This window comes from Pan troglodytes, chromosome 3, assembly GCF_028858775.2.
Source record: "Pan troglodytes isolate AG18354 chromosome 3, NHGRI_mPanTro3-v2.0_pri, whole genome shotgun sequence".
In the NCBI taxonomy this organism is placed as follows: Eukaryota; Metazoa; Chordata; class Mammalia; order Primates; family Hominidae; genus Pan; species Pan troglodytes.
This window is the reverse complement of record NC_072401.2, coordinates 1,539,439-1,822,098: the sequence shown is the minus strand read 5'-3', so window position 1 is coordinate 1,822,098 and position 282,660 is coordinate 1,539,439. Positions and strand designations below refer to the sequence as shown.

The 282,660-nt window shown below is 55.0% G+C and overlaps 8 protein-coding genes across 32 annotated transcripts; 4 read left to right on the top strand and 4 right to left on the bottom strand.

Annotated features, from left to right (window-relative positions):
- Positions 1-35,572: 35,572 nt before the first annotated feature.
- On the top strand, positions 35,573-39,289 carry NKX1-1 (NK1 homeobox 1). The gene is made up of 2 exons (XM_016951080.3): positions 35,573-36,035; positions 38,209-39,289. Exons 1-2 carry the CDS (start codon positions 35,573-35,575, stop codon positions 39,081-39,083), a joined length of 1,338 nt encoding a protein of 445 aa, XP_016806569.2. The 3' UTR covers positions 39,084-39,289.
- A 5,707-nt stretch (positions 39,290-44,996) lies between these two features.
- LOC100613776 (putative protein CRIPAK) lies at positions 44,997-46,203 on the bottom strand. Its single transcript, XM_024355940.3, is given in 3 exon segments — positions 44,997-45,563; positions 45,566-45,625; positions 45,628-46,203. Coding segments are annotated over 3 exon segments (1,032 nt in total). The 5' UTR covers positions 46,159-46,203; the 3' UTR covers positions 44,997-45,122.
- A 6,565-nt stretch (positions 46,204-52,768) lies between these two features.
- Positions 52,769-94,752, bottom strand: UVSSA (UV stimulated scaffold protein A). Of its 7 annotated transcripts, none has more exons than XM_024355942.3 (14): positions 94,572-94,752; positions 93,614-93,713; positions 91,949-92,279; positions 89,988-90,108; positions 88,446-88,829; positions 87,012-87,124; positions 86,614-86,742; positions 75,277-75,388; positions 65,494-65,638; positions 64,834-64,968; positions 60,810-60,993; positions 60,052-60,160; positions 57,093-57,267; positions 52,769-55,143 (listed from the first exon to the last, which is right to left on the bottom strand). In XM_024355942.3, exons 2-14 carry the CDS (start codon positions 93,709-93,711, stop codon positions 55,050-55,052), a joined length of 2,130 nt encoding a protein of 709 aa, XP_024211710.2. In that variant the 5' UTR covers positions 93,712-93,713; positions 94,572-94,752; the 3' UTR covers positions 52,769-55,049. The 7 variants fall into 7 exon arrangements, with proteins under 7 accessions (XP_024211710.2, XP_063664636.1, XP_063664638.1 ...); XM_063808566.1 differs by having other exon boundaries at positions 94,718-94,751; XM_063808568.1 differs by having other exon boundaries at positions 89,270-90,108; positions 94,572-94,603.
- A 6,918-nt stretch (positions 94,753-101,670) lies between these two features.
- Positions 101,671-194,030, bottom strand: MAEA (macrophage erythroblast attacher, E3 ubiquitin ligase). 7 transcript variants are annotated; one of them, XM_063808569.1, is made up of 10 exons: positions 155,933-156,040; positions 153,689-153,729; positions 133,297-133,479; positions 129,861-130,064; positions 121,966-122,088; positions 115,056-115,132; positions 109,294-109,402; positions 105,192-105,325; positions 103,544-103,739; positions 101,671-102,732 (listed from the first exon to the last, which is right to left on the bottom strand). In XM_063808569.1, exons 3-10 carry the CDS (start codon positions 133,402-133,404, stop codon positions 102,637-102,639), a joined length of 1,047 nt encoding a protein of 348 aa, XP_063664639.1. In that variant the 5' UTR covers positions 133,405-133,479; positions 153,689-153,729; positions 155,933-156,040; the 3' UTR covers positions 101,671-102,636. The 7 variants fall into 7 exon arrangements, with proteins under 7 accessions (XP_063664639.1, XP_063664640.1, XP_054539656.1 ...); XM_063808570.1 differs by lacking the exons at positions 153,689-153,729; positions 155,933-156,040 and adding an exon at positions 193,758-194,030; XM_054683681.1 differs by lacking the exons at positions 153,689-153,729; positions 155,933-156,040 and adding an exon at positions 175,061-175,289.
- Positions 194,031-194,297: 267 nt separating this feature from the next.
- Positions 194,298-195,129, bottom strand: LOC738860 (DNA damage up-regulated protein). The gene has a single exon (XM_054683690.2). The coding sequence runs from the start codon at positions 195,004-195,006 to the stop codon at positions 194,446-194,448; it is 561 nt and encodes a 186-aa protein (XP_054539665.1). The 5' UTR covers positions 195,007-195,129; the 3' UTR covers positions 194,298-194,445.
- A 460-nt stretch (positions 195,130-195,589) lies between these two features.
- Positions 195,590-233,807, top strand: CTBP1 (C-terminal binding protein 1). Of its 10 annotated transcripts, none has more exons than XM_054683688.2 (10): positions 195,590-195,931; positions 204,117-204,311; positions 207,222-207,376; positions 217,678-217,822; positions 220,028-220,234; positions 229,087-229,301; positions 230,778-230,908; positions 231,646-231,773; positions 232,221-232,338; positions 232,828-233,807. In XM_054683688.2, the coding sequence occupies exons 2-10, from the start codon at positions 204,305-204,307 to the stop codon at positions 233,009-233,011; spliced, it is 1,290 nt and encodes a 429-aa protein (XP_054539663.1). In that variant the 5' UTR covers positions 195,590-195,931; positions 204,117-204,304; the 3' UTR covers positions 233,012-233,807. The 10 variants fall into 10 exon arrangements, with proteins under 10 accessions (XP_054539663.1, XP_054539659.1, XP_024211714.1 ...); XM_054683684.2 differs by having other exon boundaries at positions 232,825-233,807; XM_024355949.3 differs by lacking the exon at positions 195,590-195,931 and adding an exon at positions 196,461-196,675.
- A 10,656-nt stretch (positions 233,808-244,463) lies between these two features.
- Positions 244,464-278,914, top strand: SPON2 (spondin 2). 4 transcript variants are annotated; one of them, XM_063809321.1, is made up of 8 exons: positions 244,464-244,964; positions 266,680-266,773; positions 273,163-273,298; positions 273,768-273,990; positions 274,356-274,579; positions 274,652-274,843; positions 275,266-275,440; positions 278,189-278,914. In XM_063809321.1, the coding sequence occupies exons 4-8, from the start codon at positions 273,771-273,773 to the stop codon at positions 278,371-278,373; spliced, it is 996 nt and encodes a 331-aa protein (XP_063665391.1). In that variant the 5' UTR covers positions 244,464-244,964; positions 266,680-266,773; positions 273,163-273,298; positions 273,768-273,770; the 3' UTR covers positions 278,374-278,914. The 4 variants fall into 4 exon arrangements, with proteins under 4 accessions (XP_063665391.1, XP_063665390.1, XP_009445472.1 ...); XM_063809320.1 differs by having other exon boundaries at positions 266,680-272,772; XM_009447197.4 differs by lacking the exons at positions 244,464-244,964; positions 266,680-266,773 and having other exon boundaries at positions 272,944-273,298.
- On the top strand, positions 244,959-247,204 carry LOC104005952 (myosin IC heavy chain). The gene has a single exon (XM_054683678.2). It carries the CDS (start codon positions 244,976-244,978, stop codon positions 245,588-245,590), a length of 615 nt encoding a protein of 204 aa, XP_054539653.1. The 5' UTR covers positions 244,959-244,975; the 3' UTR covers positions 245,591-247,204.
- Positions 278,915-282,660: the final 3,746 nt, after the last annotated feature.

Sequence of the window (282,660 nt, the reverse complement as noted above, 5' to 3'; positions counted from 1 at the left end):
TTTCCCCAACCCCCCACTCCCTGTGTGCCAGTGTGCTGCTCTCACCCTCTGACCACAGACCTGCCGAGAACACTGCTCCCCGGGCCAGGCCTCAGCTCGGTTGGGCCACGCTGGGCTCCAGTCTCCTCCAATCTGACCACCATCGGCTGGGGCCAAACCCAAGCCCCCTGACAGAATGGGAGGGAGGAAGGTGGGAGACAGGCCTGGAGGCTTGGGGGAGCCAGGCCCAGCCCAGATCAGCCTGCAGGGTGTGGGAGGAGCTGCATTTTGCTTTTAATGGGACAGACACTTAAAGGAGAGACGGGGATTTGCGGTCCCCATCAAACCATGGCCCATCTCCCAAGGCCTTCTCTTATTCCCGGCAACTGTAATAAAAAAGCCAGGTGTGTGGCCTCCTGTTTGTAGCTCCCCAGTTGTGTGGAGACGTCATTTACAAGAAGACTCACCCTAACCAGCCCACTCTTTAGGCTCTGGCCCTGGGCAGGGAGCCAGGGAAGCAGTCAGCTCTGCACCCAAGGCTCTGTGCAGGCTCTTGTCCGCTGTAAGCCCGGGCTTAACAAAGCCTCTCCCAGGACCCCAGGTCCTCTAAGGATGGTGCCTCATGCCCCAGCAGCAGGCGCCACGGGCTACCAAGCCCCCCTGGCTGGGGCTCCTGGGGACCCGCGTTCTGGGCACCTCACCCACACGCACCGAGCAGACGGGTTGAGGCGTTGCAGTGATGGAGCCAGGGGGCTACCCGTGTGTCCACGCAGGGCAGGACCCATCTCACCAGACCCTGAAACCCCAGGTGGGATAGGAGGAGCGGACACGGAGGGCTCCCCAGCCCTCCGTTGTCTAGCTTGCTCTGCAGCCCCCGCCCTGCCCTCGGAACAGCGGAGGAGCTCCGGGTGAGACCTCAGCACACAGGCGAGGCCAGCCCTGAGGACACTGCACTGTGGAAGAGCCTGGGGCTGACTTCAGCGCATTTAAGCACAAGGCGAAGAGGGTGGAGCCATCACTCGGAGTGTTAGGAGCGTGGCAAGGAGATGGGGGTGGCCTGGCTGTGGGGGGAGCCCCAGGGAGGGCCCACACAGGCACCGTCGAGGGTCTCAGCACATGGGGCCAGTGCTGGTCAAAGCGGAGGTGAGAGGGGCAGGGAGGTATCAGCGTCTGTGTGGCAACACCGCCCAGACTGGGGAGGGGCTGTCAGAGGACCCAGGGGTCTCTCGGGATGTGTGGGCTGGAAGTGGGGTTCTGGGCTTTGGGACGCTCAGAAGGGCCTGGAGCTCGGGGAAAGGGGCTGCCCTGGAAAGCCTGGGCTGGGGCCCCAAGGGGTAGGGGCCGGGACATGAGGAAGCAGAGGAGAGTAGGAGGGCAGGCAGCGCCCAGGGCGGAGGAAGACCCATAAAGCACAGGCTGGTGAGGAAGGGGCCTCATATCCCGGCCTCCTCCCTTCTGAGACCCAGCCCCTGTGCCAGGCCCACTCAGATCCAGCGCCGCACATCAGATGCCCCTGGGCGCCTGGATCCCACCCTCCTTCTGTCCTGGCAGCCCCGTCAGAAGGCTGCTGCCATCCCACTATGCCCTGAAGAGGACAGAACAAAGCCAGGGGGTCAAACCAGGGTCTGTGTGAGTGTGCGCTCCTCTGAGTGTGTGCCCCTCTGAGTGTGCACTCCTCTGAGTGTCAGCTCCTCTGAGTGTGTGCTCCTCTGAGTGCGTGCTTGTCTGAGTGTGTGCTCCTCTGAGTGTGCACTCGTCTGAGTGTCAGCTCCTCTGAGTGCGTGCTTGTCTGAGTGTCAGCTCCTCTGAGTGTGCGCTCGTCTGAGTGTCAGCTCCTCTGTGTGTGCACTCGTCTGAGTGTGAACTCCTCTGAGTGTGCGCTCATCTGAGTGTCAGCTCCTCTGAGTGTGTGCTCTTCTGAGTGTGAACTCCTCTGAGTGTGCACGTCAGCAGGCCTGGCCTGTCACTGGGTGGCAGTCTGGGGCCAGTCCACCTTGGCTTTGGTACCAACCTCCTCTTTGCTAGGAATGGCACCAACACTAACGGCCCCCAGGCCATGATCCTCCGCCCAGAGAATTGATGACTTGGAATTGACTCCTCATAGCTTCTCCATCAATTAGAGCTTTGCCCTGCTTCTGCTGTCTCACTTATTGTACTTCCTGCAACTGCAAAATCAAAACAGTTCTGTTCAGCATTGATTAGGACACGGGACCCCATGTAAACACACCCCTCCTCTGTCACACATCCTTCAGAAAGTCCCCAAGATAAATGCTCCACTTCCTGGGAAACACAGATGAGAGTCCCATCTGGCATCGGCACTGCCACCAGCAGCAGAGACCCTCAGGCGGTGGGGCCTTCCAGACGCCTGCGGGGGAGAGGGGTGTCCCCTCTGCCAAGGACCCTGTGCCCCTCCTGCTGCCTGATCCGAGGGTCTCAGAATGACGGGTCCTGTCTGAACCTCCAGACCCCAGGGTGTTTCACTCTCTTCTGCACCCCTGGACCCTGTGCCAGCCACAGTTCTCCAGAAAAATGGGACCGCTGGGAGAGGCCTGCACATTAAGACACTGATTTCACAGAACTGGCTTATGCAATTGTGGGGTCCAGCTGGGCACGTTTGAGTAAGCAACAGACTGGAAACGGGTGGTGGCTGACACTGCCATCTTCAGACAGAATTTCTTCTCTGGGAAGCCTGTGTTGCCCGTCAGGCCCTGCCCTGGTTAGAAGAGGCCCAGCCCGCGCGGTGGCTCACGCCTGTAATCCCAGCACTTTGGGAGGCCGAGGCGGGCGGATCATGAGGTCAGGAGATCGAGACCATCCTGGTTAACACGGTGAAACCCCGTCTCTACTAAAAATACAAAAAAAAAATTAGCCGGGCGTGGTAGCGGGCGCCTGTAGTCCCAGCTACTCGGGAGGCTGAGGCAGGAGAGTGGCATGAACCCGGGAGGCGGAGCTTGCAGTGAGCCGAGATCGCGCCACTGCACTCCAGCCTGGGCGACAGAGCGAGACTCCGTCTCAAAAAAAAAAAAAAAAAAAAAGAAGAGGCCCAGCCCATTAGGGAGGGTCATCTCCTTCCCTGAAAGCTGACCGATGGTGATGTTAACCCCACCTGCAGCGCACCCCACACAGCACCTAGCGAGGGCTTGGTGGGATGTCGGGGCTGCAGCCTCACCAAACCAAGCCGAACATCATGGGCTAGGAGCTCCCTGAGGGCAGGGTCTGGCCTGTGAGGCAGTGGCCTTCACACCCTGGCCTGGCACAGGGGACCTGGGCTTACTTGGGTCTTGTCCCTGCCCTGAGAGGCCAACACCTGCTCTGTGCTGGGGGAGCCGGGGAGGCTCAGGGTGGGGGATGGCGCAGGGGGGACTGCGTTATTGGGTAAAATTGGAGGATGCTGGGGTCTGCCCAAACAGCTGGCAGGACAGACAGGGCCTCCGCTGTGAGGACCTGGGGCTCAGACTGACCCTTCGATGCTCCGCGTCTACCCACTACCACGGGGGCTCATCAGGGGCAGCCACGTGGCCTTGCCCGGCCATTGACCTTCACCGTGGCTCCAGACCCTGTCCAGCTGCCTCCTCAACACGTCCAAGTGGCTGATCAAGACACTTGAAGTGATCAAACCAAACCATTCCTCTCTGGCCCATCGTCCATCTTCTTTTTCTCAGAAAAAGGCGCTGGCCCTCGCTGTCACCACCGCCATCCTGCGCACCCACCAAGGCCCTCAGCAAACCCCACCAGCTTGCCCTCGGCACGCACACCAGACTCAGCACCTTGTGGCATCTTGGCCCACCTGCACCTCTGTCACCAGGCCACTGGCCACCCCAGCTCCAGCCCTGGTCGGCTCCATCAGCCAGAGGTTGCTGTAGATCTTGGGACCCCGGCCGGGCTCCCTGTGGCCCAAGCCATGTGCCCAGGAGACCCCGAGCTGCCGGCCCGCCTTTCCAGCCTCCACCCTGCTGGTCCCTCAGTGGGAGCTCAGTCACCTCATCCTCCTCAAGGAGCTGCCCTGGCTGCCCAGACCACCACACAGAGCTCCCACCTCTGCACAGGGCCCACCAGAGCCATGCCTGGTTGTTCCGGCACATTTCTCCATCAAGGTCAAGCACACAGGGCAGGACCCACCACACGTGTTCACGGTGGCGTCTCCATGCCCCATGGTTTGTTGATGAGCAACTGACTGGTGCTCCCAGAACAACGCCCTCCCAACCCAGAGCAGGGTGGTGGGTGAAGCCCCTGGATGGGAGCCCACGCAGGCCCTTGGGGTGCGGCCTACATTTCAGCTCCCACAGCTAAGCTCATGGGATCCTCCCCTGGGCCACAGACACTCGGCGAGGGCAGGCTCCAATGCTGAAGGAAGCATTGCTTCACACGGAGGGGCATGGGGAAGGAGCTGGACCCCTTAGATTAAAAAGAAGAAAATCAACCCACAAAATTCTACAGCAGACGGGACTAAACCTCAGAGAAGAAAGAATGGTTCGAGTGATGAGGACGCACGGTGTCCTCTTTGCATCGCCAAATTGGGCATATTCGAAGGATAAACAGGGGCTGTGTGGGCAAAGGAGCCAGCTGAGGGCCCAGGATGGGACAAGTTCAGCTCCAAAGAGCAGAATGACTGCCATGAATGAAACACATCAAATCTGGCTCAAGCCTTGGCTCAGTAATGACACAAAACAAATGAACACCTCACTGGGCACCATTGGAGGTGGTTAGGGTGCCAGTTTGTTACTCTGAAAAATGTATCAATACAGGAGAAGAAAACAAGCATTTATCCTGTTTGTCCTGAATAAGTGATATTTCAGAGTAACCAAACAATTTACGAAGGAAAATTCTCCCTTATATAATTGCAGCAGATAAATGACTAAGAAAATAATGAATTAGAAAAAAAATCTTTGTGTAACCTTTTATAAAATAATGAATTGGGGCAACAATTATCAACTGCCACCACCTCAGCCCATAAGTCAATCTCAGCATCAGACAGGGCCTAACCTGGTGTATTGCTTGCTGACACAAAATAAAACAAAAATCTCCATAGGATTTAAAGAAGATCCAAAGTCTCATAATTTCATATTCAAAATGACCAGGATACAATCCAAAAATACTCAGTATGCAAAGAACCAGGAAAAGTCTGACAAATTATCAAGGTGAAAGACAATCAACAGATATCACCCCCCAAGAAGACCCAGTGGTTGGAATTATCACACTTTTTTTTTTTTAGACAGTCTTGCTCTGCCACCCAGGCTGGAGTACAGTGGTGCGATCATCGCTGACTGCAGCCTCCACCTCCCAGGCTCAAGCAATCCTCCCACTTCAGCCTCCTAAGTAGCTGGGACTACCAGTGTGTGTCACCATGCCTGGCTAATTTTTAAATTTTTTTTGTAGAGATGGGGTCTCAGTATGTTGCCCAGACTGGTGTTAACCTCCTGGGCACAAGCAGTCCTCCTGCCCTGGCCTCCCAAAGTGCTGAGATTACAGGCATGAGCCACTGTGCCTAGTCCTATCACACAGATTTTAAAGCAATTATTATAATCACGCTCTAAGAAGTAAAGGAAAACACTATTGAAAAAAATGGAAAGATTGAAAGTCTCATCCCAGAAAGAGAAGCAATAAAAAAGAATCAAATGGAAATTTTAGAACAGAAAAATACAATAACCAAAATTAAAAATTCACTGGGTGAGTTCACAAGAAGAATGGAGATGACAAGGAGGAAAATCATTCTGAAATTTTAGAAAGAGCAATGGAAATTATCCAGTCTAATAAAAGAGAAAAAAATTCTTGAAAAAAAAACTGCTGGCCGGGCATGGTGGCTCACGCCTGTAATCCCAGCACTTTGGGAGGCTGAGGCGGGCAGATCACGAGGTCAGGAGATCGAGACCATCCTGGCCAACATGGTGAAACTCTGTCTCTACTAAAAATACAAAAAATTAGCCCAGCATGGCGGCAGGCACCTGTAGTCCCAGCTACTCGGGAGGTTGAGGCAGGAGAATGGCGTGAACCCGGGAGGCGGAGCTTGCAGTGAGCTGAGATCACGCCGCTGCACTTCAGCCCGAGCGACAGAGCGAGACTCCATCTAAAAATAAAAAAATTAAAAAAAAAAAAAAAACAGCTGGGTGATCATAGTGGCTTATGCCTATAAACCCAGCACATTGGGAGGCTGTGGTGGGAGGATTATGTGAGGCCAGGAGTTTGAGACCAATCTGGGCCACATAGCAACACCGTGTCTCTACAAAAAAGTTAAAAATTAGCCAGGTGTAGTGGTGCATGCCTATAGTCCCAGCTACTCAGGCTGAGGTGGGAGGAGTGCTTGAGCCCAGCAGTTCCAGGCTGCAGTGAGCCAAGGTCGCACCACTGCACTCCAGCATGGGCAAGAGACTAAGACCCTGTCTCAAAAATGAAATAAAATAAATAAAATAAGTGAAATAAAATAAAATAAACAGAGCCCCAGGGTCCTACATGATGCTAGGAAATGGTCTAAGTTGTGTGTCACTGGAGTCCCAGAAGGAAATGAGAAAATAGAAATATTCAAAGAAATAGAGTATAAAATCTGCTGAAAAGTCATAAATTTATAGATTCAAAGAAGCTCAGTGAACTTCAGAAAGGATAAACTCAGAAAAATCCATACCCAGAAACATCAATCAAACTACCAAAAACCAAAGACAAAGAAAACGCCTCGAAGGCAGCCAGAGAAGGACGGTGCACGGCCTGAGGGAAACTTGGGTTTGAAAGCCTGTGGATTTCTCATTAGAGAGCACAGGCGCCTAAGGCAGTCGGCCAGTGTTGTTAAGTGCGAAAAGAAACTAGTTGTCAGGCCGGGCACGGTGGCTCACGCCTGTAATCCCAGCACTTTGGGAGGCCGAGGTGGGTGGATCACTAGAGGTCAGAAGTTCGAGACCAGGCTGCCCATCGTGGTGAAACCCTGTCTCCATTAAAAATACAAAAATTGGCCAGGCGCAGTGGCTTGCGCCTGTAATCCCAGCACTTCGGGAGGCCGAGGCGGGTGGATCACGAGGTGAGGAGATCGAGAAAATCCTGTCTAACACGGTGAAACCCCATCTCTACTAAAAATACAAAAAATAATTAGCCGGGCGTGGTGGTGGGTGCCTGTAGTCCCAGATACTCGGGAGGCTGAGGCAGGAGAATTGCGCAAACCTGGGAGGCGGAGCTTGCAGTGAGGCGAGATTGTACCACTGCACTCCAGCCTGGGTGACAGAGCGAGACTCCATCTCAAAAAAAAAAAAAAAAAAAAAAAAGAAAAGAAAAGAAACTAGCTGTCAACCAAGAAGTCTGTACAGCAAAAATGTCCTTCAGGAATTAAGTAAACTAAAGACATTCTCAAATGAGGGAAAATAAAGAGAATTTTTCACTGCAGATTTGTTCTAAAAGAAATGTGAGGCCTGGCGCAGTGGCTCACACCTGTAATCCCAGCACTTCGGGAGGCCAAGGCAGGTGGATCACTTGAGGTCAGGAGTTCGAGACCAGCCTGGCCAACATGGTGAAACCACATGTCTACTAAAAATTAAAAAAAAAAATTAGCCGGGCCTGGTGGTGGGTGCCTGTAGTCCCAGCTACTCAAGAGGCTAAGGCAGGAGAACCGCTTGGATCTGGGAGGCAGAGGTTGCAGTGAGCCAAGATTGCACCATTGCACTCTAGCCTGGGTGACAGAGCGAGACTCTCAAAAAAAAAAAAAAAAGAAAAGAATAGAAATGTGAAAGAGGGTTCTTCAGGCAGAATGGAAATGATTCCAGAAGGAAACTTGGAACTGCAGAAAATATAAATATCTCGGTGAAGGTAAAATACTATTTTTTCTTCTTACTTTGTTAAAGCATGCATGATAGCTGAGAGTAATGAGTTAAGAGCAAAAATTATAACACTGGGGATGTTATGAGTGTATATACATGAAATAATGATTATAACACAGGGGAAGTTATGAGTGTATATACATGTAATAATGATTATAACAATGGGGGAAGTTATGAGTGTATATACATGTAATAATGATTATAACACTGGAGGAAGTTATGAGTGTATATACATGTAATAATGATTATGACACTGGGGGAAGTTATGAGTGTATATACATGTAATAATGATTATAACACTGGGGAAGTTATCAGTGTATATACATGTAATAATGATTATAATACTGGAGGAAGTTATGAGTGTATATACATGTAATAATGATTATAACACTGGGGAAGTTATGAGTGTATATACATGTAATAATGATTATAACACTGGGGGAAGTTGTGAGTGTATATACATGTAATAATGATTATAACACTGGGGGAAGTTATGAGTGTATATAGATGTAATAATGATTATAACACCGGGGGAAGTTGTGAATGTATATATATGTAATAATGATTATAACACTGGGGAAGTTACGAGTGTATATAGATGTAATAATGATTATAACACTGGAGGAAGTTATGAGTGTATATACATGTAATAATGATTATAACACTGGGGAAGTTATGAGTGTATATAGATGTAATAATGATTATAACACTGGGGGAAGTTATGAGTGTATATAGATGTAATAATGATTATAACACCGGGCGAAGTTGTGAGTGTATATACATGTAATAATGATTATAACACTGGGGAAGTTATGAGTGTATATAGATGTAATAATGATTATAACACTGGGGGAAGTTATGAGTGTATATAGATGTAATAATGATTATGACACCGGGGGAAGTTGTGAATGTATATATATGTAATAATGATTATAACACTGGGGAAGTTGTGAGTGTATATAGATGTAATAATGATTATAACACCGGGGGAAGTTGTGAGTGTATATAGATGTAATAATGATTATAACACCAGGGGAAGTTATGAGTGTATATAGATGTAATAATGATTATAACACTGGGGGAAGTTATGAGTGTATATACATGTAATAATGATTATAACACCAGGGGAAGTTATGAGTGTATATAGATGTAATAATGATTATAACACCGGGGGAAGTTGTGAGTGTATACACATGTAATAATGATTATAACAATGGGGAAGTTATGAGTGTATGTACATGTAATAATGATTATAACACTGGGGGAAGTTATGAGTGTAAATAGATGTAATAATGATTATAACACTGGGGGAAGTTGTGAGTGTATATAGATGTAATAATGATTTAACACTGGGGGAAGTTATGAGTGTATATAGATGTAATAATGATTATAACACTGGGGGAAGTTATGAGTGTATATACATGTAATAATGATTATAACACCAGGGGAAGTTATGAGTGTATATAGATGTAATAATGATTATAACACCGGGGGAAGTTGTGAGTGTATACACATGTAATAATGATTATAACAATGGGGAAGTTATGAGTGTATGTACATGTAATAATGATTATAACACTGGGGGAAGTTATGAGTGTAAATAGATGTAATAATGATTATAACACTGGGGAAGTTATGAGTGTATATATATGTAATAATGATTATAACACTGGGGAAGTTGTGAGTGTATATAGATGCAATAATGATTATAACACTGGGGGAAGTTGTGAGTGTATATAGATGTAATAATGATTATAACACTGGGGAAGTTATGAGTGTATATACATGTAATAATGATTATAACACTGGGGAAGTTGTGAGTGTATATAGATGCAATAATGATTATAACACTGGGGGAAGTTGTGAGTGTATATAGATGTAATAATTATTATAAAACCAGGGGAAGTTATGAGTATATATAGATGTAATAATGATTATAACACTGGGGGAAGTTATGAGTGTATATACATGTAATAATGATTATAACACTGGGGAAGTTATGAGTGTATATACATGTAATAATGATTATAACACTGGGGAAGTTGTGAGTGTATATAGATGCAATAATGATTATAACACTGGGGGAAGTTGTGAGTGTATATAGATGTAATAATTATTATAAAACCGGGGGAACTTATGAGTATATATAGATGCAATAATGATTATAACACTGGGGGAAGTTGTGAGTGTATATAGATGTAATAATGATTATAACACTGGGGGAAGTTGTGAGTGTATATAGATGTAATAATGATTATAACACTGGGGAAGTTGTGAGTGTATATAGATGTAATAATGATTATAACACCGGGGGAAGTTATGAGTGTATATACATGTAATAATGATTATAACACTGGGGAAGTTATGAGTGTATATAGATGTAATAATGATTATAACACTGGGGAAGTTGTGAGTGTATATAGATGTAATAATGATTATAACACCGGGGGAAGTTGTGAGTGTATATACATGTAATAATGATTATAACACTGGGGGAAGTTATGAGTGTATATAGATGTAATAATGATTATAACACTGGGGGAAGTTATGAGTATATATAGATGTAATAATGATTATAACACTGGGGGAAGTTATGAGTGTATATACATGTAATAATGATTATAACACTGGGGAAGTTGTGAGTGTATATAGATGCAATAATGATTATAACACTGGGGGAAGTTGTGAGTGTATATAGATGTAATAATGATTATAAAACCGGGGGAAGTTATGAGTGTATATACATGTAATAATGATTATAACACTGGGGAAGTTGTGAGTGTATATAGATGCAATAATGATTATAACACTGGGGGAAGTGATGAGTGTATATAGATGTAATAATGATTATAACACTGGGGAAGTTGTGAGTGTATATAGATGCAATAATGATTATAACACTGGGGGAAGTTATGAGTGTATATAGATTCAATAATGAGACAACTTTCTGTATAAGGGAGCAATGTGGTTGTGGTGTGAAGTTCTCTACGTCCCATTTTCAGTGGCAAATATTAATTATAAATAGACTGTGACAAATTCAGCATGTAGATTTCAATCTTGAGAATGATTGCTTAAAACAAACAAACTATTTAAGGAGTGCAAAAACCCAGTAGAAGAATGAAAGTGGGAGACTTCAACATAGAAATAATCTGACAGAAGACAGGAAAGGGATGGCAGAGGAACCAAGTGTGAGGCTTCAACAGACACTCATAATAAAGCCTTGGGTCCAAGTCCAAATAAATAGTTAAAATTAAATACCCAGGAATTCACCAAATAAGTGGAGATCTCTACAATTAAAACTACAAAGCAATGACAGGAATTGAAGAGGAGGCCAGGGCGGGGGCTCACACCTGTAACTGATGATAGGAATTGAAGAGGAGGCCGGGGCGGGGGCTCACACCTGTAACTGATGATAGGAATTGAACAGGAGGCCGGGGCGGGGGCTCACCCCTGTCACTGATGATAGGAATTGAAGAGGAGGCTGGGGCGGGGGCTCACCCCTGTAACTGATGATAGGAATTGAAGAGGAGGCCGGGGTGGTGGCTCACCCCTGTAACTGATGATAGGAATTGAAGAGGAGGCCGGGGCGGGGGCTCACCCCTGTAACTGATGATAGGAATTGAAGAGGAGGCCGGGGCGGGGGCTCACCCCTGTAACTGATGATAGGAATTGAAGAGGAGGCCGGGGCAGTGGTTCACCCCTGTAACTGATGATAGGAATTGAAGAGGAGGCCGGGGCGGGGGCTCACCCCTGTAACTGATGATAGGAATTGAAGAGGAGGCCGGGGTGGTGGCTCACCCCTGTAACTGATGATAGGAATTGAAGAGGAGGCCGGGGCGGGGGCTCACACCTGTAACTGATGATAGGAATTGAAGAGGAGGCCGGGGCGGGGGCTCACCCCTGTAACTGATGATAGGAATTGAAGAGGAGGCCGGGGCGGGGGCTCACCCCTGTAACTGATGATAGGAATTGAAGAGGAGGCCGGGGCGGGGGCTCACCCCTGTAACTGATGATAGGAATTGAAGAGGAGGCCGGGGCAGTGGTTCACCCCTGTAACTGATGATAGGAATTGAAGAGGAGGCCGGGGCGGGGGCTCACACCTGTAACTGATGATAGGAATTGAAGAGGAGGCCGGGGCGGGGGCTCACCCCTGTAACTGATGATAGGAATTGAAGAGGAGGCCGGGGCGGGGGCTCACCCCTGTAACTGATGATAGGAATTGAAGAGGAGGCCGGGGCGGGGGCTCACACCTGTAACTGATGATAGGAATTGAAGAGGAGGCCGGGGCGGTGGCTCACACCTGTAACTGATGACAGGAATTGAAGAGGAGGCCGGGGCGGGGGCTCACCCCTGTAACTGATGATAGGAATTGAAGAGGAGGCCGGGGCGGGGGCTCACCCCTGTAACTGATGATAGGAATTGAAGAGGAGGCCGGGGTGGTGGCTCACCTCTGTAACTGATGATAGGAATTGAAGAGGAGGCCGGGGCGGGGGCTCACACCTGTAACTGATGACAGGAATTGAAGAGGAGGCCGGGGCGGGGGCTCACCCCTGTAACTGATGATAGGAATTGAAGAGGAGGCCGGGGCGGGGGCTCACCCCTGTAACTGATGATAGGAATTGAAGAGGAGGCCGGGGCGGGGGCTCACCCCTGTAACTGATGATAGGAATTGAAGAGGAGGCCGGGGCGGGGGCTCACCCCTGTAACTGATGATAGGAATTGAAGAGGAGGCCGGGGCGGGGGCTCACCCCTGTAACTGATGATAGGAATTGAAGAGGAGGCCGGGGCGGGGGCTCACCCCTGTAACTGATGATAGGAATTGAAGAGGAGGCCGGGGCGGGGGCTCACCCCTGTAACTGATGACAGGAATTGAAGAGGAGGCCGGGGCGGGGGCTCACCCCTGTAACTGATGACAGGAATTGAAGAGGAGGCCGGGGCGGGGGCTCACACCTGTAACTGATGACAGGAATTGAAGAGGAGGCCGGGGCGGGGGCTCACCCCTGTAACTGATGATAGGAATTGAAGAGGAGGCCGGGGCGGGGGCTCACCCCTGTAACTGATGATAGGAATTGAAGAGGAGGCCGGGGCGGGGGCTCACCCTTGTAACTGATGATAGGAATTGAAGAGGAGGCCGGGGCGGGGGCTCACCCCTGTAACTGATGATAGGAATTGAAGAGGAGGCCGGGGCGGGGGCTCACCCCTGTAACTGATGATAGGAATTGAAGAGGAGGCCGGGGCGGGGGCTCACCCCTGTAACTGATGATAGGAATTGAAGAGGAGGCCGGGGCGGGGGCTCACCCCTGTAACTGATGATAGGAATTGAAGAGGAGGCCGGGGCGGGGGCTCACCCCTGTAACTGATGATAGGAATTGAAGAGGAGGCCGGGGCGGGGGCTCACCCCTGTAACTGATGATAGGAATTGAAGAGGAGGCCGGGGCGGGGGCTCACCCCTGTAACTGATGATAGGAATTGAAGAGGAGGCCGGGGCGGGGGCTCACCCCTGTAACTGATGATAGGAATTGAAGAGGAGGCCGGGGCGGGGGCTCACCCCTGTCACTGATGATAGGAATTGAAGAGGAGGCCGGGGCGGGGGCTCACCCCTGTAACTGATGATAGGAATTGAAGAGGAGGCCGGGGCGGGGGCTCACCCCTGTAACTGATGATAGGAATTGAAGAGGAGGCCGGGGCGGGGGCTCACCCCTGTAACTGATGATAGGAATTGAAGAGGAGGCCGGGGCGGGGGCTCACACCTGTAACTGATGATAGGAATTGAAGAGGAGGCCGGGGCGGGGGCTCACACCTGTAACTGATGATAGGAATTGAAGAGGAGGCCGGGGCGGGGGCTCACCCCTGTAACTGATGATAGGAATTGAAGAGGAGTCCGGGGCGGTGGCTCACACCTGTAACTGATGATAGGAATTGAAGAGGAGGCCGGGGCGGTGGCTCACCCCTGTAACTGATGATAGGAATTGAAGAGGAGGCCGGGGCGGGGGCTCACCCCTGTAACTGATGATAGGAATTGAAGAGGAGGCCGGGGCGGGGGCTCACACCTGTAACTGATGACAGGAATTGAAGAGGAGGCCGGGGCGGGGGCTCACCCCTGTAACTGATGATAGGAATTGAAGAGGAGGCCGGGGCGGGGGCTCACACCTGTAACTGATGATAGGAATTGAAGAGGAGGCCGGGGCGGGGGCTCACCCCTGTAACTGATGACAGGAATTGAAGAGGAGGCCGGGGCGGTGGCTCACCCCTGTAACTGATGATAGGAATTGAAGAGGAGGCCGGGGCGGTGGCTCACACCTGTAACTGATGATAGGAATTGAAGAGGAGGCTGGGGCGGGGGCTCACCCCTGTAACTGATGATAGGAATTGAAGAGGAGGCCGGGGTGGTGGCTCACCCCTGTAACTGATGATAGGAATTGAAGAGGAGGCCGGGGCGGGGGCTCACCCCTGTAACTGATGATAGGAATTGAAGAGGAGGCTGGGGCGGGGGCTCACCCCTGTAACTGATGATAGGAATTGAAGAGGAGGCCGGGGCGGTGGCTCACACCTGTCACTGATGATAGGAATTGAAGAGGAGGCCGGGGCGGGGGCTCACCCCTGTAACTGATGATAGGAATTGAAGAGGAGGCCGGCGCGGGGGCTCACCCCTGTAACTGATGATAGGAATTGAAGAGGAGGCCGGGGCGGGGGCTCACCCCTGTAACTGATGATAGGAATTGAAGAGGAGGCCGGGGCGGTGGCTCACCCCTGTAACTGATGATAGGAATTGAAGAGGAGGCCGGGGCGGGGGCTCACCCCTGTAACTGATGATAGGAATTGAAGAGGAGGCCGGGGCGGGGGCTCACCCCTGTAACTGATGATAGGAATTGAAGAGGAGGCCGGGGTGGGGGCTCACCCCTGTAACTGATGATAGGAATTGAAGAGGAGGCCGGGGCGGTGGCTCACCCCTGTAACTGATGATAGGAATTGAAGAGGAGGCCGGGGCGGGGGCTCACCCCTGTAACTGATGATAGGAGTTGAAGAGGAGGCCGGGGCAGTGGTTCACCCCTGTAACTGATGATAGGAGTTGAAGAGGAGGCCGGGGTGGTGGCTCACCCCTGTAACTGATGATAGGAATTGAAGAGGAGGCCGGGGCGGGGGCTCACCCCTGTAACTGATGATAGGAATTGAAGAGGAGGCCGGGGCAGTGGTTCACCCCTGTAACTGATGATAGGAATTGAAGAGGAGGCCGGGGTGGTGGCTCACCCCTGTAACTGATGATAGGAATTGAAGAGGAGGCCGGGGTGGTGGCTCACACCTGTAACTGATGATAGGAATTGAAGAGGAGGCCGGGGCGGTGGCTCACACCTGTAACTGATGATAGGAATTGAAGAGGAGGCCGGGGCGGGGGCTCACCCCTGTAACTGATGATAGGAATTGAAGAGGAGGCCGGGGCAGAGGCTCACCCCTGTAACTGATGATAGGAATTGAAGAGGAGGCCGGGGCGGTGGCTCACCCCTGTAACTGATGATAGGAATTGAAGAGGAGGCCGGGGCGGGGGCTCACCCCTGTAATCGCAGCACTTTGGGAGGCCAAGGTGGGCAGATACCTGAGGTCAGGTGTTCAAGACCAGCCTGGCCAACATGACGAAACCCCGTCTCTACTAAAAATACAAAGATTAGCCAGGCGTTTTGGCGGGCTTATAATCCCAGACACTTGAGAGGCGGAGGCAGGAAGAGTTGCTTGAACCTGGGAGGTGGAGCTTGCAGTGATCCGATATTGCACCACTGCACTCCTGCCTGGGCGACAGAGAGATACTTTGTCTGAAAAAAAAAAAAAAAGAAAAGAAAAAAGAAAAAATGAAAGAAAAGAAAAAGAATTTGAAGAGGGCACAAAAAGATATTCCGTGTTCAGGAATTGGAAAAATCAATATCGTTAAAATGTTCATACTACCCAAAGTGATCTACAGATTCAATGCAATCCCCCTATTAAAATACCAATAACACATCACAGGAATAGAAAAAAAATCCTGAAATGTATATGGAACCAAAAAAGACCCCAAATAGCTAAAGCTATCCTGAGAAAAAAACAACAAACAAACAAAGAACAATTGTAGGAATCACATTAACACATAGATCAATGAAACCAAGCAGAGAATCCAGGAACAAGTCATATACCTACAATTAGCTCATTTTCAACAAAAGTGCCAAGAACCTACATTCAGGAAAAGACAGTCTTTTCAATACATGTTTCTGGGAAAACTGGATATGCATAAGCAAAAGAATGAAGCTCAGCCCCTACCTCTTGTCATATACAAAAATCAAATCAAAGTAGATTTAAAGACTTAAATCTAAGACCTCAAATTATGAAACAGCTATAAGAAAACATTAAGAAAACTCTCCAGGACATTGGTCTGGGCAAATGTTTCTTGAAGAATACCCCACAAACACAGGCAACCAAAGCAAAAATGGACAAACGAGATCACGTCAAGTTAAAAAGCGTCTGCACAGCAAAGGAAATAATCAAAACAATGAAGAGACTACCTGCAGAATGGGGAAAATATTTGCAAACTACCCATCTGACAAAGGATTAGTAAGCAGAATAGATAAGGAACTCAACAGTATAGGAAAAAAAATTCTAATAATCTGATTTTTAAATGGGCAAAAGTTCTGAGTAGACATTTCTCAAAAGAAGACATACAAATGGCAAACAGGCATGTGAAAAGGTACTCGACATCACTGACCATCAGAGAAATGCAAATCAAAACTATGAGATATCATCTCACCCCAGTGTAAATGGCTTTTATCCAAAAGCTGGAGGGTAACAAATGCTGGTGAGGATGTGGAGGAAAGGCAACCCTCACACACCGCTGGTGGAAATGTAAATTAGTGCAACCACTATGGAGAACAGTTTGGAGGTTCCTCAAAAAACTAAAAAGAGAGCTACCATACGACTCCCCAATCCCACTGCTGAGGACACACCCCAAAGAAAGGAAATCAGGTTACCGAAGAGATACCTGCCCTTCCATGCTTGTTCCAGTACTGTTCACAACAGCAAGATTTGGAAGCATCCTAAGTGTCCACCAGGAGATGAATGGATAAAGAAAACGTGGTACTTATACACAATTCTGTCATAAAAAAGAATGAGATCCATGGCCAGGCGCGGTGGCTCATGCCTGTAATCCCTGCACTTTGGGCAGCTGAGGTGGGGAGATCACCTGAGGTCAGGAGTTTGAGACCAGCCTGGCCAACATAGTGAAACCCCGTCTCTACTAAAATTACAAAAATTAGCAAGGCGTGGTGGTGCACGCCTGTAGTCCCAGCTACTCAGGAGGCTGAGACAGGAAAATGGCTTGAACCAGGTGGCAGAGGTTGCAGCGAGCTGAGATTGTACCATTACACTCCAGCCTCGGTGACAAAGAGAGACTCCATCTCAAAAAAAAAAAAAAAAAAAAAAAAGAATGAGATCCTGTTATTTGCAACAACATGGATGGAACTGGAGGTCACTGTGTTAAGTGAAATAAGCCAGGCATAGAAAGACAAATTTTGCTTGTTCTTACTTATTTGTGGGAGATAAAAATGAAAACAACTGGACTCAGAGAGAGTAGAAGGATGGTTCCCAGAGGCTGGAAGGGTGGTGGGGGTGGGAGTAAGGCTAATGGGCACAAAGGGCAGGTAGAAAGAATGAATAAGACCTAGTATTTGATAGCACAACAGGGTCACTGTAGTTAATAACAATTTAATTGTACATTTAAAGATACCTAAAAGAGGCCGGGCGTGGTGGCTCACGCTTGTAATCCCAGCACTTTGGGAGGCCGAGGCGGGTGGATCACGAGGTCGGGAGATCGCGACCATCCTGGCTAACACAGTGAAGCCCCGTCTCTACTAAAAATACAAAAGATTAGCCGGGCGTGGTCGTGGGCGCCTGTAGTCCCAGCTACTCCGGAGGCTGAGGCAGGAGAATGGCGTGAACCCCAGGGGGTGGAGACTGCAGTGAGCCGAGATCGCGCCACTGCACTCCAGCCCGGGCGACAGCGAGACTCCGTCTCAAAAAAAATAAATAAATAAAATAAAGATACCTAAAAGAGTATAATTGGATTGTTTGTAACACAAAGGATAAATGCTTGAGGGGACGGATGTCCCATTCTCCATGATGTGATTTTTATGCTTTGCGCGCCTGTATCAAAGTATCTCATGTACCCCATAAATATACACACATACTCTGTACCCACAAAATTAAACTCAAACACAGTTATGTTAAATGTCAGTAATCTAAACATACCCAATTAAAAGGCAGAGATTGTTACACTGAATTTTAAAAAATATCCATCCCACTACATGCTGGCTACACAGAACCCACTTTATATATGACTATATTTGTAAATTAAAAGTTAAAGGATAAAAGAGATATACCAGGGAAATGTTCATCAAAAGAAAGCTGGAATGGCTACAATATCTGATAAAGTCAACTTCAGAATGAGAAAAATTATTAGGGGTAAACAGACATTACATAATGACAAAAGGGTCAATTCACCAAGAAGACATAAAAACCTAAACGTGTATTGCCCTCATAACAGACCTTTAACTGAAAGGAAAAGTAACAGACTCACAACTCTAGCTGGGGCCTCAACAGTCCTCTCAGTATCAACAGAACAATTAGGCAGATAAGGAGGGAGGATACAGGAGAACAATACCATCAGCCAACAATTTCTAAATGACATTTACAGCATCTGCCATCCAACAGCAGCAGGACACACGTTCTTGTCATGTACACATGGAACTCTCCAGAGAAACCATATCCTGGCTTATAAAACAAAACTAACAGATTTAGAAGAATTAAAATTATGTAAAGCATGTTCTTTGACAATAGTGGGTTTAAACTGGAAATGAATGACCTAAAGATACCTTTAAAACTCCAGAGGCTGAGAAATTAACAATTACACTTGTAAGTAATCCATGGATCAAAGAAGTTCTCCTAGAAGAAATTAGAAAGCATTCTGGACTAAATACAAATGAAAATTTAAAATATTAAAATTTTTGGTATGCAGTTAGAGCAGCTCTTAGAGGGAAATTTTTAGCAATAAATGCTTATATTAGAACATCTCATTGACAACCTAAGCTTCTAATTTAGGTAACTAGACAAACAAGAGCCAAAGAAAACCAAAGCAATCAGAGGAAAGAATAGTAAAGATAAAACCGACATCAGTGGAATTAAAAACAGATAACCAGGTGCAGTGGCTCATGCCTGTAATCCCAGCACTTTGGGAGGCTGAGGTGGGCGGATCACTTGAGGTCAGGAGTTTGAGATTAGCCTGGCCGACATGCAGAAACCCCGTCTCTATTAAAAATACAAAAGTTAGCCAGGTGTGGTGACACAGGCCTGTAATCCCAGCTACTTGGGGGTCTGAGGCAGAAGAATCGCTTGAACCTGGGAGACAGAGGCAGTGAGCTGAGATGGCGCCACTACACTCCAGCCTGGGTGACAGAGCGAGACTCCATCTCAAAAAACATAAGTAAATAAAATTTTAAGAAAAATAGAAACAAAAATATTAGATAAAATCAATGGAATCAGAAGCTGGTTCTTTGGAAAAGTCAATAAAAATAGGTAAAACTGATAAAGAAAGAGAAGATACAAGTGACCCATTACAGGCGTAACAGAGGGGCTGTCACTGCAGAGCCCACAGGCATTGTAAGGATAACAAAGGAGCATTCCATGCACACATTCAGCACCTCAGATGACTGGACCAATTGGAAATCCACAAACTACCAAGACTCACTCAAGAAGAACTAATAACCTGAACAGCCCTATCCCCACTAAAGCAGTTGAATCCATAGTTAATAACCTCCCAAAAAAGAAAACTCCAGGTCCAGATAAATTCACTGGTGAATCTTACAAAATATTTAAACATAAAAATAACTCCAATTCTATACAAAACTTAATCAAAAAATAGAGGTGGAAGTGACACTATTTTATTTTATTTTTTTCTCTTTTTTTTGAGTTGGAGTCTTGCTCTGTCGCCCAGGCTGGAGTGCAGTGGCGCGATCTCGGCTCACTGCAAGCTCCACCTCCCAGGTTCAGGCCATTCTCCTGCCTCAGCCTCCCGACTAGCTGGGACTACAGGCGCCCGCCATCACGCCCGGCTAATTTTCTGTATTTTTAGTAGAGACGGGGTTTCACCATGTTAGCCAGGATGGTTTCGATCTCCTGGCCTCGTGATCCACTCGCCTCAGCCTCCCAAAGTGCTGGGATTACAGGCATGTGCCACCATGCCCGGCTGGAAGTGACACTTTCAACTCATTTCGCAGGGCCAGAATTCCCCTAATACCAACACCAAAGTCATCGCAAGAAAAGAAACTACAGGACAAAACCTCTCCGGCACATAGATGTGGAAATCTTCCACAAAACACTAGCGATCAAATCCAGAAACATGGAAAGCAAGAGCACATGATGGCCAAGTGGGGTTTACCCTGAGAACACAAGGCTGTTCAACAGAGAACGCCAGCCATCACAATCCACCATGTTAACAGACGCAACAAGAGAAGGCATATGAGCCTATGGATACAGAAAAAAAATGTGATAAAATGCAACATCTGTTAATGATTTTACAAATTTCTCAGAAAATTAAGAATAGGAAGGAACTCCCTTAACCTGGAGCTGTTATAAAATGTTTTTGAATTTTTAGGATTTAATCACTGATCGTGGGTATATAGAAATTAGATTGACCTTTTTCAGGCTTTTTCTCTGACCTTGCTGACTTAGGAATTCTGGGTGCTTTTTCCTTGGGATTTTCTACGTAGATAATCATGTCGTCTGTATGCAGGGCTAGTTTTATTTTTTCTGTTTCAATATGTTTACATTTTATTTCTTTTTCTTGCCTGAAATATTTACAGGTGAAGCAACTTAATGTCTGAAGATATATTTTAAGATTCCAGAATAAAGATGTGGCTCTGGATACACAAAACCATATTGACACCAAAATGTTGACAGACGTTGCATCTGAGTGACAGGTCCCAGGAAGCTGATCTTACTCTGCTCTGTATTTTTGTGTGTGTTTGAAATATGTTATAGTAGAGGGTACTTTTTTTTTTTTTTTGAGATGGAGTCGCCCTCTGTCGCCCAGGCTGGAGTGCAGTGGCGCGATCTCAGCTCACTGCAACCTCTGCCTCCAAGGCTCAAGCAATTCTCCTGCCTCAGACTCCCGAGTAGCTGGGATTACAGGCACCTGCCACCACGCCCGGCTAATTTTGTATTTTTAGTAGAGACGGGGTTTCACCAGGTTGGCCAGGCTGGCCTCGAACTCCCAACCTCAGGTGATCCGCCTGCCTCGGCCTCCCAAATTACAGGCATGAGCCACCATGCCCAACCCAAGGGTACTTTTTAACCTATTGCCACCCACAAAACAACCTCAATAGCTGACCAAATGGAAAAAAGACAGAGCTCACAAAGAAGACAAAGTTCACACAAAAAAGAAGCTACGTGGCTAATATTCATGAGGGAAAATGTTCCTTCTCACCAGTGTCCACAGAAACGGCAACCGCCACAGAAGGAGGCGGGGATGCCACCCTGTGGGATGGTGCCCATGCCAGTGACGCCGGAGACGTTACCCAGCCTTTAGGAATTCCCTCCCTTTAACCCAACCCATCACTTCTGGTGTCTCCTAGAGGTGGACTCAAGTCTAAACAAGAATCTACGCAGCAGTGGTTCCAGGCACAGAAAGCCAGACTGCCTAGGCACACGGACGGACGGCTCACGCCCTCCGTGTGACAGGGTTCTATGGGACCAGTAGAACCTGTGTTACGAAGTCTGCTATGACAACGAGAAATGCCTAGGATACAAGGGGGGGCCAGCATCGAAGCGCCCAAGGCTATAGGTGCAGCGCCCACATTTATGGTTTTTTTTTTTTTCTGAGACAGAGTCTCACTCTGTCACCCACGCTGGAGTGCAGTGTCATGATCTCGGCTTACTGCAACCTCCACCTTCTGGGTTCAAGCAATTCTCCTGCCTCAGCCTCCTGAGTAGCTGGGACTACAGGCGCTTGCCACCACACCCGGCTAATTTTGTATTTTATTTTTTAGTAGAGATGGGGTTTCACCATATTGGTCAGGCTAGTCTCGAACTCCTGATCTCAAGTGATCTGCCCGCCTCGGCCTCCCAAAGTGCTGGGATTACAGGCGTAAGCCACAGCACCCGGCCAACATTTATGTTTTTAGGAAGCAGAAAACGAGATGAGAGGAAAGCAGAAAACGGCAAGGTGTGAGCTGGGCCGTCGCTGTGCTGTGGGTTATGGGAGATGCTGCTTCTCCTCTGTGCTTTTTCACGAGCACATGTTACTTTGATCGCTAGAAAAGGCAACGGTTGTCTACAATCACTGTGAGGGCAGGATGTCCTCACAGACACCTGGCAGGGTTCGGCCAGGTCAGCAGGAAGCCCAGGTGGCATCCTCGTCACAGCTGGAAAGAGATACCGTCCCGACCAGCCCCCCTCGCTGGGATCACGGGGTGTGGTCCTGGGTGGTGTCTGTGTTCACATTCCCTTATTCATCCCCAGCCCTGAGCTGCCTCCCACGTCTGCCGTGTTGGGGAGGTGGAGGAGGGGACATGGAGCCTCACCCCACGGCCTCCTCAGTGTGATGACAAATGGGCACTTGGATAGGGGCTGGGAGGACTGACGTAATGGGGCATCCTTTGGTGAGGCAGCCACCAAGACCTATCTTGAGTATTGACCCCAGGGCACATCAAAAAAATTAAGTTCAGTAATTTGCTGGGTGAGGTGGAGGCTTCTGTAGTTCCAGTTAGTGAGGAGGCTGAAGTGGGAGGATCATTTGAGCCTGTGAGTTCCAGGCTGCAGTGAGCCGTGACTGCGCCACCGCACTCCAGCCTGGGCGACAGAGTGAGACCCTGTCTCAAAAAACAAACAAAAGTTATCATTGGCCCAGCACTTTGGGAAGCTGAGGCAGGAGGATGCCTTGAGCCTGGAAGGTCGAGGCTGCAGTGAGCCAAGATCTCTCTCCTGCACTCCAGCCTGGGTGACAGAGTGAGCCTACCTCTAAAAAGAAAAAAAAATTATGGCAGAAATTGCCATGTAATGAAACAAGCAACAGAAAGTGCATGCCAATGGTGAAAGTTTTATTGAATTTATATATTATTAGTAAAAAAATTAACTACGTATTATAATGCAAAATCGGAAAAAGGGAATGGGTTGATGCTTTTTAATGACATGAATGTCATAAATATTTCCTTTTTGGAATCATTTTAGATTAACAGCAAAGCTGCGAGGAGCGTGAGACAGCACCCACCCACACCCCACGGCAGCCCACATTCACCTCTTAAGTCACCCCCGGACATTTGTCAAAACTAGGACAGCGGCATCGCCACACACTATGAAGCAAACTACACACCCTCTGGGATTTCACCAACGTTTTCCCCCACGAATGTCCCTTCTGTCATCCAGGGTCCAGTCCAGGACGCCAAACTGCTCTCGGCATGGATGTATTTTTAGCAGAAAAAGGCGCGTGAAGAAACATGTCCGAGGGAGTAAGTGCCGCGAGGCGTGCGGGCAGCCTGCGCCTGGAAGAACAGGGTGGGAGGCACCAAGTTCTGCAGCTTGGTCTCTGCGGCCACTGTGCCATCTGTTTATTTTGAACCTACTGTTTACACAAAGGAACGAGTGGGACCTGGGGTGGGGTGGGGACAGGAGCTGAGCTTGAAATTGAACCGCGCTCCCAAACCACAGGCCTCCTCTCAAAATGGACGCGTGTGGCCGCATCGGCGGGCCACAAGCAACTGTGAACCGGGATTCTATAGACTCGCTTCCGTGTAGGGCACACACTTAGCAAAGGACATTTACATGCTCATATGCTACCTGTCCACATGCACACACCCGGCAGTACCCACAGCCGCCACTGCAAGCTTTGACCGACAAAACACATTCCTGGGCAGGAGTGTTGGTCACAGACATTGTTCAGAAGCACGTCTCTTGTGGTGGGAGGAAGCAGGCAGCCCGTTTGTTGCTTTCACTTTTTTTTTTTTTTTTTTGATATGGAGTTTTGCTCTTGCCCAGGCTGGAGTGGAGTGCAGTGGTGTGATCTCGGCTCACCGCAACCTCCGCCTCCCGGGTTCAAGTGATTATCCTGTCTCAGCCTCCCAAGTAGCTGAGATTACAGGCAACCACCACCATGCCTCGATAATTTTGTAATTTTAGTAGAGATGGGGTTTCTCCATGTTGGTCAGGCTGGTTTCGAACTCCCGAACTCAGGTGATCTGCCCACCTCAGTCTCCTAAAGTGCTGGGATTACAGGCATGAGCCACAGTGCCTGGCCTCACTATTGTTTTAAATTCCCTACAGACGGGGTGCCCACCGCCAGGCCACCATGCCCAGAGACAGTGAGGAGGACCTGGGCCATCTGGGCAGGGGATCAGCCTGGCCTGACGGGGAAGGGGTGGTGTGGAGTTTCAAACAGCGAGCCAGCCCCGCTGAAGCCCCCTGGATCCCCGCCAGGAGGTTCCAAAGAACCTCAGGCTGCCAGAAGACAGGCGCCTCTGAGGCCCACAGCTACTGGGCAGGGCAGACTCACTGGGCCGCACCTCCAGGCCCCCACTAGGAAGCCCAGCAAGGGAAGGGCTGCATTCACCAGAGCCACCTGCAGGCACCAGGCTGCCTGCAGCACTGAGGACGAGGGGGAAAGCAGCCGTCAAGCTGCAGTGTCTGTGATGTCGTCAGATTTCACCCCAGACCACCATGTGTGTCCTGATTTTGGGCATGGGACAGCAGCACTCCTGAAAGGCACACGACCCGGGACTGCGGAGCCAGCGTGGGTCCTCCATTCCACCAGCAAGTCAATACATCCTGCACTGGGGGGCAGTCTTGGCGGGCGTAGGGGGTTGACCAGGGCAGCCAGGATCCAGCCTCTCTGAAGAGCTAATGTCAGAGCAGAGAAATTCATGTCAAAGAGAAGATGAAGAGGAGGTGACTTCAGAACAAGGGGACAGCCAGTGCGAAGGCAGCTGGCCCGCTCACCCCTCAGGCAGCAGGGAGGCCGTGCGGTGGGGGCGTGGGAACCAGGAAAAGGAGAGGAAGGGTGGGCAGGGCAGTCCCGGCCGGCCCCGTGGACTCTGGCCACCGGCATGGGTTTCAGTCTCTGAGTGTGGGGTGGTGTTGGAGGAGCTCGAGGTGAGGACTGGACTCCACACATGCAGGGAATGGTCCGGCCAGCCCCTCACTTCATAGAAAGACAGGAAAGCCGGAGGGGGACAGGGGCCCTCCAGGCCCCAAAAGAGAGCCAGGAACGTGGGCACCTGCCCCCCCGCCCCCCCGCCAAGTCTGCAGCTCCAGGCCAGCAACACAGGCGGGCGGGCCCTCCACCCCAGTCTCTCAGTTCTGCCCTCCACCCCAGCCTCTCAGTCCCGCCCTCCGCCCCAGCCTCTCAGTCCCGCCCTCCGCCCCAGCCTCTCAGTCCCGCCCTCCGCCCCAGCCTCTCAGTCCTCCTGGCCCGCTGAGGGCCCCACCTCAAGCAACCCTGCCTGACGTGCCCACTGGCTGCGTCCGAGGAAGCTGGGCCATGCTGGGCCTGCTGGTGGGGACGAGGCCAGCGAGGCGGGCAGCAGTATCCCAGGCCTTCGCAGCACCTGTCCCCAGATTAGATTTCCCCTTTCTCATTACCACCGTAATGGGTCCTTCAGACCTCATTCCAGCCCTAGATATTATCTGACCCGTATAATTAATTAATTATAGCCCAAATATTATAGATTATTAAAAATAGCATAACTAATAGTGTAATATCTCAAGCTGTCGACTTTAATAGTCAACATTGTCTTGGCGGAGCTTATCAGCCCGGGACACCCGGTGAGAATATTGATTCCGGGTAATTTTAGCCGTCATCTGCCATCCTGACGGGGAATTGTCAGGTCCTCACCCGAGCCGGGCCTCATTTGAAATCGTTAAACCGCCGCGCAGCTCACAGTGGATCTTAATGTTTCCTTTTTCTCCCCTTCAATATGTTTCGGCAACAGAGAGGAAAATAAATGGAGAATTGAAGTGCTGGAAGTGGGATAGGAGGATCCGTTCAAGAGGAGGGGGTGACTGACTTGTCTCTTGCCTTGGGGACGCTGGACTCTGCATCCCTCTTCTTTTCTGGGGGGCTCCTTTTGGCCAAGCCCACGAGGCTGTGAGGGGGAGGGGCCAAAGGACAGGGCCGAGGGACTGAGTCGCACACAGACACCGCACATGGCACTGCAGCCCGGCCGGAGACCAGGGGGCCCAGTCCAGGGGCCCCGCCACAGGCCCACGACAGAGGCCCCGGACACGCTCAAGCCAGGAGCAGAAACACACGCATCCACGCGCACAAACCCACGGACGCCCGGACGCTCACACAGGCCGTGGTTGGCATGCACCGTGCGGTCACACACGGACACGGACACGCGTGGATGGCCCGCAATGCACACGATCGTAGGGACACGTGGATGCGGACACTCGGACACACCGCGCGGTCTCAGGCGCACGCACCCACTCGGAGATCACAGGTCGGACGCGCGGGACGGACACCCACGCGCCACTCACGGGGTCCTGCGGGTGCCGGGAGGGGCCGAGGCTTAGCAGGGGACGGGGGGATCCGCGAAGGTCGCAGAGAATCAGAAAATGTAGGGGCGGCGCGGGGGGCGGGTGAGGGCGGGGGCCGGCTCCCAACCGCCGAGAGGAGGGGTCCGGAGGAGCTGCTGTGGGGGGAGGGCAGCTGCGGGGGCGGTGCAGGCCCGGAACGGAACGGCCCCTGGGGGAGGGGCTCGGCGGTGCGAGGGGCGTGAGGAGGGGGGGGTCCGCTGCGGGGTGGGCGGGGCCTTCTGAGACCCCGGCCTTGGGCTCCGCCGGGGGCGCGCCACGTGAGCGCGCAATAGCCCGGGCTCACGCGCCTACCCCCACCCACCTCCCGCGGACACGCGCCCACCCCCACCCACCTCCCGCGGACACGCGCCCACCCCCACCACCTCCTGCAGACACGCGCCCACCCTTACCCCCTCCCGCGGACACGCGCCCACCCTTAACCCCTCCCGCGGACACGCGCCCACCCTTACCCCCACCCGCGGACACGCGCCCACCCCCACCCACCTCCCGCGGACACGCGCCCACCCCCACCCACCTCCTGCAGACACGCGCCCACCCTTACCCCCTCCCGCGGACACGCGCCCACCCTTAACCCCTCCCGCGGACACGCGCCCACCCTTACCCCCACCCGCGGACACGCGCCCACCCCCACCCACCTCCCGCGGACACGCGCCCACCCCCACCCACCTCCCGCAGACACGCGCCCACCCTTACCCCCTCCCGCGGACACGCGCCCACCCTTAACCCCTCCCGCGGACACGCGCCCACCCTTACCCCCACCCGCGGACACGCGCCCACCCCCACCCACCTCCCGCGGACACGCGCCCACCCCCACCCACCTCCCGCGGACACGCGCCCACCCCCACCACCTCCTGCAGACACGCGCCCACCCTTACCCCCTCCCGCGGACACGCGCCCACCCTTAACCCCTCCCGCGGACACGCGCCCACCCCCACCCACCTCCTGCAGACACGCGCCCACCCTTACCCCCTCCCGCGGACACGCACCCACCCTTAACCCCTCCCGCGGACACGCGCCCACCCTTACCCCCACCCGCGGACACGCGCCCACCCTTACCCCCTCCCGCGGACACGCGCCCACCCCCACCCACCTCCTGCAGACACGCGCCCACCCTTACCCCCTCCCGCGGACACGCGCCCACCCTTACCCCCACCCGCGGACACGCGCCCACCCCCACCCACCTCCCGCGGACACGCGCCCACCCCAACCACCTCCCGCAGACACGCGCCCACCCTTACCCCCTCCCGCGGACACGCGCCCACCCTTAACCCCTCCCGCGGACACGCGCTCACCCCGACTCCCTCCCGCGGACACGCGCCCACCCTTACCCCCTCCCGCGGACACGCGCCCACCCTTAACCCCTCCCGCGGACACGCGCCCACCCCGACTCCCTCCCGCGGACACGCGCCCACCCCTACTCCCTCCCCGCGGGCGGCCCCAAGCAGGCGGTGGCGCCAGAATCACTCTCCAAGGCTTCCGCAGGAGCGTTCCTCAAACTTCTAATTATGATTCACGCGCGTGATGATGATAATTTAATAATCGCGGAGCTGCGCGAGGCATTAACCTCAATTAAGCTCATTGCGCGGCCTGACCCGCCCTCCGAACCCAAAGCGGCCCTGCAGGGCGGGGTGACGGTGCCGAACTCGTTTATTGAGCACCTGCTGTGTACCTGGCCTCTCAACCCCTTACTCCTCCTTCCTCCCCGCACCCACCCTGGAAGCTCCCTGCTCCCGTGCGCCAGGCGAGGGCCGCCCTCTCACGCCTGGAGCCCTCCCAGACCGCATCCACCGCCTCCCTCCTCCCTGAAAGGCTGCTTTAACCGCGGGGTCTCCCTGAGCGCGCTCATCCCTGCCCCTTACGGCCACCACAGTGCCCACCCTGTCAGAGGAGCCACGAGGAGCCCCGTGAGTGATAACGGGGGAGGGCTCCTCGTGGGGCACGGCGTGCTGGAAGAAACGCTGGCACCCGTGTCTGGGGTAACGGTGGGGAGGATAGAGGTGAACACATGGAACCCTGTCACAGAGGGAGAAACTGAGGCAGAGGAGCCAGGTGAGATGGGAGCCAGGTAAGAGGGTGGGCTCCAGGCAGACGCACGGTGGTGGTGCTGAAGTCACGTTTTCTCAACCCCAAGACTCAGCGGCCTGCAGTGGCCAGGGACACCACTTCTTCCAGGCGGGTGGTCTCTGCTACAATGCCTCTGGGTAACAACCCCGAAGACAGGGTCAAAGCGGCACCGTCTCCTGCTCGGGGCTGTGGTCGGCTCAGTGTGGCTGCCCTTGGTGGGCTCATCAGGATGAAGGCTTCGCATTGGATCCAGTTGGCTCCACGCCTTCATTCCAAGTCCCAGGCTGAGGGAGTAATTGCTCCCTGCAGCACGTTCTCATGGAGGGGGTCTCCAACCGGCAGGGGGCCCTTATGGCCTGAGCTCAGAACCCACACGTCACCACCCTGCCCACTGCGGGTCATGGGCCAAGACCAGCTTCAGCGTGGCTGGAAGTGTTTGTTCCCCAGAGGAAGGCCATGGATTGCGGAGAGGGTAAAGGGAGGAGAATTGTGGGTAAATTCTCCCATGGGTCACATTGCTGATTCAATTAACGCTTCCCCAGTTGGATGGGGCTGCAATGAGGGAGGATGGGCCCTACTGTGAATGCACACCACACATCCTGGCTCCTGATTTGAGCTGGAGCCAAGCTCCACAGCATGGCAGGGATGACCACTCCCCCTGTGCAGGGGACTCCCCAGGTCTCTGTTTCCATCCTCTTCCTGCACCGCCTCTGGGGAAGACAAAGCCGAGCCAGAGGCAGGGATTCAGATGTGTTCAGATGCCCGGGACTTACCAAAGGCAGGGATATCAAGAAGGAGTCCAGGAAAGACAGAGCCAGAACTGGACAAAAATACCTCTCTGTAAAGTCCCCCGTGGCCTGATCCGAGGGCAGCTCGGGGGTGTAAATCCCACCAGCCGCTCAGCCATGGAGGAGGGGTAGTGTGCTCCCAGGTGTTTCTGGGGGCCCAGGGAAGTTCCTCCAAGTTAAGCCATGACACAGCAGCCCAGAGCAGGGGTCCACCAGCCCACACGGAGAAAATGGATCAGTGCCAGACCACACTGTTCGTGGAGGACAGAGTCAAGGTGGCCAGAGCCGTTTCCCTGCCCAGGGACTAGACAGATGGACCAGGATGTCAGACAACTAAAAGGGTGGAGGTGGGGTGCACAGGCTGAAACACTGCCCCACCTGCCAGCATTGGGCCCTTCACTCTTCCCTATCCCAGAATGCTTTTGCCTTTTGCATCCTGCCTCTACAGTCTCGGGGGCACGGGGGCGGGGGGGGGGGGGGGGGGGATCCGCCAGTGAACAGATAAAGGTCACGTGACGTGTTAAGGCAGAACTGTGAAAGCTTGGGTTGGACGGGTGCACAGGATGGCACCTGCCTTACTTGAGGAAATCAGGATGGCCTCCAGGTGGTGCTGCCACCAAGGGGAGCAGGGATGATGCATGTGCACTAGTGAGTGGCTAAGGGCACCGAGAGGACACGGCAGCTCGGCCATCCAGGCACAGGGAGGGGCTCGGAGTAACCACCAGCAGAGAGGACATGGCAGCTCGGCCATCCAGGCACAGGGAGGGGCTCAGAGTAACCACCAGCAGAGAGGACATGGCGGCTCGGCCATCCAGGCACAGGGAGGGGCTCGGAGTAACCACCAGCAGAGAGGACATGGCGGCTCGGCCATCCAGGCACAGGGAGGGGCATGGAGTACCGGGTACAGGCCTAGGGAGCATACAGGATAGCTGGAAGGATCCAGCCAGGAATGGCCCCTGATACCAGGCTGCAGAGCCTAGACATGGTCCCTGGCACTTCTGGAAGGGGAGGAGTACTATTCAATTTACATTTTAGAATGATGGAAAGCAGACAGGAGGCAGCCAGTCTGGGGCAGTGGCAGGCAGAGGCCAGGCGGCCAAGGCACCCCCAGACCCCCACTCAGGAGGGGTCTCCTGACCATGTGTCTCCAGGCAACATGACTCTGGTGATTCCCACACAGACCCCTAGACGACTGTGGCAGCCACAGACAGGAGAATGCCTATGCTTCAAGCCCTGAGTACCAGCAGGAGCTTGGGGACAAGGGAGGGAATGTGGCCATCCCAGGCAGGCTCCAACCTGGGCATGCTGCTGCCCCATGCAGTGTAAGCCAGTGGCAGGCAGAGGCCAGAGAGGGCAGGGGCAATAAGAGAGAGTCTGGAGGGACAGAGCCTGAGGAGTAAGGACCCCTCTGGGCTTGGATGCTTTCTCTCAGAGACCAGTCACACGACTACCTATGACTTTGCACATGAAAAACGCTGTGTGAAAGGAACCCAGCGTTCACATAAAAACCCTACCACTTACCGGCTGGGGACACTGAGCACAGCGTGGGTCCTCACTGGCCTCAGGCTATGCATCTGTAAGGTGGTAATCCCTGCCCCGGCCTGACCCTGTGGTCGGTAAACCCTCAGGAGCCAGGGTGCTCTCCAAGTTCAACCAGCAGCACCCGGGAGAGGGAGCCAGCCGCGGCCGCCTCTGCAGCCCTGATGGGAAGCCAGGCATCCTGCCCTCCACATAGCACCCATGTCCCCAGTTGTTCCAATTGTTTGTATCTTCTTGTTTTTAAGTTTAAAGGGTTTCAGCCTCACCTTTGCATCTCTGGTGGGCTCCTCGCCAGAAGCCAGGCCCTGTGCCACGTGCTTTCCCTCCTTAACTCGCGCAGCTTGCAGGTAGGAGAATGGAAGAACACGCGGTGAACGGCCTGGTAAACTTCTGGCCCTTTGGTGGATGCTGGCTTGGTCGAGGTGAACGGGCTGGCTTTTGATCGGGCTGTGTAATGTACGCCGTGCCAAGACTCCACACACAGCCTGCCGCCCTCTTCCTCCCCTGGGGCATCCCAAAGTTTGAGAAGGAGTCGAGGGCGGGGCAGGGAGGTCAGAGACGGCGGGCTGGAGGCCAGGAGACACTCGGAGTTGCTGGCGCTGTCCGCGGTGCTGAACACGGCCCGAGCCCGTGGCCTCCGGGGGCGTGGCGGGAGCGCGCTGTCCGCGGTGCTGGCGCTGTTCGCAGTGCTGAAGCTGCCCTGTGCGGAGGCGCACGAGGCTGGGGCCGCGGGTCTCCAGAGCTGACGAGCTCTCGAGGTTAGAGCCTGTGTCCCCTCTCGCTTCTGGTGTCCCGAGTGTGGTACACTCTTTCTTGAAGAGTCACAGGCCCCTAAGTGGGCATATCTTAGAGAAGGAACCCAGACCTGAAAGCAGAGGGCTCCCCTCTGACTTCCCAAACTCCGGTGATCAACATGGGTCGCCGTGGCGCGAGTGTGTGCAGGGGCGAGAGGAGGGGACACAGGAGCCTCCTTCCCTGTCCTCCGCCCGCACCCCCCGCCCCCGTCCGGCAGATGCAGGGAGGTGCACAGCGAGGCTGTGGGGCCAAGTGTGAGGTGGAGTGCACTTCGCACGAGGCAAACACTATACAAAGTGGAGGTGATTATGCCACTGCCCAACCCTAGAGCCCCTGGGACCCTGCTGCCTTTCCAGCCTATCCAGCTAAAGCTTTCCAAGCAAAGAGAGAAGGGACCTCCCTCCATGCACCAAGTAAAAGGCTGTGACCTTGTCGTCATCATTCACCCCATGAGGGGAGGGTATCAGGACCTGGAAGCTCGCATGGGACTCAACCCCTACAATTGACAGATGAAAAAAATGCGGCGGGGGGGTGGCTCATAAACCCACGCTGAGTTCGTGGCAGTGGTGGCTGGCTCCCCCTCTTCCTCTTGTCCCTCAAACTTTAAAAACCTCTAATGCTGGGGAGAAAATCCTCGAAGTCTCAGCTCCCACCCACTCCTTTCCTCAGGCTCCCTTCTAAGACCCTTTACCACCACCCATACTTCTGCTCCTGTCCCAGGCGTGTTCCTGCCGACGCCCACACCCAAGCCCATCGTGACCCCACCTGGACCTGCAGCGGGGGAGAGCTCTGCAATGGAGGGAATGTTTCCTGTGCACTGGGCAGGCAGGGGCAGCCCACCCCCGGCATTGATTTCACCTGTCAGTGCCCACCTGGGGCCCTGCAAGTGAAGCTGGTGTCTTGGAGATAACCCGAGATGGCAGATGGGCAGAGATTGCACAAATGGGGGTCTAATTGACAATCAATTGTGATTAGGAGTGAAAGGACGTCTTTATAGCCCCAGACATGCTAGGTTGAGATCGGGGAGGGGAGGTATGTTTCTGGGGATCTGAGAGAGGAGGAGGGGTGCCCTGCATCTCTGTGGCTTACGTTGTTCCTCAGAGATGGGGGAGGGGTGGGGCAGGGGAGCATGCAGCGATGCCGTCTCCGAGCCTTTCCCAGGGGAGGCGACGGGAGGTGCCCTGTGTAGCTCTGGGGGACCCCTCAGGCTCCACCACCCGGCCCCTGCTCCTCTGAACCTGACTGAAAACTTCGAAGTTCATTACCCTGCCCGCTGCGGCTCACACGAGGATGGTGTGGGGCAGAGAGAGGAGGGGAGGGAAGGCTCGAGGAGAACCTTGGGGCCCACAAACTTCAGATAGCCACGTGCTTTCGTCAAAGTGGCACTCAACCCTGACCAGCCCCCGCCCCCATCAGGGAGAACATTCTGCAGTGCTCGATGTGCACGTGTTTGCTGGGAAATGAGTCATCATTGTATATTATAACGCAATTCCGTTATGCTATTCCCTATCGTATTAAATGTGTTATATTTACTATGTTTTAGCGACAATCATCATACATACTGCATCTATGTTGTATAAAACATCTTTTCCATGTGATTGTGTTCGTTTTGAAAGTTGTACTAAGAGGGCTGTGTGCCCATTACCCATCCCTTCCTCACGCGCAGGTGTTCCAACTGTCTGGGACCCGGCAGGGGTGGGTGTTGTGGCTACTAGTGGGAGATGTTTGGCTGAGGTCAGGCCGTGGCAGAGACGGAAGCTTTGAGTGGGTTGTGCTTGCAGGGAGACCGGCAGCCAGGTCAGGGGTATGCCCTTGAGACCTGCCCGGCCCTCCCCCACCCAGGACTCGCCCGCCACCCAGCGGTCTCCTGGGGAGGGGGCACAGCAACCTGGAAAGTGTCTGGTGTGCCCCTCCTCGGGAAACAGTGAAAGAGGAAGCCAACACCAGCGCGGAGCTGGCGCTGGCGCTGGCGGGGAAGAGGGAGATGCAGGGATGCCAGTGCGTTTGTGAGGGCTCTGCAGGGCTTGTGTGCCTGGGTGCTCGTGAACGGATGCTCGTGAACGGATGCTGGGTGCTTGTGTGTGCTACGCACTTGTGAACGAGTGTGTGTGTGAGTGGCGTGTGCACCTCTATATCCAAATTTAGCTGGGGGGGGGGAGAGAGTGAAGACCAAGGTGGGGGCAAAGGAGATAATTGCCTCCCTGCGATGGGAGATTACCCACCCTCCTTCCCCAGAGGTGATTTATAAGTTAAAGATAAAGAATAATCAAGTCCTGGCAAGGAAGGACACGGTGCTGTGGACCTGATTAGAATCTCGGGATGGACCAGCAGCGGGGAGGGCGGGGAGGGGAAGGGGAGGGGAAGAGGGACGCGAAGGCCTGCGCCCCACCCCCGCCCCGCCCAACCAGTTCCAGGCTCCCTGGGGCTCAGCGTGTCCGAGCTTGGCCCAAATTACAGCCGATCGGTCCACCATTATTTCTCCCAACTTTTAATTTCTGCTTCCAAAGGATCATTGCCCGCGGTAATTGCAAAGGACCTCCCTGCGCGCGGAACAGGCTTCGGGGACCGCAGCGTAAGGCGGCGCGCACACCCGCCGGTGCACGCGCCCGCGCGCTCACACCCTGAAGAAGCGCGCGCGCTCCCACTGCCGGCGCCCACCAGGGTCCACATGCGTCTGGCTGCTCGCTGCGTGGGCAGGAGGAGGAGGGAGACGAGCGACCCGCCGGGGAGCTACCACGATCCCGCACTGGGACTCCGGACGCCAGGCCCAATCCTCGAGGGCCGAGGGCCGCGGGCCGCAGGGCCCTGTCCTGCAAACACCGCCGCTGTAGATAAAACGTACCCAAATAAAGACTCAGGCCGCGGGGCTTCCTATTTATCCAGATGTGGAGAAGGGGGCATTTGTCGTATTCTTTTTGGAAGAAACACACATTTTCCCCTTACTTGAAGAGGATCGATTTTATGTAGGCCGCCTGCTGTGTGTGCAATTTGTCGGTCCCCCTTTTGGGGGCGGGTTAAGAGGGACAAGCAGTCTCTCATTTTCGATTCCACTTCTAATGAGCGGCCCGGGGACCGCCGGCTCCGCCCCTCTGCTGGGACTCCAGGTCGGGCCCTAATTTGACGACGTGAAAGGGGCGGGCGTGGGAAGGGATGGAGGGGCACAGACCCTGAGCAAGAGAGACCCTGGAGACGCAAAAGGAGACCCCAAGCGGGAGCAAGTGAGAGAGGCGGGACCGAGACCCACGGAACGCGCGGGAGGGGGCTGCAGACCCGGCGGAAACTCGGAGAATCGCGCGTGAGAACCTCTCCCCCCATCCCCACCCCAACTGCCGAGGGGCGCCAGAGCTGTGGGAGCCTTCGGAGCTCAGGGCCCTGCGCGCTGGGGGCCCGGAGGAGAGGCCGGGCCAGTCACCGCATCCTGCGCCGGGATGTCCCAGCCAACTCTTGGCGCTCGCTGGCCCGCGCGCCCTGGGGTCGCTGCGGCCCCGCCGCAGATTGATCCCGCAATTATTTAAAAGCCGGGGCTGTCTCCTCCCCCTTAGCCAAAGAGGCTGGCGCGCCGTTTCCGGACGAGCGGAGGCGCAGCGACGCGCCGCTGACCACCACAGCCGCCTGCGGACCGCTCTGGACTCCGGGCTGCGTGTCTGTTCGTCCGGCCCGGCGGCTCCGTCCGTGTGTCCTGTGCGGGGCCCGCCTCCTCGGCCCGGGACCGTTCGCAGCCAATTAGGCGCGCGCGCTAACGAGGGCGGCGGAGCCCCGCGGCCGCCTGCGGGCGCACGTGTGTTCGGCGTGTGGGCGCGTGGGCGCCTCCGGCGGGGCTGCCATAAATGCGCGGACCGGGCGCCGCGGGCGCCTAAGGCGGCGGCGAAGGCAGCACCGGCCAAGCGCAGGGCGCGGCGCCGAGAGCGAGCGGAGCAGCGGCCGCCTGCGCGGGGTCGTGTGGAGGTGCGGGGGCCGCCAGGGATGGGAGCCCAGTAGGCGGCGGGGCCCGAGCCGCCGGAGCGGCGGGAGGCCGGCATGAGCGCTAGCGGCCCCGAGGCTCCTGGGGACATTCCCGCGCTACCGCCGCCTCCCCGGCCAGGTTCGGGGCCCGCACCGCCCGCTCCCGCCGCCGCTGCCCAGGAAGCTATGGACGGGCGCGCCGAGCTGCCGGCCTTTCCCCGCGCTGGAGCCCCGCCGCTCGCGGCCAGCGACACTGTGCCTGCGGCGCCCGAGGGGGCTGGAGCGGCCCGGCCCGCAGCGCCCCTGCGCCCCACCTCCTTCTCGGTACTGGACATCCTGGACCCCAACAAGTTCAACAGCAGGAGGCGTCGTTGCGTGCTGCTGGGCCCAGTGGCGCCCGCTGCGTGCGCCCCTTGCGCTTCGGCCCCATGCGCCCCTGCACCCGCCGCCTCGGGACGCCCGCCACGCGCGGAGGAGCTGGAGCGCCGCGCCCTCGCCGGCGCCGGGGGAGTCGGAGCCGCCGGAGCTGAGCCGCCGAGTGAGTAGGATGCGCCCGGCACCAGGTCGCAGGGACAGGGGGACCGGAGGCTTCTATGCGTTTACGACCCTGGGACACCGTGGCGAGTTGGGTCTGGCCCACGCCGAGGCTCCGTGGAAAGTTCGCTGAGCGCCGGGTCCGCACCAGCCCACCCGTGGCCTCCATCCGACCCGGACTGCAGGGCCTGCATCGCCAGGCTCCTCTGGAGAAGCTTAGCCGGGTCAGGCCCAGGGGCTGCAGGGCTGTGAGGCCGGTCCAGGGTTCGCCTCCGCGCGTCTCCGGCCTAGAAGGGTAGTTGGTGCAGGAGGCGAGGGGCCGCTCGCGGTGGCTGGCCCGTGACCTCCCCGCCCCCACTGTGCCCGCCCGAGGCCTCCCTCCCTCCCTCCTTTCTCCCTCTCTCTCTTTTTTTTTTTTTTTTGGACAAATCAGACTAATTGTGACAAAACGCTGGTTATCTCTGGAAAAACAATTAAATCCCTTCGATTACAGTTAAGGGGAAATGTGCTTAGCGGCGGAAAGCGGCCGGTAATGGGGCGGCCCGCGCCCCCGGTCGGGTCGATATCCCATTACGGCGCGTGCATATCTCTTTCAAGCACCTTGCAAACTCCCCCCGAACATCTAAATTATAGGGTCAAAATTCGGATAATTACTCGATTAAAACCTATTACACTTATTAGGGGCCGCTATTGATCGCGAATTGCATTCGACCTGCTCCTGATTGCTTTTTGTGTCCCCTCCTCCTCCCTCCAACTTTCCGGCCCTACTGAAGCACAGGGAGGACAGCGCGGGGCGGACCGGGCTGGGCCGCGGCCACCGGCTCTGCGCCTGGAGGCTGCGGGCCGCACCTGCGCGGGGCCTCTTCCGGGTCGGCCGAGATGGAGGGCGAACAAATCCGGCTGAGTGGAGGGGACCCTACGGACTCTGCGGCGGCTGCGCTCAGAGCCTCCACCTGCGGGGAGTCTATGGGGCGCAAGGCCGGGATCCCGCTGAAGCCGGGAAGGCGCGCGCATAGTACAGCCGGGGAGTCATCTGGGCCAGGCACCCGGGGCAGGGCTGGGACGGCGCTCGCGGTCGTCTAGGGGCGGATCCTACTCCTGCTGAGGGTCGCGGGGACTCAGACCACTTGCTGGCCTCCATGCCAGGTGGCCAGTCGCCCTGGAAGAATCTGACAGGAGCGATTGGTCATTTCTTACCGGAGATTTCGGTTCCGACCTGGCGGGAGAGCAGGCCGTGGCTGCCGCTGGGCAGCTCTGTGGAGGGCACCTGCCCCGACTCCTCCTGACTTAGGCCCCCAGTGCCGGGGCACAGACGACCCTGCCTGGGAGAGATGCTTTCTTCCAAATTTCAGAGACTCAAAATGCAGTCACTTCAGGGCCTCTGCTTGGAGGATGCGGAGCTGCTGTTCAGACTCGGCCGACCCGGGCCTTTAGGCCGCGGGGAGCCACTCCGACCTGCACGCCCGCCCAGCCCTCCTGGTGAGGCCGAGCAGGGCCCTACCCGCGGCAACTCTGCGCAGGGGCCGAGGCGCGGGCAGGGGAGCCGGGGCTGACCCTCGCGACCGAAGCTCAGGGCCTGGAGGCTTGAGGTAGGGTCGGGGCCAGGGCGTAGGATTTGGGTCCCCCAAGCCCCATTCTCTCGGCCGGCTCCGGCCCCACCGCCGTGCCTGTTATTAAATGCCCGGTAATTGGCTGGCCCTGCGCCGGCGGTAATTGGGGGGTAATATACGCCGAAATAAATTAAATGGCCTTAACTAGTTTGTACATTACACAAAATGAGTTTAATTAAGTTTGTATCAGCCCTGCGGATCGATCAGAGCTTCCACTCCGCTGTCATCTCCGCAGCCGGGCCCGGCCCGCAGCACCCGTCCAGCCCCGCTCAGGCAAAAACGCCCGGCGCCGCGAGAACGGGCAGCGCGGGGCGAGGGGGACCCTCCCCATAGAAAGAAACAAGCAAGGGACCGAGAGGAGACGCGGGCGGCGGGAGGGAAGGACAGGCCGAGGGGAGGGAAACGACAGAGCGAAGGAAAGAGAGAGGAGGCGGGTGAAGAAGCAGGAGGAGCTGAGCAGGGGGCGGGAGGGAACCCTGGGGGAGGAAGCGGGGCGCGCGGAGGGCGGGATCCGGGAACGGGCCGGTCCTAACTGCCCTGTCCTGCCCTTGTCCCTCCCGCCCGCAGATGCCGGCGACCCCTTCAAGGCAGGGGAGGCCGAGACCAACGACACCAACGGCTACAGCAGCGGCGGCGGCGGCCACAGCCCCAGCGGGGACGAGGTTCCCGACGACGAGGACGACGACGAGGACGAAGCGCCCGAGACGGAGGCGGCGCGAGGCGCGGAGGAGGCGCGGGGAGGCGGCGGCGGCCTCGGGGCCCGCGGGTCGGGTTGCCAGGGCGCGGCTGAGACCGACGCGTCCCCCGGAGCCACCGTCGACGAGGCAGCGGCCCCCGGACCCCGCGAGAACTCGCCCGTTGCCCCGGGCCCACCGGGAGGTGCAGGGGCGCCGGGGGGCGCGGGGACCACCCCGCAGGGCACGGCGACGGCGGCGAAGCCCAAGCGGAAGCGCACGGGGTCCGACTCCAAATCCGGGAAGCCGCGGCGAGCGCGCACCGCCTTCACCTACGAGCAGCTCGTGGCGCTGGAGAACAAGTTCAAGGCCACGCGCTACCTGTCGGTGTGCGAGCGCCTCAACCTGGCGCTGTCGCTCAGCCTCACCGAGACGCAGGTGAAGATCTGGTTCCAGAACCGCCGAACCAAGTGGAAGAAGCAGAACCCGGGCGCCGACACCAGCGCTCCGACCGGCGGCGGCGGCGGACCGGGACCGGGGGCCGGGCCTGGCACGGGGCTGCCCGGCGGCCTCAGCCCGCTCAGCCCCTCGCCGCCCATGGGCGCCCCGCTCGGCATGCACGGCCCGGCCGGGTACCCGGCGCACGGCCCCGGAGGCCTGGTGTGCGCCGCGCAGCTGCCGTTCCTGTCGAGCCCGGCGGTGCTCTCGCCCTTCGTGCTGGGCTCGCAGACCTACGGGGCGCCCGCCTTCTACGCGCCGCACCTCTGAGCCCCGTGCCGCTCCGCCCCCGAGGCCGCCGCCGGGCCCGGCTGTTTTCTACGATTCCAGTCGTTGACTCTGTACATAACCGGTTGCTACGGAAGAGTTTTAAATTTATAAATGACCATGCGCGTCGGGGCCGGGCAGGCGGCTCCCGCGGGCTCGGCCCGCTGCGAAGCACTTTGCAGAACTTCACTCAATCAATAAACCGCAGGCGGCCGCGCCCCCGTCTCCCAGGCTCCCGCGCCGCCCTCCGCCCGGCCGGGCCCACCCACGAATCCTCTCCGGTGGGGACCAAGGCTCCTCGGGTGTTGGCCTTGAGCGGGACTCCAGCCCGTTTTCCCACCGGCCTGGCGTCCCCCGGCCGGAATTCAGGCCACTCTGCTGGTGCCTGCCCGTCGTCGTGGGCGCAGGGGCCGAGCGCAGGGGCTCACCCGCCAAGCTGGCTGAGGCTCAGGTCCCAGCGTCACCTCCCTGACCGCCCCCTCCCCGTCCCAAAAAAGATCACAGGTCTCGGAAAGTGACCAGCTGCTTCCTCTTCGCCTCTCCTCTTAGCCATGGAGCTGGTGGGGCCGCGGCAGGGGGCGCAGCATTTTCCGCCTCCTGCTCCCCACCCCTGCAGCCTGCTCCGGTCCCACTCCCCTGCCCCACAGCCCCGCAAGGGAGCACCGGGCTAGGCGTGTCAGCTTGGGGGCGGTGTCAGCTTCGGCTGCTGCCTGGAGGAAGAAGCGCCTGCCTGTTTTCCCCGGGGAGAAGGGGCTGCCTGGGCTCAGCTACCTGCCCAAGAGCGTCCCAGCCCATTCAGACCCCGGCCCCCAAAAGTCGGGTCGAGTGCTCCCTCTTGGAGCTGCCACCTCTCCTCCAACGACGCTGGAAACAGTCCCTACATCTCCTCACAGGCTCTCGGAGCCCTGTGGGTTTGGTGTTCGCCTGAGCTGGGCTCAGGGAGGTGAGAGGCAGAGGCGCTTGGGCTGGGCGGCAGTGTAGATGCAAAAGCTGGTGCTTGGAAGCGGGGAAGGGCGACGGGAGGAGGGTTCCGAGCCCCAGAAAGGGTGGGGAGGCGGCATGAGACACTGGCCACAGCCGGGCAGGTGCTGCCCCTCTTCTGCCACTGGCGGGAGTCCTGAGTCCTGCCTCACAGAGGGAGCTTGGCTCTGCCTGGCGGCTGTGCCCTGACTGGGCCGTCTCCTGGTGTCCTGTCCATTTTCCGTAAGTGGGCTGAGCTCATCTCTGGGCTGTCAACATGACAGCAACCACTGGGGGAGGGCTGGGGGCAGGTGGCGGCAGTGAATACCCAGTGCCACAGGCAAGATGGGAGACACTGCTGCCCACTGGCCTGGCCAGCACCTGTGGACAGAGAGCAGGCCCAGAGCAGCGCCGGCCATCAGGCAGGTTGGGGGGAGGGGTGCGCAGGGGCGGCTGGGATCACCCTGTGTGTTTGCTGCCCCCACACCCCAGGCCCCAGGCAGGCCTTGGTTCCTCCAGCCAAGGGCCGGCCTGACTCCCAGTTGCTCTCTGCTCCCTTTCTGGGTCTGCATAGGTGAAGTCACCTGCCTGCAGCAAGCGTCCTGAGGCTCACCAGCCCGGGGGCAGGGCAGCCTCTCCCTCCTCCCTCCGCTGGCAGAGCTCAGGCTCGCTCGGTGGGGGTCCATGAGGGAAGGCGAGCCACCTGCAGGTGGCCAAGTGTAGCCAGAGGGTCGACTCACAGCTGAAGCCAGTGCAGCGGGCTTGGCCTAAGCTGGGCACTGGGGCTGCTGAGTGGGAAAGCAGCTGCCGCGTGGCCAGGAGGAACCCAGGTCTGTGCTGCAAGGGCCTTCCCCTTTGCTGAGCTTGCTGGAACATTCCAGGAGCTCACAGCCCCACAGGGAGATGATAGAAGGTGGCTGCGACGGTGCAGGCCAGATTCAGACCCACTCAGAGCCGGGCCGGACCGCTGTGTGCAGCCCTCCCATGGAGCTTAGATCCTGGCTCCCCGTCCCTCCAGCTTCCACATGCCCCCACCCTGGCCTCCTCTGTCTCCTCCCCTCAAGGCTCAGCCAGAAACACAGAGCCACACCGGAGGGCCCTCTAGCAGTGCCCCTGGGCTGCAGGATGGGATGGAGGGTATGAGCCGGGGGCTGTGAGGTCTGGGAAGCAATACCCCCCTCCTTGCACCACCCCTTCTCTAAGCTCCCTGGACAGCCCACAGCCTCATGCTGCAGGCATGGGGGGCATTTCCTCCAGTCTCTGATTCACAGTCGCTCTGCAGCGGACCCTCGTCAGAGTCGGACTGCGTGCAAAGCCACCTGAGCCTCCCACTGTGCTTTGCTGAGAGTCACATGTGGGAAACTGAGGCCCGGCGGTCATGGGGCTTGCTGGGGGCAGTGCCAGCTGTGGTGCCAGCGGGTGCCCTGCTCCCTCCTGGAGGAGCCTCCACTTTTTAGCCCACACTCCTACTGGGTCCCCAGGCCCCCAGTCTCCCTGGGAGAGTTGGGGTGCCATTCCCTTGCCTGCCTCCCAGGGAGCCCTCGGGCTGCCCCACCACCCCCATTTCCACCAGGTTCGGGCCTCCCCTGCCCGCCATTTCCAGTCTAGGCTGCCTGTGCCTGACTCAGTTTCAGCTCCCTGGGCCTGTGCTGCAGGCAGAGGTGAGCGGGAGCCTTGTTAGGGGTCTCGACGTGTCCCCCACTTTGGTGTCAGGGCCGTGAGGGAAGGTCTCAACCCCAGGATCTGAGGGCACTCTTCCATGGACCCTCCTCCTAGGGCTCAGGACCCATCCTGCCCTGGACCACACCTGCCCCAAGTTCCCAGAACCACATGCATGTCATTGCTGCAAAGCCAGGCACAGAAGGGGCCTCCTGTCAAGCGAGCATGAGCCCAGACAAGGGCAGCGTTTGCTCTCACGCCCTGGGCTCCCGTCTCCTGCCCAGAGACCGCTGAGCCCAGACGGTAAGGGGCCTCCCATTGAGGCTACCTCCCCACCCCCACCAGCCGATGGTGCTGTGGTCCATTGCTGTGTGGGTCAGGCCTGGGTTTGGCTGCGTGTAAGAGAAAACCTGAATGAAGAGAGTTGAAATGAGACTGTTTACTTTCTCTTTGTGAGGGAATTCTGGCCATGGCAGCCCTGGGCAGTTTTGAGACCTTCACTGAGTCCTTGGAGACCCAGCTCCTGGCTCTCTGTGCTGCATCAGGCCTGGGCAGGCCTCAGCCTCACAGACCCCAGTGGAAACTGAGGCTCCAGCCACCACATCCTCACCCCCGGCTGCAAACAGGAAGAAAGGGAGTGGCCAGCAACACCCCTCTCTTTTAAGGAGCTTTCCCGGAAGCCCACACAACACAGCTGCTCATGTTCCATTGGCCAGAGCTGGGTCACGGGCCCTCTCTTAGCCAAGGGAGGCTGGGAAGTGCAGTCTCCCCCCGGGCATCTCACTCCTAGTGAAAGGGGAGGACGGATTGGGGCCACCGGCTGCCCCTGCTGAGCCCCCCTGTGCTCCCCACCCCCATGCCCACCTGCCCACACCCCCAGCCCCAGGCAGCTGGGCTTCTGAAGAAAGTCACCCTCAGCCCGCCTGGTCTTTTCCGAAGCCCAGGGCCTCGACCTTGGTGGGCACCCAGCTCCTACACCCTAAGGTGTCTGGTGTACCGTCTCCATAACCCCACCCTGTGTTGGCCACAGGTCCAAGCCCATCTTCCAGCCATAGGATCTTGTCACCTGCCTGCATCCTGCCAGGGGAGACAGCCCCTGCTGGGCTTCAGATGCGTCTAGTGTCTCCCGGCTTAGGCATAACCCTCCCTGGACCCCGTGTGGCCTCCAGCTCTCCCCCTTTCCTCCCAGCCTCCAGCCAAAGTATCGAAAGAGCCGTCTACACCTGCTGTCTACACTTCCTCCTCATTTCTCCACCCCTAAGGAGGCTCTCGCCATCACTCGGGCCCTTGGCTGCCCCATCCTGGCGTGGCCTCCTCAGCGCCCTGCTCACTTGGTGGCTGGTTCCTCCTGCTCTGAGTCCTGGGTGGCCTGGGCTTGGGGAACCCTCATGCTCCACTTGCCTTCCTGCCATGGCAATGGTGTGCCTGGCCCTGTCCTTGCCCCGCGATGTCCTGGCAATGGTGTGCTTCTCCCTGTCCTTGCCCCGCGGTGTCCTGGTAATGGTGTGCCTCGCCCTGTCCTTGCCCCACGATGTCCCCCCTGGGGCCAGGGGCCCTCCAGGCACCACAAAGTCAGACCAAGCTCCTCCCAGACCAAGCCAGCCCCACAGCCTCAGAGCAAACCCCAGGCACCAAGCACCCTCCCCACATCCAACCTAATCTACCCATATCCAGATGCCTGAAAACACCCTGCATCCAACCTGATCTCCCCACATCCAGATGCCCGAAAACACCCGGCATCCAACCTGATCTACCCACATCCAGATGCCCGAAAACACCCTGCATCCAACCTGATCTCCCCACATCCAGATGCCTGAAAACACCCTGTATCCAACATCCCCCCCGGCCACCCCCACGTTGTCCCCCCATCCCTAGGACCTCCCTGCGGTGCTCAGGCCTCCCCACACCCAGTGTCCTGCCTGTGATGGCCGCCACCTTGGTCCCCCATTTCTTCCCTGGTGACTGAGTGCCCCCTCACTCCTGGTCTCTTCTGGCCAGCTGTGCACAGCATCAGCTGGGAGGGGGGGAGGTGAGGCTGGACGAATAGCTCGGCAGCAGAGGGAGGTGAGCGCAGGGAGGAAGGGGCAGGGGTGGGCGGCCAGGCAGGGCTGCAGGACCGCACCTGAGGGAGGAGGCAGGGCTGAGCCCCATCCCTGCCCCCATGACCACTGCGGCCCCCACCTGCCTCTGGCACTGTTGCCCCTCCCCCATCCCAAGGTCACCTTTTCGTCCACAGAGGCCCGTGGGGTGGGGGCATCTCATCCACTGGGCGGGGACCTTGCTCATGGGTGACAACCTGGGGATGTCCACGTCCCACCTCCTCCCGACTGCCCTGCAGGGTGGTCCCCTTTGGAGACAGCTCTGCTGGTGCAGACGCCTTCTCTCTTTCCCTGGGAGGCTGTGGCTGAGCGCTCATCTCAGATGAGCTGAGCTCCACATGTCCTTCCTCTGGGGCAGCAGGCAGCTCGGTGCTGCCTGTGACTAGGTTCTGGCCAAGTTGACATGAACAGTGTGTGGGGGGCGTAGGGGACTGAGAAGGCTCCTTATGGGAATCAGCTCAGAGGGGAGGCAAAGCCCTCCTCCTTCCTTCTGCAGACCTGGTGATGGCTGGAGCCCCAGCAGCCACCTTGGGCCATGAGGTAGCCTTGGGGCTGGAGGCCACGTGCTCTGATACTGAGCCAGGAACTGGAAGGTGCTTGGGGGCGCCTACCCTTGGACCCTGATTCAATAGGACACAAACCCTTCTGTCTACGAGCCACTCTTATTCGGAGTTTCTGGTTCTGTGTTGCTAACCCTGACACCACTTTCCATGGTGACCCATCCACCCTAGCGCTGGGGCTGTGACCCATGCCCACCAGTCCTCCCTTGGTCACTCCTCGCACTCACCCCCTGCTGCTCTCTGGGCCAATCTCAGCCAGTCTGCCCTGGATGAGGGCAGCAGCATGCTGGACCAGCTGGCACGGGCCCCCTCCCACTGTGAGCCGTACCAGTAGCCCCTACGTGCATCTGCAGGCCAGACCGCCCCAGACTCCTCCCCCTCCTCCATCTGCCTGGCTCATGGGGACCCAAACCACTTTGTGGCAAGTGTGGGTGGAAGGTGTTTGCTGAGGGGATCTGAGAAAAGGAGGGCCCACCCCCAGCACCCCCTTAGTGCCAGGTCACTGACAGTGCCCTAAGCCTGCAGTGCTGGAGCTGCTCCCAGGTGCACAGGCCCCACCCCCTCACCCCACCAGCCAGAAGGGCCAGCCCAGCACCCCCACCCCACAGGGCCCCTCACTTGGTCACAAACACTGAGTCACAGGTTTGTCTTTTAATCAGCATCCATGAAAATTCATTAAAAGGTCTAATACGAAAAGCACCAGGCTAACAAATCAGTCCTGAATTCAATTTTACAAAAACACCCTCTCCTCTTCCATCTCATCCCTAATATTCCCACGTTATCTCGAGGTACAGAGAAATATAAAAGGGATCCTTGACATAAAAACGTATTAAAAAGCCACCATGAGTAGAATGTACGGTAACAGCATCTGACTCGGCCGGCAGGACAGGAAACCTACAGAGCCACCATGCCAGAGCTTTGTGTGAGCAGGCGGGCACTCCACATGGGCACGTGTGTGAGCAGGCGGGCACTCCACATGGGCACGTGTGAGCAGGCGGGCACTCCACATGGGCACGTGTGAGCAGGCGGGCACTCCACATTGGCACGTGTGAGCAGGCGGGCACTCCACATCGGCATGTGTGTGAGCAGGCGGGCATGCCACAATGGCACGTGTGATCCGGCGGGCACTCTACATGGGCATGTGAGCAGGCAGGCACTCCACGTCGGCATGTGTGAGCAGGCGGGCACTCCATGTCGGCATGTGTGTGAGCAGGCGGGCACTCCACATGGGCACGTGTGAGCAGGCGGGCACTCCACATGGGCACGTGTGAGCAGGCGGGCGCTCCACATGGGCACGTGTGTGAGCAGGCGGGCGCTCCACATGGACGTGTGTGAGCAGGCGGGCGCTCCACATCGGCACATGTGAGCATGTGGGCACTCCACATCGGCACATGTGAGCAGGCGGGCGCTCCACATGGGCACGTGTGTGAGCAGGCGGGCGCTCCACATGGACACGTGTGTGAGCAGGCGGGCGCTCCACATGGACACGTGTGAGAGCAGGCGGGCACTCCACATCGGCACGTGTGAGAGCAGGCGGGCACTCCACATCGGCACATGTGAGCAGGCGGGCGCTCCACATGGGCACGTGTGTGAGCAGGCGGGCGCTCCACATGGACACGTGTGAGCAGGCGGGCGCTCCACATCGGCACGTGTGAGCAGGCGGGCGCTCCACATGGACACGTGTGTGAGCAGGCGGGCGCTCCACATGGGCACGTGTGAGCAGGCGGGCGCTCCACATGGGCACGTGTGAGCAGGCGGGCGCTCCACATCGGCACGTGTGAGCAGGCGGGCGCTCCACATCGGCACGTGTGAGCAGGCGGGCGCTCCACATGGACATGTGTGTGAGCAGGCGGCACTCCACATGGGCACGTGTGTGAGCAGGCGGGCACTCCACATCGGCACATGTGAGCAGGCGGGCACTCCACATCGGCACATGTGAGCAGGCGGGCACTCCACATCGGCACAAAGCGAGGGCTCATGCATAAGAGTTGCAGGGACACCTGGACAGCTATTTGAAATTTAAAAACTGGGTTTCCTGGCTCACATTTTGTATCAAAAACTAGAAGTAGATCAATGATTTCAATATGAAAATGAAACCCATAAAAGTACTAGAAGAAAACACGGAAAACATTTCAAATATAATCTTTAAGGGGGAAGAGCATTCTAACTAGAACACAAAACTTAGAAGACAAGAAAGATTGATAATTCAACTACATAACTCATGAAAGGAAGATCTGAGGAACGAGATGTCCACAGTGGCCGCTGAGAAGCTCTGCCACACTCCTGGAGGCATGGAAGGCTGTGCCCACACAGGCACAGAGCTGTGTGCGTGCCCGAGAGGAACCTGAGCTGCCCTGGCCCTCACCTCTGGCTGGCTTTGTGGCTACGTGCAAGAAGTGAAGGCAAAGGCACAGTTGGCAGCTGCCTGCTGGAGCACTGACCACACATCAACTGCGTGTCGGCAGAACCGCGATGGAGCGCTGAAGGCACACACACCACGCATCAACTGCATGTCAGCAGAACCGCGATGGAGCGCTGAAGGCACACACACCACGCATCAACTGCGTGTCGGCAGAACCGTGATGGAGCGCTGAAGGCACACTCACCACGCATCAACTGCATGTCGGCAGAACCGTGAGAGTTACTGGTGCAAAGCACTTAAAGGGGTCCTCTGTCCAGTCACTGGCTGAACATGAAGCTGATGAGATGGACACTTCAAATTAGTCCAGAACACACACTAAACAAAAGGTAACAGCAACAGAACAACAATAAACTCGTGGAGAGGGTATCTGATTTCCAGAGTTGCACAGCACATTATTAAAGTGTCCAGTCTTCAAAAAATACATATATATGAGACCACAAAGAAAGAGTATGTTATTTCCTTGGCTCTGACATGGGAAAAAAGGTCATCAATAGGAAGTTCCCCTGAATAAGCCCTGATGTTGAACTTAGTAGACAAGTCACCTATCTATCTTATCTTATCCTATCTATCTATCTAATCTATCTAATCTATCTATCTATCTATCTATCTATCTATCTATCTATCTATCTATCTAGTTTTGAAAGCGTCTCGCTCTGTGGCCCAGGCTGGAGTACAATGGCTCGATCCTGGCTCACTGCAACCTCCGCCTCCCGGGTTCAAGCAATTCTCCTGCCTCTGCCTCCCAAGTAGCTGGGATTACAGGTGCATGCCACCACGCCCGGCTTAGACAAGTACTTTAAATCAGCTTCTACACATATGTTCAAATAACTAAAGGAAACTGTGTCTACAGAATTAAAGTATGAGAATGTTTCACTAAACAAAGAATATGAGTAAAGATACAGAAATTATAGGAGAGAGCCAAATGGAAGTTTGGAGTAGAAAAGTACAATAACTGAAATGAAAAATTCACTAGAGCAGCTTGACATCAGGTTTTGTTTGGCAAAAGCATCTGTGACCTTGAAGATAGGTCAACTGAGATGACCCATTCTGAGAAGAAGAAAAAATTCCAGAATAAAGGAAAGTCAAGGAGGCCTCCAAGGCTGTGCCCAGCTCCACATCAACACACGTAGCTGGAGTCCAAGCGGGGGAAGAGAACATGGACGTAAAATATTTCGAGAAACGACAACCTAAAATTTCCCAAATTTGCAGAACCGCAATGGAGCACTGAAGGCGCACTCACCGCACATCAACTGCATGTCGGCAGAACCGCGAGAGTTACTGGTGCAAAGCACTTAAAGGGGTCTCCTGTCCAGTCACTGGCTGAACATGAAGCTGACAAAACCGAAGGATTCAATACCCACATTCAATATCAATATAACTAGGCAGAAGATCAATAAGTGAAGAGAAGACGTAAACAATCAGACTACAAGAAATATTAACCTCTATATCCAAGAAGCTCAAAGAACTGCAGGTAGGACACACTGAAAGATCCACAATTAGACACACCACAGTCAAACAGTCAGAAGCTAAAAAGAGACTGAGACACGGTGCGGTGCTCCCGCCATGGAAACCACAGAGGCCAGAGGCAGTGGAATGACATCTACAGAGGACTGAAAGAAAAAGAGGGCCAACCAAGTCAGCCATATCCAGCACAATTATTCTTCAGAAGAGAAGGAGAAATTACAACATTCTCAGATAAACAAAAACAAAGAGAATTCATTGCTAGAAGATCTGTCCTACAAGAAATACTTGAGGCTGAAGTCCAAGACACCACACTCAAATCCATACAAAGAGCACCAAAAAAGACAACTGCAAAGCCAGCAACAGAGACAGCAGAAACTCATTTCTGTTTGTACATCTTTTCTTCTTCTATGTGATTTAAAAGACAACTGCATAAAGCAATAATTACAAGACTGCTGACGGACTTACAATCTAAAAGGTAGCATTTATATGACAAATACAGCACCAAGAAGCTGAGAGGAAACAAAGCTACTCGAAGTGAAGGTTTTTGTACATTATTAAGTTCATCTGAACACTTGATTGGTTTTACGTTGTTACTGTAATACTCAGAGCAGCTGCTAAGAAAGTTACTTTTTAAAAAACCCAGTAAAACAGACAAGGAAATTACAATGTTACAAGAGAATTAAATGTCCATTTAACACAAAAAAGTAATGGAGAAATAAAGGAAGAAAGACAAAAAAGACAATATAGAAAACAAATTTAGAAATGGCAGATACAAATCCAACTTTCTCAGTAATCACACTGAATGTAAATGGATTAAACATCCCTCTCAAACAGCAGAGACCAGCAGGACAGATGAAAAACATGATCCCACTATATGCTGTCTACAAGAAACACACTTTTGATTCAGAGCAGAGACCAGAAAGACAGATGAGAAACACTATCCTACTATATGCTGTTTACAAGAAACACACTTTAGATTCACGGCAGAGACCAGCAGGACAGATAAGAAACACAATCCCACTATATGCTGTTTACAAGAAACACACTTTAGATTCAGAGATACAATGAAAGTTAAAGGGTGAAAAAAGATACCATGCAAACAATAATCAAAAAAGAGCTAAGTGGCTATACTAATAACATACAAAAGGGACTTAAAGACAACATTTTTTTTTCACTAAAGACAAAGAAGGACATGTCATAATGATAAAAGGGTCTGTTCATCAGAAAGAAATAGAAATACAGATGCACTTAACAGAGCTTCAAAATTTATGAAACAAAAGCTGACAAAACTGAAGGATTCAATACCTCACATTCAATATCAATACAACTGGGCAGAAGATCAATAAGGGAAGAGAAGACATAAACAATCAGACTACAAACCAATCAGACCTAACAGGCTTCTATACAACACTACAAACCAATCAGACCCAACAGGCTTCTATACAACACTACAAACCAACCTCTGACCCAACAGGCATCTATACAACACACACACCAACCTCTGACCCAACAGGCATCTATACAACACTACAAACAAACCTCTGACCCAACAGGCATCTATACAACACTAGAAACCAATCAGACCCAACAGGCATCCATGCAACACTACAAACCAATCAGACCCAACACACGTCTATACAACTCTACAAACGAATCAGACCCAACAGGCATCTATACAACACTACAAACCAACCTCTGACCCAACAGGCATCTATACAACACTACAAACCAATCAGACCCAACAGGCATCCATATAACACTACAAACCAATCAGACCCAACATGCATCTATACAACCCTACAAACCAATCAGACCCAACAGGCATCTATACAACACTACAAACCAACCTCTGACCCAACAGGCTTCTATGCAACACTACAAACCAATCAGACCCAACACACATCTATACAACTCTACAAACGAATCAGACCCAACAGGCATCTATACAACACTACAAACCAACCTCTGACCCAACAGGCTTCTATTCAACACTACAAACCAATCAGACCCAACAGGCATCTATACAACACTCCACCCAATAAGAGCAGGATAGATATTCTTCAACACTCTGGGACAGAAAATACGGTATGCCAATAAAATAACTCTCAATACATATAAAAGACAGGAAATCATACAATCTATGTTTTTTAGCCATAATGGAGTGAAATAAGAAATCAGTAACAGGCCAGGTATGGTAGCTCATGCTTGTAATCCCAGCACTTTGGGAGGCAAAAGTGGCAGGATCACTTGAGCCCAGGAGTTCCAACACAGCCTGGGCAACATAGTCGGACCCTGTCTCTACAACAAAAATTTTAAAAATTCAGCCAGGCTTGGTGGCTCATGCCTGTAGTCTCAGCTACTCAGGAGGCTGAGGTGGGAGGTCAAGGCTGCAGTGAGCTGCGATCACGGCACTGCACTCCAGCCTGGGAGACAAAGTGAGATCTTGTCTCTCAAAAATAAGAAAAGTCAATAACAGAAGGAAACTTGGGAAATTCACATATATGTGGAAATTAAACAGCAAACTCTTAAATAACCAAGAGATAAAAGAAGAAATCACCAGAAAAATCAGAATATACTTTTGGATTTAAAAAAGGGAAAACACAATATAGCAGAACTTAAGGGATGTAGTAAATCCATGCTGAGATAAAGATTCATGGCTACAAATGTCCGCGTGAAAAAGACTTCAAATCAGTAAGCTAATTCTCCATCTTAAGAAACAAGAAAAGGAAGAGAAAATAAAACCCAAAGCAACCCAAAGGAGATAATAAAGATGACAGTGGAAATTAACAAAATAAAGAATGGAAAATCAGAGGGGACAATACACAAAACCAGAAGTTGTTTCTTTAAATAGATCAACAAAATGGATAAATCTTTAGCTAGACTAAGGGGAGTAAAAGAGAGAAGAATCAAATTACTAAAACCAGAAAATACTATGAATAGGCTGGGAGCATTGGCTAACATCCACAATCCCAGCACTTTGAGAGGTCAAGGTGGGAGGGTCACTTGAGGCCAGGAGTTTGACAAAGATCAGCCTGGACAACACAGCAAGATCCTGTCTCCACAAAAAAATTTTAAAGAAAATTAGGGCTGGGTGTGGTGGCTCATGCCTGTAATCCCAGCACTTTGCTAGGCTAAGACAGGAAAATTTCTTGAGGCCAGGAGTTTGAGACCAGCCTGGCCAACATAGTGAGACCCCATCTCTACCAAAAATAAGCTTTTAAAAAATTAGCCAGTCATAGTGCCATGCCCCTGTAGTCTTAGCTACTCAGGAAGCTGAGATGGGAAGATTGCTTGAGTCTGGGAGGTCAAAGCTGTAGTGAGCCATGATTGTGCTACTGTACTCCAGCCTGGGTGACAGAGCAAGACTCTGTCTCAAACAAAACAAAACCAAAGACAGAAAATTAGCTGAATGTGGTGGTGCATGCCTGTGGTCCTTCCTACTGGGGAGGCTGAGGTGGGAGGATCACTTGGGCCCATGAGTCTGAGGTTGGAGTGAGCTATGATTGCACCACTGCACTCCAGCCTGGGCAACAGAGTGAGACCTTGTCAGTTAAAAAAAATTTTTTTAATGCTATGAACCATTATATATGAACAGATTGCAACAAAGAACCTAGAAAGGGACAAACTCCTGGAAAGATGCAAACTACTGGAACTAAACAGATCTATAATAAATGAAGATACTGAATTAGGGAAAAAAATCCCACAACGAAAAGCCCAGCCTTCACTGGTAAATTCCACCAAATGTTTAAATAATTAACAACAATCTTTCACAAACTCTTCCAAAAAATAGGAGGGGAGGGAACACTTCCCACCTCAATCTATGAGGTCAGTAGTGACGTGACTAAAGCTAAAGACATCACAAAAAGACTACAGCCCAGTATCCCTCATGAATACAGATGCAAAATCCTAGCAAACCAAAGCCAGCAGCATAGAAAAAGGATTATACACCATGAACAAGTAGAATTTGCCCCATGAATGCAAGGTTGGTTCAATATATGAGAAACAATGTAATATACTGTATCACTACAATAAAGGACAAGAATCATACTATCATCTCGACAGATGGAGAAAAAGCATCTGACAAAATTCAATACTTTATGACAAAAACACTCAACAAACTAGGAGGAGAAGGTAACTTTTTCAACCTGATAGAAGCATCTACACAAAACTGCATTGTTAGCATCACACTCAATGGTGAGAGACCGAAAGCTTCCCGCTAAGATCAAGAGTAAGACGAGGATGTCTGTTCTCACCACATCTATTCAACATTGTCCTGGAGGTACTAGCCAGAGCAATTAGGTAAGAGAAATAAAAGAAATCCAGATTAGAAAGAAAGCTGTTTGCAGATGACATGATTTTGTGTATGGAAAATCTTAGGGAACATACAACTAATTAGAATGAATAAACAAGTTCAGCAAGGAATGCTGGATACAAGATCAATACACAAAAGTCAGTTGTACTTCCACATATTAGCAATGATCAGCCCCAAAGTGAAATTTGGAAAACAATTACATTTGTGATTGCTTTTGTAAATGCAATTTATAATCTTTTAATAATTTATAATTGCATTTATAGTCCTTTTGGTTATAAATCAAAAATAATAAAATATGAGTAAATTTAACAAAATAAGTGAAAAACTTATATACTGAAAACTACAAAATACTGTTGAAATAAATTTTAAAAGACTCAAATAAATGGAAAGATAATCAGAAGCTCATGACTCAGAAGATTTAATATTAAGACGGTAATACATCCCAAAGCAATCTCTAGATTTAATGTAATTCCTATCAAAAATCTCAGCTGCTTTTTTTTTTTTTTGAAGAAACTGATGAGTGGATCCTCAAATTCATTTGGAAATGCAAGGGATGCAGAAGAGTCAAAACAGCCTTGAAGCAGAACAAAGTAAAACTTCTCACAACAAAGCAGCACTGATCAAGGCACTGTGGCACTGGCATAAGGTTAAACAGGTCAATGGAATAGAGTCAAGTGCCCAGAAATAAGCCTGTACATTTTTGGTCAACTGATTATCAATAATGGTGCGAAGATAATTCAATGGGGAAAAATAATGTTTTCAACAAATGGTGCTGGGACAACTGGATATCCACATGCAAAAGAATGTGGGCTCTTACACCACACACAAAACTTAATTCACAATGGATCAAAGATCTACACATAAGAGCTGAAATTATAAAATGCTTATTAGAAACTAGGTGTAAATCTCTGTGATCTTGGATTAGGTGATGGCTTCTGAAATGTGACAGCAAAAGCATAAGCAACAAAAGAAAAAAACAGATAAATTGCTGTACTTCATCAAAATTAACTTTTGTGCTTCAGAGGACACTATCCAGAAAGCGAAACAACAGTATGGAAGAAAGTTTTTGCAAATCAGCTGAGTGCGGTGGCTCACACCTGTAATCCCAGCACTATGGGAGGCCGAGGTGGGTGGATCACGAGGTCAAGAGATCAAGACCATCCCAGCCAACATAGTGAAATCCCGTCTCTACTAAAAATACAAAAATTAGCTGGGCGTGGTGGTGTGCGCCTGTAGTCCCAGCTACTCAGGACGCTGACGCAGGCGAATCGCTTGAACCCAGGAGGTGGAAGTTGCAGTGAGCCGAGATCACGCCATTGCACTCCAGCCTGGCGACAGAGCAAGATTCCATTTCAAAAATAAATAAATAAATAAATAAAGTTTTTGCAAATCACATGAGGATCTAGTATCCACAGTATACATATAAACTCCTGGCCAGGAGTGGTGGCTCATGCCTGTAATCCCAACACTTTGGGAGACCGAAGCAGGAGGATCGCTTGAGGCTAGGAGTTCGAGATCACCGTGGGCAACACAGTGAGACCTCATCTCTACAAAAAATTTAAAAAATTAGCCAAGTGTTGTGGTGTGTGCCTGTAGTCCCAGCTACCTGGGAGGCTGACGTGGAAGGATGGCTTGAGCTCAGGAGTTTGAGGCTGCACTGAGCTATGATTCTGCCACGGCACTCAGCCTGGGTAAGAGCAAAAGCCCATCTCTAAAAGGAAAAAAAAAAAAAAAAAGCAACTGTTACAACTCAAGATAAATCATTCAATTAAAAATAGGCAAGAGGTTTGAATAGACTCCTCTCCAAAGGAGATACACAAATGGCCAGTAAGCCCACAAGAAGATGTTCGGTCTCCTTCTCCAATGCTGCTGTGAACATGGGTGCACAAGCTTCCGCACGGACAGGTTTTCACCTCCTTTGTTTTATACATTGGAGGGGAACTGCATGGATAAACCTTGAAAACAACGCCAAGTGTAAGAAGCCAGGGACAAGAGGACACATGTATGAAAAGGCACATCCAGAAGCAGAAAGCAGATGACTGAACGGTTCACTAGCCTTTGTGTTTGTGTTAAAAACAGCATTTGCACAAAAGTGGGTTTCCCAGAGTTCCTCTGAGTGGTCGCCTCCTGGCTGGGGAATGCACGCTCTGAAGGCTGAGCTGCGCACACATTCCGTCCGTGCTGAACCCCACACCACGACACGCACTGGCCTCACGAGGACTCGCAGAAGCCCTCTGGAACAGGGTCGCTGCCTGTGTTCACATCTCCAGGCCCGAGGGCCTCTTCTGCGAGGCCAGACCCATCACCAGACGATGCCGAACCCTGTAGCAGCAGAGCGGCCGTACCTTCAGGGCATTGCAACGCACCATTTCTTTACATCAAACACAGTAATAGACACAGCATGGTTACTGCCCAGACCCACGCCCACTCTGCTGTCCTGAGACACTGGCAGAGGGAGAAAGTGCTGATGGCCAGTGCACTGGGCCCCGCTCTCTAGTTCAGTGCGTAGTTAAACTGGTTTGAAAACTTCTCGTGCTTCTTCTGGTCCATCCGGTTCATGGCTGCCACTACCCTCCGCACAGCTGCCCTGTGGGGAAACAAGGCAAGATGTGACTTGGGAGGCTTCCGCCAGGGGCCTGGGCTCCCAGTGGCGGCATCACCAAAGTTAGGCGCTGGTCCTGGGGCAACTGCTGCCCTCGGACACTGACAGACTGCCTGTGGGTGCCACCTTCAGAGACAGATGGGCGACGGGCCCCTCGGCCCTGGCCCGAGACAGACAGGCTTAGAAAGGGCCGCCCCAGGTCCCAGAAGCGGAGTCTGCGGCGGGTGGTTCTGCGCGGTGAAGGTGGCCCCAGCCCCACCTTGGCACTTCTCCTGTGGCCTCCCACACTCCAGGATGAGGGCAGCCTCCCCCTTGGCCTCCCGGGGAGCGGCCTCGCAGGAGATGCAGCCAGGAGGCGTCAGGACGGCCCTGCCCGCTGCTGCACGCACGGCTCCACGGCCAGGGCTGGAAACCTGGAGGGCTGCAGCAGGGGGGGCACGGGCCAGGCAGGCATTCCGGGGAGCAGGATGAGGTGTGCTGTGCTGACCAGCTCAGCTGCTGCGACCCACGAGGGTGTGGAGCTGTGGAGCCAGCAGGGCCTGAGGCCACAATGTGGTGAAGCTGCCGCTCAGCTGCGGCCCCTGTGGGGCTGCCAGGAGCTGCTGTGGGGGCCCCTGTGGGGCTGCCAGGCGCTGCTGTGGGGGCCCCTCGAGGCAGGGTTTTGCCTGTGGTCACCCCAGATCCTTTCTGTAGGGAGGGGTCTGGGCCACACAGCTGTGGCGAAGAGCCAGCTCCTGCCATGGGCTTCAGTGTCCCCATGAGACACAGGGAGGAGGCCTGGCATAGGCCCACTGGCCATTCCTCCTCCTGGGCATCAGCACCAAGGCTGGCCTCTGCCCCTGGCTGATCCACGGAAAAACAGCCTCACCCTGAGCTCCAAGGGCTAAGGTGCCTTGGGTGGCTGGCATACGGGATGGGTCCAGCCCTGTGCCAGGGGCCCCAGGCAGCCTCTCCACAGCCCCCACCAGCGCCCCTGCCCCACCCAAGCAAGGCTGTGGATGTACCACCCACAAGCCTGGGGGAAGCCTGGTCTGAGTGCTGTGAAGGCGCCTCCCACCCGAGCCCACTCAGGCCGGTGCACGGTCATGCTGGCCAGGAGGGGCCTCCTCTGCCCGGTACACTTAGCACCTTCCAGGTGTGTCCAAGGGAGGGTTTCTGGGATGGCGATGGGTGGGGGCCACCTCACTGGTGCTACCAGACAAACCTGCACCAGCAGGGACTTGACACAGATTTGGGAGGGAGCCAACAGCCTCAGGTGGCTTCTAAACAAGCATTCTGGATTTTCTTGGGCGAGAACAAGGCAATATGAAGACAGAAACACAAGGCCATGCGAGTGGCTGGTGCCCCAGCTGACAGACTGCACGCAGGGACGCCGGGCTGGTGGGCTTCGCACTCTGGCCCTGCCAAGTCCTCACCAGTCACACAGGCCCATGCTGGGCTGCAGAGACACCAGGCCAGCCTCCCAGAGCCAGTGCTCAGAGAAGACACGCTGGGGCTGGGCTCTGCTGGGGCTGACGTTCTGCCCGCCTTTGCAGTCATCGCCCTCCCTGAAGTCACCGCTGCAGAAATATGCAGGCACTGACCTGGGGGTACAGCCAGGCAAGGGAGAGACGAGGGGCTCACTCTGCACCAGCCGAGGCCTGTGTCCTGGCATGGCTCCCCCAGGAAGCGAGGATGGCGGTGCCTGGCGGTCGAGCCCCTCTTATCCTGGGGAATGCTCAGGGGCGTTCCTGAGCAGACCCTGCCTGCTGCCCCTGCTGGCTGGCACTGCCCCTCCCCGGGGAAAGGCCGGGTGGTCCCCCAGGGGAACTCAAAGCAGGGGAGCCCCTGGAGGCCCCAAGTCCCTGGAATATCTTGGAGCTCAGATGGCCCCCCTCGAACACCCTCACACGGGGGGGCCACGCGGTGGGAGGTGACCCAGCAGCCACTCTTACTTGGCAAAGACTTTTCTCCCAATGCGAGCGCGGGCGGTATCAGCCTGAGCCTTCAGGTTGGTGAGGCTGGGGTACATCCTCTTCTTCCCCCTGCCTTTCCCGCTATACCTGGACGAGCCGAGATCCTGCCCTGTGGCTGCTTCCACGTCTCTCATCAACTCAGGGTCCTGCCATTCTGCAAACAAAACTCAAGCACTTCAGGAGACGTCTGGCACTGACCAGAGCCCCTCTTACCCGAGGCCCCCAGGAGGGGCTCTTGGTCTCGTCCTGACGGGGGGCTGGGTCGCCTTGCCCACGGCCGTACCCTGGCAGCAGCAAGCCTGAGAGGATGCTCGGCGGGTAGGGTTCCCTGAGCAACAGGCTGGGGAGGGTGGGCATGCTGGCCCCCACAGGGTGAAGGCGACACAGAGCTTGCCCCCACCGCCCCACACCCCCACAGGCCCCTGCAGCCCAGAGATGGGGAGCGGGGGCTCAGCCCAGAGGCCACTCCTAGGGCACCCATGGGCCTCCCAGGCTGGAAGGCGGCTAAGGCCAGCGGTTGGGGGATGGCACCATCCGCAAGCTCCTTTCCTGCCTGCAGGCTGGACCGTGCCCCACTAGGCAAACTGTGGCCCTGCTGGACACGCCTGCTGGTGGGGACGTATGTGTGGCAGGGCTGGGCCGAGCATGATGCTCAGCAAAGGGCTTTTCTTTTTCGTTGATCCAAAGATGACCTGGCCTCAGGCCTCAGAAATGCAGGCTGGGGCTCTCCTAGACAGAATTGCCCTTCCCAAGCAAGCCATGCATTGTCTGCTTGAGGCCCTGTGGCAGTGAGGGGACAGAAATGTCAACAGCCCCACTGGGCAGCCTCCCAGGCTGAGAGTACCCACCGTGCAGATGGCACTGAGGCCCTCGGGGGTCACAGGCCCAGGCTTCCTGTGGGGTTCCCCACACAAGGTGGAGGTGGGCCTCCACCAGGTGTGGTGCTGGTCGGGCTCGGGAAGGCCACCCCTGACGGGACTGTGATGGCCAAGGGACTTACAGACAACCCTGGCTCACAGAAGGGGGCCAGGCACCAATGCTCCAGAGGCACCCGCTCCTGCAGACAGGACCCCACGAGCTGAGCCAGTGGGACCAGGCCACGGGGGCGACCAGGCCACGGGGGCACATCCCTGGAGGAATGCCCACATCTCGGACGGATGGCCAGGCCTCCCAAGTGGATTCTTTGAAGTGAAGGAATATGGGGCCCACAATTCAGATACGGGAACGATTAATCCAAGATTAAGGAAAACTGTCCAAACAGTTTATCTCCCAGTAATAAGAAGGCGCCACAGTTTAGGAACCCGGTGAATGGAGCAATTGTTTAAACACAACGAAAAAGCCCCGGCACCCAGCAGAGATGGAGCGAGCGTCTCAGTGAAATGAAGGAGCAATTTAAAAGCCTTTGAGGAAAATCAATAGATGCTGGGACCGCGCGGCCTTCCTGGGCGCTGACGGGCCCTGCAGCAGCACGCACATTGTCACTGAGGTTAGCGCCAGGGAAAGGAAAATTGTGCCGTGCGCGAGGGAGGCGGGGATCAATACCGTAGTTAGTAAAGAGACGCTATTTCACATCTGACTGGCCAGCGCTGGCCGCAGCCCGCGGCCTGATACCTGTTTGTTAACAAGTCACCAAGGGCTGGAAAACCAGATACTCTTCAGGGTTGACACAAAAAATAGGCACTTAATTTGCTCCTGAGTGTGAGCCACCAGGGAAGGCCTCACCCGGAGATTAGCAGGTCAGGGCCCTCCCGCCGCCCAGGGCTGAGCTGCTGCCTCTGGGCATCAGGCTGCACTCAACATCCGCCTCTCATGACCAGAGTGCAAGACGCCCGGGAGCCATGACAGAGACAGCTTGGAAGGGATCCTGGGCCCCCAGCGCTGCTCTTCAAGACAAGGTGTGAACCCCCACTTCGGGCCAGGGCCAGGCCTGCAGGTGTGGCCACTCTCCAGAAGGGACCGAGGCCAGGCGGGGACTCACATCTGTAATCCCAGCACTTTGGGAGGTGAGACAGGAGAATCCAGGAGTTCAAGACCAGCTTGGGTAATACAGTGCCACCCCACCTCTACTAAAAATAAAAATACAAAAATTAGTCGGGCATGGTGGCATGATAATTCCAGCTACTTGGCAGGCTGAGGCATGAGGATCGCTCGAACCTGGGAGGCCATGACTGCGCCACTGCACTCTAGCCTGGGTGACAGAGAGAGACCCTGCTTCAAAAAAAAAAAAAAAAAAAAAAAAAGCCAAATCAAAGTTAAAAAGAAGAGAGAGCGCCTGAGGCTGGCCAGGGCCTCTAAAAACAAATCTTCCTTGGAAAACAGATATGCAGGGTGGGCAGATGGGCCCGAGGGGAGGCAGGGCGGGCAGATGGGCCTGGGGTGAGACAGGGTGGGCAGATGGGCCCTGCTGATGTGGCAGTGCTGCCCCACAGTGGCCTTGCTGTCCGGGGCCTCTGGGTACCCGCACTCCTGCCGCCACAGCAGTGGCCACACGCCTCCTGAACAGAGCTGTGGCCACCTGCACACTGAGGCAGGTGCAGGGTATGGCTGAGGAGGCCAGAGGGGTTCCTAGAAGCCACTCTGGGCTCAGCCCAATCACTTCTCTCGCCTTAAGGCCTTCACCTGCCTGAAAACGCGGGGAAGCAGGACCCAGCCACACAGATGGCACCTGTGGCTTCGGGGCCGTGGGTGCCCACCTCCCAGTCAGGGCCTCATGAACACGTGACCCCCTAAAGCTGGAGCATCCTCTGGAGCCCCCAAACCCAGGACCCTCAGGGCAGCATCCCCTCCTGATTCTGCCAGTTATGACTGAGAGGCTTGTAGCTCCATGGACGAAGCTGGCAGAGCGGGTGCTCTGTGACTCTGCAGACACACCCCAGGCCACTAGTGGCAGTGAGTCCCAGGCTGTGCCTCCCACGGTGCCCGCCCCGTCCAGACCTACCTGGGCGCTCCTGCTTCTGCAGCTGCCGCCGCTGCTCGCGAGCCCTGTCTTCCGGGTCGAGTGGCCGTCCTTCATCGTCCCTTGGAACAATCTTCCCATGGAAAGGGCACTGCACAGCAAGGACACGGTGGCTGACGGTGGGGAGGGGTCCGCTTGCCTTGACCACCTCCCCCCACCACCACGACTTGGGCACAAACAGCGACCAGGGTGGGTGGTATCGCAGAGCCAAAGTGTACACAACCTGGAATCACGCGCCCCTCAGAGGAGGGCGTCCTGAGAGCCACAGGGACGTGGGGATGGCTCCGTCCCTCCTCTGGAGCCGGGAGGTCTTGGGCAGCTGTGGAAAGTCTAGGCCTCCCTCATCCAGCATGGCCATAGCGACCCCCCTGCACCATGCCCAGCTGCCAGGCTGGGAGCTGCCCTGGCCCCCTGGCCTCTCCTCACTTCTGAGGATCCCAGGCCCAGCACAGACCCGGGCTGCAACCATGGAGGATACTGTGTGTCTTGGCCCCCGGAGAGTCCCCAAGCCGTGTACCCAGGTGTCAGGCTTCAGGGCCGTGGGCAGGAGCCCCAGACACCATTCTCTGATGGCCAACGGCTAAGCAATTTCTGCCCACCACGGATAAGCCCCTTCCATGGGCTTCTCAGTGCTCACAAGCACCCTGACCCAGGGCAGGGGCAGGTGGGGCTCAGCACCCCTCTGGCTGCCCCACCTGGTCCAGCCCACACCCACCCCCGCCCTCGGGCCACGGCCTCACCTTCAGCCGGTCTTGGCGCTCACAGAGCCGGCCGTCTGGCCTCGGGGCACGGCACCAGTGCTGCACAGGCTCAAACTTCCCGGCAAAAGTGATGTGGCGGCTCCGGAGCATCTCGGAGATGTCGGCATTGACCACTTCCTCCTCCACCTCGCTGGGCTTCCAGAAGCGGTGCTGGGAGTCAGACCTGCAGACACAGCCAGAGGCCCTCATAGCATCTGCAGGGACCCCAGAAGAGCGTGGCCACGGTGGTGCAGGCACAGGGGAAGGCCAAACACCACTGCAGCCCAGCCACCCCAACACTGTGGACAGCACCCAGGCAGAAGAACACGGTCACTCCCGGCTGGGTCTGAATTCTGACGCCACGTGAACCAGCCGCGCGACCACGGGCACGACCGCCTGGGTCTGAATTCTGACGCCACGTGAACTAGCTGCGCGACCACAGGCACGACTGCCACCTGCAAGATGGGCTCTCCCTACAGGGCAAGGGCGACAGCTGCTGCGTCCTTGAGGCGTGACCTTGAAGGCCAACGGGGCATCCACATGAAGGTCGTCCTTCCACTGCAGGGACGTAAGGACAGGGCGGTAGCGCACCAGGAGAAGGAGTGAAGGCCGTTCAGCCCTTGGCAGCACAGAGGGGCCGGGTGCTGGAGACCAGACTCCACTGCCCCAGGCGTCCCAGGTCTCCCAGGCGTCCCAGGTGCGTCCGCTCCCACGCTCTGCTGTTGTCATCAGCCTGGTTAGGGACGCTTTCCGGCGGATGCCACGGGATGGGGGGGCTGGGTGTGCCGGCCAAGAGGAGGCCGGCCTCAGAGGACTCCGCCCCCTGCCCACCTGGATGCTCAGGCAGGGGAGAAGTGTCTGAGGGGCCCTCACACAGACCAGACTGCCCCTGTGCTGCCACCAGGCCTCCTTCTAGGGCACACAGCCACAGTTGGGGCCAGCAGGAGCCGGGGAGGACAGATGGGCAGTGCCAAGGGCTCCCAGTGATGAGAGGCTGCTCATTGCCTGCTGACTGGGGAACGGTCGGCTCTGCCCGAAGCTCCCGGGCTCCCACACCCTGTGCCTGAGGATGCTGGAGGAGCAGAGCCCAGCAGCCCTGCCCTCACCCCGGGTCCACAGACAGGAGCACAGCCCCAGGCACGGCCCACACTAGGGAGAAGGGACCAGCAGTAGGCCCTGCCCTGGGGCTGCCTGGACCTCATTTCTGCATCCACCTTGGTCTGGGATGAGGCTGGTTTGGGATAAGGCAGTGGGTGGGAACGCAGGCAGAATGTGCTGCCCAGGGCCTTGGCCCCACTACAGGCAGAGGCGTCTCGGGCAAAGCCCTGGTGGGCTGAAGAGCACCTGGCCATGTGCCCCGCAGTCGAGGAGGTACATGCGGCTCCCCCGAGGGTGCCTGACCGCCCGGCCAAATGCTTCCTGCCGCACCCAAGGCCCCGTGTGAGAAGCAGCGATGCATTCTGCCACCCGGAACTCGGACCAGAGACGCCCCGTGGATCGCAGTGAGAACACTCAGGAGCCAGCGCACAGCAGCCACACCATGGGCTCCACCGCTTCCTCCCCGTCCAGGTGCAGGGATGCTCCCCTCTACTCCCCTCGGCCGAGGACCACCGGCTATTTTTTTTTTCAGACAGAGTCTTGCTCTGTTGCCCAGGCTGGAGTGTGATGGTGCGATCTCAGCTCACTGCAAACTCCGCCTCCTGGGTTCAAGCGATTCTCCCGCCTCAGCCTCTTGAGTAGCTGGGATTACAGGCGCACGCCACCACGCCTGGCTAATTTTTATATTTTTAGTAGTGATGGGGTTTTGTCATGTTGGCCAGGCTGGTCTCGAACTCCTGGCCTCAAGTGATCCACCTGCCTTGGCCTCCCAAAGTGCTGGGATTACAGGCGTGAGCCACTGTACCCAGCCGGGGCCCGCCAGCCCTCTGTGTACCAGGACGGCTTTGTTCTAGTGGTTGCCTGTGGCCGCCACCCCCATCAGCCCTGTCTCCCACCACGGCCTGGCCAGGCCCTGGCTTCCCGGACCCGCATCATCTTGACCTCCTGGATGAAAGGGGCGAGCCCAGGCTCTCCGAGATCCCTAAATGTGGCTGAGAGCCAGAGGGCAGGACCCCTCCACCTGGTGAGGGAACGTGGGGTGAGCAGCCCCTGCCATCCTGGCTAGGGGCCAGCCAGGAGGAGTGTGGCCCTCAACTGGCTGTGGGGCACATGTGGCACCCAGGTGGCATCTCCTGCACCAGCCCATGTACCCCCACCCACGCAGCTGACATGGGGCCCTTCCCCAGCCTGGGCCGCTGCCATGTGTAGGCTGCAACTCCATCAAGCCAACCACAGCAGTGTGCAGGCAGTTGGGGGAAACATGAAGCCGTGAGCTCGATGCACCAGGTGCGTGGTGCTGATGGGCCAGGCAGGTGGAACGTGAAGCCAGGCCTGCCCAGCAGGGCCCCGGTGCCATCCAAGACTAACCGGGTCCTCACCAGCAGCTGCTCAGGCCTCTCTCTCAGCCCAACTGCCTGGGGGCTCAGGGCAAAGCCTGTGGTCCTGGGGACGGGCCAGGCAGGTGGGAGGAGGGACGGGCATCCGCTTCTCGGTGGGAGCTTTGCTGGGCGTCACCTGCCAGGCTCAGAAACCAAGCACTGGCCTTGGGGCACCCCTGGTGGCAATGTGTGACAGGGACAGCTGTTTCTTCCCGACCTCTCCGGCCGCTGAGCAGTCTGCCCAGCCCCTCCCTCCTCACACTGTCCCTAATCTGGCCCCCACTAGGGGCGGTGTCTGTGGAGCCCTGAGGACGGGGCCCTCAAATCTCAGTCCTGCCGTGAGTGAGACCAGGGCCTGCCTCGCTTACCATCCTGCTCTCGTGTGTCGTGTGTGAGCCCAGCAGAACCCCGGGAACACAGGCAGCTGTGGACAATGTGCCAGGACGTCCCGGCACTCGGGGCCCGTTCCTGGGCATCCAGACACAGAGGCAGTGGCTGCCCTGGGCACACGGTGCTCCTCAGGCCCTGAAGCTGCCCCAGGACCCTTGCCCGGCTCCCCTGCCCGCCCGCTCTCTGGAGGTTCTGACATCAGCCCCTCACACGGATGAGACGCTCCCGCATCACGCTGGTCTTCCCAGCCCCGCAGACCCCGCAGCATTGGCTTTAGTGGTTACGGTGTTTGCACAGGCAGCCCGGCCCTTGAAACGGGTGCTGTGGGGACGGCAATATTCCGTGTCACACCTGGCCCTGGGTCTTGATGGCGGGGACTGGCAAGAGGCCAGGGGGACCCACCTCTGCCCTCTAAGGAAGACGCCTTAGGGTGACCTTCCATCCCAGGACACAGCCTTGGCACTGTCCTCCCCGCCCTCTCTCGGGTGTGGAGAACCGTCCTGCGGCAGGAGCTGAGGAGGTGGCAGGGGCCCCGCTCCCCCGATAGGCCGTGCCAGCGAGCTGTGGCAGGCGCTGGAGTACCCAGGTGGCCTCTTGAGGCCCAACGGTCCGGACCTTCGCACAGATGACCCCCATGTGCCCCCTTCTGCTGCAGCTTCACAGAGAAGAGGCCGGCGCGGTGAGGGGTGCAGAGGGGAAAGTGGGCAGGGAGGGTGGCTTCCCAAGGCTCCTTGCAGAGCCCCCGCCTGAGGTCTGGACACACGGTCACTGTGAGCAGCTGCAACACGGTCAGGAAGCCCCAGGCCTCAGCCAACTGTGCAGTCCTGAAGCAGGACAAACTGAACGGGCCCCAGGGCCGCCTTTAGGGGAGTGGTTTCTCGTCCAGCTGTTCCCAGAAGATTCATAACACCCAAGCTCCATGGATGGCCCCCGACACAGCAGCAGAAAGGCTCAAAAAAGCCCTGCTGGGCTCCACGAGCCGGATCAGTAGGGGAGGCCCACCCCTGTGCCCCTCCAGGTGCCCGGAAGGTGGGGCAGAGCTGGGAGGCACGGCCAGCTTCCTCAGACCCAGGGAGGCCTGGTGAGCCGGCAGCCCCCTCCTCAGGCTGGGACCCTGGTTGTGCGCCCTGGCCGACTTCAGACACACGGGGACTCACTTGACAATCTTCCCGGCTGTGGGGAGCTCCTGGCCCCAGTAGTGCAGGTCCATGCCGTAGGGCACCACAGGCGCCCGGGCCCGCTCTGCTGCCAGCTTCTGGGCCTCCTGTGGCTCTGGCAACGCTCTGGAGGGGCTACAGAAGCAGAGTGGGACAGCCTGACGGTGCTGCTGGTGCCAGCCACAGCCACCCTCCTCTCCCTCCCCACCCCCACAGCAAGGCTGGGGCCTCGGGTCGGATCAGGTGAGCAATGGCTTCTGCCTCACGACGCCTGGGCCTCAGAGCCACCGCTGAGGTCCTGTGAGAAGCTCTGGGCCCTCGCCAACAGCTGGCCTCTGGTCTGCAGTCCTTCACCCTGGCCCAGAGGTGACCTGACATCTGCCTCTCAAACCCCAGCCCTGGGGGCTCCTCTCAGAGGCACGGGCAGTGTCTGGAAGGGTATTTGTTGGCCCAGTCCCACCCGGGCTCCAGCTGATGCTGGCACTGACAAGCCCAAACATGGCACCAACACTGCTCACCCGGCCGGGGGTACAGACCCAAGGCTTCCGCCAAGATATCCAGAAAAGGCACTAAGCAGCCTCTCGAGGCCGGCCAGCGCTCTGGGCAGAGGCTGTGGCAGCGCCGGGCAGGGGGCTCAGCACACAGGACACTGGGAGTCACCTGGCAGATGAGGGTGGAGGCAAGTGGTCCCGGAGCTGCCGCAGCTGAGCAGCCGCAGAGGTGGGGTCCGACACCTCCTCGTCCATCCTCGTCCTCGTCCGCAAGCACCACACAACTGTGTCTTTCTCTGGTGCTGCCTCCAGCCCTGAAACAGACACGTGTCCACTCCCTGCCACCACTCCCACAACCCGCCAGGCACATCCCGCAAGACTGGGCAGTTAGGACGCGCCTACGCATTAGCGTGTTCCATCTTCCGACAGTCCCGAGGTGGGTGCCTGCTATCTGCTCCTCACGGGCGAGGGTGAGGCCCGGAGCAGCAGCTCAGGCCATGCTCTGCCAGAACATGGCGTGCGTCGGGGGGTCCGGCAGTCCCGCCTTGTGGCCACGCTGTTCACACACTGTGCCGCCGGGCTTTGCGGAAGTGCCAGCCTGAGCCGATGGATTCGCCAGGCTGGAAAGAAGCTGGGCAGCAGCGAGAGCCCAGACTGCCCGGCACCCTGTGCCCACAGCCCCGGCAGCTCAGGCTCCGGTGGTGAGATGTAGGCAGCCTGGAGCCCTCCCCAGCACCCAGGCCTGAGGTGGCAGCCGCTTGGAAAGGCCACCCACAGGGCGCTCACAAGGTCCTCAAGGAGGAGAGACGCACAGCTCCACACAGGGGTTCAACCCACGTCTCACGCCGACGTCAAACCGTGATGTCAGCGGGGATTCCAGCCCCTGCGTCCCCACGGAAACGCCCGGGGCTGCACCACAGCTTCAGCAGGCGCCTCTGACAGCCACAGGGGCCGCTGGACCAAGGCCTTGGCCCTGGCAACTCCCTCCGTCTGCCAGGCAGAGGCTGAATTCCAAGGACCAAGATGCCGTCCCGGAGTGCCCGTCGAAGAGGGTCCGCCCCGCCGCCAGCAAGACGAGGCCGTGGCGCTGCGCCTCACCAACGTCCCACAGAGATGACAGGGACGAGGCCACCAGCCCCTGGCCTCCGCAGCCCAGCGTGCACCCAGGGTCCCCGGACCAGGACAAGGAGATTCTCCAACACTGCTGGGCCCTGACCTGCCTCTCCCCTCCTCCTGCACCACGGCCTGCGCTTGGCTCTCAGGCTGCTCCGTGGGGCTCACCCCGACCCTGACGGCGCCTCTCGGTCAGGGCGGGGCCTATACTCCCTAGCGGCTAAGCTGGTGTCCTGAGGCGTCGGGATGGCAGGGGGCACAGGAGGTGCCAGGTAGGCTATGGGTTAGGACAAAGGGCACCACCCACCTCCCCAAACCTGCTGCAAGAGCAACTGAGGCCTGCACTTGAGCCTGTCCTCCCCTGTGGGCTGCCGGCCAGGGGGGCTCAGGACCCCAGAGGAACCTGGACCGCAGGGAATCCAGACTTTGGAGAGCTGCCATGGAAGAAAACAGACCGAGCAAGGCGTCCTGGCCGCGGCGGAATCCACGGAAAGAAAACGGACCGAGCAAGGCGTCCTGGCCGCGGCGGAATCCACAGAAAGAAAACGGACCGAGCAAGGCGTCCTGGCCGTGGCGGAATCCACAGAAAGAAAACGGACTGAGCAAGGCGTCCTGGCTGCGGCGGAATCCACAGGAAGAAAACGAACTGGCAGCCGGGGCGAAGAGGTGCACAGCCCATGCCACGCTCCCCAGGAGCTACGGGTACCATAGAGACACAGCGAGAGGCCAGGAAGTGAGGGGATCCTGAAGGTGCCTCCACCAAAGACAAAGGGCAAGGAAAATTGTCAGGTGCAGAGGACTTGCTGGGTGGCTGAGGGGACCGGCCACAGCAAGAGTGAGACACAGGTGACCGCAGACAGCGAGGGAGGAAGCACGGAACACCCTCTTAAGAGCTCCGAGGGGTGTGGGGGACGCGCAGGTGTCAGCATCCTCGTCTCTCCTAAAATCCCAGGAGGAGAGACATAATTGGAGTGCAGAAAACAGTTGAAGAAACAATGAGCCACATTTTCCTGGAATTGGAAGGCTCACTGAGAGTCAGAGGAGACAGAGGAAAAACCATGGCCAGAGGCACTACAGGAAAACCTAAGAACACCATGGCCCGAGACGGTTAACACCGAGCACTGAGGATCAACTTGATTGGATTGAAGGATACAAAGTATTGATCCTGGGTGTGTCTGCGAGGGTGTTGCCAAAGGAGATGAACATTTGAGTCAGTGGGCTGGGGAAGGCAGATCCACCCTTAATCTGGTGGGCACCATCTAGTCAGCTGCCAGCGAATATAAAGCAAACGTGAAAAGGAGGGACGGCCTCGCCTCCCAGCCTACAGCTTTCTCCCGTGCTGGATGCTTCCTGCCCTCGAACATCAGACTCCAAGTTCTTCAGTTTTGAGACTCGGATTGGCTCTCCTTGATTCTCAGCCTAGAGATGGCCTCTTGTGGGACCTTGTGGTCATATAAAGTTAGCTGATACTTTCAAAAAATAAAAATTCTATTGACACAAGATTTTCAATGGCAACCGTGAATGCAAGATCTTAGAAGGTCACTTTGAAAGTGCCGAAGGAGAAGTTCAAGCTCAGGATTTTATAGCCAGCTAAAAGGTCATTTCTTGTGCAGGCACAGGACGACGACCTCATGGAGACAAGGCCTTTTGAGGTTTGCCATGGTGAGGTCCACTTTGAAAACACCTTCAGAGCCAGTAGTCACAAAGAAAAGCCAGGGGGCAGGGGGGTGGAGCAAAACATGGGCAGTGAGTGTGTAGAGACGCGGGAGGTGAGTGCCCTGAGACGCGGGAGGTGAGTGCAGGGACGCGGGAGGTGAGTGCCCTGAGACGCGGGAGGTGAGTGCAGGGACGCGGGAGGTGAGTGCCCTGAGACGCGGGAGGTGAGTGCGGGGACGTGGGAGGTGAGTGCCCTGAGACGCGGGAGGTGAGTGCCCTGAGACGCGGGAGGTGAGTGCAGGGACGCGGGAGGTGAGTGCCTTGAGACGCGGAAGGTGAGTGCAGGGACGCGGGAGGTGAGTGCAGGGACGCGGGAGGTGAGTGCAGGGACGCGGGAGGTGAGTGCAGGGACGCGGGAGGTGAGTGCAGGGACGCGGGAGGTGAGTGCAGGGACGCGGGAGGTGAGTGCCCTGAGACGCGGGAGGTGAGTGCCCTGAGACGCGGGAGGTGAGTGCCCTGAGACGCGGGAGGTGAGTGCAGGGACGTGGGAGGTGAGTGCCCTGAGACGCGGGAGGTGAGTGCCCTGAGACGCGGGAGGTGAGTGCGGGGACGCGGGAGGTGAGTGCCCTGAGACGCGGGAGGTGAGTGCAGGGACGCGGGAGGTGAGTGCTGAGTAGCAGGAGATGAGTGCTCTGAGATGCGAGAGGTGAGTGCCCTGAGACGCAGGAGGAACACTGAGCACATGACTTTGTAAAGCTGACTCTCGCCTGTCCCTACCCCAAACCCACGTGTTCATATCAACCTGAATTAAGTTGGTTCTGGATGATCCAATGTGATGGGGTGGAAGGAGGCCACACGTGGGGAGAGGGTGCTAGGTTATTTGTCTTATGCAGGAAATAGTACAGAAATTGAGAAATACATATGTGTGTAAATCCTTTCTACAATGAGGAGTGACCATCTGAAGAATAAAAACCAGCACAACAACGGGGCACATAAATGGTGGGAGAAAGTAGGAAACGAGACAAGGACGGCAGCAGAAGTCGGAGAGAAAGTGCCATGGATGGACGCGTGACAGGCCACCAGATGTGTCTTTTGAAGACTTCGTAACAACCGTTTAACTAAACAGATTCAGATTAACAGAAAGACAGACTCTGGAGTGGATGTCTTTAGCAACATGCTGTCTAAAGAAGACCCACGTGATACAACGGTTAGCGAAAAGTTGAAAATAAAGGGACGAAGAAAGATTTACTATGAAAACAGTGACCAAAAGACAGAGGAGGTCCTATGTGGGTAGTAGAAAAGCTGGATTTTAAGTAAAAAATAGGAGGGTAAAAAAAGGAATGCTTGAAGGTGTAATAAACAAGAAGAGATATGTAACTTACAAATGCAGTCTCAAAACATAAGAAGCCATGGTGAGGGCTACGGGTGCAGAGGTATCCCTGACTGCGGGGACTTCAGCGAACCCTCTTGGGAAGTGGCTGTTAGGGAAAGAATGAGCCGTATCATGGGTGGTTTGTACAGCACAGTCAAAACCACCAAACTAAGAGATGCCGTGAGATTTCCTATCTGATATGGTCTGGCTCTGTGTCCCCACTCAAATCTCATCTTATAGTTCCCATAATTCCCACACGTGGTGGGAGGGAGCTGGTGGGTCTTCCCGGTGCTGTCCCCGTGAGAGTGAATGGGTCTCACGAGATCTGACGGCTGTAAAAGCGGGAGTTTCTCCGCACAAGCCCTCTCCCTGCCTGCTGCCATCCACGTTAAGATGTGACTTGCTCCTTCTTGCCTTCCACCATGATTGTGAGGCCTCCCCAGCCATGTGGAACGCTAAGTCCAGTAAACCTCTTTCTTCTGTAAATTGCCCAGTCTCAGGTATGTCCTTATCAGCAGCAGGAAAATGGAGTAATACAATATGCAAGAAGTCCCTTCTCCAACACACACGCGGAACTGACGAAAGAAAACCAAGTACTAAGTCAACAGGGGCCTCAGTCACCTCCCAAGAATCAGCACCGCCCAGACTGTGTCCTGAGACCACAGAACAGAGCGTCAAAAACAGAGGCCGCCAGAGAGCTCAGACACCCAGAAACTCATGTACACGTCATCGATTTTACACACACACACACACACACACACACACACAGGTCCACCCACAGACGCACTCTCACTGAACACGGGTGAGCTGCAGAGCGTGCAGGCCTTCTTTTGTGCAGGCTTACTGAGTACATACACACACATACATGTCCACACACAAGTACTTACAGGCATGCTGTCACTGAACACACATGTGCTCACCGCAGGCTTTCTGAGGACACCCACAGTGCCTCCACTTACCAATGTGCAGAGCCGGGAATGATCTGTTTGGAGAGAAGAGCTGGGAGGAGAATGAGGAGGCATGAGAACTGGGGGTACTGCAAGGCTGCCTGGCACAGGGGCTTCCAGGGAGGGAAGTGGGTAAGAACAAAGGGCCTTATTCAGGCCCATGACAAGCAACCCGTGAATCAAGGAGTGAGCCACCGACCCCGTCCCTGAGTTGCAGAGGAGGAAAAAGCTGCCTGTCTGAAAGGGCTCACAGAACTCGGGCTGTCTGGAGCCACCTCTGACTTGGGCCACTGACTCTCTGGACAGAGGTCAGCCTGGCACACGCACCCTGTGCTCAGTATCTGCAGGGCTCGCCAGCCTGTGGCTATGAGCCAAGTCCAGCCCACCGCCTGTTTTCGTGAATAGGGTGTTACTGGCACACAGTCACACCCATCATCTACACGTGGAGACAAGGCCTCATGTGGCCCCCGAAGCTGGAGAGACTGTGCTCTGGCCCTTCACAGAAGGTGCCTGTCCCGCTCGGGAGCTCCTCTAAGCCGTGCACGGCTGCACGCCTGCCAGGCTGCTCCCGTTTCCTGGGTTCCCAGGGGCTGAGAGCGGAGGGTGTGAGACAGAGCCACACAGAGCAGGTGATGGGGACGGACCTCCAGCCCCGAGGCGCGCACCCGGGAGACACCGGGCAGCCCCTGCTCAGCCCTGGCACTCCATGCCGTGTCCCGGGTGTTGCTCACAAACCTGCCAAGTGCCCCTCAGTATTCCGGCAATACACATGACACAGATACGGGCTGTCAGCACACGCATGCACACACACGCACACACGCACATGCTCACAGTGACGGAGGCAAGACTGACAAGTGAACAATGTGACATTTAGATACAATCGCAGCCAAAAGATCAATCTGAGAATTCCTAAGAGTTACAAGAATGAAATATATTTTTCATCGATTTGTTGTTTTAAACCATTAAAAAGATGGGTAAGCGTGTTAAAGCAGGGTAAATACTTAGGGCACTAAACACACTCCCACTTGCGCATCGCGTGGAAAATCAATCTCTCTGACATACTTTCAAAGCAAAACCCCAAAAATCAGTAGCATTCCTCAGGCACCGAGGGCATTTTCAGGAAGAATAACGACTCCTGGAAAACAAGAGGCCACACGTCACAGCCGAACCCGGCGCCCGCCTCGCCCGCACGGCGTCTCACTCGAGTCCAGTATCTTGGCTCAAATTCACTCCCACGGTTGTTTTGAGAAAGAATCATAAAAATGTCCAAATCCCCTTTTCTGTTTACATTGGCCAAGTGGCACCTATTTGCCTGAAGCACCAAAGCAGACAGTGAGGGAGGGAATCCATGGTAGGAAACGGAGAGGGGGGCCTCTGCGCCCAGGCAGCCTGCCCAGCGCTGACATTATTGATTTTACCTAGTTCAGCTGGCCTTGTAATTAAAATGTAAATTGGAGAAAGAGATTATGTCCTGACAGAAATGGTAGGATTAAGGGGAAGATAAAGGCCCCTCAGTGAAAATTCAGAGGAAGAAATGAGAAAGAAAAAGAGCACGGTTTCCCCCGCGGTGTGGATTTAGACTAAATCTAACTACTTCAGATTCGCCCACGTTTAATTGAAAAAACAGCGGCAGAATATAAACTAGTGTTATGAACTGAGCTGGCCCCTCCGCCTGCCCCCACGCTTCCCGCCTGGTCCCCGCCTCCGGCACTCCTGGGGCTCCCAGGGTGTGAAGCTGAGTGGGGCCAGGGGTCCTCCGTGCACACCCCAGAGGGCAGCTCTGTCACCAGGGCCTGCCCCCTCCTTTGGGCCCTCCAGCCCTCGCCTGGGGCTGGTACAGCTGGTGCTGCATGCTCGCACCCGGGCGACTCCCAGCAAGGCCGCCAAGGCCGCCAAGGGTACCCAGGCCCACAGGGCACATCGGCACCTTCAAGGCTGACGGCAGAACGCGGTTAGCCTTCCCACCTCAAGAAGTCAATCAGTGGCAATAAAACCACCAGGGCCTCTGCCTGCCCCAGGCAAGGCTGTGATGGAGCTCCCAGCTTCTAAGGCACCCTCCCCTCCACCGGGGCAGGTCTAAGGCACCCTCCCCTCCACCGGGGCAGGTCTAAGGCACCCTCCCCTCCACCGGGGCAGGTCTAAGGCACCCTCCCCTCCACCGGGGCAGGTCTAAGGCACCCTCCCCTCCACCGGGGCAGGTCTAAGGCACCCTCCCCTCCACCGGGGCAGGTCTAAGGCACCCTCCCCTCCACCGGGGCAGGTCTAAGGCACCCTCCCCTCCACCGGGGCAGGTCTAAGGCACCCTCCCCTCCACCAGGGCAGGTCTAAGGTACCCTCCCCTCCATCGGGGCAGGCATGGGCCTTGAGAGGAAAGGGGCAGGCGCCATGCAGTGGAGGAGGCTTGGAGGCAGCAGAGGAGGGCGCTGTGGGGACCTGCGGCTGCAGCAAAAGAACCAGCCGCCAGTGCACCAGCTGTGCACACTTCCCTGGACCAGGACGGACCCAGCAGGGACAGCTCATCATCTGCTGAGCCTGGGGCCTGAGCTGGAGACACACATCTGGAGGTGCCTTCACAACCAGGGTCAGGCTGGGACAGCCTACGGGTGAGGCTTAGCCGGGACTGCCACGCCCAGTGCCTACCTGTGACCCTGTGAGGCTCGGTGTACCTGCAGCAGGGCTGTGTCAGAGCAGGCGTCCTAGCACACCCGGCAGGGGCTGCGAGGCCCGTGCAGCTCGGCCCCCTTGGCTGGACGCTATTGTCGATGGGCTCAGGACCCCTGGGCTTCAGTGGGGAGGGGATGGCCAGGCCTGGTGACGAGTGAGCGCTGTCACCGTTGTGTTTGGCCACAGGCCGGGGGAGCCTCACCTCTTCTGATGAAAGGAGACCGCTCTGTTCTTTGGGGAAAGTCACCTCGTTTGAGTTTCGCTCCTGGCCTTGCTTCAGATAATTTAGAGCCACAAGTCAGGTTTTAGGGAAAGTGTGGATTTCTGCTTTTGAGACGCCACACGTCACCCCGTCTAAGATGTGTAACTTCTGCTGAAAAGGTTCAGAAGCCATCATAACAGGCCTGTGCAGAGGCCCAAGGCCAGGAAATGTCAGTGACACTACAGGCCAAGGGTCAGTGCCAGCTCCCAGACTCTGAAGATGCCCAGGAGGGGTCCGGGAGATGAGGCAGCCCAGCAGGCCAGGTCAGGACAGGCCTGCGCAGACAAGACGGCTGCCTAGGCCCCGGCTACAGCACCTCCAGGAGACACCTCTGTGCTTCCACCACGCTCCGGGGGCTGGACCCACGGCCTGGTCCACCTGAGGGCGGCCAAGAGCCATGAAGGAGATTGCAGCGGCCAACAGTGTGCTCAGGCACCCCCAGGGCCCTCATGTCAGGCGTGGGGACGCCTGCCCGAGGTGGGGAATCAGCAGAAACACCATTTTAGGTGGATGTTGGTGTTGGAAGAACAGTGTGTGTGGGGTGGGGACAGGGGAAGCCCGATGAGGGCACAGCTGGGGCTGCGTCTCGGTGGGGGAAGGCGTCTGACGCAGTGAGGTCGGTGGTGGGGAGAGGCGTGCAGGTCCCTCGGCTTCTGCCTGCCTGCCCCTGGAGAAGCAGCGCAGGACCCTGGTCTGGAATGGGCCAGGCCACAATGGTTCCCAGAGCGAGGTCCCGGCTGGCTCCAGGTGTCTGAGGCTTTCTTCCAGACCCTCAAGCTCACACTGACCCCAGGAGCTCAGCCTTCCCAGCCTGGGCCCTCCCTGGGCGGCCCCAGGGCAGAAGACAGCAGGCCCCAGTAAACAGGACCATACAAATGGAAGGTCGTTAGAAGCCTGGCTGTGCTAATTCGGCATGACACCCTTAATGGGTCATATCTTCACACATGAGTTGTCTAATCATCTAAGTTCTCTTAACAAATTTACATCTCTTCTTACAGACTCTGATTGAAACCAACTTGTCCATTCCACACAAAAGCTGAGGGTCTTGTTTTCATTTGCCTCCCCTCCATGCAAACACCACTGTGGGTACTCTGGGGAACTTTAAGAGTAGACCCACCTGGGTCCACGCCCATCGCCCAGGGCCACAATCCTGGGTGTGGCACTGGAACGCGGCTTTGGGAAGTATTTTTGAAAAACCTAAGCCCTCCACGGCACAGGCTGTGGCAGGGTTCGGCACCTCCCGAGTGCTCCCTGACAGTGAGAAGAGCCCCTTGCCGTGGAGTGCACGGCAGCCCTGGGCCCAGACCCGAGGCTGTGGCATCACCAGCGGTGAGGAGCGATGCCTGTGCTTGTGACCCCCATAGGGGATGGGAGCCTGGAAGGCGCGGGGTGGTGGCCCCTCCCACCTGCCAGCAACAGCTCCTGTAGCTGCGGGAATCACACCCACAACCCGCAAGTTCAAGGAGCCCACGAGAGCCCAGCCTCGTGAGTGAGACCTTTCTGTCCCTGAGCAGGGCTGCGGATGGCACAGAGGGAGAGACCTGCCCCGCCGCGTCCTCACAGCAGGCCGGTGTCCTCCACACACAAGAACCAAGGGTAGGATGGTGGCCCCTGTCCCAGACCTGGGCACCTGAGGGCCTGCCTGGCAGAGGAGGACCAGCAGGACCAGCAGAGAGGAAGCCCACCGCGGGGCAGGCTGCAGGGAGGGCCCCAGGCCCGAGAACCCGAGACGGAGCCAGAACGTAGAGGAAAAGCACGCACACGACTCCTCGGCCTCGTGGCTACGACCGTGAGCAGGAAAAGCAGCATTTTAAACCAAAGCAGCAGTTACCACAAGACGGGCTCCAGGCCCTGCCCCCGAGGTCATGACCCCAAGGGGCCACATCCTGAGTGGGGGACCCTCCACCCAGGCGCCCCCCCACGGGGCCCGCTGCTCACCATACTCAGGCCGCAGGTGGTCGGGGACGTGGGGCTCATACCCCTCCTTCTCAGGGACCTCCACAAAGTCCTCATCATCCTCATCCTCCTCCGCATCCCCCAGGGCTTCTGTCTGTGGAAAAACACCCCAATACAAATCAACCCCCAGACCCTGTGTATGAACACAGCTCCCGGTGGGCAGAGCCCTGGAAATTCCTATTTCTTGTGGAGCTTTTTCCCCTGCTTAGGGCTCCAACATCAGCCACGGTTGGACTGCATTTAAGATCGTCTCCAAGGCTGTTCTTGTTCCCCAAAATCACACCACCTCTGCACTGCCCCTGTGCTGGGGGCTGTTTAGAGTCTACGTTAAAACCACGAACTGTAACCCTGGCTGACTCCCCAGGTCCCTGTGGGAGGTGCTGCCCTCCTGTGGAATGGCATCACACCGGTGCGAGGGCGGCGGTGCCCCCGGAGCTTAGGGCAGTTATCTTCCCACCAGGTGGAGCAGGTGCGTCTGCGGTGCCCCCGGGGCTTAGGGCAGTTATCTTCCCACCAGGTGGAGCAGGTGTGTCTGCAGTGCCCCTGAGGCTTAGGGCAGTTATCTTCCCACCACGTGGAGCAGGTGCGTCTGCGGTGCCCCTGAGGCTTAGGGGATTTATCTTCCCACCAGGTGGAGCAGGTGCGTCTGCGGTGCCCCTGAGGCTTAGGGCAGTTATCTTCCCACCAGGTGGAGCAGGTGCGTCTGCGGTGCCCCTGAGGCTTAGGGCAGTTATCTTCCCACCACGTGGAGCAGGTGCGTCTGCGGTGCCCCTGAGGCTTAGGGGATTTATCTTCCCACCAGGTGGAGCAGGTGCGTCTGCGGTGCCCCTGAGGCTTAGGGCAGTTATCTTCCCACCAGGTGGAGCAGGTGCGTCTGCGGTGCCCCTGAGGCTTAGGGCAGTTATCTTCCCACCACGTGGAGCAGGTGCGTCTGCGGTGCCCCTGAGGCTTAGGGCAGTTATCTTCCCACCAGGTGGAGCAGGTGCGTCTGCGGTGCCCCTGAGGCTTAGGGCAGTTATCTTCCCACCAGGTGGAGCAGGTGCGTCTGCGGTGCCCCCGAGGCTTAGGGCAGTTATCTTCTCACCACGTGGAGCAGGTGTGTCTGCGGTGCCCCTGAGGCTTAGGGGATTTATCTTCCCACCAGGTGGAGCAGGTGCGTCTGCGGTGCCCCTGAGGCTTAGGGCAGTTATCTTCCCACCAGGTGGAGCAGGTGCGTCTGCTCTTAGGCAACGGGCCAGGGCTAGCTCCCCACACAGGGTTCTCCCGTGGTGCTGGTGTGACTACAGCATGTCAGGTGACAGAAAGGGACAAGTACTTCTGGAACATTCTGTCCTTGAGGACTTGTATGAAAACCACCTCCATTTCCTTTTGACAAGGCCACTTCTCTGCCAGGGTAGGTGTGGGGGGATCCCTCACTGAGTCTGGAGAGCCCTCGTGCCACCCCCGCCTCCCTCCTCCCATTGAGGAGCTGGAGAATGGCAGGAAGGCTTGCTTTCTTTTTCCCCTGAGAAAAGCCAGTTCCTTGAGCCCACCCTGCCCCTTCCTGCGCCCGACTTGGTGGGCAGAGGCAGGGACCTGTGTGGTGACTCATCTCATCAGGCCAGAGAAAGACGGTGGCTCCTGCACACAGCACGGCTGTGGCACAAGACACCATGGCTGCAGCTGTGACCATAGGACCAGCCCAGGCAGGCCTGCTCTGTTGCTAACAGAACGCCAAGCTGTCTTGCGGGCATAACAGGGCCAAGAAGAACTGGGGAGGCACCTGCCTCCCTGCTGCCTGCCCTGGTAAAGCCTTTCTCTTCCTAAAAGCTGCTACTGCAGTACTGGCTTCTGTGTGCACTGGGTAGCGAGCCCACTGCTCAGTAACATGGCCACACGGTGGGCATCAACTGCTCCATCCACGCGCTCAGAAGCGGCTGTGGGCAAGCTCTTCTCCGCCTCACCTTCCCTCTGGCCTGCATCCTTCCAACAGCCCCACCACGGCCCAGGACAGGGTGTGGGAGCTCGCACGCAGCCCCCAGGGCGCACCATCCTTCCCTGAGAGCCCCGCCTCTGCAGCTCACCCACCACAAACCTGGTGTGGGCTCAGCACAGCAGGGCGGTCATTCCTCACCTTCAGCTCCCTCAGGCCAGGAGAGGGGCTGGCAGGGCTGCTAGGGCAGCTGAAGGTCATGCCCCCAGGGTGGCCAGGGTGGTGGTGCCCTGGGGTGGCTGGGGTGGAGGTGCCCCAGGGTGGAGATGCCCCCAGGGTTGAGGTACCCACGGGGTGGAGGCGCCTGCATTCCTGTTCCCACAGCACAGCTGAGGGAAACTTCCCGGAAGGGAGATCCCTGTTGGAGGAATACCAAGCAAGGGGACCCTTAATGGGTTTATAAGAGAAAAACCGAAAAACAGAATCACTCTGACACACACCTGCATCTCTAAAAAGCATTCCCAGCAGCAGCACCTCAAGGCGCCTGCGATCACAGCTGTTTCCTGAAGGGAGGAAGGACAACTGAAGAGGGGCCTGACCCCTGACCCCTAGGGCGGGAGCCCACATGTTCACTGGAGACAAAGCCCGGGTGTGCAGGGGACTGCGGCTCCAAGCCCAGCCCCCACGGAGCCAGGCCACACAAGGCCACGGGGCCCGGGCACCAGCACTGTGCGGGGAGGGGGCCCCCACGGAGCCAGGCCACACAATGCCACGGGGCCCGGGCACCAGCACCCTGCCGGGAGGTGGCCCCCACGGAGCCAGGCCATACAAGGCCACGGGGCCCGGGCACCAGCACCCTGCCGGGAGGTGGCCCCAACACCAATCATCAGACCAAGTGCACTTTGTTTAGGAGCAGCCCACTGCTGAGCATCTGGGAAGCACAGGAGACATTAATCACTGGAAACTGTAATTTTTGTTATCAGTCTAACACTGATCAAAAGGGAAGCCTGTCTCCACCGCTGACCTGTGAAACGTCCCAATTATACTCTTTGGAAATGACGGGGGCACTTAACTCCCGCGCTGAGCAAATGATGGCGATCCATCACGTCTGAATAACAACAAGCCACGGACCTGAAAATTATTTCTGTACAGAATCTGCCAGGAATTTATGAAAGGTGGAGAGCAGCCCAAGGTTTCAGGGCATTACGGTTCTCAGCCAGTGCAGCGCGTATCACACACTAAACAGAATTTATGTGTTTTAATTTTCTAAAAGGTAGATGTGGACCGGGTGCTACAATGCATAACATATAGTGCCAGATTTTAAATATGGGGGTCATTTTCAAAAAATATTATGCTTATTGTTCGCACCCTTGAATTTCATCGGGGACTTTTATCAAATTTTCATTTCCTAAAAAATATTCAACTGCTCAGGTAACTATTAGGAATTATACCTTCTTTCTCCCCAAATAATGGTTCATTTCTGTGACTAAATTTGGAGCCCTGGGTTCCCCTTTGTTCTTAAATCAGCGCTGATGAGGCCACCCTGGTCCTGGTGAGCATCTCCTTCTGTAACAGCGGCCAGGTCCGTGGGTGGGTCTCCCTTCACCTCTGAGGAAGCCGCAGGGCTTCCTCCTGGGCAAGAGCCCACCACAGCCACCATTTCCATACTTCAGCTTGAAACTATTGAGGCCGTGGTAGCCCCTCAAACCACAGCAACTCAGCATTGAGGGACTTCACTGCTGATACTAAATGGAAGGCTGAAAGCTGCTGTTTTCAGGGTTCAAGTCACACGGGATAAACTCTCATGTCTGAAACCCACAGATGCACAGTGCGGTCACCTCCAACATCTGCTGCTGGGCACACTGAACACCAGGGACAGGCAGGGATGCTGAAGATGGGGAAGCTGTGAGCCTAGGAAGCTGTGTGGCTGTTCACAGGCCTGTTCGGAGGACAGGAACAGCGTGGTCACCAGGGACAGAGCTCCCCGAGGCCTCGAAGCGCACGGAGCCCAAAGGGAGGGTGAGGCCCCGCACGAAGCCCCCCTTCCACGTGGTCCCACACGCCTCCAGTTCACCTCTAAGAAGTCAAATCATCAAGTGGTGACAGGCAAGAGCCACCCGCCCTCAAGGTGAGGGACAGATGAGCCGGGGGCCAGCACCACGGGTCTGCAGGCCCTGCTGAGGGGCTGGGCACCGGTGCGGGGGTCTCTGGACGAGCAAGAATCCAGGAAAGGAGATCATACACCCTATGTGGTGCTGGGGCTGGCGATGTCTACAAAATGAGGTTAGGTTTGGAAAAGGTTCTCAAGAGCAGCCTGCTTTTACCCCGACCTGGCAGCCGAGTTTCCTGTGATAAAGCAGGGGCGTGGGAGGCACAGGTCACCTGCAGGCTGTCCCCTCCCAAGGGGGCTGTGACCCATGCCCACACCTTCCCTAATGGGCCAAGTCCCCTGCGGGGCATTGGAAGCCTCCCGAGGCTGGTCCACAGTGCAGGAGCTACAGGAGCTATAGACCCCTCGACATGGAGAGCCAAGACCACCCGTGCACAGGTCGCCTCCAAAGGAACCCCGGCCGCCGTGGGGAGGCGGGCAGGAGCACTCCGGCCTCTGCTGGCTTCATACAAATGGATTCTCACCCACACTTAAAAGGATTTAGAAAAATGAGCCTCCACGATCATAATTAAACAAGCAATAAAATGGCTAAAATATACAATGCAATCAGTTCACAGAAGTAGGGTGGCGAGGTTACTAATTATTTGAGAAGGAAAGGAAGAGGAGAGGCCGTGTGAAGGGGCAGGTCCGTCCGCCACACGCAGGCTGGGAGATACAGCTGGGGCCATTAAATAAATTTTGTACGATCTAATTAACTTGGTACGCGGTCTCAATTACTTTTCACCCAAGAAATCACTTTTGTTCAGTTTTATGTGTGTCTGTTTCCCTTTTTATAAAAAAAAAAAAAAATGATGTAAGGCCTCGTCAGACAAGTGAGTTCCAAACTGCATTTGTCTTTCAGCGCCTTGATAGCTATGTGTTTAAAAACCCATTCTATCTTATAAACCAAAAATTAAACGTGCTCAGCTGTGATGGTCGTCACTGCATCTGCTATTTATATGCTAATGCCCTCCCTGGAAGGCCGTGCAAATTGCCCGGCCAGGCCAATATCTCATGTGCATCTCCGGCTGCCAGGGACGCACCTTGAGAGGACGGAGGGTGGCGCGGTGCAGGGCTGACTGCAGCGAGCCTGCGGGAAGGGCACCTGGCGGGCAGCACTGTCGGGGCCGAGTGGAACCTGCTGGACACAGACACAGCACCATAGGCGCGTCCTCACCTCTGAAACGAGAGCCTGGAGGTTCTGCTGAAGCAAGTCGTTGCTTTCTAGAATGACTGGTTCTTTACTATAAAATCTACACTCACCAACACGCTCTTACAAGAATATCACAAAACACAGTGCTGTGGGTCTCTTCCCATTCTCGTCTAACCCAGGTCACTCCCAGGAATGAGGCTCAGACAGACCTGCCCTTGGGAGCTGCCAGCCAGCATGGTGGGCCTCGGGCCGCTTCCTGGAGTCCCAGCTGCAGGGGCCAGGACCACAGCACCACAGGCCTGGGGGCCTTCTTGGGTGTGAGAGGAGGAGGCCTCAGGTTCACAGGATGCCTGGAGGTCGATTCCAGAGCTAGGCTAGGGGCAAAATGTCTGCTGGGTCCCTGGGGCCGCCTGCCAGATAGAGACACACATCTGTCGACCAGATGCGGGCCGGGGGTCCTGGGTCTGTGTTGCTCTCCAGATGGATGGAGCTGGGGCAGGGCGGCCTCTTCTCCTGGGGCAGCCAAACTGGTGTTTGCCCCTGGGTCCCACATAGGACGTTCTGAGCAGAGGTTGTGGGCCTGGTTCTTACTGAGCAGGAGCACTGGGTGCGGTGCTCAGGAAGCTGGTTGAGGCACACACGCGGACTTTATGTAAACGCCCCCTTCAGTGGAGAGCGGAATGACTTCTTAGAACATCTGGGGCCTCCAAACCTAGTAGCTCCTGCCCCCGAGCTCTGCGGAGAAAGCTAACTCTGGGCTCGGGAAAATGAAAGCTGCCTGTGTCCTTGCTCCTGGGCTCCGGTGAGTCACACACACACTCAGCTCACGGGGGCAGGAAAGGACCCTGCTTCAGCCTGACGTTCTCAGGGAAGGAGAGTGCAGCCAGGGCCCACAGGGGCCAGAACGCCAGCCTCTGGGAAGCGGGCGCCAGCCTCTGGGTGCGGCCACAGCACGGGTTCGTCAGGCAGCCCTCAGGCGCACTCACATTCATCAGGAGGCCAGGCCTGGACAAGGACGCCGGGGCCCACACAGCTTCTCCCGGGCTCAGCTTCCCTGTCTGTAAAACGGGGTGGAAAACCAATCGACCCCACAGGGCTGCTTTCCAAACGAAAGGGGTAACAGCATGGGGAGGTGTTTCAAGGAGCGCTGGGCTTGTCTGGCAAGTGCCCTCTGTTTTGCAGACAGGTACTGAGGGACGGTGAAAGCCCAAAAGACGGGTCTGTGCCACCGGTGTGGGAGGGAGGGCTGGCACAAGGCCCTGGATGGGCCTAAGATGTTCTCCCCGTGTTCCCTGTGCTGACTCCAGAGAACCTGTGTATCTGCACCCCGCCCCCCGTGGGCAGCCCTTGGGATGCGGTGGCGCACGCAGCGGCTTGGCCTTCGGCGTGATGGAGGGGCCCCATCACCCAGGAAGGTTGTTTCCCAGCCCTAGGGCGGTACAAGGTTTCCCAGCGGCGCTGATTTAGGTCCCTCCTCCCCTACCTGTGCCTGGGGGGTCCACGTTTCATTCCCGGGTTTTCAGTTTCTGTCCCTTTCACCTCCCGGAAGTCAGACACTCCCATGGCTCCAGAGCATCACAGAAAACTTTCCCTCACGCACAGCAGGAAAAGGAGGTGGGGCCTCGATCCCAGGGGCTGACAGGGTCCCCGGGAGGCTGTCGGTTGCATCCTGGAGCCCACTGAACATCAGAGGGCAGAATGCTTCTGGCATCTAACTCCAAAGATCAGAGCTTTGGTGGTGAGGCCGGTGGAGGAGGCAGGCAGGCGGCCGACAGAGAAAGAAAACCACAGAGTCGGGGGGACGACTCTGGTTCTGTGGGCAACGGAGGACGCATCCACGGCCGAACCCATGTGGCTGCCACATCAGACTCAACATCGGCGAGAACAAAAACAAACCCGTATCTTTCAGCCACGGAAACAAGTAACCCGGTAACTAGCAGAAGGAAAGACAGAGCCACGCTGATGGTACTAAAGAGAACGATGCTTAAGATGGGTTTCTGACTCACTGGCTGATAGGAAATTAATATTTTGTTAATTACACAATACAAAGTAATTGGTGATTTGAGCTATGTAATTTGGCAGCAGGCAACGTGAAAGTTTCCAGAGGATTTTTATCAGCTCAGCAAATGACGCAGCCACGGATGATCACACCGGCCCTACAGCGTGGCAAGGCTGGACACTCAATCTACCAAATGACGCTGCACATCGATCCAGGAGATTCACCCTCGGCCTGCTCCCAGACGGAAGCCACACAGAGGCACTCCGAATGCACAGCACACATATTCAAACCAGCGTTGAGTATTTTCTGAAGACGGAACATCTGTCCCCAGACGGAAGCCACTCAGAGGCACTCCAAATGCACAGCACACATATTCAAACCCGTCTAAGTATTTTCTGAAGACAGAACATCTGCGTCAAAAGGAAAACAGTATTACGTAGAAACCAAGTGGGAAATGTTAAAAAGGAAAGACACGGTGTCTGCTCCCGGGTGGCTGCCCAAGGACAGCCTCAGCACTAGCACCGGCCGGAGACAGCACGAGGACGGGCTGGGCCTTCCGGGGCTAGGCTCCTGCCTCCTGCCTGCAGCTAGCAGCGTTCCATGTTCCCATCTCCTACACGTTAGTTGGAAGTTCTAAACATATTTAAATCAGGCATGACTGAATTAGCGTGCCCTGTTCTACACACGGAGTTAACGACGCCAATCCCCGTGCTAAATGGGGAGACACGGAGGGAAGTGATTTAAACCCTCTGTAAATTTTATTTGAAAATTAACGAGGAGCACCTCGTTCATAATTTCTAATTAAAAGGGCTCTAATTAACGCCCACGTTCGTCAGCCAGCCCCACCTGCCGCACACACGCCACTCGGACGCGGCGGCTGCGCGGAGCCAGGAGGGAGATGGGCAGATACTGCAGTGGTGCCACGGCATCTATTCTGGGAAGCATCGCTCACCTGAGCCAGGTGAGCCCGCCAATCACTTCATCTCCAGGCAGCTCCTCGCACTCCAGCTGCCACGAGCAAAATCTCCAAGGACTTCACAACGGTGCTTTAAAAAAAAACCAGTTTGCGGAGAAGAGTCTAGAAAGTGTCCATTCAACTGACAAATGAGCAGCGTGGCGCCTCCCTTCCCACCGGAGCTGTGACATCCTCAATCCAGCCTCACAGGCCCTGCTGCCCTTGCACACTCACCAGCTCTGAAGCACAGCTGGGGCACATCTGCTGGCCGGACCGTGTGGTCGAAGGGGACAAGGGGCCCCCTAAGCACTGTCAGTCCTGGCCGCAGACACCCCCCGCCCAGTGCCACCACTCAGATCTCAAGAGGATGCACACCGATGGGTCAGGAGTGGGCCCCGGCCAGCAGGAGTGAGGAAGGACAGTGGGATGGCAGCAGGCCCTGGGCGCTGGGTCAGGGTGGCTGCCTGTGTGCCAAGGGCTGGGGTCACGCGCCATGGAGGGACAGTGCTGGCGGCTCCACCACGTGGGGCGTGAGATGCTCACGTGAGAGTCACTCAGAAGCTCAGAGACAGCTAACAGTGTCGGCGGGGTCCCCGGGACCTGGTGGGTGGGAGCAGCAGCTGCTGGGGTCCTTCAGGTGGCCGTGCCCTGCCCAGTACCCTCCTGCATGGCCTGGCCCCCACCCGTGTTATGGGCCCTGGCCCCCACAGACCAGGCCCTGAATATAGCATCCCTGAGGCAGGAGGGGCTAGTGCTGCCTCCAGAGGGGCACGGCCAGCAGGAGCCCGCAGCCTGCAGAGGTCTGGGAGGCCAGCACTCCTGAGCCCACACAGGGCAGGGGCCAGGCTGAGCTGAACACTCATGAAGAGCACGCAGGGTCCCTGGCACACAGGGGGAGTCTGCATCCACCAGGGTGAGGTGGAGCTGTGGGTGCAAGTCAGCCATGGCTGGGAGCCTGCAGGCCTCGCCGGTACCGTGGCCGCGCTGAATTAGAGTCCTGACTCGGGGAACGGCAGCTCCTCATCCTCACCCAAGCAGGCCGAGCTGCCAGCAGTCCCAGAGGCTGCCCAGACTCACTTCCACCAGCCAACCCCACTTGGAGGCCATCCCAGATGCTGTAGAGCTGTGAGATGCAGGCAGGGGTAGCACTAGGCATTCCAGAAGGTTCCACTGCCAGAATCTCAGGCCAAGGAGAGCCACCTGGCTGCCCCAGCCCCGGCACTGCTACTGATACTAAAGGACTGTGCCAGCTGGAGGGGCCCAGGCCTGATGAGACCAGACCATGCCACCCATCAGCCCCCCTCTGCTCTGTGGACCCTCACCAATAACCAGCTGGAGGGGCCCAGGCCTGATGAGACCAGACCATGCCACCCATCAGCCCCGCTCTGCTCTATGGACCCTCACCAATAAGCCAGCTGACCCAGGGGTTGCCACTGCCAGGCAAAGGCCCACCGGCCACCTTCAGACAAAACTGTCTGCAGACTGCAGAAGCCGTGCCAGGTGAGTCCAGGGCGGCAGGTGCACCGGTGCAGTGCCTGGTGCAGGGTCTCAGCGTGAGGCTCCAGCAAGCCTTGCCCGTGCCGTGGAGACCGGGCAGTGACCTTGAAAGGGCCTCAATGTGAGCCACAGGGAAGTGCCCATGACCCCAGCCGGCAGCCCCCACGCAGCCCACTAGGCAACAGTGACAGGGGCTGGCACAGGGGCCTGGTCCTGCGGCTGCCATCCTGTGGGCCCAAGTGTGCTGGACATGGGCAGTGGGCTCACCCTGATCCTGACGCGCTGACGGCACTCACCATCTTCCTCCCAAGCCTAGACCAGCATCCTTTCGCATTGCAAAAAGTATATTTTCGTCACAACTCACAAAAGTATTTCCTTGTGGAGCAAGGTGTTGACCAGCACCCACAAACGCGGCCACACACGAGCGGCATGGCCAGTGGGCTCCCACGTGTCTATAAATTCTCCGGGAGTCGGTTTCGGACTTAAAGGAGAAAAGCAAGCTCGCCCTCTGCTGGCCCCCGTGGGGGCTGCACACCACCATGTTGGGGACGCGGGGCCACTGACCTGGGGAAAACGACAGGCTCAGCATTTAATCGAGAGGAGCCTCCCCACCCCCCAACTTCCAAGGCCCCGCACGTCTGCTGCTGTGGAACCCAACCTCTTCCCCAGCGAGGAGCACAGTGTCACTTCCACCCCAAAGCTTTCCTTAAACTGGGGAGAGCCAAAAGGCCACCATCTCCTAGGCCAGGGCTGGATTTGGGGTCCAAGATCAGGGGTGTTGGGGTTCAGGGCTTGGGTTCCTGAAGGGAGAGGTGCCTGAGAGACAGCACTGCTGTGCGAGCCCAGGGTGGCCGCTGTGTGCCTCCAGTCCTAAGGCCCGACTGTGCTGGGTGCTGCCGAGGACGTCTGCAGAGGACCCCAGCTCTCAGGCCCCTCCAGGCACCGATGCCCAGATTTCCATTCCATGCTCAGCCAGTTCAAGGCCCCTGGCACAGCAGTGTGCCGGGCACCCCCACCCTCGAACGGCTCCGACACACCCAATGCGACGGTCTCTGCTCCCAGCTTCACCCACCAGAGGCACCCCATACCTCCCTCCAGCCTCCAGCCCCTCGCGGCAGCCCTGCCCTCTTCTAACCCCGTGCTCCCTGCTCAGGGAAGTGCAGTGCCCCCATGACCCTCCCAAGCCCCTCGCAAGGCCCAGCAGACAGTAACCCAAGTCTTCACCCCAAGTGGGCACCAGTGCCCGCGCTGACCCTCCTGGCCGTCTGAGGGTTTGCCGAGGGTCTCTCCTCTGGTGGATACAGTGCCTGCCAGGACAGGTGCCGCACTGCTGATGACTCCCTAGAAGGAGTCACGGGGGGACAGCCTGACTGGTGGCTTCCTGGAGGCGCGCACAGCACTCAGCACTTCTGCTCAGCTACCATACACGGCAGCCGGGCAACACCCGACAGCTGCACTGTCCCCTCTGCCATGGCGATGACCCTGGGCTCACAGGAAGCCCTCGCTGGGGAGGCAGGTCCTGCTGAGGCTGAGTGGGCTTGGGGTGTGGCTGGGGTCTGCCAGGCCCACAGGCCCAGGGCACAACCCCCCCACAGCTTCTCCTCCCCCACTGAGGCCTCTGGGACCCCTTCCCGCTCGCCGCCTGCCCACTCACCCTGCGCCTTTCCCCTCCCTCAGGCTCGATGTCCAGCTCCTTGTATTTTCTCAGTACGAGCTCCAATTCAGCCTTCAGGTCAATGGCACGCTTTAAACATCCACCGTGGGTCCCGATGCGGGTGAAGCGCTGCGAAACGGGGGTGCGAACAGCTCAGGGGCCGGCCAGGCAGGACCTGGGAAGCTGTCCTGCTGGGAGGCACATGCCAGGTCCACTGGCCCGGGGGGTCCCTGGCACACCTGGGATGCAGAGGACAAAGCTGCGGGTGAGGGACAGAGCCCTCGCGGGTCAAGGGCCATTCAGTCACCGGGCCACAGTCCCCCCAAGAAAGGGACCCCCCCCATGCATGGCACTCTGCACACGTCCCTCCACCCACAGGTCCCAGGTTCGAGGCTCACCTGGATCCACGAGCACACAGCCGGCAGGAACTTGTTCTGGATGAGCTTGAGTGTGTCGCGGGCGGCATGGATGAGAGCAAGGTTGTCCTCGTTCTCCTGCACCTTCAGGCCCTCTGGGGAGAAGCACACAGAGGTCACGAGAGGGCGCCGACTGGTGTCTCCCACAGGCCCCGGAGAGGCAGACCACGCAAGGAAGGCTGCTCTAGCCTGAGGGGAACCTGCCAGACGCCCATGCCTGCCCCCGGGAATCCCAAACCTGATGCTGTGAGCAGGAAGTGTTTTATTATCTCAGAAAAGAACACTGTGGCTTAACACCAAAGCCTCCCCTCACACGCAGCTCCACTGCCTGTGTCTCAGTCTCCTTGGCTGCAGCCATCCCATCTGGAGGGCGAAACCACCCACAGCCTCTTCTACTCACCGCCCCCACACGCCGGGCACAGAACCTTCCCCTCCACAGCCCACCCCACAGGATGGTGCCCCTCCAGCCCAGCCTCACCAGCCCCCACCCCCCCGGCCTCTCCTCCGCTGGACACCCCAACTCCAGTTCTGCCCTGCCGTGGCTTCCCCCGCTGTGGCACCCTCAGTGTCCGGCACAGGGCAGAGCTCTATGCAGGCAAGGACAGCCCAGGCTTGCAGCAGCGGTGTCCACCCCGCACAGGCCTGCAGCCTCACTGCTGAGGCACCTCTGGGCAGCTGAGACCCGAGGATCAGTTCTCCCAGCAGCTTCCCAGCCCGGCTGCCTCCTGGCCCTGGTGAAGGGACACCTGCTGTGCCTGCTTCCAAAGAAGGTGGTTCCTCAAAGAGAGCGATTTGAAGCCACACACATACCCAAAGGGCCCCAGCCTCCACTCACACCCCAGGGGGGCAGCAGGGGGCTTGGGAGGAAGCTGGGGCTGGGGGGCGGGGGCGGCTATGTCTCTGCAATCCTCACCCACCCAGGCTGCAGTGCCAAGGCTGCCCATGGCCATTTCTGGAACACATTTTCCTCCCAGCAAGGGCCGGTGCTACCTGACCCCTCATGGCGACACGGGACCCTGACAGGCCTGTGAGCTGACGGGATGCCCACACAGCCTGCCCAGGGATCCGGTCACTTGGAGGTCAGGCCTGTGCTCCCTCATCCTTTGAGGACCGCAACAGCCTCGAGACCCCACCTCACCCCAATCCTGTGGGTCCTTACTCTGCCCACAGCCTCACTGAGGTGGGGGCTGCCATGAGCTCTTAGAAGTGTCCCTGTGGCCACAGAGGCCTGGCATGGGTGGGGGGAGCCCAGTGCAGAGGCCACACAGAAAGGAAAAACCTGGTGGTGACCCCTGACCTAGCTCCCCAGGGGAGGCCCCTGCATTCCCAGGCTCCTGGGCCAGGTGCCAGTGAGGGAGGGGCCTACCCAGGAGCCGGGGCAGGGCGGCGCCACAGAGACCCCGCGAAGGCAGTTACCTGAGCAGAGCTCCACATCCAGCGTGTACTTGTGCGAGCCCAGCCCGTGGCTCCGCACAAACTCCTCGAGGTCGCTGTCCTCGTCCTCATCTGAGGGGTCACCTGTGGCTGTCTGGGATGGCTGTGCCCCGCCGCCCGCTCTGGGGTGGCCTGCAGAGGCAGGCAGGTCTCTACTGCAGCAGGGCTGCTCCCCGTCCCGGGGGTCAGGGGTGCCAGACCGGCAAGGGCCCACCTGGCCCGCGCAGGAGGAGCGAAGGGCATCGGACATGCCAGAAGCCACGCCAAGGGATTCCATCTCCGGGTTCGGGTCAAAGTCAAAAGGCACCAGCAGCCTAAAGCAGCTCTCTACCTCCGTCAAGCAGGATTCAATTTCTCCAGACATTTCTGCCAGAAGATCAAGACACCTGTTTGCTGCGCCATGTGGAGCAAAAGCACCAGCCCACTCAAAACCACACTGAGGCCCACTCCCCGCAGGGTGTCACTTTTCAGCACCAGGTGGAATGCAGTGGTGCAATCCCAGCTCACCCCAGCCTCGACCTTCCAGGCTCAGGTAGTCCAGCCGCCTCAGCCTCCTGATTAGCTGGGACTACAGACACATGATACCATGCTCAACTTTTTTGTAGAAACAGGGTCTTGCTATGTTGCCCAGGCTGGCTTTAAACTCCTGGACTCAGGCGATCCGCCTGCCCTGGCCTCCCAAAGTGCCGGGATGACAGGCGTAAGTCACCGCTTACTAGAGCACCCAGCTCAGCAGCTGGGCCTGCAAGGCAATCTCTCTGTACCTCCGGGTAGCGAGCACGAATGTGCAGGGGAGGTCAGCCCACCTGCACTTCCCAGGACACGGCTGCACCTCTTCCCTAGGGCAACAAAACAGCCTCGTTCATGCCACACCTCTCGGGTCGGAGCAGCTTTCCTCCTGGCAGCCTCCTCATTGTCTGGGCACCCAGCTGCCTGCCTTGTGAGCTCCCCTGAGGCCTGCGTTTCCAGTGGCCTGTGGCAGGGCCCACACCTGGGACCACAGTCTGTCAGGAGAAGGATCTGGGGTACATGTAGTCTGAAGACACAGGGCCGTGCCTCCGCCCACATCAGGAGGTGTCTCATGAGGGCCGTGGCACCCCCTCCTCACACTCTCGTGGTGCCCCTCACAAGAAAGGCTGACTGCCGAGAAGCAAACAGTGAAGTTTTGGGGAAGGGGCTGGCAAGGGCAAGGCAGCCACAAAATAAACAGGTGGCAGGGCCTTCAGCCAGGCTGGGGCTCAGACCGCTGCCCACAGGCACACCTGTGCCTGGCATCTCTGCCCAGAGGTCCGCGCAGCGAACGGGCATGGATGAATGTGACCACCAGAGGGCGCGGGAGAGGCATGGACGGCCTGGGAGGCCTATGGCTAAGAACGCCTTCCGGCCCGACCTGAATCCTCTCCACCTAGCCTGTCTGAAAACCTGGGTTCCTTGCGGCTGGGGCCCTGGGACCAGGAGGATGAACAGCTGGACCACGGGCAACCCTCAGAGGCGTGGGCCCCTCCCTCCGTCCTGGACACTTGCCTTGCATCTCCCTCTCCGCCTGGCTGGCTCTTTCTTGATAAATTTTATCCAGGTGCTTCTGCTTCTCCTCTTCTCTCTTCCTTTCTGCCAGACTTCGAGCATTCGTGTCTTGAAAATCCACCTGAGCAATTGAAAATAAAGACTAGGGGACAGGCGCGGTGGCTCACGCCTGTAATCCCAGCACTTTGGGAGGCTGAGGCAGGCAGATCACGAGGTCAGGAGATCGAGACCATCCTGGCTAACACGGTGAAACCACATCTCTACTAAAACTACAAAAAAAATTAGCCAGGCCAGGTGGCGGGCGCCTGTAGTCCCAGCTACTCGGCAGATTGAGGCAGGAGAATGGTGTGAACCCGGGAGGCGGAGCTTGCAGTGAGCCGAGATCGCACCACTGCACTCCAGCCTGGGCGACAGAGCGAGATTCTGTCTCAAAGAAAGAAAATAAAGACTAGGGCTGGCCCAGCACAGTGGCTCATGCCTGTCACCCCAGCACTTTGGGAGGCCGAAGCAGGTGGATCACGAGGTCAGGAGATTGAGACCATCCTGGCTAACACGGTGAAATCCCATCTCTACTAAAAATACAAAAATTAGCCAGGCGTGGTGGGGGGTGCTTGTAGTCCCAGCTACTTGGGAGGCTGAGGCAGGAGAATGGCGTGAACCCGGCAGGTGGAGCTTGCAGTGAGCTGAGATCGCACCACTGCACTCCAGCCTGGGAAACAAAGCAATACTCCATCTTAAAAACAAAAAATAGCCAGGTGTGGTGGCGTGTGCCTGTAGTCCCAGCTACTTGGGAGGCTGAGGCAGGAGGATCACTTGGACCAGGGAGGCGGAGGTTGCAGTGAGCCGAGATCGCGCCACTGCACTCTAGCCTGGGTGACAAACCAAGACCCTGTCTCAAAAACAACATCATCAACAACAACAAAAACTAGAGCTATCTATACAGAATGTGAGGAAGATAAAGCTCAAGTAGGCCTAACAAAAGACAGCACCCATGCGTGGCCAAGAGCCCTATGCGTCTGTAAGTTCACAGTAGTTTTTTTTTTTTTTTTAAGAGACAACGGTCTTGCTGTGTTACCAAGGCTGGACTCAAACTCCCAGGACCAGGTGATCCACCAGCCTCGGCTTCAAGAGTCAGTGGGACTGTGGGTGTGCACCCTCACACCCAGGTGTTCACAGTGCATTACAACAAAACACAATGCACATCTCTCTGCTGTCTGAGCCCGGGAAAGCCAGCACGTCTGCTAACTTAAAAGAGGTGACGAGACTTCTCACCCCAAGTACCTCACAGGCAGGAGAGCAGTGTGCTTGTTCCATTAGCAGGCAGAGGCTGCTGACTGGACCCAGGAGTCTGAAACAAACCCTGAGCATGAACCCTGGGAGACAGGGCACTCCAAGGGCACACAGGGAAGCCAGCAGGGCTGGGTCATTGCACTGGGGAGGACTGAGCCTTCGTGGCAGGTGGGGTAAGGGGCACGGTAGGGTCTGGGCAATGAGGCTGGGTTCAGGCCACAGTGGCAGATCCTGGTGGGTTTCATCATGCCAGGCACCAGCCCGAGCCCACAGTAGGGTGCGGGTGGAGCCTTAAAGTGCAAGGTTGGGACAGGTCCCAGAGTCCAGGGGCCACTGTCATAGAAAACGTTGCATCTGAAAAGTTGGATTTGGCTTTTCCTTTGTCTCCTACACACACATAAAAAATGACACATGCAGCCTCAGCTCCACCCACACATAAAGCTTATGCTCTTCTTCTTAGAGCTGCGCCGCCCCTCTCAGGGAGGCCGTGACCCCAGATGCTGCCCTCTTTCCCACACCCCACAGATGGTCTGGCAGCCTGGGTGTTCAGGCAAGGCCAAGCAGGCCCCTGCTGTGCTAGGTTCAACAGGAGGCGCATCTTCACCCTGGTACCGTCTGCCCTCCTCACGTCAGGTAACCAGTCTTTGAAAAAATGGGCCAGGCCCACCTACCTTTTTGTTGTGTCTTAAGAAGTGGTAGCCCAAGGCAAGCTTCTTGTAGGCCTCCCCGAACTTCTCATTCCACCCTTCCACGGCCCGGGTGGTCGCCTGCCTCAGCCTCTGTGCCGCCTCCCTGGGGGGCGGCAGAGGCTGTGCGGGGTCTGTGCCCAGCGTGAGCTCCAGGAACTCCTGGAAGTTGGAAACAACCAGCATCCGGAACTGGTGAGACCTGACGAAGAGTTCCTCCACGATCTGGAAGGCTGAGAGACGGATCTCGGCGTGCTCCTGGGTCAGCTGTGCTATCAGCAGGCGGTAGGCGCGGCTCAGCTGCTCCTCTGAAGACCTGGGGATGCGAGCTGGCCTGACCCAACTGCCCCACACGCAGAGGATGGGCGGGGGGAGACTCTCTGTGCAGGGATGCCGCACGCACGTGTGGCAGGGACCACCACTGCCTTCCCATCTTTATTCTCCCCTTTTCTAGAGCAGGGTCTGCAAACTACTGCCCAAGGGCCACATCTAGCTCCCCAGCCCCTGCCTGTTTCTGTGTGGCCCACAAGCCAAGAATGTCGAAACAAACAAAAAATACTTGGTGAAATGTGAAAATTATATACACTTCAAATGTCGGTGTTCATTCACAAAGTTTCATTGGAACGTCGCCCATCTATCCACCTACATCATCTACAGCTGTGTTCACAACTGAGGCATTACAGCAAAGCCTGAAACACAAACCCTCTGGCTCTTTAAACACACGTTACCTAGCGCAACACACACCGCCCGGCACAAACGCCCACCGCCCGGCACAAACCGCACACCGCCCGGCACAAACGCCAACCGCCCGGCACAAACCGCACACCGCCCGGCACAACGCACACCGCCCGGCACAAACACACACCGCCTGGCACAACGCACACCGCCCAGCACGCACACTGTTCAGCTGGGTGCCTCCTGCTGCAGGAAGGAAGGAAGGCCTAGAGCTCGGGACATCTCCCAGCCCCTCCTGAATGCTCCTATTCCCAGCTCCTGACCCCATATAAACCATTGCGAATTGGATTTCCTGGCGCAGGCAGCAAAACCTGACCTGAAATTTTCTATCAAAATGTCAACACTCCATCACTGTATAAACAATCTATAAATTGCCATTTTACAAACGCAGGATACAGAATAATCAGTGTCCTCGACTTATGCTCCACCCTCCGAGGGGAAGTTTTGCTTCCCCCATGAATCTCTGGCTGCCTGAGGGTGACGGCAGAGATCCCGTCCGGCGTTTTCCTTGGAGGAAGTGAACAGAGGTGGACATACCCTAAAGGCGATGGACCAACTCGCCCATCAGCAAACTCTATTCTCTCCCTTCGAGAAGTCCAGCAGCAAAGAAAAAGATGCACGTTTCTCTCTGAATCACATATGTGCACTCAAGAACTCCTACAGGATGTGCTCCAGACCACACAAATGGGAATGAAGAGAAGCACCAACCGCAGAGCAGTGGGGTCCCCAACGCCACACGCCCCGACCCCAGAACATGACCACCCGTCAGAGCTGGGTACTGCAGGGCCCTGAGAAAATGTCCTGGGTGTGTCCCTCGGGTGGTTCTCTCCCAGGTGGGGGCAGGAGGGCAGGGCCCTGTGTGTGTCCTGGGCTCAGTGGGCCAGTTACTGTGAGTTACTGAACCCTAAGACATACTTGCAAATTTTCTTCAGTTCCTTCATTTTCTCAGGATTTAGTCGGGGTTCTCCTGAAGTTGTGAGCTCTTCTACCAACTTCGAAAGTTTCTGATCCATATCTAGAAATAAGTAAGGCAGAGATGCTATATCACCATCTGTATTTTATAGCTCTCGGTGTTATTAACGTGTTTACTGGGTTCCACTATAAACCGAAAGCTCCGGGAGGACCCTGAGGCTGGGGTCCATCTGTGGGTGCCTCTCTGGGAAATATGTGTGTCCAGCAAGGCCTTTACGGCGGTGATAGCAGTTTTAAAAGTGAACCTTAAACTCGGGACCTCTATAATCCCGTGTGTGGGACGCTGCATTGAGGGTCGTGCGTTAAAGGAACCAGTGGCACTGTCCGAATCAGCTTTTCCCCAACGTGACTGTTGCTGTTTCCCTTATTCACTCAGATTCCGCAGGGCAGCCTCCAGCAAGGCTGCAGAGGCCAAGAGGAGCCAAGAAATTCTGAGACCAATGAAAATCGCGTCCGGAGAACAGGGGCGGCCCTAACGGAGGCAGCCTGCCCGGATACCCAGGGCCGAGCACCGCGGCGTGCCTGGTGGGATGAGGCGAGGGCCTGCCGCACCGCCAGGGAAAGGCCGAAGGACCCGGAAGGAAGCGCCAGGCGAGGCTGGGGCGGAGGCTGGGAAGCTGCGCCCTACCCGGGGAAAGAAGGGGCCCGGCAGGGCCACGCGAGGCTTGGACCGCGGGGTCGCTCTCGCACAGCGGCTGCACCGGGCGGGCGCGCCGGCTTCGACGGTGCTCGGGGGGCTGCGGCCTGTCACTCGGCCCAGGGCCCGCCCTCCGGCCCCGCCGCCGGCGCTCTCGGGCACACGGACACGCCCTGGCCGCAGGTCTCTGCCCGGCGCCCGCAGAGCCCCGGGGACCGAACCGGCGCGACCCCCGCCCGGCACCGTAACCACAGCCCCACCTACCGCTGACGCGGCCGCTTGCCTCGCCCCGCCCCTTCCGGCGGGGGGACCGCCCCTCTTGTCAGGTGCCCAAGACCTCTACCGCCATTGGCTGGCCCTGGGCCGGACGCATCAGGACCTGGGGTCACCACGGCGACGACTGCACCTACCGCTCGACGCGGCCTTTCTCGCCGTTGCCCCACCCTTTCCGGTGAAGGCCCCGCCCCCTATCACGTGCCCTGAGCTCGACAGCCAATGGCTCACCCCGGCCCAGGAGGCGCAGGCGCAAAGACGCGGCCGAGGTCTGCGCGGTGACGTAGGCGCGCTCCCGGCGAGGGCGAGGCAGGCTGCTGGGGGTGGGGAGGGGGACGCACGAGAAAAAAAGAGGCGGGAGGGCGCAGAAAGTCCTTAAAGGGGCCGCATGTACGGGTGCCGGGGGCGGGGCCGGCCGCGAAACTGAGGCCGAAAGGAAGTTCCGGTCTGGGCCTCAACGCCACGCCCGCCCGGGGGCTCGCGGCCAGGTCCCTTCACCTGCAGAGGGCCGGTGAGGACTGCCCAGACGGGAGGGCGCGGGCCCCCGCCCCCGAGCTCGCCCCGCGCAGGGCGCCCTGAACCCCGCGGCGCCTCCCTTCTCCGGCCTCGGGAAGGGAATCCCTGGGCGGGCTCGGGGGTCTTCGGGGCCCACCTCGGCGCCAGACGCACAGCAGGTACCCCGGGCCCAGGCTGGCCCTGGGCGGAATGAGAAGCGGAGGCGCCGTCCGTCCTGCCGCCGAAGTCCGCAGCCTCGAACGCAGGGGAGTGCGAGGTCGGCTGCGGACGGACGGACCTGGAGACCGGGCTTGGGAAACCGTGGCTTCGGAGGAACGTGGTGTGGACCCCACTCGCGGGGCGCCCGGCACAGGCCACGCAGAGCAGACGCCCGACTGGGCTCCCGGGGCTGGGTGCAGGGCGGGGGCCGCCGGCGGCGGGCCGGGGTTTCTTTTTCGGGGGGATGGGCGTGCCCTTGCATTACGGTGGTGGTAGCTCACAACTCTGTTAATCGTGTTTTTACAGGGTGGGTTTCAGGATGTGTGAGTTATATCTCAGTAAAGCAATTATTTTAAAAAGGAAAAGAAGAGGGACTCCCTGCGCCGCCCCTCTCTGCAGCACCAGCTTCTGTCCCTGGGCGTCAGTGGCTCCCAGCTCCTAGCTTGCAGCCAGCCCCGAGCCGCTCCTCCGCCTCACCCCTTCCTCACCCTGCCTCTTGCTTCACTGAGCAAGCTGCAGCCAGACCCTCCCTCAGCGCCCCTTGCCCTGTGCATCCAATCCCCGGCCTGTGGCTTCCTCCAAGGCACCCATCCAGCAGTTTCCCTCTGTCTTCTACAGCATGGTTTTTTTTGTTGTTGTTACTAGTTCTCATTAGTATAAAAGGGTGCCGTTTCTCCCATACTAACAAAACCCTCTCTTTATCCAACTTTTCTTACCAATTGCTAAGTCCAGTCTCCTTTACACTGCCCCGGGGTGTCCTCTCAGCCCTCAGGCTCAACAGCACAGCCAAGCTGCCCGTCCACTGCCCTCTGTATCCGCTGATGGCCCTGCAGCCTTTTTTTTTTTTTTTTTTTTTTTTTTTTTTTTTGAGACAAAATCTCGCTTTGTCACCCAGGCTGGAGTGCAGTGGCACGATCGCGGTTCACTGCAGCCTCCACCTCCCGGGTTCAAACGATTCTCCTGCCTCAGCCTCCCAAGTAGCTGGGATGATAGGCACCCGCCACCACGCCCAGCTCATTTTTGAATTTTTAGTAGAGACGGGGTTTCACCATGTTGGTCAGGCTGGTCTCGAACTCCTGACTTCAGGTGATCCGCCCGCCTCGGCCTCCCAAAGTGCTGGGATTACAGGCGTGAGCCACCGTGCCTGGCCTGCCCTGCATCCTTCTGTTCGCTTGGACCAATTACCTGATTCACTTGGGCTTCTCTCTTCCTCTCACTCCATGCCCATTTGGTTTGCAAATCCTGACAGCCCTACCTTCAGAACACATCCAGATCTGAGCACGTCCCACTGCCTCATTGCCACTGCCAATTCCTGGCCACCCCTGCAGCAGGTCAATGCCGTCACCTTGTCTTTCCCTTGCACCCTGGTACCCCTAGACCATCATGCAGCAACCAGAGGGACCTTTGAAAGTCTAAGGTCGGATCACAGGATTCCTCTACACAAAATCCTCCGACGGCTCCCATCCCAGGGCAAGGCAAAACTTGTCGTGGCCTGTGTTTGCTGCCCCCTGCATCCCACCGGTTGACTTCTCCAGCCTGCTCTTGCTGCCACACGGCCTCTGGGGAGCGGATCCCTCTGCCGGGAATCTTCTGCCAGTATCCAGAGTTCCTTGCCTCCTTCCAGCCACTGCTCATGTCTCACCCTGAGCAAATACTTCTGCACCCTCTCACCTCCCTGGCTCAACACCCCCCATCCGTTTTCTAAACCTGCCGTGCTTGTTCCCAGGGCACTTCTGGCCCTTGTGTCACACAGACTTACTGTCTTACTAGGTGATTCGCTTTTTTCTCTTCACTCCTAAAACATACAGTCCCTGAAAATAGGGACCTTTGCTTTGTTTCATGAAGCCAGACAAAAAGTGGGTGCTCAATATTTGTTGAATGCTGGATAAGATTAGAAAGCCAAGATAAATCATGATGAGAGTTAGACGATATTTTTGTTTGTTTTTGTTTGAGACAGAGTCTTGCTCTGTCGCCCAGGCTGGAGTGCAGTGGTGTGATCTCGGCTCACTGCAACCTCTGCCTCCCAGGTTCAAATGATTCTCGTGTCTCGGCCTCCCAAATAGCTGGGATTACAGGCGCCCACCACCACGCCCAGCTAATTTTTGTATTTTTAGTAGAGACAGGGTTTCACCATATTGGCCAGGCTGGTCTCGAACTCCTGGCCTCAAGTGATCTGCCCACCTCAGCCTCCCAAAGTGTTGGGATTACAGGCATGAGCCACTGCACCAAGCCAAGAATTAGAAGATACTTCTAAAAGATATTTTAAAAGAACCAACGGAAACTTAGAGATGATAAAACCCAAGCAGGATAAACAAAGAAAACCACCCAAGGCACATCTTAAATTGCAGAAAACTAGTGACAAATCTTAGAAGCAGTCAGATTAAACAAGGCGTATGACATACAGGCACAAAGAAGCCAAGGATTTCTTGTCCCCTCCTCCCCCTCCACCCAAAAAAAAAAAAAAAAAAAGCCAGAAGAAAATGGAACGTCTTTAAGATGGTAAAAGAAAAAATACTGTCAATCTAGAACTGTATATGCAGCAATATAGCCTTTAAAAACTGAGGTGATGTAAAAGCATTTTCAGACAAAAGCTGCATGAATTATGACCAGCAGATTTGCAGTCCAGGAACTGTTATAGGATGCTCTTCAGATGAAAGGAAAATGATACCAGAGGCAAACTTTATAAAAGGAATGAAAAGTTCTGTAAATACTTTTTTTTTTTGAGACGGAGTTTCACTCTTGTCACCCAGGCTGGAGTGCAATGGTGCGATCTTGGCTCACTGCAACCTCTGCCCCCGGGTTCAAGCGATTTTCCTGCCTCAGCCTCCCGAGTAGCCGGGATTACAGGCACGTGCCACCACGCCTGGCTAATTTGTGTATTTTTAGTGGAGACAGGGTTTCACCATGTTGGTCAGGCTGGTCTCGAATTCCTGACCTCATGATCTGCCTCCTGGAGGTGGCAATACCTTAGATGCGAGAAGGATCTAAATCTGCAGGAAGACATACCATATTCGTGGGTTGAGGACTCAATATTGTTATAAGTCCTTGTTATGGACTGAATTGTGGCCCCTGCCTACCAAATTCCTATGTCGAAGCCCTAACCTCCAATGTGACTTTATTTGGAGATGAGGCCTTTAAAGAGGGGAACGTTAAATGAGATTCTAGGGATAGAGCCCTCATCTGATAGGACTGATGTCCTCGTAAGATGAAGAGACTTCTGAGATGTGTGTGCACAGGAGGAAGTCCACCACGAGAGGTACACAGTGAGAAGGGGGCCGTCTGCAAGCCGGGAAGAGAGGCCTCACCGGGAGCCAACCCTGCCAGCATCTCCTCTAGAACCGTGAAGAAATAAATGTCCATTGTTTAAACCCGCTAGTCCGTGGTCTTCTGTTACGGCAGCCGAGCAAACTAATACCGTCCCCAAACAGGGATGATAGGTTCACTGCAGTTCCAGTGACAATCCCAGCACACTTTTTACAGTGTTGAGCAGACACTGATGAGTTGATTCTACAACGTGCGTGGAAATGCAACAGACCTAGGACCACCGAGACCACTCTGAAAAAGCAGAACTGGAGGACTCATCATACCCCCTGGTTTCAAGATTTGCCTTAAAACGGCAATAGTTAAGATAATGTGGTGTTAGGACAAGGATAGAACTAAAGGCCAGTCTAACAGAAGGTAGTGTCCAGAAATAAACCCCAACTTAACACAGCCAGGAATTTTTTCTAATGGAGCCAACGTTATTCAACGGGATAAGAAAGGTCTTTTTAACAAATGGTGTTAGAACAATAGAGTAAACATATGGGATGGTGGGGAATCATCCTCAGGCTCTTCCTCACAGAACACACACAAGAGATGTGTTAAAGACTTAAACATAAAAGCCGAAACTGAATCTTCTGGAAGATATATTATTGCAACCCTGGAATAGGCAGACTTTTTTTTTTTAGAACATAGAAAAGCATTAGCCACAAAAGAAAGAATAAATTGAACTGCACTAAAACTTAAAAAATCTGCTGATCAAATGACAGTCAATAAAGTATAAATACACATATCCCTCAAAGGATTTGTATGTGAGGAATCCCTACAAATCAATAAGATAATGCAATTTAAAATGAGCAATAGACAAATATGTAAATTACAATCAGCGCATCAGGAGGTCAAAATCAGACATCAAAGAAAAGCAAGGGAAAATCACACTGTGGCCCCAGTGCACACCCACCTGAATGACTAACCTGACACTACCAAGTGTTGGCAACAATGTGGGGCCACTGGAATCCTCACACTGCTGCTGGAGTGTAAAACACTACCACCAACTTTGGATAAATCTTTGGCAGTTGTGGTACAGTTAAACATAAACACACCATGACTCAGTTCCTTCTACTTCCAGAGAATTACTTCCCAAAGAAATGAAAATAATGTCTGCAAGAAGACTGGCACACAAATGTTCATAAGAGGTTTACTTATTATAGCCCCAAATAGGGAACAACCCAGATGTCTATCAAGAGAATGGATACAGGCTGGGCACAGTGGCTCACACCTGTAACCCCAGCACTTTGGGAGGCTAAGGCAGGCAGATCATGAGGTCAGGAGATTGAGACCATCCTGGCCAACATGGTGAAACCCCGTCTCTACTAAAAATACAAAAATTAGCTGGGTGTGGTGGTGTGCACTTGTAATCCCAGCTACTCGGGAGGCTGAGGCAGGAGAATCGCTTGAACCTGAGAGGCAGAGATTGCTGTGAGCCAAGATTGCGCCACTGCACTCCAGCCTGGTGTACACTGTGGTCTGTGCATACATGGATTACTATCACACCACTCAGCAACACCTAAGGACAGAACTGCTGACATGTGCAACAGGCATGAACCTCACAAGCGTCTGCGGAGTGAAACAAGCCAGACCCACCAGTGTCCACATTCCACCATCTGACACCTATGGAGGCACAGCTCACCTACGGTGACAAAAATTAGAGCAATGATTTTGTGTAGGGGTTGTGGATAACTCAGAAGGTACGAAGGGTCCCTTTCTGGGGCCATGGGGACGTTCCATGCCTGGGCTTCAGTGGTGGTCACATGGAGGTACATTTATTAAGACTCATTGAGTAGCTTTTACTTGTATGTGCATTTTGGTGTATGTAATTTTTACCTCAATTGAGAAAGAGTACAGCGAGATAACACAACCAACAAAACATCTCACATTCAAGACTCCCAGTGCCACTCGCTGGTGTGGATGTGGAGCAGATGGGCAGAAGTGGGTGCAACCCCTTTAGCAAACCGTCAGTGTCTGCTGAGTGGACACGTGGCCCAGCAATGGCAACTCCTCGGCATCTCCCCACAAAAGAATGATGCGTCCAGCAGGGGTCGCCTCCCGGAGTGCTCACGGCGGCTTTACCTGGACACCGCCTGATGTCCACCGGCGGGAGAAGGGCCAGGCTGCTGCGCTTGTTCTGCCTGGAGAGCACAGGCCTGTAACCAGGCAAGACTTTGCCGTGCCAGGGCTGAGCCGCCGAGTAACGCTGAGCCACAGACCCATGCCATGTGGCTCTGTGTTCAAGGAGCTCAGGGCCGGGGTGCGCCACTCTGATGACGACTGACCAGGATATTGACCGGGCAAGGCCAGGGGCTGGGAACAGTCTGTTTGGTGGTTACATGCATGTTACACAGAAATTCGTTATGTGAACTTAGAATGTGTGTGCTCCAGTATGTTCTACTCGAGTTAAAAAGGAAAGAACAGGACGCAAGACAAGGAAAGCCCCTGCACGTGAGGACGGTGGAGGCCGGGGCGGCTGCGTGGCGGTGGGGCCACAGGGTCTGCTTCGGCCAAGGGCTGACCTGGGGACGGGCACTCCAAAGAAGAGCACGTGGGAATGTGGTGGGTTCCAGCTGGGTGCTGTGGAGGGGCCAGGGCAGCCACCATGGGGTAAGAGATGGGCTAAGGGGCACCAGGCTGGCCACAGGAGCTGCGACGGGGCACTGGAGAGAACAGGGGTGGGCGGTGGGGGGAAGGGCCAGTGGCCACAGCCCGCAGGCCTCCTTAGCCCAACCCTAGACTCAGCCCAAGCCGCAGGCCCAGGCTTGCTGGTGGCTGCAGCCTGAGCCCCCACCCCCAACAGACAATGGCCCGCGGGTCCCAGGAACCAGTGTCTGATTCACCCAGCTGCAAGCCGGGGCCTCAAGACGCTGGGGCCATCACGCCTCAGGGCAGCGCCCGAGAGGAGGACTGCGGTCCGGGCAGGAGTGGCCCCCAGCCGGCTTCTCAACTCCCGGTGGCCGTGGTGCCAGAAGCTACGCATATGCCCGCCATGCTGCCCGGGCCCCGGGGAGGAGCAGAACACAACCTCGGTGTTAGAAACGCACGGCAGCCTCGGCTCACACGGAAATGAGAAATAGAAAACCATTTTATTCGCATGGTTTACATTTACAGTTTATTAGCTAGTCAACATCAACATGCAAAAATAAGCACTAACTACAAACCTCTACGATACGGTTCTCTGTCAGCTACGGTGGTTCATTTGTTTTGAAAAGTCATCAGTACTTCTTTCAACTGAACGATTAATTTCTGTAATGGATAGCAATTAGACTCTACAGTTATGGAACCATCCGGCAAGGCCTCTGCAGAAACTTGGTCCCGTGGATTTCCACGTTATACATTCTCGAAGCAGGAAGTAAGGCGGCACACAGAGGGTGTGATATCGAAACGACGCAGCTACGAACACAGCCCCGCGATGTGATATCGAAACTATGCACGTACGAACACAGTCCCGCAGACACGGCCCGCGAGGCAGGCGGGCGTCCTCGAAGCCAGCCCCTGACGGTGGCGGCGCCAGGCGTTTTGGCAGCAGCTCTCGAATGAAGCCATAAGTGTCCCTCGTGGCGCGGCATCGCGGGTCACTGCAGGTCAGTCCAGTGCCGCTGCCACCTTCCCCGGCCGGGCCAGGGCCAACAGGAAGTGGTGAAGGACCAGCCCGTTCTCCAAGTCTCATCGTTCACAGAAGGAAAGAAACTGAAAACACAGGGAAATCACGCACTCCTATATTTTAAACGTTCTAAAGTTTCCCTCGGTGTTTAGGTCAGTCTTTAAAGAAGTTTCCTTCGCAAGTTGAAAGTACTTTTCAGAAGCATCAAATGGTTGACGTGTTACAAAATCCTACCAATCCAAATGTTTTCAAGTACAAACTTATGAAACCTTATTTTCTCTCTTCCTAAGAGTATTTATCGTTGCTCACGGATCTTTGGTCGCAAGAGACAGAAACGCCGCGGCAGGCTGGAGCGTGGGACAGGAGGAAGGCGTGGCCTCCCCGCCCGCTGCAGCCCGTCCCCGAGGCGTGCGCTTCACGACGTGGGGCCTACATGATGTACACCTTCTCGGCTTGTGAGAAGTGGAAGACTTCTTTGGTTCTCGGGCACACGACTTTATCATCTTGACGGATAGAAAGCAGAGACTGAAAAATAAAACCGGGAATGCATTAAGGCAAGCGAATACAACGTACACACGGATTTCCATGGAAAATCCCCACAATGAACCACCAGGGAATGACTCATCCTCTCAGGCAAAGTTCCTTCCCGAAGACACACCTGCCAAAGAAATCCCGGGGCCACCTCGCCTGTCCTTCCCACCCCTTCATCCATTTCGAATGAAGCTAAGGCAGGGTGGGGCGAGAAGACAGCCCTGTCCCAATGGCGACGTGTGCCAGCCTGGCCCCCCTGCCCTGCCCACCCCACACAGCCCTGTCCCGATGGCGACGCGTGCCAGCCTGGCCCCCCTGCCCTGCCCGCCCCACACAGCCCTGTCCCGATGGCGACGCGTGCCAGCCTGGCCCCCCTGCCCTGCCCGCCCCACACAGCCCTGTCCCGATGGCGACGCGTGCCAGCCTGGCCCCCCTGCCCTGCCCGCCCCACACAGCCCTGTCCCGATGGCGACGCGTGCCAGCCTGGCCCCCCTGCCCTGCCCGCCCCACACAGCCCTGTCCCGATGGCGACGCGTGCCAGCCTGGCCCCCCTGCCCTGCCCGTCCCACACAGCCCTGTCCCGATGGCGATGCGTGCCGGCCTGGCCCCCCTGCCCTGCCCATCCCACACAGCCCTATCCCAATGGCGACACGTGCCAGCCTGGCCCCCCTGCCCTGCCCATCCCACACAGCCCTGTCCCGATGGCGATGTGTGCCAGCCTGGCCCCCCTGCCCTGCCCGTCCCACACAGCCCTGTCCCGATGGCAATGCGTGCCAGCCTGGCCCCCCTGCCCTGCCCCCCTCACATTGTAGCCGTAGACGTAGCCGTTGGGCAGCATCATGGGCGGATTGTTCTCGTTCATCACGTCGCCAGAAATCTTGCAGACCAGGCGGGAGTTGGCACAGTGGGCCATGGGCAGGGGCTGCGCCAGCTTGTTCAGGGAGCGGCTGCACACAGGGCAGTCAGGGCTCTTGGAGCTGCCGTCCTCCTTGTAGCACTGTCTGAGCATCGGGTCAAGGAAGGGTTGGGGGCCACCCAGGGCAGCCGGGGTGAGCCCAGCCCCCTGTGGCCACTCTGCCCTGGGCTGCGTGCCCTTCTGGCTATGTGGGCGCCATGCTGACTACACGGGGCTGTCTTTCGAGGCACAGGAAGTGCTGCACTCGACAGCTAAACAGCCCCACTGAGGCCTCGGTGGAGACAAGAAGCCTGCGCCTTCTCACCCCGGCCTCCAGCACCAGGACCACAAGCACAGAGTGGCTCCGTCGCCCGCCGCCCTCTCCCCGGCCACGCAACCTCTCCAGGCAGGACAAGAGCCACCCAGCAGGGACGTTCTGCTGGCACCTAGGAACAGGCAGTGGGCAAGCACGCCAGCCCTCTCGCTCAGAGTTCCACAAAGAGGGGACAAGGGAGGGGGCCTGAGTCTCACTCATACCCCGGCACAGCCAGGTACCAGCGGCAATCACGAAACACTCACTGCCCTCTGGGACTGAGGCAGGTCACATGAAAGACATTCATAGGCGGGGTCAGAGTCAGTTGCAGGAGGACAGTCAGTCACAGGTGGGGACAGAGTCAGTCACAGGTGGGGACAGAGTCAGTCACAGGTGAGGGCAGAGTCAGTCACAGGCAGGGGTAGAGTCAGTAAGAGGCTGAGTTACAGGCAGGACGGAGTCAGTCACAGGTGAGACAGTCACAGGGCAGGGGCAGAGTCAGTCACAGGCCAAGGCAGTCAGTCACAGGCAGGGGCGGAGTCAGTCACAGGCGAGGACAGAGTCACAGGCGGGATGGACTCAGTTGCAGGAAGGGACAGACTCAGTCGCAGGCAGGGGCAGAGTCTGTCACAGGCAGGAAGAAGTCAGTTGCAGGTGGGACAGAGTCAGTCACAGGAAGGAATCAGTCACAAACGGGACAGACTCAGTCACAGGCAGGGCCACAGTGAGTCGCAGGCAGGGACCAAGTCCGTTGCAGGCGGGAGCCGAGTGAGTCACAGGCAGGATGGAGTCAGTCACAGGCAGGGACAGAGTCACAGGCGGGACAGAGTCGGTCACAGGCGGGACAGAGTCAGTCACAGGCGGGACAGAGTCAGTCACAGGCAGGGCAGAGTCAGTCACAGGCAAGGTTCTTGGTAATCACACGGGAAAACTATTCTGAATGGTAATCTCCCGGCTGCCAGAACACATCAAAATCGGGCTTTTAGATCAATGCCCATGGCGGCCTCTGAGATGATGAGAGAGGAAGCGCGCCACTTCCCAGAGTGAAGGCTGCACGACGCATCCGAGGCCCCTCAACACGGCCCCACCCCGACCATCCAGACACCACGCAAGTGCAGCACACGGGAGCTCGGGGCTGTCTGTGGTGGGAGGACAAGAGTGGCAAGGTGCAGGGTCAGCGTGTTAAAATATGACCAAAGACGCCAATCCCAGGCCAAACCGCACTGCGCACGGGAGGTAGGATACGGTGTCTTGATGGCTGAGAGGCCGGCCTGCAGAGTGAGGGTGAACACAGAGTTGTTTCCCAGCTGGTGTAGTCGGTAGTTGTCGTACCGGAACTGCTGGATCAGCATCCGCCACCGTGCAGGGTCCAGAAGGTCCTGGAAGACAGAGAGCAGAGGGTCCTGGGGATGCTCCCAGGGAAGCTCCTGGGACAGCTTAAAAACGTGGACCATGGTGAAGCAGGTGCCATCGGCCCACAGCCATCCCCCAGTGACCCACACACTTTGCACTAAGGGTCAGCACAAAGCATAACTCCCTCAAGTGTTGACTGATACACACAGTGGGATGAGTGCTGACTTAACTCTGATTTCAACATGCTGCGGGATGAGTGCTGACTTAACTCTGATTTCAACATGCTATTGGGCCTGTGCTGACTTAACTCTCTGATTTCAACATGCTGCAGGATGAGTGCTGACTTAACTCCCTGATTTCAACATGCTGCAGGATGAGTGCTGACTTAACTCCCTGATTTCAACACACTGTGAGGCCAGTATGGACTTAACTCTCTGATTTCAACATGCTGTGGGACAAGTGCTGACTTAAGTCTGATTTCAACACACTGTAGATGAGTACTGACTTAACTCTGATTTTAACATGCTGTGGGGTGAGTGCTGACTTAACTGATTTCAACACGCTGTGGGGTGAGTGCTGACTTAACTCTCTGATTTCAACATGCTGCGGGATGAGTGCTGACTTAACTCTGATTTCAACACACTACAGGGTCAGTGCTGACTTAACTCTCTGATTTCAACACACTGCAAGGCCAGTATGGACTTAACTCTCTGATTTCAACATGCTGCGGGATGAGTGCTGACTTAACTCTGATTTCAACACACTACAGGGTCAGTGCTGACTTAACTCTCTGATTTCAACACACTGCGAGGCCAGTATGGACTTAACTCTCTGATTTCAACATGCTGCGGGACAAGTGCTGACTTAACTCTGATTTCAACACACTGTGGGATGAGTGCTGACTTAACTCCGATTTCAACATGCTGTGGGGTGAGTGCTGACTTAACTCTGATTTCAACACACTGTCGGAGGAGTGCTGACTTCTCTGATTTCAAAATACTATAGGGCCAGTTCTGACTTAAGTCTCTGATTTCAACACGCTGTGAGGCCAGTGCTGACTTAACGCTCTGATTTCAACACCTGCAGGACAAGGGCTGACTTAACTCTGATTTCAACACTCTGCGGGATGAGTGCTGGAACTCTCTGATTTCAACATGCTGCAAGGCCAGTGCTGATCTAACTCCCTAATTTCAACATGCTGCGGGATGAGTGCTGACTTAACTCTGATTTCAACACACTGTGGGACAAGTGCTGACTTAACTCCCTGATTTCAACATGCTGCGGGATGAGTGCTGACTTAACTCTGATTTCAACACACTGTGGGACAAGTGCTGACTTAACTCTCTGATTTCAACATGCTGCGGGATGAGTGCTGACTTAACTCTGATTTCAACACTGTGGGACAAGTGCTGACTTAACTCTCTAATTTCAACATGCTGCGGGATGAGTGCTGACTTAACTCTGATTTCAACACACTGCAGGGCAGGTGCTGACTTAACTCTGTGATTTCAACACGCCGTGGGGCTGGTGCTAACTCTGTGGTTTCAACACGCCATGGGGCCAGTGCTGACTTAACTCTGTGATTTCAACACACTGTGGGGCCAGTGCTGACTTAACTCTGATTTCAACATGCCACAGGGCTGGTGCTGACTTAACTCTGCTACACTCACTTGTGAATCAACTTGAATGATCTGGAATGTGTGCATCCTGTGCACTGTGACAAAAAATAGATTCACACAGCTGGAAGGACAGCTCAGTGCAGAGTGCACCTCAGAGCATTAGGTGTAAAAACTCCTACTTCAGAGAAATCATGTATGAAATGGAAAACAACCGGTCCATGTTAGGTTAAAGCATCACAGAACAGAAAATTAAACCTGATGAATGTCTGTCCCTAAATAACCTCAGGTTTAGACTTGAGAGAGAGAGCATGTGTGAGCACAGGAGAGAAAAACCTTCACATCAACCCAGAAAGGCCACTCAGTCTCTAGCTTGGGGGGAGACGGCCACACCTGGAGGGAGGGGAGGTGGTCATCAGGGGACGTCACCCATCAGTCTCTGTAAGCTTCTCAGTCTCAGTTTAGGGTAAACACCACACTTAACTCCAACATTTTTAAAGGCTGTTTTAAATCTCATTTTTGTCTAAAAATCAAAGTCTACAAGGGAGGAAGCCCACAGTCCAGAAGGTCCTCACTGAGAAGGAACAGCTCCTGGCATCCTCAATGCCCAGGACTGGTTGCCTCTGGGCCTCTGGTGGCTTCTGCCATTCTCTGAACAAAATGCTTCCTTCTGTTTCTTGCCTGACCCATGGCAACGGGGCCCATTTTCCTGCCACGAGACACGGTTTTGCCCCCTGAATCTGGCAACAGATGAGCCTTGGGGCTGGCACTGCCTGCCTCCCTCTTTACCACACTGCAGGGCTGCGTCCGGTGAGAGGTGCATGCTCCACCCGGCCTAGGCCCGAAGTCTCAGCCCCCTGTATGGGTCAGCCTTTCCTGCATTTCTAACAAAATCCTCTCCAGAGCAAGTGAGAGAAACAAGGTGCCAACTCACAGTCCGGGAAGCTCAGACCCCACCCCTGAAGATCCTCGTGACCTAATGATGATTTATTATGAGATGCCCCAAACGCCTGAGATCCAGGAGAATTCAGGCTGAGAAAGCTTCCAGCAGCTTTCAGAAGGCAGCGGGTCTGGGACTGCCCAGGGCTTTGCAGTCCCTACAGGGTGGCAGGTGGGGGCTGCCGGGAAACACCCCCGCCTCTGACAGAGACTGGCGCCAGGCTCAGAGAACAAACTGTCAACTCCAGGAGGTTTTATCTGCTTCCCCCTTTTCCAGGAACTGAAACTGTTCCCAGTGTGACGAGCACAGGGGTGGGCACGGGGGTGGGTACAGGGGTGAGCACATGGTGGGCACAGGGGTGAGCACATGGTGGGCACGGGGGTGGATGCAGGGGTGAGCACATGGTGGGCATGGGGTGGGCATGGGGGTGAGCACACGGTAGGCATGGGATGGGTGCAGGGGTGAGCACACGGGCATGGGGGTGGGTGCAGGGGTGGGCACATGGGCACTGGAGTGGGCATGGGGGTGAGCACAGGTGGGCATGGGGGTGGGCATGGGGGTGGGTGCAGAGGTGAGCACGGGCATGGGGGTGGGCAGGGGGGTGAGCACACGGTGGGCATGGGGTGGGTGCAGGGGTAGGCACGGGTGCAGAGTGGAGCCACTCACCCAGGAGCAGCCAGCTGCTGGGTTGGGGCCAGGTCTGAGCACAGGGTGCCTGGTTAGTGATGGCAGAACCCCCAACCCTACCCCAGTGACGGCAGAGAGTCGGAGGCTCCAATATTTACAGATAAAATACAAAGCGTCAGCAAGAGAAAGAACCACGGAAGACGGTGCAGCCTAACTCCTGACTCAGGGGCTGCAGAGAAAGGAGAACCAGGGAAACAGGCAAGGAAGCTGGGCCCCGGCTGAACGCTCCAGGCTGAAAGGCTTCCTGAACCTTTCTCAATTGCTTTTTTTTTTTTGGAGACAAGGTCCTGCTCTGTCACTCCAGCTGGAGTGCAGTGGCACAATCTTGGCTCACTGCAGCCTCAACCTTATGGGCTCAAGTGATCCTCCCACCTCAGCCTCCTGGGTAGCTGGACTATAGGCAGGTGCTAGTATGCCCAGCTAATTTTCAAAAAAATTTTTTTTGTAGAGGTGGGGTCTCACTATGTTCCCCAGGCTGTTCTCAAACCCCTGGGTTCAAGCAGTCCTCCCACCTCAGCCTCCCAAAGTGCTGGGATTCCAGGGGTGAGCCACCACACACAGCCCTGATTCAAATTTCTTATGAGCAAAATGGGAGTCAAACAAGAAAAGCTTGTCTTGGCAGGCTGGACAGGCTGTGTGGCTGGGATGGGGCCCTCACGTCCCGCCCCACGTGTGGAAGCAGCTACAGACCAGAGACACACCCTGGATCCCCACCCCAGCATGACACCGACCCCAGGGACGCACGCCCTACCTTGTACGGGGAGATGTGCGTGTCGGGCGGGAAGGCCAGCATGCCCATGGCCTGGCGCACCTCGTCCAGCTGGCTCCCTTCTGCTTGGCTGAAGTGCTTTCTTGCATGTCTAAAAAACAACATTTTGGCACATTTAAGTTTGCGTTTTAATTTTAACTTTTAGAGACAGGGTTTCACTCTGTCACCCAGGCTGCAGTGCAGTGGCACAGTCACAGCTCACTGTAGCCTCGAACTCCCAGGCTCAGGCGATCTTCCCGAGAAGCTGAGACTGCAGATGTGCAGCACCACACCTAGCTAATGTAAAAAACATCTTGTTAGAGACAGATTCTCGCTGTGTTGCCCAGGCTGGTCTCCAACTCCTGGGCTCAAGCCATCTTCCTGCCCCAGCCTCCCAAAGTGCTGGGATTATAGGCATGAGCCGCTGCACCCGGCCTGCATTTTTAAGTTGAAAAATCTGAGCTAACAGCTTTTATGTCAGAGTCTAGGTACAAAGTAATCGCCTCACTCCAAGCCGACCTGCTGGGTGGGGCTGGGATGGCGGGAGGTGCGGCTCACCAGAGGCTGGAGGAGCAGCTACCAGACACTCCTTCCTCCAGGGGACAGGGCACCCAAGCCACATACACAACCCACGGAAAACACCAGAACTGCAAATGGCACCTGCCCCCGAGGCCTCTCCAAAGCGATTCTGGTTTACAAGGAACCCAAACCCTGAGGATTCCCGCTCGCCCCGGATGCTCGCCCCCACGGACCCCGTGGCCCCCGCGGACCAAGAACGTGTAGTCTTCTCAACTGCAGTCCTTGCTGTTTGGCAGTGACGCCCAGCACAACCTTCCGAAGAACAGCCTCCCTCAGCCCACAGGCTGGACTCCCTGCAGATCCGGCCCAGCCCTCTCAGCCCTGAGCGTGCCACACACCACATGCAGCCACGATCTTTCCTGAGCCAACTCTGCGGGATGCACACAGGCCTACTCCAGGCCAGAACCCCACTCTAGTCTAAGGCTGGGCAACCAAGAAACCAAAGCAGAACATAACAGATCCCTTTCAAGCCGACCAGCGGGCACCTGCTCACCCCCAGGGCCCCCATTCTCATGCCCCCCCCACACACAGGGTCACTGTCCCTCTGGCTGTCCTGAGGGCCTGCACCCCCATGTCCTGACCCTCACACGGGCCCCTGTGCACCCCATGTTCTCAGCCCTCAGGGCCCCTCGGCCAAAGCGACCCCAATGCACAGAACCAGGGGCCTCAAGTCCCATGTGTGAGTCAGCCCTGTGCTGTCCAGAACAAGGCATGTACCAAGGAACACAGGGCTGAGGAGGTGCCAGGCGCTCACGGTGGCCTTGGAGAAGATGCAGTGTCTGGCAGAGACTGGAGTTAGTGTAGGAGGTGGCCCAGCAGCCCCTTGATGGATAGCACAGGGACCACGTGGTGGAAGCACCACCAGGAGAGCCCGGGGCAGCAGGGAGTGGGGGGCGTCCAGGCTTGGGACCCAGCCTGGGGAGTCCACACGGCTGACGCCCCAGGGCCTGTGCAGGGCCTGGGAGTCGGGGGTGAATCCACACGGCCGACCTCGCAGGGTGCGTGTGCAGGGGCTGGGGACGGCCATCCGAGATTCCAGTGCCCATGCATCCCCCTCCTGGAGCGCGTGGGTGGGCGTGGGTCTGAGTCCAGGAGGAGCCCCACCCAACCCCCTCATTCCATCTCTGGAGACAAGTCACCCTTCGTCACACGCCAAGACGTGCACAGAACACGGCCAATGGGCATCTCACCTCCTCCCAGAGCTGCTGAAGAGAGGAAATTTAATCTCTGTGGTTGACATCTACAAGATCTCATTTGCATGACCTGGTTTACGTGTCTTATCTCACCATCAATCAAACCCCAGACAGACATCATCCGCCTAACAAGCTGCCTCACCTCGCACCCCAGGTCCCTGATCCACAAATCCTGACCCCAAGACAGAAACAGAAAACCTAACAGTGGCAGCTGACTCTTTTCAGATCGTTTGATGCCAGCATTCAGCCCCAACACACAGAGAACTGCAGCCGAGATGTGGGGCCCTCAGAGCAGGTCCGGGGAGAACAGCACGGTATGCATCCACAGGACACAGGGGAAACAAAACCGTGACTTTTCTTTAACAAACTAAATGCAGCTAACATAAGAAACACAAAAACATCCATTTTTTTTAAAAAATATAAACACACGGGCCAGGCACAGTGGCTCACGCCTGTAATCCCAGCACTTTGGAAGGCCAAGGTGGGCGGATCACAAGGTCAGGAGTTCGAGACCAGCCTGGCCAACATGGTGAAACCCCATCTCTACTAAAAATACAAAAATTAGCCGGGCGTGGTGGTGGGCGCCTGTAATCCCAGCTACTCAGAGGCTGAGGCAGGACAATCACTTGAACCCGGGAGGCGGAGGTTGCGGTGAGCTGAGATTGTGCCAGGCAACAGAGCAAAACTCAACCTCAAAACACACACACACACACACACACACACACACACACACACGGAGAGAGAAAGAGAGAAACAGAGAGAGAGAGAGAGAGAACACCCAGAAGACAAAATTCCTAAACGGTGCCTGGCCAGGCTGAGGTGTGGGTGTGCGACAGATGGCACGGAGCTGCTCACACAAAGCCCATGAAGTACAGGCCAGGTCCCAGCCGCCTGGGGTCAGGGATTCACTTACTCATTTACTAAAAATTAAAGGCATTAAAAGTTAATCACTAGCAGCTCATACTTTTGCATTTCGCAAAAACCCACAAATGCCCCAGGCAGGGCGGAGCTGCAGCCACCCCAGCCAACGAGGCCCCCTGCCCGGCCCAGCACGCTGGCTCCACAGACAGCAGGACTCACCTCGCCTGCCCCAGTGGACCCAGAGGCTAGGCTGCTGGCCTCAAGCCCTGTAGATGGTGCCCGACGCTCCAGCGCCATGTGGACCGTGAGTTCAGAGGTGCACGGGAAGCTCCTGCGGGCTGGGACCCTGGCAGCAGGTGAGAGGGCCCTGCCTGGAGCCCTCAGGAGACACGTGGCCAGGCTTCTCCGCCTTCCCTCTTGTCCAGCCTCAGCGATACACACCACCCTCTGGGCTCCCAGCCAGACACCCGCACTCCCTCACCCCACAAACGTCCTGCCGATGCCCCATCTGCCACCCCAGCCCAGCTCCCGTGTGCCTTGTGGGTGGCTCCAGGGCCACGCTGAGCTGAGGCCGGACTTCCCTGACCAGGCCCTGGCATCTGGAGAACCACTCCCAAGACGGCCCCAGCAGAGGATGTAGCTCACACTGCGCCTGCCCCCGAGACACTGGGGTGTTGTTTGCCATGCCTGCCCGGCTGGCTGATGAGACTTCGAGGCAGCACGTGTCTGCTTGGGGGAGGAAGGACACGCACTTCCTGGGACCTGCCTGCTCCCCTGCAACAGACGAGGCCGCAGAGGGCACAGCTCTGAGCTCGGCTCAGACATTATGAGGTGGAGGCCCCGCGAGTCTCTAGGGCAGATTCTACCCAGAGCAGGGGAAACAAGGCAAAGAGACCCTACACGGAGTGGGGGTAACACAGGCAAATAGACCCTACGCAGAGTGGGGGGAACACAGGCAAAGAGACCCTACGCGGAGCGGGGGTAACACAGGCAAATAGACCCTACCCAGAGCGGGGGGAACACAGGCAAAGAGACCCTACGCGGAGCGGGGGGAACAAGGCAAAGAGACCCTACGCGGAGTGGGGGGAACACAGGCAAAGAGACCCTACGCAGAGTGGGGGGAACACAGGCAAAGAGACCCTACGCGGAGCGGGGGGAACACAGGCAAATAGACCCTACGCGGAGCGGGGGGAACACAGGCAAATAGACCCTACCCAGAGCGGGGGGAACACAGGCAAAGAGACCCTACGCAGAGTAGGGGTAACACAGGCAAAGAGACCCTACGCGGAGCGGGGGTAACACAGGCAAAGAGACCCTACGCAGAGTAGGGGTAACACAGGCAAAGAGACCCTACGCGGAGCGGGGGTAACACAGGCAAAGAGACCCTGCGCGGAGCGGGGGGAACACAGGCAAAGAGACCCTACGCGGAGCGGGGGTAACACAGGCAAAGAGACCCTACACGGAGCGGGGGTAACACAGGCAAAGAGACCCTACACGGAGCGGGGGGAACACAGGCAAAGAGACCCTACGCGGAGTAGGGGTAACACAGGTAAACAGACCCTACGCGGAGTGGGGGTAACACAGGTAAACAGACCCTACACGGAGCCGGGGTAACACAGGCAAATAGACCCTATGCGGAGTGGGGGTAACAGGTCAATAGACCCTATGCGGAACCAGCTGCCACCTAGATGAAGACACCTGTGACGGAGGGACTCCGGGATGGACACGTTTTGTTTTCAGACTCCAGGGCTGACAGTTGCCGGGGCCCTCAAGGAGACGGAGGCTGACTCGGGATGGAAGCAGACTGCCGCCGGACAGAGGCCAGCGACACAGGCACCGAGGCCACACTGAGGCCAGAGCAGAGCGGGAGCCCCTCCTCTTGACAGGGGGCCCCTGGCCGTGTCCCCGCAACGCTCACACGCCACTCTCCACTGGCCTGGGTCCCGAGATCCCCGCTTTAGCCCTCTCAGGCACAGAAGGGACCTCGTTGCAGGCCTGGCTCCCTCGTGCGTGAAGACGAGGCCTGACCTGCCACCATGCGCCCATGTTGGCATCAGGAGCCGGAGCAGGACCCCGGGCCTCTCCAGGGTCCACGCAAGGGCAGGGACTTGCCGTGGTTCTGCCGTGCATCTTGGGGACCACCCTCAGCACCTCATCGCGAGACGCCCACTTCTCCAAATGGGCCCTCTGTGGAACACTCGGCCACCTGGCCCACTGCAGGTGGATATGGAGTCGCGGACGGGTTTCTGTGGGCATGGACAGGCGCCCCCCTCCTGGCAAACACACCTGCTGGGCACTCGCCCGGGAGCTGAGGGCCAGCCAGGCCCACACACCCCACACAGCAACTCAAGCGTCACCGCAAGGCTTGGCCGCTCAGGAACCTCCATGAAAGTGAGTGAGACGACCTAGCACTCAAGGAGCAGCCCTGCCCCGAGACGGGGTGGGCACGAACTGGCCGACACTGCCCAGGCCAGGGCCCACTGCTGCCTGACGATGCCCACTCTGGGGAGCCAGCGGGAAGCCAGCGGACAGCCTCTCTTACTTTGCAGACGCCGTGCACCCCAACTGGGCTGAGCCACAGTGACAGCCAGCATCCCCTTCTCAGGCCTGACCACCAGGGCGCCGCTGGCCTCAGCTCACTGCACACCGCCCTTGGGTCGGAGACAGGCCGGAGAACCCAGAAGTGCCCTCATCACACGCTGTCAACACTCCCCGATGACGTGAGGGACATTCCCAAGCTCAGGACGCTTGGAGCTACCTGAGGACCACACGTCAGAGACACTCCCAGCTACTGAGGCTGGCGGCACTTTCCAGCGTAGAAAGGGGGTGCCGGGAGCCTGATCCACGTGTTTTACGTGGACGGTCGGGACCTCAAAGCTGGTTCCCCTGGCAGCCACGGGGGTCTGGATGCCCACCTGGGGCCACACCTTGGTGGGGGCCCTGCCAGGCTCCAGGCCTCACTCCCCAAGTCCCATTCAGGAAGAGTGGGAGAAGCAGCCACCTGAGCGGGCAGGGGTCAGACTCAAGACCCAGGGGACGTCCCAGGACCCAGACCACGACAGGGAGGGCTGGCAGGGGCCGCAGCCGAACATCCTGCCCTCCCTCGAGGAGACGCACGTCCGCAATGCCTACCTCACAGCGTCCAGTCTCTTATTCTGCCGGATGAGTTCAATGAACTCCTGGATTCTGAGGCTGAACTCCAGGCAGCTCTGAGGGCAAAGACAAGACGAGGGCTTAGACAGCACATCCCACAGAGCCCAGGTGCCCGGGTGCCGCACCCGCATGTCCACCAGCAGACCCCACAACCAAAGCTCTGAACCCCTCTCTCACAGGCACGGGGAAGGCAGGGCTGAGGCTGAAGTTGCCACTTTAACCTGCAGCAGACTTTCCAGGGAACACTGGGTTCTGAATGTGAGTCCCGCCCCTGCTCCTGCAGCTGCGGTGGGGCGTGCAGCCGCCCAGCATTTCAACCCGAAGGCCGGGACGCTCAGGGCGCTTCCAGGAGCACAGCTGGGAGGGCAGAGCAGCAGGTGCAGCTGCTGGAGCAAAGGCACCAACCCCTCTGCAAGGACAAAGCAGCTTCCTGGGTCCCGCCCTGAGGCCACTGCTTCCTCTACACTCCCACCGGGCCTCTGGACCCAACTATCCCGAATGTAGACTGGGTGCTGGCTTGAACCCGGGGCTGTTCTGGGAGAACGTGGGCAAGTCCTGTCCCGAGGCGCTGATGCCCCGGGCGGGGAGGAGACAGGGACCACATGTGGGGCTGCTGGCTGGTGCCTCACAGAACAATGAGGCAGAGAAGCAAGCTTGGAGCAGGCAGGACCCAGGTCGGTAGGGCGGGGAGGAGACAGGGACCACATGTGGGGTTGCTGGCTGGTGCCTCACAGGGGCATGAGGCAGAGAAGCAAGCTTGGAGCAGGCAGGACCCAGGTCGGTAGGGCGGGGAGGAGACAGGGACCACATGTGGGGTTGCTGGCTGGTGCCTCACAGGGGCATGAGGCAGAGAAGCAAGCTTGGAGCAGGCAGGACCCAGGTCGGTAGGGCGGGGAGCGCCTGCACCGAGGTTATGGATGGGGGACCGCACAGACACCTGGCGAGAACATGGCGGGCAGAAGCCAGGGCCGGTGCCGAGGCCCCAGGCGGGTGGCACATGGAACGGAGGCCTGGCCCAGGGGACACTGAGGTCCTAGGTGGCTGTGAGGCCAAGTGGCGGCTCGCGTGAAGGGAGGGCGCTTCCAGGATGTGTAGAAGACGGAGAGAGGCCGAGTTGGGGCTGCTGGCTGAAGGCACTATGCCTGAGGCGGGGGCCGGGGGGGAAGCTCCTGCAGGACCAAGTCACACATGTGTCTGCCTATGAGCCTCTCACGTGCACCCAAGGGAAGCCCAACCCTCACTCTGAAATCTCAGAAACCTCAGTCCAACGTGGGCCGAGACTTGTGGCTGGGGTGGGGGCAACGGCAACATTGACCGCAGTCATCCAAGATGAGACGCGGATTCTACGGAAGTGACATGTCCGTCTAAACCGTAAGATCTTCCGTGTGGTTTCAGGACATTCTCAGGGCTTCACCCTGGAAACAGGATATAGGCGTGGGCACCACGGAGCGAGTCTTGGGCTGGGGCCACGTGTCACTCTGGGTTCACATGGCCTGGCTCTCAGGACGGCATGAACAGAAACTCCACGTGGCAGATGAATCCATCCCGGACCACTGCATTTAAGTTGAAGCTCATCACTTCCACTTCCCAGAGCTTTTCCCACTGAGCTTTCTGAGGTGCCACCTGTGCTCCAGCCCACCCCACCTGCCAGCCTTGCTGCCCCGACGCACAGAGCACCCACAGCAGTGGCTCCGCATGGGTGTGGGGAGGACTGGGCTGCCCAGACCCCCCGGGGGCCACCTGCCTTCCAGGGGCTCAGAGGGGCTCAGGTCCCTGCCCTGCTGCCTCTGCCCTGTACCCTCAGCCCCTCATCACCCTGTGTCCCAAGACAGACGGGTCAACAGGCTGGACGCAGAACTCACAGGCTTGCTCCAAGCTGGGGCAAGAGGACTGTCTCTGACCCCAGCAGTGGCACAGGCTCTGGGTGGGGAGTGCCAGGCTTGGTACAAATCAGCCGAGAGGCACAAAGTCATCCCAGGGTCCCAAGTCCCCACCCCACTAATCAGCAGGCAGACTTCGGTCAGCACTCCGCTCCCTTCAGAGCCAGCCTGGCAGGAGAGGAAGGGAAGGGCCAGCGGGAAGAGACAGAGGCTCCCCACCAGGGCCCCACCTGCCTCCCAGGGGCTGCCTGATGGCTGCCGTGTCTAGAGCAGGCGAGTGCCGGGGCTCTGTCTAAAGGCAGGACGCAGCTGCCGAGGGGGTGCTCTAGAAGAGCAGGACTCTGGGCCCACTCTAGGTTACCGCTTCACACAACAGACACCTCAAACCTGCTTTTCAATAACACCTTTTGCTCTAATAGGTTACTTTCAATTGGTCCACTAATATGTAAGTGTGTCTATGTCGTGAAACTTAGGTATTCAGACCCAAATCTAAAACACCGAGTCTACACTGTCCCAAACGGCGTGGAGCGCCAACAAGGCTGTGCCCGCCCTGCGACAGGCGCCCACACTGATGGTTCCGTGTGGCTTTCGCACAGACGTGCAGCAAACAACTCACTGCTTCAGGGGCCTTCAGGGCCACTCACCCACCCATGCCTGTGAAATCCATCTCTCAGCCAGGTCAAACTTGGGTCTCAAGTTTCTTTTCCCATCTAGGTTCTCACAGCTGGTCCCAGGGACCCGTTAGAGCACAGTCTGGCTCCTCCTTGCCTCCCCACACACCCCCTGGCATGCGTGCACATGTGAGCAGACTGCACAGACAGCCGTGTACCCCAACTGGCTCGGCCGCATCTCGTACCGGGCATGTTTTCGTGTCATTTGGAGTCTTCAGGGCGCATTTCTGGACAGCATCTAAATATGGATTCAGGCCCCGTCCAGTCTCGACTTCATCCAACACCAGGCACACTCATCCAATCTCAACTCATCCAACACCAGGCACGCTCATCCAATCTCAACTCACCCAACACCAGGCACGCTCATCCAATCTCAACTCATCCAACACCAGGCACGCTCATCCAATCTCAACTCATCCAACACCAGGCACGCTCATCCAATCTCCACTCATCCAACACCAGGCACGCTCATCCAATCTCAACTCATCCAACACCAGGCACGCTCAACCACCAGGCATCCAATCTCAAATCATCCAACACCAATCTCAACTTTATCCAACACCAGACACACTCATCCACCAGGCATCCAATCTCAACTCATCCAACACCAGACACACTCATCCACCAGGCATCCAATCTCAACTCATCCAACACCAGGCACACTCATCCAATCTCAACTCATCCAACACCAGGCACGCTCATCCAACCTCAACTCATCCAACACCAGGCACGCTCATCCAACCTCAACTCATCCAACACCAGGCACGCTCATCCAATCTCAACTCATCCAACACCAGGCACGCTCATCCAATCTCAACTCATCCAACACCAGGCACGCTCATCCACCAGGCATCCAATCTCAAATCATCCAACACCAATCTCAACTTTATCCAACACCAGACACACTCATCCACCAGGCATCCAATCTCAACTCATCCAACACCAGACACACTCATCCACCAGGCATCCAATCTCAACTCATCCAACACCAGGCACGCTCATCCAATCTCAACTCATCCAACACCAGGCACGCTCATCCAATCTCAACTCATCCAACACCAGACACACTCATCCACCAGGCATCCAATCTCAACTCATCCAACACCAGACACTCTCATCTACCAGGCATCCAATCTCAACTCATCCAACACCAGACACACTCATCCACCAGGCATCCAATCTCAACTCATCCAACACTAGACACTCTCATCTACCAGGCATCCAATCTCAACTCATCCAACGCCAGGCACACTCATTGACCAGGCATCCAATCTCAACTTCATCCAACACCAGACATACTCATCCACCAGGCATCCAATCTCAACTTCATCCAATACCAGGCACACTCATCCACCAGGCATCCAATCTCAACTCCATCCAACACCAGACACACTCATCCACCAGGCATCCAATCTCAACTCATCCAACACCAGACACACTCATCCACCAGGCATCCAATCTCAACTCATCCAACACCAGGCACGCTCATCCAATCTCAACTCATCCAACACCAGGCACGCTCATCCAATCTCAACTCATCCAACACCAGACACACTCATCCACCAGGCATCCAATCTCAACTCATCCAACACTAGACACTCTCATCTACCAGGCATCCAATCTCAACTCATCCAACACCAGACACACTCATCCACCAGGCATCCAATCTCAACTCATCCAACACTAGACACTCTCATCTACCAGGCATCCAATCTCAACTCATCCAACGCCAGGCACACTCATTGACCAGGCATCCAATCTCAACTTCATCCAACACCAGACATACTCATCCACCAGGCATCCAATCTCAACTTCATCCAATACCAGGCACACTCATCCACCAGGCATCCAATCTCAACTCCATCCAACACCAGACACACTCATCCACCAGGCATCCAATCTCAACTCATCCAACACCAGACACACTCATCCACCAGGCATCCAATCTCAACTCATCCAACACCAGGCACGCTCATCCAACCTCAACTCATCCAACACCAGGCACGCTCATCCAATCTCAACTCATCCAACACCAGGCACGCTCATCCAATCTCCACTCATCCAACACCAGGCACGCTCATCCAATCTCAACTCATCCAACACCAGGCACGCTCATCCAATCTCAACTCATCCAACACCAGGCACGCTCATCCAATCTCAACTCATCCAACACCAATCTCAACTTTATCCAACACCAGACACACTCATCCACCAGGCATCCAATCTCAACTTCATCCAACACCAGACACACTCATCCACCAGGCATCCAATCTCAACTCATCCAACACCAGGCACGCTCATCCAATCTCAACTCATCCAACACCAGGCACGCTCATCCAACCTCAACTCATCCAACACCAGGGACGCTCATCCAATCTCAACTCATCCAACACCAGGCACGCTCATCCACCAAGCATCCAATCTCAACTTTATCCAACACCAGGCACGGTCATCCACCAGGCATCCAATCTCAACTTCATCCAACACCAGACACACTCATCCACCAGGCATCCAATCTCAACTCATCCAACACCAGACACGCTCATCCACCAGGCATCCAATCTCAACTCATCCAACACCAGACACACTCATCCACCACCAGACACACTCATCCACCAGGCATCCAATCTCAACTCATCCAACGCCAGGCACACTCATTGACCAGGCATCCAATCTCAACTTCATCCAACACCAGACATACTCATCCACCAGGCATCCAATCTCAACTTCATCCAATACCAGGCACACTCATCCACCAGGCATCCAATCTCAACTCCATCCCACACCAGACACACTCATCCACCAGGCATCCAATCTCAACTTCATCCAACACCAAGCACGCTCATCCAATCTCAACTCATCCAACACGAGGCACGCTCACCCAATCTCAACTCATCCAACACCAGGCACGCTCATCCACCAGGCATCCAATCTCAACTTCATCCAACACCAGGCACACTCGTCCCCCAGGCATGCATTCAGGGCCCCAAGTCCTGGCCCTGCCTGTCCCCACAGCAGCTTCAGACAGGTCGTGTGCTCATGGCAAGCCCCCAACACCCTCCAGCAACACTGTCTGGCAGGTAATTAGGGCTTGCAGGAATATCCTGGCAGCACCAAGAATCTATCTTCCCTCTGACATCCACAGGAAACAGCCCTGGCGGAGTTCCCACTGTGAGGTGTGTGCCGGCTCTCTGGGAGGGAGTGTGGGGCTGGCACTGTGTGGTGGGGCCGCAGGTTACATACCAATTCTGGCTTTCCTTTTAGGGTTTCCATACCAAGGTCCAAACTTTCTTTAGGGGAGCCATTAGCCGCTCTACTTTTTCGTCCCGTCTTTGCTTCGTGCTTGTTTTGGCGGCCCTGAGTGGCAGTGTGTCACTCCTGGCTGGTAACTGCGTGCACCCTGCCAAACTCAGCCAGGGTGAGGTTAAAGCAGCGCTCAGTTTAGAAAACAGAAAAGTTTTGCTAATGGAGGCAGAAGTGTTAACATAAGTTAAAACATTTCTGCAAGCCCCGAGGGTGACAATGCCTTTTAATAAGCAGGTTTAAATTTTGTCCTTTAGGAGTCCATTTCTTAAGCTTCTTTTGGTCTCTAGAAAAGTCGGTACTTGGCCGGGCACAGTGGCTCACGCCTGTAATCCCAGCACTTTGGGAGGTTGAGGCAGGTGGATCACAAGGTCAGGAGATCAAGACCATCCTGGCCAACGTGGTGAAATCCCATGTCTACTAAAAATACAAAAATTAGCTGGGCATGGTGGCGCATGCCTATAATCCCAGCTACTCAGGAGGCCAAGGCAAGAGAATCGCTTGAACACCGGAGGCAAGTGAGCCAAGATCGTGCCACTGCACTCCACCCTGGCGACAAAGCGAGACTCTGTCTCAAAAAAAAAAAAAAAAAAGAAAAAGTGGGTATTAACAATATCACAGCCCAGAGCTCTGCAGCCTCGCAGATGGAGAATGACTTCCCAACCAGCTTTTCTGTGTCTATGACTGAGTGCAGGGAGCCCACGGAGTACCCCCATGGAGCAGGACTGACCTGTCTCCAGGCTCTAAGCCCAGCAGCCCCAACACGCTGTGTGCACATGGTCAGCCTCCTGTAACCCACCCCTTCTGAGCCTCATGCCAGCTGTACACAAACTGTAATGCCAAATGAGGTGCACTTTTCCAGATTTTAGCCTAAAAGTGTAACACAGCCACCAAAAAAACTCCCAAACCCAACCCACACCTTACAAACCAAAACCAAACTACTGTGAACCACCAGGCAAGGGGGTGCTGGCTCCAGGGCAGGTGGCGCAGCCTCGGCCCCGACCCACTCCCACCCCAACCTGGGAGTCCATGCACCTTCATCTTCCGGAGCCGGGACTTGTTGTCATGGCACCAGGCCAGGCAGGTGGCCGTCTCACGCCTCTCCAGGGACTCCTCCACCTCTTTGGCCGTCAGGAACATCTCAATATTCACTAGGTCCTTAGAGGAAGGAAGCAGCACCTGATCAGAATGTGCTGGCTCAAGGCCCCCATGCCACCCTCCCACACCCCAGCCTCCATGAGGCAGGCCCAGCACCAGCCACCACTCGAGATGCATCTCCAGTCCACACTGTGGGTCTGCACTCGTGGACTACTCAGGGCCGCTCTGAGATCCTAGGAACAGAACAGCCCCCAAGGACCAAAAGGTCGGACGCTCACAGAGACAGCAGCCATAGCCGGGCAAGGGAGCCAGGCTGGCCCCACCTGTCCATGGAGAGGAGCTGCTGAGACACACATGCAGGCAGGGCCAGGCCACATGCCAGGCGGCCCTGTCTCCACTCCCCACAGCCCCCCAGCACATCTACAGGCCCTCCCTGGGCAGCCCCCTCATTTCAAAATCAACAGTAAGCAAATAATAACATGCTAAATAATACATAAACACATTATGGCTAATATCGCGGTACTTACAACCAATGATTTATATGAAAGCAAAGAAAACAAAAAACAAAAACAAAAAAAAACAGAGTAACCCAGGCTTAGCATCAAGTCTCCGCTAGTGGCCGGGCACAGGGGGTGGGTGCTCAGTGCCTAGCAGTGGAACCCATGGTCTCTGGCAGGGGCAGGACAGCAGCTGGTACGGGACTCCACCAGGCATGGCAAGGCTTGGGGCAAGCGCTCAGGTGGTCCTCAGCAGCAATGACTCCCGACCTTCCCCAGTGGGACCAAGGACGGCACCTCCACCTGCACATAGCTCAGGACCCAACGGCCCAGGATGAGGCCACAGTTCACCACTTGGGTCCCACGGCCCCACGTCTGGACCACCGGCCTCACAGATGCGCTGTTTTGATGATTTCTCTTTTCTGAAACCCCTCATAACATTGTTTTCTTGCACCTTTTCTTTCATGATTTCTTGTTTCTGAAACCCCTTCATAGCGTTTTCTTGCATGTTTGCTTTGATGATTTCTCTTTTCTGAAACCCCTCATAGTGTTGTTTTCTTGCATCTTTTCTTTAACGGTTTCTCGTTTCTGAAACCCCTTCATAGCGTTTTCTTGCATGTTTGCTTTGATGATATCTTTTTTAAAGCCCCTTCATAGCGTTTTCTTGCACGTTTGCTTTGATGATTTCTTTTCCGAAGCCCCTTCATAGCGTTTTCTTGCACGTTTGCTTTGATGATTTCTTTTCTGAAGCCCCTTCATAGCGTTTTCTTGCACATTTGCTTTGATGATTTCTTTTCTGAAGCATGTTGATGATTCTTTTCTGAAGCCCCTTCAAAGCGTTTTCTTGCATGTGTGCTTTTGTTTGTTTTTTTGAGACGGAGTCTCGCTCTGCCGCCCAGGCTGGAGTGCAGTGGCGCAATCTCCACTCACTGTAAGCTCCGCCTCCTGGGTTCACACCATTCTCCTGCCTTGGCCTCCCGGGTAGCTGGGACTACAGGCGCCCGCCACCATGCCCGGCTAAATTTTTGTATTTTTAGTAGAGACGGTTTCACCGTGTTAGCCAGGATGGTCTCGATCTCCTGAACTCGTGATCTGCCCACCTCGGCCTCCCAGAGTGCTGGGATTACAGGCATGAGCCACTGTGCCCGGCCTCTTGCATGTTTGCTTTGATGATTTCTTTTCTGAAGCCCCTTCATAGCGTTTTCTTGCATGTTCGCTTTGATGATTTCTTTTCTGAAGCCCCTTCATAGTGTCTTCTTGCATGTTCATGTTGATGATTTCTTTTCTGAAACCCCTTCATAGTGTCTTCTTGCACGTTTGCTTTGATGATTTCTTTTCTGATGCCCCTCCATAGCGTTTTCTTGCATATTTGCTTTGATAATTTCTTTCTAAAGCCCCTTCATAGCGTTTTCCTGCATGTTGATGATTCTTTTCTGAAGCCCCTTCAAAGCGTTTTCTTGCATGTTTGCTTTGATGATTTCTTTTCTGAAGCCCCTTCATAGCGTTTTCTTGCATATTTGCTTTGATAATTTCTTTCTAAAGCCCCTTCATAGCGTTTTCCTGCATGTTGATGATTCTTTTCTGAAGCCCCTTCAAAGCGTTTTCTTGCATGTTTGCTTTGATGATTTCTTTTCTGAAGCCCCTTCATAGCATTTTCTTGCACGTTTGCTTTGATTTTTCTGAAGCCCCTTCATAGCATTTTCTTGCGTGTTTGCTTTGATGATTTCTTGTCTGAAGCCCCTTCATAGTGTTTTCTTGCATGTTTACTTTGATGATTCTTTTCTGAAGCCCCTTCATAGTGTTTTCTTGCATGTTTGTTCTGATGATTTCTGAAGCCCCTTCATAGTGTTTTCTTGCATGTTTGCTTTGATGATTCTTTTCTGAAGCCCCTTCATAGTGTTTTCTTGCATGTTTGCTTTGATGATTTCTTTTCTGAAGCCCCATTCATAGCGTTTCCTTGCATGTTTGCTTTGATGATTCTTTTCTGAAGCCCCTTCATAGCGTTTTCTTGAATGTTTGCTTTGATGATTCTTTTCTGAAGCCCCTTCATAGCGTTTCCTTGCATGTTTGCTTTGATGATTTCTTTTCTGGAGCCCCTTCATAGCATTTTCTTGCATGTTTGCTTTGATGATTCTTTTCTAAAGCCCCTTCATAGCGTTTTCTTGAATGTTTGCTTTGATGATTCTTTTCTGAAGCCCCTTCATAGCGTTTTCTTGCATGTTTGCTTTGATGATTCTTTTCTGGAGCCCCTTCATAGTGTTTTCTTGCATGTTTGCTTTGATGATTTCTTTTCTGAAGCCCCTTCAGGGCAGGCGAATGTTGGGTCTTCCACAAAGTCTTGCCTTGTTTTGCAACTTGAAAAACCATTTTTTTTTTTTTTTTTGAGACAGGGTCTTGCTCTCTTGTCCAGACTGGATGGAATGCAGTGGTGAGATCATGGCTCACTGTTGCCTCAAATTCCTGGGCTCAAGTGATCATCCCACCTCAGCCTCCTGAGTAGCTGGGACTATAGGCGCACACCACCATGCCCAGTTAATTTTTTATTTTTATACAAATAGGGTCTTGCCACATTGCCCAGGCTGGTCTTGAACTCCTGGGCTCAAGTGATGCTCCCACCCTGGTCTCCCAAAGGCCTTGTTTTGTAGTTTTGCTCTAAATTTCAGGAAGTGGCTCCTGGTCTATATCCTGCGTCATGTCCCGTCCACACAGCCTCGGGTTCTGAACCCAGCTGGATCTCTCTTACTGAGGGTTTCTCCAACATCCGGGTCTCCGGTTGTGAGAGTCACATGAAAGATGTGAGGCCAGCTGGCAGCAGGCTCGTACGTCAACTGAAACTGGAAACCATCTAAGTGAACTGGTTTTCTGTCTCACACGAAATGCTCATGCTGACTTTTGTTTGTTTTGAGACAGGGTGTTGTCCTGTTGCCCAGGCTGGAGTGCAGTGGTGCAATCTTGGCTCACTGCAGCCTCCACCTCCTGGGCTCAAGTGATCCTCCCACTGCAGCCTCCAGAGTAGCTGGGACCCCAGGCACCCACCAACACTCCCAGCTAATTTGAAAAAAATTTTGTAGAGAAGGGTTCTCACTTTGCTGCCCAGGCTGGTCTCAAACTCCTGGGCTCAACAGATCCGCTCGCCTCAGCCTCCCAGAGTGCTAGGATTACGGGTTGAGAGCCCTGCGTCCAGCCTAAGGCAGCACAGGCAGGTGCACAGCACCAGCCACACTGAGGACTCTGTTCTGCCCCTCCTGGGCAGCCTTCCCTCGGCAGCAGGCTTCCTGTCCTGTTCCTGGGTGGCCTTCCCTCGGCAGCAGCTTCCTGTCCTGTATCGTCTGGGACCTTGCTCCAATCCAGAGCATGAGGTTATTTTCCTAAGTTTGTCACATCTCCAATTTTGGTGCACAGGAATTTTGGTGCACAGGTAGGAAACTGGGGTCCCACATGGGAATTCCATGGCGCCCCCTACAGGAAGTCCAGGTCTGACCAGCGCAGCCGGGGTTTACATTTCCACAACCTGGCAGCTCCCCCTCGGCCACAGCAGCACCTTCCCCAGGGCTTCCTAGTGCCGTGGTCACCTGTGGTCAAAAGCGATTCCTCAGCTCAACGCCCTCCGGAGCATCTCAGCAGAAAGAACCCCTCCCCCCCAACCCAGTCCTCATGGGCTCCACACGCCCGCCTTCTTCCACACAGCAGCTCCAGGCCCTCTTTCGGACAGACACGCTCAGGGCACCCCAACACCTTGAGTCTAGCCTGTCTCACCCTGCTGAGGCCTACTCCAACTGGCCTTAGAATCATCAGCCCTCCCATATCCACCCTGCTCTACGCACTTCTGTGGAACGCGTGGCCTGTGCCCACCACAGGACCCCCTTCTTTCACTTCACGTCTCTCTCCCCCAACACAGCGCACATTCCCTGGGGCCAGGGGCACCCACAGCTCATGCTTCAGCAGCCACTGCCAGGTTGCTTGGCCACACCCCGTGGGTCCCAAGGACAGTGTGCTGGGCGTTTAGGAGAGGATGGCTAGGTCATCTGTGAACACACGGGGGGCCGCCCCAGGCAGCCAGGACATGTGGGCAGCATAGAGCGAGGGCCTGTGCATTGGGGGAAGCCGGGCACACGGGGCCAGGGAGGCGGGTGGGTGGGAAAGGCATGTGGGACAGGGCACCGGAGCGGACATGTGCTGGCCCCACTGTCCGTCACATGAGCCTGGGCAGGTGCAGGTGAGAATGCCCTTCCCTGACACCCAGCTGGAGGAAAAATGGCACCAGATGGGGGTCACAGCAGCCCAGTGGGCAGCGCGGCAGAGGCATCACAGATGACCCCGTCCAGCGAAGAGAATGTTGGGTGCACACTGGAGTGGCTGCGAGTCATGACCTGGAGGCTTCGGAAACTCAACAAGACTGCAGGGCACCCAGGGGCACCAGCCCCGGTCACCACAGAGGATCAGTGCACTTTGCCATCTGGCAGATCAACTCATGGCACAGCTGTGACACGTCACACTCACGCTTGTGAACCGAGACGCCATACCCCAGCGGTGCCGAGAGCAACAGCGCTGTGCAGGTCTGGGCAGGTGAGGGCCTCCAGGACACGAGGACTCACTCGCTCACCCTGCCCACTGGGCAGCTGCTCACCACTCCCCTCCTGGAGGGCAGGACAGACACCACACACACACGAGCAGGGAGGCTGTGCAGCAGTGGGGAGAAGGCATGGGTGGGAGGGTGCCGCTCCACCCAGGGCAGCATCTGAGAGAAGGTGAACGAGGTGCGGGACAAATGCCGAGGACAAGCGCCAGCAAGAGGGTGGGGCCAGGTGGGTCTGCGGGTGAGTCCGGAGTGTGGGGCCTGCAGATGAGTCCGGAGTGTGGGGCCTGCAGGTGAGTCCGGAGTGTGGGGCCTGCAGATGAGTCCGGAGTGTGGGGCCTGCAGATGAGCCCGGAGTGTGGGGCCTGCAGATGAGCCCGGAGTGTGGGGCCTGCAGATGAGCCCGGAGTGTGGGGCCTGCAGATGAGTCCAGAGTGTGGGGCCTGCGGGTGAGTCTGGAGTGTGGGGGCTGGGGTGGGCCTGCGGGTGAGTCTGGAGTGTGGGGGCTGGGGTGGGCCTGCGGGTGAGTCTGGAGTGTGGGGGCTGGGGTGGGCCTGCGGGTGAGTCTGGAGTGTGGGGGCTGGAGTGGGCCTGCAGGTGAGTCTGGAGTGTGGGACCGGGTGGGCCTGCAGGTGAGTGTGGAGTGTGGGGGCTGGAGTGGGCCTGCGGGTGAGTCTGGAGTGTGGGGGCTGGGGTGGGCCTGCAGGTGAGTATGGAGTGTGGGGGCTGGGGTGGGCCTGCGGGTGAGTCTGGAGTGTGGGACCAGGTGGGCCTGCAGGTGAGTCTGGAGTGTGGGGGCTGGGGTGGGCCTGCGGGTGAGTCTGGAGTGTGGGACCAGGTGGGCCTGCAGGTGAGTCTGGAGTGTGGGGGCTGGGGTGGGCCTGCGGGTGAGTCTGGAGTGTGGGGGCTGGAGTGGGCCTGCAGGTGAGTGTGGAGTGTGGGGGCTGGGGTGGGCCTGCGGGTGAGTGTGGAGTGTGGGGGCTGGGGTGGGCCTGCGGGTGAGTCTGGAGTGTGGGGGCTGGAGTGGGCCTGCAGGTGAGTGTGGAGTGTGGGGGCTGGGGTGGGCCTGCGGGTGAGTCTGGAGTGTGGGGGCTGGAGTGGGCCTGCAGGTGAGTCTGGAGTGTGGGGGCTGGAGTGGGCCTGCAGGTAAGTGTGGAGTGTGGGGGCTGGGGTGGGCCTGCGGGTGAGTGTGGAGTGTGGGGGCTGGGGTGGGCCTGGGGGTGAGTCTGGAGTGTGGGACCGAGTGGGCCTGCAGGTGAATGTGGAGTGTGGGGGCCAGGGTGGGCCTGGGGGTGAGTCTAGAGTGTGGGGCCGGGGTGGGCCTGCAGGTGAGTCTGGAGTGTGGGGCCGGGTGGGCCTGGGGGTGTCTGGAGTGCCGCAAGGCTGGGGAGCTGGGCAGGAGCGTGACAGGAGTGTGGGGGAGGCTGCAAGCCAGCAGGGCGTGCAGATGGCTGCATGGGGGCGTGAGTGTGGCCCCATGGGCACCCGAGGCCTTGGACTGCACAATGTGAGGCCGCTTCCAAGGCTGGGAAGGGAGCCTTGTGCTGGGGTTGAATGCAGCCAGGGCTGAGGCCCATGATGCCCCAGGTGGGAGCCACACACATGTGGGTAGGATTTAAGCCGTGGAAAGAGAGAAGACCCCTGGTTAGACAGAAGCAGGGAGGAGGTGGGCTGAGGAGCCGTGGCAGGGAGCAGCATGGGAGGGAGGCCTGTGGGGCCAGGCGCATGGCTGGGCATGGGGAGGCTGGGCCCGGGACAGGGCCATGGGGCACAATCCTCTCGCACAAGTCCTGCCTGAGAGGTTCTCAAGTGTTGTCATCTCAGTCAAATGGAACACGGACGCCACCTTAACCCGAGTCAGGTGAGGCTGTGCTCCCACAGCGGGATCTGGACAGGGGCAAGGGCGACGGGCCCAAGTCCTGGTCTGGGAGGCTCCAACTGCCATGGGCCCCCACGGCAGTGGACAACTGCCCGATGGCAGAGAGGCCGCCCCAGCTAACCTGGCCCAAAGGTGCCAGAGGGCAGCACCGCCCAGCGTCTGCTCAGCTGTACCCACGGAGGGCAAGGGTGCCACGTGTTTCTACAGGGTGCCACAGAAAACACGGAAAACGCACCCCGCCTGAGATAAAGGCAAAGCTCTCACGAGGCAGCAATGGAGCATGTGTCAGCGCAAAACCCGGGGTGCAGGTATCGGGCGGGAAAATCCTAAGCAGGATGTGTGCAGACACCACAGGGAAATGAGAAGAACCTGGAGAGCCGCTTAGACACTGACTTCCTGCCTTCAGAAGGCTAAGTCCCAGGTGCGTTTCCACAAAGGGTCAGGGCCTCTCAGCTGGGGAGGAGGCCCTCACCACAGCGCGGACACACACATGGGGTGGGGGAGAAACACGCACACGGGGGGGGGCACACACACGGGAAGGGGACACACACACACAGGGGTGGGGACATGCACACGGGGCGGGGGAGAAACACGCACACGGGGGGGACACACACACGGGAAGGGGACACACGCACACAGGGGTGGGGACATGCACACGGGGGGAGGGGGACACGCACACGGGGAGGGGGACACACACACACACTGGAGGGGGGACACATGCACACGGGGGTGGGGGGAGGGGGACACACGCACACGGGGGTGGGGGGAGGGGAACACAAGCATGTAGGGACACAGGCATGCTGGGGGACATGCCACAGGGCGGCTGGCCATAGGCCTGGGGCCAGCTGGGGCGCTGTGCCTGCGTCTGGCGGGCACCCACCTCGATGCCGCTCTGGCGCGCCAGCTTGACGGCCGTGTTGTAGTAGCCACAACGCAGCAGGTGCTCCACCATCATGCGATCCATGCGCTTCCTCTTCCACACGCTGGCCGCCGCGGGCTGGTCGCTGCTGTGCTCTTTGAGGTGCTCGATCCGGCGCTTGCACAGCTTGGCGCTCTCGTCCTCGGCCTGGATGGATTCCACCGCCTGAGCCACACACAACAGAGGCCCGTTCAGGACAGGGATGCCCCGCAGCCCTGCACCAAGGGAGGCCAGGCCGCCCCAATCCACAACACTCACAAGGAGAAAAGCGGGGATTATGGGACAGAAAGAAAACCGTGCTCTACCGAGTCCGCTAGGCAGGTGTGCCTGGCCCAAGAGCTGCAGACGGAGGCAGTGAAAATCCACCACCCTGGATCTGCAGCTTCTCTCTGCTATTTCTGGCTTTATATTAATATACCCTGAAGCCATGTTGCCAGATGCATACAATTTCAAATTTCCTATGCCTTTCTGGTTAAACTGTTTATCATTATAAGGTGACTTAAAAAAAATCTTTTGCAATACTTTTTTTCTTAAAGTCAATTTTGTTAAAAATGAATCGGGCTAGATAGAAACGTTCCAGGCCTGTGCTGCCCAACACAGCTGCCACCAGCCCACGTGGCTGCCACACACTTAAGGGCAGTGGTGCAACTGAGGAACTGAATTCTTCGTTAAAATTTGACAGCACGCACGGCGACTGACTACTGGACAGATCCAGGATCCGGGCTGGCTTCTTTCAGCACATTCTACCAATTTTGGCTTCCAACTGCTGTGCAGAAATCAGCTGTCCGGCTGTCTGTTGCCCCTTTGGAAGTGATCTTTTGCCCTCAGGAGCTTTTCAAATATTTCTTTGTCTCTGTTTTCTTCAGTTCCACCACGGGAAAATCCCATGTCGGTTTATTTTCACTTACTCTGTGTCGGATTCTGACCTGGTGGTACTCATCAGTTCTGAAACCTTGGTCACTCTCCCCGCACCATCTCTGTCCCCACCCACTGGTGGGCTCTGGTGAAACATGCCACAGGTTTCTGCTCTATTCCATGCTTTACTCTCGCAGCCACTTTGATTTTTCAGTCTCTGTGCTCCATTCTCAATCACCCTCCAGTTCACTAATTCTGTCTTTAGCTTTGTCTGTTAACTGTTAAACTGTTATAGGCAAATGTTGAGTTTTTCATTTTTGGTTATTATATTTCCCATTTCTTGAAATTTTAATTCCTTTTAAATTCTGAATTTTTTTTTTTTTTTTTTTTTTGGAGACAGAGTCTCTGTGCAGGCTGAAGTGCAGTGGTGCGATCTCAGCTCACTGCAACCTCCAGCTCCTGGGTTCAAGTGATTCTCCTGCCTCAGCCTCCCGAGTAGCTGGGACCACAGGCGTACACCATGCCCGGCTAATTTTTTTGTATTTTTAATAGAGACGGGGTTTCGCCATGTTGGCCAGGCTGGTCTTGAATTCCTGACCTCAGGTGATCCGCCTGCCTTGGCCTCCCAAAGTGCTGGGATTGCAGGCGTGAGCCACTGTGCCTGCCCAATCACTTTTTTAAGACAGTGTCTCACTCTGTTGCCCAGTCTGGAGTACAGTGACACAATCTCTGCTCACTACAACCTCGACCTCCTGAGCTCAAGCGATTCTCCTGCCTCAGCCTCCCAATTAGCTGAGACTACAGGTGTGTGCCACCACGCCTGGCTATTTTTTGTAGAGATGGGGTTTTGCCATGTTGCCCAGGCTGATCTCAAACTCCTGGGCTCAAGCAATCTACCTGCCTCGCCCTTCCAAAGTGAGCCACAGTGTCCAGCCTTAAATCACTTTTTATACTGTCTGTTCCCTGCAGAGACTTTCAAACTCTTTTTTTGAGATAGGGTCTCGCTGTCGCCCAGCTAGAGAGTGCGGTGGCATGATCGTGGCTCACTGCAGCCTTGACCTCCTGGGCTCAAGCAATCCTTCTGCCTCAGCCTCCTGAGTATCTGCTGGGGCTACAGAAGGACACCAGTACACTTGGCTATTTTTTATGTTTTGTGGAGATGGGGTCTCCCTGTGCTGCCCAGGCTGGTCTCAAACTCCTGCGCTCAAGTGATTCTGCTGCCTCAGCTTTCCACAGTGTTTTCCAGGTGTGAGCCACCGCGCCCAGCCTGCTTCTGTTCTTTAAGCACAGTAAGGTGTGGCACCTGGCAGCCCCTGCACCTGCAGTCCATGCAGCCCTCTGTCTACTGCCTGCTGGGTCTCCAATCCATCGTGGTGTCTTGAGACAGGGTCTCACTGTTGCCCAGGCTGTCTCTGTGCTAGACGTTGTACTTGAAAACTGAGAATCTAAGAATCATCTTATGCCCATATTGAAGGTATCCTCCCCAAGAAAGAATCTGAATTGACTCTGCCCGGAGCTGGAAGGCACCACCAGCCGGGACCACCTCACCGGAGTGAAGGCTGAGGGTCTCCAATCACCCCAGTCCTCTGAACGTAGGCTGCAACGCTGTGTCAATGCCAGTCCACTTCTGGTACACCCCACGCTGAGCTGTAGTACCGTGGGGTCCCACCTTCTCTCCACTGGGCCCCACTTTCCAAGGCCTGGGTCATCGGTCCTCACCTCCATCTGGCCTGGCCAACACTCCAGGGGGCAACAGCAGTCTCTTGCTGCTCACCTCTGACCCCTGCCCTCCGGTTCTGGCCTGGTGATTCCTTTCGGTTTCATGGTTTATTGGGTATTTTCAGTGCGACGTTTCAAGATATCTCATCCCACTTTCTGGGTGTCTTCAGTGGGCCAGATTAGTCCCAACGCCCCTGTCCACCAATCCCAGTGACAAGGAACTTCACATGCTCCTTGGAGGTGAAATTCCATCTAAAAATAATCGATCAGGCCGCGTGCAGTGGCTTACACCTGTAATTTCAGCTTTGGGAGGCCAAGGCAGGTGAATCACCTGAGGTCAGGAGTTCGAGACCAGCCTGGCTAACATGGTGAAACCCTGTCTCTACTAAAAATACAAAAATTAGACGGGCGTGGTGGTGGGCGCCTGTAGTCCCAGCTACTCGTGAGGCTGAGGCAGGAGAATCGCCTGAACCCGGGAGGTGGAGGCTGCAGTGAGCTGAGATCGCACCACTGAACTCCAGCCTGAATGACACAGTGGGACTCTGTCTCAAAAAAAAAAAATCAATCAACCTGCTATACATCCTGGTCTCCCTGTGGCCTGGACTCTGGACACACCTGGAGCAAGACAACACGGTCCCTACAGGAACAGGAAGCTGGCCTGCTCAGCCGACAGTGGCCCCAGAAGGCAGACAGCAGGGAAGGGGGCCCCCAACCGCACCTCCCACGTTCCCATCATTGCAGCTTGCCTGTCTTAGGACTCATTTTCGAGACAAAAGGGGTGTCCATGCCCCAGACTGAAGAGGGACCACCGGGCGGGACCAACCTTCCTCTTGAGGACGCTGAGCTTCTCCACCACGCCGTCCAGCAGGCTGACCACGGAGTCCACGGCGGGGCAGCCGCTCAGCGTCTTCTCCAGCTCGGCCACCACCATGGTGACGTGGCTGGTCTCCCGGTCAATGTTCTTCTGAGCGGCGCGAAAGCGTTTGTTCAGCGTCTCGTAGGGCACCTAGAGAGGAAGGAGGATGGTGAGGGATCTGCTCCCCTGGTGTGAGCCCCACCAGCCCCACACCCAGGACACACCAGGTCTCCTCATGGCACTTGTAGAGGCAGAAGTCTCAGAAGGTTCATGGTCTCAAAGTATCTACTCTAAACCTCAACCAAGACCCACAAAAGCCCTGCTGAACGGAGAGCCACTCCACATCCCTGGATGAGAAGCAACCCCAATTTTTGCCAAAAACATTGTACGTGTATGTTGACAAAATAATCCCAAAGTTCATCCAGAATAACGAACAGTTAAAGAAATTTCCAAACAGGAGAGGAGTGACCGGGGTGTGAGGCTATCAGACGGTAAAACACAGGCCTGGCCGGTGATCAGCCAGGCTGCTGCGGCTGCAGGCGCCACCACACGAGGCCAGGCCGGGCAGGGACAAGGGTGCATGGGGCGTGGGCTCCACACGGGCTGGGGTTGGGCACGGGAAGCCACAAGTGCACGACCCACACCTCTCCTGTGTGACAGCGTTTGCCTTCCCCACTCGTAAGAACCATCCATTCCCTGTGGAAAATAAGCCAATCAAGGAGAATCTTAAAGTCGTCGTTAGTTTTCTGTCCCTCTTGAGAGAAGCGCTGCTGAGTTCTTCTCCGCCCGTTTCCTGTGCTCTACGGTTTGAAAGCGGCACGACAGAATCACGCCCCAGCGCTCCCTGGCCTCCGTGGCCGGGCTCCCGCAGGAAACACCGCCCGCGGTCCTGGCTGCACTGGTGGCCGGCGGCTCACCACACAGCGCATCAGCAACACGGCCGTGCTGCCGCCCAAGAGCAGTGGGCCCAACTCTGCCGTCGCAGCTGTGCCGGAACAAGCGCTCCACCTCGCCTCCTCTCCAGCCGTGCCCAACCATGGAGGACAGACTCTCGGGTACCGCCTGCTCCCCTGGCCCTGGGCACGCCTCGACCTCGTGTCAGCCACTGTGCTTAGCCGTGAGGCCACGTGAGGAAGGCAGGGCTGCAGTGAGGGAGACCTGGACGCAGCTCAGCGCTTGGGCTTCCCAGAAGTAGGGACAGCCAGGGCAACAGAGACAGGACTGGCCTCAGCCAAGGAAGGAGCCACACAGCAGGGCTCTTCCCCAGACTCACCTTCCCCCCGAAAGCAGGGGCAGGAGGCGGGTGGCAAGGCCGGCCCTGAGCCCGTCCCCCCGGCTGCCACTCCCCACTCGGCCTGGCACCAGCTGCCCTCCACTCAGACATCCCCCAGGGCCGACGTGGACCCACCGCGGGTGACAGGGTGCACACGCTCTCGTCCACACCAGACAGCCACACAGGAGGGTTTGCAAATGGCAGCCAGCATCACCGTCTGCTACCGAGCAGGACTCACACTTGCTGGTGAGCAAATGAGTCAGGATGTTGAGAAGGAGGGCAGGGAAGCTATCAAGACACAACACGCTTAACCAACTCACAAAGCAGTGACAACAGGAGACGGACTCGAAGCCAGGCACCGTGTGTGGCATCTGGAACCAAGCTTGCTGGTGCCACGCAGCCTGGGGTCCCATCATCCACACTGCCTGCCTTCAAGATTTCTCCCAAGGATTCGGCACTGCTTAGGAAAGACGGGAAAGATTCTTTTCGTCTGCTCTACATCTAGTGGATGGGAAGTCACAGCAGACAGCACTTCAGCTCTCCATAAATACCTGACCAGTGCAAGCGAGCTCAACGAGACCCACTGGGGAAGGCCCCCCCGAGGCCCTGACACCACAGCCCGACACCGGCCTGCAGGACTCTCCCACAGGAGACCCTATCTGAGTGTGTCCTGCCACGAGGTGGAATTTCTAAAGGACGCAAGGCATATACTCAGTCTTTGCTCTGCCTGTGCAGGCGCCTCACAAGAGCAGGACAGAAAGTCTTCGCCATTAGACCATTAGACAAAGCGGCACAACCACCCTCGCTCGCGCGGAGGAACCCACACAGCATCCGCACACCAGCACATTCCAGACCGCCACCAGAAAAGGAAAGGCCTCTCTGGACGTCCCTTAGCTGCATTCAAGTTCTACGCGGGAACGGGGCCTTTCTGGACTTTCCAACCCCTGCCGGGCTGTCCGCCTCACCGCGGTGCTGACGCTGCTCAGGCACAGGGCAGAGCTCCGGACAGCTGGTGTGCTGCAGACAGGAACCCTTTGCTCCCAGTGCAAGGGAAAAGGCCCTGCCCAGAACGCGCCACGGTTACGCAGAACGCAGGCATGAAGGAGGCCGGGGAGGGGCTCACCGGGGCCATGGTGTCTTCACAACTGGAAGACCCCACCTCCCTGCCAGTGGCTCTCAGGGTCCACATCCAGCCGCTTACTCCTCAGGCCTCCCACGCCTCTGCGCACGCTCCTCCCACCTCCCTGCCTCTGCTCCTCCTCCAGCGCTGGCCCGGGGCTATCCAATCTGAGTTCAGGGGATGAGCGCAGCACCCCCTCTCACTCCAACAGGGCAGCTGCTGACCCAGACAGCAGCTCCTCCCTACATCCACGCCCCCCAGAGGAGCCAGGCCAGCCCCGGAAAGCACCGCCTCCTCTTCCGGGGGACCCAGCACGTGACTCCGGGCCCTAAAAGCTCCCCTCCACTGGCCTGGGCTGGCTGGTTAGCAACAGCCCCTTCACAGGCTCCTTAAAGGGCATTTGGTGACCGAGTGAGTGGAATTTCAGAAATGCTAAAGACTCTAACTCGAGCCAAATTATCACTCAAGAATGAGGACAAACTGAAGTTACTTTCAGATACGCAAGGGCTGAAAGCTGAGCACACACAAACCTTCCTGGCAGAAAAACTACTCAGAAATATTGCTTAGTGATCAAACACAATAAATCCATGGACAAAGACAATGTAAGACACAAGAAACAGCAATGCAGAGAGGGGCCAGCAGATTCTAAGACACAATAAACAGCACTGCAGAGAGGAGCCTGCAGAAGATACAGCTCGCCCAAATGAGGACAGGCAACCTCACAGACCGTATCACAGGAAGAACAGTGAAAAGGGGCAAAGCATTAAAAATAGATTCCTAATAGCACAGGCAACAGAAAGAGACAAATGGGACTACATCAAACTTAAAAACTGCAGAGCAGGAAAAACCAACAGAGTAAAAAATGGGAAAAAATAGCTGCAACCCAGGGATCTGCATATGGAGCTACTATCCAGAATGCAGTTTTAAAAACGCCTACAACTCCACAACCAAAGGAAATATCCAATTTTTAAAATGGGTGAAGGACTTAGACACTTGCACAGAGAAGATAAACCAATGGCCAAGCGGCACATGACAAGATGCTCCACACGACCAACCACTGCTCAGGAGACACAAGTGCAGACGTGAGGCATCACCTCGTGCCCGTTAGGACGGCGATCACTCAACACCGAAAGCTATGCCACGGCAGGAAGCGGAGCAGCGGGACACGCATGCAGTGCCAGGGAACGTGCCCGGCGCAGCGTGTAGAGCAGCGAGGCAATCCCTCAGAACGTTAGGCACAAGGCTCCTGAGTCCCCAGCAGGCCACGAGAACTGAAGGCAGGGTCCCAGGAGGTATCTGCACACCTGTGTTCATGGCAGCCACGAGGCAGAAGCCACCCACATGTCCATCACCAGGGGAATGAAGAAAGAAAACGTGGCAGTCACACACCACATAACGACATTTTGGTCAACAACAGACCGTGCAGGTGATAGTGGTCCCATTAAGATTAGGATACTGCATTCTCACTGCAGCTTTTCTATGTTTCGATGTGTTCCATGCAAAACACCACCGTGGAACAGCTGCCTGCAGTACTCAGCGCAGTGACACGCTGTACAGGTTTGCAGCCCAGGAGCCACAGGCTGTACCACGGTGCGGGCGTGCAGCAGCCACACCATCTGGGCTCCTGTTAGTTCATTCCGCGAAGTTCACACCGCGAAGTCGCCTAACGATGCATTTCTGAGAGTTTTTCCATGTAAGTGACACATGACCGTATCTGCACAGGTAATGGTTCATTTCAGGCATCAACTTGATGGGATTAGGGATACCTAGAGAACCTGTGAAGCATTACTTCTGGGTGTGCCTGTGCGGGTGTTTCCAGAGGAGACTGGTGGGTGAGTGGGAAGATATCCTCCAGGTAGGTGGCACCATCCAGTCCGCTGGGGCCCAGACAGAACAAGAAAGGCAGAGGATAAGCAATTTCCTGTCCCTCCTGGAGCTGGGATCCTGCCCTTTGGCATCAGAACTCCAGGGTCTCTGGCCTTTGGATGTTGGGACTTACACCAGCATCCCCCAGGGTTCTCAGGCCTTTGGCTTTGGACTGAGCCATGCACCAGCTTCCCAGGGTCTCTGGGGTGCAGGTCTACTGGGGGACTCAGCCTCTGTAAACACACAAGCCAGTTCCCCAATAAATCCCCTCGTCTACCTCTATATATTATGAGTTCCGTCCCCCTGGGGACAACTAACACAATACACAGTGGAACAGTATTCAGCCTTTTAAAAGAGGGCAATCCTCTCACTCACTGTAACATGGGTGAACCTTGAAGACATTATGCTAAGTCAAATAAGTCAACCATGAAAAGACAAATCTGCATGACTCTGCTTGTATGAGGTATCTCACACAGTCCAACTCTTAGACACAGAAAGCAGAATGCTGGATCCCAGGGGCTGGGGTGGGGAGGAGGCAGTTTTGTTTAATGGCTATGGAGTTTCCGGTTTGCAAGATGAGAGGGTCATGGTGATATAGATGGTATGACTGTACTGTGTGCTTACAGAACGGTGTCTACGCTATAAATGGATAAAGTGGTTGCTGTATAAAATGGTTGATGGCAAATTTTATACATATATAACAGTATCTTTTTAAATTAAAAAATGTTAACAAAAATTCTAATGAATTTTGATAAATGGCACCTGACTGCCAGACTTCTCATAAAGCTAGAGTGCTGAAGCCAGTACAGCACTGGTCTAGGAATGGATGCAGGGGTCAATACAGGGTGGGGAACCCAGAAAAGGACCCACAGGCAGGGTCCATTTACATACAGCCAAGGGGCCAAGGCAACTGAGGCGAAGGACAGTCTCTGCAACAGCCAGGACAGGGAAGGGATGGCCCTCAACCCAAACCTCACATCCCATGAAAAGTGCCTCCGAATGGATCATGGACCTAAACACAAAAGCTCAAACTGTGAAACTCCTTAGAAGGAAACATGGGAGAAAATCTTTGCATCCTTGAGACAGGCAACAATTTCTTAGAAGGATACAAAATTTACCAACTGTAAAAGAAAAATCTATCTTCTGAACCTTACCAAAACTAAAACTTCTGCTCTTCAGAAAACAATGTAAGAAAGTTAAGAACACCAACCATAGACTGGGAGAAGGCCTTCACAGTACAGCTGACAAAGGGCTTCCATCTGGAATACAGCCAACTCCTGCAGCCTCAGTATTACGACAAGCAAGCCCCCCCAACCCACTTTTCTTTTCTTTTCTTTTCTTTTTTTTTTTTTTTTTGAGACACAGTCTCACTCCATCACCCAGGCTGGAGTGCAATAGCGCAATCTCGGCTCACTGCAACCTCCGCCTCCCGGGATCAAGTGATTGTCCTGCCTCAGCCTCCTGAGTAGCTAGGACTACAGGCGCCCGCCACCTCGCCCGGTTAGCAATCCCATTTTTTTAATGGGGAAAAGGTTTGAACAGGAACATCACAGAGAAGTTCTATGAAGGGCAGGTAATCTCTAGGAAGACATGCAACATCGTGAGTCATCAGGGAAATGCAAATTAGACCACAGCGGAAAGCGTGATGGTGAATTTTATGGGTCCATTTGACGCTGCCAGGTTCCCCAACAAACATTTGGCCAAGTATTATTCTGGGTGTGTCTGTGAGAGCATTCTGGGATGGGATTAATATCTATCTGAATGGGTAAACTGAGGAAAGCCCACAGCCTTCCCCATTGGGGAGGGGCCCTGCCCAATCTGCTGAGGACCTGAAGGGAAAGGCAAGGCTGGGTAAGAAGGAATTCCTCCTGTGGGCGGGGCATGGTCTTTTCTGGCCTTTGCACTTGGACTAAAACCCTGGCTCTTCTTGGATCTCCCGCCCGCCCGACAGCTTCCGGGTTAAAACTGTTACTGTCAGCCCTCTTGGTTCTCAGGCCTTGAGACTGAGACTGGAACTACATTTCAGCTCTCCTGGGTCTCCGGCTCGGGACTTAGCCTTGATAACTGCACCAGCCGATTCTTTGTGACACAGCTCCTTACATGCACGCGTGCGCACGTACACACACGCACACTCCCACACACGCGCGCACACACACACGCGGGTGCCACTGGCTCTGTTTCTCTGGAGAACCCTGGCACCCAGAAGAACAGTTCCAAGTCAAGAGGCCGCCACCACATGCTGGTGGAGCCGGGATACCTGGACTCTTGCTGGCAGCAGTTCTGATGATCCTTCTGGAAAAAGCGCTTAGTTCTTTAAAAGGTAAAGACACCTACCAGATGACTCAGCCATTCCACTCCCAAGAAAAGTGGACATAGAATATCCACATACAGGTGCAGGAATGCTTGTTCACCACAGTTCCAATTGTCCATTGACCAGGACGGGTAAACAAACCATGGTGTGTCCACACAGAAGAGTCCTCCAGCAATCAGAGTGAGGGCCGCGCCGCCTGGAAGCAGCCGGGCACAGCAGCAAAAGCAGGCTCCACTCACAAGGCATCCTAACCAGGGCTGGGCTCACCTAGTGCAGCGGCTTTCCACAGGGACAACCTGCTCCCCAGGGGACATCTGGCAATGTGTGGAGACCTTTTTGATTTGCCACAATTGGAGCATGGCTGTGAACTGGACAAACCACAAGAGGAAATTAACTGGAACAAAGAAAACCTTAATGATCCACCAAAAAAAAAAAAAAAAGAAAAGAAAAAATGAAGACAAAAGCATAGGAAATAGAAAGCAAAATAAGATGGTGAAGAGAAGTCCACGGTATTAATAATCATCATAAATCTGGATGGCTATGGAAAGACAGAAACATCAGTACAACTTTTTTGTTTTTAAAACATCTCTGAGAAACCGAAGCAGATAAAAAAAGGATAAAGCCACAAAGCAGTACCATTCAATAGAGTATAGCGTGAGACACATTTGTAGAGTTTCAAATTTTCTAGTAGCCGTAGTACAAAGAAACACATGAAATATGTTTTAATATATTTTATTTAACCCAATTTATCCCGAATATGTTCATTTAAACACTCAATATAAATTACCAGGGGCCGGGCGTGGTGGCTCATGCCTGTAATCCCAGCACTTTGGGAGGCCGAGGTGGGCGGATCACGAGGTCAGGAGATGGAGACCATCCTGGCCAACACGATGCCCCCGTCTGTACTAAAAATACAAAAAAATTAGCCAGGCGTGGTGGCGGGTGCCTGTAGTCCCAACTACTCGGGAGGCTGAGGCAGGAGAATGGTGTGAACCCAAGAGAAGGAGCTTGCAGTGAGCAGAGACCACGCCACTGCACTCCAGCCTGGGGGACAGTGCGAGACTCCGTCCCAAATAAATAAATAAGTAATTTTCAGGGCCAAGCATGGTGACTCCTATCTGGAATCCCCGTGCTTTGGGAGGCTAAGGTGGGAGGACTGCTTGAGGCCAGGAGTTGGAGACCAGCCTGGGCAACACAGAGACACCCCCGTCTCTATAAAAAAAAATACAAAATAAACAATAAATAATCATTAGATATTTTACATTCGTTACCCTCTTTGTACTAAATCTTTGAAAGCCAGGGCATATTTTACATTGACAGCACACGACGATTTGGACCAGCAACATCTCAAGTGCTCAACAGCCACATGCGGCTCACAGAAAACACACTGGTGAGGTGAAGGAAACTGGAGCCACATGACTGACAGGGGGAGGAGGATGCGTGGGGTTTGACGGGAGCTACAGAACCTGGGCCTCACCCTTCAACCCAGGTATTCTACTTCTATGGACCTGGACTAAAAACTCCCGACTCCTGTGTGCAGAGCTACACACCACGGACGCCCCCTGCCCTGCCGGACCCCCACCCTGCCCTGCCCGACCCCCATGCCCTGCCGGACCCCCACCCTGCCCTGCCCGACCCCCGTGCCCTGCCGGACCCCCCTGCCCTGCCAGACCCCCACCCTGCCCTGCCGGACCCCCCTGCCCTGCCAGACACCCCTGCCCTGCCGGACCCCCACCCTGCCCTGCCCGACCCCCATGCCCTGCCGGACCCCCACCCTGCCCTGCCGGACCCCCCTGCCCTGCCAGACCCCCCTGCCCTGCCGGACCCCCACCCTGCCCTGCCCGACCCCCATGCCCTGCCGGACCCCCACCCTGCCCTGCCGGACCCCCCTGCCCTGCCAGACCCCCCTGCCCTGCCAGACCCCCACCCTGCCCTGCCCGACCCCCGTGCCCTGCCGGACCCCCCTGCCCTGCCAGACCCCCACCCTGCCCTGCCCGACCCCCGTGCCCTGCCGGACCCCCACCCTGCCCTGCCCGACCCCCACCCTGCCCTGCCCGACCCCCGTGCCCTGCCGGACCCCCCTGCCCTGCCCGACCCCCACCCTGCCCTGCCGGACCCCCCTGCCCTGCCGGCACTGTGCAAGCATGCTCTTCAGTTGTCTATTAAGCTGAATCATACAAAAAATCCCAATGTCATTTTTAATTTTACCAATTTTTACTGATACAATTCACAGGCCGTAAAATTCACCCTTTTAATATGTACAATTTAGTTTTTAGAATAAGCACAAGGTTGTACAAACCACTCTACTTCTAGATTTTCATCACTCCAAAAAAGGAACCCGCTGTAGTCCCCTCAGACCCAGGCAATCAACCACCAACCAATTCCATATAAATGGAATCACACGTGATGTGGACTTTTGTATCTGGCTTTTCTCACTTAGCATGTTTACCAGGTTCACCTGTGATGTGGCATACAGCGACGCTCCACTCCTCTTCATGGCTGAATGGTCTTCCGTGGTATTCGTATACCTATTTGTTTAGGAATTCACAAGTGATGGACCTCTGGCTGCTATCGAGAAGGACATGACATTCTTTTTTTTTTTTTTTTTTTCTGAGACAGAGTCTCACTGTCGCCCAGGCTGGAGTGCAGTAGTGCGATCTCAGCTCACTGTAACCTCTGCCTCCCTGGTTTAAGTGATCCTCCTGCCTCAGCCTCCCAAGTAGCTGGGACTACAGGTGCACGCCACCATGACCGGCTTTTTCTTATTTTTATTTTTTTTTGTATTTTTAGTAGAGACGGGGTTTCACCATGTTGGCCAGGACGGTCTCAATCTCCTGAGCTCATGATCCACCCGCCCCAGCCTCCAAAAGTGCTGGGATTACAGGCATGAGCCACCACACCCGGCCCGAGGATGACGTTCTTAAGAGTTTCTACTGCTCTTGGGGATAAGCTGAGGAGGGGAACTGCCAGGTCCTATGGTAACTCCGTGTGTCACCTGAAGAACGGCCAGGTTGTTTTCCGAGGTGGCTGCGTATGAGGATTTCAATTCCCCACATTCACACCCAACAACTCGCCATTGTTTTTGCTACAGCCCTTCTGGTGGGGTAGGAAGCAGCACCTCACTGTGGTTTTAGTTTGTATTTCCCTAAGGATTAATGATGTGCTTAGTGGCCATTTGTATATCTTTGCAGAAGTTTGCTAAAATTGTGTGCTCATTTAAAAAATGTTTTCTTGGCTGGGCGCGGTGGCTCACACCTGTAATCCCAGCACTTTGGGAGGCTGAGGCGGGCGGATCACGAGGTCAGGAGATCGAGACCAACCTGGCTAACACAGTGAAACCCCGTCTCTACTAAAAATACAAAAAAATTAGCCGGGCATGGTGGCAGGTGCCTGTAGTCCCAGCTACTTGGGAGGCTGAAGCAGAAGAATGGCGTGAACCCGGGAAGCGGAGCTTGCAGTGAGCCGAGATGGCGCCACTGCACTGCACTCCAGCCTGGTGACAGAGTGAGAATCCAACTCAAAAAAAACAAGTTTTCTTTTGCCTTTGTATTAATGAACTAGAAGAGTTCCTAACCTATTCTGAATACTAAACCCTTAACAGATATATGACTGGCAAACATTTTCTCCCTGTTCTGAGTGGCTGTCTTAGTCAGCTCAGGCTGCTGTAACAAAAATATCACAGACTGGGCAACTTAAACAGCAAACACTGATTTCTCACAGTGTAAAGTACTTTTGTTGCATCTATTGAGATGATTATGTGGTTGTTGTCCTTCATTCTATTAATATGATACATGACACTGATTTTCACACGTTGAACCAACTTTGCATTTCTGGGGGAAATCCTACTTAGTCCTGACACATAATCCTTTCTATATTTTGTTTTCTTAGATTTTCTTCGTTTTCTAAGATTTTGTTGAATATTTTGGCATCTATTTTCTCTCATCTGGAACAATGGTCTATGGTTTTCTTGTGATGTCTTTGTCTGGTTCAAGGTTATATCAAAGTTATACTGGCCTCATAGAAGGAGGTGGGATGTAATCCCTCCTTAACTGTTTTTAGAAGAGTTGGTATAAATACTTCTTTAAATGTTTAACAGAATTCATCAGTGAAACCATCTGGTCTCAGGCTTTTCTTTGTGAGGTTTTTGTAGTAACTTCAGCTGTTATAGGTCTATTCGGTCATCACTTTTAACTTACAAAAATAACAACTGTATATGATTCAACCTAACACTTTTTTCCTTCTACACATTTTGTCTGTGTCCCTTGTCCAGTGCTTATTTTTATTTACTTATTCACTTACTTATTCATTCATTCATATAGGGCCTCACTCTGCTGCTCAGGCTGGAGTGCAGGGACACAATCATGGCTCACTGCAGCCTTGAGCTCCTGGCTCAAGTGATACTCCTGCCTCAGCCTCCCAAAGTGCTGGGATTACAGGCATGAGCCGCTGTGCCCTGGCTTGGTATTTGCTTTTAAATTCTGGTTCTATCTTTTCTGGTTATACCAAAGAATTAAACTTTTATTTATCACATCTCCCCAATTTTTCCTAAGTAATTTGTTGCATTACAGCTTTTTATGTTCACGGGATTTCTCCACTTAGCGAATGCTAAATCACATCTCCTCCAGTACATCTTCTCCTTTGGTGACTCACAGCAGTAATCCTCCCTGATTTCGTCACTGAAACAGAATGTGGCAAGCAGTGTGAGTGGAGACATGCGTGAAACGTCTGCACCTGCCCGCCCGCTGCCCCCACACGGTGCCATCAGCTTCAGGATGCGCTTCCTCAAACCTTCTCCAGCGTTTGCCGTGCTTCTGACAGAATTTGCTGACAAAACGCAACGCATTTCAGTGTGTCATCATCATGTTTTCACCAGCACGGGAAGGAAGAATTTCCCCAATGCATGAGGCTCTTTGTCTTTTGCAATTAACCAGAAGAGGTTTCTAAATATTGATCACGAAGCTCATCACAGGGCCAGAAGTGCTGGATTAAGCCCTGGGTGGCAGTTTACATCCCTCTCCGTCCTGGAGGGGCCAGTCTCATGTTCTGGTGCGGGGCATGTAATCACGGTGGCTTCCTGCCATCCTGAGCTAATCTCCCCAAGCACAGCACATACCCTGAGGGAGGCTCACCAAGGAAAAATGCTTCGAATCCCCTAAGAGGCTTCTTGAAAAAATGACACTTCCAGTCAACTTCTGAGGGGATGTAACCAGATTGATGTTGCGCCCTACAAAGCTCGCAGTGGCAAGAGCGCTGTCGGCCCTGAGCTCTGCGCTCCCTGTTGTGTGCACGCCCAGTTAGGCCCAGCCTTAGCCAGCCACTTCCTTGCAGGAACCTTTTTAAGCCACTGGTCCGTCTTGGAAAGGGTATGCGACCTGCGGCAGCGGCACACACGCACGCCACGCAGCCCCAGCCTCGGAAGCCGGCAGCACGGAAGAGCCAGGGCCGTGCCCCACGCGGTCCAGTGCCCTCATCCCCAGGTCACTCCCTGACCAAACAACAGAGACTGCAAGCGGGCAGGAGTGTCAGTTCATAATCACAACATTAGCAGAGCTTCCTCTCTCACCTTTCCATAAAGTATTTCAAAGGGAGCCAGCTGTTCTGCCACAAGGTCACAACTTTGGCAGTTACATACCTGGCTGTGGTGTCTGGCAAGGCCCAGCCCTTCTTGGTGTCCCTTTCATTATAAATAAGAAATATTTATCAAACACAAAAAGAACAATATGATATCATTACGGTTTTCATGCAGAAACACGGCATCCTCTGCTAGTGCCAATCTTCCTTCGGGCCTTTCCTGAAACAGCTCCGTGGCAGTCAGGCTGCCTGCTAAGGATGCTGTTGGATCGTCTGTCTCTGCTGCTTTGGGTTATGGTGAATGGGATGTGTTCTAACTGGCTGGCGGTGATATAGAGGATGGCGACTGGGTTTCGTGCACTTACTGTATGCCCCGTTATTGTGCTGACTTTCTCAATGGTTACATTTACTTCTATTTCAATTCTTACTGCTTTAGACAGAATTGCCAAAATAATATTTAATATTATTTTGTTCATTTGTTAATTGGAGAATTTATTTCTTCTCTATACTTCAAAAGAGCTTATAATCCCAGTGGTCAGAAACAAGCAAAATACCGTTATGTGAGACAGCGGTCACGACTCACGAGGGAAAAGGGCAGAAGTGGGAGATGCTGGGGCTGCAGTTTCAACAGTGGAGTCAGAGAAGCTTCACAAGGTGACAGCTCAGCGAAGATTGAAGGAGGTGAGGACATGGGACCACGGACATCGGCAAAGATTGAAGGAGGTGAGGACATGGGACCACGGACGTTGGCAAAGATTGAAGATGAGGACATGGGACCATGGACATCTGTGGAAGGAGCGCTCCAGACAGAGGAAGGTGGCAGTAAAACCCTGGGCTCGGCATGCTGGCCTGCCTGAATGGCGGCAGAAAGGCCACTGGCCCAGCACCCTACAGGGCAAAGGGCCTGGGAGCCACTGTAACGACCCTGGCCTTCATCCCCAGGACAGGAAACTCCTAGAACAAAAAGACGACAGGATCTGGCGCTGGGGCAGCCGGGGTGGGCATGAGCAGAGCAGGAGCAGCCAGAAGGCTATTCAATATTCCAGAGAGAGATGCGACTTGAGCCGCAGGGGCAGAGGTGGGAAGAGCAGCAGCAGCTGGGCCTGGGCATGTCCTGACGCCAGGGTGGAGGGGCAGACGGGCTGGGCATGAGCTGTGACAACAGAGGCATCAAGGCCAACCTGAAGGTTCTGGCCTGACCAAGGGAGATGGAGGGGCTGCCCTTCCCGAAGAGAAGGGAGACTGGTAGAATTGGTTTGGGCAGCAGGTGTTAAGATGATAAGCTCAGATCTAAATATGCCAAGGAGCTGGGCATGGTGGCTCACACCTGTTATTCCAACACTTTTGGAGGCCCAGGAGGGAGGATTGCTTGAGCCCAAGAGATGGAGACCAGCCTAGACAACGGAGCTAGAACCTATCTCTACAAATAAAAAAATTAGCCAGACACGGAAGCAGGCGCCCGTGGTCCCAGTTACCCAGGAGGCTGAGGCAGGAAGATCGCCTGAGCCCAGGAGGTCAAGGCTGAAGTGAGCTGTGATCATGCCACTGCACTCCCGCCTGGGTGCCAGAGTGAGATCCCATCTCTAAAAATAATAATAATTTTAATAATAATAATTTTAATGCCAAAGTGCCTTGCCAAGTGGGTATGTTTTACAGGCTACTGGATACAGGGCTCTGGGGTTGGGAAGATACCTGCCTGGGAGTCATCAGTATACACAGAGGGTCCTATCAGTCCACTAGACCCTGTGAGAGCACCAAGGCAGCGGTGCTCACAGCAACACCCAGGGCCAAGGACTGAGCCCAGGGGGAAACGCGAGGATGGCGCTCTAGGAGCCCGAGGGGGTGAGCTGTGTTCCAGCCCTGTGAGAGGTCGAGATGGGCAGCAAGAATCCATCATGGGTCTCAGCAGTGTCTTGGGGTTACCTGGTGCCCTGACTATAGCACTGTGATGGGGGTAAAACCAGATGAGAAGCAATTCCAGAGACCCCAAGGCAGGGCTGGCTCAGACAGAGGGGACCTGTGGGTCCCGCACACAGTTAACCAGAAGACGGCGCGCGTGCCTCTTCGTGGATAACCAGGAGACGGCGCGCGTGCCTCTTCGTGGATAACCAGGAGACGGCGCGCGTGCCTCTTCGTGGATAACCAGGAGACGGCGCGCGTGCCTCTTCGTGGATAACCAGGGGACGGCGCGCGTGCCTCTTCGTGGATAACCAGGGGACGGCGCGCGTGCCTCTTCGTGGATAACCAGGAGACGGCGCGCGTGCCTCTTCGTGGATAACCAGGAGACGGCGTGCGTGCCTCTTCGTGGATAACCAGGAGACGGCACTGCCTCTTCAGGTCACAGGGATGGGGCAGGGGGTCTGGTGCATGAACAAAGGCTGGCCTTGGGCGGGGCACACATGACATATCTCCAGTAACAGAAAGGAGACAGTGAGCACAAGCAGGCAGGCGACAGACAGGGCCAAGCCGCGAGCAGAGCACAAGGACGGGGCAGGCATGGGGGGCTCATGGAGAAGGAGGGGCATATGGAACAGTACCTGGGGTAAAGGGTGCTAAAATGCCTCAAGAAGCATGGCCATGCTGCCAGGCAGTACTCGACACCCACTCCAGGCAGCAACCGGGTTCCTCAGCAGTTAGGTGCGGCTTCTGTGGCCAGTGCAGGGGCCTTGCACAGTGGGGTTTCCATGCTGGAATGTTCTAGAACAATGGGAAGCAGAGAAGGGCAGGGGCTGGGGCTACATCGCGAGGGGTGGAGGCAAGGGAGAAAGGAAACGCAAGAGGCTGACCACAGCCAGATGAGGGCACAGGCCATGAGACCAAGACATACTCTGGAATGCGGCAAGTGGACAAAAGTGAGATGCGAAGTTTAGGAATCTCCCAGACAGACGGGGGAGAAATTGGTTCGGCCAACAGCCATTGACTGACTCCTGTGCCAGGCACTCGTGGGTGTGACGTGAATGACGACAAAGGACGGCCCCTGCCCTCGCAGAGCAGACGCTCTAAAGGAAACACCCAACCAAAGCACAGAGAGATGCAGGCGACCGCGTCAGACTGACGAGTGCTGCAAAGGAAACCAGGCAGGCAAGGGACAAAGGGCAAAAGGAACCACATCCTAATTTTATTTAGGGCAGCAATGAGCCCACACTCAAGCGCGTGCTCTCTCTATATATATGTATACACACACACGTACTTTTTCAGGCTCCTCCAAAGCTAGAAATGGCCAGCCCCGTGCTCTGGGGAATGAGCTGAAGTGTAAACACTTGGGAGGATGTCCACTAAGGCCCCACGCAGGGAGCTGGCCACGCAGGGCGGCACTGATTCCCCCTTACCCTCCTTCTGGCCGCGAAGGCCGCAGCCCCAGCAGCCATCGTGGACTCAAGGATAAACGTGAGAAACAGAAATCGAGAAAACCTCCGAGTTCTCGGCTGTCACTGAACAAGTGCCGGGGGACATCGCTGTCAACTGACTTGGGAAGGGTGGCTTAGTAAGGCAGGTCTGGGGCTCATCTGGGGCCCCGAGGCTGAGATGCGGCATTTGGTTTTGCGCCTGGTATCGTATCTTTGAACTGCCTCCCAGACATGCGAAGAGAGCTCCGGGAGGTGACTACACGGGATGGCCTCAGGGAGAGGCCTGGGGAGGGCAGCAGTGTGGGGACAGGAGCTTGGAGACCGTCTGTGAAGCCACACAACCTCTGGAGGGCTGGCTGGTGACATAAAACAAAAAGCCTCCAAGACTAGAGAAGACAGCATAGGCAAGTGAGGACATGCAGCGAGGGGTGGGGAGAGCCCAGAGGATGGTGTCACGGGAGCCGAGTGACGGGAGCGTCTCGAGGCAGTGGGGTCCGCTGTGGACTGACCGCTTTCAGGAGCATCATCCTGTCCTCAAGAGGAACATCTAGGTGGAGTGTTGGGGGGCAAAATCTGATTTAGGTAAAACAGGAAGAGAGACATGAAGGGGCAGAGACAGGGAGTAGTAGCTGGAGGAGGACGGGGGACAAGGAAGGGGTTTAGTTCACGAGAGGAAGACTCAGAGCCATGTGCACACCAGGGAGCTGCACAGCCAATGGGAAAACCGACCAACAGAGAGGGAGAACCAAGTGCAGGAGCAGCCACGAGGCAAAGGGCACAGCACAGGTGAGGGGGGCACAGTGCAAGTGAGGGGGGCACAGCACAGGTGAGGGAGGCACCGGCACGGGTGAGGGGGGCACAGGCACGGGTGAGGAACAGCACAGGCATGGGTGAGAGGGGTACAGGTGAGGAATGGCATGGGTGAGGGCTGCACAGGCACAGGTGAGGGGGCACAGGTGCGGGTGGGGGGGCACAGGTGAGGGTAGCATAGGTGAGGTGCAGATGTAGGTGGGGGGCGCACGTGAAGGTGGTGCAGGAGCAGGTGAGGGAGGAGCAGGTGAGGGGGGCACAGGCACAGGTGGGGGCAGCACAGGTGAGGGCAGTGCAGACGTGGGTGAGGGGGCACGGGCGCGGGTGGCACAGGTGTGAGTGAGGGGGTGCAGGTGAAGGCAGCACAGGTGAGGGCGGTGCAGACGCAGGTGAAGGGGCAAAGGCGCGGGTGAGGTGGGCACAGGCATGGGTGAGGAGGGCACAGGCGCGGGTGAGGGGGCACAGGCGCGGGTGAGGGGGCACAGGCGCTGGGGAGGGGGGCACAAGTGCGGGTGAGGGGGGCACAGGCGCGGGTGAGGGGGGCCCAGGCACGGGTGAGGGGGTACAGGCGCGGGTGGGGGGGTACAGGAGCGGGTGAGAGGGGTACAGGAGCGGGTGAGGGGGTACAGGAGCGGGTGAGGGGGGTACAGGTGCAGGTGATGGGGCTCATCCACCACGGGTGTGGGAGCAGGTGCAGGTCAGGCAGGGTCTGCGTGACAGGCATGGGCGAGCATGAAGTAGGAGGGAAAGTCTGAGAGAAGGACAGGTATGAAAGGCTCGCCTGGGAGGAGAGGAAGGAGACTGCTCTGGGCCCCTCCCTCGAGTGGGGCAGCACTCAGGGTCCCGGTCCAGGTCCACAGCCGGCCATCAGCACAGCAGGTGCTTTCTTCTGCTCAGCCACATTCAGCTCAACAGTCACTAAATGTGGTATTAACACAGTGAATAATTCTTTTTGTTCAGGTTTTCAAAATAATGGCCCCTAGCTATAACGATTCTGAAATAGCAGACCTAAAAATCATCAGCAGTTACCCCGGCAGGAAGTGTGCTTTGCGATGCCTGGGTCAGCACCCAGACATCCCCACTCGGCCTGAAGCCCCCAGAGGGTGGGGCTCACAGCACGGCCTCTCTGCAGACGGGGCAGTCACATGCTACAGGCACCGGCCGGCCTTGTCTTCATTCTGGTGCCAATGTGTCTCCTTGGGCTTGCTTCCCATTCTGCTGACCCCTGTACCCACAGACCGAGTCACTGCCCAGCACCCAGTCTCACTGTGAGACTCTCCCTGCACAGCTCTGGGACACCCCCAGCCACATCACCCCAATGGTGCTGCGTGCCTGTGTGCCTACTGGGGTGAGAGCCGGCCAGGACTTCAACACGGTCCACAGAGCCTCACCCCAAAACTTAGCTCCGCCAACCAGCTCACAATACTGCATTCACTGGAGGAAGCTCATCCCCACCCCCGCCCCAGCCCCTGCCCCTGCTCCCGGCCCCACCCCCACCCCCTGCCACTGTCCAACATTCACCTCAACCTCATCAGTGTCTTTAAAGGATCTGAGATGTCTGTGTGTGCTTGTGCTGATGCCTCCCTCCCGCCGGAGCGTAGACAGGGGCCTCACTTGTCTCCCCATCATGCTAGCCCAGGGCCTGACTGTGCAGGGCCTGACCGTACCTGGCCGATGGAGGCTCTCAGACCACTGCTGCGGAGGACGGCATGGGAGAAGCTAAGTGCACCTGCAGCCCTGCTCTGCAGCCCGGCGGTGGTGCCTTGCTTAGGTCCCAGGACCGCTCCAGGCCTCACGTCAGTACTGCCTCCAACCTAGCCCAGCCATTACGGTGAATCAGGCATTAAAAAGCCCTTTCTTGACTTGAAATGTGTTAAAAAATAATACTTAAAAAAACAAAAACAAAACCAACCCCCCAGCTAGCAGTGAATTCAAGTCTACATCCTCATCTCAGCCTTGCCCAACCAGCTGGAAAGGCCCAGGCCTGGGAGGGAAGACCTGTGCCAGCGCGGAGGCCGCGGAAGCCAGCCCAGGGCCAAACCACCAGCGAACGGTGGGAGAGGCGAGGGGAGTGGAGCTGGGAGCCACAACGGGCAGACCATGGCTCTTCTGGGCAGAAGGAATTTCCACTGTGCTCTAGAGACTGGGCGGATTCTGGAAGGCTGTGTGACGTTACTGCAGATAAAGTACATCGAAAAAGCTGGCCACAGAAGAGGAGGAGACCCGGCCTAAGACTCCTCAGACACGGCATCACCAGGGTCCAACCCAATGTGTGTGTCAGTAAGTCAAACGCTTCGTGGTTGCCTGTGTTTCTCACACTCGAGAACACATGATCCTCCCAAATCCAGCCAAGATGGAGTGAAGAAAACTACAAAAGGCGCAGGAGCAGTTACAACTTCAGCACACAGCTGGCACCCGAACTCCCTACCACAGGCACAGACCCAGGCTGTGAGGCATCAGGGCCATGCCTGGGCAACCAGACTGTCATCAAACCAAAGGCAGAACATGCAAATCTTCCTGTAGAGAATTCAGACACCTGAGAATGCAACCACAAGCCCGGTGTTTCTCAGCCTGTCCTCTGGGGAGAGGACAGCATCACCACCTCGGGTGTGAGAGGACTCACTGGAGCTGGGAACCCTTGCTGGGGCTCCAGGAGAGGAGAGGTGAGCCCAGGTGGGGTTCACAGAGAGGAGCCAGGTCCAGACCAGGGTCTCCAGGTGATGAACGCCGCTTCCCGCCCTGGGCTGTGCAGACACCCATGTGAAATTCTCTAAACTATTATTTTTCTTCGGCTATCTGAAGGGAAATAGTAGGAGTAAATACACCAAAATGTTAATGAAGTTCTCTCTGTGCAGCAGGGTAACTTGAAGAAAAAACAAATTACTTTTATTTATTTATTATTTGAGACAGGGTCTCACTCTGTCACCCAGGCTGGAGGGCAGTGGCGCAATCTCGGTTCACCACAGCCTGGATCTCCTGGCTCAAGTGATCCTCTCGTCTCAGCCTCCCAATTAGCTGGGACTACAGGCGCACACCACCGCACCCAACTCATCAAATTACTTTTATAATCAGAAAAAAAAAAAAACCTTTTACAAAATAATGAAAGCAAGGGCTTCCAATTCAAGATGGTGAACTATGCATGTTGAATTGAAAGATGGTGAATTCCTGAGGTCAGGAGTTCAAGACCAGCTGGACAACATGGAGAAACCACGTCTCTACTAAAAAATACAAAAAATTAGCTGGGCATGGTGGCGGGTGCCTGTAATCTCAGCTACTCAGGAGGCTGAGGTAGGAGAATTGCTTGAATCTGGGAGGCAGAGGTTGCAGTGAGCTGAGATTGTGCCACTGCGCTCCAGCCTGGGCAACAGAGCGAGACTCCGTCTCAAAAAAGAAAAAAAAAAAAAAAAAAAGATGGTGAATTATTCATCTTTCCCCTCCCCAACAAGGCATTACCCACCACCCTACACCAGACGGCGTTCACAGCATTTGACAGCAAAAAGACACAGCCACAGCCAGGACGCAAGGCTGAGTCCTCATGAGCCACACCTCCGTTTGGTAAGAGGAAGAAACAAGTTCCTTAAAGCAGGATCCAGCCCAGCAATTCTCATGGGTGTGTGCATGCCCCCAGGGCACATCTAGCAATGTCTGAAGACATTTTGGGGGCATGCTCTTGGCATCTGGCAGGCAGACACCAGGGATGCTGCTAAACATCCTATACTGCACAGCCCCCACCACCGACAAAGGCTCATCCAGCCCAAATGTTCACAGGCTGGTCCACCCCTTTGGTGGAAATAAAAGCTCATGACGACAGAGGTGCCCAAGATCAGTGCGTGTTGGCTGCAGCAATTCACGTCTGTTCCATTCTCTTCCCACTTCACCAGGAAAATAGAAACATAAGTACCTGCCAGGCACCCCGGAGCCCCACCAGCCGCCCTGACGCTGTGAGGAAGCAGACATCCCAGGTGTTACTGCTGAAACCCACCTAGGGCTACCAAGCCCTCTGAAGAGAAAGGGTTAGTCTGTGGAGGACTCACATGGCAGGAAAGCAGTTTAACTCTTACCAGGTGAAGATCCAGTCCAGAGCATGCCAGCTGCTACCACCCTGCAGGAGGACGTGCTCTCAGACTAGAGAAGCAGAACATCCACCCCCCACCTTCCACAACCCCAGTCCTGCAGTCCTCGGTCCCTTCTCTGACATCTGCACTGGCCCCTCCTGGAAACTGAAGAGTGCAGCTCTTGAGCTGTGAGCTCAGCATGTTCAGTTTAATTCTATACCAATAAATGCTTCTAAATCAAGGATCCCTAGTTTCCCAGCAAAACACCTCCATTATCCACTAGAAATCACTCCTGAAAACTTCTACGAAAAAAAGTTTTAACTCAGTAGTGACACAAGTGTCAACAGAGAAATTATGACACTATAATATTTCTTTACCTGTATGACTATCTGCATGACTATTTTAATCAGAAGCTATGCAATCACTCTGGAATACAAATTACATTCACGATTACAAAACAGCAGAAGACCTGAAGAACAATCCTTTCCGGAGACCTTCCATCTCCCTTCCTAGTTCCTTCAATACACAATGAAAGGATTTCTGGAAACTTTTCCTATCTAGTGTTTCCCACATTCACCAGCCAGTACCAGAAGTGACAAACCACCACGGTTCTGATCTTCAAGCCTTCTTGTGTGTTAGCTGAAATGACAGGCCTGGAGGTGCACTGCGTGAGACAAAGTGGTCAGTGGTTAGGACTCCCTAGTAATATCACCACAATGTCCTTGTATAGACCTCTCTCAGCTGCAGGGTCTCCATCTCTAAACCAACAGAGACCCACCAATGTCACTGAGTATTAAAAACCAACCACCTACATCTTGGAGGGATCTAGCAAGAGGCTAGACCTTTGGTAACGTCAGCAACATTGCCCTCCCTTCCTTGATCAAAAGAAGTGCTGGACACACAAGCACCATGAAACCCCACTGCGAAACCATTAGCGTGCCGGGCGCGTGGCTCACACCTGTCAGCCCAGCGCTTTGGGAGGTCAAAAGGCAGGAGGATCGCTTAAGTCCTGGAATCCAAAACCATCTAGGCAACAGTGAAACCCCGTTTCTTTTTAAAAATATGAAATAAACCGCTAGTTAATAAATAGGAGGAGAAGCTTGCTTCTTCTTTCCTATGAAGACCAGCTACACCAGGGTACAGCCTGACTTCAGCAGCGCTAACTGTAGCAGGGACCTTTTAATGAATGCGAGGCACTGCTTGAAACAATACGTGGTCACTCATTTCACCCTGAGGTGACACAGGCGCTACCACTGCTTAAACCTGACAAGAATAAACAGTCACCAAGTGGGCCCTGATGTCTCCCAGTAAGGACGAATACAGAGGAGCCTGATTCACACCCCAGCAGGATGGCTCACAGCCTGTGCTCTTCAGCCCTTTGCTGAACTGCCCTGGGGCTGGGGGAACGCACAGCAACCTGGCCATACTGCATCCTCCACACCTGTCGCCACACCGTCCGTCCTCAGACGGACGTGAACACCAAGGCGCTCTGGGAGGACAGAGAAGCTACGCAGCTCTCCAGGAAGGCAACACAGAACCACAAAGCTCAGCCGCAGCTCTAGGAAAGCTATGACCTTGATCTTTTAAGGAATTCCTTCCCAGGTGCTTCATATCAAATCCTCTACTAACTAGGTAAAGAACAAGTATCGGCTCCTTCTACTAGGAGCACAAATTTCATTCTAAGAAGTGCGACGTGGCTAGGTGACCACCCAAGGTCACGCAACCGGCAGCCGAACGGCAAGAGCTGTATTTCAGGTTTGGTGACGCCCATCAAAAAGGTCGCTAGGTGCCATCAGGCCGTGAGGTTTCTCCCTACAGTTCCTAACTAGCGACCGGCGCAGCCGGCACCTCCCAGCCCTGGGCTCCCGGGAGGGCGGCCGGGCACTGGCTGGGCACGCCGCGCACTCCGTCTGCCTGGGCGCCAGAGACCCCACGCCCCGCAAACTCCGGCTTCCACCCCAGCCCCAAATTCGCCACCCTTCGCGCTGCCAGAGTCGTCGCTGGCTCGGCTCACGCAGCTCTTCAAGCAGAGGGGCCACAGTCGGGCGCCTGGCAGGGCCAAAGCCGCCGCCCCCGCCACACCTGCCCGGCGCGGACCGGGCGCCCCTAAGAAGCCCGCACGGCCCCGCGAGGCCGCGCCCAGCTCCCGCCGCCCTCGCCGCTGGCCCTCCCGGGGCGGCCCCTCGCGGCCCGAGGGCACTGGCTGGAGACGCCTTCGCTGCCCTCAGCCTGCGCGGCGCAGGCGCCCACCTTGAGGGTCGGGTACTCCTGGACCTTCAGGGTCATGGACAACTGAGCCGCCGACTCCTGCACCGCCATCTTGAAGCGGCCAAAACATTAGCGGGCGGGGGACGCGCGAGCGCGCTGCACGCCGGGAAATGACGCCACGCGCCGGCCGGAGCGGGATGGGGGCGGGCCGATGCCCCTGCACCAATCGTATCCGCCCAGTCGGCCGGAGGCGGAAGAAGGCGCGAACCAATCACTGCCGGGTTTCCTCTCGTTCAGCCAATCAACGATAGCCCCGGCTGGCGGTTTCCACCTTGAATTCGCTACCGGGTTCAGGCCGCAGACGCCGGGGCTGGGGATGCTCCTGGCCCGGGGCGGGCCGATGGGGTGCGGGCTGCGGTCCGGGCGGGTGGAGCTGGGGCCGAGCGGGCTGGGGGACTTGGCGTCCGTCCAGTTACTCGGGGCTCCCGCGGGGTGGTCCCCTGTGGGTCCCTCGTGCCTGCGATACCAAGGGCAACGCCGACAAAACGGCTGGCCACATGCGCCTGTAGCCAGCTATTTTTCTTTGGCCCTATTTTGACCGATTTACAGCTGCTGGAATCCTGATGTGGAACCTCCGACTTCCCATTGGAAGAGGAAAGGCCCAGTACCTAAAACTGATTTATGGACAGAAACTCCCGAAGCATGAGAAGCCTGTGGCCTCTCCGCCCTCTCCTTGCAGGGCGGGCAGCGCTGGCATCCAGGTCGTGCGCTGCCTTCATTTCCGCCACTTCACATTCTCAGCCTTTCAAACACCACCCGTCTCCCTCCTTTCCAAAATAAAACTGAAATTAGATTTTATTAATTAGGAAATGACGTCCCAATTAAACCACCTTGTGTTTCACATAACACATTTCTAAACAACTTTTTAAATATTTGGTGTTTAAACAAAGGAAAAACATCTAAGGTGACACAGCGATGAAGCGAGAACCTCCGCTTGGAGGCTGCTACATGTTACAGCCGCAAGACATCCGACCCGCACTGTGGAATCTTTCTGTCTTACTTAAACAGGAGTTGGGACTAAGGGAAGTGTTATTCCTCAAGTGTGTGGCTGCAGACTCCAGTCTTTCAGACATTTGAAGTAAGTTTTACAGTGAGGTGCACAAATCTTAACTATACAGCTTTAATGAATTTTCACCCATATTTGCACTTTTATCTAACCATGTCCTGGTTGAGATTTAGGACATTTCCCGTGGCACAGAAAGCTCCTCTGCCCCTTCCCGGGCTATATCCCCATCATTCTAACCCTGCTCCCCGTAACAGCGTTCCTGACCTTCCTATAGATGGAAGCATGCACTCTGTGCTCTTTGCGTCCTTTCGCATCGTGTCTGCCACTCTCCGGGATGGTCCCAGTAGTACACGGGAGCACTGCAGCAGTTGGATGGACTGCCGTCCTCTTAGAGACTGCCTTCACTTCACCAGGGATTCAAGATTAACCCAAAGGAAACGACACGGGTTTCATTTCCATGGTAAAATGATCCTATCCTAGTACCATCTACAGTCAGAAATACTTAGGAATTATAAGGCAGAGGTTTGCACGTTGGAGAGGTTGTTTAACCCTCTACAACCTTTGAGTCATTCATTCTAGGTTTTCTTATGTTGGAAGATAAAACTGTATTTGAATTAGTCCTTTTGTAAACCAAAAAGTGTCTGAGACAGATCTCAATCAGTTTAGAAGTTTATTTTGCCAAGGTTAAGGATCATGACCAGTGACACAGCCTCAAGAAGTCCTCAGAACACATGCCCAAGGTGGTTGGGTTACAGCTTGATTTTATATGTTTTAAGGAGATGTAGGCATCAATCAGTACATGTGAGATTTACATTGGTCCGAAAAGGCAGGACAACACAAAGCACAGCGGGGCTTCCAGCTCACAGGTGGATTCAAAGATTTTCTGATTGGCATTTGGTTGAAAGAGTGCTTATCTAAAGATCTGGAATTGAGAGAAAGGAACATCTGGGTTAAAAGGGGTTGTGGAGACCAACGTTCTTATTACATAGATGAAGCCTCATAGGTGGCCACCATTAGAAGCAATAGATGGCAAATGTTTCCTATCTAGATCTTAAAAAGCTGCTAGACTTGGCCGGGTGCTGTGGCTCATGCCTGTAATCCCAGCACTTTGGGAGGCTGAGGCGGGCGGATCACGAGGTCAAAGATCAAGACTATCCTGGCCAACATGGTAAAACCCTGTCTCTACTAAAAATACAAAAATTAGCTGGATGTGGTGGCACTCACCTGTAGTCCCAGGTACTTGGGAGGCTGAGGCAGGAGAATCACTTGAACCTGGGAGGCAGAGGTTGCAGCAGTAAGCCAAGATCACACCACTGCACTCCAGCCTGGGTGACACAGCGAGACTCCTAAAAAAAAAAAAAAAAAAAAAAAAAAAAGAGCTGCTAGACTCTCAGTTAACCATTAACTTCTTCAGAATCAGAAAAGACCCAGAAAGGAAGGGCAAGGGATTCCCTACAGAATGTAAATTTCTCCCACAAGAGACAGCTTTGCAGGGCCCTTTCAAAATATGTCAAAGAAATATATTTTGGGGTAAAACACTTTGATTTCCTTCAAGGCCAGCTATCTGTCATGTGATGCTGTACTAGAGTCAAGTTGGAATTTGGCATCTTATTGCTACAGTCTGTTTTGTCAGTCTTAAGATCTCTGTTTTAATGTTAATGCTGGTAAGTTTTGTGCCTGAACTCGAAAGGGAGGAGGGGATACTGAGGCATGTCCAACTCTCCCTTCACGTTAATAGTGGCAGGAGGCAGACCGAGCAGTTACCCAGTGAAACCCAACCTTCAAGCCGAAGCCAGTTTAAAGCCGACTTACAAGTCCCAGGTAAATCCATGGACTAGATTGGGAACCTGTCTTCCTGCCTGGCATGCTTTCCTCTGATTGGTCCCCACCCTTCACCTCTTTTACATATACCTATCCTTCCCTAATTGGCTTTTTGTTTGTTGGTTGGTTGTTTTTTTGTTTTTGTTTTTTTGAGATGGAGTCTCGTTCTGTCTCCCAGGCTGGAGAGCAGTGGCACGATCTCGGCTCACTGCAAGCTCCGCCTCCCAGGTTCACGCCATTCTCCTGCCTCAGCCTCCCGAGTAGCTGGGACTACAGGCATCCGCCACCACGCCCAGCTAATTTTTTTTTGTATTTTTAGTAGAGACGGGGTTTCACCGTGTTAGCCAGGATGGTGTCGATCTCCTGACCTTGTGATCCACCCACCTTAGCCTCCCAAAGTGCTGGGATTACAGGCGTGAGCCACCGCACCCAGCCCCTAATTGCTTTTTACACTGTTGTCCCCACCTTTGAGTGATGCCTTTGTTTTAGCCATTTTTGCGTTCTCACAAACCAATCAGTGTGCGCTCTGAGCCCATGAAAGCCCCAAACCCAGCCACATGGAGAGAGAAACCATCCGACTTCAGGTGGGGGACCACCCTCACATCCCTGCTCCACTGAGAGCTGCTTTGTCACTCAATAAAATTCTTCTCCATCCTCCTCACCCTTCAATTGTCAATGTATCATCATTCTTCTTGGACATGGGACAAGAGCTCGGGATGCACCAAATGTGAATACAGAGAAGGCTGTAACTCCATAACCCTTTGCCCTTCACCAGCAGAGGGCAGCCGCCCCATGTGATGTGGGGAAAAGCAAGAGAGATCAGATTGTTACTGTGTCTGTGTAGAAAGAAGTAGACATAGGAGACTCCATTTTGTTATGTACTAAGAAAAATTCTTCTGCCTTGAGATTCTGTTAATCTATAACCTTACCCCCAACCCCGTGCTCTCTGAAACATGTGCTGTGTCAACTCAGAGTTAAATGGATTAAGGGCGGTGCAAGATGTGCTTTGTTAAACAGATGCTTGAAGGCAGCATGCTCCTTAAGAGTCATCACCACTCCCTAATCTCAAGTACCCAGGGACACAAAAACTGCGGAAGGCCGCAGGGACCTCTGCCTAGGAAAGCCAGGTATTGTCCAAGGTTTCTCCCCATGTGATAGTCTGAAATATGGCCTCGTGGGAAGGGAAAGACCTGACCGTCCCCCAGCCCGACACCCGTAAAGGGTCTGTGCTGAGGAGGATTAGTAAAAGAGGAAGGAATGCCTCTTGCAGTTGAGACAAGAGGAAGGCATCTGTCTCCTGCCTGTCCCTGGGCAATGGAATGTCTCGGTATAAAACCCGATTGTATGCTCCATCTACTGAGATAGGGAAAACCGCCTTAGGGCTGGAGGTGGGACCTGCGGGCAGCAATACTGCTTTGTAAAGCATTGAGATGTTTATGTGTATGCATATCTAAAAGCACAGCACTTAATCCTTTACATTGTCTATGATGCAAAGACCTTTGTTCACGTGTTTGTCTGCTGACCCTCTCCCCACAATTGTCTTGTAACCCTGACACATCCCCCTCTTTGAGAAACACCCACGAATGATCAATAAATACTAAGGGAACTCAGAGGCTGGCGGGATCCTCCATATGGGATCCTCCATATGCTGAACGCTGGTTCCCCGGGTCCCCTTATTTCTTTCTCTATACTTTGTGTCTTTTTCTTTCCTAAGTCTCTCGTTCCACCCTACGAGAAACACCCACAGGTGTGTAGGGGCAACCCACCCCTACAATGTGACAGAAGCAGCAGCGGGACTGAGCCAGCCCTGGAGCCATGGGCTGATGCGGGGCAAGCGGCTGACAGAGCTGTTGACGCACCGCTGTCCATCAGGATGCAGACTAAAAGAGCTAATTAGCATGCTGTAACACCCCCTCTGGGGCTTCAGGATCACAGCACCCCTACCTAGGCGCCACCGTGTTCCCCTTGTCTGGATGCCGGAGTCCACCATGGGAGTGGCTTGCAACATGCCTGGTCCAGCCACAAGCCCTGCACGGAGCCTGCGTCTGTGCTGACACTTGGAACCGTTGGCTGGACCCCGCACTCACTCACTCACACACCCCCTCCCATAGTGCATAGTCGCAACAGCCGCAAACGCTGGAGTGCGGGCCTGGCATGACCTAACGGGCCAAGTGAATGGGCATCTCCTGTGGCAAACCTGGGCCTGAGCAAGGCCTGGGCAAGGGCGTCACTGGCTGGGGGTCTCTGGCTGACAAGTGACCAAGAAAAGTCCTGTGTCGCCATCGTGTCCTGAACTGATTTTTCAGGTTTCTTTGAAACCCCCTTGGCTGAAGGTGGGGGTAGGGGGTTCCATTCAGTCAGTTGGGGGAGCTTAGAATCTTATTTTTGGTTTATATAACTTGAAATTGTCCAGCTGTCAGACTCTGACACCAACTGGCTATCCTACAATCCAACCCCATTCACACTCACTCGCAGAGTTAGCACAGACCCCACAGGCCAAGGGCTCCGTTCCACAAGGCTGTCCCCACTCCAGGTGATGGCTGCACATGGGGTGCCCAGGCCACCCACAAGGCAGATGACACATTTGGGGCTCCCACAAACCCTTCCTCAGGTTCAATAATTTGCTAGAATGACTCACAGAGCTCAGGAAACACTTAATGCTTCCCAGCTTATTATGAAGGACACAGCTCAGGAATAGCTAACGGGAGTGCATCAGGCATGGTGGGGCGAGGAGCTCCCAAGCCTTCTCTGCGCGGCAACCACTCAGCACTTCGGGGCATCCACCAGCCAGGAGGCTCTCCTGAATCTCATTATTCACACATTTTCATATCTCAATCCCCAGCCCCCCTCATCCCCAGAGGTGGAGGTGGAGTGGAAGAGGGGCTGAGAATTCCTGCCAACCAATCTCCGGGTCTTTCTAGTGATATCTGGAGGCCCCACCCAGAGTCACTTCATTAACATAAACTCAGGTGTGGTGGGAAGGGGTTCCTTATGAAGAAAGAAGACACTCCCACACTCAGGAAATCGCAAGGGTTTTAGACACTTGGTGACCGGAACCAGGGACCAAGACCAAATATACTTTTTGTCGTAGTATAGCATTCAACAGCTGCCATGTTCTGCGTCTCTTGGTTCAAACTTCCAAAATCTTAGGCTCCAAAGTCTTGCCCAGTGTGGGTTGGCTGTCCATCTGGACTAATCAGCTATGCCAGGGATGAGCTGTGGGGCACACGTGGTTCCCTTGTGTGGGTGGGCCAGGAGCACCCAGAGAAGAGCAGCCCAGAGACGGATGGTGCTGGGTGCCTCCTGCATGGCCACTGTGTGGGAGGACCTGACCTGTGGCTCAGGGACGCACTGTCATAGCCAGCTCACATCACATGCTGCAGGGGGTCCACATCCTGGGGCCCTTCTTATCTCCACTGATGGACGTCAGGGCTCTGCTACTTAAAGGTAACCCCCTCAAGGTCGAGGGGCTGACTCTGCCCCAAGCTGCACGACACAGCCCTTCCTCTCACCCAGCCAGATCCGTTTTCTGCACTGGAGTTGCCCTTGTGGTTATTTTGATCCACACATCTCTTAGGAGGTGGTTAACACCTGCTGAAAAACTTAATTCTTGAATGAATGAAACATGTACCTCACATCAGGTAAGAAGATTTTACACAGTTCACTGTTCTGTTGGTTTTTATTTATTTATTTATTTTTTGAGACAGAGTCTTGCTCTGTCACTCAGGCTGTAGTGCAGTGGCACGATCATAGCTCACTGCAGGCTCTACCTCCTGGGCTCAACCGATCCTCTCACTTCAGCCTCCTGAGTAGCTGGGACTACAGGCATATGCCAACATGCCTAGCTAAATTTTAAAGTTTTTTTGCAGAGACAGAGTTTCACCATGTTGCCCAGGCTGGTCTCAAACTCCTGGGCTTGAGCGCTGACTGTTTTGTTGGTAAGAAAATAGCATCTGATTTTCCCTTAAAAGTATTTAGTAATACAAACTATAATTAGTTCCTATGGTTAGCTGTAGAGGTGGAATCGACTCAAGCCACACAATTGTTATCTTCACAACATCTGTTTGTAAATGTCTCCAGTAAAGGCCTCCCGGCTCCCTGGAGGAGGAGGCCGGACACCTGCCAGTGCTGGACGGTGGCCTCCCTGCTCCCAGGTGGGGCCCAGCCAAGGTGAGTGCTTGAGGTAGCTTCGGTTGGGCCAAGCATCTTTTCCTCTGGATAAATACCCAGTAGTGGAATTGCTGGATGGTAGTTCTACTTTTAGTTTTTTGAGAAATTCCACTGTTGGTGGAGGGACTTCCCACTGTTAACCGGTACCGCCATCACTAATGTACACGCCCACCCACCGTTCCCACGGTTAACCAGTACAGCCGTCACTACTGTACACACCCACCCACCGTTCCCACGGTTAACCGGTACAGCCGTCATTAATGTACACACTCACTGTTCTCACTGTTAACCGGTACAGCTGTCACTAATGTACACGCCCACCCACCATTCCCACAGTTAGCTGTCACTACTGTACACACCCACCCACCGTTCCCACGGTTAACCAGTACAGCCGTCACTAATGTACACACTCACTGTTCTCACTGTTAACCGGTACAGCTGTCACTAATGTACATGCCCACCGTTCTGTTAACCGGTACAGCCGTCACTACTGTACATGTCCACCCACCATTCCCACAGTTAACCAGTACAGCCGTCACTAATGTACATGCCCACCGTTCTGTTAACCAGTACGACCGTCACTAATGTACACGCCCACCCACTGTTCCCACGGTTAACCAGCACAGCCATCACTACTGTACACACCCACCCACCGTTCCCACAGTTAACCAGTACAGCCATCACTAATGTACACGCCCACCCACCATTCTCACTGTTAACTTGTACGGCCGTCACTAAAGTACACGCCCACCCACCGTTCCCACTGTTAACCGGTACGGCCGTCACTAATGTACACGCCCACCCACCGTGTGTGAGAGCTCCCTTTCCTCAGCATCTTCAGCAGCATCTGTTATTTTTTGTCTCTCTAATAAGAGCCCATGTAACTGGGGTAAGATGACGTCTCGTTGTGGTGGTGACTTGCCCTTCCCCGATGCTTAGAGGTGCTGAGCATTGTTTCATACACCTGTTGGCTGTTTGTCTGTCTTCTTTTGAGATATGTTTATTCCCAAAATAGACATTTCTATTTTGGGGGCTAAAAGTGCCCTCAGGCCACTTTCTAGTGGGATTTTTTTTATTATTGTTGCTTGAGTTCCTTGTATACTCTGGATTTTAGTCCCCTGTTGGATGAATAGTTTGCAAATATGTTCTCCCATTCAACAGGTCGTCTCCACCCTCTGTTGACTGTTTCCATCATGGTGGGTTTTTTTGGGTTTTTTTTGAGACGGAGTCTTCAGACGGAGTCTTGCTCTGTCACCCAGGCTGGAGTGCAGTGGCACAATCTCGGCTCACTGCAGCCTCTGCATCATGGCTTTTATTTTATTTTATTTTATTTTATTTTATTATTTTTTGAGTTGGAGTCTCACTCTGTCGCCAGGCTGGAGTGCAGTGGCGCGCTCTCGGCTCACGGCAACCTCTGCCTCCCAGATTCAAGTGATTCTCCTGCCTCAGCCTCCCGAGTAGCTGGGATTACAGGCGCCTGCCACCACACCCGGCTAATTTTTGTTTTTGTTTTTGTTTTGTTTTGTTTTTAGTAGAGATGGGGTTTCACCATGTTGGTCAGGATGGTCTCAATCTCTTGACCTTGTGATCCACCCACCTCGGCCTCCCAAACTGCTGGGATTACAGGCGTGAGTCACCGCGCCTGGCCCACATCATGGCATTTTAAAAATTCATCATTTAATGTCATTCTAAGTAAAGAAAAATAAGCAGTTATTCACACGAATTGTAGTGTTCATCGTCACCTAACGCTAGTTTTATTTATTTTTTATTTTTATTTTTATTTATTATTATTATTTTTGAGACGGAGTCTTGCTCTGTCGCCCAGGCTGGAGTGCAATGGTGCAATCTTGGCTCACTGCACCCTCCACCTCCTGGGTTCAGGCGATTCTTCTGCCTCAGCCTCCTGAGTAGCTGGGACTACAGGCGCCCACCACCATGCCCGGCTAATTTTTTGTATTTTTAGTAGAGACGGGGTTTCACCCATGTTAGCCAGGATGGTCTCGATCTCCTGACCTTGTGATCCGCCCGCCTCAGCCTCCCAAAGTGCTGGGATTACAGGCGCGAGCCACCGCGCCCAGCCTGTCCAACGCCATTTTTAAGTGCAAACATAAGCAAATCAGTGTTCACCATCATTTGTCTGACGCCAGTTTTAAATGCAAACGTAAGTGCTTTAGTTTGAACTCTGCATCACCAAACTCACGAGGCCTGTGCTTCCCAGCTCGATTGCACAGACCTGTTTTGTTCTTCTTCATGGAGTGCTGCATGAAGCTAATGCAGCTGTGATTTCATTTCTGATGTGCACATATTCTACCAATGCCCTCTACCTTTAACTTACTGACAAGTAAGGGGTGTCTGGAGGGAAAAGGAACTGTGGGTTGCCTCATCTTTCCTCCTGTCCACCATGTTCAGCACATGCAGTTCTAACGTGAGGAAGTCACATGCGTAAGAAGTACATGATGGGGTATGTGTTTCTTAGCACTCCTCTGTTTCTTCTGTGTTTATAGCATGTTCTGGTTCAAACAGAAGGCATGGCCTCTCTGGACTTTGGGGCCCCTGCTCACTCCGTCCTGGATGTGACACCCTCACTTGTACCCACTGGAAACCTTGCTGTCCTTCCACACCTCATGGACCCCTCAGAATTCTGTGTTCGTCGGGAACTACCCATGCTCTATGCAGCTGGGGTGCCGGGAACAGGTGCAGATGGGATGTCTCTCACCGTTGACCATCTTGTATATGCAAGATTTGGGTTTTTTTTGAGACAGAGTCTCGCACTTTTGCCAAGGCTGGAGTGCAGTGGTGCAATCTCTGCTCACTGCAAACTCTGTCTCCTGGGTTCAAGCAGTTCTCCTGTCTCAGCCTCCTGAGTAGCTGGGATTACAAACACACGCAGTTCTAATGTGAGGAAGTCCCATGCGTAAGAAGTACATGATGGGGTATGTGTTTCTTAGCACTCCCGTTTCTTCTGTGTTTATGGCATGTTCTGGTTCAAACAGAAGGCATGGCCTCTCTGGGCTTTGGGGCCCCTGCTCACTCCGTCCTGGATGTGGCACCCTCACTTGTATTCACTGGAAACCTTGCTGCCCTTCCACATCTCGTGGACCCCTCAGAATTCTGTGTTCGTGGGGCACTACCCATGTGCACCACCACACCTGGCTAATTTTTGTATTTTTAGTAGAAACAAGGTTTCACCATGTTGGTCAGGCTGGTGTCAAACTCCTGACCTCAAGTGATCCACCCGCTTCGGCCTCCCAAAGTGCTGGGATTAGAGGTGTGAGCCGCCTTGCCCGGCCGTATCTGCAGATTTGTTTCTTGAATTAAATTGGGAAAAGTTCCAGTTACGATTTCTTTTTTTAAATTTTAATTTATTATACTTTAAGTTCTGGGGTACATGTGCACAACATGCAGGTTTGTTACATATGTATACATGTGCCATGTTGGTGTGCTGCACCCATTAACTCGTCATTTACATTAGGTATATCTCCTAATGCTATCCCTGCCCCATTCCCCCCACCCCACGACAGGCCCCGGTGTGTGATGTTCCCCACCCTGTGTCCAGGTGATCTCATTGTTCAATTCCCACCTATGAGTGAGAACACATGGTGTTTGGTTTTCTGTCCTTGCGATAGTTTGCTCAGAATGATGGTTTCCAGCTTCACCCACGTCCCTACAAAGGACATGAACTCATCCTTTTTTGTGTCAGCCACGATTTCTTTAATGATCTTTTCCTGCCCCATTCACTCTTGCTTCTCCTCCTGGGATGCCAATTACGTAAAGGTTGGACAGTTGGACACTGTGGTCTCCGTGGCGGTGCCACAGGACGGCAGGGCTCAGTCACGGCAAGCTGGGAGGAGCTGAGAGCCGACTCCTGTGCTCGGTGTGTCTGTTGGGCTCAGACACACAGGGAGCCAGAGATTTTGCATAGACATGTGAGGAGAACTGCTGAGCACACTTCACACGGCAGAGCTGCTGAGCCGCGACCCTGGCGGGGTTGTGAGGAACAAGAGAGGATAGCCAACAAGATGGAGAGGAGATGGTGCTGGGCCATCCACACTCACCTGGCAGGAACTGGAGACCTGCTGGGGTGGTTGTACTAAACAGAACAGAGAAGGCAAGAAGAATGCAGTGCTGCATGGCCCCTGCACATCGGCATGGATGCTCCCAACGGGCAGAGCTCACAGAACGCAAGGATGCAGCCCTTGACCAGGGAGGAGCGAGGACGCAGAGGACCAGGGAGGAGTGAGGACGCAGAGGACCAGGGAGGAGCGAGGACGCAGAGGACCAGGGAGGAGAGAGGACGCAGAGGACCAGGGAGGAGCAAGGACACAGAGGACCAGGGAGGAGCGAGGATGCAGAGGCCAGGGCAGAGCATGACTTGGGAAGTCCAGGGCGCAATTGGCAAAGGATCCTCAGCTATGACACCAAAGGTACAAGCAACACAATGAAAAACAGAAAGATCGTACTTCATCAAAACTAGAAATGTTTGTGCATCAAAGGACATTACAAAGAAAGCAAAAAGACAACCTACGAAATGGGAGAAAATATTTGCAAATCATATTAGATAAGACACTTGGAGACAGAATATATAGTGTTTACAACTCAACAACAAAAAGACAACCCCATTAAGAAATGGACAAAGCACTGAGTACACATTTCTGCTGAGAAGACTTACAGATGACCAATTCATCACTGAAAGAGGGTCACCATCATGAGTCACCAGGTAAGGTGAATTGTGACGCTGAGACATGGCTTCATAGCTGCCAGGAAGCCAAATCCAAGTGGCCGGCGTCAGGGAGACTGTGGGAAGTGGGAACGTCCTACTTTGCTGGTAGGTGCAAAATGAATGCACTTGCTGTGCAAGGTACTTCGGCAGGTTCCCAAAAGTTAAACAGAGTTAGCATAGTCAGCAATTTCACTCCTATGTAGATACCCCAAAGAGCTGAAAATTGGCATTCCAACAAAAGTTTACACATGTAATAGCAGCACTATTCAGCCAAAATGTGGAAACGGGTGCCCATCTACTGGTGAATAAATGAACAACACGTCGCCCATCACATGACGGAATATCATGCAGCCATGAAAAGGAGTGAAACACAAGCACGTGCCACAATGCAGGTGAACCTCAAAAACACCAGCTAAGGGAGCTAAGCCGGTCACAGAAGAGTGCATAGTGTGTGACTCCAGTACTAGGAAATGTCCAGAAAATGCAAATCCGTAGGGACAGGATCAGACTGACAGTTGCTGGATGGGGGTGGAAATGGGAGGTGACTGCTGCTGGCACGGGGTCTCCATCTGCCCACCTGGGGCAGCTTCATGCCGCATCTGGGCCTCCCGGGTACTGCCCACCCCAGGTGAGGGGCCACCCCACAGGCAGGGCTCCTCTCTGGGCGTTGCACCTTAGGGGAAGACTGGACATTGGCCTAGAGATGTTGTTATTTGTTGTTAAATAAAATTGAGGAATTTTAAAAGATAGTTTTTTCTTGTAAAAAATATGTACCATAATATTTCTCATTTTCATCATTCGTAAGTGTACGATTCAGTGGCATTAGCTATATTCACAATGTTAGGTACCCATACAACTATCTATACCCAAAACATTCATAATTCCTAACATAAACAATGCATCAATTAAACAAGAACTCCTCATTCCCCTCTGCCCTCAGCCCCTGGTAACATCAGTTCTGGTTTCTGTCTCTATTAGGCTGCCTGTCCTAGGTACCTCATCTAAGTGGAATCATATAACATCTGTCCTCCTGGGTCTGGCTTATTTCACTAAGCATAATGTTTTCAAGGTCCACCCATCTTGTAGCATGCCCCAAAGTCAAATTTTGTAAATTTTATAAATTTTGTACATTTTTCAATTTTTCTTCAGGTACTGATTTCTAACTTTATACTGTGATGGTCAGACAGGATTCTTTTGTATGATATCTATCCTTTGTAATCTGCTGGGGCTTAATTTGTGCTTAACATGTAGTCTATCCTGGAGAATGTCCCATGGACTTTCCTTTTCATGGCTAAATAGTATTCCATTGTATGTGTGACCAAGCTTTGTGTATCTGTTCCTCTGTGGACGGACTCTTAGGTGTTTCCAGCTTTTGGTTATTGTATATAATGCTGCTATGAACATTCGTGTACAGGTATCTGCTTTCAATTCTTTTGGATCTAAACCCAGCAGTGGAATTGCTGGACCATAAGAAAGTTCTATTTTTAGCCATTTAAGGAACTGCCAAATCGTCTCCTACAGAGTCTGCACCATCTTCCATTCCCGGCAGCAGTGCACACACAAGGGTTACAGCCTCTCCATGTCCTCGCCAATGCTGGTCTTTTTCCATTTCCTTGATGATGGCCACTGTCATTGGTGGAAAGCGGCATCTCTGGGTGGATTCAGTCTGCGTGTGCCCCAGGACTAATGGTGCTGGGCATCTCTTCATGTGCTCATCGCCCACCTGTCTATCATCTCTGGAGAAATGTTCACTCAAGTCCTTTGCCAGGGCCAGGCACGGTGGCTCATACCTGTAATCCCAGCACTTTGGGAGGCTGAAGTGGGCGGATCACTTGAGGTCAGGAGTTTGAGACAAGCCTGACCAACCCTGTCTCTACTAAAAATACAAAAATTAGCAGGGCATGGTGGTGTGCACCTGTGGTCCCAGCTACTCGGGAGGCTGAGGCACAAGAATCACCTGAACCCAGGAGGCGGAGCTTGCAGTGAGCCGAGATCACACCACTGCACTCCAGCCTGAGCAACAGAGCAAGACTCCGTCTCAAAAAAAAAAAAAAAAAAAATCCTTTGCCCATTTTTAATTTCTTCTTGTTTCTTGTTGTTGAGTTATAGACATCTTTATACCCTCTGAATATTAGCCCCTTGTCAAATAGATAATTTGTAAATATTTTCTCCCATTCTGTCTTTTCACTTTCTTGATAGGGTCCTTTCATGCAAAAAAGTTCTTCCTCTGATAAGTTCAACTTCTCGATGTTTTTGTTGTTGCTGCCAGTGCTTTTGGAGTCATATCCATGCACTTATTACCAAATCCAACATCATGAAGATTTCCCCCTGTGTTTTCTTCTAACAGTTTATAGTTGTAGCTCTTAAGTTAGGCCTTTGATCCATTTTGAGTTAATTTTGCTTTACGGTGTAAGATAAGGGTCCAACTTCATTATTTCGCACACATATATCCAATTTCCCCATTACTGTTTGTTGTGAAGATTGTCCTTTCCCTATTAAACGGTCTTGGCACCCTTATCAAAAATCAATTGACCACAATGTGAGGGCTTTTTTCTGAGTTCTTTAGTCCATTGGTTTACATGTCTGTCATTCTGCAGTGCCATACTCTTTGAATTACTGTAACATTGTAGTAAGTTTCAAAGTTGGGAAGTGTGAGTACTCCAATTTTATTCTTTTTTTTTTTTTGACAGAGTCTCACTCTGTCACCCAGGCTGGAGTGCAATGGCATGATCTCGGCTCACTGCAAGCTCCATCTCCCCGGTTCACGCCATCCTCCTGCCTCAGCCTCCCGAGTAGCTGGGACTACAGGCGCCTGCCACCAAGCTCAGCTAATTTTTTGTACTTTTTAGTAGAGACGGGGTTTCACCGTGTTAGCCAGGATGGGCTCGATCTCCTGACCTTGTGATATGCCTGCCTTGGTCTCCCAAAGTGCTGGTTTTACAGGCATGAGCCACCGCACCCAGCCTTATTCTTCTTTTTCAACAATGATACAGGGAGTCCTTCAGGTTGAAATGAAAGGACACTAGACAGTAACTTGAAGCCGCATGAAGAAATAAAGGTTTCTGCTAAAGGGTAGTTATAAAAGCTAGTACTGTTGTATTTTTGGTTTGTAACTTCTTCTTTTTTTATTGTCTACACGATTTAAAAAATGCATAAAAATCACTATTAATCTTTGTTATTGGGCAAAAAATGTATAAAGATCTAATTTACGACATCATCACAGAAGAGGTTCCGGAGCAGGACAGGAGAGATTTGATATGCTCTTGGAGTTAATCAGGCACAAATTCAGACGGGAGTGTTAGAACTTCAGGATATTGTATGTAATGCAATTCTCAACGGTAACCACAAAGAAAATAGCTATAGAATATACACAATAGGAAATGAGAAGCGAATCAAAAATTTCACTGCAAAAAAATTCGCTGAACACTGCAGTAACGGAGGAAATGGGGAACGAAACGGCTCCCAGGCACGTAGAAAACAAGCAGCAGCAGTCAAAGAAAATCCTCCTTATCCGTTCTCCCTTTAAATCAAAGACAGAGATTGGCAGAATGAATTTAAAAGCAGGATTCAACCATGCACTCCTATATGAGACTCGTGTTAGTTCCATAGACACAGGTTGAAAGAGAAAGGAAAGGAAAAAGATGTTCCGTGCAAACAGTCTCAGAAAGAGAGCAGGTATGGCTATCCCAACATGATACCAAATAGATTTTAAATCGAGAGACATGTGCCCTCCAAGAGACAAAGAAGGACATTATAGATTAACACAACGTTCAGTACAGCAAAAATACAGTAAATACAAGCATTTGCCCACCGAACAACAGACGCTCAAAATATGAAGGAAAATGCAACACAATCAAAGGGAGAAATAGACAGTTTTACAATAATAGCAGGAGATTTCAAAACCCGACTCTCAATAACAGATGTAACAGAAGATAATTAAGGAAATGGAGGACTTAAAAACATAAACCAGTGAAACCTAATAGACACATCCAGAATCCGTGCCCAATAGCAAACCCCAATGAAACCTGATAGACACATGCAGAACCCTCGCCCAACAGCAAAACCCAGTGAAACCTAATAGACACATCCAGAACCACCGCACAACAGCAAAACCCACTGAAAGCTAATAGACACATGCAGAACCCCCACCGAACAACAAAACCCAGTGAAACCTAATAGACACATGCAGAACCCCCACCCAACAACAAAACCCAGTGAAACCTAACAGACACATCCAGAACCCCCACCCAACGGCAAAACCCACTGAACCCTAATAGACACATCCAGAACCCCCACCCAACAGCAAAACCCACTGAAACGTAATAGACACATCCAGAACCCCCACCCAACAGCAAAACCCAATGAAACCTAATAGACATATCCAGAACCCCCACCCAACAGCAAAAACCAGTGAAACCTAATAGACACATGCAGAACCCCCACCCAACAGCAAAACCCAATGAAACCTAATAGATACATCCAGAACCCCCACCCAACAGCAAAACCCAATGAAACCTAATAGACATATCCAGAACCCCCACCCAACAGCAAAAACCAGTGAAACCTAATAGACACATCCAGAACCCCCACCCAACAGCAAAACCCACTGAAACCTAATAGACACATCCAGAACCCCCGCCCAACAGCAAAAACCAGTGAAACCTAATAGACACATGCAGAACCCCCACCCAACAGCAAAACCCACTGAAGCCAAATAGACACATCCAGAACCCCCACCCAATAGCAAAACCCAATGAAACCAAATAGACACATCCAGAACCCACACCCTACAGCAAAACCCAATGAAACCTAATAGACACATCCAGAACCCCAGCCCAACAACAAAACCCAGTGAAACCTAATAGACACATCCAGAACCCCCGCCCATCAAAACCCACTGAAACATAATAGGCACATGCAGAACCCCCGCCCAACAGCAAAACCCACTGAAACCTAATAGACACATCCAGAATCCCCAACCAACAGCAAAACCCACTGAAACCTAATAGACACATGCAGAACCCCCGCCCAACATCAAAACCCACTGAAACCTAATAGACACATGCAGAACCCCCGCCCAACAGAAAAACCCACTGAAACCTAATAGATACATCCAGAATCCCCACCCAACAGCAAAACCCACTGAAATCTAATAGACACATCCAGAACCCCCACCCAACAGCAAAACCCAATGAAACATAATAGACACAAGCAGAACCCCCAACCAAGAGCAAAACCCAATGAAACCTGATAGACACATCCAGAACCCCTGCCCAACAAAACCCAATGAAACCTAATAGACACATGCAGAACCCCTGCCCAACAGCAAAACCCACTGAAACCTAATAGACACATCCAGAACCCCACCCAACAGCAAAACCCACTGAAACCTAACAGACATACCCAGAACCCCCACCCAACAGCAAAACCCACTGACACCTAATAGACACATCCAGAACCCCCACCCAACAGCAAAACCCAATGAAACCTAGTAGACACATCCAGAACCCCCACCCAACAGTAAAACCCACTGAAACCTAATAGACACATCCAGAACCCCACCCAACAGCAAACCCAATGATACCTGATACACACATCCAGAACCCCCGCCCAACAAGAAAACCCAAGTGTGCACAGGACATGCTCCAGGATAGACCATATATTAGCCACAAGTTAGGCCTGAGTAGATTAGAAAGGATCGATATCTGTGATGGTTGACACTGAGTGTGAACTTGATTGAAGGATGCAGGGTGTTGATCCTGGGTATGTCTGTGAGGGTGTTACCAAAGGAGATTAGCGTTTGAGTCAGTGGACTTGGGAAGGCAGACTCACTCTTAATCTGGTGGGCACAATCTAATCAACTGCCAGCAAATATAAGGCAGGCAGAGAAACATGAAAGGTTGAGACTGGCCTAGCCTCACAGCCTACATCTTTCTCTGTGCTGGATGCTTCCTGCCCTCGAACATAAGACTCCAAATTCTCCAGTTTTGGGACTCGGACTGGCTCTCCTTGCTCCTCAGCTTACAGATGGCCTAATGTGGGACCTTGTGATTGTGTAAGTTAATACTTAATAAACTCCCCTAATATAGCCTATTAGTTCTGTCCCTCTAAGAGAACCCTGACTAATACAGTATCATACAAAAGAATCTCTCTGACCATCACAGTATGAGGTTAGAAATCAGTACCAGAAGGAAAATTGAAAAATTTACAAAGTTATGGAAATTATTTTAAATAAGACTCTCTTAAACAACCAGTTGGTCAAAGAAGAAATTGCAAGGGAAATGAGAACATAATTAGAGATACATGAAAATAAAAACACAATATACCAAAATTTAGGGAATGCAGTAAAAGCAACACTCAGAGGGAAGCTGATAGCTATCAATGCCTATGTTAAAAAGAAGAGTACAAAGACTGGGAACCAACCCAAAAGCCCATCAGTTATAGACTGGAAAAAGAAAATGTGGCTTGTGGCCGGGCACAGTGGCTCATGCCTGTAATCCCAGCACTTTGGGAGGCCGAGGCGGGTGGATCACGAGGTCAGGAGATTGAGATCATCCTGGCTAACATGGTGAAACCCCATCTCTACTAAAAATACAAAAAAAAAATTAGCCGGGCATGGTGGCGGGCACCTGTAATCCCAGGTACTTGGGAAGCTGAGGCAGAAGAATCACTTGAACCTGGGAGGTGGAGCTTGCAGTGAGCCAACATTGCGCCACTGCACTCCAGCCTGGGCGACAGAGCGAGACTCTGTCTCAAAAAAAAAAAAAAAAGAAAAGAAAAGAAAAAAAAAGAAAATGTGGCACATATACACCATGGAATACTATGCAGCCATAAAAAAGGATGAGTTCATGTCCTTTACAGGGACATGGATGAAGCTGGAAGCCATAATTCTCAGCAAACTAACACAGGAACAGAAAACCAAACACTGCATGTTCTCACTCATAAGTGAGAGTTGAACAGTGAGAACACATGGACACAGGGAGGGGAACATCACACAGCAGGGCCCATCGGGGGTGGGGAGCAAGGGGAGGGAGAGCATCAGGAGAAATACCTAATGCATGAACGGCTTAAAACCTAGATGACGGGTTGATCGGTACAGCAAACCACCATGGCACATGTATAGCTATGTAACAAACCTGCACATTCTGCACATGTATCTCAGAACATAAAGTAAAATAAAAATAAAAATTTAAATTTAAAAAAAGAAACAACAACAATAACAAAAAAGAAGAATGATCTCAAATTAATAACCTAACTTACATCTTAAGGAACTAGAAAAAGAAGAGCAAACTAAACCCAAAGCTAGCAGAAGCAGGGAAATAATAATTAGCAGAAGCAAGAAAATAATAGAGAAGAGATAGAGAAAATACAGGCCAGGTGTGGTGGCTCATACCTGTAATTCCAGCACTTTGGGAAGCCAAGGTGGGAGGATCGCTTGAGCCCAAGGAGTTTGAGACCAGCCTAGCCAACATGGTGAAACAGGGTGTGGTGACATGTGCCTATAGTCCCAGCTACTTGGGAGACTGGAGGTGGGAGGATCACTTGAGCCTGGGAGGTCGGGGCTATAGTGAGCCATGATTGCACCACTGCACTGAAGCCTGGGTGACAGAGAGAGACCCTGTCTCAAAAAAAGAAAAAAAAAGAGGAAATTAATAAAACCAAAATTTGATTTTTTAAAAAATATCAACACAATTGATAAACCTTTGCGTAGACTGACAAAGAACAAAAAGAGAAGACACAAATAAAAACCAGAAGTGAAACCAGATGTGAAAATGGCCTTATAGAAATAAAAAGGATTATTAGAGAATATGTCAACAATTGTATTCCAACAAATTAGATAACATAGGAGAAATGAACAAATTCCTTAAAACACACATTAACCTAAATGGACTCAAGAAAAAGTAAAAAATCCCAACAGACCTATAACATGTAAAGAGATTAAATCAGTGATTTGCTTTAAATTACTGATTAACCTTCCAGCACAGAAAAGTCCTGGGCCATATGGCTTCACAGGTTAGTTCAACTAAACATTTAAAGGAAAATTAATACCAGTTCTTCTCAAATGTTTCCAAATAGTTGAACAGGAGGAACACTTCCTAACTCATTCTACGCAGCCAGCATTACCCTAATACTGAAACAAGATAAAGACATTCATGGAAAAGAAAAGTACAGACCAATACCACTTACAAATACAGATGCAAAATCCTCAGCAGAATATTAGCAGATTGAATGCAACAGCATCTTAAAAGGATTGTTCATCTATTCATCATGACCAAGTTAAATTTATCTAGGAATGCAAGGATGGTTCAACATGAGAAAATCAATCAATGTAATACACCACATTAATAGAATTAAGGGAAAAAAATCCACATAATTATCTCAATTTACACAGAAAAAGTATTTGACAAAATCTAATACCTTCCATGATTTAAGAGAGAAAAGCTCAGAAAACTAAGAATGCAAACAAAATTTCTCAACATGATAAAGGGTATTATGAGAAACCCATAGCTGGGCAGGCATGGTGGCTCATGCCTGTAATCCCAGCACTTTGGGAAGCTGAGTTGGGATGAACACTTGAGCCGAGGAGTTCAAGACCAGACTGGGCAACATAGTGAAGCCTCGTCTCTCAACAAAAAAATATTTAAAAATTTGCTGGGCATGGCGGTACACACCTGTGGTCCCAGCTACTTGGGAGGCTGAGGTGGGAAGATCACTTGAGACCAAGAGGTGGAGGTAGCAATGAGCCAAGATTGTGCCATTGCACTCCAGCTGGGACTACAGAGCAAGATTCTGTCTCCAAAAACAAAAACAAAACATGGCTGTGGGTGGTGGCTTATGCCTGTAATCCCAGCACTTTGGGAGGCTGAGGCAGGCGGATCACCTGAGGTCAGGAGTTCGAGACCAGCCTGACCAACATGGAGAAGCTCAGTCTCTACTAAAAATACAAAAAATTAGCCGGGTGTGGTGGTGCATGCCTGTAATCCCAGCTACTTGGGAGGCTGAGGCAGGAGAATTGCTTGAACTCGGGAGGCGGAGGTTGCAGTAAGCCGAGATCGCACCCATTGCACTCCAGCCTGGGCAACAAGAGTGAAACTCCGTCTCAAACACACACACACACACACACACACACACACACAGAGCTAACATCATACTCAGTTGTGAAAGATTGAAAGCTTTTCCCCTAAGGTCAGGAACAAGGCTCGCACCACTACTATTCAACAGCATACTGGAAGTTGTACCAATGCTAGACTGTGGGCGGCAAGCCACCCAGGTGCCGAGGCAAGAGACCAAGGGCACGAGCTGTTCCAGTGTAATAAAATACATAAAATAACAAAAGTTATACTAGATATAGATCATAGATATAATTATATATGAATATCATTAATCATTAGTTTGTAGCAATTACTCTTTATTCCAATATTATAATAATCCTTGCTCTACAATTACAACCTAGGAAAAACCAGGCCATACAGAGATAGGAGCTGAAGGGGCACGGTGAGAAGTGACCAGAAGAGTATGAGCCCTCTGTCACTCCCGGACAGGGCCACTAGAGGGCTCCTTGGTCTAGCGGTAACGCCAGCATCTGGGAAGATGCCCATTACCAAGCAGACCATGGTCTAGCTGTAGCGTCAGTGCCAAGGAAAAGCACCCACTACTTAGCAGACCAGGAAAGGGAGTCTCCCTTTTCCCAGGGGAGTTTAGAGAAGACTCTGTTCCACCACCTCTTGTGGAGGGCCTGACATCAGTTAGGCCCGCCCGCAGTTATCCGGAGGCCTAACCATCTCCCTGTGATGCTGTGCTTCAGCGGTCACGCTCCTGTTTCACTTTCATGTTCCACTCTGTACACCTGGCTCCGCCCTCTAGACAGCAGTAGCAAAATTAGTGAAAGTATTAAAGTCTTTGATCTTTCTAAAAAGAGCATAGAAAAAATAATGACCTAAGCTGTCCTCTCTCTCTCCACTTTGGCTACCTAACAGGGAAGGGCCCCCTGTCCAGTGGACACATGACTCACATGACCTTATCAATCATTGGCGATGACACACTCTTTACCCTTTTGCTTTGTATCCAATAAATAACAGCACAGCCAGGCATTTGGGGCCACTACCGGTCTCCACGTCTTGGTGGTAGTGGTCCCCCGAGCCCAGCTGTCTTTTCTTCTATCTTTTTGTCTTGTGTCTTTATTTCTACAATCTCTTGTCTCCACACATGGGGAGAAAACCCCACAGACCCTGTAGGGCTGGCCCCTACATAGACAAAAAAAGAAATGAAAAACACCCAAACGGATGGGAAGTGGTAAAACAATCTCTATTTGAAGATGACATAATCCTACATATAGAAAATCCAAAAGAACCCACAAGAAGGTACAATAGCTCATAAATTCAGCAAAGTTACAAGATCAACACATCAAGATCAACACGCAAACTTCATTTGTTTCTGTGCATCAGTATTGAACAATTCAAACAGGAAATTAAGTAAACAATGCCATTTACAACAATATCTAAAAGAATTAAATACTCAGGAATAAGTCTAACCAAGGAGGTGAAAGACTCGTATGCTGAAAATAGAAAAGATTGCTAAAAGAAATTAAAGAACACCTAAATAAATGGAAAGACATCCCATATTCATGGATAGGAAGACTTAATATTGTTAAGATGTCAATACTACCCAAAGTGATCTACAGATTCAACACAATGCCTATCAAAATTCCAACAGCCCTGTTCAAAGAAATAAAAGTAGACTCTCAAGTGTATATGGAATTGCAAGGGACTCCCAACAGCTTAAATATGAGGAATTTAAGGCCTTTTAAACAACAGGAATATTTATTTAAGATCATGCCTAAGTCTTCTCAGGGAATCTTCTGGAGAGGGAACTTTCCAGAGATGCCTTGGATCCTCATGATGTTGGTGCTTGGTGTGGTCTGGGAGGGCCTAAGTGTTCTCAGGGAATCTTCTGGAGATGGAATTTTCCAGAGATGTCTTGGATCCTTCTTCTGGAGAAGGAACTTTCCAGGGACGCCTTGGATCCTTATGACGTTGGTGCTTGATGTGGTCCGGGAGGGCCTAAGTGTTCTCACGGTATCTTTTGGAGATAGAACTTTCCAGAGATTCCTTGGATCCTCATGATGTTGGTGCTTGGTGTGGTCTGGGAGGGCCTAAGTGTTCTCAGGGAATCTTCTGGAGATGGAACTTTCCAGAGATGCCTTGGATCCTTCTTCTGGAGAAGGAACTTTCCAGGGATGCCTTGGATCCTTATGACGTTGGTTCTTCATGTGGTCTGGGAGGGCCTAAGTATTCTCAGGGTATCTTCTGGAGATAGAACTTTCCAGAGATTCCTTGGATCCTCATGATGTTGGTGCTTGGTGTGGTCCGGGAGGTCACTAGAAGGGAAGTGGTCCTTCTATTCTCATCCTCTTAATTTTTAGATTATGTCTTGTCAACATTAACAGATGTGACTGAAAAGGCAACTTTACTCAGAATTCTGTGCAAATGTCACAGAAGCTATCACTTTATCGTGAAGGATGTAAATTCAGGGTTTTTCATTGTTGTTGGTGGTGGTGGGGTGTGTGTGTGTGTATAGGTGTGTTTAGAATCAGGGTCTTGCTCTGTTGCCCGGGCTGGAGTGCTGTGATGCACTCTTAGCTCACTATAACTTTGAACTCCTGGGCTCAAGTGATCCTCCTACCTCAGCCTCCCTAGTAGCTAAGACTATAAGCATGCCCACTACACCAGGCTAATTTTTAAAACTTTTTTTTTGTAGAGGCAAGGTCTCGTTATGTTCCCCAGGCTGGTCTTGGACTCCTGGTCTCAAGTGATCCTCTATCTCAGCCTCCCAAAGTGCTGGAATTACAGGCATGAGCTATGATGCCTGGCTGCAAATTCAGTTTGATCCCAATGCAGTGTGTTGGGGAACAGAAGACTCAGAGGACTAATGAGGAGTCCAGTATGTAGGATATTGGACCCCCAGGCCCTTTATGGGCCACCATTCCATGTGTGCATAAAATGACAACTTACCATGTTGAAATGTTTTACCGTTACTGCCAAGTGAAGTCTTCACTTTTCAAGATCTCGAGGGAAAGGGACCGGATGTATTTATGTAGCAGGGAGTTCTGGGAAGCATTGGTCCTGGGAGCTATGGCAGGACCAGCAATGACACCACGTGGTGCTCTGTGAGGCCCTGAGGAGAATCCCCTGCTGGTGGGTGGGGGTGGGGGTCGGGGACTGGGCCTCAGCTCAAGGCCTCCCATTATGCGCGTTCTCCACACGGAAACCTGGCCTCTGTGGTGCAGCTCCTCTGCACAGCTCAGATCTTCGGTGCCACGTCACGGGATCCACAGGTACCCCGGAACCCTGGCCGCAGCTGGACACCTTTAACCTTGGGTGTGGAGGCTTCCTGTGGAGTGGCCAGGTCATCACGCTCAGGGAAGCCTTCCACCACTGGCAGCAGTCTCTGGTCATGTCTGAGACCTGCTATGTCCTATAATTTCTTCTGGCCCCACATGGTCCCCTGTCTGGCAGTGCCCACGTCTTGGCCACCCTGATGCTGGTGGTTCTGGAACTTTCCAGAGGGTTCCAGCTGGTTCTGTTTTAAGGATAGAAACCATCAAAGAACAAAATTTCAGCAAATTGAGTTTTGAGATGGAGTCTTGCTAGGTTGCCAGGGCTCTGGGCTTAAGCGATCCTCCCACCTCAGCCTCCTGAGTAGCTGGGACTACAGGTGTGCACCACACACCCAACTTAATTGTCTTTTATTAGTAATTCATGAACTGGGCAGCACCCAGCCTGCAAAACAGACAGGAGCTCCTTTGGGCATGGCAGCTGACCAGCCATGACAAGGCAGCTTCAGTAGCAAGGACCATCACAGCACAAGCAGCCCGGCTCTCCTGAGGCTATTTTCCTTGTATGGATTGACTTCCTGATTATGCCGGCTTGGGTTGACTGGGCCTCTTTTGATTGGTTGCCATGGATCTTCTGGTTTTTGGAAAACTGGCCCGTTTGGGGATTTCTCGTGGTGTTTTTTGTTTGTTTGTTTGTTTGTTTGAGACAGGTTGTTGCTCTGTCACACAATGGCTCAGTCATGGCTCACGGCAGCCTCCATCTCCTGGGCTCAATGGATCCTCCCACTCCAGCCTCCTGAGTAGCAGGGACCACAGGCGTGTGCCACCACCCTCAGCTAATTTTTTGATTTTTTGTAGAGATGAGATCTCACTGTGTTGTCCAGGCTGGTCTTGAGCTCAAGTGATCCTCCTGCTTTGGCCTCTCAAAGTGCTGGGATTACAGGTGTGAGCCACCATGCCTGGCATCCTGTGGTTCTTTTTAAAGTTCCAGTTTGATTATGTGCCATGTAGCACGTTTTAGTTTGGTCTGTTGGGGTCTAGTGCAGGAGCTCAGCCCAAATTCAGCTCCCCAGACATTTTATTTAATAGAAGTGGGAGGGTTGGCTGGGCGTGGTGGCTCATGCCTGTAATCCCAGCACTTTGGGAGGCCAAGGCAGACAGATCACTTGAGGTCAGGAGTTCAAGACCAGCCTGGCCAACATGGTGAAACCCCGTCTCTACTAAAAATACAAAACTTAGCCACGTGTGGTGGTGCGTGCCTGTAGTCCCAGCTACTTGGGAGGCTGAGGTAGGAGAATCGCTTGAACTCAGGAGGCGGAGGTTGCAGTGAGCCAAGATCGTGCCATTGTGCTCCAGCCTGGGCAACAAGAGTGAAACTTTACCTCAAAAAAAAAAGAAAAAAACCCCACAGATAAGCTCATTCTAAAGTTTGTATGGAAACGCAAAGGAACCAGGATAGCTAAAACAATTTTGAAAAAGAATAAAATGGGCCAAGTCCAATGGTTCATGCCTGTAATCCCAGCACTTTGGGAGGCCGAGGTGAGAGGATTGCTTAAGGCCAGTAGTTTCAGACCAGCCTAGGCAACATAGTGACAGTCCGTCTCTACAAAAATAAATTTTAAAAAATTAGGCAGGCATGGTGGTCCACGCCTGTAGTCCTAGGTAGTTGGGAGGCTGAGATGGGAGGATCACTTAAGCCCAGGAGTTTGAGGCTGTGGTGAGCTATGATCGTGCCACTGCACTCCAGCCTGGGTGGCAGAGCAAGACCTTGTCTCTAAAAAATAAAAATAAGAGGCTGGGCGTGGTGGCTCATGCCTGTAATCCCAGCACTTTGAGAGGCCGAGGTGGGCAGATCACAAGGTCAAGAGATTGAGACCATCCTGGCCAATATGGTGAAATCCCGTCTCTACTAAAAATACAAAAAATTAGCTGGGCGTGGTGGTGCACGCCCGTAATCTCAGCTACTCAGGAGGCTGAGGCAGGAGAATTGTTTGAATCTGGGAGGCGGAGGTTGTAGTGAGCTGAGATCGCGCCACAGTACTCCAGCCTGGTGACAGAGTGAGACTCTGCCTAAAAAAAAAATAAATAAATAGGTAAATAAATAAAAATAAGAATAAAATGGGAGAAATCAGTATGTCCCATTTCAAGACTTACTCTATATATAACCATAGTAATGAAGGTTATGTGGTATTCATGGAGGAAAAGACACATTGATCAATGTTACAGAATAGAGTGCCCAGAAGTCGACCCGTGCTAGTGCAACTAACTGGGTTTTGACAAAGGTGAAAACTTAATCTAATGGAGAGGATAGTCTTTTCAGCAAATGGTCCTGGCGCAATTGGACACCTGTATGCAAAAAACAAACAAACAAACAAACAAAAAGCAAAAACACCTTGATTTAAACATCACTTCTTCAACAAAAATTAGCTCAAATTGATCATCGTATAGGTTTAAATGTAAAATTATAAAACTTTTAGAAGGAGACATAGGAGAAAATCTTTAGGACTTAGGGTTTGGCTGAGAGATATTAGACATGACCCTGAAAGTACAACCTATAAAATAAAATGTTTGGTAAATTGGACTTTAGCAAAGTTAAAAACATTTGCTCTGTACAAATCCTGGTAGGAGGATGAAAAAACAAGTTTCATGTTAGGAGAGCATATCTGCAAACCACACATCTGATAAAGGACTTATGTCTAGAATATATACACTCAAAACTCAACAGCAAAAAAACCACACCACCCAAATAGTAAATGGGCAAAAGACAAGAAGAATTTTACCAAAGAGAATACAGTCCTCGCTCGGTATCCACGGGCTCTGCATATGTGGATTCTACCAACCACGGATCCAAAATATTTGAAAAAAAAATTGTGTTTGTATTGAACATGTATAGACTCTTTTCTTGTTATTATTCTCTAAACAATACAGCATAACAACTGTTTACATCGCATTTACATTGCATTCAGTATTATAAATAATCTAAGGTGGTTTAAAGTACACGGGCGAATACTTTGTTATGTGCAAATGCTGTGCCATTTTACATCACGGACTTGAGCATCCGGGGATTTTGGTATCTGAGGAGTGCCCTGAAGCCAATCCGCATGGATACTGAGAGACAGCTGGATACAGATGGCAAATAAGCGCATGAAAAGACATCCAACGGTGCTAGTCACGCGGGAAATGCAAAGGAAAGCCCGAATGAGAGAGATCACTACCTACCTATTAGAACAGCTAAAACGGATAACATTAAAAATAGTGACAACACCAAACGTTGGCAAGAATGCAGAGCTCTCACATATCACTGGTGAGAAGGTGAGCTGGTCCAGCCACGCTGGCGAGACAGTCTGACGGGTCCTTAAAAAGTGAAACATACGCTTACTTCACAACCCAGCAATCACACAGCTGGACACTTGTTCCAGAGAATCAAAAATTACATTCACATAAAAACCTACGTGCAAATGTTTGCAGATTTCTTTGAAATAACAAAAAACGAAAACACCTGGAAACAACAGAAACATCCCTGAAAAGATGCACGGATGAAGAAACGATCCCATCCCCCATCCTCCACGAGCGACACCCCGGGGTCCCGGTGTGAGAAGAGGAAGGGGTCGCCCATATCTCCCTCCTCAGACCTGCGCCCAAGGTCCCTGCACCCAATTCCCTGCTCAAACAGCCCCTCCTCCTGGTCCTCACGTTCCCCACCCCGGGGATCACGCCCTGACACTGTGGTTCACTGGATGTGCACCCGTCCACATCGGCTCCAAGCCGCTTCTCCCCAGGCAGGTCCGCGTTGCCCGAACTCTGCCCTGCCAGCCCCATTGTCTCTACTGCAGACCCTACTCATCCCTCCTCCTGCCAGGTTCCCCTTAGGTTCACTCACCTCCCTGGAAGGCATGCTCTGACCCAGGCCACGCTTCTCTGACCCCTCTCCTCGCTTACCCACTGTTGCTCTTAGCTCCTGTGACTTCAAGTGCTGCCTCTGGGCCCCAGGCTCATCGGCCATCCACCTCCACCGGGGGGTTCCATGGATGTGTCCTGTTCCCCAGGTCTCCTCAGAAACCCCGTCCTCCCTGGATCTTAGGTAGGACCGCAGCCCAGAGTCAGTGCAAGCCACCCGCCACCCCAGGCTTCTTCCTCACCGCTTCTCAGCCCTACCACTGGAAAGCAGCCCTTCCCCCGTGACCATGAACGCCACTGTGTCTCCTTGCCTTGCTCCTTCAATCCCCCTCTGAGAGCAGCGAGAATGACCCTTATGAAGACAAACCCAAAATCTCTCGCTGCCCCCAAGTCCTTCCACCCTTCTCATGGCCCACAGAGCACAGCTCCCATCCTGGCCACCTCTATCCAGCTTCCCCACCTGCCACACTCCTCCTGCCTCACCCAGCCCCGGGGATTGCTTTCCAGGGACACCGCTGGCGTTCCTCACGCCTGCTGATCCCAGGCCTGTGGCACTTAGGAACCCGACAGTGTGATGCACCTGCCGCCGGGACTGGCAGGAGTCCAAAGGCCCAGGGGAGGCTCAGGACCCAGAGGATGGGGCAAAGTGGGCAGGACTGGAGCCATCACCTCTAGGTCTAAACCCAAACATTGCCAGACACTAGCTCTGGGGTTCCAGGCCACAAATGGTTACACAGAAGTCCCTGTGCGCCGTCCCCTTGGCTCCTGTATCCTGTATTGTAGCAGCGCTGTCTCACCAGCCTGCTTGGAGTTTGACACGAGTCTAGCCGGGTGAGAAGCGCGTAGGGCAGCGGCGAGCAGTCTGTGCTGTGTTAGCTGGTGGTTCAGCAGAGTTGGACGGTGAGTCTAGCTGGGTGAGAGGCATGTAGGGCAGCGGCGGGCAGCCTGTGCTGTGTTAGCTGGTGGTTCAGCAGAGTTGGACGCGAGTCTAGCTGGGTGAGAGGTGTGTAGGGCAGCGGCGGGCAGCCTGTGCTGTGTTAGCTTGGGGTTCAGCAGAGTTGGACACGTAGTTGGGTGAGAGGCATGTAGGGCGGGCAGTCTGTGCTGTGTTAGCTCGCTGTTCAGCAGAGTTGGATGCGTAGTTGGGTGAGAGGAGTGTAGGGCAGCGGCGGGCAGCAACACAATAAACCAACTAGATCTAACACACATCCAGACATTCTACCAAGAACAATAGCAGCATATACATCCTTCTCAAATAAGCATGAGTCATTTTCCAGGATACACCATCTGTTAGGCCACAAATTAGGTCTCAATGGATTTTAAAATGTAGGTATCATACAAACTCTTCTCCAACCACAACAGAATAACGTTAGAAATCAATAACAGAAGTAAAACTGAAAAATCCACAAATTTCTGGAAGTTAAACAACACACTCTTAAACAACCAATAGGCCAGAGAAGAAATCACAAGGGAAATAACAAAATACTTAGAATGAAAACGAAAACGCAGCAGACCAGCACTTACAGGATGCTGCAAAAGCAGTGCCACAGGGGAAGTTCATAGTTATAAATGCTTACACTAAAAAACTAGCAAGATCTCAAACCCGCAACCTAACTTTACAACTTAAGGAGCTAGAAGAAGAATAAACTAAACCCAAAGCTAGCAGCAGAAAAGAAATACTGAAGGTTAGAGAAGAGATAAAGGAAATAAAGAATTGAAAAACAATAGAGAAAAACCAGTAAAACCAAAAGTTAGTTCTTTGAAAGACCAACAAAATTAACAAGCCTTTCACTAGATGGACTAAGAAAATAGAGGGAAATCTCCAGTTACTAAATCAGAAATGAAAGTGGGCACATTACTACTGACTCTATAGAAATAAAAAAAAATTGTGAGAGTACTATGAACAATTGTATGCCAACACATTGGATAACATGGATGAAATGAACAAATTCCTAGAGACACAAAATCTACTGAGAAACAAATCAGGAATAAATAGAAACTCTTAACAGAATTATAACTAATGTGGAGATTGAATCAGTAATCAAAAATCTGACAAAGAAAAGCCCTGGACTTGATGGCTTCACTGGCAAATTCTCCCAAATATTGGATGAAGAATACCGATTCTTCTCAAACGCTTCAGAAAAACTGAAGGCGAAGGACTACTTCCTAACTATTCTATGAGGCCAGCATTATCCTGATGCCAAAGCCAGACGAAGACACTATGAGAAAAGAAAACTGGGCTAAGTGTGGTAAATCACACCTGTAATCCAAGTACTTTGGGAGGCTGAGGCAGGAGGATCACTTGAAACCAGGAGTTCAAGACCAGCCTGGGCAACATATTGAGACCCCATCTCTACAAAAGAATAAAATAGGCTGGTGTGGTGGTGCACGCCTGTAGTCCTAGCTACTTGGGAGGCTAAGGTGGGAAGATCACTTGAGCCTGGGAGTTCCAGGCTGCAATGAGCCATGATCGCACCACTGCACTCCAGCCTAGGCAGCAGAGCAAGACCTTGTCTCTAAAAAAAAAAAAAAAAAAAAAAAAAATTTAAAGAAAGAAAACTACAGACCAGGGCCAGGCACAGTGGCTCATGCCTGCAGCCCCAGCACTGTGGGAGGCTGAGGTGGAAGCTCAGGAGTTCAAGAACAGCCTGGGAAACATGGGGAAGCCCCATCTTTACATAAAATACAAAAATTAGCTGGGCCTGGTGGCATGTGCCTGTAGTCCCAGCTACTCAGGAAACTGAGGTAGGAGAATGGCTTCAGCCAGGAGGTATAGGCTGCAGTAAGCCAAGATTGCATTACTGCACTCCAGCCTGGGCAACAGAGCAAGACCCTGTCTCAAACAAAACAAAACAACTACAGAACTAACATCCCTGATGAATATAGATGTGAAAATTCTCAACAAAATACTAGCAAACCTAATTCAGCAGCATATTAAAAAAAGGATTACACACTATGACCAAGTGTGACTTATTCTTGGAGTACTAAGACGGCTCAACTGAAAATGGATCAGTGCAATACACAACATTTCCAGAAGGGGAAAATCACCCACATAACCATCTGAATTGATGCAGTGGCAGCATTTGACAAAATTCAACACATTTTATGATTTAAAGAAAAACACTTAACAAACTAGGAATAAAAGGAAACTGCCTCAACATTACATAATAAAAGCCATATACGAAAAACCCACAAGGAAGGGTGCCTGTTTCCCCACTGCTATTCAGCATAGTACTAAAAGTGCTAGCCAGAACAATTAGGCATGAAAAATAAATGAACTAATAAATGAATTCAGCTAAGTAGCAGGATAAAAAATCAATACATTGTTCATGCTAACAATGAACAGTCCAAAAAGCAAATTATGAAAACAATTCTACTTACAGTAACAGCAAAAAGAATAAAATAAAATATTTAGGAATCAGCTTAACCGAGGAGGTTAAAGACTTCTGTACTGACAACTACAAAAAAATTGCGGTAAGAAATTAAAGAAGACATAAATAAATAAAGAAGACATCCCATGTTCATGGATTGGAAGATGTCAATAGTACTCAAAGTAATCTACAGATTTAATTCTACCCCATCAAAACCACAAAGCCTTTTTTTCTCAGAAATGGAAAAACCCATCCTAAAACTCATATAGAATCTCAAGGGATCCCAAATAGCAAAAGCAATGTTGAAAGAAAAGAAGAAAGTTAGAGGACTCACACTTCCTGATTTCAATACTTACTACAAAGCTATAGTAATCAATAATTTCGTAATCTGGTAAACTCACTATAAAGCTACAGTGATCAAGAATACAGTAATCTACAGTCTGTCGTCATACCAGTGTGGTACCCTGGACCTACATGTCTATCTTTATGCCAGTACCACACTGGCATAGAGACAGACACATAGGTCAATGAAATAGAACACAGAGTTCAGAAATAAACCTTCACATATATGGTCAAATAATCTTTGACAAGGTGCTGAGACCGTCCAGTGGGGAAAATAATAGTCTTTTTGACAAGCGGTGTTGGGAAAACAGGACATTAATTTGCAGAAGAATAAAGTTGGACCTTTTGCCTCACACCATATACAAACTACAAAAACCTAAATGTACAATCTAAAACTGTAAAACTCTAAAAAATAATAATAAGACAAAGCTATACAACTTTGGATTTGGCAATAATTTCTTGGATATGACAACAAAAGCACAGGCAAAAAACAATGTCAACAGAGTAAAGAGGCAACTCACTAGATGGGAGAAAATAGTTGCAAGTTGTGTATGTGATCAGGAATTAGTATCCTTAATATGTAGAAAACTCCTAAAACTCTACAATGAAACAAAAAGCTGATTCAAAAATAGACACATGACTTGAATAGACATTTCTCTAAATAAGTACTCAAATGGGCAATATGTATATAAAAATGCTTGACGTCACCATTTATTAGGCAAATGCATATCTAAACTACAATAAGGCTGGGGAACAGTGGCTCACACCTGTAATCCCAGCACTTGGCGAGGCTAAGGGATTGCTTGAGCCCAGTTCAAGACCAACCTGAGCAACATAGTGAGACCCCCCCCGCCTACCACATCTCTAAAAATAAAATAAAATAAAATAAAATTTAAAATTAGCCAGGCATGGTGGTGTATGCCTGTATTTCCAGCTACTCAGGAGACTGAGTAGGAGGATCACTGGAGCCCAGGAGGTCAAGTCTGCAGTAAGCTATGATTGCACCACTTATACTCCAGCATGGGAAACAGAGTGAGACCCTGTCTCAAAAACAAAAAAAAAAAACAAAAAACAAACAAAACTGCAATGATATACCACCTAACACCATTAGGTTGGTTACTATATTAATAAAACAAACAAGCAAACAAAAAAACACACAAAAAATCCAGAAAATAACTAGTGTTGGCGAGGATGTGGAGAAACTGGAACCCTTCTGCACTGTTGCTGGGAATGTGAAATGGTACATCCACGATGGAAAACAGTATGGTGCTTCCCCAAAAAATTAAAAATAGAATTACCCAGCAACTAGATTTCTGCACATATACCCCAAAGAATTGAAAGCAGGCTCTCAAAGAGATATTTGTATGCACATGTTCATGGCAGCATTATTCACAATAGCTAAAACATGAAAGCAACCTGTATTAGTCCATTTTCATGCTGCTGATAAAGACATATGCAAGACTGGGTAATTTATAAGGAAAAAGAGGTTTAATGGACTCACAGTTTCACGTGGCTGGGGAGACCTCACAATCATGACAGAAGGTGAAGTGCACATATCACATGGCGGCAGACAAGAGAAGAGAACTTGTGCAGGAAAACTCCCCTTTATAAAACCATCAGATCTCGTGAGACTTATCCACCACCACGAGAACAGCATGGGAAAGACCTGCCCCCATTATTCAATTACTTCCCACTGGGTCCCTCCCACAACATGTGGGAATTGTGGGAGCCACAATTCAAGATGAGATTTGGGTGGGGACACAGCCAAACCATATCACAACCCAAGTGCCCACCGATGGATAAATGAATAAGCAGAATGTGGTATGAACAATGGGATACTATTTAGCCTTAAAAAGGGATGAGATTCTGACACAGGCTGCAACACGGATGAATCTTGAGGACACTGCACCAAGCGAAATAAGCCAGTTGCTAAAAATACAACTACCACAGAATTCCACTTATATGAGGTAGTTAGAGTAGTCAAAATTATAGAAACAGAAAGTGGAATGGTGGGTACCAGGGCCAGGGGAAGGGAAATGAGGAATTATTGTTTAATGGAGACAGAGTTTCAGTTTTACAAGATGGAAAGAGTTCTATACAGATGCATGGTGGTGATGGTTGCACATCATGAGTGTATTTACCACCACCAAACTGTACACTTAAAATGATTAAGGTTGTAATTTTAAGTTATACGCATTTTACCACAATTTTTAAAAGTTGAAAAAAAGACAGAAGTGAGGGCAGTGGTTGCACTGGGGAGGAGGAGGAGGGCAGTTACTGGCGGGGGCTTTGGAGGGGTTTTTGACACAGCGTTCTACTTCTCAAACCAAGTGGCAATTACATAAATATTGCTTTGCTTTTTAAAAAAAGATTGTGGCTTTCTTCTTCCTAGAAGACTGTGTGTTGTCCTCTTGTCTGGCGTGCTTTGTTGATAGAAGCTGCACCATGGGAAAGCCTACATGGCTGGGAGCTGAGGGTGCCTCTGCCCAACAGCCAACGAAGAGTAAGCTTGGATGCAGACTTCCCCAGGCAAGCCTTCAGATGAGACCACAGATACTGTGCTATTGTCCTGATTGCAGTCTGGTGAGAAGCCAATATGCAGAGGACTCAAGCCACGCCTGGATTCCTGACTCATGGCAATGGTGAAATACTGAATGTTTTTTAAGCTGCAAAGTTTTGGGGAATTTTGTTATGCCCCAATAGGTAACAAATAATGCTATGTACAGAATCCTATGTTACTACTTATTTTATCTTGTGACTTTGAAAAAAATCGATATTTGACTATTGTTTGGCTTTTATCATTGTAATTGATAGGCTGCTTTCATAACTGCTTTTGATGTAATCTGAGTGGTTTTATTTTTCACTTTAAAATTTTTTTGTCTTTTGTATTCTGTAGTTTTACTCCTAAATGTAGAAGTGTAGTTTCATCTTTTTTCCCCAGCTCAAGTCTCACACTGTTCCTGAATCTAGGATTCACATTTTTCATCAAGTATAGAACTTTCTTAGTGATTAACTTTTTAAATACTGTTGCTTCCTCATTCTTCTAATCATTCAGAATGGAACTCTCATAGATGTTTGGGATCTCCTCATTCTGTCATCATGCTCTGCCTCGCATCAGAAGTAATTTCTGCATATACCACAAATTCAGCTCTCAGCTGGGTCTAAATTGCTTTTTAAACTCAACTCATTGAGTTAATTTTAGCAAGCATGGTTTTTCATTCTAGATATTCCATTTAGTTCTTCAAAACTGCCTATTCTTCTCCCACTCCCTTGCAATCGTATTCTTGTTCATTTACTTCTTTTATTCCTGTAATTCTTACCCATGTTAAACATGTTTAATTAATGTTCTCTTTTTTGCTTGATTCACCTTTTGAAGGCCTTTGGTGGGGGAGTCCGTTCCTGCTGTTCACACATCTGCTGACTTCCCTCATGTGGTTCTTTCTTGGCATGTTTTGTACTTTATGATTGTAAATTCATCTTCATTGGGCTTTATGGGTAGGAATTGGAGGGGGCTAGATTGATAATGTCTACGTGATTTTGCTTCTATCACTGTGCCTGCTTCTGTCATGGGCTTCAAGGGTATTACTAGCCTGGGCCCAGGTTTTATATCAAGTTATTTGCTGCAGGGGTGGTAGGGCCTAGACTGTGAAACCTGTGAAAATTCGATACCTAGGCTGGGCACGGTAGCTCATGCCTGTAATCCCAGCACTTTGGGAGGCCAAGGTAGGAGGATCACTTGGGCCCAGGAGTTCAAGACCAGCCTGGGCAACACAGCTAGATCCTGTCTCAAAAAAAAAAATTCAATACCTGAAGTCTAACAAGGCTCTGAGTCCTGATTATCAATTGTCAACAAAACTGTTTCTGTCTCACAGAACCACAACAGGCAGGCAAACACAGAACCATCCTGTTGTCTTCCTGTTCCTGTGGGCACACTCATTCACATCTCTCCTGACGGCGTAGCCCTTTGAGTGCCCTTGTTCCAGTTCCTGATTCACGTGGATCCAGGGAGGCCTCGTCTCCTTTCCCATGTGAGTGTGGAGACTTAAACCCCGAGGCTCCAGACGAACACTCTCCTGGGCTGCTGCCCTTTGGCTCTCACACTTTAAGACCTGGTTTTCAGCCTTCTGTTTGTCTCTGGTTCCTGTCACATCCCTGACCTCCTTGTGAGCTCAGCTCTGCATCAAGTTTGTTGTTTCTATCTTGTGCTCACAAGTTCTGTTCTGGGAGGCTTTTGGGGTTAGACCATCACAGGTAAAGACAGAAGGGGAAATCTACTTTTGCATTTCTAAGATCAATTTCTAGGCTTGTTTTCAGAACATTTGCCATCCCCCTCTGTTCTGGTTTGAATAATTGTCCCCTCCAAAATTCATGAAGTTTGATTGTCATTGTGATGATCTTGAGAGGTGGAACCTTTTAGAGGCGATGCAGCCACGAGGGCTTTGCCCTCCTGAATGGGCTGGTGCTGTTATCATGGGAGTGGGCTTCTTATCAAAGGGTGGGTTCAGCATTCTTTTCTCTCTCTCTCCTTGCCCTTCTGCTATTCTGCGATGTGATGATGCAACAAGAAAGCCCTCACCAGATGCAGCCCCTTGAGGTTGGACTTCCCAGCCTCCAGAACCATAAGCCAACAAGCTTCTGTAAGCTGTCAGTTACCCAGTCTGCAGGAGTCTGCTATAGCAGCACAGAATGGATGAAGACATCCTCTGTATCATTTTGCAATCCTACAAGAAAGGTGTTCTTTTGTACTCATTTCATCACTGGCTAAACTGGACTCTGGATGGCTAAAGTAACAAGGCAGGTCTGTCTGCTTCCAGAGGACCTGTCCTGCTGCGGCGGTTCTGGGCTCCCCTGGGCTTTGTGGCATTTTACAGCTTGCAGTCATCCTGCAAGGTAGATGTTACTTCTCTTCCCATCTTATGGCTGAAAACCAAGCCTTACAGCAGTTATACAAGTTATGTGGCAGTTTTCAGCGATTGTATTAAAAAATATTTTAGGTAGACAATGTGGTGTATATACGCAATGGTATACCAGTCAGCCTTACAAAGGAAGACAATGCTGCCATATATGACAATATAGATGAACCACAAGGGCATTATGTGAAAAAACCCAGGCACAGAAAGACAAATGCTGCACAATCTCACTCACAGGTGAAATCTAGAAAAGCTGAACTCACAGAAGCAGAGGGTAGAATGGTGTTTACCTGGGGCTGGGGCCGGGCAGTGATGTTGGTCAAGGGATACAACATTTCAGTTACATTGGAGGAATATGTTCTAGGGATCTGTAGTAGGACATGGTGACTGGAAAATTGCTAAGAGAGTAGATGTTAAGTGTCCTCACCACACCAAAAAACAAAAAGTATGTGAGTTAATGCATGTTAATTAACTTGATTTAGCCATTCCACAATGTATTCATATTTTAAAACAAGTTGTAAACAATATATACAAGTATTATTTGCCAATTAAAATACATACATTTAAAAATATTTTAGATATTTGTCCATTTTTGTTTCAAGTTTACTTGCTGGTCATTTTATTGTTAAAAAATTCTTGGTTGTTTTCGGCTGGGCACAGTGGCTCATGCCTGTAATCTCAGCACTTTGGGAGCCTGACGTGGGTGGATCACCTGAGGTCAGGAGTTCGAGACCAGCCTGACCAACATGGTGAAACCCCATCTCTACTAAAAATACATAAAATTAGCTGGGCGTGGTGATGGGTGTCTGCAATTCCAGCTACTCGGGAGGCTGAGACAGGAGAATTGCTTGAATCCGGGCGGCAGAGATTGCAGTGAGCTGAAATTGCACCATTGCACTCCAGCCTGGGCAACAAGAGCGAAACTCTGTCTCAAAAAATAAAAATAAAAATGACTGTTTTTTTTTTTCTGTGTGTACATGACTGACAAGACCAGTGGTTTCCTTTAATACCTCATCGATGTTCCCAGGCACTTTTTGTATTTGAGGTGTGTGAAGTAATAGGGTGGCCCTTGTTTTGAGCGTGATACTGAACACACCGACTAATAAAATGGGGGCCTTTGGCTGCACACCAGGCGCTCTGGGTACTGATGAGCTCGCCCCCGACTCCATGCCAGGAATCAGAACGGTTGCCCGGGAGAGTCGGCAGAAAGAGGAGGAACCGGACGCAGTGATCTACCTGGTTTGTCCTGGTGTCCAGTAACTTGGAGTTCTTCTTTCACACGTGGCTGGCACAGAGGAGACACTTATAAATACCCGAGTTGAATAAAATAGTCCATTGACATGGAGTCGCATGAAGCAGCATTCGTCCATCCAAAACGCCGATGCTTCTTTAGAGTGGACTGAGTTTTCCCCCAATACTAGGTTGTCCCACGCGATGGACAAAAATAGCCCATGTGGCAACGGAGGCTGGCCGGGGGGACCTAATGCCCATGCCTCTGGCATCCTCACCAAGGTGACTGTCCAGTAGCTCCCAGGACAGCCCATCCGTGTAGGGCAAACGCCATGAGCCCCTCCTGTGTGCAGGCACAGGGCAGGCCCAGGCACAGGGAGGCGGGTGGGCAGGCACACGAACAGCCAAACGCTGACCCTGGAGGGCGGTGGTCATCTGCTCATCACAGGGGAAAGACTGGAGGTGGGAGAGGCAGGTGCCACCCGCAGGAGTTGGGACGAGCTGTGCACACGGCTGGGCACACGCAAAGCTGAGCCTTCTTCGTGAGCAACACGGTCACATTTGGGTGTAGGAATCTTGGCTGGAGTTGCCCAACGTGGGGAGCAGACAGCTCTGCAGCCAGGACCCCAGCTGGAGAAGGCAGCGCTTGGAACAAGCCAGGACAGTGGACAGACGGGCCGGTGCCAAATAGAAGTCATGATAACGCGCTGACAAGCTGTGCAAACGAACACTGTGTGCAGACGGAGGCCATGAAGAGTGACGATGGGGAAGACGCTGGATCCCTGGCTGGCCTGCATCCCTCTCCGTTCTCAGTTGCCTGTGGAATTCCGGGGAGCTCTGCTCCAGCTACACTGCACATAAAAGTGCGCAGGAAGTGGATCCTGGAGAGGAACTGCTCTTCTGGACTGAGCTTGCTGCTCATGGCAGCCCCACCTGCAGGACCCAAAGCCTTATGTGATGTTTGCTGGACACTCAGCCACGTGGCTGCCTGTTGAGCTCTGCAAGTCCACGCGGGAGCCAGGAATTCCTCCCCAGAAGTCTCTCCATTATATTCACCACCCCCTAGTAAATCACAACCTGACTTGCTGCAGAGGATGGAGTGCCTGGGACTCGTCTGACCCCAGCTCCCCTGGGGAAGTGGGGGTGGTACGTCCCTGCACCCGGCCACCTGCTGCCTTCTCCTGGGCTGCCTGTCCATGCCGAGCAGACAGGAAAGTCCAGTGAAGTCCCTGCCTGTGCACTCCACCAACCACATAGTCCCTTCCCGGCAGCCTCACCTAGGCCCCTCCAGCTACGACCCCTTGTCCCCTGCACCGATGCCTGGCCTTGGAGGTTGCTGCTCATTTTTCTGGAATTTTTTCTTAGATCTCTGCAGGGCTGCCCCTCCCCCTACAAGGGCTCCACACGTGTTCCCTCCTTCATGACTCCCACTGGGCTTCCCCGACAGGGCCCCACCCTCCCCAAAGCTCTGGTGACACCTGCCAGGTTTCCTCCAGGCCACAGCTCGGCAGCCCGATCTCAGAACAGAACGTGGCACGCAGGGCAGGTCTGGCTGAGGGCCCAGCATTGTCAGCGTGGTCGGAGGTCTTCCCAGGCCTCGAAGGGGAGACGTAGGCTTCTCAGGGCAGCCCAGGACGCGTCCTCACGAACCACAGCGAAATTACAGCAGGTGTCTCGCGGATAGGAGTCTGCATCATTCCGTCTCTATGCCGTGGTTTCTGAAATTATGCAACTATCTCAGCATTCCAGAGGGCTCAGAGTAGCCACGCGCAGAGGCCCTCCCCATGGGGTGGATGGAAGCGTCCACTCGCGGCGCGAGGAATATCCCTGGGCCCCTCGGGAGAGTCTGCAGGGGCAGCCCCTGGGTGAGCAGGCCCAGTGCGGCCTCTCCCTGAAGGGACTTTCGGGCCCTCCCGGGTCGGGGCTTCAGCGGTAGCAGGCAGGGCTTTGATATTAATGCTTAAAGGGAAAGCAGAGCTGAGCTGTCAGGACGTTGGTTGGCCACAAACCCTACTCTTGTTAAAAGAGAAATGGGGTCGGGGAAGGGGTTCTCCAGCCCTGAACTTCCCGGGCCGGGCAGGACGCGGTCCCTCCAGGAGTCGGGGCCCCCCCGCCTGGGGACGCACTGGGGCGGGCGCGCTTCTCCTCTCGGGGTCCCATGTGCCGCCGGCTCTCGGACGGTAAATCAGGGCTCGGGTGGGGGCGATGGGGGGCCCGTGGCCTCGGTGCCCCTGGCCAGCCTCGGAGGCGCACGGGCCAGGCCGCGGGGCGAGAAGCGAAAGCGGGAGGGCGGCAGCTGGCGGGGCGGGAAGGGAGCGGGGCGTCTGCGGCTGCGGCGCGGAGGAGCGCCATTTACGTTCGGGCCCGCGCCAGGCGCTGACGTGGGCGGCCCTGTCTCGGCTTCCGGGCCCGGCGCCGTCCCGCAGGGTCCTCGGGGCGGACGGCGCTCCCGCCAGCGGCGCTGAGTCCGGCCCGACCCTGCCCGACTTCCTCGGGGACAGGCGGTTTAGAACGTGCGGAACACCAGGCCCGGGGCCTCCGCCGGGCTGCAGCCCCGCGAGCTTCCCGCCAGGCTCCCGCCCCGCCCCGCCCCGCAGCCGCGTCCCGGCCGGGCGGGCCCTGAGCCGCCCGCGTGAGTCCGTGCGCCGCCCGTGCCGGGAACCAGGAGACCAACCGCGAGGCCCCGCCCGCGCGCGCCGCCGTGTCCCCGCCCGCGCGGTCGTTGGAGCGCGGCTCAGCGGCGCGGCGGAGACTCGGCACGGCGGCGGCCAGGCGCAGGCGGGCGGGCGGAGCAGCGGACGGCGCCGAGGCCGCCCCACGCGCCGGGCTCGCGGCGGCGCAGCGCGCCGGAGTGGTCGGGGCCCGCGGCCGCTCGCGCCTCTCGATGGGCAGCTCGCACTTGCTCAACAAGGGCCTGCCGCTTGGTAAGGCCGCGCGCGCGCGCGTTTCCGGCCGCGGGCGGGGGCGGGGCGGGGCTGGTGCCGCGCGGGCGGGGGGCGCGGGGGCGGACCGAGCGCGCGCCCGCGGGCCGCCGGCTTTGTGTGCGAGTGCGCGTGCGCGCCGGCGTCCGCGCGTGGCCGCGGTCGGGGGCGGGACCGCGGGAAGGGTCTTGCGCATGCGCGGGCCGCTGCGTGTGTGCGAGCGCCGCAGTCTGCTCTCCCCGCCCGCGGCCCGTGCAGGTGACACAAAAGGGCCTGTGGGCCTCTGGGCTGCCCCGCTGGACCCCCAGCTCCACCGACCCCAGCCCCGTCGGACCCGGGACGTCACCCCGGGTCCCGATCCCCGGCCGCTACCCCGTCCCCGGTCATGACCCCGTGGCTGGGCCTGCGGGGCCGGGGTGGGGCGGGAGCCGTGCGCAGCTCGGGGTGTCCTGGGGCGCGCGCTCCCGGGCCACTCGCGGGAGCGCGCCTCCCGCCGGGAGGCCGCCGGCGACCGTGGCCGCGCGCTGTGGGGGAAGGGGACGGGGCGCGGGTGCCGGGTATGACCGTGGAGGAGGCCGCTGCCCTCAGACCGGGCCCAAAGCGCAGCCCCCGGCGGTGACGCGGGAGGGCCCGGGGTCTCCGTTCCCGCGAACTCCGCGAGGTCTCGGACCGGCCCAGCGCCCCCACCTGCCCTTGCCTGGGCCCGCCCAGGTCCCGGGGCGCCTTCCTCGCGGGCTGCGGCCGCGGAAGCAGGGAGCACGGGCGGGCGCCGGGCTTGCCACCATCGCCATCTTGCAGCGCCCGCGTCCTGGGCCGGCCCGAGCCGCTGCGCGGAGCCTCTCTTTCCCTCCACCCGGCTGCAAAGGCAGAGTCCGTGCGCCTGAGCCCCGGGCCGAGACTGGAGCGTTCTCTGGCGGCCTCCAAGGGCGCCGGTGTCTGGAAGCCCAGCCTGGGCCAGATCCCTTTTGCTGTCGTCTCCGTGATTGCCGGGACAGAATTCCCTTCCAGTGGGGAAAAGGGAAGGCGGTTGCGCCCTTCCCGGTGCCCTGAGTGGGGAGGTGAAACCCTGAGAGTTGGGGCAAGAGGGCCCGGAGCTAGGGCCGAGGCGGCGGGTGCGCAGGGTGTTCCGTTGAGCCCGAGCCCCCCCTCCCCCCTCCCCGGCCTCTCCACCGTTTCTGTAGGAGCGCGGCAGGGAGCACACGTCCCTCGGGAAGAAAACGGCGCCGGCGGCTGGGCCCGCACCGCGGCCGTCCTCGCTGAGCTCCTAGCGCGTGGCCTTTGCGCGTCTGTGTACCCGTCTGCAGCTTGGGGCAGGGTTGGGGGAGAACCGTGGGGTAACTATTTGCCGTTGCAGCTGAGGATGACAGCTGCGGTTTGGGGGTCCCCCTTTCTGTGTCCTGGAACTTTGTAGGGCGTGGCTCTGCCCTGGGCCTCAGCACCCGGCCTCCCAGGTCTCCCCTGCCTGCCCAGGCCTGGCCACCTCCCTCTGGGGTCTGGGTTTGGCTCCTGGTTGGGGCTGTCGGCTCCGCAGACGCCTTTTGCTCTCTGTGATTCTGTTGCCCATCTTTGAGCACCTGCTTCCATGCAGGCGTCCTCTGCAGAGCTCTGGGAGGGACACACACTGGGAGTGGCATCTGGTCACTCCTGGGGGTGCCTCGTCCGCCTGCCCGGCCATTTTTGGGGTGTCTGCCATGTCCCCAACATGCACTTCTTCCTGTCAGCCTTGACCAGGGCAGCTGTTAGTTCTGAGAGGTGGGCGTGTGGTTGGGGATGTCAGCGAGTAGGGTCTTCCCTTTTATGCGCTTGTCATTAACCTGAGAACGTGGCAGTGGGGGAGGAGAGGCTTGGCCCGGGGTGCACAGGACTGTGGGCTGGTCCTGTCCCTCTGATGAGTGGGACGAGCCTTGGTCCAGTCCTGTGGGCTTGGCGCAGAGCCGACCCCCTGCCATGTCCTGGTGGGATTGGAAGTGCTGGCTCGTCCTGCCTGCCTCCCCCAAGGGCTGGGAGCCCCCCACTCTTTGGACATTTGTAGTGTAAGGTTCCATTATCTAGCAGACAGCAACTGTTAACCATCACTCTGTTAATAAATTTTTTCTGGAGGAACCCTGGACAGAAGTAGTCATGCTCTCCAGGAAACGGGCCCCAGGCTCGAGAGGCCCAGTCTCTTCCCTCAGGGCTTAGAGGTGGCCATCAAGCCACACCTGGTTCCCCACCAGCCTGGCAGTTTTTCTGGTTTTTCTCCTCTGACTGTCACTTGCCCTCTCAACTTCCTGTGGCCAGTACCCCCAGAATGTGACCTGGTCTGAGCTGACGGTGGTGTCACTGAGCCAAGAGGCGTGTGGCTGGCACCACTAGTGTTGCTGAGAACTCTTCAGGCAGCACTTTGTGCCCGGCTGTGCCCTGGTGCTCCCCATGCAGTGCCCATGTCAAAGGTGTGTGCCCTGTGAGGTGTTTACCCCGGTTGACTCTCCTTGTAGAAGGACTTAATGTTTCTCACTCCACTCGGGGCTGGAGAGGGCTCCGTCCGGGTGGTGCTGACGGTGCAGGCCTGGCCCAGGGTCCAGGGGTGGCCAGGAGGTGGTGGAGGCAGCAGGCAGTGTCATACGGGTTCCGTGGTTGAACTGCATCGCCCGAGGGAACGCTGGTCGGAGCGCCAGGTGGAGCGCCGGGGTCCTCTGGTGGTCGCTGGATGTTGGTAGTTGTGGGTAAGAGCTCTGTGCCGGGAGTGTCTGGACCCCTGGGTCCTCCATTGTCAGCTGCAGTGGCCGGAGTCCACTGCTCTCCCCCGCACTGGGTTGTGGTAACCCACAAGGTGCCACCTGCGTCACTGACCGTCGTTTCCAGAAGCCCCTCCGGCCACACATTCCATGTGGTATCTCCCACGAGGAAATGTTCGTTTTTTTCCCTGTGAAGCCAGAAATTTCTTGGTGGCTCTTTGCCGAGCCAAACGTTAACCTTGAGTTGTCTCTCTGGGCGGCCCCAGGTGGTACCAGTTCTCACGGGTGTTGAAGGAGAGTGAGGATGGCCCTGAGGGAAGCCCAGTTGGTTTGGTTGGGGAGGCGTTGGGGCTATGGCCCTGAGAGAGGTGTGGGCGGTGTTGGGACCAGGCCCCTTCTGCACCCTCCCCTGGCACCGCCATTAACTCTCCAGGCCTGGTGTGGCCCAAGCCACCCTGCCCGCCCGTGCTACCCTACCCACACGTGCCACCCTGACCTGCTTGTGCCATCATGCCCACACGTGCCACCCTGCCCACCCGTGCCACCCTGCCCTGCCGCCTGTGTCACCCTGCCCGTCCATGCCACTCTGCTATGCCGCCCGTGTCACTGTGCCCTCCTGTGCCACTCTTCCCTGCCGCCCGTGTCACCGTGCCCTCCTGTGCCACCCTGACCTGCCGCCCGTCTGTGGTGTGGGGGCTCCTGGGCTGCCCTGTCTGCGTGGCTGGCAGGAGCCTCAGAGGCATCCGAGGCTGTCTCTCCAGTGGTGTCATGTGTAGAATGTGTTGGGAAGGGGAGGAAGGTGTAGCCCTGATACCCCACACGTGGTAGGAGCCAGGAAGGTGGCGTTCTGGGGGTTCCTGGAGCTCACAGGTTGTGTGCGTGTGCTCGCTGAACAAACAGGGAAACGTGCGGCTCCACGGATGTCCTGGAGAGGAGTCTTGCTGGCAAATCCGTGCCTTTGATCACAGCCCCTGCGCTGTGTCCTCTGAGCTGTGATGCGGCCCTGCAGGCCCCGTGGAGTGCGGTGGCTCCCTGGTTCACAGGGATGCTGCCGTCCAAGGTGCTGTATCGGCTCGTGGATGACTTGGGCAGTGTCTGTCTGGGGTGCTGTCGTCGGAGGAGCTGTTTCAACCTGTGGGTGACGGGCCATGTCTGTCTGGGGGAGGTTCTGTTGGCCCCGTGCTCTCAGCCCAGTGGCTCCATGCTGCTGTGCGGCTCCCTCTTGGGGGCCTGCCTTCTCTGCCACTGCAGGGCAGGGCCTCAGTTTTCTCTGGGCGGCAGGTGGCTGTATCTCAGGACTGGAAGCCTCCCGGTCAGGCTGTGCACAGCCTTGGTTCATGTCAGCCCCTGGCTGGGCAGCACCGCCAGGCCCTAGTCTTTGGGCCTCCAGGCCTGGACAGCCAGAGGGGGCATCTCACCAATGCCCAGATGGCTGCCAGGGACTCACGGCAGGGCAGCTTTGTCACGAGAGGGCCACTCGAGCCCGGAGTAATCAGGGCTTATGGGGACAGGGCAGGGTGAGGGCCGGTGAGACCGCCCAGCCTTAGGGTGCCCTTCTGGTGGTCGGGGAGCCCTTCCTGGGTAGCGGCTTTAGGGGCTGCTGTGGGGAGGGGGAAGAAGATGGGGTTGGTGAGGAGGAGCTTTTGGGACACTGTCCTGGTGGAGGTCGTGAGGGAGGGGAGCGGACCGGTTGGCCCAGCAGGGCTGGCCAGTGGAGGGACTTGGAGGGTTGGTAGCTGCCGAGCCTGGGTCTGAGCAGGCGGGGATGGGGACCAGGTGCTGAGGCTGGGGAAGGAACGGGGGTAGCTGCTTGGTCCTGGTGCATCTTGGTGTCCCCTGGGACTTCCTGGAACCACCCCCCCCCCCCACCCCCCAGTGCCCAGAGACCCGCTGTGGCTGTCTGGATCGGGGCAGGTCCCAGCCCATGGTGACCCCCAGTGTGCCGGGGCAACCCCGGTCCCTCTCCAGACCAGAATGGACCGATGCCCAGCACACACGTGGATCGGGGCCGAGTGGGCAGGCGTGGCCAACAGGAGGGAGGATCCGGCAAGCAGATGGTGATGTGCATCCAGAGACAGGGCGTTGACATGTGGCCAGGAGGCTCTGGGGTCATCGGGCCGCCACCGTGCAGCCCCCCGGGACTTGATGCCTCCAGAGAACCTGGGGGCTGCTGCCCCTCACCTCACCCCCATTTACTTTAAAATCAGTTTTTGTTTTAGAGCAGTCTTAGATTTACAGGAAAATAGGAAGCACAAGCTTTCACGTGCTCTACACTCACTTCTCTCGTGGGTCCCTTGAGTGCTTTCTTACAACATGAGGTTAAGCGTCTGCAGGGTGAGAACCTGGAGACTGTCCTCGTGTCGCTGGGCTGAGAGCCGTGTGTGGCTGTGAGTTTTTGATGAGGAAAAGCAGTGTGGGTCCTGGATTTGGACAGCACAGGCCCCTCTGGGAGCCGTGTGCCTTCACCTCAGAGTGTGTGGGCGAGGTACAGAGCTGGAGCCCTTGACCCTGACCGGCCAGCCAGGAAGGCCGTAGGAGGCCAGCTCCCTGGCGTGAGGTGCACAGGGCCTCTGGCATTGCCCTAGGTGAGGGCTCCAGGACTCGGACGCTGGCTCTCAGTGGGGCAGGTGTGGCCCGGCAGGGGGCGCTTTGTGGGTGCACAGTGGCCCCAGGGTGGTGCAGATGGTGGGCAGACCTACCCCAGGGCTGTTTCTGAGACAGAGGTCCCTGGAGGAGAACCAGGTGCTGGGCCTCAGGTGTCTGTCCTGAACTGGAGCAGCCTTGGAACAAGGAACCACAGGAAGTCCCTGTGGCATGGGGTGCAGCCCCTCAGGTCTGGCAGGGCTAGCCCAGGGAGTGCAGGGCCCCAGGAGCCCTGCCACAGTTTCCTCAGCTCGGGAGCTCACGGCCTCCTCACTGCAGGGTCCTTTCAGGAGGGCCAGGGTGGCCTTCACATATCTGCTTCCTCCTCAGAGACACAGGTGTGGACACGTACTGGCCAGTATAGATAAGCATTGAGCAGCATTGATGGGTATCGATGAGCCTCCAGGAGCAGCGGCTGGTGCCATGCTGCTGTGGGCAGTATTGAGTATTGGCCGGTCTTGACGAGCAGCAGCCGGTACTGGGCCACCGTGGGTAGCATTGATGAGTATTGACTGGTATCAATGAGTATCAGCCGGTATCAATGAGTATTGGCCCGTATCAATGAGTTTGGCCAGTATTGATGAGTATTGGCTGGCATTGATGAGTATCGGCTGGCATTGATGAGTATCGGCTGGCATTGATGAGTCGGCTGGCGTTGATGAGTATCGGCTGGCATTGATGAGTTTGGCTGGGCGTGGGTGGCACGGTGCCTTGCCCCCTGGCCAGGCTGGCTCGTGGGTGAAATGTGACATTCAGGCAGTTTTCTCCTGTCCTTTTAGTTTGTTTTTATGTGGTATCCGGGTACCATGGGGAGATCTGGCATTCAGGGCAGGAGGCTGCCGCGCAGGTCATGGGGGCCCAGGCGCAGGCGATGGGGATCCCGCTCCACAGTGTTGCTCTTGGGCCCTCCGTCAGGGAGTCCCACACAGCACCTGCCATGAGGAGTGGTGTTGGGGACCCTGGATGGGAGGTGCGTGCGTGGGGTTGCACCCCAGCCGCTGTGATGGTGTCTCTGGAAGCTGGAGATGGTCGGCATGTATGCTTGAATCCTGCAGAGGGAATTGAGGGTTGGAGATTTGTCTGCGAGGCCTGTGGCAGGGGCGGCCTCACAGCACACTACCAGGGTCTTAGGCTTGGCTGAGTGGCCTCTTCTGGCCTGGCAGGCAGTCGTCTCAGCCCACGCCTGCCACGCTGCTGGGCTGGTGGTGGCCGGCTCCTGTCCTGGTCAGCCTGATGTCAGCTGCACGTTGGGGTCAGCCTCGGTGCTGTGTCTTCATGCCAGAGCAGGGGCCAGGTGTGGGCAGCTCAGTGACACCCTCCCGAGGGCTGGGCAATCGTGTGCACTCCCAGCACCCTCTACTTTGCAGGGCTGCGTCCCTGGAAGGCTTGGCCCTCTCAGGGGCCCCCTGCCCCTGTGCATTCAGCCATTGGGGTTCGTGCCCTCGGCTTCCCGCCAGGCCCTGGCCGTAGCGGTCAGGAAGAGCTGAGCAGTGGTTTTGGGAGAATCGAGGGAGCGTCGCCAGGATGCACTGAGGGTCGGAGGTGGAGCCGGCGCGGCTCAGTGCAGGCAGTGCCAGGCTGGATGCTGGAAAGCCAGCAGCACCTCTCCCGGTGGCTCCTGGGAAGTTCCACGTCCTTGCCTGGTCACAGAGGCCCGGGAATCAGTGACATGAGATAGAAGCTTCCAGAACAGGAGGCAGAGCCTTTCCGCAGTTTCCCTGCCCACAGCACACACCCTGTGCCCTCCGCCCCCTGGTTCTTGGACACTGGGGACATCTGGGTGCGGCTAGAGCCTGTGGGGGTGGCCGCAGCCCTGGGGGACTGTTCCCAGGAGTAGGCCTCGGGGCCACAGGGGCGCGGCCTCGGGCCTGGCACTGCAACCTCAGGGTGAGCGCCCTTCGTGTGTGCGGCAGGAGCCGGGGCCCCTGGCTGTCAGCAGGCCCCCGAGTCCAGGTAGGTCCCAGACAGCAGTCCCGGGTGTGGCAGATGCAGTGAGGTCCACTTCTGAGGCGTTCCCTGGAGTCTGTGAGTTCTGGTCGGACCTTCGATGGCATTTTAATGTGTCTCTTGTGTTTGATTTTTAGTAAGACTTTGACCCCGACGCAGGCTTCAGTGATTGCCGCGGATCAGAAGCCTGAGCACTTTGGCTCGAGACAATTAAGGACGTGGGATGAGGCTCCGAGACAGGACGCGGTTCTGCCTGGGGATCCTGAAGATAAAAAGCTTTGAAAAGTCGAATTCATGGTCGTGGAAGCTGAGCCCATATTAAGAGATGTCAGGTTGGTAGGGGTTCCTGGCGTCGGCGGCAGAGTGAAGCCGGCCGGTCTCTTTGCGACCGTGTGGAGGAGGCACTGCCTCGGATCAAGTCGAGGGACCTGGGCTGCATGGGCGTCGGGCCGGACTGCTGCCACCTGACCCCCAGTGTGCTCTGGGCGAGGACAGGTGCCCCTCGAGGGAGGGCTTCCTGCACACCTGGTGGCAGAGCACAGCTGTGGTCAGGCCTGTCCGTGGCATCTGCTGTCTGTTTCTGTCGGAAAGTGTCTGAGAGGCACGGAGGGCCTCCACGTGGAGGCCGCCAGCACGAGGGCGGAGCCCCACACGGAACCCTGGAAATCTCAGGTGTCCACCCGGCTGGCCCAGGAGCAGGGCCGCGGCCCCTGTGGAGCTGTTCCTTGCAGTTGGTCTGTGCTCTCTGGCCCGGAAGTGCGTGTAGTCTGAAACAGCCTTGGGCTTGGGGGGTGCTGCAAAGCCTGCTTCAGCACAGGCCGTGTGACTGTGAAGCCTCCTGGGTGTGTCCCCAAGCCTGCAAGGGTGGGCTGTCCGGGGAACCCTGGCACGGTGGTCAGGGGCAGCTCATGGGTGATGTGAGGAGGCATCTTGGGTGCCTGAGCCTGATGGGGCCTGGTGTCTCCGCCTGCTCCCCCCTCCCCACCATTCAGCTGAGGGACCCGGTTCCCACTGACCCAGCACCCGGGAGTCCCCCAAGGCGGTTCCGACGAGGGACCCGGTTCCCACTCACCCAGCACCCGGGAGTCCCCCCAGGCGGTTCCGACGAGGGACCCGGTTCCCACTCACCCAGCACCCGGGAGTCCCCCCAGGCGGTTCCGACGAGGGACCCGGTTCCCACTCACCCAGCACCCGGGAGTCCCCCCAGGCGGTTCCGACGAGGGACCCGGTTCCCACTCACCCAGCACCCGGGAGTCCCCCACACGGTTCCGACGAGGGACCCGGTTCCCACTCACCCAGCACCCGGGAGTCCCCCCAGGCGGTTCCGACGAGGGACCTGGTTCCCACTCACCCAGCACCCGGGAGTCCCCCACATGGTTCCGACGAGGGACCCGGTTCCCACTCACCCAGCACCCGGGAGTCCCCCCAGGCGGTTCTGACGCAGCCGAGCGGTCTGCAGTGATCCCGTGTGTCCACGCCTTCCTCATCAGAAGTGAAATCCAAGGATACTGAGAGCGGATGTCTATCCACTCACTCAGAAACAGCAACATAAACCTTTCTGCTCATGAGAAGTCATCACCACCACACACAGCGGGGAGGGAGGCCACGTGCAGAGGGAGGCCATGTACAGTGTCACTGGGCGGCTGTCTATGGTGCTCGTGGGCAGCTCCCGTCCCGAGGGAATGAAGGAACAGGCGAACCAGGACGCGGTTTTGACCGTGCAGACCTCACGTTTGGGATCTGGTTTCCTATCTTGAAGGAGAGTGGGTGGAATGGCCAGTGGCTCCTCCGAGGACGCCAGGGCGCGAGGACCTCACGGGAGGGGCATGGGCCCAGCCGTACTGGGAGCCCTCGGCTTTGGGGTGGTCAGTGGAGACCCATGCCCCGTCCCCTGCAGGCGTGTGCTGCAGGCCCACTGCACCCCTGGGCTGTCCACCAGAGCGTTTCTTTTCTCTGCCATGGGTTCCAGGAGGCACTTCCCTGCTTCCTGGATACTGGCAGCTCGGTGGCCTCTGCTTACCTGCAGGCGGATGGGGCAGGGGATGGGGCGGGAGACTGGGCCAAGCATGCTCGTGGCCGCGGCCACTGGAGAGCCTGCAGGGTCACTCTGCTCCTTGGTTCTGTCCTGCGCCTCCCCTCCTGCTGGCCGAACGGTCCTGGGTACTGCTTGGTCTCCTGTGGCCGGTCTTTGGAGGGGGAGGGGAGGGACCGGCTGGGCCCTGGCCCCAGCTCCGCCTCTGCCCAGCTGCCGTGGGGCTGACAGTGGCCCCACCTGGTGCTCCCTGCCTGGCACGGGGCGGTCGGGCGGTGCCTGGAAGCTGCCATGCTTCTGTGACGCCTCAGAGCCCTTATTTCTCCAGTTGGCCCCGATGAAGCTTAGTTGCGTCATACGTGAAAGGAATGGGTGTTAATGATCTTTAATCATCTGGTTCTGGGAAGGTCAGGGGCACAGAGTGGACTTTAATAGGTTTTAACCCTTTTCTTCCTTTGTTCTGTTTCTTTTGTCTTCACATCTATAATTGGAAGTGATGCCAGGCAGAGGGTGGGGGGCGTCCTACGTGAAACACTGGTGACCCCATCAGGGATTCCGGGCAGCCACGCGGTAGCCCAGGCAGGAACGGGACAACCATGTTCCCAAAGTCCCGTGCTGTCATCTGTGTCCTCCAGTGTCCTGGTTCCCTCCTGTCCCCCTGCCTCATGGAGCTGCCTTGGGGTCTCGGACGGTCTGGGAGGGTCTCGGGGGGTCTCAGAGGGTCTTGGAGGGCCTAGGAGGGTCTGGAGGTGTCTCGGTGGGTCTGGGAACGTCTTGGGGAGTCTCAGAGGGTCTGGGAGGTTCTCAGAGGGTCTGGAGATTTCTTGGGGGGTCTCGGAGGGTCTTGGAGGGTGTGAGAGGGTCTCAGAGGGTCTTGGAGGGTGTGAGAGGGTCTCAGAGGGTCTGGGAGGATCTCGGAGGGGCTTTGGAGGGTCTCGGAGGGGCCTTGGAGGGTCTCGGAGATCCTGTGCCCAAGGGAGATGGTAGTGGGTGTCCACAGTCTGTGTCCACTTGAGTCAGCGAGCTGAGGCACACACGAGTTGTCTTTCACGTGGATTTTTAATTTACTTTTTACAAATATCACAACATATAGACCAGAAAACCCCCGGCAGTCGGCCCTCGTTGGCCCGTGCGCAGTGGGTGGCGTGGAGTGGGTTGTAGCCACGGGGCCGCAGTGGTGCAAGGCTGAGCACTTGCCTCTGTCTTGCAGGCGTCCGACCTCCGATCATGAACGGGCCCCTGCACCCGCGGCCCCTGGTGGCATTGCTGGATGGCCGGGACTGCACAGTGGAGATGCCCATCCTGAAGGACGTGGCCACTGTGGCCTTCTGCGACGCGCAGTCCACGCAGGAGATCCACGAGAAGGTACCACCACGTGGTCGCCTGGGGCTGGCAGAACCGCACGTTGGGGGGAGTTGGAGGGACGGGAGCACGGCCGGCCCGGGCCACAGCAGGTCTGGGTGCCACTGGGGCAGGAGCGGCCTCTGTCCCAGTCATCCCGCGCCATCAGGAGGTGGACACGGGGTTTTCCCTGCACACCATCAGGAGGTGGACATCGGGTTTGCCCTGAGCCCCATCAGGAGGTGGACACGGGGTTTTCCCTGTGCCCCATCAGGAGGTGGACACCACGTTTGTCCTGAGCCCCATCAGGAGGTGGACATTCGGTTTGCCCTGTGCCCCATCAGGAGGTGGACACGGGGTTTTCCCGGAGCCCCATCAGGAGGTGGACACTCGTTTTGCCCTGTGCCCCATCAGGAGGTGGACACAGGGTTTGTCCTGAGCCCCATTAGGAGGTGGACACAGGGTTTGTCCTGAGCCCCATCAGGAGGTGGACACGGGGTTTGTCCTGAGCCCCATCAGGAGGTGGACACGGGGTTTGTCCTGAGCCCCATCAGGAGGTGGACACGGGGTTTTCCCTGAGCCCCCTCAGGAGGTGGACACCGGGTTTTCCCTGAGCCCCATCAGGAGGTGGACACGGGGTTTTCCCTGAGCCCCCTCAGGAGGTGGACACCGGGTTTTCCCTGAGCCCCATCAGGAGGTGGACACTCGTTTTGCCCTATGCCCCATCAGGAGGTGGACACGGGGTTTGTCCTAAGCCCCATCAGGAGGTGGACACGGGGTTTTCCCTGAGCCCCATGAGGAGGTGGACACGGGGTTTGTCCTGAGCCCCATCAGGAGGTGGACACTCGTTTTGCCCTGTGCCCCATCAGGAGGTGGACACTTGGTTTGTCCTGAGCCCCATCAGGAGGTGGACACGGGGTTTGTCCTGAGCCCCATCAGGAGGTGGACACGGGGTTTTCCCTGAGCCCCATCAGGAGGTGGCACTCGGTTTGCCCTGAGCCCCATCAGGAGGTGGACACTCGTTTTGCCCTGTGCCCCATCAGGAGGTGGACACGGGGTTTGTCCTGAGCCCCATCAGGAGGTGGACACGGGGTTTGTCCTGAGCCCCATCAGGAGGTGGACACGGGGTTTGTCCTGAGCCCCATCAGGAGGTGGACACGGGGTTTTCCCTGAGCCCCATCAGGAGGTGGACACGGGGTTTGTCCTGAGCCCCATCAGGAGGTGGACACGGGGTTTGTCCTGAGCCCCATCAGGAGGTGGACACGGGGTTTACCCTGAGCCCCCTCAGGAGGTGGACACCGGGTTTTCCCTGAGCCCCGTCAGGAGGTGGACACTCGGTTTGTCCTGAGCCCCATCAGGAGGTGGACACCGGCTTTCTCCTGAGCCCCATCAGGAGGTGGACACCGGGTTTGCCCTGAGCCCCATCAGGAGGTGGACACTCGGTTTGTCCTGAGCCCCATCAGGAGGTGGACACTCGGTTTGCCCTGTGCCCCATCAGGAGGTGGACACTCGGTTTCTCCTGAGCCTCATCAGGAGGTGGACACGGGGTTTTCCCTGAGCCCCACACTCGGTTTGTCCTGAGCCCCATCAGGAGGTGGACACTGGGTTTGCCCTGTGCCCCATCAGGAGGTGGACGCTCGGTTTCTCCTGAGCCCCATCAGGAGGTGGACACGGGGTTTTCCTGAGCCCCATCAGGAGGTGGACACCGGGTTTGCCCTGAGCCCCATCAGGAGGTGGACGCTTGGTTTGCCCTGAGCCCCATCAGGAGGTGGACACCGGGTTTGCCCTGAGCCCCATCAGGAGGTGGACACCGGGTTTGCCCTGAGCCCCATCAGGAGGTGGACACCGGGTTTGCCCTGAGCCCCATCAGGAGGTAGACACCGGGTTTGTCCTGAGCCCCATCAGGAGGTGGACACCGGGTTTGCCCTGTGGCTTCTTGATTCATTTTCAGTTTTCTCCCAGAGAGCAGGTCCTCGGGATGCCAGCTTTTGTGGCGGGGGTGGAGTAAGGTGCTTCCCCCGGCCCCAGTTGCGCGGCGGTCTTCACACGGCCGGTCTCGGCATTGCCCGCGGCCTGGCTTTGGTCCAGCAGTGAGCAGCCTTTGGGCAGCTTTCCTGATTCTTGTTTGCTCAGGAGACCCACAGGCTCCTCCGTGATAAGAACTAGGTTGGTCTGGCTTCTACTTGTAGCCAGGGATCAGTGATTCAGAGCAGCTTTTCCCTGAAGACAGACGAAGAAGCTGGGCCCCCAGGAGCTCATAGAATAGGGCCAGGCCCAGGCTGCAGCCTGGAGAGGCCTAGAACCTGCAGGAACGGGCGGGTCTTGCCAACTCTGGCCTGGGGTGTTGGCTGTTCTGGAAGAAGTGGCTGAGAGGCTGAATTAGGCTTTGGTGGCGTCACTGGCCTGCTGGGTGTGGGGCCCTGCCGGGATATCCGTGGCCTGAAAGGTGACATCTGGAGTGAGGGTGACCTGGACTCTGACGTGCCACACGATTGGCACCTAGCCTGCTGATGTCCAGGAAACCTTGAATCTGGATTTTCGGGGACCCCGCACTGCCGGCCCCAGGTGTCTGGCAAAAGAAGTAAGACGGCCCCTTTAGAGGAAGACAGCGTCAGCCCAGGCCTCGGGTCATTTCTACAAATCACCGTCTGGTGCGGGGTCCATCACATGCAAACAGAGGTAACCAGGCAGTCAAGGAGATGGGCAAAACGCAGAAGCCAGGGAAGCAGTGCCACCCGCAGGAGCTCCCCATGCTGCCCACGAGCCGATCAGCCGATCACCCCAGCCCAGCCCCCAGGAGGCTGGGCCAGACACCGACGAAGAGCTGATGACTCTGGAACGGGGCGTAGCAGCGTTAGGGGAGAAAATGAGATGCGGATCTGAGAAACGCCGAAGCTGATCGGGGGAACTGAGGGGCGGGTTTACCAGCTGACCAGGCAGCAGCGGACAGGAGGGAAGGAGAGAACGCGGGAGAGGGCGAGATGAGGAAGGGTCGCTCTTGCAGAAACTTCAGAACAGGAGAGGGAAGGGGTTGGAAGTGATGATGACAGCAAAAGCCTTTCCAAAATGGACGGAAGAAAACTTGATGTTAAAAATGCGCGTGGTCTGCCGGGAGCGTCTGCTGGGGCGTTCGCTCTGGAAGATTCTTCATGGTTTCTCACACGGGTAGATGTGTGCTTGTAATGCAGCCCACTGGCCACACTCCTTTATCCCGGAGACTTCGAACGTGCGTCCACACGCCCAGTGGCCACACTCCTTTATCCCGGAGACTCGGAATGCGCGTCCACACACAGACCTGCACGTCATGCTTCCTAGCAGCTTAACTCACCATAGCCCAAACCAGAAGGACGCCCCCCACCGGCTGTCCTTCAGTGGGTGAGTGGCCAGGCAAATGCTGGCCACCTCCCTCGGTGTCCTCCTCAGCAACAGGCATGAACGCTGGGTCCCTGCCACACCCTGGGTGATCTCGGCAGCATGATGGCGAGTGAAGAAGCTGGTTTCAAGGGGTGCACACTGTATGATCTCTTCATCCCCAGGTGATAGGATTAGCGTGACGGAAACAGTGGCCCGGGGTGCAGGTGGGGGAGCCGCCGGCAGGCCGGTGTCTGGAATCGGCACATGGGCACGTTGGCACGTCACGTGGGCGTGTCCACACGCATGCAAGGGGCTGTGGGTGAACTGCCCGTGGTGCACACCTGAGGGAGTCGTGTGGCACCAGCTCGGTTTTGACAGTGCCCTTTGTTAGGTACAGTTTTCTCATTGGGAAGCTAGATTTGTATTAAAGATACACACGTAAGGATAAAAAAGAGGCTCGTAGAAAACTTTTGGTGTCGTAAACAATACTCAAACAGTTTTGCCAACAAATTGGAAAGCTAAGGCAAAACAGATGTTTTTCTAAAATTGCAGTAATCCCAAACTGCCTTGACAGGTTCATATAAAATGCAGATCAGTGGTTGGGGTGGGGCCGGCGTGGGTCCTGGCATGAGACAGACTTCCTGCTCCCCACCCAGGCTGCACAGCCCAGGGCAGAGAAAGGACAACATAAATACACAGAAAACTGCCCCAGGGGATGCAGCTGGATTCTTGGAAGAGACGAGAGTGTTGGGAACCGTCCTGGCATCCTGGAGGGGCCTGAAGCAGCCCCTAACCAGAAGCAGAGCCGGCGCCACAGAAAGGAGCCCCCAAGAACTAGGAGAGCTTGAAATTAAAAACATGAGTGAAAATCTCATAAAAACAGGAAGCTCAAAGACACAGGGACATTGCAGAAGCCAGAGAGGTGAAGAGAAGCCGTGACCTCCCGGGGCTGTGTGTGGAGTCTGCAGGGGCCGCCTGGATGCCGAGTCCGCGTTTCGCAGTGTGTGGTCCTGCGGGAGGACTTGGCTGCCCACGCTTTCTTGCCACTAGGGGTGGCCAAAGGATTGAGCTCCAGAACAGAGGGGAGCAGGGCCTCTCCCTGCCGTCCCCTCCTCGTCCCTGCTGGCTGGAACCCGGGGTAGCCACCTTGGACTGTGAGGGGAGCCGCGTGCTGGGAACCGTGGAGCAACAAGGCAGGAGGCAGGGACCCTCGTGGCTGTGGAGAGGGCAGCGGGGCCGCAGGCTGCCTGTCTCCAGGCTTTAGCGTGGGAGGAAACTGAACGCCTGCTTCGTGTGCCACTGTTAGTCAGGAATTCTGCCTCCTGGGGCAGAAACTTCCCGCATAGCTGGTTGGAGGTCGCCGCTGTCTGAGTGCCGTGGAGGAAGAGAACGTGATACCGTCAGTGCGGTCACAGGAGGAGCGGGAAGAATGTCGGGGCCTGGGAGGCGCCCCAGTATTCAGGTTCAGGACTAGGATTTTACTGATACCACGGGTAGGGGATGTCACCCACCGGGACACAAGACTCAGCCCAGCCCCACCCGCCTGCTTTGGAATTTCCACAGGAGAAGGGTTTTCAGCCCAGCACTGCACATCTGATCAAACTGCTGAGCAAGAAAAAGGAAGCCCTGGAGCCCGGAGGCTGTGTCCGGTGTGGGCTGCGGGGCCTGGAGCGGCAGGGCGGCTCCGGGAGGGCACAGGACGCAGTGGCCTGCGAGGACCTGCAGCCAGCTGGACAGTTGCACTCCTGCAAGACAAGCATCTCCAGGCCTTGGGGGTGGGGAGGCCACCAGAAAGCTCCGCCAGACAGAGGTGCTGGGGCTGTGCAGGAAACGAAGTGATTAGAAATCCCGGAGAAAAACACACAAGCAGACTTTGTCATGGTGACTGGGAAAAACACACAAGCTGGCGTTGTCATGGTAATGGAGTGTAGGACAGGCCCGGAGCCCCTCGGTCTCTTGCTGGTGGCTGGCACAGAGATGGGCTGCCGTGGGCTCTGACCTTAATACCGGGTCACAGTCGCTTCTAGGACCAAGAGGACAGAGACCCCATCGCCGTATGCAGAGGCCTGTTTCCAGGCAGACTGCCCAGTGCCCAGCTGAGCCTCGGGTGCAGTGCGACCCTTGCAGGGCATGTCCAGACCCCAGGACCCCCTCTCGTGTCTAGAAGATCCAGTTGGGCAGTGTTGGTACCACCAAGAGTGGACAGGACAGAGGATCAGAGACAATCCCACCCGGCAGGACCCAAGGACTCAGGCAGTGGCTTTTCAGGTGTGTGGGCCGAGGACTGGGGAGTCGGTGAATTCTGGGGCCCCTGGGGTGGCCGTTCAGGAACTGCAGCAGCTCCCCCCACCACAGATGCTCGCTGCCTACTGAAGCGGCCACGTGTTTGAATGAAGAGCAGTTAGAGGAACACTTGCAAGAGAATGTGTTTATTACCTGAGGTTATGACAATACAGAACATACAATGTTTTCTGTGGAAAATGTGATACTACAGAGGAAAAGGTCACTTTGATTAAATGGCAATTAGAAGTAACAGCATTGCAAGGTGGGGTGCAGCAGCTCACGCTTATAATCCCAGCACTCTAGGAGGCTGAGGCGGGTGGATCACTTGAGGTCAGGAGTTCAAGACCAGCCTGGGCAACATGGTGAAACCTCGTCTCTACTAAAAATATAGAAATTAGCCACGCGTGGTGGTGCGCGCCTGTAGTCCAAGATACTCAGGAAGCTGAGGCAGGAGAATCTCTTGACCCTAAGAGGCGGAGGTTGCAGTGAGCCAAGATCGTGTCACTGCACTCCAGCCTGGGCGACAGAGCAAGACTCTGTCTCAAAAAGGAAAAAAAGAAAGAATGACATAGCAAAATAAATTTAAAAAATAAAAACGGGAGAGGTAGGGGTTGGGTATTTTCAATTTGTGTGCCAGCCTAAGGGTGAATGTCTGATAACACTCAGAGCTGATGCAGGGGCTGTGCCTGTCATCCCAGCGTATCCAGAGGCCAAGGCCAGAGGATCGCTTCAGCCTAGGAGGTCAAGGCTGCAGCGAGTCATGATTACACCACTGCAGTCCAGCGAGGTCGTGTCTGTAAAATAAGTAAATGAAAAAGTTTATATATTCAAAGACTCCTCCCAATCAGTAGAAACAGAAAAATCCCGACAGAAAATGGATGAGGGCGGTGGCGTTTGGTACAGACAGAGCGGTGTATGAGAACCGGGGTGCACCTCCCGGGTTCTCACGGGTGCAGCAGGCACCGCCAGTAACCCCTGGCCTGGCCTGCGCTGAGCCCTGCACCAGCCGTGCTGAGGGAGCCTGGGCCTGGCCTTTCATGTGGGATAGAAACGGTCGTGCCGGTCTCGATGGTGCTTTGGCAGTTTCTCTGGAAATCTGAAACCTGCGGTCTTCAGCCCAGCCCCACCCTGGGCCTGCATGTGGCTGCGTGTCGTAGAGAAACATCTGCCTTGATGGTGACCTGATGTGAGCAGCAGTTTCACAGAGTAAGCCACCCCTGTGCACGAGGTCTGGAAAGGTAAGTGTGACGTCGAGTCCTGAGCACAGAAGCAGGTGGCAGAACTGCATGGCAGGAGGTGGGCTTGGCGGGCCCCTTCCTGACCCCCAAGAGCCAGCTGCCACCAGGAGCGTCCTGGGGTCTGTTTCCAGCCCGGTGGCAGCCGAGCTTCCTGGGCACCCAGCTTTCCCCAGCCTGCTCTGAGCACTGGAGTTGAGGGCACTGAGCAGAATGGGGCTGAGCCCCTGGCGGTGGAGGGGACACATCAGTGGGTGTTGGCTTGAGGTGGTTTCTGGGAGGCTGCTGGGCCCCGATCTAAAGGGACACACCTGGCTGCACCCACCTCCTGCAGACTTTCTCCGTGGGAGACCAATGCAACAGGCGGGGTGGAGCAGCCACGTGGCAGCCACGAGGGGGAAAGGAAGGTAGACCCTGAGGCTGACGAGCCACTGTGGCACCCTGGCCTGTGGACCTGTGGATGACGTGGCCGCCACGTGGTAAAGTGTACACGCTAGCAGCTCTGGCCCTGCAGCTGAGCACAGGCCAACCTGGTACGTGGCGGAGGTCGGGGCACGGGGTGCCCCAGCCGTGTTCAGATTCCTGTAGTGAGAATGCTTTCACCTAATACTACGTTGTTAAACCTGTATTCAGTAGGGAAAAGGGCAAGGACCTGAAAAAAGTGTATTAAGAATCGTGCACAGGCAAGTGATGAAAGCCTCGTCGGGGAGGCAGCTTGCGCTTCACAGCTCAGCTGGGTGGGCACGCCCGGAGCCCGAAGGAGGGCCCTTGGCCGGCGCACGCTTCGGCTTCTCCGAACTTACCTGGATGAGATAAATTTTCATCACGGAAGAGCCGACGCGGGAAGCAACCTTAAGGCTGCGCGGATGAATATTTGTCATATTCACGTGAATCTGATCGCTGTCTCCTCCGAATGCGCGGGAGGTGACGTGCTGCGGTTCAGAATCGACTTTTTGAGGCCCGTGGCCAGTGCTCAGGGTGAAAGCAGGCTGTTCTCTGCGTACACACAAGCCTGTGTGGTGTGGGTCTGTCCAGCCTGTCCATGCCGAGCCTCTGCACACACACTGTGGGAGTGGCCCCTGCACATCCAGCTGCCCAGGCCGGCCCCCCGGGCTCACGTCTGGCACCAGGCCTGTCCCTGACCCCAGGGCCCATCTCCCACTGCGCCTCTGCCCACCGCTCGCATGCGCAGCCCCTCCTGCCCACAGTGGGTGCCGACAAAGCTTCATCTGCAGGTGACTCCCTCTTAGCTGCAGCTGCTTTGCCAGGCTGCCCGAGGCACCTCCTTGGTGTGTGGGCGCCCGTCTCCAGTCCACGCAGCGCAGGGGTCTTCCTGGCCGCACCGCTTGCCTCCACCACAGCTGTGCACCAGTCGCCCACTGCTGGCCTCTGCCTGCCCGTGCTGTCCTTGTGGCCTCACCCCGTCCACACTACGTCTGGTCAAGTGTGGTACACCAGGGTTCACCCCGTCCACACTGCACCTGGTGCACCAGGGGTCACCCCGTCCACACTGCATCTGGTGCACCAGGGGTCACCCCGTCCACACTACATCTGTTCAAGTGTGGTACACCAGGGTTCACCCCGTCCACGCTGCGTCTGGTGCACCAGGGGTCACCCCGTCCACACTGCATCTGGTGCACTAGGGGTCACCCCGTCCACACTGCGTCTGGTGCACCAGGGTTCTGCACGCATGCAGCCTCAAAGCCCTCCTGGGAGGCCCGGGGCAGCCATCAGCCCTGTCCATGCACTGATGAGTGTTAACACACACCTGTTCCTCTGTGGTCCGGGTAGATGCCTCCCTGCCTCCTGCAGCCGAGGTGCTCCAACCTTCCCTTCTTCCTGGAGAATGCCCAGGCTAGCCCAGGGCTCCCCTCCCCTGCTGCCCAGCCTCTGCTGTGGCCCTGGTCTGTGTGGTCCTCCATGGTCCTCTCCTCTAGGTCCCCTGCGGTGGGCAGGAGGGAAGGGAGGCTGTGCCAGCCTCAAAGGGAATCGTCTGTTCTGGCTAAGCTGGAGGTCCGGGCACTGTAGGAGAAGGGGTTGCAGCTGGGTGGTGAGCGTCTTCCTGGGGGCTGCCCTCACCCTGCCCACGTATGCCTGCCCAACACGAGCTGCTCTGCCCAGGACCCAGGCAGGGTCAGCTCCCACAGGACGCCCTGCGGTCCAGCAACCCAGGCACTGCCGCCCGGGATCCACAGGCTCCATGCTCGGCAGGAAGGGAGGGAAAGACGCCACCTAGGCCCCGGCAACCTCTGTGCTGAGCCTGCGCTGTTGATCCGTCAGGAGTACCTGGGGCCCCGCTGGACAGGTGGTGGGTGGGAGTCATGTCCACATGGGAGGCTCACTGGTGTCTCCCGGGACTCGGACATGCCCACGTGGACGAGGCCTGCGCGTCCTGGTGTCCTCAGCCACGGCTGTTCGCACAGAGCATCTCTGCACCCATGGGTGGGCGTTGTCATGCACGGGAGTGTGGGATGGACGTGTGCGGGTGGATGTGTTTGGGTGTGGGTGGACACGCAGGTGGTGCACACACATCCCCACCCTGTGCCCAGTGCTGCACCTGGTTCTTCGGCCTAGGGCACTTCCTCCACCTGTGTGCCTCTGCACCCCACACTGCCCCTGCCCTCCCTGGGCTGGGGGTAACTGGGAGCCCTTGGCAGGGTGGGGTTGGCTGTGACCACAGCGATGCCATGTACTGGCTGAGTGGAGGCGCCAGGGTTGGGCTGCTGTGCTGTGTGCCAGGTCTGCGTTCATGGGAGCTGTTCCGGTCTAAGATTTGTCATGGAAACTGAAATTAAAAACGTGACTGTTGTGAACACTGCTCAGACCCAAGCCTCGCCAGCCAGGGACAGCATTTCTGGGCAGGTTCTTGGGTGACACGGGGGCAGTGCATGCTCCTGTGGATGTATCCTTACGGCTGGGTGGCGTCTGCCTGCCTCCGCCCACGTGCTTGTGTGCCGCGGGGACTTACCACTTTCTACCTGCATCCCCGGGCCTGCAGGTCTCAGGTTCCCTGGCCGCCCCACCCAGCTGCACCTGCTCAGTGTCCTTTCTGGGTGTGGCCGCACCCCCCTCCTGTGTCCTCGCCTGGCAGGACCCCATTTCTTCCACAAGGCTGAGCAGAGTCTCAGGGTGGGGCGCACGCTCAAAAGGAAACATCTCAGCCACCACAGTGGGGAGCGGGCAACTCTGACCAGTGCCGGCCTGCAGCCTACATGCGGCTGAGGAGGCTGCGGTGGGAATTGCTGGGACTCAGGACGCCTGGGCAGAGGTTGAGGGGCCACGCATGGCGGGGAAGCATTCATGTAGCCTCTCCCAGTGTCCGGGCTGGTGCTTGGGGAGCAAGCCTGAGGGCCACAGGCTAATTTCCCAGCCGGGCTCAGCCCCACCCCCGAAGGCCAAGCCCGAGGGTCTGCAGGTTCCGGGCTGAGCCTCTGTGCTTTCTCCTCGCTGCAGGTCCTGAACGAGGCTGTGGGGGCCCTGATGTACCACACCATCACGCTCACCAGGGAGGACCTGGAGAAGTTCAAAGCCCTCCGCATCATCGTCCGGATTGGCAGTGGTTTTGACAACATCGACATCAAGTCGGCCGGGGATTTAGGTAGGCCGGCTCCGAGTTCTCTCTTGTGCCCATTCATGCGAGCTCCGTCCCATCTTGCTTCGTCCATGGAGGCTTCACTGCCACACTGAGGGCCCCGTTGCACATCGCCTGGTGTGGCTGGCGGCGGTGTGTGGTCCCGTCTGGGGCCGGCATGAGGTTGCAGCCATTCTGTTCCTCACAGAGCCTCATCTCAGGGCACTTCCTCTCTTTTGGGCAGCAGGAAATCCAGCTGTGGCTTCACACAGGTCTGCATGCATGTCTGGCTGGTGCCCCTTGGTTGGGTACTGGGACCCTGGGGGTGAGGGCAGGGGCGTCAGTGTGTGGCTGTAATAGGGCTCATAGGTCTCTGTCCCGAGACACAGCGGGAACAGCAGCGTGTCGCAACCCAGTACATGTGCACTCAGCACACAGAACACACACGGAAGACGCACATCTGCACCCGTGCACGTGCAGTCAGCACATGGAACACGCACACTCATCTGCACCTGTGCACACGCACTCAGCACATGGATCACACACGCTCATCACACAAAACACATGCACCTCTGCTTGCGCACTCAGCATATGGAACACTCATAGAACACGCACGTCTGCACCCGTGCACCTACACACGCACATGGAACATGCACATGTGTCTGCATCCATGTACACTCATTAGAACAAACTTGGGGCGGTGCTTGGCCATCCTGCTTGGAGCGCACTTTCTGTTTTCTGCCAGGCTCGGTCTGTTTTTTCTCCTCCTCTCGATGCTGGTAACAGGCGAGGTTGTACCCTGCCCTTGCCCACAGTTGGCCAGCGCCTCACGGTTTTGCTTTCCTTTTCCTAGGATACAGCTTATGGCATTGCAAAATTGGAACCGTCTGTGTTCCTGCGGGGGACGCAGGTGGTGTCGGATGCCATGCCTCCATCTGGGGGTCTCCTGCGCTGGCTTCAGCTGCTTCCGCCGGCGCCCATGGGCCAAACCTGTGTGCCAGCCTCCTCCCGCCTTTGTCTCTGCGGTGGCGTCCCAGGAAGGGCCAGCCGCGGTGTCGGGTGCAGGCCTGGGTGTGTGGTGTCGGGTGCAGGCCTGGTGCTTTTTGAGGGGTCCCTGCTGTTTACCATCTCTGTTACCCGTGGAGTTTCCCAGGCCTGGGCTCTGTTCTTCAGCCAGGGATGGTCTGGGGCACCCCTGGGATCTGGCCCACCCTCAGGAGGTCTTTGTTCCAATCTCGTGTGGCGCCTGGCTTGGCTCTCCCTCAGTCTCCCTTGTTTAACATTTTTACGTCCAAGTGAGTTGTGTCTAGGGGCTGTGCAGCCCCTGCCTGCGCCGCCCCACGTCAGGCCCTCTCCCGGCCCCCGGGACCCCTTGCGGAACCACATGGTCCTGTCCAGCTTCCGGGCCTATGAATGCAGCCCTGTCCTGGCCTCCTGCCCCCTCCTCCTCCCCAGGGAGACGGATGGCCAGTCGGACACAGGAATGCAATCATCCGGATGGGGTGGGAAGTGCCGTGCAGGGGAGGCCCTGGCCAGGGACAGGCCAGGGATGAGGGTAAATAGGCTCAGGGAGGGGCAGTGGCTGGGGAAGGGCCTGTCTCTGGGGACAAGGCCGGGAGCGGGGAGTAGGGGTCACACATGGGCGTGCCTGGCCACTCGGGAGAAATGGGATGGACTTGCTTTCCAGGAATGGCTCCAGCTTCAGTGTTACCGACTGCAGGAGTGGGGCATGGAGGGCGGAAGGGGCTGCGGGGCCCGGCTGGGCCTGGGGGAGGCCTGAGGACATGTGCGGATGTCCACGTAGGGTTGTGCAGGTGGGGCTGGCACCCAGATTCTGACCTGGCCACAGCCTCCCAGCTGGGTACCCCTGAGAGGAATCGGGGTGGCGAGGCGACGCGGGGAGACATGTGCTTGTCTCTTCCTGGGCTGCCAGCGCTGAGTTGAGAGGGGTCAGGGCAGCGCCTCACGCCCCAGCCCTACCACACACCGAGCAGTTGCTGTGCGTGTGCTGCCACGTGAACCTAACGTGGAGGTGGGACTCCTGGAGTTGCTCTGTTGCGCCCGACCTGTGAGCAACGTGTTCATCTCGTGGCCTCCCGGGGTGGCCTTGGGGACACGGCCTTTGGCTTCTTCCTTGGGAAGCTTCAAACCCGCTCCAGCCCCGGCGGCCCCGGTGTCCTCCCGGAGGCTGGGCCCGGCCCGGGGGTGACCGCCGTGTCCTTGTCCCCACAGGCATCGCCGTCTGCAACGTGCCTGCAGCGTCTGTGGAGGAGACGGCCGACTCGACGCTGTGCCACATCCTGAACCTGTACCGGCGGGCCACCTGGCTGCACCAGGCGCTGCGGGAGGGCACACGAGTCCAGAGCGTCGAGCAGATCCGCGAGGTGGCGTCCGGCGCCGCCAGGATCCGCGGGGAGACCTTGGGCATCATCGGACTTGGTGCGTCGGCCGCGGCTCCGCGCCTGTGTCCCTCCCTGTGTCTGGCGCTGCCGCTCTTCAGCTGTGCCCAGGAGGAGAGGCCCGGGGCGGGGTGGGGCTGCTGCAGGTGTCGGTCCCAACCCAGGACAGGACTGAGTGCGCACAGGCACCAGGTCCCGGGAATCCCAGGCGTGTGCCCTACGTGCACGGACGTCACAGCACACGTGGGTCTCACACAGGCACACACAGATAACGTACACGGATGCCACAGCACACACAGCCTCACACAGACATCACAGCACACGTGGGTCTCATGGGCACACGCAGATAACACGGACATCACAGCACTCACATGGGCTTTATGGGCACACATAACACACGGATGTCACAGTACACAGGCTCACACAGACATCAGAGCACACACATGGTCTCACACTGGCCTGCATGGAGGTCACAGCACACAGGGCCTGCACAGATATCACACACAACACCACAGCACACATGTGGGACTCACACAGACATCATGGCACACACAGACATCACACACGGATGTCACAGTACACATACTCACATACTGGCCTGCACGGATGTCACAGATGCCACAGCACACATGTGGGCCTCACAGACATCACAGTATACATGACCTCACGGGCGCACACAGACATCACACATGGACATCACAGCACACACATGGGCCGCACGGGGACATACAGATGTCACAGCACACACGGGTATCACATGGCACACATGGGCACCACACATGGATATCACACCATACACATGACCTCACATGGACACACATTGATGTCAGTCATGGGCACGTACGCAGATAGATGCGGGCATACGTGTGGGCACACACGTCAACCACGGTCTAGCACGTGCTCGCCCCTTGAGTCCCCTGGAGGTGGCTGTGTAGATCCTGCTGGGGCCGGGGTTCGGGCAGCCGTGGGCTTCCTCCGCGGTCACCAGCAGCTGCCCCTGGCGCTGGCCCTATCCCCGGGGAGTGGTTTGCCTTTCAGTGACCCCTCGCTCTTCATTTGCCCACTCGCTTGGCAGCCGCCTATCCTGGGCCCAGCACTGTCCTGGGTCCGGCATGCAGTGGTGAACAGGCCCCACACAGCCAGGCCCAGGTTGAGCTCAGAGCGGCAAGCGTGTGCATGTTTGTGCACGTGTGTGTGTGCGTGTGTGAGATCCTGGGAGTAGAGCCATGTCTTAAGGGAAAGTAGAGCTGGGAGAGGCCAGGTGAGGAGCCCCGTGAGGGAGGGGGGAGCATCTGGGCGGGGCCCAGGTGTGGGGTGGGAAGGTGCTCCCTGAGAGGGTGGGCGGGGGTGGTGTACCTTTTCTGAAGACCCCCTGGACACCTTGGCCCAGGTGCCTATCTCCCCAGATCGCGGGTTCCTCAGGAGGCCCCGTGGGGATGCAAGGGCCTTGCCATGCCAGGGACTCCCCTTGACCGGCCGGCCCCCCGCTTCCCAAACATCCAGGCAGCCCACTCCTGCTGACCGCTGTCCTTGTCCCGCCAGCGTTTGGGGAATCGGACATTTCGGGTGGTCTCGGTGAGGCGGCCACACCTAGGTTAGTGGGAGAGGTTGGTTCACGGATGTGCATGGAACACGTGCCTGTCTCTTCCTGGACACGTCTCTCACGGTCTTGCTGGTGCCCCCACCAGGACCCCAGGGCTGGCTGGAGCCTGTGAGGATCCCAGAGCCCTGAGGTGCCTGTTCCTCATACCTCTGCCCGTCTGAGGCCTGGGCGGCCCCTCCTATCTCAGGGCCATGGCCCGCATGTGTGGTTTGTTGAAGGAGGGGAGGAGGGAGGGTGGGCAGGAAGCCCAGGTGGGGGCAGAGGTCGGGAGGGGCTGGGGACTCGGGGCTCTGTGGACCTTCAGCTCCGTGGGCTGCCTGCTGGCCTTGTCCAGGGGCGGCGCCTCCGGTGTCTCCAGAGCAAGCCCACAGGACGGGAGGCGCCTCATGTGTGCCTTGCCTGCAGGTCACCGCCTGTCCTGCAGCCACAGGTCTGACACCTCACCTGAGGTGTACGAGGGACTGTGGGATGTGGGGGGGTATGGGCTGTGTCTGTGTGGCCAGGGATGTCTGTAGTTCCCCTGGTAAGAGTAGGTGGGTGTGCTGCCTCCAGAGTCACGTGTCCTGTCTCTCCTGGGGTCGGGGTCTGTGGTCCCGGCCCTGAAGGCCCCGGGCCCTTCCCGTGGCCACTCTATGAGGCCTGAGGGCGGCGCCTTCCCAGGCTGATTGTGGAGCTGGGCCCAACCAGCCCCTCCCAGGGCCCCGTGCTGAGTGGGGGGTTGGAGCACCCAGGTCGGGATGCCCTCAGAGGGTAGGGCTGTGGCCACCCCGTTCGTTAAGGTCCCCACCTGCCAGGGCCCCCGCCCAGGCCTGGCCTGAGGAGTGTGGGTGGGGACTGCAGGGGTGGGGACGCCGGCGTCCTGGGGAGTGCAGGGTGGACCTGGCAGGTTGTGGGGGTTTACCATGGGCGTTCTGCCCTGCACTGGCCCAGGTCGGCCTGTGGGCTCTCGGGCAGCCCCCGTGCACTGGCCCAGGTCGTCCTGTGGGCTCTCAGGCAGGCCCCCCTGGAGCTGCTGGGGGGCAGCTGCTTCCCTGGCTCTCGGCACGGGCCCCTCTGTCTGTGGTGATCTCGTGATGACCCAGGCCAGGTCAGCGCTCCCTCGGCCTCGGGAGCTGAGGAGAGCAGTTCTGTCCTTAGGGACACAAGCCCCCTGACGCTGCAGCCTCTACCTTGTGGACGGGACCCCTACCCCACCCCGGCTGCCCACCTGGCCCCGTTGACTGCAGAACACTTGCGTCCCGTCCCCTGCCCCGCCCCTCGCCCTTGTCCCTGAGCCCCATCCCCACCCTCTGTGGAAGAGCCTCATGCTCCAGGCGGGGCCGGTGCTGGGCACCAGCCACTCAGGCTCTCCCAGGGTGTGCATGTCCCCATCTGCCCTCTGCTGTGCACACCCTGTGTCTGGGTTGTTCTTAGCGTGGAATCCGCGTGTGTGGTGGCTACAGGAATGTGGAAGCCCTGGGCAGCGTGTGGCTCACGGTGTTGGTGCCACTCGGCGCAGACGAGGGGGCGGCCGCTTCCTCTGCTCTATGAGGCTCTGGTGCCCGTGACTTACATCTCCTTCTTGTTTTTTTCTTTCCTCCCTCCTTCCCTTCCTTCCTTCCTTCTGAAAAATGCACTGTCTTAGGTGCACACAGGAAAACATTGTACACATTCACACCCAAGAACCCACCAGCACGTCGACAGAGCAGGCTCCTGCACACAGACAGCTCCCTCGGGCCCCCTTCTCCCGTGGCGGCCCCGCGACAACCCTGCGAGGACCCGGGTCCCACTTCCTAGAGCAGAGGGCCTTCCTCGGCTCTGCCGAGGTGGGATCACGGGCACGCAGCCTTCTGTGTCCGCCTCCTGTCAGTCGGGGTGATGCCTCTGGGTCTCACCTGTGTTTTCACACGACCCAGCAGTTTCTGATAACGGTTCCATCACGTGAACACAGCAGGATTTGCTTCTCCAGACTCTTGGTGATGCATTTTCTAAGTTTTTGGCTAATATTACAAACAAAACTTGTGTGAACACATTTCTGCCCGTCTTTTTTGTGCACATAGACTCACGTCTCTTGGGTTTGTACCTAGGAGTGGAATTTCTGAGTCCCAGAGCACGACATTGTTTCGCCTGGAAGGAGTCACTGTTCTTCAGGCAGGGGCGTGGCGTCATGCTCCGGCAGCCGCGTATCCTTGCCAGCACTCTGTGTCATTCTAGCCCTTCCAGCAGGTATTTTGTGATATTTTAATTTTAACCTACAGTTTCCTGATAACTGAGGAGGCTGAGCACCTCTTTGTGCCCTTGGCCACTCGGAGCGCCTCCGGCCGTCTTTTTCGTGTTGGTTACGAAGCCCTCACGTGGTCTGCGTCAGGTTCTTGTCAGATCGACATGCACTGTGGATATTTTCATAATTTCAAAATTTTTGTTTTTTCTTGTTTACGAATCTCAGGCCGTGGCTTGACTTTTCACTTTCTTGACATCTCTCTGTGACGAGAACACGTTTTCAGTTTTTATGAAGCCCAGCATATCACCCGTTTTTTAGGTGAATACCTTTTGTGTCCTGAGGAATCTGTTTACCCCAGGGTCATCCGGGTAACAGGTTCTCTGTGTTTTCTTCTGGAAGCTTCTACCTCTAGGTCCAGGGTCTCCTGGGCTGCCACTCACACGTGGTGTGAGGCTGGGGTGGTGGCCCACCCTTTCCCGGGATGGCAGGTCGCTGCGGCACGATGCGCCAAGGAGCCCCCCTTCCGGTTGGCTTGGCTCCTCTGTGGAAAGGCAGTTGGCCACATGTGAGTGGGTCCGTCTGGACTCTTCTGTTCCGTGGACCTGTTTTTCTTCCCTTTCTCCCGTGTGACGCTGTCTGCACGGCTGTGAGCCTTGAGATCCTCCACCATGTTCTTGACGAGGGTCTTGGCTGTTTTAGGTCCTGCTGTGCATTTCCGTTTCCATTCTGGAATCAGCTCATCAATTTTCATTTTGTTGAGTCCTTAAAATCAGTTTTGGGAATGCTGACTTCCTAATAATATTGAACCTTCGGACATAAATATGATCTCTCCATTTATTTTAACTTTTCTTAACGGTGTTTCGTCGTTATCAGTAGAAGGTTTCCACGTAGTTCATTAAGTTTATTGTTAGGCATTTGGCATTTGTAATGCTGTTATCAATGTTTAATTCTTTTTTTCTTTTTTTCTTTTCTTTTTTTTTTTTTTTTTTTGGAGACAGTCTCGCTCTGTTGCCCAGGCTGGAGTACAGTGGCGTGATTTCGGCACACTGCAATCTCTACCCTTTTTTTTTGAGACAGAGTCTCACTCTGTTGCCAGGCTGGAGTACAGTGGCATGATCTCGGCTCACTGCAACCTCCACTTCCTGGGTTCAAGCAATCCTCCTGCCTCAGCCTCCTGAGTAGCTGGGATTACAGGCACACGCCACCACACCTGGCTAATTTTTGTATTTTTAGTAGAGACAAGTTTTTGCCATGTTGGCCAGGCTCGAACTCCTGACTTCAAGTGATCCACCCATCTTGGCCTCCCGAAGTGTTGGGATTACAGGCATGAGCCACTGTGCCCGGCCTAATTGTTTCTTGACGGTTGGTTATTAGTAGGTAGAAATACACTTGAGTTTTGTAAACCAACCTCATATCCCACAGCGTTCTAAATTCTCCATGTTAGGCCGGGTGCAGTGGCTTGTGCCTGTTATCCTAGTGCGTTATGAGGCCGAGGCCGGAGGATCACCAGGAGTTAGAGACCAGCCTGGATGGCGTAATGAGACCTGCCTCTGCCAAAAACAGATTCTCTTGAATTTTCTCTTGGACACACTGCTGTGTCATCTGCAGATAAACACAGATTTACATTTTCCTTTCTGATCTCTGTACCTTTTATTTCTTTAATTTCTTTATTTTTGCCTTTTTGCATTAGCTACAATCATCAGCAGCAGTGACTGTGGGTGTTACCGTGTTGATGCGGGAGAAAAAGTTTCTGACATTTCACCATTAAGTAGGACGTTTCCTGTTGGTCTTTTTGTGGTCTAATTAATTGGTCTGATGTTGAGGCAGCCATCCCAGCTCTTTTGATCAGTGTTTGTGTGGTATGTCTTTTTTCATCCTTTTAATTTCAGCTTATCTCTGTTCTTATATTCATTCATTCAGAGACAAGGTCTTGCTCTGTCACTCGGGCTGGAGTGTGGTGGTGCGGTCACGGCTCACTGCAGCCTTGAGCTCTGGGGCTCAAGAGACCCTCTTGCCTTAGCCTCCGAAGTAGTTAGGACTATAGGTGCGTGCCACTGCAATTTTTTAAAATTAATTGTTATTATTATTATTATTATTTTTTGGTAGAGACAAAGTCTTGCTGTGTTGCTCAGGATGGTCTTGAACTCCTGGGCTCAAGTGGTCACCCTGCCTTGGCCTCCCAAAGTGCTGGGATTACGGGTGTGAGCCGCGGCGCCTGACTTCTGTCTTTTATGTTTAAAGTGTGTCTGTTATTAATGGTATAGAGTTAGTTCCTCTTTCTTTTTTCAGTCTGACGGTCTTTGCCTCTTGAGTGTTCAGTTCATTTATTTTTAGTGTAATTGCTGATGATTTGGATTTCGGTGTCATCTGGCTACGTGTTTTCTGTTCATCCTTGTTTTTCCTTTCTGGCCTTCTTTTATATTAATCAGGTGTTAAATGATTCCTTGCATCTGTTGTTGGTTTTTAACCTATACTCTGCTTAGTGATCGTGTTTAGTTTTACTTTAGAGATTAGGATACGCCTTCATAACTCACTGCCACCCAGCATAACCTGTGAAGACTCGTCCAGGGCGGCCAGAGGCCCGCGGTGGCTCCTCTCACCCTCGGGCCGATTTTCCACGTCTATTATGCAGAAAACCATACAAGAAGCTATTAGTCATGAGTCTGTCAAGGAATTTTTCAGCAATTTTTCTTTTGAATATCAACCGACACATCCACCCTTTCTGCCTTGTTTATCCCGCCCCCGATTCTGGCTGTCCTCGGGCGTCACGTTCCTGTAGCCTAAAGACTGTCTTAGAAATGTGGCTCACCAGTGACCGATTCCTTTTGCTTTTCTTTGTCTGAAAATGTGTTGCCCTTTTTTTTTTTTTTGTGGAAGATCGTCTTGCTCTGTCGCCCATTCTGGAGTGCAGTGGCACGATCTCGGCTCACTGCAGCCTCTGCTTCCCAGGTTCACGCCATTCTCCTGCCTCAGCCTCCCGAGTAGCTGGGACTACAGGCGCCCGCCACCACGTCCGGCTAATTTTTGTATTTTTAGTAGAGACGGGGTTTCACCATGTTGGCCAGGCTGGTCTCGAACTCCTGACCTTGTGATCCGCCCACCTCAGCCTCCCAGAGTGCTGGGATTACAGGCATCAGCCACCAAGGCCTGTTCTTTAAAATTTATTTTTTAAATTCTTTTCTCTCTGCTTCTGTTTGGATGCCATCTGCTGACTTTGAGCCCCTCCCTTCAAGCTCCCGATCCTTTTCTTGCAGTTAGCTTTGTCCAGGGACTTCCGTTTCAGAGGGATGTTTTCGTTCTGGAATTTCTATGTGGTTCTTTCTAGAGTTACCATTCATCTTCCGGAAGCCTCCATTTTTCTGCTGTTGACATCCACACTTGTTGTCATCTCTGAGCATGTTTATAGTAGTTATTAAGAGCTTTTGCTGGCTGATTCTAGCCTGGGTCATCTGTGGGTCTCTCCGCTTCTAGTGTTCTAATTAGAAGCTACATCTTCCTGTGTCTTCACCTGCATCATCATAATTTCTTATCATAAGCCAGACATCATGTGGAAAAGAATGGCAGAGACAAAAGTGAAGAATTGTCTCGCCCCGAACAGCCGCTGCTCTCCCGTGTCAGGCGTGGCCGGCGCCGGCCCGCGGCTTTAGCTGGTTTTCGCCACCGGCAGCCTGACTTCCAGGGCTTTGTGTTGTGCGCAGTGGGAAACAGCGTGTCGTCCGCCTTCTGCGCTGTGGGAGACACCTTTCTCTGTGTCTGCCTGTGTTCTCTTCCTGCCCATTCGGTGGGATCCCTGGCAGGGGGCGTTGACAGACGGGGGCTGTTCTGCACCTGGGGAGCTGCCCGGGTACTCCGGCCGTGGCTGCAACCCTCAGAACTGCTGCTCCCACCTCCGCCTGCCGAGCCCTCCTCCCTCCTGCAGCAGCCTCGTCCCTGGGGATGGAAGGAGCCACCATGTTCCTTCTCGTAGAACAGGCGCCTCCCTTTCTAGGATGTAGTGCGTTTAGACGGTCCTCAGCTCTTCTGACTGGCCTCCCAGCCTCCCCCAGGCCTCTTCCCAGAGTGGGCGTTTGGGCCACGTCCGGCCACCCTGTGTGCCTGGCGGTCTGGTCTCCTTGGCCCTCAGGCCGCCGCGGGCCCCTCGCACGTGTTGTTCCAGCTCTCTGGCTCCCTTCCTGTCCCCTTATGTCTCCAGCAAGCTTGGTCTTCTCAGGGAGGCCTGCCCTGGCTGCCGCCTTTGAAACTGCGCCCACTTCCCACCCGCCCCGGCGCTCAACCTGCTTCCTTCCTGTGTAGCGGTTCCCTCTGAGGCAATGCAGGAGACACCACGTTCACGGGCTTGGGGTCCTGTGTCCTTTGCAGCCATTTCTGGGCTTCTGGGGTCCTGTGTCCTTTGCAGCCATGCTGTTGGCTCACAGTGGGCACGAGCACCCTGCAGACCCTTCCCCGAGGAGGAGCCGGCCCCAGCCAGACACGGTGGCTCAAGCTCCACGGCTCCTGTGCTGGGACCCGTGCCAGCCTCGGACTGCTGGGCTGGGGGCAGGCACGTCTGCCTGGGATGGCTTTCTCTGCCGCTCCACTCGAAGGGGACAGGACCTGAGCCCAGCGGGGCCTCCCTGGTCTGGAAGGTTCCCTCATGCCCCCTTTGCCGTCTCCACGTAGTGGTGGCTGGAATTGAGATGCCGGAGACATTGATGGGTGGATCGAAAGGCCAGCGGAGGGGCCTGGGCACATAGGGCATGTGTTGGGTGGGTGGAGACCCACTGACCGGTCCGTTTGACACTGAGTGGTTCATGTCACATCCTGTGGACAGGCTGCAGGGGAGTGGTGTGGCTGGCAGCTGGTGTGGGCCGAGGGGCTAGTGTGCCCTTTCCACCCCTGTGCATCGCCTCCGCCTTGGCAGTGGGCGCGTTGGAGTGGGCATGGAGCGCTCGTGTGGAGCGGGCGTGGGCACCTTGGTTTGACCACAGCTGGTGTCATCCTTGGCAGATGGTCAAACTGAGGCACAGAGGCCACTCCAACCCTAGCGTTCGGGACCGGCCTCCCGGCCACGGGTGAGCAAGGGTCTCACACTGTGTCTTGACGCCACCAGGTCGCGTGGGGCAGGCAGTGGCGCTGCGGGCCAAGGCCTTCGGCTTCAATGTGCTCTTCTACGACCCTTACTTGTCGGATGGCGTGGAGCGGGCGCTGGGGCTGCAGCGTGTCAGCACCCTGCAGGACCTGCTCTTCCACAGCGACTGCGTGACCCTGCACTGCGGCCTCAACGAGCACAACCACCACCTCATCAACGACTTCACCGTCAAGCAGGTGCGTGGAGCCGGGGACACAGGACTCTCCTTCTGCGGGGCAGGTACAGGTGGGGGTGTCAGGCAGGTCCCTCCCAGCAGCCATCTGCACCTGGGCAAGACCCTGCCTTCAGCAAACCACATGGTGGTGGCTGCCAGCACTGCTGGGGGAAGCCCTGTCTGCCCAGACAGCGTTTTCTGTGTTCTGAGTTCTACTCAGGACATCTAAAATACTCTCTGGACAAGACAGAACCTCATACCTTTGAACACCAAATTCCCCTGAAGCCCTTGCTGCTGTCACAGTGGGGACAGATGCTGCTACCTGGGGGCATTGGGTCGGCCCTTGTGACTTCCGTGCTGCCAGGTTCAGGTTTCACATCTGCAGCTGGAATGGGCTGTGCTCAGGTCGGCCTCTGACATCTGCAGCTGGAACGGGCTGTGCTCAGGTCGGCCTCTGCCTCAGCACAGCTCGCAGTGCAGCCTCAGCCCTGCGTTCCCCTTGAGTGGGTGGAGCTGGGGATGGCTGCCTCCCACTGGCTCCAGGCCCTTCAGGGAGTCATCGTGTGTGCACATTGATGTGTGTGTATGTGGGCAAGTTTGCGTGGGTGCATGTGTCTGCATGTTTGTATGAGCTTATATGTATGTGCATGTGTGTACACACGTGTCAGAGGCCACCTGCCCACTCTAGCTGCCCCAGCAGCCTGTAGCCACAAGGAGGATGAGGCCAGGTTCCCGCTGCCCCTTCCTTTGTTCACAGAGTCAGTGGGTTTGGAGCCTTCTAGGGGACAGGGTGTGGCACGTGGATGCTGGTCAGAGCCCTGCCGTCCCCGAGGACCTTGGGTGTGAGGCTTTAATGGGCAGCAGTGCACCAAAGAAAAGCCACCGTGACCTGCCCAGCTGTCAGCCAAGCACCGTGGCTGGGTGGACTTCTTGGAATGAAATGGGGGGGCTGCAGGAAAGCCCTGGCCACGAAGCCGAGGGAGAGCCACCCCCAGGGCTTTTTGCAAAAGTGCATGAAAAGCGAGCCTGTTCCGAAGACGGAGGCTCTGCTGCAGGCCCCGCTGGGGTTGGAGTCAAAGACCACGCCTCAGAACAGACGGCCCTGGGCTTTGCCGTCCCAGGGAGTCCCACCTCGTGGGCTGAGGCCCTGCCTGGGGGAGGCTGGGCTGGAGGGGACCCAGAAAAGGGGTACCACAGGGGGACCAAGCCAGGAGCCCCCGCCCAGTCCTCAGCTCAGGGCTTGGGCAGGAGGGTGGAGCTCTCTAGGAGCTGTGGAGCCGTGCAGGTCTATACAGGGCCGATCCTCAGCCAGCCTGTCAGGGCCGTGGTGCAGCACGCCCGAGGCCTTCAGTCCTAGCGCCGTGGTGAGCCCAGGGTGGGGCTGGGAAGGGGCTAGGGAGCTGGGCCTTCCCAACGGCATGCGTGACCACCTTGCTTCCCTGGCTGCCCGCCCTGTGCGGATCCCTGACTGGGCCTGGCCTGTCCTTATGTCTTCTAGATGAGACAAGGGGCCTTCCTGGTGAACACAGCCCGGGGCGGCCTGGTGGACGAGAAGGCGCTGGCCCAGGCCCTGAAGGAGGGCCGGATCCGCGGCGCGGCCCTGGATGTGCACGAGTCGGAACCCTTCAGGTGCCCCCACGGCCAGTGCCGCCCCCCTGCTCTTCCCTGTCCACCATCCTGCCGGCCTTGACCTCCAGACGGCGCCTCTGCCAGGCCGGACACTTGCCTGTACTCAGGCCTCTCGCTGGCCAGCAGTGGGGGAGTTTGCCGCCCGCTGCGGGGTGAGGATGGAGCCACGGGCTCTAGGCCTGCCTTGCCTCGGTCCTGTGAGGGGCTGCTCAACCTCCTCAGCCCTTCTTTGGGCAGGGCTCCTGACCAGCCAGGAGAGAGTGAGGCCCCAGTGTCCGTGAGTGGTCCCCATGGGCCCTGGCCATGGAGTCATGGCATCCCGTCCAGACCTGCAGCCCCTACAGCGCCTTGGGACCCCAGGCAGCCCTGGGCTGGATGTTCAGCCGCAAGAGGAGACACCCCCACAGGGGCAGTATCAGCCTGCAGCTCCTGGGGCTACAGACCCTTCGGCTGGAAGGGGCCAGGCAGCATGTCCCCCCATCAGGGCTCCTCCCACGAGGGACTTGGAGATTAAATCCCTTGGGCTCCCACACCCGCCGCTGTCAGGAGCCCCTGGTGTGTCTGATGGTCCCGGGGCTGTGCTCTTGAGCTCAGCCAGCCTGCCGAGCAGAGCGGGGCCGTGGGGTCTGTGGTTCCCAGGCAGGGCCTCCCACAGGGGGTTCCAGTGCCCAGCCACCTCCCCCCCGTACCCAGCCACAGCACTCAGGCAGCACTGACCATGCCTGTGCTGTTCCCAGCTTTAGCCAGGGCCCCCTGAAGGATGCACCCAACCTCATCTGCACCCCCCATGCTGCATGGTACAGCGAGCAGGCGTCCATTGAGATGCGAGAGGAGGCGGCACGGGAGATCCGCAGAGCCATCACAGGTGGGCGTGGGGGCCACTCGGTCAGGCCTGGGGGTCCCTTCCTGCCAGCCCCAGATGCTCATGGGCTTGCATCCGCCCGGCAGCCAGGCCCATGTTCTGCCAGCTCAGGGCCCGTGGTGCTCTCACTGCACCCCCAGCAGGGACCTCTAAGGCCAAAGTCAAGTTGAGCCCTGGCGTCGTGTCTTACACACAGGACCTGCTGGGAAGTTGCTGGGCTGAGCAGACAGGTCCCTCAGCAAGCTGGGCACGTGCTCTGGGCTGGGGGTCCCCACGCTGCAAGGGTGCCAGTGCCCAGAGAGACAGGACCCTGCCGTGCCTTGGGAGCCCCGGGGCTGAGAGGGAGGAGCACACTGCCAAGAATCCTGCTGCCCATGTCTTCAACCCAGTGGGCCACGCTCCTGGGGCCCCCTCAGAGCCACAGCTGTTCCTTCCTTCTGCATCTCCCAGGCCGGATCCCAGACAGCCTGAAGAACTGTGTCAACAAGGACCATCTGACAGCCGCCACCCACTGGGCCAGCATGGACCCTGCCGTCGTGCACCCTGAGCTCAATGGGGCTGCCTATAGGTGAGCAGGCCCGCTGGCCCAGAACAGCCTCCAGGAGGGCCCCAGGCTTCCCCTGGATCCCAGCACAGCCCCTGGTGGGAGGGGCGGCGTCTCCACTGACTGACCTGGAGGATCTGGGTAGAATTGGTAAGGCCAACCTCACCTGAAAGGCCCATGAGAACCAGGGCCTCTTGGAAGGAGCCTGGGCTGGGGTGGCCTTCAGGGCTCAGTGGACACAGGAGTGCTGTGGGCACGGGGCCTGTGGGAGGAGGGGGCTTTGGGTGAGGCGAAGACCTCATGTTCAAGTCACCTGGAGACACCAGGGCTCCCCTCCCCTGCCCTGAGAAGTAGCTGCCATAGGCAGGAACATCCGTGTAAAGGCCGGGATCCTTACCCTGACTGCTGGTCTTCCTGGAGAGGCCCCCTCGCTGCTGCCGATGCTAGGAGGGCAGGTGGGGCCCGGCCAGGCCGCCTACAGGTGGGCCTCACCGATGGACCCTCTCCCAGCAGGTACCCTCCGGGCGTGGTGGGCGTGGCCCCCACTGGCATCCCAGCTGCTGTGGAAGGTATCGTCCCTAGCGCCATGTCCCTGTCCCACGGCCTGCCCCCTGTGGCCCACCCGCCCCACGCCCCTTCTCCTGGCCAAACCGTCAAGCCCGAGGCGGATAGAGACCACGCCAGTGACCAGTTGTAGCCCGGGAGGAGCTCTCCAGCCTCGGCGCCTGGGCGGAGGGCCCGGAAACCCTCGGACCAGAGTGTGTGGAGGAGGCACCTGTGTGGCGGCCCTGGCACTGCAGAGACTGGTCCGGGCTGTCAGGAGGCGGGAGGGGGCAGCGCTGGGCCTCGTGTCGCTTGTCGTCGTCCGTCCTGTGGGCGCTCTGCCCTGTGTCCTTCGCGTTCCTCGTTAAGCAGAAGAAGTCAGTAGTTATTCTCCCATGAACGTTCTTGTCTGTGTACAGTTTTTAGAACATTACAAAGGATCTGTTTGCTTAGCTGTCAACAAAAAGAAAACCTGAAGGAGCATTCGGAAGTCAATTTGAGGTTTTTTTTTTTTTTTTTTTTTTTTTTTTTTGTATGTTGGAACGTGCCCCAGAATGAGGCAGTTGGCAAACTTCTCAGGACAATGAATCCTTCCCGTTTTTCTTTTTATGCCACACAGTGCATTGTTTTTTCTACCTGCTTGTCTTATTTTTAGAATAATTTAGAAAAACAAAACAAAGGCTGTTTTTCCTAATTTTGGCATGAACCCCCCCTTGTTCCAAATGAAGACGGCATCACGAAGCAGCTCCAAAAGGAAAAGCTTGGGCGGTGCCCAGCGTGCCCGCTGCCCATCGACGTCTGTCCTGGGGACGTGGAGGGTGGCAGCGTCCCCGCCTGCACCAGTGCCGTCCTGCTGATGTGGTAGGCTAGCAATATTTTGGTTAAAATCATGTTTGTGACTGTAACCATTTGTATGAATTATTTTAAAGAAATAAAAATCCTGGAAAGAGCCAGCGTGCCCAGCATCTGTTCTGGTGACTTTCATGAGGACACGGGTGAGCCTCAGTCCTGGCTCTGGTGACCTCCACGGCTCAGCTCAGCCTCTCTGAAGTGGGCGGCCTAAGAGAGACCCAGAGACAGTGCAGTGGCAGGTTGGGCAGTGGTCTCTGTGTGTACCACCCGCTGCCCACTGGGTCTGTGGGACGCTGTAGGGTCCTGGCTTGGAGGCGGCCTGCCCGAAGTGCCCCAGTGGGAGTGAAGCAGTGTGCCAGCCGGGCCGTTGTGTGGATGATGGTCTGACTGGCTGAGGTCCTGCCCCACTGCCCACCCCTCCCTTCTTGGCATAGCTCCCGCAGGCCGGCCTGCAACCTGGGAAGACTGTGGGCCACAGGAGGAAGGAAAGCAGATGTCAGGGCTGAGGAAGCTCCCCAGACCATGGGTCAGCCAGCCTGTGGAAATGGGCAAAAAAGCCAAAAGGGGTCATGCCTCACCTTGGCCCACAGCTGAGCCTGTTTACCGGCGTCCTCTTCAAAATCCCAGCCTCCTGGTTTCTCAGAGCTGCTTTTGGAAGCGTGGTCCATGCAAATCAGCAGAGTCCCAACTCATTTATGAGAAGGGGTTGCAGCGGGTCCAGGTAGCGCGAGGAGGGGCTGCAGCGGGTGCTGGGGGAATCCGAGGAGGGGCTGCAGCGGGTGCTGGGGGAATCCGAGGAGGGGCTGCAGCGGGTCCAGGTAATGCAAGGAGGGGCTGCAGCAGGTCCAGGCGGTGCGAGGAGGGGCTGCAGCGGGTCCAGGTAGCGCGAGGAGGGGCTGCAGCGGGTCCAGGCGGTGCGAGGAGGGGCTGCAGCGGGTGCTGGGGGAATCCGAGGAGGGGCTGCAGCGGGTCCAGGTAGCGCGAGGAGGGGCTGCAGCGGGTCCAGGTAATGGAAGGAGGGGCTGCAGCGGGTCCAGGTAATGGAAGGAGGGGCTGCAGCGGGTCCAGGCGGTGCGAGGAGGGGCTGCAGCGGGTCCAGGCGGTGCGAGGAGGGGCTGCAGCGGGTCCAGGCCGTGCGAGGAGGGGCTGCAGCGGGTCCAGGCCGTGCGAGGAGGGGCTGCAGCGGGTCCAGGCGGTGCGAGGAGGGGCTGCAGCGGGTCCAGGCGGTGCGAGGAGGGGCTGCAGCGGGTCCAGGCGGTGCGAGGAGGGGCTGCAGCGGGTCCAGGCGGTGCGAGGAGGGGCTGCAGCGGGTCCAGGCGGTGCGAGGAGGGGCTGCAGCGGGTCCAGGCGGTGCGAGGAGGGGCTGCAGCGGGTCCAGGCGGTGCGAGGAGGGGCTGCAGCGGGTCCAGGCGGTGCGAGGAGGGGCTGCAGCGGGTCCAGGCGGTGCGAGGAGGGGCTGCAGCGGGTGCTGGGGGAATCCGAGGAGGGGCTGCAGTGGGTCCAGGCGGTGCGAGGAGGGGCTGCAGCGGGTCCAGGCGGTGCGAGGAGGGGCTGCAGCGGGTGCTGGGGGAATCCGAGGAGGGGCTGCAGCGGGTCCAGGCGGTGCGAGGAGGGGCTGCAGCGGGTGCTGGGGGAATCCGAGGAGGGGCTGCAGTGGGTCCAGGTAGCGTGAGGAGGGGCTGCAGCAGGTCCAGGTAATGGAAGGAGGGGCTGCAGCGGGTCCAGGTAATGGAAGGAGGGGCTGCAGCGGGTCCAGGTAATGGAAGGAGGGGCTGCAGCAGGTCCAGGCGGCACGAGGAGGGGCTGCAGCGGGTGCTGGGGGAATCTGAGGAGGGGCTGCAGCGGGTGCTGGGGAACCCGGGTCCCCTCGGGACGTTTCCATCCCAAGCCTTTCCCTGCATGCAGGTGGGTTATCCTGCCACCCCAAGTGTCCAGACCCTGCAGCGTCAGCCCCCAAGTGTCAACCTCCCCTTGCTCCCTGCCCCATATAAAGCAGAAGCGGGGGGGGGGGGGCTGCTGCCTTTGGTGGGGTGCCCCTTCCTACCTGGCTCTGCACCCCAGTGCCCGCAGAGGTCTCTTGGGTATGGGCAGTGGCTCCCAGTCTCGAGGCCCACGCCGAGGACAGCCCCACCTCATGACTGAGGCCTCTGCTCCCTGCCCCCACCGGAGGTGAGTGGCAGAGGCCGCCCAGCCCATCTCTGACCTGTCTTGGGCTCTTCAACTTGGAGCCCCCCGGGCCACTGAGGGAGGTGGCCTGGGCAGGGTGGGAAGGGTGGGTTCTGGACACGGTTAACAAGCCGGCCCTGGTTTTGCTGACGTGGGCACGGGTGTGAGGAGGGGCAGCCAAGGTGACTTCAAGTGTCTGGGCTGCAGGCTGGAGCTGATGTTTTCTGATATCTCTGGTGGGGGCTGCAGAGGTGGCAGTGGGAAGACCAGGAGTTCCGTGCTGACGGCTGGCTCCAGCCTCTCCACAGGCAAGCCCTGGGCTGGATCACTGGGCCCTGGTCAGCCCCCACGGCAGCCGAGGGTGGGGCTGGCCTCTGGCAGGGTGGGCCGCCTTCCCAGCTCCAGCTGGAGACAGGCCCCGCCCTGAGAGGCAGCCAGACACTGGGAACTATCTCTGGACACAGGCCTGGAGGCTCCCACTCAGCTGGCCTCATTGTTTCCATGTTTCCAAGTTGAAGGGTCGGGGCAGGAATGAAACGCCTCCAAGGGCTGTCTGTGGTGTGAGCCTGGCGGCCAGGGAGCCGGGACGCTGAAGTGTAACTGAGTCTGGGATGTAAGGGACAGAAAGCTGTCAGAAAAGTGTTCTGAGCCTTGAAACGAACCTCCCCTTGGTGCCACCTCTGGGGAGTCACCCCGCCCAGCAAGGCCCCAGGAGGGGTGCGGGGTAGCAGGAGGTGGGTGGGGGGCCCTCGGCCTCGGTTTCCTGGCCTGTGAAATCGGCAGCACTGTTTATCTCCCTAGAGGCTGGTATTAGGCTGGAGGTTGTGCCAAAATGCTTAAGAACATGAAAGAAGGTTTGCATGTTGGAAGGGAAGAGATAAGCCGCTGGTATTTGCTGACAAGCATCTGTGTACAAAACCCAAGAAAATCAGCCAAAGCCTGCAGCTAATCCTGGGACTGGCCAGGTGACCTCACAGGAGCGCCTCTGGTGCCTGCCAACTGTCTCGCCCAACCTGAGGCGGAAACAAACGGAAACAAAGTCGCAGACAGCGGGTGCCCTGTGACAGGACGTGTCCTGCTCTGTCCTTACGACGCAGGGTCTGGCCTGCTCATGCGATTCCACAGTGAGTGGGCACAGTGGTCAGAACCTGGTCCCAGCCACTGGCACCCGGCTGGTAAAGACCGTGGGAGTGACCGGGGCCGCCAACCATGGTGAACGGTGAGGCCGCCGGATGACGAGATGGGCTGTGCTCGCCGGCGGCGGGCTGTTAGTGTTGTAAACTACATGCGCTTTAAATACATTTTACCGAGTGCTAGAGCCGTTCATCACCACCCCAGGCAAAATTTCAGCTGCTTACGTTGAACAAATTCAACAAGTTTATCCTCAAGTTTATATGCAGCAACAAAGGTCTATGAATTTGGGCTCATAAAACTCAGGCGAATTAAAGAGGAAACAGCCACAGCAGCCTGGTTCTGACACTGAGGGCTCCGGGGCAGGGGCAGGGCCCGCTGGCTTGGCGTGCTTGTGCGTGCACAGGTGTGTGGGTGTCTGCCTGGTGGGCGGGCGGCGTGTGCGTGTGCGCATGTGTGTTTGTGAACTGGCGATGTGATGGAGGGCACGGGTGCTGGGCTTCCCCCTCATGGGTAAAACCAGAGCTGCTGTATGCCAGCCGTGGAGGCATGGACAGCCCCTGAGCTCGGACAGCAGACGGACAGACCGTTGACGCGTTGGCACCGTGGCCAGAGTCCGTTCAAGAAAGGTCAGCAGAGAGGGCTGAGAACGCGGCAGGCACATCCTCCAAGGGCCCTGCTGGAACCCCTGGAGCAAGAGGAAGCGGTGATTCTCCAGGCCTTGGGTAGGGCTCAGAGGCAAGAGGGGTGGAGCTGGGGAGGGTCGGGCAGCCCCAGCACCTCAGGCTACTGTGCCTTGGTGGGGAACTCTCCTGCGGCTGCTGATGAACACCCGGGCTCTGGTCTCCTGTAGACCTCCGCCCGGGCACGGGAGCAAGGGGAGGCTGCAGGCAGCTCCGGGGGCCTTGGCAGGAAGTTGGGAGGGTCGGGACAGTCCCTCTGGGGTGGCCCAAGCAGGGCACAGGGCGGGGAGCCAGGCTCTTCAGGGCCCCACCACAGGCTGGCCCTGCACCCCATCCTGCCTTCTCTCCCCACTGTGGGCCCAGAACTTGCCCCGTGGGGGCCGGGAAGCACCCACCACCCCCACCCCTAGCTGCTCTCAGCCAGAGCCCAGCTGGCCTTGCAGGATTGATTTTCCAGCAAAAAACAACAGCAGAGAAACCCAAGAGCAGCTGCATGAGCCCTCCCAGGCCTCCCCCCGCAGCCAGCACTCCCTGCAGCAAAGAAAACCATCTGGCCACTGGGCCCTGAGCCCGGCGCCCGGAGGAGGACCTGCTCCCCAGGCTCTGCTCCCCAGGCTGGCCCTGGGCCTCTCCCGGCCTGACCCGCTCCCCTTGGCATCAAGGCCCAGGAGGGACGGGGTGGCCCGGCCAGGGCGTGGGTGTTCCCCGGCCCCTCTGAGCACCAGCACCTGGTGAGTCTACCTCTGCTTCCCCAAGCCCTTGACCACTCCCCTGGACAGCCTCAGCCGCTCCCTGACCCGACCTTCAAACAGCAGCCAAGGGCTTCCCATGTAGGGTCTGAAAACATCCCTGATAGGCAGGACATGAGACTTGAACAATATAAGGTTAGGTGCATCTGTAAGCACAGCACATGGTTAGGCAGCCGGACCCCCTGGAGCATGTGTAAGCGCGGCGCGTGGAAACAGCGGCTCTTCCGGGTGGCCTCTCTGCTGCCCTTTCTTTTTTAAAGCAGCTACTGACCCCGTTGGTCAGTGGTAGCAGTGTCTGTAGGATCCCACTGTGGAGGGCTCGCCACTCACTCTCCAGGTCCCTGATGCAAGCTGGCTCCAGCTGGGGGTGCCCACTGTGGGGACGCCGGGGCCAGCCGGGGCCAGGGCTATGGACACTGGTGGGACGGAGGGTGTCGAGCAGCCAGACTCACCCACATCCCTCCCAGCCCCTACAGGTGTCTAGGCCTCCAGCCTCCACCCCCTCTGTGCAGTGGGCAGTCACACCTGGTGGGGCCCGGCTGCCTGCCCAGACAGCAGGTTCTGAGCAGCAGCCCTGGTGTCCCAGGTCAGCCTCTGCACAGCCCCACATTCACCTGACAGTGCCTCCCTGGCACTGCCCTGCACCTGCCCACACCTGCCCACACCAACCCCAGCCTCCTCCCTGTGCTCCCCACCTGCCCTGCACCTGCTCACACCTAACCCCATCCACTCCCAAATGACACCATCCACCCCTACCCACCTCCAATTGCCCCACACCTGCCCCACACCTGCCCCCACTGCCTCTTCTCCTGTCCCTATCTCCTCCCACCCTCCATGTGTCTCCCACCCTCCATGTGTCTCCCACCTATCCCCTCACCTGCTCACACCTGCTCACACCTGTCTGCCCCTCACCTGTGCACTCATGGTCAAAGCCATCTGCTTTTACACCTACCCCACACCTGGGGTTCGCCTTAGACTGGGGTTTGTTCTCTGCTGCTGGCGGGGCCCCGGCTCTTCTGCCCCCTGAGGGAGACCTCACAGGGCAAGGCCGCTTCCCCACCATGAGCCTCAGGCCCTGCCTCCCCTCTCCGCCTGCAGAGCTGAGCCTGGGGAGACTCCTTCTATTCCAAGAGCCCCACTCAGCCCGCTGGGTCCCCGTTCCCTGAGGAGCTGCTGCTTTTGCTGGGCGCCCCAGCCCTCCCACAGGGGACACATCTGTCCTGGAGAGACCACCTAGGGAGGCATTTGCTGTTGGTCCCTGCCCTGGGCCCTCCAGGTCACTCCCTCTTCTCGTCTGTCACAGCGTGGCCCTCTGGCCCCACAACCTGGGCTGCCGGCCTCCCCCTGCCCTGGCCGAGCAGTGGTGGGGCCAGACCAAGGGCTGACAACCGCCAGCCCCTTCAGCTCGGCCTAGGCGCACGGTCAGCCCAGGGGAGCTGGGGGCTGCGGCCGGGCGGGTGAGTGGCACCTGCAGACCCTGGGCAGGGCCCTCTCCAGTCCTGGGTGCCCTGAGAGGCTGCTGGGGTCCGGCTGCTGCCCGCTGGCTCCCGTGGGGGCACACATGAGGAGCAGGGAGGGGGGCAACCTCCTGTTCATGTCCCCGGGTCAGCCTTGGGTAGGGCAGGGTCACCCTGACAGCCCCCAGCCCAGTGCCAGGGGAGGAGACCAGGCAGGAGAAGCCCTCCCTGGAAATGCAAACCCAATGCTGGGCGTGGCCTCCTCCCAAAAGCTCCGCCCCCCACCATACTGGGGGTGGCCTCCTCCCAAAAGCTCTGCCCCCAATCCCCCACTCCCTGGTCAGGGTTTGGGGCCTGGAGGGAGACAGAGGCCAGGAGGCAGCCAGGGAGCTAGGGGTGGGCATCAGGGGCGGAGCATGGCTTCCTGCGGCCCCAACCCCCAGGCCCGAGTGAGGAGGTCTCAGAGGCCCCTCCTGGACCTTTCTGCCCATCCAAGCTGAGCGTCCCAGTTTATCGGCTGAGGGCCTGCACAGCTTCAGGGGTGAGAGGGGCCCCTGGTGGGGCCTGGTCAGGTGTTTGTGGGTGGGACATCTGAGTGAGGGAGCCTGGGCGGGCCTGGAGGCCCTGGGGCCGTGGTGACACCAGCATCCCCCCTGATCAACACCAAATGATGCCCCTCCCTGGGCCCCCACCCTCCCCAAGGCTGCCGCAGGCACTGCTGGCAAAAGCCTCGGATGCTTGGGCTGGCAGCAGGGAAGGCCAGGCAGCTCCGATGGGGCCTCTGGGGACAGGACTGCGGTAGGCCAGGATCCTCGTTTTTAACCCTGAACCTTAGCACCTCTGCAGGGTCCCCCAGGTGCTGGGCACGGCTCTCCCTGGACAAAGCCCACAGCTCCACGGGTGCCAGCTGCAGTTCTAGTAAAGATGTGGACATGGAAACCGAGGGGCAGGGTTTGTCCCTGGATGCAGCTGCTCCGAGGAGGCCCCAGCTCGAAGGTGCCTCCCCCGTGCCCAGTTCAGGCATCAGGCCTCAGCCAGCGCCACCTCCTGTGTCCAGGAGCTCCGGGCATGGCCTCTTCCCCAGGACCTCAGCCGGGTGCTGTCTCCACCCATAGCCAGTTCCTGTCCACGTGCCCCCAGGGCCCTGCCCTGTGCAAAGTCTGGTCAGCGTTACGGGGAGGGCGTGGCGAGGGCACAGGGAGGGGACAGCTGGGTCTTCCGCCTTAGCCACAGGGACAGGCCAGGCCTCACAGCCAAGAGCCCCGGGAAGAGCTGCATGCACACGGCTGGAGAGAGGCTCTGCACCCGAGCACAGCCTGCTGCGACTCCTCATAGACTCGGAAAATTGATTCGAAGGCAGAGGTGAGTTTCGGAGGGTGGCTGTGCACAAAATTCAGAGTCAGGAATCAGCATCTTTCAAATTCAAGCACTTCCAGTTAGGAGAGACAATGAAGAAAGAAAAGGCACCATTCCCAACAGCAACAAAAATTGTAAATTTCTAGGAGCAAACGGCGGGCAGATCTATACCTGTTATAGAGGGTCTGAGGCCTGACTGAGGACCACAGACCAGCAACAAGCCCGGTCTGTCCTGGGCGTCACGAGGTGCCATCCCCCGTGCTGGCCGGCTGCCACAGCGGGGCCAATTAAAACACCAGAGAACCCTGGAATCAGGTAGATTGATTGTGAAGTTAACGTGGAAAAATAAGTAAGAAAACTAAGGAAATTCTGGAACAAAAGATGAACAAGGGAACCGTGGCCACCAGGTTTTAACACACACCGGAGGCTGCACCTAGGGAGCCCCGTGTGGAGCTGGCGCGTGGGTCACTCACAGTAACAACGCGAACGGTGAACACACAGGCATTACAGACACGCCAAAGGGACGTTTTGAATCAGTGAGGGGCTGTGTTCAGATCAGCAGTGCAAAGCCACCCTCCCGGGTCTGTATCCTGCAGACAGTCCGTGCCCGTCTAATATTCTGGGGACCCCTGCACATCAGGCTGAGGTCATGGGGTCACACAGTAGCATTTCTCTGCATTTCTGGCTAATGACTGAGCAGAAAGGATGTGTATCGGCTCCAGGGTAAGGTAATGAAAAACCAGTGTGCTAAAGAACTCTCACAGCTCAGCAGTATAAACAATCCAGTTAAAAAATGGGCAAACTGGGAGAGGCCGGGCGCAGTGGCTCACGCCTGTAATCCCAGCACTTTGGGAGGCCAAGCTGGGGGGACCATTTGAGGTCAGGAGTTTGAGACCAGCCTGGCCAACGTGGTGAAACCACATCTCTACTAAAAATACAACAATTAGCCACCACGTGGTGGTGCACGCCGGTAATCCCAGCTACTCAGGAGGCAGAGGCAAGAGAATTGCTTGAACCTGGGAGGCAGAGGTTGCAGTGAGCTGAGATCACGCCACTGCACTCCAGCCTGGGTGACAGAGAGAGACTCTAACTCAAAAAAAAAAAGGCAAAAGAATTTGAATAGATGTTTTTTCCAAATAATATATGCGACCAGCCAACAAGCTCATGACAAGCTGCTTAACACCATTAGCCACCAGGAAAATGCAAATAAAAACCACACGAGACCACACCTCACACCCACTGGGATGGCTGGAACCGAAAGCATCACAGGTGTCAGGGCGGAGACGTGGGAACCTCACATGCGGCTGTTCTGTTCTTCAAAGTGTGAAGCCGAATTCCATGTGACCCAGCAATACCACTCCTGGGTACACGTCCCCGAGAATCAGAAACAAAAGCTTATCCACACAAAAGCTTATCCACAAATGTTCCTGGTAGCATTATTCACAATAGCCCAAAGGTGGGCACAGCCTACATGTCCATCGGCTGAGGGACAGATGGTCACATTGTGGCCTGGCCCCACACTATTCTTCACCCGTAAAAAGGAATGAAGCTCTGGCCCATGCTCCAAAGTGGATGAACCTCGCAAACATTTGCCAAGTGAAGGAGGTCAGACGCAGACGGCCACATATCACATGAGACCATTTATGTCAAATGTCTGGAATGGGCAGGTCCACGGTGACACAGAGTAGACTCCCAGCTGCCCGGGGCTGGGGGCGAGGGCACAGCTGGGGGAAAATGGGAAGGGTCTTAGTCCATCCCCGCTGCTGTAACAAAACACCTCAGACTGAGTAATTTATAAGCAACAGAAATTTATTTCCTGTAGTTCTCAAGCTGGGGAGTCCAAGATCCAGGTGCCGGCAGGCTGGGGTCTGCTGAGGGCAGCTCCAATGGCGTATCCAGCCTCACATGGCAGAATTCGGAGGAAAAACAGCCAAGCTAGTTCCTTCTAGCCCTTTTATAAGGGCCCTGAGGACAGAATCATGGCAAGGGATGGGACCCTGGGGCACCTTTGGGACCGCAGAGCTCACTGCCTGCCTGGGTCTCCCCCGATCCTGGCCCAGCCCTCCTTGGCCGCCCCAGCCATGGCTCAGGCAGGTGCAGGCGCAGCTCCAACCGTTGCTCCCAAAGGCACATGCGGGGGGCCTTGGCGGCATCCACGCGGCACTGACACTGCAGGCGATGGTGGCCTCCACCCAGATTTCAAAGCATGTTGCTGACAGCCTTGGGGCCCAGGCAGAGGCTCATCATGGGATTGGAGCTGCCTCGGAGTCCCCACCGAGGCAATGCCCACCGGAGCTGAGGTGGGGGCTGCCTCCGAGACCCCAGGACTGCAGGGCCACCAGCGAGCAAGCACAGCCTGGGAGAGCGGCAGGCAGGAGACTCCAACCCATGAGCGCTGAGTGGGCTGAGCCCAGAGAAGCCGTGGGGGCCCAGCCCTGCCCCCGTGTGTCTGGAAGGTGGGCAGGGAGTCCAAGATCATCCCCTGTTCATGTATCCTATGACTCCTGTCCCTCTAGAGAATGCTGACTCATACGATTTTGTATGTGAGAGCGGTGAGTACTGGGCCCCGCGTGCAGTGCCGTGGTTGGAACGTTTGCGTCCTCTAAAGCTCAGGCTGAAACTTAGACCCCGTGCAGTGCCGGGAGGTGGGGCCTGATGGGAGGTGTTTGATCCACTCACGAGGCAGAGCCCTTGTGACTAAAGCCACCATGAAAAGGGCTTGTGGGGCAGGCCCACCCTCCAGCCGGTGAGGATGCGACGTGCAAGGGCCATCGTGGAAGAGGAGAACCCAACCTTGGCCTCCAGACGGGGAGGCAGGAAGTCTCTGTTGATAAACTGCTGTCTGACATTCTGTTGTGGCCGCACTCAACCCGTGGCGGGGAGCGGTTGCTAACAGGCACAGGACGTCTTCTGCGGATGATAAACGTGTTCCGGAGTGAGATGAGTGGGGATGGTTGCACAACTTCGTGAATATGCTAAAAACCACTGAATTGTACACTGTAAAGAGTGACTTGTGTGCATGTGAATTTCATCTCCATGAAGCTGTTTTGCGGGAGCCAGGTGAAGCACTGAGGAGGCCACGGCTCAAGAAGGCAGCACCGGCTGGGCGAGGTGGCTCACGCCTGTAATCCCAGCACTTTGAGAGGCCGAGGTGGGTGGATCACGAGGTCAGGAGATCGAGACCATCCTGACTAACACAGTGAAACCCCGTCTCTACTAAAAATACAAAAAAATTAGCCGGGCGTGGCGGCCGGCGCCTGTAATCCCAGCTACTCAGGAGGCTGAGGCAGGAGGATGGCGTGAACCCAGGAGGCGGAGCTTGCAGTGAGCCGAGATCACGCCACTGCACTATAGCCTGGGTGACAGAGCAAGACTCTGTCTCCAAAAAAAAAAAAAGTCAGCATCAGAAAACCAGAAACTGCGCGCGGACCTCAGTGTGGCAGGCACTCCCGGGGTGCAGATGGGGTGAAGGCAGCCTTCTCTGTGGTCACATGCATGTAACGGCACCTTCTCTCTCAAGGCCTCCTCCCTCCCTGCGTGGTTTGGGGGCTGTTCCTGATAGCACAGATGCCCTGGTCACAAACACCTGCCTGCGTTGCTGACCACAGGCCTGGCCTGGAGAAACCCACACCCTCTTCAGGGAAGCGAGCAAGGGGCTTGGCAATGCCTGAAGCCAGTGGGCTGGGGACTCACGGCCGGGACACTCAGGGCAGGTAGGGCAGGCATGGGGCCCCAGCATGGCACAGGGCCAGACCCACCCCCTCTTTGTCACTGCCCACATACTGCGGGAGGAGGGGCTGGAGGAACTGGGGCACCTGCATTTGGCCTGCAGGGAATCTGGGTCCCGCTGGCTGTGGGTGACCGCAGAGGGCCATGTGGGCAGGGTGCATCCATGGGCGCCCCAGGCCAACCTCATCAGGGTGGGAGGGGGAAGGGCCAGGAAGCCTCAGCCCAGACCAGGTATGGTGGGAACAGTCCACACGGGAGGGGCCAGAACCGTCTAGAAGGCCCTGGCGTACAGGTCTGCTGCAACAGAGCCAGGAGGGCACGGGGGTGCCCACATCCAGGGCAGAGGCACCACGTGGTGCTCAGTCAGTGGTCAGGGTCAGGCCTGGTTGGTGGCATTGAGGACACTGCAGGCTTGGCCCCACCTCCAGGAGCTGGGCTTTCTCCACATGCTCACAGCAAAGGCAGGGACCAGAGGGGTGGGGGGCTGCACCCACCCTCTCCTCGCTGCTCCCCTCCCCCTTACCACCCCGTCCAGCGATGTCCACGCAGATGGGAGACTTGTGAGGGGCGTCCACACCTGGCCTGCAGTGGCTGCCCAGCTTCCTGCTAGGGAGATGGGGCCGGTGCTGATGGGGAACAGCTGTTGTGGGGGCAGCCAGAGGAAACCACATTCCCGTGGGGTGAGCTCATGGTTTACACGTTCCCTGCCAGATCCATAACATCCTGGAGGCAGAAGCGCAGAGGCTGAGCCCACCCCCCCCGCCCCCGCTGAGCCTCCCCTGCTCTGACACCAGGGTGGCTCAGCCATCCTCGCTTAGCCTGCACCTCCTGTCCTGAAGCCCCTTCCTCCCTCCACTTGCTCCCTCTGTCATTTACTCCCCAGCCCCGACCCACCCTGCTCACCCCTGAAGCTTCTCTGGGTCCTGGACTCCGTTCTGCAGGCTGGACGCCTTCTCAACTGTCCGTGGAGCCTGCCTGGTCTCTGGGGGTGTTGAGTGAGGGGTGACCCAGGAAGAACGCGTCAGAGACAGTGGACAGGGAAGCGTTTCTCACCCCTTAACTCACAGCAGCCCCACCGGGCGGGCACAACCATCAACCTAGCCGCAGGTGTAGAAACTGAGGCACACAGACGCGATGTGGCTGCCTGTCTGGTAACTAGCAGCCGGGATTGGAGCCTGGGTCCAAGCTGCCTGTTCTTTCTTTCCTAGGCCGTGCGCCGTTTCTCCTGGAATAACTGGAGGTGATTTCATGGAACCTGGAGGCTGGGCTTCAGGCTGGGGGGAGCGGCTCCAGACTGGGTCTTCTCTGTGGCTCTGCCCCCCGCTCTCCTTGCTTGAGTGGTGGGGGCCCTGCATCCTCTCATGCCCACCCCCACCTTTCTCGCCAAATTGTCGGAGGCTTTTGTCACCTGGAGACACTGTTCCTGCCAGCTCCGGTCTTGGAAAACATGGCCTCTCCTCTCCTGCCCCGGCCCCGGCCCCTCCTGCCAGGGGGACGTGGGCATTTCTGCACCCAGTAGAACCCCGCAGCCAGGAAAGATGCCTGGAAGGCTAGAAAAGAGGCGTGATGGGGGGACCCCATGTGTGGCAATAGAGCAGCACACCCAGCTATTCTCAGCCACCATGTGGGAGAGAAATGACGCCTCTGTCGAGCTCCCCATGGCCGGAGCTGCTCCATACAGCATCCTAACCTTCACCCCAACTGCTCAGTTGCCATGGCAAAGGGAATATTTTGACTCCCTTTTTTTTAAATTTCCAGGTGATGATTGCTAGAGGAGTGGGAAGTTACTAATTTTTGTATATTTATCTTGTATTAAATTTTTTTACTGATTTTTAATTTTAATTTTAATATTTTTTGAGATGGAGTTTCACTCTTCTGGCCTAGGCTGGAGTGCAGTGGTGTGATTTCGGCTCGCTGCAACCTCCACCCATGGGTTCAAGCGATTCTCGTGCCTCAGACCCCTGAGTAGCTGGGATTACAGGCATGCACCACCACGCCCGGCTAATTTTGTGTTTTCAGTAGAGACAGGATTTCACTATGTTGGTCAGGCTGGTCTCGAACTCCTGATCTCCGGTGATCCGCCCACCTTGGCCTCCCAAAGTGCTGGGATTACAGGCGTGAGCCACCGCACCTGGCCTGATTTTTAATTTTTAAATGAGGGAGCAGAGGCATAACTAGGTTTACAATCATGTCATCAACAAAATAAATTGTCTTATTTTTCTGATATTTGTGCCATTTATTTGGTTTTTTTATTAAGTTTGCCAGAACCTCCGAGAAAATGCTGGACAATTATGACAACAGCAGGCCCCACGAGTCGACTCTGGATTTGTGACATTTGTGTTTTCCACGTAGAACAATCTTGGCCACTATTGTGGACAGAGACTTTGCACTTTTTTCTATTTTACTAGAAATAGTGCTTTTATTCATAACGATTGCTGAATTTGGTCAGTTTTCTTTTCAGTACCTGTCGGTGGGGTTCTCTGAATTTTCTGTGCTAATTGGCTAATGAAATGACGTCTCTGATGACTGGGCTGCCCTCGTAAGCCTGGCCTTCATCTGCTTGGCCATAACACGATGCTGCCGACGCTGCGTTGGGTCCTATTTGCTGTTCTCTTGTGTAGAATCCGCTGATGCTGTGTTGAGTCCTATTTGCTGTTCTCTTACTTAGAGTTTTTGCATCTTCAAAAAGTGATATTTGTCTATGGTTTTCTCTTTTTGTTCCACATCAGGTTTTTGAATTAGGTTATCCTGGTTTCATGAGATGAATTACAGAGTTTTCCATCCTTTCATGTCTTGGGAAGGTTAAAGTAACCCTGGGATGACTTTCCTTCCATGGAAGGTGAGGTCATCGTCAGCTGTGGACATCTGCTCCTGGTGCCTCCTTTCCTGGCTCAGCTCTCGCCCTCTCCAGCACCTCGTGCTCATCTCTGTGTGGTGCCGCTCGTCCAGAGTCATTCTGGACTTTATACCCACGACAACATGGCTGCTGCAGGTTTCAAAGCAGCTGCCCCGGCCGAGCGGGCTGTCTCATCATTCCTCCAGCCTCTTCCATACTGGGGTCTCTTTCTTCCTAATCATGTATGGGTTTTTTTATTTCAATGTACAAAAATTCTAAATAGAGGTAGTCATTTATTTGCTTTAGTTTTTTTTTTTTTTTTTTTTTTTTGAAACAGAGTCTCACTTTATCACCCAGGCTGGAGTGCAGTGGCACGATCTCAGTTCACTGCAGCCTCCGCCTCCCGGATTCAAGCAATTGTTCTGTCTTAGCCTCCCAAGTAGCTGGGACTACGGGCGCACACCACCATGCCCGGCTAATTTGTGTATTTTTGCAAAGACAGGGTTTCACCATATTGGCCAGGATGGTCTCAAACTCCAGGCCTCAAGTGATCTGCACACCTCAGCCTCCCAAAGTGTAAGCGTTACAGGCGTGAGCCACCACGCCCAGCCTAGGCAGTCATTTCTTGATGCAGCTTTTGGGCTGGGCAAGGGGATTTTATTTCTTTCAGAAAAACAATCATTTCTCCTTTTTACTTATTTGTTTTCTACTTCATTAATTTCTGGTTTTATCTTCATAATTCTCCCTACTTTTTAAAATGCACTTTATTGTTCTCATTCTAGTTTCTTAGGGTGGCACAAAGTCCCTCTCATTTATTTTTTCCTCTAAAAAATAAGAGCTGTGCTGGGGGCTCTGGGCGCTGCATTAGCTGAGTCCTCGATATTTATGGATCGATATTTATGGCTTCTCGGCTTTTCAGAGAGCGCACGTTCAGATTTAATATCCTGTTTTACCCAAGGGCTACCTGGGAGTGTTTTGGTTTCTAAGTTTCTGGGGGAAGAGGTGGCACTTTCCGTTATTTATTTTACAATTTTTTGGATAATAGGATCATTTTAATTATTCTACTTTTTGGTTCCTTGAGGTTTTCTTTGCAGCCAATACACAACAGACATGGACTTATCGGAAGTCGGAACGTTCGGAAGCTCTGTTTCCCGTGAGGAACGTGAGCATGACCATCCATATTGATCTGTCTGCATTTTTCTGTTGCCACTAGACCTAATTATGGAGAGAGAGACACGGAGGGAGCTCCTGTGACCCTCAAGTCCCCTCATCACGTCCCCGTGCCGTTGGCTTTCCGAGTTTAGCTCCCATGTTTGGACCATGGAGGTTTATGTCTTCTATCTGCCATATCCCTCACAGTAGGGCCTGTGAAGTCATCATCCCTGCCACATGCCCAACCAGACATGCTGACATCACAGGCCCTACTCAGCCCTCTTTCCTCTCCCCTTGGCCTCACCTTCATGTCAGGGGGTGTCCTCTGGTCTGACTCAGGGGCAGTGACTGGCTTCCTTCCAGTACCTTCTCTGGATAATGAGTATGGATGACATACCTTCTAGTGTCTGCTGTCGCGCTTACCGGTGACACTTCTGGGCTGGTTTGTGATGCCTGGGATGGAGCCGTCTCCCTAGTGGTCATGGATGATGTTTCACTGTCCCCTGCTTCTGGTGGCACAGATGAGAACTCCAGGCCTCGTGCTCTCTCTGCTGGCACACACGTCTTCCCTCCATGCTGGCTGCACACCTGCCCATGGGGTTTCTGCAGGAGAGGAGACAGCCAGAGGCCCAAGTGGGGTGTGTGGCAGGCAGGCAGCAACCCTGGTCACTGCAGTGGCCTCTGCTCTGAGTCTCGGGAGTAACCCTGGTCACCGCAGTGGCCTCTGCTCTGCTTCTCAGCTATGCCTGGTGTGACCCCCAGGGTCTTGGTCGGCATGAGGCCACAGAGCTCACGTGCACTTCCCGCAGCTGCTTCCACGGTATAGATGAGAGGTTCCCATGGAGCTCACATGACCTCTAGAGACTTGCAGACCCCTATGCTGTCAGACAGAGGAGGCTGAGGCTCAGAGAGGCACAGTCACCTTCTTGAAGATGCACAGCCGTGATTGAAGAAGCTGGGATTTCTCCTGGTCTCTCTGACCCTGGAACACGTGGCCTCTGGGTGTGCCCAGTAAGAGACGTTAAAGAAGGGCCTCCCCCATGAGCCCTGACTGAGGCAGGGCACTAAGCACCCCGTCGATGTGCTTCGGGGTTCACAGGGGAGAGGCAGAGGGCCTGTCGGGGGGCAGCGATGGGGCAGCCAGAGGGGGCGGTCCTGGCCTGTGTGAGCCTCCTTGAGGGGAGGATGCCAGGAACTACCCCATGATCTTCTATTCTCATGTAAGCCACAAGACGCCAACCCAGATCCCCACAGCAAAGGCGAAGTCACCAACTCAACAAGGCGCATGGCCAGGCGTGGGGCTCACGCCTGCAATCCCAGCAGCATGGGAGGCTGAGCAGGAGGATGGCTCGAAGCCAGGAGTTCGAAACCAGCCTGCGCAACACAGTGAGACCGCTCTACAAAAATAAAAAAAAAATCAGCTGGGTGTGGTAGTGCACACCTGTAGTAGTCCCAACGACTTGGGAGGCTGAGGTGTGGGCATCCTGGGGCTGGGGGTCTCCGGGGGTTGGGGGTCTGGGGCAGGGGCATCCCAGGGCTGCTGGCCATGACCAGGCTTTGCGCCTCTGCCTGCTGATGGCCCTGGGGCTGTGATGGCGGTTTTGCACAGAGCCCACCCTCCAGCCCTGCTTGCTGAGGGCTACTCGAGGGGCTGCGGCAGTGCCTACCCACATGTGGTGCCCGGGATGCAGCCCCCATCCGCCCAACCTCGAGCTGTGCCTGGAGAGGCGGGGGGGCGGTGGGGGGGGGGTTCAGGTGCCATGGCAGCCTCCAAGGGGCTGAGGACTTAGGGAGGGTGCTGGAAGCTGGCCGGCCTCTGAGGGACCTCTGAGGCGCAGGGGGCCTCCAGGGCCACCAAGCTGATGTGCCCACCGAGGGGCCAGGGGGCCGGTCCTGTTGCCTGTGGGAGTAGTGGATGGGGGAGAGTGAAGTGGTTCCTGCGAGGCCGGCCACACACCAGCGGGACCCGCCCTGGGACCGCAGGAGATGCGGGAATGGGACATTGAGTCATGGGCACCAGCCTCGGGCCATCTCCAGAGGACGGCGGTGGGGGCAGAGCCCAGCAGGAGGTGCTGCCTGGGGCGCCCTCCCTGTGGTCCTGAGCCCTGAGCCGCCGGCTGTGGGGTTGGAGACGCCGGCTGTGGGGTTGGAGACGCCGGCTGTGGGGTTGGAGACGCCGGCTGTGAGAGGTGAGGCCTCTGCTGGCTGCGGGGTTGGAGCCGCCGGCTGTGGGGTTGGAGCCGCCGGCTGTGGGGTTGGAGCCGCCGGCTGTGGGGTTGGAGCCGCCGGCTGTGGGGTTGGAACCGCCGGCTGTGGGGTTGGAGCCTCCGGCTGTGGGGTGAGGCCTCTGCCAGGCAGCCCCCGCTGAGTGTTTTTCCTTCCACTGCCTCTGGCCCCGGGCCAGACTTGGAAACGCTGACCCACATTCCCCCCGCGCCCGGCAGAAACTAGGCCACCAGCGAGGCTGGGGAGGGTGTCCCGGCAGCGGGGCCAGCTCAGACTTTCCAGGCTGGGGAGCAGGTCCCGCGGGCCAGAGCAGGGGGACTGTTCCCAGGGCCTCCGGCGCAGCTGGCCCAGAGAAGAGGACGGAGCCCACCCGGGCCAGGAAGAAGCTAAGCTGTGCAAGCCGCCCTGTCCCACACAGCCCTGCCTGCGGCCTGCGCTACCGCGGCCCGGCTTCCCCGTTTCTTCCCACTCCCCCTGCAGGGCCCGCCGGCTGCTCCATCCGGTCCTCCAGGCCTGGGGCCGTCGCTGTCCCCCGGGGGCTGGTCCCAGGCCTCCCACCCTGGGGCTCGGCTCCTTGAACCGCCTCTGAAGTGGTCCCTCTATCGGGACCTGCCGGTTGAGCCCCGTTGGTCCTTTTTCCTGCTACCCTGACTGGGCCACCTCCCAATGACACGGCCTTGGCAGAAGAGGCCCGGACACCTCCCTGAAGACCCTTGGAGGAGCCCATTTGCCGTCGTGGGGCTGGGGGTGGAGGGAGGCCGGCCGGAGAGTGTCTCTCTCCCCATAGGCACTGCCTGCTGTGCCCAAAGTCTGGCTGCAGCTCCCCAGAGACGTCCGGTGGGGCCTCTGGCAAGGCCACTTCAAAGCTTGTGGCTGCAGGGAAGGTGGGAACAGCTGCTGGGCCACAGGGCACCCCCCTGGGTTCCACATACTGGCAGCCTCGTCCAAAGAAGAGGGACAGGGAGCAGGGCCCACGCCACCCCCGTGTTATTCCCACAGCTCCCCCACGTCCTTTCCACGCCACCCGCACGTCCTTCCCACACCCCCCACATCCTTCCCACACCGTCCCCCACGTCCTTCCCACGCTGCCCCCCCACGTCCTTCCCACGCCACCCCCCACGTCCTTTCTATGCCACCCCTCCACGTCCTTCCCACGCCACCCCCCACGTCCTTCCCACGCCACCCCCCACGTCCTTCCCACGCCACCCCACGTCCTTCCCACGCCACCCCCCACGTCCTTCCCATGCCACCCCTCCACGTCCTTCCCACACCGCCCATGTCCTTCCTACACCCCCCGCATCCTTCCCACGCCACCCCCGTCCTTCCCACGCCCCCTACATCCTTCCCACACCCCCCACATCCTTCCCATGCCCCCTCCACATCCTTCCCATGCCCCCTCCACATCCTTCCCATGCCCCCCACGTTCTTGTCCCATGGTCAGCGGCAGGTCCTACGGGAGTGACCCCTGTTGCTGGGGAGGTGTTCTGGTGACACAGGGCTGTAGGAACACACAACCTTCCCTCCTGGAGAAAGCACTCAGTCCCCACCCAGCTCCCCCACACTCCTACTCCTCCTCCCCAGCCCCAGGGTGGGGCCCACTGAGACTGGGGGGGCTCTGGAGAGAGGCCAGGCCTGGCGTGCTGGACTCCCCCAGGACAGATACCCGGTGACGGGGACACCCCGTGATGAAGGGTGTGTGGGGCAGGGGACAGGATGGACCTGGGCAGAGACTGGGACAGGGGACGTTGCACCCTCCAGTGCCCACTGAGTCTCTGCAGTGACATCCACTCTCTCTCTGCAGGGTCCATTAGCATCCTCCAGATCAAAGGCAGGGTCAGCCTCAGATGCAGGCATGTGCATGGTGTGTGAGCACATGTGCTGTGTGTGTGCACCCATGTGTGAGGCGTGTATCTGGCATGGTGCAGCTGTGTCAGGGGCATGTGTACGTATACAAGTGTGTGCACATGTGTGTGTGGCATGCATGCATGTCCACATATGTGTGTGGGCCTGGTGGGTACTCAGATGTCTCCATCCCATGCCCCACCCTGTGCCAGATGAGGTGGCAGCAGAGAAGGGACCCCAGCAGCTGCTGCAGTGGACATTGAGCTCTGCCCCCTCCCTGGCACCTCCTTCCACTCGGCCTTGCTTCTGAGGACCCCTGGCTGCTGGAACAGCTTGATGTGAGGGCTTGATGCTGGGCCATGGCCTCAGCAAGCCTCTCCTTGGCCGGTGGCATCTCCCTGGGGTGTATGTGGGGCTGGGGCAAGCGCTCTCTGGGCTAAAGGAGCAAAGGCTTCCAGCAGGATGGCTGTACCCCCCAAGCCTTCCTAGAATCCAGGCTGCGAGCTTCTGTGTTAAGAGGCTAAGAAACAAGGAGGCAGGTCCCTCTTTGTTTGTCCCGGGCAGCTCCAGCTTAGCCTGAGCCACCCTCTGCTGCTCTGTGCTGCTCCCACTGCCCTTTCCAGCCCAGGGGTGCTGCTGGGAAGAGGCTTCCCTGTGAGCACTCAGCCTTCTCACCCTAATGCCAATCCGAAAATGGCAACTGAGTTTAGCTACAGCAAAGGGCTTTACCATCGTGTCAAGAGACTGAGAGTAGGAAACTCTATTGGGAAAAAGAAAATGTGAAATTTAAAGCATAAATCCCTGAATTCCAAATCCCTTTCCTTGGATCCACAGCCAACCCTGGCCAGCCAGCACAGGGCTGCCAAGACCAGCCCTAGGGCTGACTCAGAGCTTGGACAGAGTCCCACACTCAGTAGAGCTGCTTGGCTGGCTGTGGGTCACGAGGAAAGGGATTATCTCTGTGCTAAAGCATGTGGGGCCATCTGGTGAGGTCACCCCCATCCCACACTCTGCAGAGGAAGAAACTGAGGCCTTGAGAGAGCTTAACCCATGCCAGGTCACACAGCCGTGGACAGGCCTGAGCTGGAATCCTTGTCCCCTGACGCTAGCATGGGGCTTCCTCTGGCCCCTCCTTGCTGTGGAGAGATGAGGGGCACCCACATCCTCACGGGGCTGAGTCTCTTCTATCCCATCAGAGCCCTGGAAACAGGGACCCAAGTGGTCTGCGGCCACCAGCCTGGGTGTGGCCTGAAGGCTGGGCGTGTAGGCCTATGGGGAGGGGCTGGCTGTCCTGGGAGCTATGTACCTGAATGTAGAATGACAGGAACTCACTGCAAACCTTGGTAACTTGTGGGCACCTCCTCCACCCTCTCTCCACACTGATCCAACCGCTGCCTCGCACACACGTGTGTAGGGGAGGCCTGTGCCCTATGGTTCTGCTGTCCCCTCCAGGCAGGGCCTACACAGCCCAAGGAGGCCTCTGTCCTTGCACTCCCACTAGGCAGAGGTCTCTCCTGCCCCTGGCCTTCCCAGTGGATTTCAGTGCTGAGTTCTGAGCCAAGGTGTGAGAGGAGGGGCGCCATCATCCCAAGGAGTGCACTCTAGGCTGAGCTGTCAGGGAAGAGCATCAAGGAGCCTCCAGCACCTTCACTGGGAGACTGGCTCCTCAACCCTGTCCGTCTACTCCTGTGGGCCAAAACTCACAACTTTTACTTTTAGGTCTTTGATCAATTTTATACATGGTTAATTTTTTTGTATATGGTGTGAGGTAGGAGTCCAAATACCTTCTTTTGCAAATGGAGGTCCAGTTGTCTGAGCACCATTTGCTGAGGAGCTGATCTCTCCTCAAGTGAGTGACTTTGGCACCCTTGTTGAAACCAGTTCACCATAAAAGTAGGGGTTTATTTTTGGACTTTCAATTCTGTCCCATTGTCTCTATACCTAGCCTTAAGCCAGTACCATACTGTCTTGATTACTATAGTTTTGTAGTAATTTTTGAAATTGGGATGTGTAAGTCTTCCAATTTAGTTCTTTTATTGGGTAGTTTTGGCAATCTGAGGCCTCTTGCAATTCCGTATGAATTTTAGGATCAGACTTTCCATTTCTGCAAAAAGAAAAAAGAAAAAAAAAGCAGTTAGAATTTTGATGGGGATTGGATTGAATCTGTAGACCAATATGGGGACTATTGCTATCTTAACAATATTAATTCTTCTAATTGAGGAACACAAGATGTCTTTCCACATATTTAAATGTTTAATTTCTTCTAACGATGTTTTGTAGTTTTTAGTGTTCAAGTTGTGTACTTCTTTGATTGAATTTATTCCTAAGTTTATTCTTTTGATGTGATTATAAATGGAATCATTTTCTTAATTTCATTTTCATATTGTTCATTGTTTTAGAAATGCAACTGATTTTTATAATATTGGTCTGTATTTGCAGCCTTGCAGAACTCATTTCTCAGCTCCAATGTTTTTGCATGGATTTCTGATGATTTTGTATGCATGAAATCATGTCATCTGCAAATAGAAATAGTCTTACTTCTTCCTTGCCAACCTGGCTGCCTCTAATTTTATTTTCTTGCCTAATCATTCATATTGAACCAACTTTGCATTCATTGTGCATAATCTTTTTGAAAATGTTGCTGGATTAAGTTTACTGGTATTTTGTTGAACATTTTTTGCAGCTATATTCATAAGAGATACTGGTAAGTTTATTTTTTGTGTGACGATTTTGTCTAGTTTTGGTATCAGGGTAATACTGGCCTCCGAATGAGTGAGGAAGTGTTCCCTGTTTTGGAAGAATTTATGAAGGATTGGTATTAATTATGCTTCAAACATTTGGTAAAATTCACCAGGGAAGCCATCTCATCCTGTTTTTTTTTTTTCTACTTCAATCTCTTCATTTGTGTTAGGTCTATTCAGATTTTGTATGTCTTCATGAGTCAGTTTCAGTAGTTTGTGTCTTTCCAGGAATTTGTTCATTTCATTTAGATTATTTAATTGGTTGGCACATTGTTCATAAGAGTCCCTCATAAATCTTTTAATTTCTGTAATGTCATTAGTAATGTCTTCTATTTCATTCCTGATTTTAGTAAATTTGAGTCTTCTCTTTTTTCTTAGTCTGGCTATTCAATTTTCTTGATCTTTTCAAAAACCAACTTTTTTTTTTTTTTTTGAGATGGAGTCTCACTCTGTCACCCAGGCTGGAGTGCAGTGGCATGATCTCAGCTCACTTACAAGCTCCGCCTCCTGGGTTCAAGCCATTCTCCTACCTCAGCCTCCTGAGTAGCTGGGACTACAGGTGGGTGCCACCATGCCCGGCTAGTTTTTTGTAGTTTTTAGTAGAAACGGGGTTTCACCATCTTAGCTAGGATGGTCTCGATCTCCCGACCTTGTGATCCGCCTGCCTCAGCCTCCCAAAGTGCTGGGATTATAGGTGTGAGCCACCGCACCTGGCCTTCCAAAAACCAACTTTTGTTTTTTGTTTTCTTTTCTTTCTTTCTTTTTTCTTTTTTTTTTTTTGAGACAGGGTCTCACTCTGTTGCCCAGGTTGGAGTGCAGTGGTGGCATGATCTTGGCTCACTGCAGCCTCGACCTCCTGGGCTCAAGCCTCCCGGGTAGCTGGGACCACAGGTGCGTGCCACCACACCCAGCTATTTTTTATTTTTGTAGAGATGGGGTTTTACCGTTTGCCCCTGCTGGTCTTGAACTCCTGAGCTCAAGAGATCTGCCTGCCTTAGCCTCCCGAAGTGCTGGGATTACAGGTGTGAGCCACCATACCCGGTCTGTTTTAATTGATCTTTTAAATTATTTTTCTACTGTAATTTATCTCTGCTCTACTATTTATTATTTCCTTCTGCTTGCTTTGACTTAGTGTGCTGTTTTTTTCTAGTTTCTTTAGGTGGAAGGTTGGGTTATTGATTTGAGATCTCTTTTTATTTAGTGTAAGTATCCACGGCTGTACATTTCCCTGTAAGCACTGTTTAGCTTCATCTGTATTTTAGTATATTGTGTTTTCATTTCCATTTATCTCAAACTATCTTCTAAATTCTCTTGTGAATTCTTCTTTGCCCTATTGGATACTAAGGAGTTCAGTGTTTTATTTTAACATATTTTTTAATTACCCAAATTTCTTTCTGTTATTGATTTCTAATTTCATTCAATTGTGGTAAGAGAACATACTTTGCATGATTTCAATCATTTTAAATTTATTGAGATTTATTTTATGACAACATCGGGTTTATTCTGTCAGACATTCCATGTGCACTTGAGAATAATGGGCACAACAACCTTTGCGGTTGTTGGTGGAGTGTTCTACAGACGTCTGCCAAGTCTAGGTGGGTTAGAGCCTGTTGACGTCTTCTACTGACTTTTGATTTTCTGTCCTGTTGCTTTATCCATGATTGGAAATGGGCTATTGAAAGCTGGAAGTCTCCAGCTGTTATTGTTGAATTGTCCATTTTGCCCTTCATCATTTCCGCTTTGGCTTCATGTATCTTGGGGCTCTGTGTCAGGTGCACATATGTTGATAACGGTGATATTTTCTTGATGGACGTACCCTTTTATCACTATAAAATATCCTTGTCTGTTGTAACAACTTTTGTCCGAAGGTCTGTTTTCTTTCATATTGTCACAGTCACTCCAGCTCTCTTCTGCTTACTATTCTATCTTTGCTCTTTTACTTCAGAGTGTCTTTGAATGTGCGTTGAATCATGGTTCTTAAAAGTCAGCCCTTCTATCCGCTGCTTTTTAACTGGAGTGTTTAATTAACATTTAGTTGATACTACATACTGAGTTGATAAGGGAGAATTTAGGCACACCATTTGCTATTTGTTTTCCATATCTTAGGTTTTTTTTGTTCCTCTGTTTCCATATGGCCTTCTTTGGTGTTAAATAGATATTTCCTAGTGTCTCATTTCAACGTATTTGTCATTTTTTTTTTTTTTTTTTTTGAGACGGAGTCTTGCTCTGTTGCCCAGGCAGTGGTGTGATCTTGGCTCACTGCAACCTCCTCCTCCCAGTTTCAAGCAATTTTCCTGCCTCAGCCTCCTGAGTAGCTGGGATTACAGGCACCCGCCACCACGCCTGGCTAATGTTTTTTTTTTTTTTTTTTGTATTTTTTAGTAGAGATGGTGTTTCATCGTGTTGGCCAGGCTTGTCTTAAATTCCTGACCTCAGGAGATCCACTAGTCTTGGCCTCCCAAAGTGCTGGGATTATAGGCGTGTGTTGCTGTGCCTGGCCTGTTATGTGTATTTTATTACAATAAAAAATTGGGGAAAATATTTTTAAAGGGCAGTGTAAAAATAAATAGTTTATGTGTGTAGCTCTTTTTTCTCCTACCTGATTTAAAAGACAACTGCAGAGAGTGATGATTAGACATCTATGCTGGTAGTCAAATGATGTGTAAACATTTAAATTATATGACAGTGATAGCACAGAGGAGGAGGAGGGAACAGAGCTATATATGGGCAAAGTTTTTGTATACCATTGACATTAAATTATAATTAATCTGAGATCAGTTGTTATAAATTAAGATATTAATTATAATCCCTAGGGTATCTGCTAAAAAGACACCTTAAAAGATATAGTAAAAGAAATGACAGAGCAAGACTTTGCCTCAAAAAAAAGATACACATAACATAAAATTTACCATCTTAGCCATTTTAAAGTGTACAGTTGAGTGGCATTAAAAACATTCATCATGTATAAACGTCAACCCCCTCCATCTCCATAACACTTCATCTTATGAAACTGAAACTGTGCACTCATTAAACAACAACTCCCCATTTCTGCTCCCCCCAGCTTCTGGCAACCACCAATCTGCTGTCTGTCTCTCTGAATGTGACTATTCTAAGTACCTCATCTAAGTGGAATCACACAATCTTTGTGTTTTGTGACTGGCTTATTTTACTTAGCATAATGTCCTCAAGGGTGATCCATATTATAGCATATGTCCTTCCTTTGTAAGGTGAAATTTCCTTTCTTTCTAAGGCTAAATAATATTCTGCTTATCTGTTTGTTCGTTGGTAGGCACTTGAACTGATTTTGCATTTTAGCTGTTGTGAATAACGCTGCTATGAACTTGAGTATACAAATATATTTTCAAGACCCTGATTTCCATTATTTTGGGTATATACCCACAGTTGCAGTGTGGGATCATACAGTCGTTCTATTTCTAATTTTTTGAGGAACTCTTATCGTGTTTTTCATAGGAACTGTGTCATTTTATATCCCCATCAATAGTTCTCCAGGGTTCCAGATTCTCCACATCCTTGCCAATACTTGTTATTTTGGGTTTTTTTTTTTGATAGTAGTCATCTTAATGGGTGTGAGGTGATGTCCTATTATAGTTTTAATTTGCATTTCCTCAGTAATAAATGATGTTGGGAATCTCTTCATTTGCTTATTGACCATTTGTAGATCATCTTTGGAGAGATGTCTATTCATGTCCTCTGTCCATTTTTAAATTGAGTTTTTTGTCTTAGAGTTTTAGGAGTTCTCTATATATTCTGGATATTAATGCCTTATCAGATAAATGATTTGTAAATATTTTCTCCCATCAGCTGGGTGCAGTGGCTCACACCTGTAATCCCAGCACTTTGGGAGGCCGAGGTGGGTGGATCACCTGAGCTCAGGAGTTTGAGACCAGCCTGGGCAACACAGTGAAACCCCGTCTCTACTAAAATACAAAAAATTAGCCGGGCACGGCAGCATGCGCCTGCAATCCCAGCTACTTGGGAGGTTGAGACAGGAGAATTGCTGGAACCCGAGAGGCAGAAGTTGCAATGAGCCAAGATTGCACCACTGCACCCCAGCCTGGGTGACAGAGGGAGACTCCATCTCAAAAAAAAAAAAAAAACATTTTCTCCCATCTTTTGAGTTGCCCCTTTACTCTGTTGATGTTGCCTTTTTTTTTTTTTTTTTGAGACGGAGTCTCGCTCTGTCACCCAGGCTGGAGTGTAGTGGCCCGATCTCAGCTCACTGCAAGCTCTGCCTCCCAGGTTCACACCATTCTCCTGCCTCAGCCTCCTGAGTAGCTGGGACTACAGGCGCCCACCACCACGCCCGGCTAATTTTTTGTATTTTTAGTAGAGACGGGGTTTCACCGTGTTAGCCAGGATGGTCTCGATCTCCTGACCTCGTGATCCGCCCGCCCTGGCCTCCCAAAGTGCTGGGATTACAGGCGTGAGCCACAGCGCCCAGCCAGATGTTGCCTTTTGATACACAAATATTCTAATTTTCATGACGTCCACTTTGTCTATTTTCTTCTTTTGTTGCCCATGTTTTTGGTGTCATATCCAATAAATCATTGTAAAATCTGAAGTTGTACAGTTTTGTCTTATGTTTTCTTTTAAGAAGTTTATAGTTTTAGGTATTACATTTAGGTCTTTAATCAGTTTTGAGTTAATTTTTGCATACAGTGTCAGGCAAAAGGTCCAACTTCATTCTTTTTTTTTTTTTTTTTTGGAGATGGAGTCTCACTCTGCGGCCGAGGCTGGAGTGCAGTGACGCGATCTCAGCTCACTGCAATGTCCGCCTCCCAGGTTCAAGAGATTCTCCTGCCTCAGCCTCCCAAGTGGCTGGGATTACAGGCATGTGCTACCATGCCTGGCTAATTTTTGTATTTTTAATAGAGACGGGGTTTCACCATGTTGGCCAGGCTGGTGTGGAACTCCCGACCTCAGGTGATCCGCTCGCCTCGGCCTCCCAAAGTGCTGGGATCACAGGCTTGACCAACTTCATTCTTTTGCATGGGGATGTCCAGGTTTTCCAACACCATTTGTCAAAAAGACTATTCTGGCCGGGCATGGTGGATTACGCCTGTAATCCCAGCACTTTGGGAGGCCGAGGTGGGCAGATCACTTGAGGTAAGGAGTTCAAGACCAGCCTGGCCAATGTGGCAAAACCCAGTCTGTATTAAAAATACAAAAAAGAAATTAGCCAGGGGTGGTGGTGCACATCTGTAATCCCAACTACTCGGGTGGCTAAAGGAGAATTGCTTGAACCCAGGAGATGGAGGCTGCAGTGAGCCGAGATTGTGCCACTGCACTCCAGCCTGAGCAACAGAGTGAGATTGTGTCAAAAGAAAAAGAAAAAAGACTGTAAGACTATTATTTCTCCCATTGAATGGTCTTGGCACTTTTGTCAAAAATCATCTGGCCATATATGTGAGAGTTTATTTCTGGCATAAAGATAGAGCATAGCTTATTGCTTATTGTATTCTTTTTTTTTTTTTTTTTGAGACAGAGTCTTGCACTGTCGCCCAAGCTGGAGTGCAGTGGCGAGATCTCAGCTCACTGCAACCTCCGCTTCCTGGGTTCAAGTGATTCTCCTGCCTCAGCCCCCCAAGTAGCTGGGATTACTGGCGCACACTATGACACCTGGCTAATTTTTTTAAATTTTTGTTTAGTAGAGACGGGTTTCACTATGTTGACCAGACTGGTCATGAACTCCTGACCTCGTGATCTGCTTGCCTCAGCCTCCCAAAGTGTTGGGATTACAAGCATGAGCCACCGTGCCTGGCCAGCTTATTGTATTCTTGATTACTGGAACCTTGTAGTAAATTTACTAGATTATTAGATTTTGATTACTACAGCTTTGTAGGAGATTTTGAAATCAGGAAGTGTGAGTCCCCCAGCTTTGTTCTTCTTTTAAAGATTATTTTGGCTACTTGCGGTCCCTTCAGAGCCCATGTGAATTTTAGAGTGGTTTTTTCTGCTGCTCTCTTTTGGTTTTGGTTTGCTTGGAATCCCTTTTTTCACCCTTTCCCTTTCAGTGTACTTGTGTCTTTGAATTTAAATCAAGATTTTTGTAGACAGCATTGAGCTGAATTATGTGTGTTTATTCATTCTGCCAATGTCTGTCTTTTGAGTAGAGAGTTTAATTCATTTTCATTTAAAGTAATTACTGGCCAGTTGCAATGACTCATGCCTGCAACCCCAGCACTTTGGGAGACTGAGGTGGGTGAATCACTTGAGCTCAGGAGTTTGAAACCAGCCTGGGCAACATGGTGAAACCTGGTCTCTACGAAAAATTAGCTGGGCGTGGTGGTATGCACCTGTAGTCTCAGCTACTTGGGAGGCTGAGGTGGAGAATCACCTGAGCCTGAGAGGCTGAGGCTGCACTGAGCCATGATCTTGCCACTGTACTCTAGTCTGGGCAACAGAGTGAGACCCTGTCTCAAGATAACTAACAAAATAGATAAATAATCACTGATAATGAGGGATTTACATCTGTCATTTTGCTGTTTGTTTTCTATTTGCGTTATAGGTTTTTTGTCCTCCATGTTTTGTATTACTGTCTTCTTTTAGGTTTAGTTGACTTTTCAAGTGAAATATTTAAATTCCTTTCTCATTTCCCTTTGTGTACATTATATAGCTATTTCCTTTGTGGTTACCATGGGGATTACATTTAACATTCTAATGTTATAACTCTAATTTAAATTTATACCCGCTTAATTTCAATAAATTCTACTCTTTTACAGCTCTATCCTACCTCTTTCAGTTGCTGATGTCACAAAATTACATCTTAATTCACTGTGTGCCTCAAAACATAAATTAATAATTTTAAAAAAATGCATTAGGCTCAAAGTATGAACAAAACGTGGAGTTACAAACCAAAGTGACGAGAATACTAGCTTCTTGACTCATGCTTTTAAAAAACGCATTCTCTTAAATCATTTAGAAAACAAAAAAGTGGGGTTACAAGCCAGTGTTACTATAATACTAACTTTTATCATTGCTCACATATCTACTTTTATTGAGATCTTTATTTCTTTATATAGCTTCAAGTTATGGTCTAGTGTCTTTTCATTTCACCCTATAGGACTTCCTTAAGCATTTCTTGCAGGGCGGGCCTAGAGGTAGTGAACTCCCTCATTGTTTTCATTGTTTAAAGTTTTATTTTCTCTCTCTCTTTCTTTCTTTCTTTTTTGATGGAGTTTCACTCTTGTTGCCCAGGTTGGGGTGCAGTGGTGCGATCTCTGCTGACTTCAACCTCCACCTCCTGTGTTCTAAGCGATTCTCCTGCCTCAGCCTCCTGAGTAACTGGGATTACAGGCATGCACCACCACATCCAGCTAATTTTTGTATTTTTAGTGGAGATGGGGTTTCACCATGTTGGCCAGGCTGGTCTTGAACTCCTGACCTCAGCTGGGATTACAGGAGTGAGCCACCACACCCAGCCCTCTCTCACTTTTGAAGGACAGTTTTGCTAGATATAGAGTCCTTAGTTTTTTTTTTCTTGAACACTCAGAATATATATCAGCCCACTGCTTTCTGGCCTCCAAAGTTTTTGATATCTGCTGATAATCTTGTGGCAATTCCTTGTATGTGATAAGTAATTCCTCTTGTTGCTTTCAAGATTCTGTCTTTTTATCTGTCTTCCAAAAGTTTGATGTATCTTGGTGTGGGTTCTTTGAGTTCATCTTACCTGGAGTTTGTTGAGCTTAGATGTTTATATCCATGTCTTTCATCAGATTTGGGAAATTTTAAACTATTATTTCTTCAAATGTTCTCCTGACTCTTTCAGTCTCTCTTCTCCCCCAGTGCATATGTTGCCCTGTTTTATGGTGTCCCACAGGTTTCTTAGGCTTTGTTCATTTTTCTTCAATATTTTTTCTTTGTGTTCCTCAGACAATAATTTCCATTGTCCTGTCTTCAAGTTCTCTGATTCTTTCTTCTGCCTGCTCAAATCTGCTTTTTAATCCCTCTAGTGAATTTTCATTTCCATGATTATACTTTTCACCTTCAGAATTTCTTTTTGGTTTCTTTTTAGGTTTTATATCTTTTTATGAATATTTCAATTTTGGTCATTCATTTTTTTGTTGACTTTCTTGACACTTCCTTTAGTCCTTTGAGCATCTTTAAGACAGTTGTTTTAAAGTCTTTGTCTAGTAGATATATAATCAATCAGGTCTTTTTAGGAACAGTTTCTATTGACTTTTTTTCTTTAAATGGGCCATACTTTCCTGTTTCTTTGTATGCCTTGTGATTCTTTTTCTTGAAAATCGGACATTTGAATCTAATATCACAATTTTGAAAATCATGTTTCCCCCTTCCCTGGGGTTTGTTGCTTTTTGTTACATTTTGTTGTTGTTGTAGGCTTTCTCTGTGCCAAGGGTCAGCGTTAGGTACAAACATAAGGTCTTCTCGGGTCTTTTCTGAGCCTGTGTGTGCCATATCACTTTCTAACTTTCTCCATACATGCAGCTGCTTTTGAATGTCCTAGTCTTTAATGTCTGGCTTCCAAAAAGGGAAAAGGAGAAAAATGAAGTCACTTCATCCAGTGCAGGAGAGCTTGCAACAATGGGGGAAGGTGAAACAATAGGCACCTGCTTCTTTGCACTCTTGTGATCAGAACAGCAATCAGCAATCAGAACACCAATCCCAAATATCTGAAGGACAACATCCTTTTTTCTTGCCAGCCTCGCTCCTGAAAGCTGTCTGTAAACTGCTACAGGAACATGTGCATAACTGTCTGCGCTGGGGCTGGTGGGGAGGATGGGTGACTGCTGTTGTGCCAAAATTAACTGCATTTTGCCTCCAAACCTACTCCTGGAAGCTGCAATCCTTCAATAGACTCCAGAGCTCCAAACCTGTTACATCAGACAGATTCTGCCAGTGCAATTGTTGTCTGGGTAGGGAAACATATTTCTGGTGCTTATTGCTCCACCATCTTCCCAGAATCTTCCTAGAATGTCTTTTCTAGGTCCCCATGTCACTGCCTTTATCAGTGCTCTTTATTTTTCATGTGGTTTTGAGTTACTGTCTTGTGTTCTTTCATTTCAGTCTAAGGTACTCTCATTAGTATTTCTTGTAGGACAGATTTCCTAGTGATAGACTCTGGTTTTGATTTACCTGAGAATGTCTTAATTTCACCTTTATTTTTTCAGATATAAACTTCTTGGTTGATAGTATTTTTTTTTCCAACATGTTTAATATGTCACCCAACTGCCTACTGGCCTCCATGTTTTCTGGTAAAAAGTCAGGTGTTAACCTAACTAAGGATCTCCTGTATGAGATGAGTTGCTTCTCTCTTGATGCCTTCAAGATTCTCTCTTTGTCCTTGGCTTTGACGGTTTGATAATGATGTGTGTCATTGTGGCTATGTCTTTGCATGTTCCCTACTTGGAATTGGTTGAGCTTATTGGATGTGTAGATAAACATTTTTCTTTATCTTTGGGAAGTGTCAGCTATTATTTCATCAAATAATTTTCTGCCCCTTTATCTCCCTCCTCCCTTTCTGGGGCTTCAGTTATGCATTTGCATTTGTTTGTATGTTTGATGATGTCACACAGGTCTCTGAGTCACTGGTCAGTTCTCTTCATTCTTTTTTCCTCAAGCTGGATACTTTCAATTTACCTATTTCCTTTTTTACTTACACTTTACACTACCTGCTCAAATCTTCTGTTGAAATCCTCTAGTGAGAGTTTAAATTCAGTTATTGTACTTTTCAACTCCAGAATTTCTACTTGGTTCTCTATAATTTCTGTCCTTTACTGATATTCTCTATGTGGTAAAACATCACTCTTATACTTTAAATTATTTAGAAAAGTTTTCCTTTGTTCTTGGAAGATATTTAAGACCATAAATTTAAAGTATTTGTCTGGTACATCCAGCATCTTGTCTTCCTCAATGACAGTCTCTATCGATTGCTTTCTTCCCCATGTGTAGGTCATACTTTCTTGTGCTTTCTCACATCTCACAATTTTTTGTTGAAAAATGAACATTTTAAATAGTATAATGTGGCAACTCCAGAAACCAGATACATCTCCATTCCCCCAGAGTTTGTTGTAGTTTATTATTAACTTTTCTGAATTAATTATGCAAAATCTGTATTATCTACCATGTGTGGCTACTAAGTCTCTCCTCAGTTAGCCTAGTGGTCAGTTAATGGCCAGACAGAGATTTCCTTAAAGGCCCAGAACCAGTCATCTCCCAGTTTTTGTTTTGAGGTTCTATGCATTAGAGAATGCTTTCAACACTCAGTCGGGCAGTTAACAACTCTGCAGTAGCCCTCACTTCCTGCTTGCATAGAGCCTGAAGGTCAGTCAGAAGTATGAGCTCAGTGCCTTCTGAGGTATTTCTGGAGCTCAGACCTGGGAATATGTGTGGACTTCTAGATTCCCAGAAATAGGCTGGATTTTTTCAAAGCTCCCCATTGACATCTCACTTCCCAGATTTTCCTTTTCTTTTTTTTTTTTTTTTAGTTTGTCTATTTCTTTCCCAACTGTTAGCCACCACCTTGGGCAACTGCAAAGTTCATCAATTGCCTATAATTATTTTCAACAATAGCCCCAGGAGAAAAGTCTTTTCATGCTGGGTAAGCTCTGAATCAAGTCAGAAACAGACAGCTTTGCAAGTGGTGTCTTCTAGGGAACCACCAGATAGGTCAAATAATAATGACTTTCTGGAAATGAGGCTTTGAAAGAGCTCCAGCTCAGGCTGTTAGTTTTTATCACAAATGTAGGTTGTTAATTTTTAAGGCTACTACAGAGCTGGAGGGGGTGGGTGGGAATGCATGCTGTTCTTACCAAGATTCAGCCTATTTTATCGATAAAATAAAATAGCCCTACATAGATTGCTGCACGCCTTTGGTTAATTTCCAGAGTACTTAAAATGTATTCTGACATTTTTTGCCAGTTTTCTCACTGCTTGGAGGAAGATGAGAATTCTCAGAGGTCCTTATGCTGCCCTTTTTGCTGCAGTCTTGACATCTTAACGTGGATAGAAAAAGGTACTATGGCAAGTGCCACTGAAAATGGATAGGCTCATATTCGAGGGAGGTGGACTGTTGCACAGAGGAGAAAAAACAGTATTTAGAACCAGATAGTAGCAGCAGATTCTCCTCCCAGATCTGTGGCTCGCCAGCAGTGACCTGGCCTCCTTTGCAAGGTGGGACTGGAAGAGCCACTGTGAAACCTGATAAGAGTGAGTGCTGTGTTTGCTGGCCCTCCCGTGAGCCTGGCATGGTGGCTGCAGTCGTGCTTCCAGAGGTGAAACAGCCGGGCAAGGTCCCCACTCAGCGTCAGCTAAATAAGTCAGAGAAGAGCAGGGGGATGAGCACTGTGTGGGCTGCAGCTCAGCTCACTGGCACGATTCACATCCTCCTTCTGGGTGTCCTCCTGGACTGCAGAGGCTGCAAAGCTGAATCCAAGACCCTGGATTCCCTGACCTGATTCAGGCTCTGCCAATCAATCGGAAGTGCTCAGAGAAACCTGAATGCAGAATGGAGACATGTGGGCAAGAGGGACACAGGAGCACGTGGCCATCTGCTGCTGGGGTGGCGGGTTCCTGCGCAGGGGGGACCAGCTGCCACTCTGCAGCCCCGTCCTGCTGTGCAGTGTGGGAGGTCACCCTTGGACACTCAGTCCACAGTCTCTCTTCAGCCCTCCTCACAATTCTATAAGCCACTTAGCCCCCATAGTAAATCCCTGTCTGCTCACACTGGTTATGGTAGGCTTAGTTCTCTGTAGGAGCTCTGATTGAAAAAAACCCTGGCATGACAGAGTATGACCAGGCACTCCTCTGGGGGTGGGGGGTGGGGCCTGCAGCTGTTCTCCCTGAGGCCTGTATGGCAGGAAGAAGGCAGCACGGGAAGAATCCTTTAGGTAGGGAGAGCTGCACGTGCAAAGGCCCTGAGGTGCGAGCAGCCAGGGGTGTCTTGGCCAGAGAGGAAGTCAGCGGGTGCTGAAGAGGAGGGACAGAGGAGAGTGGGGCGGGAAGAGCCACTGGACCATGTGGCCCCATCCCTGCGAGTCTGAAGATGAGGGAGGGGGAGGGGGCCAGGAGACCCACTGGACCATGTGGCCCCATCCCTGCGAGTCTGAAGTCTCAAAGGCTAAAGTAGCCTTTAGAAAGCAGGTATGTGCAGAGCCCATGGTGCCTGGCCGGAGCGAAGCCCTCGGTGTGTGCAGAGCCCGTGGTGCCTGGCCGGAGGGAGGCCCTCGGTGTGTGCAGAGCCCGTGGTGCCTGGCCGGAGGGAGGCCCTCGGTGTGTGCAGAGCCCGTGGTGCCTGGCCGGAGGGAGGCCCTCGGTGTGTGCAGAGCCCGTGGTGCCTGGCCGGAGCGAGGCCCTTGGTACATGTCCGTGAGTGGACAAGCAAGTGTGATGTGTCTGGGTGGGCCGGCAAACACAGGGCTTTTCAGGTGGGTTTTCAAATGCGCAGCAGGGTCCCTTGGGGGAGCCAGAAACTGATCCTGGAGTCTGGGTGCTCTGGAGGAGACGGCCGCTCCCGTGGGTGGGTACTCCGCGTCTGAGTCAGCTGGTGTGGTGTCAGCAGATGTGGCCAGGAGCTCCATGCTGCTGGGCCAGGCCTGGGTGCCTGTGCCGCGCCCCAGGGAGGGGCTGTGGGCAAGCCCTGAAAGAGCCGTTGACATGCCAGACCCTGAGGGCCCCCGTGCCAGAACCCATGCAGAAAGGTAAAGAAGGCCTCTCCCTTCTCAGCTGGGACCCCTGCCCCCTGAAGGGATCTTGGGTTCTGGGGCCCGGGGCAGGGCCACAGCCTGAGGCGAAACAGAGCAGGGTGGCAGTTAGGGGAGGCTCGCCAGGCATTCTTGTATGCCGTCTGCTCCACTTGGCTCACAAACAAACCCATGGAAACCCCACACCCGCCTGCTCAGATCCAATTTAAGCAGCACAGACTCCACCCCCTATGCCTGACTGGGAAAGGAGCTTCACAGCACCTGCGGTTGTCCAAAAGTCCAACCTTAGCAACACATTTTGGTTAAGACAACTTTTAAACATTGCCAACACCCTGGGAGTGTGGGCGCCGATTACTCACACTGTGGTCTACACTTACCCAACCGCAGCAGGCACTAAGGGGGTGTCAAAGACAAGGGGGTGCCTGCTGGGGCCGTGGCAGGGCAGCCAGGTGGAGCTGGATGCGGACACAGGGGCTGCTCTGCCCAGCTGCAGACAGGCAGCAGCCACTGGCTCCAGCCACAGCCTTGAGCCACACTCTCCTGAAAACCACCTTGGGGCAAGTGGCTCAAGTGACCTCCAGGAAGGCCCTGTCCTCAGAGGACCCTGGCATTGCTGTCAACCAATTCACTAAACACTTTACTGAATAAGAGAATCCAATCTACAAAATGTATCCACTCCACCCCAGCCCCCTGCAACCTTGGGCCTAGTGGGGTCACTCCTTTGTCCCCATCTCTGAGATGCAAGGAATACTCACCATGTGGTTAATGAATGAATGAAGTGTGTGAATGAATGTACAGTGTGAATGAATGAACTGTGTGAATGAATGAATGAACTGTGTGAATGAATGAATGAATGTACTGTGTGAATGGATGATTGAACGAATGTACTGTGTGAGTGAGTGAATGAATGAATGTACTATTTGAATGGGTGGATGAATGAAAGTACTGTGTGAGTGAATGAATGAATGTACTGTGTGTGTATGTGGGGGGCTGCTCCTGCCTGCGGGCACAGAGGAACTCTTCTGTGTGGGTGGGGGGACACCTTGCAAAGTGCTGGTGTGTGAGTTACACCTATGGATACTTATCCTGTGACCCTCAGCAGAAGGCAGGATAGAGACTTCTGGTTCACAGAAGAGGGTCTGAGAGCCAGAGGGGTTTCCAGCAAGACTCTGAGAGCATGAAGTCACACAAGATCACTCCGTCACTGGCCTGCAGTCCCTGCCTCAGTGCAGAAACAGCTCTGCCTGAGACCCCAGCCCGATCCAACCCAAGGGGCCACAGGATCCGGAAAATTAAGCCCACCTGGCCCCAGTTCTCCCATGTCCCCCTCTCTGAGCACAGCAAAGAACGCTCCCATGTCCCCTGGTGCCCCAGGGCCTTCGCAGGCGTGCTTTTGGAGGGGCCTCCCACTACCAAAGGAAGTTCCTCCTGGCTGCTGTCTACTCCAGCCCTCCAAACAAGCCCCCTCCCTTCCCAGACAAATCAGCTGTGGCCCTGCCTGGAGCACCTCCAAGGCCTCGGTCTACCACCACCCCACATCCTAGCTAGAGACCCCCAGGCCTAGGCCCACCACTGCCCCACATCCTAGCTAGAGACCCCCAGGCCTGGGCCCACCACTGCCCTACATCCTAGCTGGAGCCCCTCAGGCCTGGGCCCACCACTGCCCACATCCTAGCTGGAGCCCCTCAGGCCTGGGCCCACCACTGCCCACATCCTAGCTGGAGATCCCCAGGCCTGAGCCCACCACCACCCACATCCTAGCTGGAGATCCCCAGGCCTGGGCCTACCACCACCCACATCCTAGCTGGAGAACCCCCCACCCAGACCAGGGCCCACCACCACCCTATATCTTAGCTGGAGACTCCCCCCACACAGCCTGGGCCCACCACCGCCCTACATCCTAGCTGGAAACCCCCCCAGCCTGGGCCCACCACCAAGTGGGGGCCCCAGGTCGCAGAGCTCACTGAGACGGCATGAGGGCCGGGCTGGGAGAACAGCTCCTGCTGCCCCTGGGCTGTTCCGCAGCCTCCTTGGCCTCCTTGGCCTCCTGGGTGAGCCTGGAAGCCGCTGCCATGGCCAGAGCTGGACTGAGATGGGGACTGTGCCTCAGCGAGTCTCTGGAGCGGCACCCTGGCTTCCTACACAGGAACATGCCCCAGGCCCGGCGCCTCCTTCCTCTCCTCAGACCCAGAGCCAGTAGCTTTGCCATGGAGCCTGAGCTCCTTTCAGCCGAGGAAGCGTCCAGAAAGCGAGGGTTAGTCCAGGGATGCAGAGTAGCTGCAGTACAGCCGCCCCATGCCGCTCTGGGAAAAAGGCCTGTGGATTCGAGTCCAGCCTCTGAGCAGCGGCTGCCAGTCCTGCTCTGGGGACTCGTGGAGGGCCTGAGATCCTTCCAGGCAGATGATGAGATCGAAGCCCATTGCATGAGGGCACCTTTTGCTCCCATGCTCTGATGGGCACACGGCGGCTTTCGAGGGCTGCAGGCCAGAGCAGGCACCTGACAAGGCTGGTAACATATGCAGCCAAGGCTGGATTTTCTTCATAGACTTCAACCAACAGCACATCTCAGCAGATGAAGTGCTGGAGCCGATATGGGAATCCAGCTTCCACTAAGCCGGACAATACAAAGATTTGCACCAACGTAGAACCACGCCACTTTTCTCAGTCAGGTTTTTCATTTTTAAAAGTATGATTGCTTTTCATAAAACATTATGCTATTTATGTTAATGTGTAATAGCAATATTTTCTTATTTTTAAGTGAATTGACAAGTATTCTGAACATTTCTGTTATGATTTAGAAAATGATAAGTATCCATAGGTATAACCCATACAAACAAAAAAGTTCTTCAGTGTCCTCAATGAGTTTTTTTTGTTTTTGTTTTTTGTTTTTTTGATTTTTTTTTTTTGAGATGGAGTCTCGCTCTGTTGCCCAGGCTGGACTGCAGGGCGCGATCTTGGCTCACTACAACCCCTGCCCCCTGGGTTCAAGAAATTCTCCTGCCTCAGCCTTCTGAGTGGCTGGGATTACTGGCGTGCACCACCACATCCAGCTAGTTTTTGTATTTTTAGTACAGATGGGGCTTCACCATGTTGGCCAGGCTGGTCTCCAGCTCCTGACCTCAAGTGATCCGCCCGCCCTGGCCTCCCAAAGTGCTGGGATTACAGGCATGAGTCTCACTCTGTCGCCCAGGCTGGAGGGCAGTGGCACACACAGTTCACTGCAGGCTTGACCTCCCCTGGCTCAGGTGATCCTCCCACCTCAGTCTCCTGAGTAGCCAGGACCACAGACACAGTCTCCTGACTAGTTGAGACCACAGGCACACTCCACCACACCCAGCTAATTTTTGTATGTTTTGTAGAGATGAGGTCTCCCTGTGTTGCCAAGGCTGGTATCAAACTCTGGGCTCAAGTGATCCTCCCGCCTCGGCCTCCCAAAGTGCTGGGATTACAGGCATGAGCCACTGCGCCTGGCCCTCAGTGACCTTTAAGAGTGTGAAGGAGTCCTCAGATAAAAACATTTGAGAAGCACGGAGGTGGAAATTTGTCTTTGGCCTGGGGGCCTGGAGTCTAAATACTGCATTGAGTGGCTGATCTGTGGTTTTTGCTTAAAATACAGGTTAGATCATTTGTTTCTGTTTGCATTCTGTCCTAGTTGCTTCTATTTATTTTTTCTCTCTTTTTGAATCTGTGAAACATTAACAGGGTTCCAAACATCAGAGTGTTTTGTCTAAGCTTAAAAGCCCTCTGGGTGATTCCGATGAGCAGAGGCCGGGAAGGATTGAGCAAGACCATCCCCGAGCTCCTTCCTCCGCTCTGTTTCCAGATCCCATGACTGGGGACCTATAAATATTTTCCTGACATGGAGCAGGATCAACTTCAGCATCTGTTAGCTTCATCCCAAAGGCAGGGAAGCCTAGAGCCCCTGGGAGGGCTCTGCACCGCACACACCGCCGGCCTGCAGCCCCAGCCCTGTGCGGGGTCCTGGGGAGGGGGGCCCCCTTTCTGTGGCTCTTCCTGACTCCCTGCGCGTTCCACCCCAGACCCTCAGCCCACTCTGACCTCCCTCCAGGAGGGATGGCTTGCAAATGCCCTCTGGCCACAGTGCAGACCGCTAGGCTGTTCTGTGCAGCTTTAGGCCATGCCAGGAAAGAGACTTAAAGCCAGGGCCCCAAAGGCCAGGGATGCCTGCGCCGGGAGCCAGGAGCTTCCCCAGCCACCTCCAGCATGTAGACTGAAGTCAGGCCACGCACAGGGCTCTCCAGGTCACACCCTGCGCGGGAAGGTGTAGCACGCTGGCTGTAATTTCGAGAAGGTGAAAACAAGAGCCCCTCTGCCCCCACGCCCTGAGCTTTCCCGAAAGGCTTGGGGCAAAGAACTCCCCTCAGTGGCACCTAGGGAGGCACCAGGAAGGCGCTTGTTGGAACGGGAGAGAAACGGGGAGAGGAGAGAGGAGAGAGAGGAGGAAAGGGGGGAGGGGAGGAGGGGAGGGGAGGGAAGGGAGGGGACGGGGAGGGGAGGGATAGGACAGACAGTCAAAGAAAGGGGTGCGGCAGCGCTGCCAGGGGAGGAGGGTGATCCGATCCGGGGAAGGTCGCTGGGCAGGGCGAGTTGGGAAAGCGGCAGCCCCCGCCGCCCCCGCAGCCCCTTCTCCTCCTTTCTCCTCCTTTCTCCCACGTCCTATCTGCCCCTCGCTGGAGGCCAGGCCGTGCAGCATCGAGGACAGGAGGAACTGGAGCCTCATTGGCCGGCCCGGGGCGCCGGCCTCGGGCTTAAATAGGAGCTCCGGGCTCTGGCTGGGACCCGACCGCTGCCGGCCGCGCTCCCGCTGCTCCTGCCGGGTGAGTACTGCGTGCCCCCGGGACACCCAGAGAGGGCCCGGGCCTCCTGCACTTTCCCCGCGGTCCAGAACCTTGTGGCACCTCCAGAGGGACCCCCAGGACTGGCTGCGACCGAGCTTTAAGGGTCTAGTCCCGGGGGCAGCCAGTCGGCCAAGGCCCCGGGTCCCTGCGACGGCGAAGGCATCCCGGAGGCCGCACCCAGACTGGCCCGGCAAGCTGCAGGGACTCGGACTGAAAACCTGCCCATTACCCCTGGTCGCTCGCAGGCGCACGGGCGATCTAACCCCGCGCCGTCCATTCCGCTGATGGGGGTCTCGGAAGCGCCGCAGGAGAGCTTTGCGGAGCAGGGAGCGGGGCGCGGGTGCTCGGGTCCGTTCTCGGAGCCCAAAGTGCCGCAGCCCTCTCGGCTTTCCACCCCGAGGCTGCCACGACGGTGCCAGCGCGCGGCTGCTCCCCTCTGTGCTCCCAGGTGATGGAAAACCCCAGCCCGGCCGCCGCCCTGGGCAAGGCCCTCTGCGCTCTCCTCCTGGCCACTCTCGGCGCCGCCGGCCAGCCTCTTGGGGGAGAGTCCGTCTGTTCCGCCAGAGCCCCGGCCAAATACAGCATCACCTTCACGGGCAAGTGGAGCCAGACGGCCTTCCCCAAGCAGTACCCCCTGTTCCGCCCCCCTGCGCAGTGGTCTTCGCTGCTGGGTAAGTACAGCCCCCTCCTCGCCTCCTGCTCCACCAGGAGGGCTGCGGCGCCGGAGCCCCCCGCCCAGCTGCACGGCGGCACTTCCCAGTCTGGGGCGTGCTGACGTCGGGAGACTCTAACACCAGAATGTTTGCCGAGCGCCTGCGGTGTGCGGTTCCGGGGATGCGGTGGGGGCAGGGGGCGCTCATGGGGAGGGCGCAGGTGGGTCGCGGCAGGGGCAGCCACAGGGTGTCACGGTCCGACGTGACAGGGGGCCATGGTTCCCTGCGGGCGGCGGGGAGGGATTTCCTGGGGCGCCCCCTGGAATCCAAGCCCGACCGCAGTGTCTGACCATGGTCCGCGGCGCGGCCGGGTGGTCCTGCAGGGGCCGCGCATAGCTCGGACTACAGCATGTGGAGGAAGAACCAGTACGTCAGTAACGGGCTGCGCGACTTTGCGGAGCGCGGCGAGGCCTGGGCGCTGATGAAGGAGATCGAGGCGGCGGGGGAGGCGCTGCAGAGCGTGCACGCGGTGTTTTCGGCGCCCGCCGTCCCCAGCGGCACCGGGCAGACGTCGGCGGAGCTGGAGGTGCAGCGCAGGCACTCGCTGGTGAGCGCGGGGCCGGCCGGGGGCGGGGTCCCGGGGGCCGGGGCCAGGCGCGCTGAGCCGCCGTCGCCGCAGGTCTCGTTTGTGGTGCGCATCGTGCCCAGCCCCGACTGGTTCGTGGGCGTGGACAGCCTGGACCTGTGCGACGGGGACCGCTGGCGGGAACAGGCGGCGCTGGACCTGTACCCCTACGACGCCGGGACGGACAGCGGCTTCACCTTCTCCTCCCCCAACTTCGCCACCATCCCGCAGGACACGGTGACCGAGGTGAGTGGGCACCCCGCGTGCACAGGGGCCGCTATGGCCCCCGCGGTGGGGACGGGGCTGGGGCCTGGCTGCACCCTCGCCTCCCAGCCCAGGACAGCCGCTTGCGGCTTTTGTGTGGAAGAGGCTCTGCTTCTAGCGCCAGCAGTGAGCAAGGGGGTGCAGCCCTCCCATACTCTCCCAACCCGGGGTCACAGCACCGCAGGGAGGACAGCGGGACGCGCGTCCCGAGGAGGCCGCCCCTTCCTGGCCTCGGTTTCCAGCCCGTGTTCCGTGGGATGGCTGAGAGGAGTACATGGGACCCTGTCCCCAACAGTGGTGCAGAGGGCACGCTGGACGCTGGGCAGTGGCCCCAGTGAGGCCATACGCATACCAGAAGGTGGGCTTCTCGGACCCCAGGCCAACCTCCCCTTCCTTCTCCCCAGATAACGTCCTCCTCTCCCAGCCACCCGGCCAACTCCTTCTACTACCCGCGGCTGAAGGCCCTGCCTCCCATCGCCAGGGTGACACTGGTGCGGCTGCGACAGAGCCCCAGGGCCTTCATCCCTCCCGCCCCAGTCCTGCCCAGCAGGGACAATGAGATCGTAGACAGCGCCTCAGGTAACGGACATACGGGTCACACGGGACACACAGCAGCCCCGAACCCTGCCACAGGGTGACCACCAAACCCGAATCTAAGGCTCTGAGAAATTCCAAGTAGGGATTCGTAGTGCGTACTGCAAGATGGTGCTTAGAAGATTTAGGATTCTGTTGATTCACACACTGAAGATGTGACTCTTGCACATTATTTGCAGTTGAAAGCATCTTACAGGGCCACAGCCCAGAGGAAAGAATGAAAGGAGGATCCAGACAGTACCTGAGAGACTCTGTCCTGTCAGACACGCACCCACAGGTGACCTGTGTGTCACAGCTGACAAGGAAGCTTGCTAGGATGGCCCTGTCTGTGTGGCCACCGGGTGACAGCTATGCTGCAGGGCACCTGTGGGGGTCTCGGGACCCAGCCACCACACAGCTCGGGGCTCTGCTCACAGGCGCCTTGGCCTGGGGTGGGGCAGGTGCTGATGAGCATTCCCCTAGCTCTTCCAGGCACCTGCTGGACAGGGCAGGCTGGGAACGCTGGGGCCGAGTGGCAGTTCCCTCCCTGCTCAGCTGGGTGGCAGCCACTGGCCCCACGGAGCGCCTGTGGTCTGGAGCGCATTGCTGGGTCGTGGGTCAGGGCCTGTTGGCTCTGGGTCTCTGGGTCTCACCTGATATGGGTGTGGGAGAGTCAGTGTAGGCCCCAGACAACAGCGGACTTCAGACTTTCCCGAGGAGGAACTGGAGCCCACCAACCTGGCCATGGGCCCCATCGTCCTCCACCCTCCATGTTGCTGGCTGGAGTTGAGGCAGGTACGGGGCCACCCCACACCTGCCCCCCAAGCCATGTGTTAGGGACAGATGTCGTCTTGAGGAGCAGAAGTAATTACAAGCTTACTGTCAGCCGTCCCTGGAAGCAAGGGCCAGGTCAGGTCAGACAGGAGGCCGCCTGGCTGGCGGGAACCACTCCCCAGACAGAGACTGTGCCCAGTCCTGGGTCCCTCCTCATTTGGGATGAACTGGGCCTCCCTGTGCCAGCCTCGGTGCTGCCCCTGCCCAGTGCAGGCTTGGGCTCCTCACTCATTTGTCCACGCGGATGCCCCATTCCAAGCAGATGTCCCCGAGCCACTTACCCAACAGGCAGACGTGCCAGCACTGTCCGTGGTGTGCAACCGGTCTGGCGGGAAGAGCCCCTCGTGGGCAGAGGGTCCAGAGAGGTGCGGTTTGCCCCACATTCGGGGGCACTGGGCCACAGTGGGCAGGGGAGCACGTGGCCAGTGCCCTGGGCTAGGAGAGGGATAAAGTCAGCTGTGGCCAAGCAGAAGCAGTATTGCAGGGGAAGGGTGGGGAGAGACTGTGCTATGAGCTCTGAGCAGGAGGCAGGACATGGAGAGAAGGGTGGGAGACGGACAGAGCCAGCTGTGCCAGCCGAGGGACCAGAGTGGGCAGTGGGGACAGAGCACAGACCACCGCCCACAAGGGTCTCTCCTGTGACTTCTGGCTTCCCGAGGGCAGAGGCTGGGACGGGCATGTGGTGGCTGGCACCCAGGAGGCTCCGCCAGGTCCACGCCAAGCCAGCCTGGCTCAGCTCTGGCTTCCTGCTCACACGCTGGATGCCTGTCCCCAGGCCTCCTGACAGGGCTCTGCAGCATTGGAGAGGCTTGTGTTGGGGCCCTCGCTGTAGAACAGGCACTGCCAGTGCTCACTGACTCCTCATTGCAGCCAGGGCAGGGGCGCTCCCACCACCTCGGTTTCAGTCAGGAAGCTGGGGGGTGCTGGGATCTGCCAGCAGCTCTGTGTGCTCCCCAGGTGGGCTGCCCGGGGCCCTGGCTCTCTGGCTTCTACACCAGTGCCCCTGCGAAGCCTCAGCGCCCAAGGTCTTTGCAAGCCCTGTTCCTGCATCTCTGGAGAGGACTGCTCCAGGTGTGGGCCTGGCCAGGGCTGCCAGACCATTCCAGGCACTGCACCTGCACATTGACCCCCTTCTCCACTCTCTCTCATCCTTCAGTAGCCACAAAGCTGGCAGCAGGGTACTCGCAGATTTGTGAGGAGAGCCGAGCCCTTGCTGACTGTCCTCGCGTGCACCGCAGAGTGAGGCGGGGCTCCTGGCCTCCTTAGGGGCTGCCCGCTCTGGGCCACACAGCCAGAGAAACACTGTCCATCTGGCTGGCTTGGCCTATGGGGTGCAAAAGAGGTGTTTTCACTTTGCTTTGGAAACATGGAAATTACCAAGTGACTTAACTATAACACCAAATGATGATTTTTAAATTTATGAAAATTATGGAACCAGATGGGACACAGGGAAACGAGAACGATACTGAAAAGGTCTGAGTCCTGTGGGGGTCCAGGTCCCGCAAGACACCTAATCAGGTGCCCCTGTCTGTTATTCGGGTAAATGTAGCAGCTGGGTCCAGGCTCGGGCAGAGCAGCTTTCTACAGCAGGGGTGTCCGCCCTCTCCGGGGGTTCCCACGGGGTTCCCAGGGGCCTCTTACTCTGCCACAATGTGGGAGTTCCAACACCACAGGGACTTGAGCGGCAGCTCCGGCTCTTACGTAGAAACGCGCAACTCCAGTCCCTAGGTTGTGTCCGAGGTTGCCGTGGTGCCATCCCATCTTGCCGCTCACTCTGCGACTGTGCGGAGAAACGCAAGTGCCCCCGAAGGGTGGGCGTGGCCTCTGATGAATGCACACGTTGGTGGGAGGTGGCTTCCGTTTGTACGAAGCGCCTCTTCACGCGAGCGTTCACCTCGGGCTCCCCTTTGCTTGGTCCAGTTCCAGAAACGCCGCTGGACTGCGAGGTCTCCCTGTGGTCGTCCTGGGGACTGTGCGGAGGCCCCTGTGGGAGGCTGGGGACCAAGAGCAGGACTCGCTACGTCCGGGTCCAGCCCGCCAACAACGGGAGCCCCTGCCCCGAGCTCGAAGAAGAGGCTGAGTGCGTCCCTGATAACTGCGTCTAAGACCAGAGCCCCGCAGCCCCTGGGGCCCCCCGGAGCCATGGGGTGTCGGGGGCTCCTGTGCAGGCTCATGCTGCAGGCGGCCGAGGGCACAGGGGGTTTCGCGCTGCTCCTGACCGCGGTGAGGCCGCGCCGACCATCTCTGCACTGAAGGGCCCTCTGGTGGCCGGCAGGGGCATTGGGAAACAGCCTCCTCATTTCCCAACCTTGCTTCTTAGGGGCCCCCGTGTCCCGTCTGCTCTCAGCCGCCTCCTCCTGCATGGATAAAGTCATCCCCAAGGCTCCAGCTACTCTAAATTATGTCTCCTTATAAGTTATTGCTGCTCCAGGAGATTGTCCTTCATTGTCCAGGGGCCTGGCTCCCACGTGGTTGCAGATACCTCAGACCTGGTGCTCTAGGCTGTGCTGAGCCCACTCTCCCGAGGGCGCATCCAAGCGGGGGCCACTTGAGAAGTGAATAAATGGGGTGGTTTCGGAAACTTCAGTGTTTTCATGTTATGGATCTCTTTGCATTTGAATAAAGACTATCTCTGTTCCTAACAAATGTCACTGGCTGTCCCCACACTTGTTCTGGGCCCTGTGCAGTGCAGGGACCCGTGGTGTGCGCTAATTGGGGACACAGGTTCAGAAGGCGCCTGGTGATGCCGTCAGGGCCATGAGGCACGTGCTGTGTGTGTGTGTGTGGGAGGGAGGCTTGAGACCTACAGATCTCCCCACAACAGACGCCACCCCTGGCCCATACAGGATTTCAGAAAACACAGCAAATGGCATGTCAGATGCATTCACAAACCCGGCAGGCAGGCGCCTGCCCACAGGACGATCAGAAGCTCAGACAAGAGGCACCTTGAGATCCGGACAAGGCCCCAGAAGCCCTCACTCTGCCCCCTCCTCTGTGGGAGCAGCTTGCATTGCTGCTGTTCATGGGGGGGCCACTGACCACCAAGACCCTCGCAGCCCATCAGGCTACCAGCAGACACCTCCTGAGACCTGAGCTCAGAGGCCCCAACCTCAAAGATGTCCTCAGGGGCTCACTGTGATCTGCCGTGGCCCTTTCTGCAGCAGGGGTCCCCGGCCCTCCCCACCAGTGCCACTCACCTGGTGGAACCCCAGGGCCCTCTCAGTGCCTGGGCGGGAGCTCTGTGTGGTTTGAGGATGGAGATGCTTGGGGGATGGCTGCTTCTTCAGTCCTCTCCCAGTGACTGGAAGGTGGGGGCTCACTTCCCTCACCGAGGCCTGGTAGACGACCCTTCCTCGTAACTGTCTAAGGCCCTCCAGCCCTGATGCTTCTAGAACCAGACCCCAGGCCCAGCTCCCACCACCCTGCACGCCATCCCCGCCCACCATCCTTGAAAACAATGAACTAAGCCCAAGCTCACGGGCGCATGAGCTCTGAGGTGACGTGGAGATCTGAAAAACACCTGGCTTAAAGTTTTCTTAAGGTTCCTGGGACTGACAATGCCAGGAGGCCCCTGAAGGAATGGCCGTAAATCCTGTGTAGAGATCACACTGTGTACTTGGAACTCAGAGGATCCCCAGGAACATGAACCCACAATCAGAACCCACAAAACGCACAGAACACCAGCCCTGATGCTCCTGAGTCAGAGCACATGGCAAACTCCACGGTCAGAGCCACCGGGCCGCTGGGGCTGGCATGACCAGGAGAAGATGCTGACCGAGTTAACCTCGCCAGGAGCTCTAAACTCAGACACCAGAGCAGCACAATGGGGTGGTGCATTGAAGCCTCGACAGACGGACACAACACTCCAGTCAAAGGGCAGAGACTGCAAGAGCAGACTCACAGAACCATGCGCTACTGTGGAGCCTGTGCAGTCCTGTAGGATCACTGAAAGGCTGGGGAAGGGGTTGTGGTGCAGACTCCTGCAGACACCTGGATCCACCTGCCCTCCCTCCTGGAGCATGGAGCTGGGGGGCCCTGGGGTAGGACAGGCGTCACTTTGGGGCCAGAACATTTACTGCCCAGGTGAGAGGCTATTGTGCTTTCCTGGCCTCAGGGACCCCAGGGCATGTGTTGACGTGGGTGCCATCACAGAAGTCTCCGGGGCCCCAGGGCATGTGTTGATGTGGGTGCCATCACAGAAGTCTCCAGGGCCCCAGGGCATGTGTTGACGTGGGTGCCATCACAGAAGTCTCCAGGGCCCCAGGGCATGTGTTGACGTGGGTGCCATCACAGAAGTCTCTGGGGCCCCCACGCCACTAGGATGGCCACTGTTGTGCTGAGGCATTGAGATTTGAAGGAGACCAATGGGGAACGCCATCTGGTAATGGAATGCTGTGTGAGGAATCCCACAGGGGCCGCCTGGCCGGAGGGTGGATCAGACAGGACCTATGTGGCTGCCCTCTCCTGAATGAAGTGGGGAGCATGGGAAGGCGCAGAGTGCAGAAACAGCACTGCATCAGTGGCCGCCATCTTGACAGCAGTGAGTAGTGGGTATAGACAGGAAAATGGAGAGGAGAAGCCCCTGCAATAGTCCCAAAAGAGAGAGGTTTGGGCCTCAGAGACACCCGTGGACATGGGAAGAAATGGATGAGTCTGGGTTTGTTTTGATGAAAACGCAACGTGAATACTTACAGACCTGCGTTTAACATGCCTCCCAGAGATACCCAAGCAGTTGACCCCATCCTACTTATAGACCTGCGTCTAACATGCCTCCCAGAGACACCCAAGCAGTTGACCCCATCCCAGTTTCAGGAAGGCCTTGTCCCAACTGGGTCAGCATGGGGAGCCAGGGGGGCAGTGAGCAAGTGAGGGCAAGTTCACACCTGAGGGACCCATTCGTGGTCTGTAGCCCCCTGCACACTGTGCTGCCACAGGTGGACGGGGGGCACCTGGGCCAGAAGGAGGGGCTCCACAACTACACTGAGACTGCATGCCCCTCATATGAGTGGGATGTGGATACGCTTGGCTCCAGGGTGCTGCTGGGCCTACGGGGTGAGGGTTGGTCCAGCCCACTGTGCTGAGAAGTGGTCGGCAGTCCACAGTGTCCAAGCCATAGGAGGATAATCATGGAATGGGCCACTGTGCTCAGCAACAACACACAGGCCATGGGGACTGGGGCTGAGGGGTCTGTGGCACTGGGGGAGGAAGACAAAGGGTAGACCATGGAGAAGCGATGGGCAGGGAGTTCCTGGCAAAGATGGTAGGCTGAGGAACTGAGCACTGACACCTAACTCCACTCCCACCATACTCCACTGGAGCTGTAGAAGAGGGTGTGTGGATGGCACAATCCAGACGCCTGCCTTGGCACTCTCAGGGGACACCCTCCACCCACAGAATGGCGAAACGGGATGGATACAGCTCTGAGAGACTGCCCCTTTCATAAGATGCAGGGAGGACTCCACTTTCTACCCCCACTTCTAAAAATAAGTAAACAAACACATTGAGGCTGGAGCAAGGAGGTGGTGTCAGGCCAAAGAAGCAAGCTCATGAGCAGCTGGGAGAGACAGGGCTCCTGAGGGCTGCTGTGAGCTTGGCTAGCAGCAGAGTGAAAAGGTGAACCCGGCACCCCACATGGAGAGGGACCCTCGAGGCCAGCAATGCCCTGTGATATAGGAAAGGACAGGAGCGATTCTCTCCTCAGGAGCTTTCCCAGTCCCTAGTGTGAGCCCCAACAATCAAAATCAGGCAATGAGCACAACACAAAGATTAAATAAACAAGAAAACAAGTCGCTATAATTGAAAGCCAGAAAAAAAAACCAACAGATTCAGACACCCAAGATCTCAGATAATTAACTTGTCAGAAATGTAATATAAAACAAATAGAACAAAAATGACCAACCAACAAGGGAAATTAGAAACAAACAGATACATTTGGAAAGGAAAAATTATAAAATGAGGAAGCCTGGGTGAGTTGGAGAGCTAATTAGCATAGCTGAACAAAGAATTAGTGAACTGGAAGATCTAGCTGAAGATATCAGGCAGAATGCAGCACAGAGAGACAGGAAATGGGAAATTTCACAAAGATATGGAAGACAAGATGGAAAGTTCTAAAATGTTTTAAATCAGAGACTCTAAAGGAGATAATAGGGAGAGTGGAGAAGAGATAATATTTAAAGAGAAAATAGTGCAAATTTACAGCACTGGTTAAAATTAGAAGCTGTCTCCAGAAACAGAAAGCATAATGTATTCCAAAGAGGAGAAGCGAAAGCAGTCCACGCCCACGCACAGTATATTGAAACTGGTGAACACTAAACACAAAGAAAGAACCTTCAGGCTGGGCGCGGTGGCTCACGCCTGTAATCCCAGCACTTTGGGAGGCCGAGGCGGGCGGA

Coding starts and splice junctions, on each gene's coding strand:
- NKX1-1 (XM_016951080.3), top strand. CDS start 35,573: ATGAGCGCTAGCGGCCCCGAGGCTCCTGGGGACATTCCCGCGCTACCG. Junction 36,036..38,208: donor CGCCGGAGCTGAGCCGCCGA/GTGAGTAGGATG, acceptor TCCCGCCCGCAG/ATGCCGGCGACCCCTTCAAG.
- UVSSA (XM_024355942.3), bottom strand. CDS start 93,711: ATGGATCAGAAACTTTCGAAGTTGGTAGAAGAGCTCACAACTTCAGGA. Junction 88,830..89,987: donor GGCGGAGAGGGAGATGCAAG/GCAAGTGTCCAG, acceptor ATCTTCTGGCAG/AAATGTCTGGAGAAATTGAA. Junction 57,268..60,051: donor GCAGAAGCAGGAGCGCCCAG/GTAGGTCTGGAC, acceptor TTTTGTTTGCAG/AATGGCAGGACCCTGAGTTG.
- MAEA (XM_054683681.1), bottom strand. CDS start 175,243: ATGGCTCACTATAGCCCCGACCTCCCAGGCTCAAGTGATCCTCCCACC. Junction 115,133..121,965: donor CCCGGCTCCGGAAGATGAAG/GTGCATGGACTC, acceptor CTTTGCCCTCAG/AGCTGCCTGGAGTTCAGCCT. Junction 102,733..103,543: donor GCTACGTCTACGGCTACAAT/GTGAGGGGGGCA, acceptor TTTATTTTTCAG/TCTCTGCTTTCTATCCGTCA.
- LOC738860 (XM_054683690.2), bottom strand. CDS start 195,006: ATGTGGTTGGTGGAGTGCACAGGCAGGGACTTCACTGGACTTTCCTGT.
- CTBP1 (XM_024355946.2), top strand. CDS start 196,636: ATGGGCAGCTCGCACTTGCTCAACAAGGGCCTGCCGCTTG. Junction 220,235..229,086: donor CTTGGGCATCATCGGACTTG/GTGCGTCGGCCG, acceptor TGACGCCACCAG/GTCGCGTGGGGCAGGCAGTG. Junction 231,774..232,220: donor GATCCGCAGAGCCATCACAG/GTGGGCGTGGGG, acceptor TGCATCTCCCAG/GCCGGATCCCAGACAGCCTG.
- LOC104005952 (XM_054683678.2), top strand. CDS start 244,976: ATGGGGCCCCAGCATGGCACAGGGCCAGACCCACCCCCTCTTTGTCAC.
- SPON2 (XM_054683675.2), top strand. CDS start 273,771: ATGGAAAACCCCAGCCCGGCCGCCGCCCTGGGCAAGGCCCTCTGCGCT. Junction 273,991..274,355: donor GCAGTGGTCTTCGCTGCTGG/GTAAGTACAGCC, acceptor GTGGTCCTGCAG/GGGCCGCGCATAGCTCGGAC. Junction 274,580..274,651: donor TGCAGCGCAGGCACTCGCTG/GTGAGCGCGGGG, acceptor CCGTCGCCGCAG/GTCTCGTTTGTGGTGCGCAT.